Here is a 288358-nt window from a genome sequence, read left to right as displayed (position 1 = left end):
CTGGGTCAGACCACTGCTGCTAGATGGTGGCACTCTTCTCTGTACATATATTATTTGACAACCTAGGTTGTTTAGTGGTCGAGATCCCCATCACTTTCGGGTTTTGGGATATCATGTAATTACTTAGAATAAGCCACACTAAGGCCTCCCTTTAGACAAACATCTCTTTATTTCCTTCTTTGTTCTGTCTACTCCTGAATCATTCTTTCTCTCTCCTCCCCGATCGGTTACAGCTCCGCATGGGCTCTGTCACCTGTATGTGTCCGTAGGCTCTCAGTGAGGGGGAGTCTGATATAGCCGAGAATGCAAATTTAAGTTATTCCGAGGAAGAAACCATTGAACTGACTAGAAGTCCTTCCTTCTTTGATCCCCCGGATTCCAATCAGCCATCCACCTCATCTAGTACCTCAGACGATCTATTAAAACTTAAAAAGAAAACTTTCCGCACTGAATTACACGGCCACTTCCTTAGGGAATATTTGAAAAACAACATCATACCGAATGGTTTGATAGTACGGAAGGAACCTGGATTATTCCTAGAAGACAAGGAATACACCACAAGCTTCAGCCAGATTGCCACCAAGTGCAGTCGCGATCTTATGGTGTTAACTATTACTACTGCTCAACGGATCAGTACCAACCTACAAAAAACTCTAGACACAGAAGTAACCAAATTTAAGAATAATACTCTACTCATTGAAATAGAGGCTCAACTTTCTAACATTAACAGGCAATTTGAACAGTTTAAGGTCAACACATTGACCAAAAAAAAAACAAATTGAATAAAGACATCAAAGACTTCAAGATTGAAATTGTCTACCCATATACGGCTGAAGGTTACATTGATTCTCTTAGGAAGTGAGGAGGAGGATCTCAGCCTCCATCAGGTGGGAGAAGAGGCAGAGTCACTTTTTTGGGCTCCAGTAGCTCTGGTTCCTCAAGTGGAAGTCCACATCAGAACTTCCCACCCTTTCAGCCGTATAACCTTGGTCCACCGCAATATCCGGGCCCATATCCACCACCTTTCTCTTTTTTAGGCAGAGGAGGACAAGGAGGAGGATGGGGTCCCCCGCCTTGGAACATACTGTACCAAGGAGCACGTAGACGACCGAGAAGGCGCCGACGGTAGACCAAACATTTGATACCAACCAATTACCAATTTATAATCTGGGCAACTTCCATTTAACTACATGCCAGACTTCCCTTCTAACCAAAGGCCTTTCTTTTGTGCCTACTAATGATACTGATTGGTATAAAACAGAAATAGAGATCCGCCAGTTTTTTCGGAAATTAAGACTCCGGGTTTTTTTCCAGGACCACATTGAACAAGAATTAGACCTGGACACAGGTCTACATCCTCAATCATCATTGGCACCTACAGATAGCCAAACACCGGATGACCTTCTAACATTCGAGAAATGCGTCCTGAAGGACATTAGACAGTTGAAGAAGAAAAAACATACACTCCAACATAATCTAACCAAGGGTGAGAAAAAAGCCCTAAAAGATCTATCCAAGAACAGGGAGATGATAATCAAACCTGCCGACAAAGGTGGTGGTATTGTTCTCATGACAACTGAGCAATATACCAATATGATTATGACCTTACTAAATGATGGAACCAGTTATTGTCCACTTAAGAAGGACCCATCTGGAGAAATGAAAATTGAAATCTCTGAAATGATCTCCTTTGCCCAAGACAGGAATTGGATAACTAAAAAAGAAGCCAAGTTTCTTACCACATCATCTAACCGTACGCCATGTCTGTATGCTCTCCCCAAAATTCATAAAAATTTACAAAATCCACCGGGGAGACGCATTGTCTCAGGGTGCGGATCCATTTTGGAACCTCTGGGGCAGTTCATCGATTATTTTCTTAAACCACTGAGCAACAAGACCAGATCATACCTGAGGGATACTATGCACACTATCCAGGTATTTGAAAACCTACCATTCACCAGTTCACAACAACTTCTGGTGACTATGGATATTAAGGCTCTATACACGTCCATACCCCAAGACGCAGCCATTGACTGCGTATATGAACATCTAACTAGGCAAAATGCTGAACCAGGATCTTACCGAGTACCACCAGAGTTCATTATTGAATTATTAACTTTTGCCCTTAACAAGAATTTTTTCACCTTCGATAATCAGTTTTTTCTCCAGACTAAAGGCACGGCAATGGGTGCAACCTTTGCACCAAGCCTAGCCATCCTATTTATGGCTACGTTTGAGGACCAGTACGTCTATAATCCGATTAACCAATGGGAAGCTAACATCTCCCACTGGCATCGATATATTGACGACATTATCTTTATTTGGACAGGGGATGCTATATCACTCCAACAGTTCTTGATATGGCTAAATACCTGCAACAACAACATACAATTTACTATGGAGTATAGCACCACTAAGATACATTTCCTGGTCCTTGAAATTTCAAGTCTCAACAATAAACTCGCCTGTAATCTCTTCAGGAAACCCCCTGACCGCAACACACTTCTGCACTACCAGAGTGATCACCCGCATCACATCAAACAGAATCTTCCATACGGGCAGTTCCTGAGAATCAGAAGGAATTTCACCCATTTGGAGGACTTCTATACTAATGCCGAAACACTCGGTACTAGATTACGCTTACGTGGCTACCCTAAAAGATTGATTAATATCGCCACCAAGAGAGCCAGATTCACAGATAGAGACTGTCTTTTAACACCAAGACCAGAAGAAGACACACCCGAAAATGAAAGACTCACATTTGTAATTACCCACGGGCCCAATCCTTTTGATTTAAAGAAAGTCATCAGAAAATATTGGCCTATTGTTAGACTACAATTAGTCGATGAACCAATACCCAGATTTGCTTTTAAAAGAGCGAAAAACATCAGGGAATATGTGGTTCACTCATCTTTTACCAAAACAGTACCACGTACAGGTCTTTGGAACTTACGCAAAGTGACTGGACACTACCCCTGTGGGTCATGCACAGTATGTAAATTCACCAGAAAATTACAAACATTCATGATTGGCACCAAACAATGGGTCCTTAATAACCTGACCAACTGCAAGACTAATCAAGCCATATATTGCATCGAATGCCCCTGCGGGCTTCGATATGTGGGACAAACTACACGCAGCGTGGGCACCCGCATCTCCGAGCATTGCTCGAGAATCCGGTGCAAGAATACCACTTCTCCACTAGTCTCTCACTTCTTGGCCAACCACCACACCTGATGACATTCTTTGGTGGGTTTTGGACCGGATAAATACTGGTCAGAACATACAGACCAGACTACTGGAACTTGAAAACAGATGGATCTATAGACTAGACTCCTTGGAACACAGACTCAACGAACAATCTCCTTTTTAATATTCCACCTCCTTGTCTACTCTCGATCATTATACACCTTTGGCCACACCACAGCTTTGCATTAATTTATATAACCTTCTGAGATGAACTGTCTTACTCTCCCCACCTCCCCTCTTGTACCTCCTTTCACTCTCACACTTAGAGTTTCGCCAGGTGCACTTTCCGGGCAGGCACCCCGTGTATCAAACCTTTCCTTCTGACGCTATATTCACTTGAGTATGACTAATCCATGCGTCCACGTCACGCATTCCCTTCATTTCCCAACACTTGGATTCCTAGGCACAGACATCTGTCTTCCGTGTGCTCACAGGGACACACGGAACACTTATGCTGTTCCCTTCGATTTTCTGTTCGGCACCCCGCCAAACGGGACAGACAGGTTTCTAAGACCACACTGTGTTCAGCAGTCTTCTAGCCACAGCGGTCATCTACCCATTCCCACTCATGCCTCTCGCCGGCCCGGGCCTTCGTACACGGGCAAAGAATCCTCCCTTGCTACTCTCGGGGGTTGTAGACAACTGGAACAAACAATCAATCACCCGTTTCCCGGGGTGCAAGCATTTTTGGCAACCAGCGTTGGCTCCGCCGTACGACACTCCCCCCGGCCTCCGACCACACAATTGGTCTGACGCAGCACACACACCCCTCGTCACTCGATTTGGTTTTGGCTTCCCATTGGATATCTCATTTCCTGGAGGCACTTTTCCCTCCACGTCGAGGCTTGATGTATAGTCCGGTTGCTCTGACAACCGCTACCTTGCCTCTACTTTACAGCTCCAGCCTGCACTTGTGCTGCCGACGTTATCGAGAGTCGACATGCAGGGACGACTCTGCTCTCCCTCACTTCATGTGAATACCATCTGACCTGACACATCCTGTTTACCCTGCACAGGTAACAACGTGGGTCTCATTACACGTTTCCACTTTGGCCCCACTTCTTCATAGAATCTTGATAACTCCTTCCCTCCTTGTTTCGCTGTCTCGCCCTCTCACACAGCCACATTCCCAGGGATCACCACTTAGAGACGCACCGCCAGAGGCTGCTCCCAGGTGGACATCTGTTCTTCTGGGTTCTGCTCCCCCAGATTTACTGTCTTCTCAACGTCAGACAGCCTTGACAAGACACCCTTGCAGGTAATCATTCACGTGCCTTTTATGTTTCCAAGGGCAGGATAACACTTATTACTTCTGATTACCTCTGATGCCTTTCTTTTCTATTTCTTTTTTTCAATATAGGCATATTTTCGTTCTAGGTCGCAGCCGGTCCACTGGACCTATGATGAGAATCTATGAACCTCAAGAACATCTTCGAAATTTTTGTGATTCAAAATAAATACCCATCCTCACGTGTTCTACAGAGACACACTTTACCACAATAACAGCCTTCCAGAATTTCTCTCATTTGATCAAAGCCTTTGTGGTGAGTGCCCTTTTAATTTGCCATACCTTGTCTCTTTCTCCCCCCCACCACTCCCCCCATGTGTGCCACCGGACCGTCAGGTCTGCACGGAGACCCTTGCATTGCGCTTCCGAAGGGGACCCAATACCATTATCTTTTTATGTTTTCAGGAGGGGCTGGTCCATCAGCACTATCTGAGGACTCCTTACCTTTATAAACATGTAGACTTGGTAATGTGAGACACAGGGCAGACAAGACTAATGTCTTCTGCTCTGCCCATATTCTGGCATGACACTCTAGTCTGCATGCAGATTTTTTATGTATAATTTGTTATCCTTCACTTGTTCCTACAACTTTGTATAACACTTTTGTATCCTGTCTTTTTCTCTTCATTTAACTGGTTCTCCCCCTTTTCATAATCACAGGGTCCTGCTATTTATTGCCCTGATGAAGGCACAGTATTCTCTTCAGATACGCAGATCATTATTCTTTTGAGTCTGTACCGCCGAAACGCATTGTTAACCAGAGGGGATACAAGGTCCATCACACAACACTGTGACATTCAGGATCTTTTCCTTTTTGCAACCACCAATCGAAGGACAAGGATACTTTTTCTACAAGTTCCTTTCTTGTTAATCTGTTTCCCTTACTTCATCCCCCTGATGCGTAGGCAGACCCAATCCCAATATATAATAATTTTTGACTTTGGGATATAAAAACAACTAATTTATTTGTTTCATCACAATTGTACAACAACAAGGGGCATTTGTTTTCCTTATGATTAACTAGTAAGAACACAGTTTATCATTAATACAATTGTTTTTTTCAATTCAATACTTTCACTTGTTAAGATTTCATTTGTAATCCAAAAGTGACGAAGAACAAATTTATGTTAACGTTCTCCACTAAGTGTTCTCATTTTCTTAATGACTCTACACCCAATAATTGTATGTACCATTTATATCACTGATTTTATATGTTTTTACATGCTAGACCTCACCATGTATGTTATTTTTGTTTCTTTGATATAAAGCTTTTACTTTGTAATTTTCATAATGTTTATGTCTCATTTTGAAGGAATGACTTTACTTTTTACCGCATGTAATATCTATAAATTACACTAGCTATACAGGTTTTGGACCGGATGAATAATTCTAATTCATTTATACCCCATATGGGCCAACCCTTGATACACCAGGACCTTGTTTTGTTGTAAATACAGAGTGTGCCTGGGATGGCAACACTTTAACTGATTTATATGGACCCACTTGTCTTCCCCTTCTGGGGATGCGGATCTTGAACGCAACTGCGGAGATCTTGTCTATAATTTCAAACGGTCCCTTCCATGTAGGCAAACATTTTCGCTGTTTGGCCTGGTTTTTTTGGAAATTGTATAGATAGACCCGGTCTCCCACATTATATACTTTCCTGGAAGTTTTCAAATCGTAGTGAGTTTTCATATAATCAGCCGATCTTTCTAGATTCCGCTGAGCATAGGCAAAAGCATGTTGGAGGTGTTTCCTCAAATTCTCCACAAACTCATGAGTTGTGGAGGCATTGATCAACGTCTGCTCTTGGGTCCTGTAGAGAAAATGCTGGGGAAGCACCATCTTGCGTCCAGTCATCAACTCAAATGGTGACATTTTGGTTGCAGATGAAGGGGTAGATCTGATGGCCATTAAGACCAGAGGTAATCGGATATCCCAACTTGGCCCAGAATCTGCCACAAACTTTTTAAGATGCTCACAATGGTTCGGTTATAGCGTTCTACTGCCCAGAAGAAGCTGGTCTGTAAGCAATATGTAGCTTCCTTTTGGCCCCAGTATCTCACACATCTTTGTCATTACCTCGCCGGTGGAATGGCTACCTCTGTCTGACTCAATCCTTTGAGGTAGACCAAAACGAGAAAAGATGTGGTTAATCACCAGGGCAGCTGCTGTTTCTGCCTTGCAGTTTGGGGCCGGGAGACATTCCACCCACTTAGTAAACAAGCATGTGACCATCAACATGTACTTGTTTCCTCTAGATGAGCGAACCACAGGGCCTACAAAGTCAATTTGCAAATCTGACCATGGCAGTGTCATCCCCCTCTTTTGGAGAGGCACCCAGTGTGTGAGGGATGTTGGCTGAAATTGTGCACACACAAGACACCCCTTCAAGTATTGGTCGAGGTCCTGCCCCATGTGTGGCCAGTATGCAACCTCTCTTAAGATTTCCAGTGTTGTGTGAAACTCCCTATGACCGGCGGTGGCCGCATCATGGGCGTGACTTAACATCAGGCTTCGGAATGAGGTACGAACCACCCACTGATCATGGCCAGCTTGGGATTTCCTTACCAACAAACCGTCTTGGATTCGAAACATTTTTGGACATTTCATCAACACTCTAAGGTCCTCCTTCCCAATGTAATCGGTATCCGTCAGGGGAAAGTTCACAGGGTCCTCAATGTGTTGGTAAAACTTACCAATTATTGGATCTCCCTTCTGAGCCGTAATTAAATGAGAATCAGGGGTCTCTTTACTCCATTGTGCAGTTGAAAGATTGTTGTGAGCATTTGTCTAGGACTTAGTGATAGCAGTGACCTGGATTTCCCCCAACAGGGACTCTATTTCTATTAGATCCCCTTGGATGGCCCCGGTTTGGGCCAGCTGATCAGCTAAGTCATTTCCAGTTTTGTCTGCTCCCTTTACTTTGGAATGACCCTTGATCTTCTTTCAGTAGATGGTCATCCCATTCGATGTGACCAGATCATCAATGTTTTGGATCAACTTCCCATGTTTCAAGGGTTTGTTGTTAGCACATAGCATGCCTCTGGTTTTCCAATTAACCAGGTGCTCCACAAACCCGTTCCGTACATAATCTGAATCTGTGATTATGACCAGTTTGTGGAGTCGACGTTGGACAGCAGTGAGGATGGCTTGATGCGCAGCCATCAACTCTGATACTTGACTACTTCGGGCACCAATTTTGTACCCAGCGGAGGGTTCTGGGGACTCATTCACCCATGCATTCCCTACACCGGCCACCAGTTCTATTTCCCCATTGTTGTCAACATGGTAAGAGCATCCATCCACATAGACAGTGGGCATTCCCTCACACTTGTCTTCTTCAAAGACTTTGTGTGTGGAATTAAGGTATGCCTCCATGTTGTCTGTGATTTTTAGGCTTTCGTCCTCGAGACAGTTTTCTCTGGCACAATCATGCAAGTCAGCCAGACCTTGCGCGAGGGGACTCTTCTTGTTTTGGCCATATCTGACTTCCACAGGAAAGCCTTGCATTGACAGAATCCAGGAAGTAATTCGGGAATTACTCACATTTCCGGCCCGGATTCTGTCACTTTGGAGATATTGCAGAGGCTGGTGTGGAGTCTCCACTATGATGTGTTCCCCCTGGATGAACGGGCGGTAATTCTTCAATGCCCACACCGTTGCCAGGAGTGCCTTCTCACAATCGTTGAATTTTTCTTCCACAGAGGATAAAGATTTGCTCGCATAGGAGATTACTTTGTTGACCTTGTCATGCTTTTGATATAATACTGCCGTCAAGTACGTATTAGAGAACCCTGTCTCCAGGAAGAACTCTTTGTTTCTGACAGGGTAAGCTAGGCAAGGCGCTTGTGAGAGGCTTCTTTTGAGTTGTCTTACTGCCTCAGATTGTTCTGGACCCCATTCCCACTTGACCCCCCCTTCAAGAGATGAATCAGGGGTCTGGTGATCTCTGTGTAGCCCTCAATGAACTTTCTGCTGTAATTAGTCAGTCCAAGGAGGCTCTTTAGTTCCCGCAGAGTTGTGGGATCCTTCAGTTTCTGAAGTGCTTCCACTTTCTTTTCTTGGGGACAGAGACCCTGAGGAGTAATCTCATGCCCCAAGAAATTAACACGGGTTCTACACCACTGTGCTTTCGGAAAGGAAACTTTTGCTCCAGCGGCCCTCAACTGTGTCAGAACATAACGGATTTCCCCTATATGTTCCTCCACAGAAGAACTTTTGATGAGGACATCATCTACATAAGCCAGGTAACCCCTCGCACCCAGGTCGGGCATGGCCTTATGTAGGAAAATGATGAATTCATTGCCGGAGTTGAGGTTTCCGAACGGAGTTTGGGTCCATGTGTACTGCTGGCCCCCAAAGGTAAAAGCCAGTTTGTATTGGTCCTCCCTACTGACGGGCACGGTCCAGTATCCATTGGTCAGGTCTATTGCAGTGAATACCTGTGACCCTGAATCTGGGCCAGCCCTTGGTCAATGTAGGGCAGAGGCCATCGGGAAGTATGGACCCGTTTGTTGAGCTCCCTAAGGTCGGCACAGAGTCTCCACTGGCCGTTTGGCTTCAATATTCCCAGCACCAGATTAGTGAAGGTGCTGTGTACTGGATGGATTATCCCGCGGGACTCAAGGTTCTTAATTATTTCAGTAAGGGACTCCATGGATGCGAGAGGCAAACAATATTGCTTCACAAACACTGGAGTCATGCCAGGGTCCGTGGGAATTGTTGTCGTGTGGATGTCGGTGCGACCACAGTCATATGAGTCTACCACAAAGAGATCTTGGAAATCCAAGAAAACTTGTTTCAACTTTTGCTTCTGTTCCAGAGTCACACAGGCATCAGCTAGGTTGACTCTCTCTTCCACCATCTGCCTGAAGCCTGGAAAGACTTCTGGTTTTGCTATCTCAGCGACCTCCTCCAGCTGGGTGGAGAAGTCCCTGGTCAGAGTGCTGATTTGGGCCGGAGGCTTCAGGTGGGAAAGGCAGCCCTCATGGACCTGGAAAATCACCTCATCCCCTCTGAAGTCACAAGTCACATCTTCCTTACCATAAGGGCAATAAGTGTACACCAGGAAGTTCCCCCCATGCCGGGTAAAGATCCTGTCTGGTGTTGTATTGTCATCACTGTCACTGTCACTGTCACAACAGTCCTTGGGGATTGGTCCTAACAGTTCATTTCCTAAATCAATGGAGAAATGTCGGTCATCAACCGCCATTCCAATAATGGTGCCTGCGGCTAGAGTAATACTCTTTAAATCGCTGTTATCCACCTCTATTGGAATGGTGTCATGTTCTATGTTGACTAATGGTGTTGGGTTTACCCCTAACCCTTGCTGTTGGAGGAAAGCATTTAGATGAAAATAAGCATCAGGGTTTTTCAATTGTTGTCCTCTTTTAACTTTTACTTCCAGGGAGAATTGTCGGGTCCTTTCTGGGATGGTGACTTCCTCCTTAATCTGAATTTCAACTGAATAAGGTAGAAATTGAGCTGACCTAACTGCTTTTTCTGGATCATCAAAGCTTTGAAGTTTATTAGGTCCAAACTAATGGCAAAGCGATTGAGAATGTCACTGCCTAAGTAAAAGGCGGCAGTGACGTCTCGCACGACCCAACAATTATGGACTATGCTCTTGTTGCCAATGGAGATTTTGAGCATACACCTGCTTGGCAGGAGATGTTTGGAATTGGGTGTTTCCAGATCCATTTCCCATTTGTCTATCAGTTTGAATGTGGGAATGGCTGGATCTTTTGGGAGTTGGCGGACCATGGCTTTGCTGATGAAGCTCTTACCGTTGTTCACACACACTCGGGCGAGAACAGAGTCCTTCCCATCATTTAACTGAACAGGGATGAACAACTGCTCTCCAATTTGCTGAATATCAGCCAGGCTCTGGCAGAGTTCCAGTCTGCTCCAGTCACTAACGAGTGAGGACGTGTTTTCTGCGGTCTTCTGCTGACGCTGCTGTACCTTTAAGGCTTTTTCCCAGCATCACCTTTAAAAACTTGCCTTGCGCGCGGAGCGCGCGCGGAGTTCGGGCAGAGTTCCAGTCTGCTCCAGTCCGCGCCAGGACAAGGGACAAGGCTCCAGACTCCAGACGGTCTAAGAGCCCCAAGGTAACTTTTACAACTAACCTGTCCCCGAAATCTATCAACTACCAACTACCACCCACCCTCCTCCTTATACCTTTTCCTTACCGGTTTCCCATTCCTGTTCTCTCACCCTCCTTCTTTCTTCTCCTTTCCTACTTCCTACCCACCAATCACTTCCTTCCGTGCCTTCTCTTCCCTCCTCCCTTCCCTCTCTCCTCCACCTACCCTCACTGTGCCCCTTTCCCCTCCCCCCCCCACCTCCCCCTTCCCCACTTCCCCCTACCATAGAGGAAGATTCAGATCAGCGCAGACTCAGAAGCAAAGTGCGTAAGAACTTATATGCACCATCGGCCGCCTCGGCCCCATCTTCTTCACACCATTCGAGGCCCCTGGCGGCGACCGCTACGCTGCCGTCTCCCGCCTCGACTCCTCGAGAATATCTTCTTCTCCCTTCGTCGAGCCAAACTCATGGAACTACCATAACTTCTGGGACACAGCCGCCGGCACCCATGGAGCCCGTGCGGCCGGTCGCCCCCCCTGGGCCCGAGTCCCGGATCGTCCATACGCACCTTACAGTGCATAAAGGTGGACCAGCTAATGCCACAGCGACGGCCAGCTGCCTGATTCCAGCTCCTGACGCGACCCGCCCTCTTACCGCTTCGGCGAGTGACCTGTTCTGTGCAGGGACCGGAGGGTCCCTGTCAGTGGGTCTGAGGGCGCTCGCGCCAGCTGATTTATCCGGCATAGCCCGGCCGGACTCTGCTGTATCAGCCGACACGGCTGAGCTGAACAACATGGCGGCACCATCAGACTTTTCATTCAACTTGTCTCCGGCCCACATGCCGTTACCTGTCTCTGATATTTGCTCCGAGTCTCAGCCATGCACGTCCAATATAACCATCGAGGCGATGATCCATATAACCACGGACGACCCCAGGACCTCATCGGATAAGGCTGGACTCGAGACTCCAAAAAAGCAATTAGTCTCCGCTCAGGCCCCAGTGGCGCTCCGCACGGCGCCGGACCTGACCTCAGTCAATTTCACACAAGCATCCGACATTGAGCTTAGCACTCTGCAAGACAATATATCCACAGCGGAGATTCCTCTTCTCAAACCTCTTTCAGATCCACAATCTCAGTCTCAAAACAAATCCAAAGACACATTAATGAACCCTCCCTTGGAATCAATAACTGACACAGATTCAGACGAGGATTCCATCTCTTCGAACATTGCTTCGCATAAAAAACTGTGCGCTCAAACAAGACCACTTCACAAAAACCAAGCCAGCACAAGAACGAAACCAGTGCCAGCGACACAAGTGCTCAATAAATTGGTGGCATCAACAAAACAAAAAAAAAAACACCAAGCCCTATCGTCTGTATCAGCAAAATCCACCAAGCATCTACTAAGTGAGGCCCGACCTCAGTCTCGGAAAAAGAGAGGTGATCCTAAACTTTCTTTACCCACACCTCTCTTGTCATCTGCTTTGCTGAACTTCTTCAAGATCCAAGGAAAAAGAAAACTATCCACCGACTCTGAGCTGTCTGACGCGGAAATTCTAGAAGCGCTTGACGAAGCCGCGCCTGCCCTAAAAACCAGAAAAATTGTAGCTATTGAATGCCCCCAGTCACCCATTTGCCCTACAGGTCTGAGCCAAACCTTAATTCCCAAAGACAACCTACAAGACCTCCCGACACCAGTCACGTTGACCCCCGAGCGGATGCTTTCTGCTCCACTCATCACTGCTTCAGATATTCAAGCCGAGAAGCCCCTCTCTAGAAACCCGGAACCCAGTTCACTTCCTCACTCAATACTCAAAGACTGCCCGGCAAACCAGGGTCTCCCGGGCATTCTAGACTTATTACAGCCCAAGCCTGTCTCTTCATACAAAGTAAAGTCCACGCAATCGTGGACGAAATCCCACCTACCCATTCTTCCCCCCCTGGCATCGCTGGCAGATCCCCCACCCAGCATTATCATACAAGATGACAGCGACCAACACCAGAGCCCTGTCACAGAGAGACATTCAAGTGATGTAGAACTCGAAGGAAGACCAGTAAGGCGCAGGCATTCCCTGGCGAACCCTGCATCCTTAGGACCCAGAGATTTCCCAAGAAATAAAAGACCACTCTTGGACCCTGCCTCTACACCTCAAAAAGACACATCGGGCAATAGAAAAGACTTAACGACAATCATGTCGGCAATAACCATCGCAATGGCCCCTTTTTGCAAACTCTATGAATCATTAGGAGATGCATCAAGAGACAATACGGCCATCTTGGCCTCCATTCAGTCTAAACTCACCTTTCTCGAAGGCTACATCACTGCTATCGACTTGAAACATGACATATTTCACACCTCAAAAGACCCAACACCGTTGGCCCCGCAGCAATCACACTCACCTGCAACAAGGGCGACAATCCCTCCTCAAAAGATTGGTGCTGACAGCTCTACACAGACGCCCTACACTAATTCCTTCATTGACCTCGCTCCAATGTTTTCGAGCAAACCAAAGCCCACGTCAGTGGCTCTAACGCCCACTTCCAGTTCTCACTCTACCTCCGCTCAAAACCAGGACCGGTCCCAACGGAGACTCCAAGGCAAAAAGACATTAAAACTAGCGCCAAGCGATCGTCACTCCTCCCCGCCGATCCATCCCTGCAACCTCCCGTCAGAAGGCGGCTTAACAAACTCCAGCCATCCTATCTCAATGGACACTTTGAATCTGGCCAGGCCACGGCCTCAAACCATAACAGCCCGGGTTCAGTCTCCGAAAACCTCTGAAGAATTTTTCGACTCAAGCCTTTTATCTCCAACCCCAGCCCAAGAAGTGGACGATTTGCCTATGGCACCCTCACCTACTCAAGACGCTGGACAAACCCCTCGCCGGTTGCCCACTCTACAGGCGCTCCCTGACGCCCTATCCACCTCAACATGGGAGCCGGCCGGGAAGAACCTCGAGATTCACAACCTGCCCACGCCTACTGCAACCGCTTCGACCAAACTGAACACTAACCATGTTCAAAACAGTGTGGTAGATAAAACAAGGCCGTCAAAGCTATCCAAGACCCCCAAACCAACAGAACTGAATTCGGCCAATGTTAAGACGACTAGTACCATAACCCTGTTCAAAATTGAGCAGATCTCAAGCAAAGATAAACACATAATTCTCAACAGAAGAACTGTGCTAAAAATATCATCGTCAATACCTGCCTTAAAACATTTGAAATCGGACCACTTTCAGCGGGTCGAACCGTACCATAGAGACAATAAGGCCAAGGCGCACCTTTACATCTATAGCTCGGCAACACAAGATATCTGTAAACAAGCTGGCGAAGACCTAAAGGCAATGGGGCTCCGCCTCTCAGAAATAAAAACCTACGCCGACAAACCAACCCCTTTTGGGGCACACTCAAAGAAGAAAACTACCAACAACCAGAGCCCATCTAGACGCCTCCATGAGCGCAGAGACAAGCTAAGGTCTCACTTCAACACCTCATCAAGAAAAAAGTCAACCTTTGACCAGACCCATGAACATCGGGCAGACCCTTCCCGGGACCACTCCTCTCAATACAGAACCTCATCGAAAGTGGCCTGGGCAGATGTATCACCTCAAAGGTCCCTTTGTCACAGCGAACACAGGCAAGCCACACCTACCCGTTGCTTGTCTCAGTACCAGCAAGATAGGCAACGCACGGGTAGACCAGCATATGCCCGGAGACACTGCTCACCTCAAAGTGACAGTCGTGCCAACAGGTCTCAACACCGACACTCAACTTCTGCCTTATCACCAGCGAAACCCACTACAAGACCAACAGGACCATGGCATTGGATCAAAGAAGTCCTAGCTCCAAACAAGGCAAAATAGCAATTACCAGAGGAAGCCGACGCCCCCCTACATTCAAAACTTTTAACGCTGGCCTCTTGGAACACAAGGGGACATGCTCACTTAACGACTCAAAACTGCATTGACTTACAACAGTTCGATATCCTTTGCCTCCAGGAAACATGGCTGCTAGAAAAACCCGTGCTGGATGGCTACGAAATTGTGACATCACCTGCGGTAAAGGGTCTTCTGGGTCGTCCCTCAGGGGGTCTCTTAATAGCGGTGAGATCAGACCAAAATTTAAAAATTCTCAAAACTACTGCTAACTCCTACGGGGTTCTGGCGGTCCTGTTGGCATGGAACAGCCCGTCTGACTCCTCCAAACCATCTTCTAAATCAAGCCCGTCGCACCCCCTTGCGTTGATCACCACCTACTGGAACCCACAGAGAACTTCCACATCTCTCTTTTGCCAAACTATGGAGGAAACAATCAATGACATTTGTATCGAATGGGAGACGCCATGGATCATCATTTGTGGTGACCTCAACGCAAAATGCGACCAGCCGAAAGAGATCCCTTTGAAGGACACGGAACCCACGCAAGCCGAACGAAGAGGCGAAGTATGGATGTCACTCATGTCCTCTAGGAACCTATATAATGTCGCCAAAATCAGAGAAAGCCAGCCTCTTTTACCAACATGGAAAAGAGGCCAATGGTCGGCCACTTTGGATTACATTTTTGCCTCTCCAGCCCTGTGCATAGAAGTCCAAGACTTCCAAGTGCTGGAAACCACGTCAAGCGACCATAACCTTTTGTCCCTCTCTTGGGCCTCAACAGCGCTCTCGAACGGCAACTATCTTCCCGAGGTGGAGCTCAATCCACAACAAACGCGCCTGCGTCTGTCTGCCGCAAATATAAGGGCAATCACCTCTCAGTACACGACAAATCAAAACGCTGAGTCACCCTTGGAACCTCTTGGTAGACCAAATTACCTCCCACTCCTCCTATCCTATAAATATCCTTCGACGTTGGGTCCAAAAGTCCAAAAGATCCATACTCATCACTTCGACAAACAAATAGCACTCAAAAAAACAGCATTGAGAAAGCTAAAAAGACAAGTTAAAGCTGTCAAAACCGTCGAAGCATGGAACAAGTGGGCCAACGAATTTCGAATGTATAAGGCATGGTTAAGAGCTAGACGGGCAGGCATCTACCAGCGGGACGCTGAACTTATGCTCCGAGTCCTCACAACTAAAAAGACAGCAGATTTTTGGTCTTTAATAAACCATACGCAAGCGACAACCTCCTCAAACATGATTAATGCTGTTCCGGAGCAAGCCTGGGTTACTTTCTTTACCGACCTTTTCGCGAGTCCATCAGCAGCAAAAACTCAGTGTATCACCATGTCAGACTCCCCATGGGTGGATCTTTCAGCCGTATCAGACATATCTCTCGCAATCAAAAGGCTTAAATCGTCCAGAGCGCCAGGTCCGGATGGGCTGTCTAACATAGACTTAAAAAAACATCACCATGAATGGTCCATCTTCATTTCTAATTTGTTCAGCCACTGCAGACAAACGAGAAAGATCCCACTCTCGTGGTGCACATCCATCATTATTCCCATTTACAAACAGGGATCCAGAGACGCCCCGGGTAATCATCGCCCGATAGCCTTGCTGGACATCATGGGCAAGATCTTTGCTTCTCTCCTCCTAGGCCACTTTCAACAATGGGTCAAAACAGCCCCCTGCAGTGACCCTCTTCAAACGGGCTTTAAAAAGCACGGGAGCACTACACTGAATATATTTATACTATCCCTGCTGAAAGCGAAAACGAAAGAAACTTCTCAGCCTGTCTACGCTGCCTTTATCGACCTTTCACAGGCTTTTGACAAAGTCGACAGAAGGAAATTATGGGGCAAGTTAAAAAACTGGAATTGCCCAGAATCGGTCCTAAACCCACTAATGGCCTTGCATACCAACACCACTCTCAAGGTCAGGCTGAACAGACAAGGCACTCTCTCTAGGGAAATTAGTGCAAACAGAGGGGTCAAGCAAGGCTGCCCACTGGCCCCAGCCCTTTTTGTCGCATTTCTTGGTGACTATAAAGACTCCGAGCGGCTTGTCCGCTCCTTTCCGCCAAAGCTTGGAAACACGGTCCTGTCTCGACTCCTCTACGCTGATGACATGATTTTGTTTGACCAGACGCCAATCGGCTTGCAACGGCAGCTCGATAACCTTGCAGCCTATATGTCAGCCAACAACCTACTAATAAATCAGGCCAAAACCAAAATCATGATTTTTTCAAAAGCCACTCGTCTTCACAAAAAACCTACATCGTGGACAGTAAATAACATCAGAATTGAGGTGGTTTCCCACTTCAAATACTTGGGGGTGGTCATCGATGGTTCAAGCAAGGAACAGAAAATGCAAGCTCACCTCTGGACAAAAACTAAGCTTCTGACTTCTCAACTCAAAGCGACAGAAAATTTGGCAAATACTCACTTTCCCCGGCCATCACCTTCTATAAAGGGAAAATAGTGCCAGCGTTAACGTACGGCATGGACGCAATGTTTACGATTCCACACCAACTATGGCGAAGGCTAGAGGGATACATCTGGAAATCACTTTTGGGTTTACCAAACGCAATTCCCATTGAAGCAGTCAGAAGAGAGCTGGGGCTGCTCTCGTTAAGCGCGACTGTCAGTGTGGCCTCGCTTGCCCTGTTTAGAAAGACCTTAATAAAAGATGATCTTCCAATTTGCAACTTCATCAACCAAGAGCTGTCCTCCAGGTCCTCCAAAGCCGCCCTGCTTTGGGTGCGTCGGCAAGAACACACACTGGAGGAAGTGTCATGCTCCAAACTTGACCTAATTTCAAACCCCCAAAGGGTAAACGAAAAATTAAAGAACCAAGACTGGATCTCCACCATAGAAAAAGCGGTAGCAGCAAAATGCTTAAGACACCTTCCGCCAACATTCAACAAGTTGAAGTCGCCCCTAAGATACTGTGCAAAATTCCCAGATAAAAAACTTCGAGGAATATTTTTGCGAGCACGTCTCAACCTGCTTCACACAAGAGAAATCTTGGGGATTAGATCTTTAACTCCCATAACTACCTGCAGGCTATGTAACGATCCTGACTCCACGGAGTCAATACGCCATCTTTTGCTGAACTGCCCCTCGCTGAAACGAGAACGGCTGGCTTATCTTTCTCCACTATGGCACGACTCAACTTTGATTGAAGAAAACACATGGTGGTGCCGTTTGATTTCTGGTGAAAAACCCCGCTGGGCAACGGCTACGGCAAAAATAATTCAGGAGGCTTTTCTCAAAATTGCGAACCAAAGCACGAATTCCTTACCGGAGGTGCTTGGTGGATACCAACACGATCACACAGATGCACGACATGAGGTCTCAACTGGCGAATCAGACTTCGGCTGAACATCCACTTTTATTCTGTAAAAAATTTCCTCCTTGACCTGACTTCACCTCAACTTTCTAACGCCTCGCCTGATCGCCGCCTTTTGCACCTGTGTGGGTCTTCGAAACTTATTGAAACTAAGAATGATACCTCTTGTAAAAATCATGTTTTTCTAGTTGATTATATACAAGTAATAATAATAAAAAAAAAAAAAAAAAAGAATATCAGCCAGGCTCTGAGCTGATTTCACATCTTTCTGGACTATCGGAGTGGGAATATCGGATTGTGGATTAGTAAAGAATTTCAGAGTGTTTCCTTCCAATGTGGAATACCACCTTAAAATGGAGGAAAGGTTGCTTTTCAGAAATAGAGAGCACCCCCCATCACCAGTCTGTTGTCCTACTGCTATTACTGTCACATCTGGAATTTGGTTGTTCTGGAAGTGAAATTCTACTTGGTCAGATTTTTGTTCAACCATGTGGCACGTGCCGTTTAAACTAACATGGTTGACACTCTGTTTTAGTTCTATTGGTCGGCTAGTCTGGGTCCAGAGGACCTTGTTTACTCAATCTATTAGGGGTGACAACCTTCTCAGGAGGTCATTCCCTAGTAAACAAGGGGTGCCCTCTGGAGTCACTACTATGACCGGGTGTTTCACCTTGTGTCGCCCAATTTTGATGTCCAAATCTGCAGTCCCCTCGACAGGAATTTCCTTCCCGTCAAAGTTCTGGAGTTGTCCAGGAAGAGAGGTGAGAGGAATACGGTAATTCTCCCCCCTTCCTGCATTTAGTTCATCAAGGGCCCTTTTGGACAGAAGGGTAGCTTCCGATCCAGTGTCCACCAGTGCCAAAATTGTACCCTGCCCCTGTACTTGTACCGGGGCATAGTATCTTTCCTCCTTCTCCTCAAGGGGGCACAGATAATGCACATTTTTGGACAACTGGTGGGCTAACTTTCTGGTTTTGGACATTGAGAGAGAAGAAATTTGGGCAGAATTCTGTGGAGAGTCATGGGAATCTGCAAGAAAAAGTTGGCAACTTGAAAGAGGATATTCAAGTTCCCCTGGTTCTGGTCCTGGGCCGCCCCCCCCCTTTTTGGAGGAAGTCACCAGAACGGGTTTGAACCCGGGGATTTTGATGCTGTTGGTTCTGGGATATGATGATGGGCGGCGACAGCTCGATCCCCACATCTAGCCAGTCTATTGATTCGGTTTTAGGTTCCCCTGGTTCCGGTTCTGGGCCGCCCCCCCCTTTTTGGAGGCAGTCACCAGGATGGGTTTGAACCAGGGGTTTTCGGTCTTGTTGGTTCTGGGATAGAATGATGGGCGGCGACAGCTCAATCCCCACATCTACCCAGTCTAGGTTGGAATCCTCCTTGGGAGGAGTTCCCCCATCTCTGAAGGAGAAGATACTTTTCCCAGGATCCTCTGAGGATCCCTCTCCCTCAAATTGGAAGACCTGTACCTTCTCCACAAAATGGGTCTGTTTGGGTCCTTTGTTTCTCAGACCCCCTCTCTGTTCCTTGGGTGGCATACTTTCAGGGGTAGGAGATTTTGTTTCCTGTTCCTGGGTTTCCAGGGGTTGTTTACAAATGGGGAAGGAAGCTTCCTCCAAGGCTTTACACCCCCCTTCCCCTTGTGCCTACTCCCTGGGAACCCGGTGGGTTATCGGGGTGCTGCCCCATCATGGTTCTGGAGCACCAGGCCCAGAGTTTGGGGCATTCTGCGGTGGCATGCTCATCTGAGGGTTCTGTTGACCTCTCAGTATGTGACCCAGATCCCGTGCCATATTTTGGACCTGGCGCTCAAGTTGGGAAACCCGTTCAGGCTGATACGGGGTTCTGTTTTCTGCCCTGCGCTGATCCCGGGAAGGGTAGCTATCCCTTCTCTGGTAGTAACCTGGGTTGGGAAGATTTGGGTACCCCTCCACCCTTGGCCTCCCCTCTCCCGGATTAGGTTGTCTGGGCTCAGGGAATTGGGTAAAGAAGGATGGATGGTTTTGGGTTTGGAAATTGGGTGGATACCTGAGAAAAAAGTTCTGCTCAATGTTTGGGGAACTTCTGCCCTCCTGTGGGAAGTTTGGAGGGAAGTTCCCTGGGTTGGGCGCTTGGTCGGATCCCCCCTTGGGCTGGAGGAGTCCACACATAACCCAGGATTGGACTGTTTCCCTTATAGCGGGGACTTACATAGTCAGGGGAGCGGGGGACCCCATTTGTGGGACTAGCTCCTTGTCTCCGTGTCTGTGACTGGCCCGAGGGCCTTCTGGGCTCTGAATTATTTGGTGCAGGCAGGTTTTTAGGTCCCCCCATCTCCAAATCTAAAACGGGTGCTGTTGGTTTTGGGGTTTTTGGGTGGATTCTTATTTTCCACCGGTTTCTGCACCTCATAGATGAGGGTGGCTTGCTCAATGATCCAGTCTAAAAATCTTTTCTCGTGAAAATCTCTCATGAGCTGGGTCATTATGTGTTTGGGGAGAGCATGGAAAAATGTGTTGATGAATTCTCTGCTGTCCCTGCGCACCCTTCTGGTGGTCTGCGCAAAGGCACGCTTCAATTCTTGCACAAGTTCTTGTGGGGCCTGATCCTCCCCACATTGCAAATTGTAGGCTGCCTTGCGAACCTCTTGGGGATTTCTGTGCACAGAAAAATGTTTCAAGATGGCCGCCCTATAGGTGGACCACCTTGAATGATTTTGGTCCTCCAGCCCCGCAAAGAAACTGGAGTATTCTGTGGAGAATGTCCATTTGACAAACGGAATGCAGCTACTGCTGTCCTTCAAATGGAAAGTCTCCATCATTTGCTCATAGAGCTCCAAGTGCTCCCAAACAGAATACTTGGCGTTCTTGTGATAAGGGGTGATGACACTCCTTATTGCCTTGATCTGCTATAAGGGATCCTTAAGCAAGGCCCTTTTTGCCTTATTGGCCTTTTTGGTTCGGGTAACCCTGGTCCACTCATCCTCTGACTCAGAGGCACTGCTCCCAGAGGTGCCCGTCTGATCTTCCAGGTTTTCCTGGATTCTGCGAGCCTGGGAATGGCTGGCAGAATGTAGGGACCTGGTCTCCTGTGTCCTGGGCCGCTCAGAGGAGTCTTCAAATTTATATATTCTGTCAGTTAGCAAACTGTATTCATCTGCACAAGTGATAGATCTAATCCAGAATCCCCGGCTACGAGCCCCCACTCAGTTAATGACTCCACTCTAGCATTCCCACTAAGTCAATGCCTGGTCTGGGATTGCTCAAGGGAAGCCCTTATTTATATATTTTTATGACAAGTTATAATCTGGATGATGAACCCTTGAATAACGCCCCTCTCTTAGAATCCCCCTGACCCCACTGAGCCAAGAAGTAGGTTTGTTTTGCAAATTAAAAAGGTTTATTTGAAAAATGAAACAATAGATATATATCACACTTTTATAAATACATTGACAATTGATAGCACACTTGTGAATATGAGCAGTAATCAGCAGTAGGTAATCCTACAGTAGCACAGTTCTTGGTTACTTATGAATAAGAACAGAGGACTAAGGTAGCAGAGAATGCTTTATATGGTTCAAGGAAATGCAAGATGGGACAGAATGCAACACAGAAATAATTTGATATGATTTCAACAAGAGATAATGTGATCATTTTTCCTTTTGACAATTCACTCCCCCCTTTATGCAATATAAGGAAATGGAAGGAGAGCACACAGTCTTCAAGAATACCAACAAAAATGCAATACAAAGTTCCAATTCCCCCCCAGCAAGCTGAGAGCACCAGGGATGATTTTTAAACGCATGCCCAAAATACTGTAATGTGGTGGCAATGAAGTGAAAAATATGCTAAAAATGTTTTTAATTCCCTCTAGAGGTTCAGGGTGAGTGAGAGATACTTTAAATCAGTTCAGGCCAGCCCTATCAATGATTCAGGGATGGTTATCAGGTTGAAAACGGAATTCTGTAATGGAAGCAAAAGACAAATATTTTTACACGTGGCTGAAATGAAGCAAAATGTCAAATCGCAGCAATTTATTCGCGTGCGTCGAGCGCAATTACGGAGGAACTATAAGCAAGTCGGAAAGTTAAAACTCGCTCCTAGCACAAACGGTTCAAGAGATATGGACGATTTTGTGAAGGTAGTTTTTCAGAAATGAAACAATGATTCAAAATGGCAAAATGACACTTTTACAGGTTGAAAATCGGAGAAGGGACACACGATTCTATGATGCAGTTCTGGACAGGTTCAAATGTTTTGAATCAGATTAATTTAAGCTAAGAAATTGGTTTTGCACAGTTCTGGCTAAGTACTCACACTATGAATTTGAAATAGGCCATCAGGGTCTGGTCAGCAGGTTGGACTGGACTCCGGGCAGGTGGTTCTGAAGTCACAGCTCACAGCGATCTGGTCTGGTCTCTCTGGATACAGCACTGCTTTTTGGGTACTGGTTCTGGAGTTCTCCGTCAGCATGCTGCGCAGGAATTCAGTTGAAGGTTGGAAAATGAATGTCCCTGTCTGGCTTCCAGTGGCTCTTTTTATGTCTTTTGAAAATGGGTGTGGATGCTAACTTTCTGTGCCCAACCCACTCACGATTTGATAGGTCAAGGATTTCTCTTTGACCTGATTTGAGAAGGGAGCGGTGAGTCAGAGTGAGTCAGAGTCTTACCGTCTATTGAAGAAACGCCCCTTTGCTTTTACTTAGAAAATGAATTTTTCATAACTAACACATTTCCCAGATACACAAGTGGTTGACATTACATATACACATCATACATCAGATAAGGTAGTTTCTGTTCCAACTCTGATTTTTCTAAGAGCTTGGATTAAGAAATAACAACATTTTGTGCTTTTTGGTTGGTTTACCAATATCAGACGTTTACCAAAAATGGCACAAACGTACACTGCCTTTCTACACATATTCCAGTAAATTTTCATTTTTCTAGCGTGAACCCCATGTCTGCAATCTACATAATTCATGGGGTTTTGCCTCAGAACATGGTACAGAGTTCTAACACCTCTTAAAATGTGCACAGAAAAATCACAAGAATAATGATATTAATTATATAATTTTGACAAGTCCGTACTATGAATTATCCATCTTTTTAAAATTATGCTCTGGCCCAGAGGGGTGTGGTTTCCCAAAGCACATGGTGGAATTTCTGGTTTGTCCACTTCCTCCAACTCAAGTTGCTCACAGAGGCGCTGCCCCTTCCCGTTTCTCTCAAGAGGAAGCCATTTACGACCCCCCCTAATTTAACATTTGCCTGAGCCCAGGAAGGCTCATTGTTCTGTTTCCTGCAGTCCCCAGCTGCTCCTCCCCTAATCCAATCAGAGAGGTGTCATCTCCCTTTGGTGAAGGCAGGAGAATGCAGGCCAGGCCTGGGAAGAGTGACTGAGCAAGTTTCAACTCCTGTCGGGGGTAGTTGCCAGGCAGAATTCAATCTCTTTAAACCAGGCTTCAGCTAAATGTCACTTTTGTCCCCAGTTTTTCTTCATCCAAATCAAACTTATAATTTTTACACATGCAGCTAGAACGCTGATTCTAAGTTCAAAACTATGACATTTAACAGTTGCAAACTATGTGACACACAACAGTAGGTCACTCATTTATTTTAAACATTTAGATTTTAGTGTCTTCCAGTTCAATTTAACTTAGGCTGCTGACATCCACAGCCCAGCCAGTTTCATTATGAACATTATTTTGGGCTCTTTCTCTTTCCAGATTTTGTATGCACACAAGAATACATTCTGCCAAATGTCTGCTGGTGTTCATTGAGATTTTTGAATATCTTGCAATGTTTAAAATAGGCATTTTTAGCTTGCATTTCAGAGACACATAGGTGATTTCAAAGTGCTTTCTGAGCTAACCGGCACTGCTCTCTTTCCTTTGGCACACATTTCACCCATGGCACTCCTGGCCCATCACGCTCGCACTGGTGTGTGGCTGGTCTGGGGAACATTTTGGTGTGCGTCAAAACTGCGCGGTTTTCCCGGATTCTGGCACAATGTGGGCTTTTCCGCCATCTTGGATTTCCTAAGCCCACAGCACCAAATGTTGCAGCATAATAGTCCAAACGTGGGTCAGGACACCCAAAAAAGTAGATATGTCCCCTCAGCGACATCATTCAGGGGTCACCAGGGATCTCCCTTGCTTTAAAAAAAACGTTTTTCATTTTTTTTATTTTTTACAAATTGAAGCTCCTGGGCTGTGGCCAATGCCATGTGGCTCTTTGTTTCTAGAGTGGTTGGCTTTCTTATTTAGGCTTCCTATAAAAACAGGGGGTTCCACAAGTGTAACACTCTGAGCAGTGACCCTAAATAAGATAGAATAGAAAGAACAAATAATTTGTCTTTCTGGAATTCTATCCAATAATTGCTAGACACATTAAAGGTTTATTTCAGGTACACTTTGGGCATGAGTCACTGATTTAGTCTGTTCTTAAACACCTCAAATTCACAATGCCGACAAAATACTCCTAAAAGCATTTAGATAAGCATCCATTTCGGACTATGTATTTTGCGTTTTCGCAAGTTGCAGTTATAGCATGTTTTTTTCTGCCAATACATATGATGATCCATTCTTGCATGAAATGTTCATCACGTTACAGTGATATTGTAACCATATTGTTCATAGTGTTCGCAGGAACAATGCTATCTGATACCACTTCCTGTTTTGTCAAGGGCCAAAAGGTCACGCTCCATCGCTTCCTGTGATGGCACTTCGGGTTGGGGTCAAATGACATCACTTCCTCTGATGTCAACATTCATATGATTTCACTTCCACTACACCTGGCATTTTGATGAAATTACGTCCCTGTGTCCCTTGAAACTATTGCCCTGATTTGGACCTGTGATGCAGGAGAATTGGGGTGGCGATTGTCACAAGGTCGTGCCCTTCCAAATAGATGAATCCTAATATTTTGCATGAAAAACAGCAGTGCTTCCCATTACTTTGAAAATTTAGTGAGGCTTGATTGTCTAAAGAAAACATGCCATTCCTGCACAGAGGGATTGACAAAATAATATTAATTGAAAGAGAATAGGATATCATGGTGTGTTCGAGTGAGTTGCATCTGGATTTCATTATACCCAAGGTTGAGGGAGATTGTTTACTGTATTTATTTATTTTTTTACATTTATAAAGCACCTAAACCCTCAGGCATCAGGCGCTGTTACAGATCAGTAACATGTAGGAACTTCAGCAGAGTGGGAACGGACTCAAAGGGTGACTGTACATTAACTGGTTAGGGGCAGACCAGTTAAGCAAGTAGCCAAGTTTTCTGAGTTTAGTGGAAAACCCAGAACGAGGCCTGTGCTCTAAGCACGCTAGGTATCGCGTTCCAGTGATTTGCCGCTAAAAAAGGGAAACTAGCCCTCCCTAATCCCCCTCTGGCTTTTCTGACTTTGGGCACAGTGAGTCTATGGGCGTAGTTTGGCCTTACTGGTCTGGTGGACTTGGGTCTTTCTATCGAGAGATATTGCGGGGCAGTATTGCTAAGGCATTTGTGCGTGATGGAAAGTGATTTGAAAATAATCCTTTCAAGGATAGGGAGTTTGTGTGCCTTTTTTCTCACTGTTGTGATGTGGTCTTTTTTGGAGATGTTCTGTGCCGCTCGTAAGGCATTGTCTGGATAATCTGCAGTTTATTTAAGTTCTGTTCGGAAGTTCCATCAAAAAGGGAGTTACAGTTGCCGAGTCTAGCGCCTGTAATTGCTCTGACAATGGTCATGCAGCTTTCTGTGGTCAGGAATTGTCTCACTGCATTAATCAGCTTAACTGTGTATGCAGCTGTGAAGGCTATTGCGTTGACTTGTTTGTGGAGTGAGAGGGCCGAGTCCAGGTGTACCCCTAGTGTTTTCAACACCTCGGAAGTCTTGATTTGGATGCCATCTATCCAGAATGATGAGAATTGGTAGCTGAGTTTTTTTTTGCATCGCCAGGGGGCCCCACAAGCAGGATGTCTTATCATTGTTAAGGCACATGTAGTTGGCCACTATCCAGCGCTGTATTGGAGCGTAAATCTTGTTGATCATAAGGGAGTCTTCATCATACACGCCAGATAGGGGATGGAGGATTTGAGTGTCGTTGGCATAGCTTGTGTAGGATACGCCCAGGTTATCCAGCATGTCAAATAATGGCTTTGTAAAGATGATGTACAGGGAAGGCGAGATACAGGAACCTTGGGGGACTCCGCAGGATATTGGGATGTGGAGGGCAGCCGCTGTGTCTGAGAAGACTCTCATGGATCAGTGCTCCAACAATGAGGCTATCCACAGTGCCGCTTCCTGCGAGACGTTGGCTGCTGATGTGAGGTGGTGGCAGAGGGTATTATGGTTGGTTCATAGTGATAATACCGAATCAAAAAATCTCGAAAACAAAAATCTCGAATACAAAAGGCCGAAAAAAAAAATATCGAATTTTTTTTTCAATGTGTTTTTTTCCAAAATGGGGGGGTTCCCCCCCCCCAACTCCCCTTTTTTTCATTTTTTTTTTATTTTACCCCTTTTTTTTACTTACCTGACCCCAAAAACATATATAAATAAATAAATAAAAAATTCGATATTTTTTTTTTTCGAGATTTTTGTTTCGGGCTTTTTGTCATTCGAGATTTTGTTTTCGAGATTTTGACTGACCACCATTATGGTTACCTAAATCAAAGGCTGCAGACAGGTCTAAAAGTAAGCGGAGTGCTGGTTTATCTTCGTCCTTGAAGGCGTCCATTTGGATTTTCAGGTCAAGTAGAGCTGACTCAGTGCCGTGGCCTGGTCGGAATCCCGACTGCTGCATTCCTAAGATATGGTGAGATTCTAGGTAGTGTTGAATTTGATTGTACGCAGCTCTGTCTAGAATCTTAAGCAGGAAAGGGACTGTGGTAATTGGGTGAGGTTGGGTCTAGGGAAGGTTGTTTGAGGAGTGGGAGAACCCAGGATTCCTTAAGGCAGGCCTATGGATTCAGTGTTTCCGGGTCAGCGGCAACCCGCCCAACCTCGGAATGAGGCCCATTATATTTACATAAATGCATTCTGTCGTGAGCACACTGAAAAGGGGGAATGTTTTCCTGCACTGACTGTGTAACATAAGTACGTGATATTGTAAAAGTATTCTAACCATTTTCACAGATATAGGGCCTCATTCCAAGTGTGGAGGCTCGGAAACAAGGGGTGCCCGTAAGCTTACGGGCACCCTTGTTTCCAGACCACCACACTACGAGTCTGCCTGCAGGGGACATTGCGCCTGGCAGGGTCAGACCTGCCGGGCACAACACCACCTGCAGGCAGACTTTTTATGGATGTACCGCCACCGTTGGCAACAGTGCCAGTGCTTCAATCTCCCCATTCCCATGGAGTCTTATGTGACTCCACGGGAATGGGGAGTTACCAAACCTGCCGTCTGACTTCCCGTACCACTGGGACTGCTAATGTCCCGGTGCCACCGGGAAGTCAGGCAGCAGATTCAGTGTTTACGGTTCGGCAGCAACCCACCCGTGGCACCGGCAGGTTACTGCCGATCTCGGAATGAGACCCATAGTCAACACTAGAGATTGGTTTGAAGTGCACCCGTACCATGGCCTGATGAGCTTCATTTTGATAAGGACCAAGTTACTTACCTGTAACTGTTGTTCTCCAGCATGGGTCTGGCATGGATTCACATGCTCATGAATATTTCTTGTCGTCAGGCCGGGAATGCTCAGTAAAAAGAAGAAAGCAGTATTAGTTTAAAAGCTTGAATACTGCCTTTCACCCATTATCCAACCACTGAAGACTGGGTCATACTGCACCCATCCAATGATGGTCGTCTAAACAACTAAGATAAACAATCTTGCATTTCATCACCTTGCTACACTGTGGGTGTTTGTATTCAGGGGGGTGAGAAGAGCTATCAATTGGCATCCAGTCACCAGTTCATGGGGCGCTAAATGGTGATCTGATCCGGGTTGGTTCCTCAGTACATATAATGCAAGAGGTAGGCAATGTAGCCATCCTTTCTTTAATGTAAATTTGAGCTTTGCTATCCTTTCCTTCAGAAGTCCATTTAATCGCTCACATATTCCGTTAACTTGCAGGTGATAGGCCGAAGGAAACTTATGGTTAATGCCTAGAAGTGAGACTATAGTTTTAAAAATATAATTCACAAAATGAGGTCCATTATCAAATCGCAAAACTTCACACACCCCCCACCTTCGAAAGACCTTGCCGACCAAAATCTTTGCAGCGCATACAGCATCAGGATCCGTGCATGGACCTGCCTCAATCATTCTGGAAAAGGGACAAACTACAACTCATCATCATGTATCGATAGCCATTACATATTTGCAACATGTCTACATAATCTATTTGCAAATGTTGAAAGGAGCCATTTGGTCTGGGGATTACTCCTCCCACTGTTCGCAGGGTGGGTACTGCTGTGAATTTTGGCACACAATACAGTTTACAATGAACTGTGCCACATGCTCACTGAGGTTCCGTACAAACCACTCTTCTGCTATAGTAGCAGCTAGACTCTCTTGAGTCACATGCATGGGGTAGTGGAGCTGCTCCAATGCTACTCTCAATAATGATAGAGGCATAACTGGCTTTCCTGTACTGTCCTGTCCTGTCTCCGCATTGCCTCAGTGGGGGATAAATAACACCCCCGCTTTTTCCATAGCTCCTTTTCTTCTTGCGATGCTCGTCCTTGTATCTCAATTGACTGTACAATGGACATTATATTAAATCCTTCTTTAACCAACATACATCGCCCTTTCACTTTCTCAAGTCTTTTAATTCATCTTCATACATGGGTGAATAATATGTGGCATGTTTGGCCTCTATGTCTGCGGCTTCGTTCCCATGAGAGATTAAGTCTGTTCTTTTTTAATGCGCTGCACATTTCACGATGGCTATGGTTGCTGGGAAGCTTAAGGCTTCATTGAGTTTGTCTAATAGCCCTGCATGTTACACTGGAGAGCCGTCTGCACGGAGGAAGCCCCTCCTCTTCCAACATGCTAGACCTGCATGTACTGTTGATGTCACATAGGCGGAGTCAGAGTACACTGTCACTTCCTCATCCTCAAAGCTTCATGATGTATCAGTAAGCATGGCTAATTCTGCAGCCTGCGCTGAATAGGTTGATGGTAGTCATCTGCTCATTAGCACTTCAAAGGAGTCCTCTCAGGTCACCCTTACTACTGCCGATTCCGACTGTCTCCCCCCAGTCTGCTGGTCAATTCTAGATGAACCATCAATGAAAACCACTTCCCTTTTTCCTAGAGCATTTTCTCTAACATGGGGAATATCGTTATAACACTCGGTGTAAGTAATACAATCATGCACATCATCATCTTCTCCCACGGGTTTGGCTTTGAACATTGCTGGATTCACTCTAATACACCTTACAATTTTAATCGCAGGGTTTGAAATAATTACTTCATACCCCAATGCTCTGAGTTGTAAAGGTACTATTGGAATTCTCTAAAATTGCAAATAATGCATGCTCTACAAATAGAGTTTTGGGATACCCCATAGTTATACTTGAAGCCTCTTCTATGGCGAATGCAGCAGCTGCCAAAGATTGTTCACAAGGATTGTGTCCTTTCATAACTGGGTCTAAAATCCCACTATAGTAAGCCAATGATTTATGACAATGTCCTAATGTCGTCTTCTGTACAAGGACTGCCGTCATGACTACTCCATTTGAATGGGAAAGTAGATACAATTCTTCACTATAATTTGGCATCCCTAATGCAGGAGCTGTGCTAATCACATTTTTTTATTAATTAAATCCTTCAGTCATATATTCTGTCCACACTAACTTAGTTTTAGCCATTTGTGTTACTTTCAGCGCTTTTAAAAGTGGTTGACTATATGTACGATAGTCCAAGACCCAGGCCCTACAGTAATTGTATAGACCTGACAGAATAACATTTAGAATTCTTTTGCTAACACATGAATGTATCTCCAACAATGTTCCTGCTTACTTAAGTAACTTGATCTGTAAAACTCAATCCAATAGACCCGTCCGGACTTTCTACACTAACCTGCTCACCATACCTAAAATACAGAAGACAGAAAGCAGGAGGCGTAAACTTTACAGTGATTGCACCTAAAATGTGGAATGCACAGCCTACACAACTTAGAAATGACACGTCTTATTGGTCTTTCAGAAAAAAAAAAACCCTACTATTTGGGTCAGACCTCTCTGTGCAGTCACCCTGCCATGCAACCCCTAGCGCCTATACTGACGGCCCCACTACTACCTTGACAAACATGAAGCATACTCAACCAATGCATCAATAGTTATCTTCTGAATGAATGCTTTGATTGTGCAACCTATGATCTCACCACCATGCAAATGTATTTTTCTTTTGGAAACGTAATCAAGTGCAACCAAGGCCTAGTTACCTTTACAAATGTAAACATAAATAAATAAACAGTCCCATTCTGGTCCCAGCCACTCTCCCCCATATTATCACATATCTTCCTGCAGGGTCAGTGCAACTCATCAACCTGAAAGGACAGGGACTGATGTACCAAAGTGAGCACACCCCTCGCCGCAGAGGAGTAATCAGTGTAAAAGTGCTGCTGCCCCCATCTTGGTGTTAACTCCCTATGCAAGGACCCCAATGCATGTGTTTCCTGTAGCATGACTATCTTGGGATGGTGACTCTCAAGGTGCACCAGTAACCCTTCTAGCCTTAACAGGGTTATTGAGCCCCCATAACCTCCCAATTAATGAGGGTGATAACGGCACTCATAAGCACGGGTACAGTCTGTAAATTGTCCAACGGAACATTGCTTCCATTGACCAGGCCTGAACCTGCATCTATTTTCGGCGAACAGCTGGTCTGACAAACCTTTAACTTTATTGCCCAATTCCCAACTACACCCAACTCTGCACAAATCTCCCGAACATTTCAACATTATAAATCTGTTTCAATCCTCCCACATTCTCCCCCACTCCCTTACTGCAACATCACAACCCCCCTATGCACCCAACCCCTGCTCCACCCCAATAACCAAAGTACCCACCCTCTGCCCTCTTCACCCACACCATCACCCCCAACTCAATGATGATCTCCTGTAACAGCAATGGAAACCTCAGAGGGTGCATTGCGAACAGCAATGTCTCAGAGACGGAGGCATCGCGCCCCGGTTTGTGTACATCGGTATCTCCACTTGCCTATATTTGACACCACAGTCCTGTATTGCTTACAGTGAGCGCTCCCGCATCTACAGCCGCAGTCTCTGCCATTACACCAGGACCTGGACTGCATCTGCGCTTCTGCAGAAGCAGCAGGATCGACGACTCTATGTAGGCTTTCAAAAAAGGATGCCCTCCCTCTGTGCTGTATCCGTAGTTTAGCAGGGGACAGGAGAGCATATGGGATCTGTTGAGCATGGAGCGAGCACTTAACCAGGAAATAGAATCTCTGAATCACCTCGACCCCAGCCACATATTTGGGGCATATATGGATATTAGCCTCATATTGCAGGGGTCTCTGCTCCCTAGACAGTGTTAGAATATGATCACTGTCCCCGTAGTTTAGTAACCTGGCGATAATGGTGCGTGGAGGGCCCCCCGGCTTGTGTATTGGGGCAAGAGCACGGTAGGCACGCTCCGCCAGGAACTGCGCTGAGAACTGCAACCCCCCCCAAATAGCTTCTTAAGTAAATCTTGCATAAATGGTTCCACAGGTCCCTTCGTTGCATTTTTGGGCACCCCCACAATCCGCACATTATTACGACGGGATCATGACTGAAGGTCATCACACTTGACCCAGACTGCCGCCAACTCTGCCTTCAGCCCTGATATATCTCGGTCGTCAAGCCTAGTTTCGGCCTTTGTGATGCAGCAATCTTTTTATCCAGCATGGATCGCAGTGAGCTTATGCTGCCCACTATGTCATCTAGCCTCACATTCTCAGATGCAAAGCCATTCTGCATAGCCACCATCAATGGATCTTCTCTAACAGCAGCTTCTGACTTGGCCTTGTGTGATGATTCCTATGGATTCCACTGTCATGATGCATACCCCCGGGCATCCAGACCACGTCCATCAGCCCCGGGAGAAGGCATCATGTCGCCTTGAGAAAACCCAGTAATCCCTGGTAGGTACTGTCTGGGTTCAGTCCTGGGGCCTATGGCACCAGGCTCATATGGGACATCAGTCCTGGCGCCATGGCCAGGCTCATAGGTGCACACTTACCTGATGCAGACCATGCTGCAAGAAGATCCAAGCCCATGTGATGCCTGGAAGGGACTTCTTTACCTTAGGGACTATTTTGTCACTCGGGTGTGGTCGGGGAGGAATACCTACCTGGGACTACTTTGGAGGCTATTTAAACCATGCCCGAAGAGCAGCACACGGTTCGCGTTATTCTGCATGCAGCAGCGTAACGTTCACCGTGCCAGCAGCAGCATCCAGCCTTCTGCCACGCCCGCCTCGAACCTGGAGCACCTAGAAAGAAGGAAAGAAGCAAAGGTTAGAACGAGAGTATCACCTGATTTCTTACCCTTCATCGCATCTTCAAACCAGAGGAAAGACTTTGTTTTAAACATGTCGCATTGCCAGCAGCAGCCCCGCGCCGCGCCATACTCACCATTCCACGCAGCATCTCTTCGATCCGGCGCTGTCTCCATCTTTACATCGCCGAATCCCGGCACCTAAGGGGGACAAGAAACAACAAGGTGAGCAGAGAGAACAGACAGAGACAATTTCTTTAGCTGATTTTACCGCCGGAGGTATAATTCATCAGCACGCCACATCTTCTTTTGCCGCACCTGTAAGATAAGGAGAAAGCAGCAAGTTTAACCCTTGGCATTATTTACCGGACAGTGTTGGGTAACTTTTACTGGAGCGCTTTCAGCTGTCCATCTTCTTATTGGGTCAAAGCTGCAAGATAAAAGAGGAATTGGACAGGAGTGAATTCCAGACATTTTGAACTCTTATGACCTCTATACTTACGGCTCTTCGCCAGGACCTTTTGGAGTCAGGATTCGTCTTCAACTCTTCCAATATCTTCAGGCCAGTGAAGTAACTGGTCATCAACACGCCCCTGTGTGCTTCGCAGGATGGAGGGCTCATCCTTCAAGAATATAAGGTGAGATTGCTGAGAGGGCGCTTCAGAGGTGATTAGAGGGGAGGACACTGGGGGTGCTATCACTTGAATCCATAAGTGGCTAAATCCATCTCTCCACTTGTAGGAGAATATTTCTACGGGTCAAGCTGACAAGATTAGGAGGGCAGATCCAGTCAGCACTACGCATCACGTGGGTGCAGGCCGCAGCAGTCCGGGTCCGACCGACGCCCCTGTGGGAGCCAGGTGAGCGTACACCCACACTCTACTACTGCCTAAAGACTCCTGCCAGGTGGCCAGGGAAGGGAAGATGCTTCCTGATCCTGACCTTGGGCGTGGTGTACTGCGGGAGGAACACCAGACAGGAGATAGGGACCATGGTGATGAAGGAATCCCCTGGGAGGTGGCACAGTATTTTCCTTTGAAGGAGAGTAAATCTATTATGGCCTATTGTCATGGTAAGGTATCTAAACCTCATGTTGAGTTTAGAAATATGGGCAAAGTGGGTGCAACGTCTTTAACCACTTTATTTAAAGAGGAACCTGTCATACCTTGTATGGATAAAAATACCCCTTGCTCCCAACGGTACAGAGAAAGTAAACCTACAAATGGTGGTATAAATGAACTGCCTTTCCCTTTTCCCTTCTGTGATAAAACCTAATGAAGCATTTTTTTAAATGTATTAAAAATAATTCTAAAGCTAAAAGTAGTAAATGAACAGTTAGAACTAATTATGTTACTGTGGACTTCAAGTCCTATAGTCCCAAGAGTACTGGGGCGAAGAAGAGGGCTGAAGAGTAACACAGGCCTGAAGGCCAGGCAATTAGGTTTAACAGCTCACACCGGGGGAGGCTGGGATGCTTTGAAAGCTCCCTCAGGTGCAGGCCATTAGTTGTGGTCATGGTTGGAGGAGTAGTAGCAGTTGTACCAGCTGGGGCAGGAAAAAGTGGCAGAAGAAAGCATGTTGCTGGCAGAATCCACAGAAGTGGGAGGAATGGAAGGACGCCAGGACTTTCCATCAGCTTATTCCAGTTATCAGGCCGGAGTTGGTCCTGTTCCCCCAAAGTCTGGATTGCAGAGGTTGTGCACCGGGAAGCGTAAAGTTTGAAAGCTTTCCCCCATGTGAACCTGATTGCAGAGCATTTTCAGCGAGAAGCCTGCAGCAGACCGTGCCTGAAGGATGGTGTGCTCCAGGGGATCGTGGTGAGCCGAATATCCATGTCTGTGTGGTGGGACCGAAAGCCAGCTTGAAGTGAGAAGTGTGCCCGGTCAAGAAACTACTGGGACTAGAAGTCCTGCAGCCTGTGACAGAAACCGAGAAGCCAGTGAGCGTTTCTCTGCATTCCCTAGTCTTCAGGCATCTCAGGCAGGCAACTGTAACCAGTTGCTTTTCTCTCGTGAAATTGACTAAAGCTGACCACAGCGTGTCAGACAATGGAGTGTAACAATTGTATCACTCGAGTATAAGAGAAATACACTGTTGAAGAGGCTTTCGAACATTATCAATTACAGAAACGGCTTTTAACAACGTTAACAATGGTCGGGTATACATATAAGTGTTTCTAACAATGCTGGATTTGGTGGCTCAGAAATACAAAAATGCCCCAAATGTGGGGAGGTGGATGCGGGGTTGATCCGCATGTTTTCGGCATGCCCTGAGGTGGGGATATTCTGGGGAGAAGTTAACTTACGTCTGGCCGAAAAGGGAATTAAGCTAGATGTACAATCTGTATGGGCATGCTTGGTGGGAGGATTCACCAGACCACGTAACCTGAAACACGCGAGTAAATTCAAGGACCTGGCCTACATTCTGGATAAACGGAGAATTGCCATGAGTTGGAAATCATGCCACAGACCTAGAATAGAGGTGTGGTGGCATGATCTCCTAAAGTGAGCCGACGCTGAAACAGTAGCATGGTATGAGACAGCAAGTAGGGGGGAGGAAAACGAAGTGGGACCTCTGATAGCATGGAGACAAATGGTGGCTACATGGTCGAGTTTCACCCATAGCAGCCCAAGCGAACAGGATACGCCTGAAAGCAGTGAAGGGGAAGAGCCCCCTGAGACATGATATCTGCAGGAATAACAGAAGAAGCTTGAGTTAAGGGGGGAGGATGACAGTAATAAAGATATGCAAACTGTATAATGTGAAGCTGAAAATTGAAACTGTCGGGAGAGTTGGTTATTTGTGTTGTAAAAACTAATAAAAAATGGTTTTAAAAATAAAGTGTTTCTAACATTACCTGTGAAGCCAAGTGTTAAACCTTACCAGAGAGAATAAACAAGCATTACGTAAGGCCAGAATTGAACACGCATTGCCCCCAATCAAAAGAGGCTAAAGAAAACATTGCTTTGGAAGCAACTGTTGTTATCAGAAGAAAAGGGAATAATGTAATATCTCTGAAGGTACAGCTTGTAAACAAATGACTATGATGTCAAAGAGCCAACAGTTAGTCATGAACCTACATTGCTGAAGCCAATAGAGGTTTTTAAATTGAAAGTACTTGGTTGGTGGCTTGACAAAAGACAACAGTGGGTGAAGAACAGCCCTAGAAGCTGGTGTTAATAGTTATTGCCTCTCTGGCAGAGTTAAAAGGGCATTGGTATAATTCTTGTCTTTGCTACAGAGTTGTGAAGAGTTGTTTAAAGCGGTTTAAAGTTGGAGAAGTGGTAAACTTTAGAAGTATCAGTGGCACTGAGACTTCAGAAGGCGTACCATTGAAACACTGAGAAGCAGAAAAGCAAAACTACATGGTGTATCATTGTAGGAGTTAGTTCTGGCAGGAGAGTGGACCAGACAGAAGTGGAAGTTGTGGATGGCATGTGGGCCACAGCGGTAGAAGTTGAATACACTGTAAAGATTCTTTATTTCCTGGTGCTGAGAGGGGCGCACTGTGAAGAGAAGCCATTGGTGTTGATGGTGCTACGAAAGAAACACTGTGGCATCCTTTCTATGTTGAACTGTGAAGTAGTGGGAGTTTCTTATTTTTAACATCCTGACTTTGTCAAGAACTGTCAACCCCAGATTTCCTGTGGCTGACTTCAAACCTAGGGAAGGGGAAATCACTCAGGTTATAATCGGAGACTTTGAAAATGATGTGAATATAAATACTGACATTGTGAATTTCCATATATTTTTTTTGTGTAGGTTTTTGTGCAAGTGAGGCCCAGAAATGCTATGTTAGAATATTTCCATAGTTTCTTTAGGCAGGGAAGTCCCAGTTAAAATGGTATTGGTTGATAAATCATCTGAAAGTTGTCCGCCTCATATTTCTGACCCCTCACGCTCCCTTCTAGGAGAGCCTGAGTCTTCTGACCTTGGAGGCCGCACGGTGGCGTTTGTGAAGCAGTCCATGGGCCCACGCTTTCTACTCGCTCCTTTCGTCATGTTGTCTATCCCCCTGGACATCCACACACTCCCCAATCAGGATATTAAAGTAAAGGCATAATTCTTGGAGGCCACTAGTAGCTGTCTATCCTTCACACTGCTCACTAGTGCCACCACTGCTGGTTATAGCTGTCAAGTGTGGCCACCTCTGTGTGTTCTGGTGTTAGCATGGAACCTGGCTATATCCCAAAAGCAGTATTGGCCGGGAACTTGTGCACTGCAGGATCCACCTCCTCTTATAGTGTCCCAGCAGGTATGCTCTGGCTGCCCGCCCTGGAGAGCCTATTCCAGTTTCAGGTCACTCTACACCACCTCAAAATAGTGGTGCCTACTTCCCGGGGCCACCTCAACAGGGAAGTATATGTCCCTCCATATTAGCTTCACTAAATAGAGTGATATGTCTCCCCACCTTTGGTCAGCCCTGCTGCGCGGCAGGCCCTATGTTATACAGCCCCGGTTTGTCCCAGGCCCAACACACGTCCCAAGGCCATCGTTTTCTCATGCAGTATCACCTCCACCATGTCCCAGCTGTCAGGCTGCAAAACATTGTCAGGGGAGGGAGGTGGACAGCAAAGTATAGAATGTGCTCCTATATTGGTGTGCGCTCAGGGACTGTCACTGCTCCCTCCCAGCCCTTATCAGAGCATTAATTAATCCTCAGGCACCAAGCGGGCACACCTTGCAGGCCAGTCTTGGTCAGGTGGAAATGCCGGCCCAGCTTCCCGGCAGCTGTTCACCCTCGTCACCAGAGCAGGTCCCCCTCTTCTGTGTTATGGGCTTTCACCTTGCCATGAGGATCTCCAGCTACATGTGCTGTGCCGTGACAGGAGCAGCTTGCGGTCTTCAGCACGGGCTGCAGGACCTTACAGCCACTCTCCCACTTAACCCCCTGCCACCACAGTCCAAGGTAGCAGCATCCCCAAGACTTTTGGATGTGCCCACCAGTCTCATCAGTGGCTCACGCCTCAGTCTCTGCTTGTTGGATCAGAGCAGAATTTTGGCCATTGTGTGCTCTGCACCAACTATTGCCTCCGCACACCTGCAGTATATAAAACTAAGACACAAAGAAGGATATCTAACGCTGAAGGATTATTCCGGAGCCAGAGCTCACATCTCTTGCCTCTCCAAACTTTCCAATTTCTAAATAAAGCTGACAATATATATGAGATACATTACTCACCGTAATCGTATTTCTGATGCTTGTATCTGCTTAGATTCACATGCTGTACATCTAGTGGAAGCTGCAGAGTATTACAGTTTGTTTTTCGAAACTCAAAAATGGGCGTCGACACAGGCCGTTCCAGTAATACTATCCCTAGTGGTGTGACTTCCACTGTACCCATGAACCTTCACGCGTGTAGGAGTCGCTGCCATCACTGAAGGCGACCTCCGCTTCCATGGCCTCTTGTTGCCTGGCGTGGTGGGCCCAACGTTTGATCGAACTGGCTACACGCTCTGCAATTCGCCTCAGGGTGGTCCCTCGGCAGGCAGAGGTTACAGGTGGCGTGTCGGTCAACCCAAGGGTACTTGCGGTTGCACTTGGGGCAAAATTGGAAAGGGGTACCCTCCATACGCACCCTGTGGCAGCGGGCCAGTGTGTAGGAATATATGAAAATATATGTGAGTGAAGAGTATGTACCACCCCCGCTTGTACAGGGCCGAGGCTAGAGGCCTGCCGAGGCTAGAGGCCTTCCGAGGCCCAAAGTCTGTTGTGTAGTTCAACAGCAGTTTTCTTCTCCGGTCTGGCGTCGAGCTTCGGATTGCGATGACTCGATGTGGGTATTGAAGAAAACGGGGGAATATATATTATTTAGCAAATTATGGCTAAAGCCAGGGAACTCCGTGGGATGTTTTCGACAAGTATGGCAGAAAAAAAACAATCTGAGGGTCCTACACGCGTGAGGGATCATGGGTACAGTAGACGTCACACTAGGGATGGTATTACTGGCACGCCCTGTGTCGACACCCATTTTCGAGTTTCGAAAAACAAACTGTAATACTCTGCAGCTTCCACTAGATGTACAGCATGTGATCTAAGCAGATTCCATAAGCCTCAGAAGAACAAGTTACTTACCAACTGGTAACGTTCTTTCGATTGGATGTTCCTCCAACGTATTCTTCATCTTAGATGTATTCCATTCAGCTTTGCTGCTCTTCGGAAATTTTATGGCAGAGGGCACCATGCGTCGAATCGATGGTCCCTCGAAGGCCTCCGTCGAGGGTGACATCATCGGGTGTATAAGTAGCACGTGCAGCGCCCGTTGGCCTCAGTTCTGGTTTTCCCCCTTTTTGTCTTTGATCTTGTACTGTGTAGATTGTGCAGGCAGGTATGAGCCTAGCGAGATTTGAGATGGCAATAACCCGGAAAAATCTACAGAGGGGTAGGATGGGAGGGCGATGAGGAATACGTTGGAGGAACATCCAATCAAAAGAACGTTACCAGTTGGTAAGTAACTTCTTCTTCGAGTGGATTGTGTCCTCCAACGTATTTCTTATCTTAGACTCCCAAAGCAGTATAGAGAATTCCTCTGGAGGCGATGGTAGATTTTTTGATACTCTTAGATGGCTGAGTATAGTACTGCTTTTCCAAAAGTTAGCTCCCTAGACTGGGAAGCATCCAGGTTATAGAATTTTGAGAAGGTGTGTAGGGAAGACCAAGTTGCTGCTTCACAAATCGATCTTATTGGAACACCTCTTTGAAGGGCCGTGGAGGAGGCGATGCCTCTGGTGGAATGTGCCCTTAACTCTTCCAGAGGGTCTTTTTGAGCTAGTCTGTAGCATTCTGAAATGCAAAGCACAACCCATCGTGAAATTGTTTGTTTTGTCACCAGTTGACCCAGTTTCCTTCCTGTGTAACCTGTAAACAGCTGGTTGTCCACTCTAAAGTCTAGAGATGTAAAAGCTTAAAGCTCTTTTCGGATCCAACCTGTGTAATCTTTCCTCCTCCTTCGAAGGATGGGGTGGAGGATAGAATGCGGGTAAGAATTTTCTGACAAATGAAAATCATATTACTTTCGGTAAAAATGATGGTTTTACCCTCAACACAACTCTGTCCTTATGGAACACAGTATAGGGTGGCCCAGAAGACAGTGCCTGCAATTCGCTCACTCTTCTTGCTGATGTTAGAGCAACCAAGAAGGCGGTTTTCCATGTTAGTAATCTTAATGGACACGTGTGCATAGGCTCAAAAGGAGCACACATTAAGAATTTTAGGACTAAATTTAGATCCCAGATCGGTACTTGGAATGGGTGAGCAGGAAACACATTGAGTCCTTTTAAGAATTGTATTATCAAAGGAATTTTGAAGTAGGAGCATTCTTCCGATGAGCGCTTGAAAATGGAAAGCGCCGCAAGGTAACCTTTTATTGTTCCAATATTCAGACCTCTATGTGCCAGGGTCAGAAGGAAAGATAATACTTCCGGAATAGAACATAGAAAAGGATCGACATTCTTTTCTCTGCACCAGTTGCAAAACTTTTTCCAACGGCAACGGTATAGAGACTTTGTTGCTGGCCTTCTTGCCGAAAGCAACACCTCCGTAACGTCATCTGGAAGGTTCCAATCCCTGTATCTCAGCCTTTCAGATACCACGCATGAAGGTTGAGTGTTTTGACCTCTGGATGGAGAACCTGACCTTCCATTTGAGAGAGAAGGTTCTCTCTCTGAGGAAGACGTATTGGAGTGCAGATGGACATGTCTAGAAGGTCCGGGTACCACGTTCTCCTGGCCCAATCCGGGGCAATTAGGATCATGCGGCTCCAAAACCTTCTCAGCCTCCTGATGACCTGAGGAATGACGGGAATCGGAGGGAACGCGTACAATAGTGGGAAATTCCACTCCACCACGAACACGTCCCCCAGGGCTCCGCTCGGGGGAAATTCCCTTGAGCAATACCTTTCGCATTTTCGGTTGATTCCGGTTGCAAACAGGTCTACTTGAGGGGTTCCCCAAAGGGCGAAGATCTCTTGAATGACTTCCTTAGCCAGTTCCCATTTGTGGGATACCATGCTCTGCCTGCTCAGAGCATCTGCCGTCATATTCTCTTCCCCGGCTAGATGAATTGGAGTTAAAGAGATTCCCTCCTGAATCGCCCAATACCAGAGCTTCATTGCCTCTCTGCACAGGGGTAGTGACCCCCACGCCTCCTCTTTTGTTTGGGTAGTGAATGGCCACCTTGTTCTCCGTCATTATCAGGACATTCTTTCCCCTGACAGATGGCAGGAAGGCCTTCAGCACTAGTCTGATTGCCCTCAGCTCTAAAAGGTTGATATGTAGTTTGGATTCCGATGGAGACCAACGACCGCTGATTGTCAAATTGTTGGCATGAGCTCCCCACCCCAGGAGTGAGGTGTTTGTCACTACTGTGATCTCCGGCCATGGTTGCCAAAAAGGTTCTCTTTTTAGGATGTTCTCTGTATAGGTCCACCATAGAAGGTCTTGTCTGACCCTGTTCGGAATCTGAAGAAGATCTGTCATTTGACCCGAGAACTGGGACCACTGAGTCTTTAGGCCCATTGAAGGGATCTCATCCTCAAGCATGCCTCTGGCACCAGAAAGATGCAGGATGCCATGAGGCCAACAACCTTAAAAAGTCGTAAGCCTGGAGATTTTGGGAATTTTGGAATATGGAAACCATCTGAAGAATGTCTTGAGCCCTCGACTTGGGAGGCGAGCTCTTTCCCAAGGACGTGTCTAATACAGCGCCTATGTACTGAAGCTGTTGGGAAGGTGTCATCTGCGCCCAGTTTGTGGAGGAAGTGGCGGGTGACTTTCAGATGATCCAGTGCTTGCTCGGCAGAGCGCGCTCTGATCAACCAATCATCCAGGTAGGGGTAGACATGAATCCCCCCCTCTCCTGATGTGCGCTGCCACCACTACCATTAACTTGGTGAAGACCCTCGGGGCGGAGGTCAACCCGAATGGCAGGACTCGAAACTGATAGTGTGAGTCGCCAACTACGAACCTCAGGTATTTTCTGTGTTTGAGATGAATCAGAACATGAAAATAAGCACCCTGGAGGTCCAAAGACACCAACCAGTCCTGAAGTTGAAGGGCCTGAAGGATCTGAGAAAGGGTAGCCATCTTGAACTTGTCCTTCCTGAGGAACGTGTTCAAGTTTCTTAAGTCCAAGATGGGTCTCAGTCCTCCGTCCTTTTTGGGGATCAAAAAATACAGGGAGTACCAACACTTGTTCCTCTCCGCTGCAGGTACTGGTTCTATAGCACCTTTCTCCAGCAGGGTTAGAACTTCCTGCTGTAGGAGCGGGTTTGAAAGTTTCAACGGGTGTCTCCCTGGTGGATTGCTTTGAGGTTGCTTTAGAAAAGGAAGGCAATAGCCTTGGGCTATTATTTCTAGAGCCCAAACATCTGAAGTAATGGCTCGCCATTCTTGCAGATGCTGCGACAGGTGTTTTGTGGTGCAAGTCCTCAAAGTGGTTTTGTGGCAGATGTTGCAGCTGCTGATGGCAAAGAGGCTGCAGCTGGATCAGCACGTTTTTCTCGTCCACCACGAGTGGCATTTCTTTGGCCCCTTTGACTGGCCATTCCTCTCGTCTTCCCGTATGTGGTGTAATAACGATAGGATCGTCCCCTCCACGATTGCCCTTGCGCACGAAAAGGCGGAGGTTGCCCAATAACAGCTCCTAAGGATTTTGCCACTGCTTTTGAGGTCTGCAACCTCTCAAGGCTCTCGTCAGCCTTGTTGCCAAAAAGGTGAGACCCGTCAAAAGGCATGTTCAGGAGGCGGTTCTTGTAACGCTCACCTGATTCCCGCAGAGGCGCCGGTCTTGACTGGGTGAATGCCGTATCTTCAAAGGTGATGTGTAACACACGGTTGGCTCTTTGGGCTGAACCTCTGTGCACTGTATGTCTGACTCGAAGAGTAAGATGTCTGCAGATAGAAAATATGGGATTAATGAACTGGGTTTATTGGGTGCCTCTCTCCTCTTCCCTTTCTCTTCTCCTGTAGAACCCCAAAGGTTAACGCCCTCACCTTAGGTAAGTGAACGCCGAGCTCTCCATCTGCCTCGGGGCAGGGTGCCGTAACCAGTTTCTTCACTGGATAAGGGTGCAGGCCTCTTGACCTCAGAGGACTGCTGTCCGTCGTTAACTGCACGAACGGTAAGTTCTGGGCACTTCAAATGTCTTAAAAGTCTTTTGTAATGATATCTCTTGTTTTGCAGGGTTCCGGCGATGGCGGATGGCGGGCTGATGAGAGTTGAGGGTCGAACCTGCGTGAGGAATAGAAGCGCCTGGAAGCACGTAAGTAAGCGCTTGTAGCCTGCTTCACGATGCGCACTAACTGTCCCTTTTATCTTGCAGGTACAAGTTCGGAGCTTTAGAGAAGCTGAAGGGTGCTGGAATACCCACTGGATTCGGCGTGGGAAGGAGTAATGGCACGTGAGTAATAAAGTTGCCCAATGTCTTTAAACGCACCTTCTTTTGTCTTTCAGATGCGGGATGCAGCGCCGAAGGCCTCCGGAGCGTGCGAAGAGCTGGTAAGCTTTTGTCTTTCAGATGCCGGAATGCAGTGTGAAGACCTCCGGAGCATGCGAAGAGTAGGTAAGCCTCTGTCTTTCAGATGCCGGAATGCAGCGCGAGGCGTTGGTGACAGCTGATGGACCAGGTAAGAGATGCGCTGCCACTGAAGACCGTAGTGCTAACCTGTTCTTTCTTTGTCTTTACAGGTGCTGCTGAAGACTGGATTCCAGGATGGTAAGCCTTTGTTCCCTTAGGCCCAGGATCAAAAGCAGAAGACACGATGAGCGTTCTGCTGCAGAGAATGCAGAATAACGCAAAGCAAGATTCATCCATCGGGTGTGCTTTAAATAGCCTCCTGTAGTGCTTAGGTGTCTCCTTCCACAGCCACGCCTAGGTAAGAAAAGAGTTCCTGCTTTCCAGAAGAGTTCCAGTGTTCTGAACCTAGGGAGTGGCTCCTGCCCCACCCAACAGGAAAAGTAGTCCCAAACAGAAGAGGATCAGGGGTTCAACTGGCAGGTAAGTAAGCAGCATGGTCTGCTGCAGGTAAGTCCACCCAAGCATTATGAGCCCGGCGCTTCCAGCGCTGGGACTGGGCATCTTTATGAGCCTGGTGCCACTGGCGCCAGGACAGGGTCCAAAAGGTCCCAATTGGGACTGGCTGGCACTCGGAACCGGGGTCATGGGTCTGCTTCCAAGGGAGTCGGCAAGTCCTGATCTTTTGGAAGCAGAGATCATGACAGCACCCCCCCTCAAGACCCCTCCCAAACCGGGCTTCTCCGGGGGTTTGGGCTTGTTAGGAAATGTTCGATGAAATCTTTTGATTAGACGAGGCGCGTGGACATATTCTGCAGGTTCCCAGGATCTTTCTTGGGGACCGTAGCCTTTCCAGTCAATCAGGTAAAATAGTTTAGATTTGGAGATCTTGGAATCCAGGATGCTTTTGACTTCAAACTCGAGTTCTCCATCAACTAGAATAGGTTTTGGAGATGTAGTTAGTCGGGTTTGAGGTTGCACGGGTTTTAATAGAGAGACGAGGAAGACCGGATGTATCTTCATGTGAGGGGGCAAGTCCAACTTGACCGCTACTGGATTTACTATGGTAGTGATGGAATAGGGACAAAGGTATCTTGGGTTGAATGTGCCTGGTCCTTTTAGAGGTAGATATTTGGTGGATAACCAGACTTGATCTCCTACTTGATATTGGGGGGCTTCCTTCCGATGTTGGTCTGCTCCTTTCTTGTATTGTTCTTTAGCCCTTTGAAGGTGAGAAACGGCTTCCTTAAAGGCTTGGGTGATTGTAGAATGCAGGTGGTCTACTGCTGGTGTTCCAAGATCTTGGAGTGGATCCAACTCCGAGGTTCGAGGGTGACTACCGTATAAAAGAAAAAACGGGGTCTTCCCAGTTCCCGAGTGGACAGAGTTATTGTAGGCATATTCGGCTATCCAAAGGCTATCTTTCCAAGTTTTTTCAGTTTGTTGTAGCATGCAGCGCAAATACTGTTCCAGAGTTTGATTGGTCCTCTCGGTTTGTCCGTCGGTTTGAGGGTGGTGGCTGGTCGAAAGTCTCACATCAATTTGAGCCGACTGACAGCAACTTCGCCAAAAATGAGAAATAAATTGACTACCTCGATCCGAAATTAGAACTGAAGGAAAACCGTGCAGTCGGACGATGTTTTCGAGAAATTCTCGGGCCAGAGTTGCTGCTGTTGGTAAGCCTTTGAGTGGAATGAAATGCGCCATCTTGGAAAATAGGTCCACAATTACTAGGATCGTATTGTATCCGGAGCATGGAGGTAGATCGGTGATGAAGTCCATAGAAAGCGTATGCCAAGGGCGAGGCGGGATGTCAATAGGGCGTAAGAGGCCGGCTGATTTTTCCTTTTGACTCTTGTTTTGGGCGCATACTCCACAGGACATTATAAAGTCTCTGATATCTTTTTTCCAAGACGGCCACCAGAAGTAGCGCTTGATCTTTTCCGAGGTCTTGGTTATACCGGGATGTCCTTCCATTAAAGAATCGTGATAACAAGAGATTACCTTTTTCTGAAAATCTGTGCTGGGCAGGTATAACCGTTCTTGGAAATATAATAGGTTGTCCTTCACCGTAAAGTCCTTTCCCTGCAGATGCCAATTCTGTATGTCTGCTGGAGTTACCAGTAGCCTGGCTTTATCCTTAACTTCCTCTATGGATTGTGTGGCGATTACACCTAGAATTCTTTGTTCTGGAATGATAGGTACAGGTTTAGGATTGATCAAATGTGTTTCCACTCCCATCCGAGAAAGGGCATCAGCTTTACCGTTTTTTGTACCAGGTCGATAGGTAATTATGAAGTCAAACTCGGCAAAGAATAGTGCCCAACGGAGTTGCCTAGAGGATTGAGCTTTTGCGGTTTTCAAATATTGCATGTTTCGGTGATCTGTAATCACAGTAACGGTGTGTCAGGCCCCCAGAAGATAATGCCGCCAAGCCTTAAAGGCGGACTTGATAGCTAGAAGTTCCTTATCAGTAATAGTGTAATTGATTTCAGGAGGCGAGAATTTGCGGGACCAAAATGCCACGGGATGCAACTGATTGGTTACTGGGTCCTTTTGTGATAGAACTGCCCCCATGGCAAGGCTCGAAGCATCAGTTTCAACGATGTAGGGGAGTTCTGGGCGAGGATGTTTTAAGATGGGTGCAGAGATAAATCTAGTCTTCAAATTCTGGAAAGCTTGTTCCGCCTCGGTAGACCATTCAAAACGTTTGGTTTTCTTTAACAAGGCGGTAATGGGCTGGACTATTCGAGAGAATTCGGGGATAAACCTGCGGTAAAAGTTAGCAAAGCCTAACATGCTTTGAACACCTTTTACGGAGGATGGCGATGGCCATTTGAGAATTGCATCGACCTTCTTTGAATCCATACGCACTCCGCTAGGTGATAATATGAATCCCAAGAATTCAACTTCAGTCACGTTGAAAATGCATTTTTCCAACTTAGCGAAAAGTTTGTGTTGACGCAATCTCTCGAGGACCATTTTCACGTGTTTCCGATGTTCAGTTTCCGATGAAGAATAAACGAGGATGTCGTCAATGTAAACAACAACACACACATCTATGAGTTCTCTGAGGACATCGTTCATAAAATATTGAAAGGCGGCCGGGGCATTGCAAAGTCCGAAGGGCATGACCTGATATTCAAATAGCCCATACTTGGTGCGGAAGGCCGTCTTCCATTCATCGCCCTCTTTTACTCGTACCAAGTGGTAGGCTCCTCTAAAATCCAGCTTTGTATATATGCATGCTTTTCTGACTTGGTCCAGGAGTTCAGGGATCAAAGGTAACGGATATCTATTCTTAACGGTGATCTGGTTCAGGGCGCGATAATCTATACAAGTTCTAAGGTCCCCTTCTTTTTTTGGAACGAAGAACAAAGCTGAGGAAGCAGGGGACTTGGAAGGACGAATAAACCCATTCGCTAGGTATTGATCCAGGTATTGTCGGAGGTGAAGATTCTCAGGCTCGGTGAGGGCATAAATTCTACTACAAGGAGGAGTAGATCCAGGTATCAGGTCTATCTGGCAGTCATAAGACCTATGAGGAGGTAGAGAGTTAGCCTGATCCTTCCGGAAAACATCTTGGAATTCTAGGTATTCAGGAGGTAACTGGGGAGCCTCCGAGGAAATTGCTGCCAGTGCAACACCAGGTCGAGGGTGACAAGTAGAGACACATTCTGGAAACTGAACCGTTCTTGCTCGCCAATCGATCTGAGGATTGTGCTTCTCTAACCAAGGAATTCCTAGAATAATCTAGAACTGAGGGGCCTTCATCACATCGAACACGATCTTCTCATGGTGTCCATCTTGACTTACTAGCGTCACTTCTTGGGTGGTATGCGTTACTGGTCCGGAGGCTATCTCCGTACCATCCACCGTAGTAATGACGTCCTTTACAGCCTTTGGACAAAGAGTCAGATTCATCCTCAAAACCATTTCATGATCCACATAATTGCCGATGGCACCGCTGTCGACGTAAGCTTCAATCGCATGTAATCCATCCGGATGTTCCGGGCTAATGAGGACCATAAGTATCACGAAATGCGAGGTCACGGAACTGGTTTTAACGCTCGGCAAGAGGACCTCTATTCTTGTCGGGCGAGGTCGTTTCCCTGCTCAGAGTTTGTGATCCTGGTAACTGCAGCTCCTACTGCCTTCTTGGCTGGTTTCACCGGACAGTCTCGAAGAAAGTGCCCCGAGTTTCCGCAATAGAGGCATAATTGCAGCTGTTTTCTCCTTTCCCGCTCCTTTTGTGTTAGTGGTCCTTTCAGGCCCCCTATTTGCATGGGTTCCCCGGAGTCTACTCCTTTGGTAGGAGTTGGTGGTTTGGAAAATACTCGAGCATCAAACTTGGAACGATCGGCCTACCTGTTCTGCAGTCTGTGGTCAATTTGAACGACTAAGTCAATATAGTCCGAACAGTCTTGCGGGGGATTCACTACTTGGGCTCTCCACGTAGACCTCTATAAAACAGCGTAATCCTTTTGTCCTCAGGCCATCGAGTTTCCACTATCAGTCTGTTGAAAGACGCAATATAAGCCAAAAGGTCTTGATTACCCTGTCGCAATGAAAGGAGCTCATTGTCCAAGGCCTGCCCCTGTGAATGTCTTGCAAACAGTTTTTCCATACTGAGGTGAAAAGCTTGAAAATCATGGAGAACCGGATCATCTTGATTAACTAGAGGGATCGACCAGTCTGCCGCATTGCCACTAAGGTACGAAAGCTACCTTAGCTTGATCAGTTGGAAAGGCTGCTGGCCGGCATAAGAAGTGCAACCGGCACCGATTAATAAATACTGCAAATCTCTTTGGGTCACCAGAAAATCGTTCGGGCGGAGCCAGAGGTACATTCCCAGGTAGGTTGATCTGCACTGGGTTCGTAGAGGATGTTGAAGGAAGATTTGCCCCTGATGCGGGTAACGGAGTTTGTCCGGCTTGTGACTGTAGCAATTGTCTAGCGAGATCATCTGTTCGCTCCTTGGAAATAATCAGTTCCCTTCTTAGAGCATTCGTTTCCTGACGGGCTGCATGCACTTCTGCTCTTAGTTCCCCAAGTAACTGGGCTAGCTGGTCGGTATCCGAGGTTTCCATAGCGCCTGGGTGGGAGTTTTGCGGTAGGCTTTGCGTTCTGTAACGCTCACCTGATTCCCGCAGAGGCGCCGGTCTTGACTGGGTGAATGCCGTATCTTCAAAGGTGATGTGTAACACACGGTTGGCTCTTTGGGCTGGACCTCTGTGCACTGTATGTCTGACTCGAAGAGTAAGATGTCTGCAGATAGAAAATATGGGATTAATGAACTGGGTTTATTGGGTGCCTCTCTCCTCTTCCCTTTCTCGTCTCCTGTAGAACCCCAAAGGTTAACGCCCTCACCTTAGCTAAGTGAACGCCGAGCTCTCCTTCTGCCTCGGGGCAGGGTGCCGTAACCAGTTTCTTCACTGGATAAGGGTGCAGGCCTCTTGACCTCAGAGGACTGCTGTCCGTCGTTAACTGCACGAACGGTAAGTTCTGGGCACTTCAAATGTCTTAAAAGTCTTTTGTAATGATATCTCTTGTTTTGCAGGGTTCCGGCGATGGCGGATGGCGGGCTGATGAGAGTTGAGGGTCGAACCCGCGTGAGGAATAGAAGCGCCTGGAAGCACGTAAGTAAGCGCTTGTACCCTGCTTCACGATGCGCACTAACTGTCCCTTTTATCTTGCAGGTACAAGTTCGGAGCTTTAGAGAAGCTGAAGGGTGCTGGAATACCCACTGGATTCGGCGTGGGAAGGAGTAATGGCACTTGAGTAATAAAGTTGCCCAATGTCTTTAAACGCACCTTCTTTTGTCTTTCAGATGCGGGATGCAGCGCCGAAGGCCTCCGGAGCGTGCGAAGAGCTGGTAAGCTTTTGTCTTTCAGATGCCAGAATGCTGTGTGAAGACCTCCGGAGCATGCGAAGAGTAGGTAAGCCTCTGTCTTTCAGATGCCGGAATGCAGCGTGAGGCGTTGGTGACAGCCGATGGACCAGGTAAGAGATGCGCTGCCACTGAAGACCGTAGTGCTAACCTGTTCTTTCTTTGTCTTTACAGGTGCTGCTGAAGACTGGATTCCAGGATGGTAAGCCTTTGTTCCCTTAGGCCCAGGATCAGAAGCAGAAGACACGATGAGCGTTCTGCTGCAGAGAATGCAGAATAACGCAAAGCAAGATTCATCCATCGGGTGTGCTTTAAATAGCCTCCTGTAGTGCTTAGATGTCTCCTTCCACAGCCACGCCTAGGTAAGAAAAGAGTTCCTGCTTTCCAGAAGAGTTCCAGTGTTCTGAACCTAGGGAGTGGCTCCTGCCCCACCCAACAGGAAAAGTAGTCCCAAACAGAAGAGGATCAGGGGTTCAACTGGCAGGTAAGTAAGCAGCATGGTCTGCTGCAGGTAAGTCCACCCAAGCATTATGAGCCCGGCGCTTCCAGCGCTGGGACTGGGCATCTTTATGAGCCTGGTGCAACTGGCGCCAGGACAGGGTCCAAAAGGTCCCAATTGGGACTGGCTGGCACTCGGAACCAGGGTTATGGGTCTGCTTCCAAGGGAGTCGGGCAAGTCCTGATCTTTTGGAAGCAGAGATCATGACAGTTCTGTACATCCGGTGTAAAACCCGACTTCCGTAACCACGCAAACCTGCAGATTACCGTGCTAGTGCTCATGGACCTGCTTACACTATCCGCAGTGTCCAATCCAGATTGAAGGGATTCCTGCATGGCTTCCTTTCCATCTCTAACGATGGCTAGGAAACCTTCCCTTTCTTCCCCTTCTGGTATGTGCTCCGCCGCCATTGCGATGCACTCCCACAGAGTGTACAAAATCTTTCCAAGGCACATGTGGAGTTGACAGATTTTAATGCCATGCTCCCGGCTGAAAATACCTTCCGTGCCCAACCATCCACACGCTTATCGTCCCTGTCTGGATGGATAGACGGGTACGCAGGTTTGTTGGAAGCTGTGGCTGCCTGTATGACCAAACTCTCTGTAGTTGGATGTTTTGACAGATAGCCGGGGTCGCTACTGGCTGGGCGGTATTTTGATGCGAGGGATTTATTTATCAGAGGAATAGAATCCGGAGTTTCCCAATTCTTGCCCACCCTGTTTTGTAAGGCTACATGAAAAGGTAGTACTGGGCCTTCAGTGGGACCATGGTCCAATATGTCTGTTAAATCGTCCTGGACGAATTGGGCTAGTGGTCTAGCCCATCCCAAGTAATCTACCACCTTGGTCATTATCTGATGGTAAGATGGACTGGCATGTTCTCCTGGATCTGATCTACCGAAGTCATTCTCAGGAGAGGTGTCAATGCCACTTGCATTGTGTAAAGACTCCACCAAATCCCTCATTCTGCTTTCCTCTGAGATCAAGCATTCTGGGTCATTTGGGGTGCCATACTCCAATCCAAAAGGTACATTTTCCTCCTCTGATCTCTCCTGTTCCTCAAAAATTGAGGTCAAGGATTTGAAAAACTCCTTCCTAGGGAGAGGCTTGAAAACCTTCTCTGGGAGAGGAGGGGGAAGAGGTGTAGTACCAGGCTCTGAAGGAATTACATGTTTTTGTAACTTTTTCCTTCTCTTTTTCTGGCTGCCATTGCTTGGTTGGAGCTGAGGGTTTCGGCGTTGACGTCGATAAAGGCGTCGACGATGACATAGTGGTCATCGACAGGGTCTGCTTCGAGGCAGCCTTCGACGGTTTTCCCTTCAAGGGGCGACTCGACTGTTTAGCGCTCGGCATCCTGGAAGGTTCCCTATCCTTCCTTTTACGATCACCCGGGCTCGAGGGCGCGCAAATGTCGGAGTGATGACGCTCCTGGCCGGCTTCCGAAGAAGGCGCGGACCGAGGCTTTGCTTTCTCAAACACCTCCATCATTTTGACCCAATGCTTCCCACTCTTCTGTAGACAAATGTTTTGTGGGGCTTTTCATTTTCGAAGACTCGTCTGACGACGAGGTGGAGGGAGACCTATGGCGTTGTTTCTTCGACTTTTTCGACGAAGACGAGCGATGAAAATCGCTTCGGGATCTAGATCGATGCCTTTCGCGTCGAGGAGATTTTTCCCCATGGGGTCTCGACTCGACGCTAGAGGCTTTTCGATCCTTCCGACCTACCTGTAGCTTTCCTCTCCTTTCTCGCAAGGCCTTCCCCGTCATCGCCTGACACTTCGAACAGGCCTCCATGTCGTGGCCTTCTCTCAAAACACCACAAACACTCGCGGTGCGAGTCCATGATCGATATTTTTGAGCCGCACGACTTGCATTTCTTAAAACCCGATCTCGGGGTTGTGGTCGGCATCGATGACGAGGACATAATTACTTCTCGTTTTATATTATATTTCTTGACAGAACTCGAGGCGTGCCGAATGTCTGAAGCAACGTAACTGCGGAAAAACGGAACTGAGGCCAACGGGTGCCACGCGTGCTACTTATACACCCAATGACATCACCCTCGACGGAGGCCTTCGAGGGACCATCGACTCGACATCGACACACTGCGCCCTCTGCCGAAAAAATTTCCGAAGAGCAGCAAAGCTCGATGGAATACATCTAAGATGAGGAATACGTTGGAGGACACAATCCACTTGAAATATATTTTCGAATTGTACTCATCCTGCCAGACTTAATAAAATGTATTTGGCGTCTACATGATGTTGCATGTGCGAATAACAGATTTTCGTGGACAACTCAAAAATTATAACCATTCTCAAAATAACATGTTCTAACCAGATATCTAATTTATTAAAGAATCACATCCCCGAATCTCTGCTTTTTGATATTTTCTGGGGAGTTACTCACATTTTAGGTTATAACTTGTTTTTCCAAGGTCGAATTTTTGGAAGAGTTGAATCAATAAAAAATGTTGTTCATTAGGTTTCCCATAATATCTGGGCTATCTTCCTACGACTTATGGTTGCTGAGAATAACAATAAAACCTGATCTTCAATGGAAACTAATGGCAAAATAATTACATATATTCGTTTTAATGGCACGTTAAGTTTTGCTTCGCCCACTTAACCTGAGCCATAGGCATCTGCTTTATTTGTTGACGCAGGCTGGTGTAAATCAATTCACATTCTTTATTGTCAAAGGCTGGGATAATGGATGCTAAAGTGATCTTATTTCACGGTCTAGGTGGGTTTCTGGCCTCATGCAGTAATCTTGATAGCAGGATATACCCCAGTCAGTCCAGAGGGACCACACAAGTTCTTGTGGGTTTTGGGATTTTACAGAGTTCAACTGATTAATGACAACCTTTCAGTTTACCCAGCCACACCAATAGATTCCTATGCCATACATGAGTACAGCTTAATCTCTGGCCCTGACACATCAAAGCAAGGGTCTTTCTGATGGGGAGCCTGGCATATGATGGGGGAAGGTCTGCGTTTCTAACTTTCAGGGGAAAAGTCTTTACACTCACACAGGCCTTCTGTGCCGTGAATAATAGAAACACTTGCTTTCCAATTGGTCACATTTACTTGTGAGGCCTTTTTAATAGCTTGCATCATGCCATTAATGTTCACAGTTTTATCCTCAAATGTAAATGCACTGGACTCTGGCCATGTACATTTGTTTTCCCATGCATATTTTGTACTTAGCTGCAAAAGTGCCAATGTTACACTTCACATTATAATATACCTTTAAAAGGTTTAAGATCGCAAATTTCACTGGTACACAGTTCCTTTCAATCCAAGCCACAAATACCTTAATTTTTCCATGCTGTTGTGAAAAGAGCCTTTCATTTTTGTATACTATAGTGAAAGGTAGCTATTAATTTGAGCTCTGTCATTCACATTGTACAGCCCATTCTGTACTCTTTACTGTCAATGTAAAACAGCATTTTAGTGTGGCTTTCAATCTGCAAAAGGCCCACATTTCCATGGCCTCTATACTTTATAAAAAGGACATAGGGTTTTCAGGTGTTGCAATATTGAAAATGTTTGTCAGCCACATCGTGTCATGTATCTTGCTGCACAGTTTGGGCTGAACGTGGTCTTTAAGTATGTTTGATCCTGCTGCCATTAAACCCCACAGTGGCAGGCAAAGGAGTGTAATTAATGTTTGGAATCTTACATAAGCCTATTTTGTGTAATGAAAACTAACACATTAGAACCAAACCTAACCAGTCCAATCTCTACTTTAGAATGAAAGTTCAAGGTAAGTAAATTAGTTCTTGTATTCTAAAGGATACTTCCTACAGTGTGTGCAGTTCTCCTATCGAGAAGTAAAGGGGTTGATGCAAGCAGTAGTCCGAGAGGAATCCTGTGAATTCATAACAGTGGTGCAGCTACTTATGCCAATGGACCAGGGGCACCCCATGAGGGATGCCTAGAATTAGGGTCCACCACCAGAAGTCAGGCCTAGATAGCTGCAGCAGTGGACTTTATGACCATCGGGAATGTGGACCAGGTTGGGCACCAGAACATGCATGCCTGGCAGCCGCTTCAAACTGCGAATAAGTGTTATTGGGGATAACTTCCCTTGTCATTGGTTGTTGCAAGTTTGGTCCATGGATATTAGGGTGTAGTGGTCAGTTTGGGTGTCAAGTGTAGGTCCCGCTGAGAGGTGGTCCTGATCTCTGGCTTCCAGATACTGGACATACCACCAGCCTGGACTTCCAGATTCCAACAAAGAAGGACCCTGTGGCCAGTCAAGAACTTGCAGGTGAAGCAGACGAAAAACAATTGAAACGACACCGCAAACTGTCAGCAGGCATGAGGAGATTGGACCGGTGAACTCAAGCAGCACATGATTCCCTTTATTGGAAAGAAGAAAGTTGCATCAGGGAATGAGGTTGCAGATCCACGTGTATCCACAAGGTTTCCAGCCCCTGGACCAGAAGAGATGTGTGTAGTGAGATACCCAGTCTGCATTGGGTGCAAGCCAGATACAGGCGCATCAACTCTTCCGAGTCCCAGGAAAAGAGGATAGCAAAGCAGAACTGGTTGCTCTCAAATGACAGAGGGAAGCACCAAGCATAGGTCACCTGTGTTAAAAATACATCAGAACTCGGCCGGGCATTCCTTTAGGTTTCATCTGCAGTCCTCTGGCATCCCTCTGCAGTCTCTTCGTTCTTGGATTCCTAGATCCGGTGTTTAAATGAAGAAGGGCTACAGATCCCCCCCCCCCCCATGTAGTCTAGATTTCGAGGTAGGGATGACATTGGTCTACCACTGAAATGACCTGCAACATTGAAAAAAAGGGTGTGGTGGACAGCCAGAAGCCCTAGCTGCCATGACAACCTAGCGGAAATGTTTATGTGTTCCAACCAGCCAGTCACTCGCAGACACACACGTCAAGGTATAAGGCGATGAAAGGCTAGAACACAAAAAGGCAAGGGAGGAAGGCAGTGAAAGGATACAACAAAAAAAAGGCACGACTTAAGTAACCAACTTGGACCATCAAATGGCTAAAGCCTGTACATCAGGCTGCATTCACTTGTTACTTTAGACAACATATTGCTTTTTGAAGCAATGAACTGTATTTTCAGATTTTAATTTTCTTCAACCTTCCTTGCATCTTGTGCAAGAACACAATGGTAGTGCTTCATTGTAAAACCTACACGTGATTTTAACCAGCCCACGCACACAGATAAAAGGAGAGCATCATGTTATTGACCAGCAGGGAGTGTGGACCAGCGGCGTGTCTAAAGCAAGTCTCTATGCACCTCCACAAGCCTCTACTTGCTGCCCAAATTCTCCCAGAAAAGGTAATTTATTAGATGTGATGCTCTATCCATTTCCATTCAATTACCAACTGGAATAATCTGTTATTAACAAATAAAAAGCAGAGAATTTACATCACGCAGCCCCCTAACAAAAACAATTTTCTTAATCTTCTCACAGTCCTCAACCAACCCTTCAGACTTTGTAACCTGCCTTTTGTTAAATGCTTGATCAGCAGTTAGTGATTGTCACTTAATCAAGGATCTCATTGTGGATCAAGGCATTGACATTTCATACCTATCTGATTCAAATATTCTTTTCCTCAATGATTTGGCCTCTATCCACTATAAAATGTTTTACTGTTCCCATGGTAACTGTGCTGGAGGTGGGGTAGTTTTACATAGCACGATAATCTGAGCAAACTCAAATCTGAAACTTTGACTCTCACAAACATCTTTATTAGTACACAATCTATAATTAGACCCTTAATTATTGGAATCAATTTTAATTTAAGTTATTGCTTATTCACTGTCCTCCAGGTTCGAGGTCAAACTGTGTGGATGCCTTCTCAGAGGCAGCAGCAGCAGCAGCCTTGATTTTACTGTCTAATAAGCATGTGGTGATTTTAGCGGACTTACATTTTTGGTTTTGAGTTGAAGTCCCTTTCAGCCCAGATACACACTACTTTTTGAGCAGTGTTCAATATGTGTAATGGAATCGCCAACCCAGCAGCTCCAATGTTACCCACGAGATACAAGATTTCTCTGATCTTGAATTAGAAAGAGCCTTTCCCTTTGCACTACACAGTTATTGGAGCCTGACAACTATCTTATTCCGCTAACCCAACTATCATTTTTGGCTCATTCCATCGATCAGTTGACGACCCCTTATGAATCTTGCCAATGCCAAAGTTTCAGGTTTACCTAATGACATTCAGAGCCCCCTAAAGTTGCCAAATCTATTCTTCCTTCTGACGTTTCAGAGATACTCCATATCTTTAAACTTTTCCAAATCTCCGGCAAATTATTATCTGGAAGGAAGCAGTCATTCAACGTTTCCAAGAAACAGACCTTGAATGCAGATTTCCCAAACAACTTTTGTCCTAACTCGCAAATTCCTTTCCTAGCCAAAAAACTAGAGAACATTGTCCTGGCTTGGCTTTAACCCTTTTTGTATTCAGGTTACAGCTAATTGACCCAATTGAGGCAGGTTTCAGTACAGAAATTGCTACCAGCGCAATGCTCGACATCCTAAAGGAGGAAGTGGATGGCAGGGGTGCTGATGCCTTGATTTTACCGATCAGCTATTTTTGACATGGTTGCGCATCAGATACTCCCTCCTCCTTTTCCCCTCACTCCCTCCCTCCCTCCCTACTCCTCCCCCATCATCAAGGCATTAGAAATTAGGCTCCAATATGGCAACCTAATGTTTCAGGTTATTGGAGCTTATTCAAATCTATGCATAGTTTCTCGTGTGAGCATCCGTGTTTTGCTATATTGTTTCAATAGTAGAGAAGGCTGAATGGGAAAGGTCACATGCAGATTATGTATTTAATGATGAGAGTAACTACTTTATTGATTTGACTCTACCCCACCAAGATATTTGGGAGACAATTTAAGAGTTAGGTTCTCTAGTCTTTGAATTATTAGCATCGCAATAAGATCTCTGCTTTCTATCTTATCAAAAAATACAATGTCCAAGCATTTTATTGGACCCTATTTTAACCCACTTGCCATATCATCTTTGGTACAGTGTATATTCAGTGGTTTGACTTCAGATGTTGAGTTACTGCATGTGACGCATGAAACTGCACCATAGTCTCTTTAGGAGACGGTTTACAGGTGAGGGGATATCAATGATGAACAGGATGTCCTCGGCTTAAGCCCGATTTGTAAATACTGAGACCACCATCAAAATATCTTTGCTCTCCTTTTCTGCTCAGTGTATACACAAGTTGTCCCAGAGCCATTAACAATAACATGGAGATAGCCATCCCAGTTAGAGTAAAATTGCTTTTTTCATAGAATATGTAAAGGTAGGAGAAAGTATGAAATAAAAATTAGCATACTTCGGGGCAGGTGCCAGCCAATCATGTGCATCAGATAAGAAGTTTGAGCAGCTGGCAAAAGCCTGCATTCTCGCCGGTCGGCTGGTGCCTTGCACTACTCATCTCTTGGCTGGTGCCTTCCACTACTCATCTCCTTCCCCTTTTGTCCATTCCCCTGCCACTTTGGGGTGGGCAGGAGCATAAGACAGTACAGACCACTTTCCTACCCACCCTCACCACCATTTTTTTAACTTACTGGGCCACCACATTATTGCTCTCCATCAGCTGCTATTCAGTCAGGTGTTCGATGGCCATGACCCGGCAGTCACTGAAATGCAAGAGGATTGGGCCATGGTGGGAGCCCCTCCTTTCCTTTAATGTCCATTTAATGTTTTTTTTTCTTTTGTCACATGTGCCACACACCAATAGTGTTATTATTTAAATTCACAGGTGGACTGGGTAAGTAACAGCCCCAAGTCCTTGCGGAGGCCCTAGTTCTGCACCAGCTTGCCAAACTCAAGATAGCGCGCTATTAATGACCCAGACTTCATCTGAACATGGACATTAATGCTACATTGCAAACATGCAATGCTTAACCATTTTTCTAAAATGAGCACTCGAAATGCTGAGAACTTTCATGCAATTATTCTTTTTGGCCATTCAACTTGTGCATTTTAATTAGCGGGGATGGTATAAAACCTTTAAGATTATCTTTCAAATTTTAGGTACAGATTAAAACGAGGAGTTTATGGAGTAACAAGAAGGAAAAAAATGAATTTAACATAGCACAGCCATCATAGACAAATAGACAATGCAACAGTGAAGAAAAAAACGTTCACAAGTACACCATGAAAAATATTGCAGTAAAAACTACATTTGCAAACATTTATATATTAAACAAGTGTGCCAGTATCTTGTGCGCTTGTTTTTAATTACAAATGCCAATGTGCAACCGTACCAATGCTGCAATATGTGTGCTAAATCCATTTCATCTCTATTGACACTTCTACATTTGAGGATAGAATTAAAGCTTATCATAGAAAGTTGCAACAATACACACATGATTTTATCCAGAGTAAATGCTTGTCAATTTAGTTTTGAATTAGTTGGGTACCATAAGAACAAATCACATGTAAATCTTCATCATTGGGGTCAATATATAACCTTGAGTTACACCAATTGAAGAATTACACATACATGCATTGCCAACTGTCCACCAATACGTGTTTCACACTAAGTGGACTATGTTATGTTAAAGTATTTATAACGCGCACCTGGTACCCATGAACTGATGGGCGCGGACTAACAAACAAGAAACATGAATATAAGGACATAACACGACTCCGAGTGATGATAGGCATGGGCAGGAGTGGCTATGGAAAGCTAACTCTAGGCGAAAAGCAGGGTCTTCAGCTGCTTCTTGAATAGTTCTGTCGAGGCTATCATTCTCAGCGTAGGCGACACAGCATTCCAGGCATTTGGAGCTGCTACTTCAAATGACCCCTGTCTTGCCTTGTTGGAATTACTACAGGGGACTTTAAGAATATTGGTATTGTCGGATCTTAGTGTCCTAGCGTTATCTTTCAGGACAATAGCTCCCTTCAGGTAGGATGGCATTTGACCCATGATGCATTTGTGGGTAATAAGAAGAAGCCTAAACAGAACTCTAGCCCCAATCGGGAGCCATTGGAGACTCCTTCTAGCTTCGGAGACATGATCTCTTTTTCTTAAGTCCTTCACTACTCTCACCGCCCCCATTCTGAATCACCTGGAGGCATTGGATCTCTGTCTGAGGGATGCCCACCAGTAGGCTACACCCATAGTCCAATTTGGAACCAATAATGGCCCTTGCCAGGGTTTCAGAATTTTTTTTCGGAGATGAGTGGTCGTAGATGAAAGAAGAGTTTAATGAAATATGAGGATGAAGAGATGAGACTATTTACCTGGGCCTTCATATTCATGTGTTTGTCCAGGTACACACCCAGAGTCTTAACCTTATTCAGGATCTTGATGACACAGTTATCCAGACTGAAGTTCTTATAGTCGGCCCCCAGTTTGTCCAGTTTACTGGGAGAGCCTACAAGAAGGAACTCAGTTTCGGCACTATTCAGGGCCAGGCCATTAGAGACCATCCGATTTTGGATTTTAAGGTAAATTTTATTGATGAATGCTTTATCTTTTTGATGTATGCCCAAAATGGGTAAAACGCATTGCGTATCATCTGCATAATTCGCAAATATGATCGTCTCCTCTTCCAACATCTGGAAGAATGGGATCATAAAGATGTTATAAAAACATGGTGACACGCAAGCTCCCTGTGGAACCCCAATAACAGCACGGGGTCAGCTTCTGCCGACTCGCTGGCCACTCTAATTTGCCTATCTTTCAAGAAAGAGGATATCTATTGGATTGCCTCTTCATAGAAGAGTGCGTTCTCTCTTAACCTGGTGGACAGGATGGAATGGTCCCCGAGGTCAAAAGCTGCAGAAAGATCCAAGATCATCATGAGGGCAATCCGGCCCTTATCCATACCTTGAATAAGATGAGATTTGAGGGCAAGAAGAGCCATCTCAGTATCATGATTGGTACAAAAGCTTGATTGGTATTTATGCAAAATTTGATTTTGCACCAAAAATTTGGATATTTGATTAAACGCAACTCGATCTAGAATTTTGAAAAGAAAAGGCAGTGTAAGTAATTGGTCAATAAGTGGAGGGTGTTTACGGGAACATGTTTGGCTTTTTCAAGAGAGGTGTAATCCATGCATTTTTAAAATGGTCAGGCACTAGATTAGACTGAAATGAGGCTTTACCAAATTTCGTGAGTGCCGGGATTAAGTTGGGTAGACATTACTTAATTATGATGGAAGAATATGGATCTCCTTTACAGTTTGTGCTTTTAAATTGGCTAATGGTTTTGGCCAATTCCTCTTCCAAGATGGGCATAAATCTGAATGTGAGTCTGTCTTTATCCTTATCTCTCAGGCAGTATACCTTATCTTGCTGACCCTTTATATTCAGGCCAAGTTTTTTTGTCTCCATTGTTCCTTTTATTTTATCTAGTTTGTTGGACATGGCTAATTGGATTTCGGTACACCATGCTTTGTTTTTGACAATCAAATCTTGTGTGCACCATGGGATATGTGTTTGTTCTTTTAAGATTTTAAAAAGCTCCTTACAATCTGATTTGGCATTGATAATTCTATCATTCAACACCTCCTTTTTTGCTGTTAAGACTGCTTTTTTGAAAACTGCTGCAGTGATTTTACACGCTTCTAAATTGCTAGGAGATTTGTTATTTTTCTTGGCTTAGAGTTCTAACAACTCCTTAGAAAACCAATTGTTATTGTGTTCTGATTTTTTCATTTTTGTTTTAATGGGAGCAAACTTCTCAGTAGCTGTTTTTAAAGAATTGATCAGTAAAGCTGACATGACTGCCAGATCGGTTACATTTCCCATATTCGTGTTCAGCGACTCAGCCCCGGGGCCTAGGGCATCTTTATTCAGGTTTTTGCGACTTCTACTTGTTACAAATGATTTTGGATGAGAAGATTTTTCCTTAAAAAATCCCATTAGAGATTGAAAGCATATGGAAAAATGGTCTGACCACGGACAGGGTTGTATTTCCAAATTGCGATCTTAAGCTACTTTGAACAATTTCCTTGCACCAGGTTGATCTGCACCAATATCATTTTTAATACATTGTTCATTCTGCATGAAACCTCTTGTTGATGTGTTCCCTTTTTTTGACACTGTTGTCAGATGAGCTCCTTTGCTCCGAGCTTTATTTTCACTCCTCTTCTTGGCGTCTTCCATTTACTTTTGCAAACATTTTTGGTGGAAAAACATTTTCAATCATATAGTACTCGTGTAATTATTACATACAAGAGTAATGTTGCAAGTTATAACTATGTAAGAAACATCTTATTCTGGTTGTTTGATGACACTAGATGCCCGTCTTTGATAGATAAACAAAAATTATGGGGAGGAAATATGTTATTAAAATACCAATACATTTTTCTTAAACTTGCAAATATTAAGTAGTTCTTACACACAGAAACAGTTTCCAGAATATCCTTTCAAGTCGGTCTTCAGTAGAAGATTAAGCAAGTGATATGGTTTTTGGAAAAGCTAGAAACTTCTAAATTTGATTAATTATAGTCATGATTTAAACTTTTATTTACATGAAACTTTGTACTCCATGAAATCACGAGAAAGGATTTTTGGAATTACTAGGTTTATTTAGCATACCTTCCTATTGTGGTTGTTTAGAATTTGAGAGGTGTATGCAGAGGGGTAAAATTGTTAGTGGGTTGGTTATTGGCATCGCTGTTTAGAAGTGGTGTGTTAGATTTCCACGTTCTTACTAAATGTGGAGCGAGAATATCTCTGTATTTCCATCTAAATCAGTACTGACTAATATCCACAATCCTTTCTATATGTGACGCCCACCAAAATTTAACAACTATCACAATGTGGCACTGGACCACCTTTGAAAGTCCTGTCTATATGGGAAGCAAGCTAGTGTTCACAATTCTATCGGACTGGAACACCTTCGAAAAGCCCGTCTATATGGGAAGCAAGCTAGTGTTCACAATTCTATAGGAATTTGGGTTCTTGTATAGAACACCAGAGGTTTAAGTTACTCTTAGATATGGCTGCACCTTGCACCTCAAAATAGTATTCACATACAATTCCGGTCTAACTCACTGATGGAATAGATTTCATTTGCACCAGATTCACAAATAAGGACCAATTACACAAAAGATTGGTATTCAGACTTGTAAAGTCTAACAAAGACTTTATTACCAAAATAAGTTTCCCACTCCAAAATATGTTTCTTACGTCACAGTTCCTACACATTTACATACATCTTTATACCTCGCATTGAAGACCTGCAACATAAGCGTGTTCACACAGATTTAAGCCAACTGAAATCTGTGGGAATGAAAGTCTTTGCTGTTCAGATATCAATAACCCCTTAACAAGCCCCTAGGAATGCCTTTTTTCTGTTCTTAGTGTAAACCAAAGCAAATATACAAATCCTTTTGTGAATCACTTCTAAGTCCTTTGACTAAATGAGAATTGCTTACGCATGAATAAGTGCCTTCCTTATTCCGGGAGCAAGTCAGATCTACTGCTAGGAAAATTGATTCAGTTCCATAATGTCTCCTTTGCACATTGCCATTCCTTTAAATATAAAACTCTTCAGCAACTGTTTTCCGTTTTGTGACTGGATGAACTATAAAGTATTTTCTGGTCTTCCAGTAAAATAAGTCAATTAGCCTCTTACCACTTTTGTTTCAATTGGGATACCATTTTCTTTAATAGTGTGAAAGGGGATTTCAATTTACCATCTACTGTTTCCTTCAGTTTGAGCTGCCCAAAGTGCCTGAAAATTACAGTGCGAGTGGCCTTTTGTCAATTGCCTTAGATGTCACCAAAGTCCTAAACAGTAACAGTCGGCCAGTTACAAATGAGATTTCAGTTTTAAAATTAAAGTAGTTTCTACGTTTCAGATATTGGCCCTCAATACTGTTCACAATGAAGTTTATTAAGAGAAAAAGTTGCTAAGAACCATACAAGCACATTACCAGTTTCTTATGAGATGCAAAAGGCACAGGAGGAAGTCTACTTCAAACTAAAGAAACCATATCACAGGAACATATGCCCATTCTATAGAGTTATTCACATTTTCCAATGTTAAGAAACTAGAAGTTATGACACATTAAAGGGCTAAAGCAAAAGAAAAAGCAATGTGAAGCAGCTATAGGACATTTACACAAATTGTTATTAGAGAAGTGAAAAGGAACAAGTTACTTACCTGTAACTGTTGTTCTCCAGCATGGGTCTGGCATGGATTCACATGCTCATGAATATTCCCCGTCGTCAGGCTGGGAATCCTCGGTAAAGAAAAAACCAGTATCAGTTTCGTTTCTGATCTGTCTTTCGTAGTAATAACCAATCACTGGTCTCTGCGTCATACTGACCACAGCCAATGACTGCCCTCTACCTAAGCATCGCCTCTGGCAGCCATCTTCAGATTTGGAAGCACGTGAAGTGGCAGTATGACCAAGTGAAGAGCCGCAGAGGGGTAGGCGGGAGGGTTTGCATGTGAATCCATGCCAGACCCATGCTGGAGAACAACAGTTACAGGTAAGTAACTTGTTCCTTCTCCAGCATGGGGTCTGGCATGGATTCACATGCTCATGAATAAAGAATACATAGCAGTACACACATGCACAACCACGGGAGGTGGCAAAGGCTCAACATTAAGCATTGCATCAAACTCAACATTAAGCATCTTACCTCCTCACCAGGCTCACCTCAGGCGAACAGGTTGCGCAGCACTGCTTGGCCGACCCTGGACTCCTCCCTGGAATCCCGATCGACGCAGTAGAACTTCGTGAAGGTGTGCGTCGACCTCCACGTAGCAGCCCTGTATATGTCCAGCAGGGGCACACCAGAAAGGAACGCCGTGGTAGCTGCGATCGCTCTGGTGGAATGGGCTCTCGGACGGCCAGGCAGCGGTCGGTTTGCCAACCGATGACAGTACATGATACAGCCGGAGAGCCATCTGGAAATGGAAGCCTTCGAGAGAGCCTTCCCCTGATTGACAGGTCCAAAGTTCACAAAGAGTTGTGACGTCTTCCGAAAACACTTCGCGCGGTCCACGTAGAACTTCAACGCTCTAGCCACATCCAGCGAGTGCAAAGTTCTCTCAGCCGGCGACGAAGGCGACGGGAAGAATACAGGCAACACCAAGGGTTCGTTGAGGTGGAAGTCCGACGGTACCTTGGGCATGAAGGAGGGGTGCATCCTGAGCACTACCCTTGTGTCGTGGAAAGTCAAGTACGGGGCCTTGCAGGAAAGGGCCTGGATCTCTCCCACCCGTCGTGCGGAGGTGATGGCCACAAGAAACGCTGTTTTCCACGACAGAAACTTCAACGGGGCCAAGTGCAGAGGCTCGAACGGAGGTCCCATGAGCTTGGTCAGCACCACGTTGAGCTCCCACGCCGGGGCCGGAGCCTTCACCGGCGGGAACTATCTGAACAGTCCCTTCATGAACTCTTTCACCAGACGATGAGACCACAAGGACGTCCGCCCCGTGGTTCTGGTGTATCGGGAGATCGCAGCAAGATGAATCTTGATGGACGCGTGTGCCAGTCCAGCTCTGGCCAGCGTCAGCAGGTACGGCAGTACTTGGGGAGCCGTAATCCGTAGAGGGTTAATCTTCTGTGCGTGGCACCAGACAGAGAACCTCTTCCATTTGTGTCCGTAGCATTTAAGAGTCGAGGACGCCCTGGCCTTTGCAAGAACCTCTCTGCAGTCGGCCGGTATGTCGTATCCTCCAAACTCTAGCGCTGCAGGAGCCAGGCCTGCAAGTTCAGCGATTTCGGGTCGTGGTGGAGGATGGCGCCTCCTTCCCTGGAGAGCAGATCCGCGTCCACCGGCAGCTTGATTGGCGGGGACGCTGACAAGTCCAGAAGGTCCGGGAACCATATCTGCCTCGGCCACGCAGGTGCGACGAGGATCATCCTGCACCGTGACCTCTTCAGCTGGTTGACGAGCCGGATTAGCAGTGGCAAAGGAGGGAACGCGTAGAGGAACAGGCCCTCCCAGGGGAACGAGAAAGCATCGCCCATGCTCCTCGCCTGGGGAAACCTGCTGGCGAACCGCCGGCACTTGGAGTTCGTCGCCGTCGCGAACAGGTCGATCTGGGGTGTGCCCCACCGTCGGAAGAGGCGATCCACTAGATCCTGCCGTAGTTCCCACTCGTGGCACGAGCGCAGCTCCCTGCTGAGTGAGTCGGCGATGGTGTTTTTTATCCCTGCCAGATGAAACGGCACCAGAAACATCCCTTGGGCGACTGCCCATTGCCACAGGTCCTGCGCCTCCTTGGACAGTGCTGGGGACCTGGTTCCGCCCTGTTTTCTGATGTAAAACATGGTGGTGGTGTTGTCGGTGAAGATCCTCACCACCTTGCCCTTGAGGGACGGAAGGAAGGACCTGAGGGCCCAAAACACTGCACGGAGCTCCAGGACGTTGATATGTAAGGATTTCTCCGTCGGGAGCCAAAGGCCTCTTGCGTGCAGATTTTCGGTGTGCGCTCCCCACCCTTCCAGGGAGGCATCCGTGGTCACTGTCTCCTGGTGGGCTGGGGTCTGGAAGTCCATGCCCGCCGTCAGATGCGCGCGGGTGCCCCACCACCGGATCGCTCGTCGGAAACTCTCGTTGAGTGTGATCCTTTCCTCGGATCTGCCCTTCGTTTGGATCCAGCGCGCGTCCAGGAACTCCTGCAACGGGCGCATCCGGAGCCTGTACATGGGAATGAGGTAGATGCAGGAAGACATCATTCCGAGGAGTGACTTGATGGACCTCACCTTGGCCGCGTCGGCCACCAACATCCGCTGCACCTTGCCCAGGATGGTCCTGGTCCTCTCCTCCGACGGGGAGGCCAGAAGGGACACTGTGTTGAGCCTCGCTCCCAGAAACAGAGCGTCTTGCGCAGGTACCAGGTGGGATTTGGCGTAGTTCACGGAGAATCCCAGGTCCGTGAGAAGTTGGACGGTCCTTGCCGTGTGAACCACAGCGAGCTCCCTTGTCTTGGCTCGGATGAGCCAGTCGTCCAGGTAGGGGTAGACGTGGATCCCTTCGCGGCGCAGCTGAGCCGCCACCGGTGCGAGGCACTTGGTGAACACCCTGGGTGCCGACCGTAGTCAGAAGGGGAGGGCTTTGAACTGGTAATGACGCCCTTGGACCACAAACCTGAGGAATTTTCGGTGCCCCTTCAGGATGGGAATATGGAAGTAGGCATCCTCCAAATCCAACGACAACAGGAAGTCTCCTTCCTCCAGCTGACCCAGGACGTGCTGGAGGGTGACCATCCGGAACTTTTGCGCCTTGATGAACCTGTTCAGACGTCGCAGGTCCAGGATGGGGCGCCATCCCCCCCGTCTTCTTCTTCACGAGGAAGTATCTCGAGTAGACTCCGGAGCCCCGAAGCCTCTTTGGGACGAGTTCGATGGCGCCCTTCTTGAGCATCGCCTTCACCTCCAGGAGAAGTTGAGGGACGTGAAGTTCTTTCCTGGCCACGGGGGGGACGCGCGGACACTTTCTTTGAAACTCGAGTGCGTGGCCCCGGGCCAAGGCGTCCAGCACCCAACGGTCGGTGGAGATGGACTCCCACACGCTGACGAAGCTCGCCAGCCGGCCTCCCACCGGGGTGCTTCGGTGGGGGCCCAACCCCCCGGCCGGTTCAATCCTGCTTCGACGAGGCTTTACCGCCTTGTCCTTGGCGACGACGGCGGGGTCCGCCAGACTTGCCTCGTCCTCTGTAGGCCTCCTGAGACGACGAGCGGGCCGCTTGACGGTAGGAGGAGAAACCGCCGCCGGAACCTTTGGAGGCGCCCTTGCCTCCGCTGCTCCGAAAGGGAGTCCGTCGTTGTTGCAAAACTCCAAGGGCCCGGGCCGTCTCCGTGTCCGCTTTAATGGCCTGAAGGGAATCGTCCACTGTTTTCCCAAACAGGTTGTTCCCATCGAAGGGCATGTCCAGGACTCTGGTCTGAACGTCTTGACGGAAGTCCGTAGCCTTGAGCCATCCACGCCGCCTAAGGCAAACGCCGTTGCCCAACTGGCAGAACCCAGTGTCGGCGATGTCCGTCGCAACGGTAATGGCGTGGTCCGAAGCCACCTCACCTTCCTGCAGGATCTCCAGGGCCTCTGCCCTCTTGTCGTCCGGCAAGAAGTCCAGCAGGGGAGCCAGTTTGTACCAGAGCTCCCTGTCGTATCGGGCCACGTTAGCCAAGGCGTTGGCAGCTTTAATCGTCGTCGCTGCAGACGAGATGACTCTGCGTCCCATAGCGTCCAATTTCTTTCCCTCGCCGTGGGGGAAGTCGATGTGGAGGCCGCACCCCCCCCGCTTTTTTCCTGGCCGCCGCGGAGACGACGGAGTCCGGGGTAGGCTGCGCCCGGAGGCACAGGGGGGCCGTGTCCGGGACCCGGTACTTTTTCTCGTACCGGTCTCTTCTAGCTGGCGTCGTGGAAGGGTTCTTGAGGAGGGTGAGGCCCTCATGCCAAATGTCGTCCAATAGAGGCACCGCGAGGACAGTCTTCCTCTTGGCCTCGCGCCGCTGATAAAGGAAACCTTCCTTCTTCTTCTCTTCAGGGCAGAGTTGGAAAAGCTCGGAAGCCCTGGCGATCATTGAGTGGAACGATCCAATCTCGTCGGGCGGAGAAGCCCTAGTGGGAGGCGACGACGGTACATCCTCGTCGTATGCCTCGTCGTCCGTACCCGTCGCTGCCGTGTCAGTCCCCGTATCATCCCCTCGGGTGGACGGGGAGGAGGGCTGGAAGGGGCGCGACGGCTGAAAAGGAGGTGGAGGGTGGATCCTTCTTTTCTTGGTAGGGGGAACACCAGAAGGTCCCGGTTCTGGGTCCCCCGACGGGAGAGGTTCCGTCGGCAACGGTAGTCTCGTCCTTATCTCTGAGCATAAGGACTGTATAGCCAACAAAATGGCCGCCGAGTTGTCTCGCGGCGCTGGCAGAGGGGAATCCGACGGGCGATCAGGGGCCCCGTCGGTACCCTCGACGATGTCGTTGTCACCTGCGTCGGGATCCATCCCGACGGGCCGGTCTCCTTCCACGCCGAGGCCGTGGCTTAAGACCTCGACCAGCTCCTCCTCCGAGGTTGAGGCCGAATCTACGACGACGCCCTGCCCCCCCCTTTTTCTTCCCCACGGGGGATTTCACGGGGGTCCTATCGATGGGCACAAAAGAGGACTCCCTCCGATGTGGCAGGGAGACTCTGAGCCCCGAGGTCGCCACCACTGGTGTAGCCTCCACAGGCTGAGCCAGGGCCGCCGCGACAGTTTCGATAGAGGGCTTGGCCGGATGGATTAAGGCCTTCACCACCTTAGGTGCGCTCACCGCCTTATCCTTGAGGGGGGGGGGGGGACACTGCCTCGCTCCCCCTCCGCCTTCGAGCTCGACCGGGGCCTCTCCAGGAGCTTCGCCGGGTGCTCGGCCTTCCTCTTACCCGACCCAGAGCGTTGGCTCGTGGTTGATGGTGCCGGGGAGGGTGCGCCCTGCCTGGCGCCCGTAGAGCCCGACCGTTCGGCGCTCCCGGTGCCAGCGGACCCGCGGTGCTTGGCCTTATGTTGGACCCCCGTCGCCGGGGCGTCCTCAAAGGTCTTAGAAGACCGCTCGGATTTCTTCCTCTTCTTCTCGCCGGACGGGCTCTTCCCTTCTAGCCAGTTGGCGAGACGTTGATGGCGGTCCTTCATGGTCCGCTCCGACATGTTGCCGCAAAACGCACAGTCCTTCTCCACGTGCGTCTTGTCCTCATGTAGGCAATAAAGACAAAAAGAGTGTTCGTCCTCCTTGAAGACGTTCTGCAGCTGGCATCCAGGGCAGACCCTGAACAGTTTTCCGGGCGTCGAGCTTCCCTTCTCCTGGGCCATGACCGGGCCTGAGAAACTTCTGGAGTCCTCCAAAAGCGTAGCTCGACGAAATCTTCACCCTTGAGGGGCGCAGACGAATCCGAAACGGGTCCCCGTTGATCGGATGGAGAGTCGGTGGAGCTTGAGGCTCTTTTGACCGAAAAAACGAAGTTTTTGTGAAAAAAAATAGCACTAACGCTCGAGAGCAATAGCACGAGGATCCCAACACATGAACGTGCGGTAAAAATCTGAAGATGGCTGCCAGAGGCGGTGCTTAGGTAGAGGGCAGTCATTGGCTGTGGTCAGTATGACGCAGAGACCAGTGATTGGTTATTACTACGAAAGACAGATCAGAAACGAAACTGATACTGGTTTTTTCTTTACCGGGGATTCCCAGCCTGACGACGGGGAATATTCATGAGCATGTGAATCCATGCCAGACCCCATGCTGGAGAAAGACACAAATAGGAACAAGTTAAGATAACAGCTGACAAACAACTATCAACTAGTCGAAAGTAGCCGGATGCCAAATTTGAAGTTGGAAACTCATGCGTAAAAAATAATATTTGGGGATGAAATTACATTCCAGATACAGATAAGCCTAAAATGTGTGCAAGGTAATGAAACTTAGCACGCAAATACAAACCAAGAACATAAGCTTAATATATTACAAATCAAATACCCAAAAAGATTTTATTTTTCAATAACAGGGACAAACCAATGTTTTTTAATGAAACTAGAGAACGACCAGAGCAGGGGTAAATGTGCAAACCATGCAGGTAAGCAAAGCCCTCAGTCACGAAGGATGTACAGGATAACATCTCCAGCAAAAAGAATGCAGACCAGTTTAAAATGAAACTGTGATAATGTGCGATAGGTTATGTGCACTGCAAACAGACTTATTATTATGGTGAGGCAGACAAAAAGCAGTTTGTTAACTTTGGACCCCAATCCCAAAGTATTAGTCCTACAACTGTAATCTTACAACCTCTGCACCACGTGTGCGGCATGTTCTGGGATCAACCAACAATGTCTTTGCAGAGGCAACCAAGTCCCTCAACTTCACAGATGTAAATATGCAACAACCATGCTATGAAATGAAGTGCACACATTAGGATTTATTTGTTTGGAGAGATCCAACAGGCAAACCCATTAATTCAGCCTGCCACATACCATTAAAATAAGAAAACATGCCAGTTTCTCTTTAAAACATATAGTTAGGTTTTTGCCACTGGCTGCCCTTCCGCCATGTGTGCAAACCGAAATGTCTGTTAATGATTCATAAAAAAAAAATAATTAAAAAATAACATCAAATCCATACAAAAAAAAAAAGAAAAAAAAAATTAAACTGCATACCCACACCTGCGTAACCCACATTTAGGAATGAGCAGAGAAATGGTATGCAGTGGACACACTGAAACAGGGTTGTTCATATCATACCCCAATCACCTCACTAATCACGCTTCCTTTGCCGAGGTTTTGAGAAGGACGCGGGAGGGGGCCATGGATCAAGTCAAAGTAGGACCATGGCACTAGAAGGGCTAGCACAGTCATCTGCATAGGTGGCCATCGATCCCCATTTTTGCTTGTTGCACACTGCAGGACAAAGAGAAGGAACCAAAGACAATATGCCTCAATTAAATGTTAACAAAGGAAATAACTTGTCAGGCCTTTAACAAGTTGTCACCGTTTGCAAATCATTTTTAATTGTCGTGAATCTCTTCAGTGTCCAAGTACTGCTCCTGATGAGTGTTGAGCAACCATGGGGCCCCACCGTAATGAATTCACAATGCCCTCCAACTTTAACTTTCAGCAGATTACTTGAACTGGTTGTCAATGAGGGTACCCTTCATCTTGGCTTTCTTGGCTTCCAGCTCAGCCTGAAAAAGAAAGAATATACATGAAACATTGTTAGGACAGTTTTTCTGAAGTCCAACTAAGGGCTTAGTAAAACCATTCTACTGAGGCAGTACAAGACTCCACTCTTAGAAGGCTGTACCACCTGAGTTCAGTGTGGCATAGACAGAGCAGCCAGGCTGATCTTAGGAGGGAGAGAGGGCTGTAGAACCAGTACAATAAATCTTGGGGGAAATACCTACCATCACATTATATATAAGCACAATTATAAAAACACAACACTATGCTTGAAGGTGCACAGACCAAAGCATATAACCTTATTTGGCACACCTAAAAGGGGTTCTAGGGAAGTCAAAACCAATAGTCACTTTTAGATTTCTTTCATTAACGCCAGGGTAGTAGACCCCATCAGTTGTACTGTGATGCTTTGCAAGAAATCACATAGTCATATCAAGTGGACAATATACTTTTATTATCTAGTGGAACAAAGATTCTAGGAACAGTAGAAACCTATAACTATGATTCAGGATAACAGTTATTCTAGGGAAGTAGGACCTAGGGGTGTAATATTCAATTACAGTTACTTTTCAGTTCACAGACTAAGGGAAGCAATACATCTTACTTATGTTAGGATAACACAGTTATACTCCAGGTAAGTAAAACCTATACACTTTTTACAGGAGCTATAAGCAACTTAAAGGCAGGTATAAACCTAAGACTCTTTTTGTGTCGGCCAAAACAGATCTAGGTAGGTAAAACCGAATGGAGACTTATTCTGGACAGGCTAACAGCAAGTCAGGGGAAGCAAGTACCATTTTGGGACACTCATACAATTATCCTAATAGGAATAATAATGTGAAACCAACAGCATTACTTTTGGGTTAGAGGCAGAGCCAATTCAAAGGTGAATAACTTAATCTTGTATATACTTTTCAGAATAGCGCAACACACATTCAAGGTAAGTAAGAACTTTTGTAACTGTGCACTCTCAGAAAGGAGAAGTTTCTTACCTGTAACTCCATTTATCCAGCGTTGGCATCTTTCTTGGATTCACATGCTGTGAATATTCCCAGTCATCAGGCTGGGAACCTCGGTCACATTAACCTAGCGTTTTCCTATAGAAAACTTTGACACTTTAGTGTCCTATCAACGTCCTTTTTGGGTGCTTTAGTCCCCACCAATAGGACGTAGGGTATAAATAGTCCCGTCCCCGCAGCTTCACTTCAGATTTTAACCTCGAAAGTGGAGGGGAACCCGAACCAGGTTTGCTTGCAGGGGCGGCCGGAAGGCGCATGTGAATCCATGAAAGATACCAACGCTGGAGAAATGGAGTTACAGGTAAGAAACCACTCCCTTCTCCAGCATTGGATCTTTCATGGATTCACATGCTGTGAATAGATTACATAGCAGCACCAACATGCATGGTGGAGTGTAAAGGCAAACCAATACAGAAACAGAATCACATGAGACAATAAACCCATCAAGTGACAAAGTTCAAAAATAAACTCCCCTAAGCTGCTGGGCTTACCTTATTGGAACAGGCGTTGCAGGACTGCACGTCCCACCTGCACATCACCATGCTGCTGCCCCAGACAGTAATGCTGGGTAAAGGTATGCGGCACCGCCCAGGAGGCCGCCTGGCAAATGTCCACCAGTGGAATCCCCTACCATAATGCCACCGACTAAGCCGAGGACCTCGATGAGTGCCCCTTAGGAGTCCTTCCCAAAGGCTTCCCAGCTTTAGTGTGGCATAACGAGATCGTAGAGAACACCCAACGAGAAAGTCCTTCTTTGGAGATAGCCTGTCCCTTGTTGGACGGCCCATAAGCCACAAACAGATTTTTTGATTTTCAGAAATCATAAGTTCGATTCAAATAAAACTTTTAACACCCTCTTAGCGTCCGGAGAATGCAGAGCCCGTTATGCAGGCATGCATGCTGAAGCAAAAAACGAGGGAAAACAATAGAAGAGAGTTTGTGAAATGCCGTTAGCACTTTGGGGATAAAGTGTGGGTTGGTGGGCGAAATACCTTATCCTTCAGGAATCTCAAGTATAGCGGGTCGACGACCAATGCCTGCAACTCAGATATCCTTCTGGCCGAAGTAATTGCCACCAGAAAAGCCACCTTCCATGACAAACTTCAAAGGAGTCGTCGACATCGGCTGAAAAGGCGGTATCCTCAGACTCTAAAGTACCACATTAAGGCTCCATTCTGGCGCAAACTTCTTGACTGGAGGAAAAGTTTGAAACAACCCCTTCAAGAAATGCTTTACTAGCCAATCACTTAACAGAGGAGGCGCATGACTCCTCCGAGTAAATCTAGATATTGCAGCCAAATGTACTTTAATGGAGGAGAACGCTAGGCCCATTTCCGCCAACTGCAACAGGTACGAGAGAACCTATTCTGGGGAAATGTTCAAAGGGTCAACCCACGTTCGGCCCTTACACCACACACAAAACCGCTTCCATTTACATGCATATGAGACTTTCGTGGATGGTGCTCTTGCTGCCTCCAAAATTCGGCGACAGTCACGGGCAAGCCCTAGCAGGCCAAACTCGGAGTAATCAGGAGTCAAGCCATCAGGCTGAGAGAGCCCGGATCGTGGTGCCACACAGTACCCCCGTCCTGAGACAGATCTGGCATCGCCCCCAAACGAATCGACTCCACCACCGACAAGTGAAGGAGATCGGAGAACCACGGCTGCCTGGGCCAGAATGGAGCCACCAGAATCACACAGCATTGGTTCCTCCGAATCCACTGGAGGGTCCGCCGGATGAGCAGAAACGGGGGAAATGCATACGCGAACCGGCCCGTCTACGGGAATGAGAACGCACCCCCCAGAGACTCGGGGTGAGCCCATCTGCTTGCGAACTCCCGGCACTGTTCGTTTTCCACAGTCGCAAAAAGATCCAATGGGGGATGGCCCCACTTTCGGAAGATCATGGAAACCTGCTGCTCCTTCAGCTGCCACTCGTGCAGGTGGCCGACGTCACTGCTGAGCGTGTCTGCCTGCACATTCGACACTCCCGGCAGATAAGACCGAAGGTTGATTTTGTGAAGCAGAGCCCAATGCCAAAGGTCCTGCGCTTCCTTCGACAGGACCCTGGAATGAGTGATCCCTTGTTTCCTGAGATAAAAAATTGTGGTGGCATTGTCTGTCAACAACTGCGTATGTGTAGCAGAAACGACTTGAGGGCCCAGTGTACTGCTCTCAATTCGAGCACATTGATGTGGAACCGAGATTCCTCCTGAGACCACATGCCTTGAACCTGCTCGCTGAGACGTGCCCCCCCCCATCCCGTCTGCCACAAATCGTAAATTGGAACTCCGGCTCCAGCACCGGCATGCCCGAAACAAGATTGGCCGAGCACTGCCACCAGCGAAGAGCGTCCACCAGAGTGCCATTGATCACCAACTTGTCGGACCAAGATCCGCGAATCTTTGCCAATCGGTCCGCAAGGAACTCTTGAACTGGTCTCATGAAGAGACAACAGTTTGGCAGCAGTGGAATACATGATGCCATGGCCAGCAGCAGCGACATGTAGGTTCGGACCGACACCCTTGTGCCTATCTTCCACTCCGCTGCCCTTTGCAGAAGCTTCAGGACCTGCTCGCCGGAGGGCTTCACTAGCCCCAGTCGAGTCAGAAACTTTGCCCTAGAAACCCCAATTCCTTGGAAGGCTTCAGAAATGATTTGTCGAAGTTGATGGCGAATCCCAGTAGTTGAAACAGCTGCATGGTAGCTCCGAGACTTTCCTGCGCCTCCCCTGGTGACGAACCTCTCACCAGCCAGTCGTACAGGTACGGGTATACATGATGACCCTCCCGTCTGAGAAACGCTGCCGCTGGTGCCAAACACTTTGTGATCATCCTGGGGGATGACTTCAAACCAAACAGGAGTACCCGAAACTGGTCCTCTCCTACAACAAACCGCAGAAAATTGCAGTGCCTTCGACGCATGGGAAGGAGAAAGTATGTGCCCTGCAAATCCAACAATGCCAGAAATTCGTCCGGCTGGACCGACCGGATGACCTCCTGAAGAGTGAGCATCTTGAACTTCAGGCGTTGCAGAGTCTTGTTCAATGCCCGAAGATCCAGAATGGGCCACCACTATAAATCCCTTGGCCTCTCTCTGCCACCGGAACCGGTTCTATAGCCCCTTCCTCTAGCATAAGAACCACCTCCTGCCGTAGGATGTGAAGCTGTGGTTGCAAGGCATACACCAGTGGAAAGGAAACCGGGGGGCGTGGGGGTACACTTGAACTCCAACGAGTGGCCTAGACGCACTGTGCCCAACACCCAACAATCCGATGTTATTTTTCTCCACTCGTCCACGTGCATTGCCACCCTGCCCCCCCAGTAGATTGCCCTTGAGGCAGTCATTGTTGCGCTTTAGCGTGCCTCCCTTTAGAGGTGGAGGACTGCAAACCCCTTTTCCGCTGAGCCTGAAAGTCCCGACTCTTCTGCACAGACTACCGATAACCCTGGGAGGTATAACTTGATCGACTATAACCCCAGTCCCTGGTGGAAGCAAACTGGGCATTAGCCGAAGCACCCCGGAATGGGCGAAAGGAGCGACAAGAGCACCCACTCTGCAAGGTCCCTAAGGATTTAGCAGTCTCTGTGTCCTCCTTCATCGATTTTTTTCCCCAAACAAATGCTCCCCCTCACAGGGAATGTCGATAACTTTATAATGCACCTCTGGGCGAAAGTCAGTGCACTTCAGCCAGGCTTGGCGACGAAGCACTACCCCATTGTTAATTTGCTTAAAGCCGGACTCCGCCAGGTCTATGGCAATATTTATACTGTGATTGGAAGCCTCCTCACCTTAACACACCAATAGCATGGCGTCCTTGCGGTGCTGCTCCGGCAGATGTTCCAAAATAGGTGCCAGCCTATGCCACATAGTGTGCCATGATTGCTAAGGAATTTGCTGCTTTCACTGTCATCGCTCCAACAGTCAAAACCTTCTTCCCAAAGGTATCCTGCCTCCTTGAGTAACACACTTGTGCTGACTTCGGGCCTTACGGCTGGCCGCCACCGACACCACCGACTCAGGAGTGGGCTGCGACACTAAGCACTTTGGGGTAGATTCTGGGGCCTTGAATTTTTTCTCAAGCCGACCTTTGACCGCTGGCTCCAAAAACAGATGGCGCATCGTGCGTAGGTCCTCCTGCCACACATGGTCCAGAATAGGCACAGAGGAGACAGCTGTAACGCTCACCTGATTCCCACGGTGGCGCTGGTCTAGGCAGGAAGGTGTCTGCGACTCGAAAAGTGATGTGCAGGACTCGATTGGCTTCTGGGGTCGAACCTCTTCTCACTGTGTGTCAAACTCGAAGGGTGAGGTTTCTGCAGGTGAAAGAATATGGGGGTTAAGGGTCTGGGTTGTTGAATGTCCCTCTCTCTCTCCCTCTCTTCCTAGCTTCTCCGTAGAGCCCCCAGGTCAACGTGCTCACCTTAGATAGGTGAATGCTGGACTCTCCATCTGCGTCTGGTGCAGGGTGCCGTTGCAAGTTCCTTCACTGGTGAAACATAGGCCTCTTGAACTCAGAGGATCGTTACTGTCGTTAACTGCACGAGCGGTGAGTTTCCGGACACCTTTTTAGTCTTTATAGTCTTTAGGTGCGTGGCACGTTAATATTGAACAGGACTCTGTATAATGCTTTTCCCTTTTTGTCTTGCAGGACTCTGGAGATGGAAGATGGAGTGAAGCGCCTGGAAATGAGTAAGTAAATGCAAGCGCTCAAACTGTCTTTTTCCCTTGCTGCTTAGTTCATGCTGAAGAGACGCCGGAGTATTTGCAGGCGTTCTATTGTGACGAGCGCGATGGGCGTAAGTAAATACCTGCCTAATGTCTCTTCTTTTGTCTTCACAGGCGGCGATGCAGAGTGAAGAAATCCGGAATTCGCGGAGTGCCGGTAAGTAATACAATGCTTTTGTCTTCACAGGCGGAGGTGCAGCGTGAAGAAATCCGGAATTCGCGGAGTGCCGGTAAGTAATAACAATGCTTTTGTCTTCACAGGCGGAGGTGCAGCGTGAAGAAATGGCCGCAGCCGATGGATCAGGTGAGTAAGCACTGCGTGTAAAGGTTGCCTTGCTAACCTGTGGTTTCTTGTCTTTGCAGGTGCTGTTGTTGACTGGATACAGGAATGGTAAGTATAATTCTTGCAGGTTCAGGATCGAAAGAAGAAAGGCTGGAACAGACTCGGTGAGCGTTCTGCTGCAGATGAACAATAACGCGAAGCACGTTTCATCTATCGGGTGTGGTTTAAATAGCCTTGGAGTGATGAGGCGTCTTCCTCCACGGCCCCGCCTAGGTAAGAAAAGAGTTCCAGTTCCAGAAGAGTTCCAGTGCTGTATCCAGGGAGTGGAGCTTGCCCCACCCAGGTAAGAAAGTAGTTCCTGTTCACAGAGGACTTCTAAGTGGCTGGTAAGTAAGCAGCATGGTCTGCTGCAGGTAAGTCCACCCAAGCATCTTCATACATAATATGAGCCCGGCGCTTCCAGTGCCGGGACCGATGACTTTGCTGAGTCTGGTGCCACCGGCGCCAGGACAAGGTCCAAAAGGTCCCAGTGGGGACCGGCTGGTGCCTAAGATAACGGTTAGGGGCCTGCTTCCAAGGATGTTGGGCTGTTCCTGACTCCTTGGAAGCAGTGATCATGACAACAGCCTTCCTTCTCTTGCCCATGTGATTGAACAGGAAGCAATCATTTCGCTCTTCCTCGGGCGTCAACCCAAACTCCATACACGCCTTAGACATGATGGCGTGATATGCCCCAATATCATCAGGGGGGGGGGGGGGTGCCGGGTGGGGGGATTGGAGACTGCGCCGTACTCCAAGGCTGGTCCACCTCCCCGTCCGTGTCCCACACATCGTCCCTCATCAGTGACGATGAACCAGTAGACAAGTGCCCTGCGGAACACTGTCGGTCTCAGACTCTGGCAGTTCGCCCTCCTCAGGATAGGACCATGGACGGTCTTCTCTCACCGGCAACCCTGCCAGAGGAGATTTCTGTGGAGGCATACCAGGAACCTCCATCACCGACCCCACCGGGGTCACATTCAGAGGAGGCAACCTTGCATCCAGCTGGCCCAACAACGATTACAGCATGGACAGAACCTTTCGCACTTCCGGTTGACACTGGAGGCAAAGAGATCCACTTGTGGGGTCCCCCAAAGGGTGAAGATCTCCAGGAAAATCTCCTGAGCCAACTTCCACTCGTGACAGATTGTGCTCTGCCTGCTCAGAGCGTCCGCCGTCTCGTTTTCGTCTCCAGCCAGATGAACTGCCAAGATCGAAATTTCCTGCTGGATGGCCCAGAACAAGAGCTGCATCGCCTCCCTGCACAAAGGAAGTGACCCCTGCCCCCCCCTCCCTTTTTGTTGGGGTAGTGCGTGGCCACTGTGTTGTCCGTCAGAATCACATTCTTTCCTCGCACAGTCGGCAGAAAAGCCTTTAGGGCAAGCCTGACGGCCCTCAGCTCCAACAGATTGATATGGAGTCTGGACTCTGATGGAGACCAACGACCGCTGACTGTCAGCTCGTTGACATGAGCTCCCCATCCCATGAGGGATGCGTCCGTCACGATCGTCACCACCGGCCAGGGCAGCCAAAATGGAGTCCCCCTCATCAGATTGCCTTCGACGGCCCACCACAGAAGGTCCAGGGCGACCGAGGGCGGCACCTAAACGGGGTCCGACAACCTGCCGGAGGACTGTGACCACTGAAGCTTGAGGGCCCATTGCAGAGATCTCATCCGCAACCTGGCCTCTGGCACAAGAAGAATGCAGGATGCCATGAGGCTGAGCCACCTCAAGAACTCTAACGCCGGGAGCGTCTGGGCAAGTTGAAACTTGTGCACCATCTGCTGAATGTGAAGAGCCCTTACCTGGGGAGGGAAACACTGCCCCAGGGATGTGTCGAGCACCGCTCTGATTTACTGCAGCCGCTGTGTTGGCGTCAAGTGGGACTTCTTTAAGTTGAGGGGGAAGCCCAGCTTGTGGAGGGAGTGGCAGGTGACGGACAGATGATCCAGGATTTGCTCGGGAGAGCGCGCCCTGATCAACCAATCGTCCAGGTAGGGGTAGACGTGAATCCCCCCCTTTCCTAAGATGCGCTGCCACCACCACCATGAGCTTGGTGAATACCCTCGGGGCGGAGGTCAATCCGAACGGCAGGACCTGAAACTGAAAGTGCGAGTCGCCAACCGCGAACCTCAGGTACTTCTTGTGCTTTGGATGGATCGGCACATGAAAATAAGCGTCCTTGAGGTCGAGACACACCAAACAGTCCTGAAGTTGAAGGGACTGGAGGACTTGAGAAAGAGTAACCATCTTGAACTTGTCCTTCCTGAGGAGCTTGTTCAAACCTGCAAGTCCATGATGGGTCTCAATCCCCAGTCTTTCTTCGAAATCAAAAAATAAGGGGAATATCATCCTTTGTTCCTCTCCGCTACAGGCACCAGTTCTATGGCGCCTTTCTCCAGCAGGGATTGAATTTCCTGCGCAAGGAGCAGATCCGGACTCTTCAAAGAGAGATTCCCTGGTGGATTGTCGCAAGGCCTCTGCCGGAAAGGAAGACAGTAGCCGTGGGCTATGATCTTCAGAACCCACACATCTGAAGTAATGGCACGCCATTCCACAAGATGCTGCGCCAGCCTTCCCGCAACCGGAAAAGCATGGGCCTCATGACTGAGCTGAAGCGGCTGCAGTAGTGCCTGAGAGCAAAGAGGCAACTGCTCGCACGTCCTTGGCACCTCGAGTACCTTGTTTTCCACCTCTGGCACTCCTACGGTAGCCCCTTTGACTTGCAGCTCCTCTCGATTTACTAAAGGACGAGTAATATCGAAAGGAACCTCCTCTCCATTGCTGTCCCCTAGGACGAAAAGGCGGAGGCTGGCGAACTGCAGCGCCAACAACTTCGCTGCAGCTTTGGAGGTCTGCAACATCTCAAGGCTCTCGTCAGCCTTGCTGCCAAAAAGATGGTCACCATCAAAGGGCATGTTGAGGAGCCGGGCTTGCATATCATGAGCAAACCCCGACTTCCGCAACCACGCAAACCTGCATATTACGGTGCTTGCCGCCATGGACCGGCTGACGCAATCAACCATGTCCAGACCCGACTGAACGGATTCACACATGGCATCCTTGCCATCCTGCACAATAGCAAGGAAACCATCCCGTTCCTCCCCCTCGGGAATATGATCAGCCGCTAGGGAAATACAGTTCCACAGAGTGTGCGTGAAATGAGACAAGGCACAAACTGAGTTGGCAGCCTGAAGCGCCAAACCCCCAGAAGAAAATACCTTCTTCGCCCAGCCGTCAAAACGTTTGTCGCCCATATCAGGAGGGATGGTAGGGTACGACGCCTGCTTTGCTGGGGCCGTAGCCGCCTGCACCACCAAACTCTCCGGAGTAGGGTGCCTGGTCAATTAGCAGGGGTCGCCACTTGCTGGGCGATATTTCTTCGGCAAGGACTTTCTCACTGCCGACAGACTCTCCGGAGAAGTCCAAGCCACAGCCACCCTTCTCTGCAAGGCCATATGGAATGGCAGTACCGGGTCAGTTGCTCGAGGATATCGGTCAGATCATCCTGCTGAAAATCCCCAGAGTGGGCAGACCACCCCAGGTAATCCGTGACCCTCGACATCAGGTGCCGATAAAAGGAGTCGGTATGCGTGCCAGGCTCAGGCCTACCAAATTCCACCTCTGGAGAGGTGTTGAGCCCAATGGCGTCATGCAATGACTGCCGCAGGTCCTCAAGCTGGCTATGACCAGAAAGGAGGCCATCAGGAACGTCTGCATGAACCTCACCTTCCTCAGACCCCTCATCCACCTCAGAAATATAATACAGAGGCTGGAAAGAGGGAACTGAAAAAGGAACAAAGACATGTTTTAGCTTAGCCAAAGCCTTTCTGGGGGGTTCCCCATACCACGAGGCATCCCCGACAAAGCCGCCTCGAAAGGCGTCGAGGGAATCAGCATTGACGTCGAGCGCGGCGCCGACAGCTTCGACACAGGCCTCAAGGGAGGAGCCCCAAGCGTGTCTCTCGATAGGCGGGGCCTCGAGAGAGTCCGTCGACGACCTCAGCGCCGCCGGCCTCGAAGACTGCACAGGTTCTCGCGGGCGTCGAGGACCGGGACCTGGAACGGGCATGCCTAGAGCGACCATCCTTGTCCGACCGGGACCTCGAAGGCGCCCAGTGGTCGTGACGACTGCTCGAGCCCGAAGGTGGACGAGCAGTGTCTCTAGCACGGCCACGACCGGCGTCCACAGACGGCGGGGACAGACTGGAGCCCTGCGATTGAAAAATCGCCAACATCTCCTTTCAGAAGGAATCCCATTCCTCAGGAGTGGAATGCTTGTTGGGACAAGCAACCCGCCGACGGGCGGAGTCCTCGGAAGAGGACGGGGAAGGCGACCTGTGACAGCGCTTCCTGGAGTGCCTCGAAGAGGCAGAGTTATGGTGGTACCGACTCCCAGACCGAGAACCCCCAGACTCACGACGACGATGCGGAGAGTCGCCCCTCGAATCGTCCATCAAAAGACCAGTGGAATGCGACTTCCGGGGCTTGGCCACCTTACCGACCGACAGCTTCTTCTTCTTACGCTCCCACAAGGCCTTCGATGTGAGAGATTGGCAGTCAACACAGTCGTCCGTATCATGGTCCTCCCCGAGGCACCAGAGGCAAGCGTTGTGTGTATCCGTCAGCGACATCTTGGACCCGCACACCCGACACTTCTTAAACCCGGACCGGGGGGTGGAAGAAGCCGAAGACGACATGACAAGTAGCAACGAAGAAACAGGTTCTAAGAACCGAAAGAACAGGATTCAGTAGGATCGAGGCGTGTCGAGATCTCCGAAGCGAACACGTTCGCAGAAAAAACGAAACTGAGGCTACGGGCGTCGTGTGTCCTACTTATAACATCCGTTGACGTCGGCTTGACGGAGGCTCTCGAGGACAGCTTATCGACGTCATTGATGCAGGATGCAGAAAGATTTTCCGAAGCAGCACAGCTGTGGTGATTACTGTCGTAGATATGGAATACGTCAGAGGACCCAATCCCCTCGAATGGTCTGTCTGACCATGCTTAGACGAAGAAGTACCCTTCGACAGCTGCTTACTCGAAGATCTACTGCACTTCCCCATCTCCGATGCTGGTACAGCAGAACAATGTTTTTTTAGCCAGAGGCTCAGCCGACGCCGCACAGCGATGCTCCGCAGACTGCACAGGCCGCTCTGAGGAAAGGCTCTGGACTGACCCCAACTCCAAGGCCGGTTATGTGCCCTCATTGAGCCAACAGACCAGCCGCTGATTGCGTTCTTTAAGGGTCTTCTGCGAGAACCCTCAACAAATCTTGCAAGTGTCTGCCGAGTGATGGGGGTAAAGGCAATAGAGGCAATCCATATGGCCGTCACCTTCATACACCTTCAACCCATAAGTCGCACAGGGCCGGAAAAGCCCAAGAAGCCATCTGAATACTACAGTATCAAACGCACGTGCAAAAACACGAAGAACACAAGGTGATCCAAACAGTTCGGAGACGGTTGAAATGTGAAGCGAAACCGCAGGGGTGGGGCTATTTATACACTACCCCCTATTGGTGGGGACTAAGGCACCCAAAAAGGACGTTGATAGGACACTAAAGTGTCAAAGTTTTCCATAGGAAAACGATAGGTTAAAGTGACCGAGGTTCCCGGCCTGACGGGGAATATTCACAGCATGTGAATCCATTAAAGATCCAATGCTAGAGAATTGCAGTGATCAACCAACTTCTTTTGCAAATAAATAACTTTTAAACTCTTATTTTCTTTTCCATGCAAAAGGCCCAATCCTTTAAAAGTCTTTCCCTTATTCTTGGAGCATGAGTGTTCTCAGTGGCAGAAGGTGAGGGCGGGGGGGGAGGGATCTCTAGGGTCTAGTGTCCAACAGGCAGTTCGGGATAGGTCCTTAAGTAGCAAACGTCAGAGTTCCTAATGGAGACTGTTAGACAAAGTAAGTACTTTACTTTAGTTAGTTGTGGGTCCAGGGTCTTGACAGAAGACACCATAGGAGGATTACAGCAGGGGGCCTGGATGCACTGGAAGAGGCCTCCCAATCACAGTTAACACCCCAAAATTACACAGGTATCACAAGATACTTAATAACTAAATACCCAAGCAAGCACAGTACCTCAGTACAGAAGAAGATTTTGCAGCAGGAGGACTTTGGGATCTGCAGCCAGAAACCTGGTAATTGAATTCCCTTATTAAGAAGACAGGACACTGGAAGGACTTTTGCAGCAAGGATCACAGGGAAGGCTCTTGGCAAGGTATTCCTCGCAGCTGGATGCGGTTCGGTGGATTTGGCACCTTTTCAGGAGCCCAGAAGACAAAATATCGCTGGTCGGATTCACGTCGTTCCAAAGGTCCAGCACTCTGGTGAGGGGATTTTCGGGGGGTGGGGTGGGTTGGGGAGAAGGAGGGGTGAATCCTCTTGACCCCTTCCATGAAAGCCTTAATAACTGGTATCTTCCACCATGACACTTTTTGTTGTGACGTAGTGTAGGCTGACAGAGCAGCTAAGTGAACGTTAAGGGAATTAAAAACCAGGCCTGAGTCAAGCAAGTGAGCCAGGTACAATACAATGCGAGTAGGAGAGCAGTCAATGGGGTTGATGCCCTTGGTATTGCACCAGATAAAGAGTTTCCATTTAATGGAATAGCAATATCGGGCGTTAGGTTTTCTCACTTCCTTAAGTATGTCCATGCATCTCTGAGGGAGTTGTAGGTGTCTGAACTCTATGACCTCAGGAGCCAGGCCGCTAAGTTCAATGTTTGCGGGCATGGGTGAAGCGTCTCCCCTTTGTCCTGAGACATGTTGTAAGGGCAAGGTAGTTCACTGGGGGAGATAGAGACATCTCCATCAGATGAGCGAACCAGGGTTGGCGGGCCCACATGGGGGCCACCAATATCATGGTGACTTGTTCCTGGTGCATCTTGTGCACCATCCTGTTGAATAGGGGGAGTTGAGGGATTGCGGGGAGAGCATAACCACATTTCCCTGACCATGTGATCCAGCGTCGTTTCCCCTTGGAGCAGTTCTGGGGGGCACCTGAAGGCATAGTCTTGGCATTGAGTATTCTCCAGAGTTGCGAACAAGTCGATCTCTGTGAAGCCCCATTCTACGAATACGTTGGAGACTATGTCTTTGTGTAATCACCATTCATACTCCATGGGAAGTAGGAAATCTATGCTGAGTACATCTGCCAGAAGATTGAGTTCCCCTGGAACATATTGTGATAACAGGAACATGTGTTTGGGAGCCCACTTCCAAATGTTCTGGGACAGTTGGACAGCCCTGGAGAGTGAGTGACCCAGTTTGTTCAGATAGTACATGGCCGTGGTGCTGTCTGTGAGGATCAGGACCATCTTCCCCTGCAGTTGTGTCTGAAAATCTTTCAGTGGCTTGAATACTGCGAACAGTTCCAACAGGTTTATGTGGTTGGATGCCATGTCTGATGACCAAACTCTGTGTTCTGTCTGTTGAAGCAGGTGAGCTCCCCCTAGGGGAGATGCGTCTGTAGTGACAGTGGCTTCCACTGCGGGGTGGTGAAGGTTTTCCCCTTCAAGCGGTTCTCCCTCGACCACCACCGTAGCGAGAGAACAAGGGCTGGCGAGACAACCACTAGATCGTCCCATTGTCCGCTGGCCTGACACCACTGGCTGTTGAGCCACCCCTGCATTAGACGCCTGCAGAAAACGTGCGCGCGGAACCAAATAAATGCACAACACCATCATTCCTAGCAGTCGCATAGCCTTGCGTACCGTCACCTTTCGACTGGCTACATAATGAGGGATCTGAAACAGTATGTTTTGGACCCTGTCGTTGGAGGGGAAAACGAGGCCGTCCTTTGTTCGAATTAGAGCCCCACTTGACTGGGGTTTAAGCTGAACTTCTTGTTGATGGAGAATCCCAGGCTGAATAAGAGGTCTATCGTCTTCTGGGTATTTGACAGGCATGTTTTGTAAGAATCCCTCGTTATGACTGAGCCAGTCATCGAGATAAGGATAAATCGGGATGGATAACCTGCACAGATGTGCTGCTGCCACTGCCAGTACCTTTGTAAAGGCCCTTGTTGCTGAGGCTATGCCGAAGGGTAGTACCTTGAACTGATAGTGCTTGTCTTGTATTATGAATCTGTGGTATTTTCCATGCGCCAGCAACATTGAAATATGAAAGTATGCATCTTTCATGTCCGAAATTGCCATGTAATCCCCCTGTGTGAGCAGGGTTATTACTTCCTATGGCGTGGCCATACAAAACTTTTGGGGCTTGACAAATTTGTTCGCTGGGTGAAAATCTAGTACAGGCCGCATGGTGAGATCCTATTTGGGTTCAATGAAATACACTGAATAAATACCCTTGTTTACCTGTAGAAGAGGCACGACTTCAATGGTGCCCTTTTCCTGCAGGGTCTCTGCTTCTTGTCGCAGGATGCGCAGATGTTCTGGCGTTAGGTCTCTTGCTCATGGAGGTCTGAATTCGGGGGACTGGGCAAATTCTATACAGTACCCGTGGGCAATGGTCTTGAGTACCCACTGGTCTGTAGTTATCCCCTCCCATGCTTGAAGAAATGTTAGCCGACCCACGACTGGGGAGGCATGGGAGGGGACCCGGATCTGCGGGTCATTTTTGCCTGAGGCCGGTGAGCCTCGAGGGGTAGAATTCCGACCCCTTCCTTTGCCACGTCGTTGGTCTCTTGGGGGATACGGGATGGTGTATGTGTTGGCTCCTTGGGTAGAGGACCAATTATTTCCTGAACTGTATTGGTTCCAGAAAAACATTGACCATGAAAGGAACGTATAGACCTGCTCCCCCTCCTCGGAAAAGGCCTGTGGGTGTTCTGATCCAGGGTCTCGAGGGTGTCATGCCCTAAACCGGATTGCCTCTTTAGGAGGGTACCTTGAGCCAAGGATCTGCTAGCTGTCTCTGCCGCATCCAATGTATTCTTAAGGATACTCCGATTAACCTACCTGCCTTCAGTCACTGTGGAGAGCAGGCAAGCTTGCAGTGGTTCAGGGACTTCTTGAAGATTCTCCTGTAGCATGGCCCTGAAGATTCTCCTGTAGCATGGCCCATTGTGCATCGGCATAGCTGGCCAACAGAGTTGCATTATTTGCAATGCAAGTGGAAAAAGCTGCAGCCACCGTGACACTTTTCCCTAGAGCATATCATTGTACACTCCTTGTCAGGGGGGTGCCTCCCCAGTTCTCGTCCTGGTTGTTACTACCAGTGAATCTGGAGTAGCATCAACCCTGATGTAAAGGAGGTTAGAGGGGGCAGGTCGAAACAATTTTTCTACCCTAAGATTTACTGCTCTAGTTAGGGCAGGCATCCATAAAGAAGGGGCCAACCTCTTCTTGATCGAATTTAACAGAGGAATAGCTTGGCTGGCCGGTGGTTTTTCTTTTCGGATGTACTTCACAAAATCAGCTTCTGGAACAGCCTCCTGGGCAGCAATATGGAAATGTTCAGCTGCTTTCCTTAATATAGCGCTGAACGCCATTTGGTCGTCGACCGGGGAGGCATGTCGAGTGGGTGTGGTTGGGGGGGGAAGAGTCCAAGCAGAAGGCATCAGGTTCTGGAGTTGGAGTAGGTGACTGCCAAGGCTGAGTATCAATTGGGTCGGGATTGTCTCGCGAACCCTCTGTGGAGTACAAATGACCGTCCTCTGTGTCATTTTACCTTTGTCATGAGATCTTTTTTCCAGTTCTCTTCAGAAATTGATGGATTGAATAATATCCCTAAATATCAAATTTCTTTCACACTTTCCAGTGTCTGGGAGCCTATCCGCCATTTAAAATCTTTTATTGTGACTTTTTTTCCCCTCCAATTGGTATGATTTTGGATTTCTTGGCGTTCATTATTAGGTCATTGTTTTCCATGTAGGTTTGTAGTCCGTCTAATAGATGTTGTAAGCCTATTTCAGTTTGATTTAAAAGCACCAAGTCATCGGCATAGCATATTATTGAAACTTCTGTGCTATTTAGTCTTGGGGGATGATGATTTATGTGCATCAGTTCTTCTGGAAGGTCAGCAATATATAGTTTGAAAAGCATTGCCGCCAACGGGCACCCTTACTTGACTCCTCTGTTTGATTTTATTTTTTTCGACAGGTCTCCTTGGATATTTAGTCTTATTGTGGTTGTGGTATTCTTATGCAGTTACATTATTGGTTGTAGTAATGAGTCTGGGCACTGCCATTTTTTTAATTTCTCCCAAAGATTATTACAATTGACTCCATCGAACGCTTGCCTTAGGTCTATAAAAGGCAAGGTGGAGTTTTTCTTTGGACTTTATCGTGTTCAATTTTATTAAGGATAACATGAACAGGTTGAGTTCTGTCCCTGTGGCATTGGCGGGAGAACTAGATTCGGCCTGCAACATTCCGTAGGCCGCCCACCGCATAACATAGCGATCCTTCAGTGTCTTCGAATGCAGGGCTTGCAAGCCACACAAACCGTCTTGTCATAATTAAGGGGCAAACACCGATTACACTTCCAGTGTTTATCATTCCTGGGACATTTGCCCTTACAAGAAGGACAAAACCTAAACGGAGTCCTCTCCATTGCAGAGGAAACAAATAGTGACAAAAGACCCAGGGAACAAAGAGGAAAGGGAAAGGAATTCTTAGAAAAGGAATGTTTGATCCAATCCCTTTCCGTTACATTGTTATTTAGCCTACTTTGTTGGTTTAGGGACTGTTCATTAAGCAAAATCCATAAATATCTTTTTTGCTGTCCTAGTGCTTTAATCATCATTTCCCCTTGTTCACGTTGTTTCTGAAAGCCCTTAAGCCAATTTTTATACTGTTTTTTTTTCTTTATTTGTTGTCCTCTTTCAAGTGGCTCTGTAACTTTCTTCTTTATTTCCTGAATGTCTTTTTTCAGAAGCGTTTTCCTTATTCCCACTTGTATGCTGGATTGGTATTTTGGCTCAAGATACAGAAATTTAATTCCCGTATTCTTCGTTGTGTAGGAATTCAATAACCATTCGTACGAGGTGTCATCGCCGGCTTCTCTGTTGACTTTCTGGCATGCGTCAGTTATCTTTTGGATGTCGGTTTTCTTTAGTCTCAATCTATTACAACCGTGATTTACTTCCAATTGGCAAGTCTGTTTTACTTGTTCTTTTAGGGAGGTCATGGTCATTTTTATGATGTTGTGGTTGCTGGCCTGCTGTGGTAGAATTTCAAGGCAGTGTATTTGATCTATGTTATCCTTTGATATAGTCTATTGTTGATTTGTGGATTTCATTTTGCCAAGTGTGTTTCCCGGGGATATCACCCGTTGTTTGGCCATTTGGCATGAAGAGGTTGTGGATACAGATGCCATTTCGAGGTGTTGCTTTTTCCATCGTTTATTTTTTCTAGACAAGGTACCCCATGTTTGTCCAGACATTTAATATTTAAATCTCTGAACACTATCATTATTGGTTTTCCTTTTCATAGTTCTGCGTCTCTTATTAGTTCCATCATTAGGTGTAGGATCGTTGTGGATTTTATTCTGACTGTATTCTAGTATATGTTTAGTATCATAACTGTTTTATCTGCCAGTTGTACCAGGGCCCATTGAATACAGGGGTTGATATTTCCATGCTCTATAATTTTAACATTCAAACCCTGTTTGATCATGATCAGTTCACCTGAGCATGGTCTTCCTTTCAGGCCTTTGGTTCCTAGATTGAAGATCACTTCATGACTATCACTAGTTGGAGATTCCAGTAACCAAGTTTCCTGTACACATATAATGGTTGCATTCCTTAGATTAATGTCTGGATTATTTAATAGGTGTACATGACCCCTTGTGTTCCATGATATCAAATAGTCAAGGTCTTCCTCCTCGTCTTTTATTTGTTTACCTTTGTTTACAGTTGCTAATGTTTTTGCTATTGGTTTAAACCATATACATAACAAAGAACAAGTTACTTCTTACCTTGTAACGTTCTTTCGACGGGATGTTCCTCCGACGTATTCCTCATCTTGGATATATCCTTCCAGCTCTGCTGGCCTCGGAAATTTTTTTTCTCTAGAGGGCGCTGCGCATCGACGTCCCTCGAGTCGATGTCCCTCGACAGCCGCCGTATCGACGCTCGACGTCATCCTGCCTATAAAGGCCGCGCGCAGCGTCCGTTGCTCAGTTCCGTTTTGTAGCCCACAGTATTACTGTCTGGACTAGACTAATCACCCTGAAGGAGCGTAAGCTGCAACAACAAGGGAAGTAGAACTGCAGGGATGGATGGGAGGGTCGATGAGGAATACGTCGGAGGAACATCCCGTCGAAAGAACGTTACAAGGTAAGAAGTAACTTGTTCTTCGAAGGGATTGTGTCCTCCGACGTATTCCCCATTTTAGATAGGCTCCCATAGCAGTATTCTATATTCGGAGGAGGGAGTACTGACTTCACGCTGTCTTCTATTGATGAATAGAATGCAGTACAGCCCTTCCAAACCTAGTCTCTTTACTGGAGGAGGAATCCAGATTGTAAAAACGTGTAAAGGTATGGACAGACGACCATGTAGCGGCCGCACATATGTCTTTAACCGGCACGCCTCTTTTGAGGGCCGATGAAGCTGCAATACCTCTGGTCGAATGAGCCCTAAGGTTTTGAGGGGCTCTTTCCCTGCCAGTTTATAACATTCCAGAATGGCTAGAATGATCCATCTGGAAATGGTCTGCTTAGTTATTGGTAACCCCAGCTTGTGACCTGCATAACCTACAAACAGCTGGTCTGCCTGTCTTATCCTGGCTAGTCTACTAATGTAAAAACTTAAAACCCTCCTAGGGTCTAGTCTGTGTAACCTCTCTTCCTCTTTCCCTGGGTGAGGAGGAGGATAGAAAGATGGTAGGGTAATCTTCTGAGTGATATGGAATTCAGAAACCACCTTTGGGAGGAAATTAGGCTTCACTTGCAGGACAACTTTGTCTTTGTGAAAGATTGTATGAGGGGGTTTACAAGAAAGCTTGTAATTCGCTCACCCTTCTAGCAGATGTAAGTGCTATTAATAAAACAGTTTTAAGGGTAAGGAATCTTAACGAACAAGAATGGAGAGGTTCGAAAGGTGTACCCATCAGGAAAGTTAGTACTAAGTTTAAATCCCATAGGGGAACTTGGAATGGTCTTGGGGGATAAACATTGGTTAACCCCTTTAGAAACTGTATTACCAAGGGTAATTTGAAATAGGATGGTTCTTCCGCAGTACGCTTAAAGATAGATAGCGCTGCGAGATAGCCCTTAATGGTGCCAACTTGAAGGCCTGAATTTGCCAAATATAGTAGGAAGGACAAAACCATTGGTGTACCACATGAAAATGAGTCGATATTCTGTTCTCTACACAGCTGCAAAATCTGTTCCAACGGCAGCGGTATAAAGACTTTGTTGCTAGCCTCCTTGCCGAAAGCAACACCTCCATATCATCATCAGGGAGGTCCCAATCCTTGTACCTCAGCCGTTCAGAAGCCAAGCGTGAAGGTTGAGGGTTTTGATGTCTGGATGGAGAACCTGACCTCCCTTCTGTGAGAGTAGGTTCTCTCTGAGAGGAAGTCGAATTGGAGGGCAGATGGACAAGTCTAGAAGGTCCGGGTACCACGTTCTCCTGGCCCAATTCGGGGCAATTAGGATCATGGTTCGCCGGAATCTTCTCAACCTCCTGATCATTTGAGGAATGACAGGGACCGGTAGGAACGCGTACAGAAGCGGAAACTCCCAGTCCACTATGAACGCGTCTCCCAGAGCTCCTCTCGGAGGAAATTCCCTTGAGCAGAACAGGTCGCATTTCCTGTTTAGGCTGGTGGCGAACAGATCTACCTGAGGGGTTCCCCAAAGGGCGAAGATCTCTTGAAGGACTTCCTGAGCTAGCTCCCACTCGTGGGAGACTGTGTTCTGCCTGCTCAGAGCGTCCGCTGTCAAGTTCTTCTCTCCGGCTAGGTGAACTGCCGATAGAGAGATTCCTTCTTGGATTGCCCAAAACCAGAGCTGCATCGCCTCTCTGCACAGGGGTAGTGATCCTACGCCTCCTCTTTTGTTGAGGTAATGCATGGCCACCGGGTTGTCCGTCATTATTAGGACGTTCTTCCCTTGTACAGCTGGCAGGAAAGCCTTCAACGCAAGTCTGATGGCTCTCAGCTCTAACAGGTTGATGTGTAGTCTGGACTCCGATGGAGACCAACGACCGCTGATGGTCAAGTCGTTGGCGTGGGCTCCCCACCCCATGAGTGAGGCATCCGTGACTACTGTTATCTCCGGCCAGGGTTGCCAAAACTGTTCTTTCAGAATGTTCTCCTGACAGGCCCACCACTGAAGGTCTCGAGCCACCCTGCCGGGAACCTGAAGAAGATCTGTCATTCTCCCTGAGAATTGTGACCACTGAGTCCTCAGTGCCCACTGGAGGGATCTCATTCTCAGGCGAGACTCTGGCACAAGGAAAATGCAGGATGCCATGAGGCCTAGCAACCTCAAAAAGTCGAAGGCTGGGAGACGTTGGGCATGCTGGAACTTGGTAACCATCTGTAGAATATCTTGAGCCCTCACCTCTGGTGGCGAGGCTTTTCCCAGGGAAGTATCCAGGATCGCTCCTATGAACTGGAGTCTCTGCGATGGTATCATTTGTGACTTCTTTAAATTGAGGGAGAAGCCCAGTCTGTGAAGGAAATGGCACACGTGATTTAGCTGGATCCGAGCTTGCTCCGGAGAAACAGCCCTGATCAGCCAATCGTCCAGGTAGGGGTAGACGTGAATCCCTTCCCTCCTTAGACTTGCAGCCACTACCGGGGCGGAGGTCAGCCCAAATGGCAGTACTCTAAATTGATAGAGAGAGTTGCCAATTGCGAACCTCAGGTATTTCCTGTGTTTGAGATGGATAGGCACATGGAAATAAGCGTCCTGAAGGTCCAGAGATACCAACCAGTCCTGAAACTGAAGGACCTGGAGGATCTGAGAAAGAGTGACCATCTTGAATTTGTCTTTTCTGAGGAATTTGTTCAATTCTCGCAAGTCCAAGATGGGTCTCAGTCCTCCGTCTTTCTTCGGAATGAGAAAGTAAGGGGAGTACCAGCCCTTGCCCCTCTCCGCTACAGGTACCGGTTCTATGGCACCTTTCTCTAGCAGGTCCAAAATTTCCTGCAAGAGGAGCGGATCTGGAGCTTTCTGAGAGCTGATCCCCGGTGGATGACTCTGAGGTATACGTAGGAAAGGCAGGCAGTAACCTTGGGCGACTGTTTCCAATGCCCAAGCATCTGACGTGATAGCCTGCCATACCGTCAGATGTTGAGTCAACCTGCCTCCTACAGGTGTCCTGTGAGGGGAGTCCTCAGAGTGGTTTTGGGGCGGCTGATGCAGATGCCGATGGTAAAGAGGCACCAGCTGTTGCTGCGGCTTTAGAATATCTACCCCGTCCACCTCGGGTAGTTCTTCTTTGACCCCTTTGAGCCGGTCGTCCTCTACCTCTTCCGAATGCGGAGTAGAAGCGAAAGGACTTGCCCCTCGCAGAGGTTCCTGTGGGACGAAAAGGAGTCTGACGGATTGCAGCTCCTAGGGATTTTGCTGCAGCTTTTGAAGTTTGCAGTATCTCTAAACTGTCATCCGCCTTTTTCCCGAACAAAGAAGAGCCATCGAATGGCATGTTCAAGAGCCTGGCTTGCACATTTGGGCAAAACCCGACTTTCTCAACCAAGCGAATCTCCTGGTTGATGTACTTGCCGCCATTGCTCTGCTGATACTGTCAGCCGAATCAATGCCCGTCTGGAGGGATTCGCACATAGCGTCTTTACCGTACTGTATAATATTCAGGAACGCATCCCTTTCTTCTCCCTCTGGGATGCAGTCAGCCGCTGTAGAAGCACACTCCCAAAGTGTATGGCTGGACCTAGCAAGGGTGCAAGTAGCATTAACAGACTTTAATGCCATGCTACATGCTGAAAAGACTTTCTTTGCCATAGCATCATATTTTTTATCGTCCCTGTCCTGTGGGACTGTAGGATAAGCCGTCTTGACATCGGTAGAGGATGCTGCTTGTACCACCAGACTTTCTGGGGATGGATGTTTAGACAAAAACTCTGGGTCTGTGGAAGATACCCTGTACTTTGCAGACACAGTTTTTTATTTACTGCTGGTATTACATCTGGGGTTTCCCAGTTTGTCATGATCTTTCTCTGAAGAGCTTTATGAAAGGGCACCACAGGATCCTCTTGTGGGCCTTTGTCGAGAATATCCGTGAGGTCATCTTGCTGGAAAGATTGTGAAGGTGCAGACCACCCCATGAACTCTGTAATCCTGGCCATTAAGGCTCTGTAGGGGGTTTCAGCATGCTCCCCCGGGTCTGGCTTAGCAAAATCCACCTCAGGGGAAGTGTCTAACCCACTTGCCTCATGTAAAGAATCATGAAGATCCTTTAATCTGCGCTCTTCAGAGGAAAATTCCTCTCTAACTGGGGTTACAGGTCCCTGTAACTCAAATGTGTCTTGTTCAGACAAATCACCCTCTTCTAAAATTGAGGATATAGTTCTCAATTGTTCTGAACTCATAAAGGGAGTAAATCCCATTTCCAAGGCAGAGGGTGCCGAACTTGTCATTATTGGCCTCGAAAAGGTCGATGTCGTCGACGCCGACGTCGAAGGCTTCGAGCGTGGCGTCGAAAACAGAAGTGGAGGCCTCGAGGACCTCGACAGAATTGGAATTCTACTCGACAATATCGACGTCGAGGGCCTGGGGATAGTCACTGGATGTGTGGTCACTGTGACTTTTCTTGGCGTCCACGCCTGTGTCGAGGCCGGCGTCGAGTCGACAGACCTGTGTGTCGAAGGTCCCTTCGACAACGGCGTCGAAGACATCGACCTCGCCGGAACCTTCGTCGACAGCGTCGACGGAACCTTCGAGGAAGGTTTGGAGGCCATAGTCCTGCTCGAGGGTTCGAGACGCGCTCGAGAGGTTTCTTTCGCCGGGTACTGCGACTTGCGGCGTTTTTGACCCTCGGGTCTTTCGACCAGAGCATCGCTCTCGGCAGTCTTCGAGGGGGTCGAGGCTGCTTTCTCGAAGACGCTCATCATATTTTTTCGGAATTCCTCCCATTCAGCCCGGGAACTATGTTTCGTGGGGCAAGGGATTCTTTTTGGCGAAACAGAGGAAGAGGAAGACGGAGAAGGGGATCTTCGACGTCTCCTCTTCGAGTGCGTCGATCTCGAGGAGTGATGAGACCCACTCCGAGACCTGGAGCGCGAATGGTGACGAGGAGACGAATGTCTCGACTTCGTCGACGAAGAAGAAGCTTTAAAAGTCTTACCTTTCTCCAGCTTCCCCCTACGCTCCTTCAGGGCCTTAGCTGTCATGGACATACAGTCCTCGCATTCCGAACAATGGCGTTCAGCTCCCAAGCACCACAGACAATTTCTGTGAGGATCGGTCAACGACATCTTTTTCCCACAATCTCGAAATTTTTTGAAGCCGGATCGAGGAGTTGTCGGTTCCGACGAGGAAGCCATCGAGTACGGATCGAATAACTCGAGGTAAATAGGATTAATCTGACTAAGAACTGAGCAACAGTATTCCGAGGCACTGAGTAAGCGCGGAAAAACGGAACTGAGCAACGGACGCTGCGCGCGGCCTTTATAGGCAGGATGACGTTGAGCGTCGATACGGCGGCTGTCGAGGGACATCGACTCGAGGGACGTCGACGCGCAGCGCCCTCTAGAGAAAAAAATGTTCCGAGGCCAGCAGAGCTGGAAGGATATATCCAAGATGAGGAATACGTCGGAGGACACGATCCCTTCGAAAGAACTGTTACTAACAGAGTTTAAACTGTGAACTTAATGGCCATCGTAGTCGCTTTTACAAATATTCTTTTCAATGAAATGGTTTGTCATTGAATTCATTTTAAATCATTGTTTATCGAATGCTGAAAAGTTGCATACTTTGTATTGCTTTCACACTAAAATGAAGATTACTTTTCCGGGACTGTGTAGAATTGGAGACTTGAGGATATTAGCCAGTACAGAACATGGCTGTTTTCTTTTGAGGTGTCCCCAAGCAGCACCAAAGAAACACAAATTGTAGCTGCCTATAGAGGAACTGCATTCCTGTAGAGAGCAAACAGGCCTAGGTTCTTTATCAAGATGCATTTTCTGTCTGCCAGTTCTTGCTTTCCCTACTACCATATGTTATTGAGCACTTTCATCAAAGCGCTAAACGAAATGACAGAAAAACCGTAAAATAATGATGGAGTTGATAACAAATTAATCAAACAGGAGAGAGCGAGAGAGAGAGAAAGAAAAAGAGAAAGAGAAACAGAGAGAAAGAAAGAGAAAGAGGATGACGAATGAATGGAGAGGGGTTAGATAGTTCCAATGTTTCGGAGCGATGAGGAAAAAAGGAGAAACGGCAGGATGCATGGGGGTTCTGAAAACAAAACTAGTAGGAATTGGTTTTAGGAACGAAGAGAACGACCGAGGGTATGGAAAGAAATGAGAGAAGGGGAAAAAAAGAGTGGAACAAGACCATGGATGCCTTTGTAGACAATAGAAAGTGAAAGATGATATGAGCATGAAAGAGTAGAAGCGAAATAGATGTTAATGTTAAAGGACATTTGTACCGTGCACTATCACCACCGGAGTGGTCCCCTGGCGCTCTGAAAAAGGGGAGGAGAGGGGATGGGTTAGTGGGAATAAGCTGGAAAAGTGCAAGAGAGCAGTGATGTGCTGTTGGCAGCCTCCACCCGGTGGGTCCGTCGGCTGGGCTTGGGGTGTTTTATGGTCCGTAGTCGTCGTGTGCTGTTGTGCAAGTCTATGTGTGGTTTGTTTTGTTGTTGCATTGTTGTGAAGTTTGTGTGGATTGCTGCGTTTAAGGCTTGTGGTTGTGTTTGGTTATAGTTTGAGAGGTGTATGCAGAGGGATGGAATTGTTAGTTGGTTGGTTAGTTGGCATTGCTGTCCTTGCAATTGTGGGATTCCATCTAGGTCCGGTACATGCTAACAGTCACATTTCTATCCAGATGCCGCGCAAGCCAGGTTCACAATTCTAAGTGTGGTGCATGCTAGGAATGACGGGTTGCATAGGCAAAGGGAATTTCCCAACATGATGTGGAGGTCAGAGACTAGCATCTCAAGGCAGGTGATGAAATGGCACTTGTTCCAGGAAGCACCATCGCTGTTCGATAAAGAGCAATGATTATGCTCACCAGATGCCTTCCTTGCGTTTGTTGTTCTGGCACCAACGTTCCCATTTCCTACTTCCATCAGTTTAAACGGAGCAAAAAGGATTCTTGCGCAGAGCATGAGAGCAGAGGCGAAAGGCCCCTTTGTTAATGCCGAACCCTTCAATGGTGGAAAGGGAGGCAATGACCCCAAAAAGGGAGGCAGGCTGGTGAATACGCACCCAAGATCCAGTGCCTTCTGGATTAAGCTGCCCATCACAGTATAATCAGGAGATGAAAATGTTGTTTAATTGTACATTTCGGCAATTGTGCAAGCAGTGTAGAAAGTCTTTAGAGGGGATGCCATCATGCTCACAAAATAATCAGTCTATGAACAATGCAATATCAATAGTTATCACCGATCCCCCCACTGAACCCAACCAAGTGCTTAGAAGCCTCACGTAACCATGCTAAAAGTACAAGTGACCTTTCTTTCTGTGGCTACCTAGTTAAACAAATAAATGCCATCATTTTAGATGGGCAGGTGAATCCTGGTGGGATGTAACCCAATGGCCTTCATGTTACATATTTCTGAAGCAGGCCCATCAATTTACAGAGCCATCTTTAAAAGCCAGTCTCCGATTACTGATGCTGGTAGGGGGAAAACACAGGATCATCCCAAACAGCACTGCAGATTACAATAACAGATGTGGGAAAGCATGCTGCATCTGACTCATAAGCCATCACTCACCAACTCCTGCAGCCGTCTCTTGCTCATGCCCTTGCGCTCCAGCTGCTTTTCGATCACCTTTGCATTTTGCGCATACGAGTCTGCCACCTCCCTCTGCAAAACAAACACATCATGTGTACATTAGACAATGTACTCTAGTCCAAATAGGAGGCAGATGCTTCACTAATGTAAACTCAGAGAGCAAATTCATTAATTCCAATGTATTTGCCACGGCAGCATTGCTCCGGGGCTACATGCAGACGAAACAGTACCGAATTTTGGGAAGTTTAGAATACTATTAAATAGAAAAAGAAAGAACACATTGAATCAGACTAAAGCGACCAGGGAAAGGTTCACAGAGTAGATGTTTTTCAAAAAGCTACACTGCACGTCAATGTAGAGCCAGCACAAACAGTTAGATGCAATAAACAAGGACTCGAGAGCAAAGTGTAAAAGGTATGCATCAAAAGTAGACAAAGAAGTGTTGAAATGTGGGCAGAAGTAGGAAAATCAGTAAAAAAGGATTACAAATAAAAACACAGGCTAAAACAACCATGAACAAGCATTAACAAAAGATTTTTTTTAAAAAACAGTACCGATTCACTGGAGACCAGTCCAACTTGCCATCAATAACAGCAATACTGGAATGATCCGTGTTAACATCTAGAAACTGGACTTCCAGAATGAATTTGTGGTGGTCCATTTTTCTATGCCATTTGTTTACCAACAACATTTGAAGTGTGTGCTCCCATAAAATGGAGGGTTTGCGAAGTACGCTTCTTCGGGTACTTCACTAGCTCTGTTTAATTGCTGCCAAAAGGGCCTTGGTTCCTGGCATGGCAGGAGTAATGAAAGCACGAGGCGATCTACATGAGGCGAGTGGGAAACCTTGACCAGGTCAATACAAAATGAGTTTTGGCAATAAGCACACCCCACGTGCAGAATTACTAACCATGATTGGAGATATAAAAAAAAAAAACACCGGCAGAATTAAAACAATTCCTCAACACATTTATGAACTCCCATGTATATGGCAGTGCCATACAAATAAGTCAGATAAAATGCCTGTATTGAAGAAAAATTGTGAAATTTGAAAAATGAATGTAAATCTGGAGCTGCCAATGTGTTGCAGACACTTACTCCCACTCATCTCCACACGTACAATTAGTTTAAGCCTTCTGGTTTTTTGTAGCAGGGCGGCATCCATCTACTCTAGCGCCATTCTCTTGATGCAGACTTGGGTAAATGCTGCTACATCACGTACGATGAATATTGGCCTGACCAACAATGCAATATGTTACTTTGCCTTTTTAAGTTTTAGCTTAACGGCGACGTACCGACACGCAGTAGAGCAAAACATAAAAAAACATTACCTTCAGGGCGATTCAGGTTCTCTTGTTCTTAGATGTCCCGCCTTTATAAAAGTTGCAAAGGAGCCTGCTCCCTGTCGCAGGTCCAATAAGCACAATGTAGCTATTGAATTTAAAACCCCTGATGCACGTGCCTCCCATCCTACACCAAGGTAGTGTGCCAGCATATAACCAGTCTCTGATGCCCTCCCACCCGTTGCAATGCTTTTAAGCCGAGACGTAGGTGGCAGTTGTGAGGGTGCGAGATCTATGGGCTAAGTAAGAGTACCTGAATAACATTGAATAGAATTGCGCATTACTCTTACATGCAGACACTCACCCTACATCGCACCTTGCTGGGACAGATTACTCAAAGAATCTACTAGGAAGGTGTGGCCTCAAGTGAAAAGGTTTCACAGGAACTCATGGCCAAAAGAGGCACGTGGTCAGGGAAACAAAATCCAGGGTAAAGGGTTTGCAAAACACATGGGGCGTTAGGCCAAGTGGCTGCCCTACAAATGGGGACATGCATTTGGAAAGCTGCAGCTAGTGCTGTAGCTCTGGAGGAATGCACTCGCTCATGAACAGGAAGACCAGGCAAAGTGTACGCTTTTGAAATTGACATTTTTTTATTTTTATTTTTGCAATTTATTTCAGCGCACAAACGCTGAGGCAGTAAGGCGCTAGTTGCAGAAAGTGCAGGGTACATTGGAGAAGTGCAAGACTACGCATATGGTTACAGACGTGAAGAGGTGTGTGTACAGAGACTGGCAAAGCATCACCTCAGGTTACAGGGGCCTACATCAGATAGAATATGAGTCAAAAAGGTACGATTACACAGACTGGCAAAGCCACACATTAAGGAATAAGGGCAGCATCAATCAGGCTGCCACCCAGTAAGGGCTCCGCAGGTAAGTGAGAGGTAAGCAGTGAGTATGGAGGTGAAGTTCTTACCACATGAGGGGCTCTGTAAAGCGCAAAAAACGAAAATGGCTGCACAGGTGTGAAGGCACCTAGATTCCATTTCCTAAACAAGGCACTTAATGCATGCATAAAGTAGTGGTGATGTTGTTGCTGCTGGTTACTTACTCTAGTAATTGTGGCTGTGACCACCAAGAGACCATCTGAAAGGAAAATGTCTTGTCCAAACAAAACAAGTCCTGGCCAGGCAAGTACATTTTCTAGTTTAAATGACAGCAATTCAAGAATGAAGAAAAACTGTTCTTAGAACCACATCATTGGGATGGAAAATTGTAGGACGTTCTTCGTAGTGCCTGCAAGTCCCTTACTCTCCTGGCTGAAGCAACTGTGACCCCACAAACAGTCTCCAGAAAAGTCAAAGTTATTGTTATTGTTATTGTTATTTTGCACTTATATAGCGCCTTATATACCATTGGTATGGTCTGAAGGCGCTGGTAGGTTGAACGCCCTTGGGAACCGAAGTTCAGATCAGTAGAGAGAGTAGGGAGAGTCAAAAGGTGCGTGTGAGGACCGGATATGTGTGCAGCTTGTGCGGTACACGTGTAATAGCTGCTTCTTATCGGTAGGTGTGGTGGTTGAGAGATCAGGAGAATGTGTTCGTTCTGGCAGGATTTATCCGGAACGGATGTGGCTGCGTTAGGCCTGAGGAAAACGCCTGGCTGGGGGTGTGAGACCAGCAGTGTTTACATAGAATGATGTGGAGTAAGCGGTGGATGTTCGTATGAGAACAGTTATACCGAATGGTGTCATAGTATCTCTGTGTTCTAGTTGGGTGGTGATGTAAAGGAGAGAGTAAGCGTGGGGTGTGGTGTGATGGGTTATATGCTCTTTCAGTGTGCAAGCTTCTAAATGCAACTTTCCCAGAGAGGGAACTGGGCGAACTTCTAAGTACATTTTTCCATACAGAGTCTATTGGGAACACTTCTAAATTCATTTCGTCAGAGAGGGTATTGGCACACTTCAAGTGTAACTCTTGCAGAGGCTATTGGGTACACTTCTAAACGCAATTTTTCATAGAGCGTCTACTGGGCACTCTAACTTCAGATTTTCCAGAGAGGCTATTGGGCAAACTTCTATATGCAACTTTCCAGAGTGTCTATTGGATACACTTCTAAAATCAACTTTCACAGATGCTATTGGTAGCACTTCTAAATGCAGCTTTCACAGAGGATATTGGACTCGTATCTAAATTCAATTTTCTACAGAGAGGCTACTGGGCGCACTATAAAATCAATTTTCCAGCGAGGCTCTTGGGAATACTTCTAAATTTTATTTACCAGAGATGCTATCGGGCACACTTCTAAGTTGCTGAAAGTCATAGGCTCAGAGGATGTCCACATACATTAATCAAGAGCCACATTTAAGTCTTACTAATGGAGAAGTGTTCCAACAGGCAGGGATAACAATGAAGCAAGTTACCAAAGTAGTGCTTGATGGCTTCATTCTGCAATTATTACCTCTGTTTGAATATAGCCAACAGGTATTGCCGACTATGACCCAAGCACATTCATTTGCTTTTGTGCGGTTTCCTAATCGAATCCTTCAAGGTTGCATACCTAATTTGAATACTGGGCCTCGAAATTACCTTGGGAGTATGGACTTGGTCCTCCTGTGCTAAATTCTGAAGCTGTGCAATTTTGAGAGGTGGAGGATCAACTAATTCTCCTGGAATACAGTCTTTTCCTCATGGGAAGATCCAGCAAGGGTCTGACAGACGGAGGTAGACCCAAGTACCAAACCCCGTGAGGCAATTTCAGAGCGATAAATCCTTGATGGAAACACACCAAAAACTTCTGTAGAACTTTTTAATTCAAGGGCATTGAAGGGAGGGGGTGGAGGCACTTTTTTGACCAATCTACCAGCAAGGCATAACCCAAGTAATTCAGAACTTCCCAATATTCATAAGACAGGCCCATGCCTTCTGCAACATAGCAAACCGGTAACTCTGAGGAAGAACCCACTGCTGATTAAGGCCTGTACCAGATGTTGGTGTGGGAGTGAGAGAAGGACGTAATCTGTGCCTCCATATTGATCACTCTGTGAAAATTAATTCTTTACCAAACCCAGAATGACATTAGACACATTGACCAGGAGCAGTAGTTGTTTCTGAGCGCAAGTCAAATTCCCTCCATACAATTCATGGACAAAGAGTGTCTTTATTTCCAACACATTAATGTATTCCTTTCTCTTGTGGGAACCACAGATTGCACACTTAGACAGTGCTGAAATGGGTTCCCCTTCTAAACTCTGAAGCATCTGTGGGTAGAGAAATCTTAGAGGGCTCACCCCAAAAAGTGACTCCCAGAATTAGCTGCTCTTCCTGAAGCTACCAAAGAAGAGCTTAACACCTGTAGTGAAACGTCAAGTACCTTGTGCAAAGAAACCAGATGTTGGTCCTGTTGCCTCGAAATTACTAACAACCTCCTGGATCCTGGATCATAAGTTTGAATGTCTAAAATCCGTTTTTTCCCCTGGAAAACATGGATAGCAACAATTTACCCTAGGGGAGGAAAAGGCAGCTCTACTCAAGTGTTGTGAATTGTCCATAAGAATGCAGACCTCTATACCGGAGACAGGTTGGATTTCATCTTGGTTAATTTAAAAAAAAAAAAAAATTGGAGTATGAGGGACACCATCTGAAGTTTCTAAAAAGGCTTGCTCTGGAAGGGGCGGTGGACAGTCAACTGTTCAATCCTCTGCACCTTGGTGGGCAGCAATTACAGCTAGGGGCTTTGCTTATACAATGAGATTACTACTGTATCTTTGACTTATAGTATCTGCACGGATCATGGCGCCTCGTAGGCTACTTCAGACAGAACTTGGAAATGCCCACCTTAGGTCACAGGGTTGTAGCCCCTTAGGTTTAGCCTGAACCACTCAAAGATTTGGTAGCAATGGCCGAGTCTAGGGGGGTGAGGGCTGTAGTGAGGCACACAGTGCTCAAAGCACACAATTGGTTCAAGGAAACACCAGCACACTAGTAGTTATATAAAGTTATTTATATTTGTATAGTAAAGCTTTAGAAAATAAATCATGTAAGTACTTTGGCACAGTAAAATCACAGTAGAATCAAAAGCAGAACAAAATGTATCACACTTTAAATCGAAGTTGTAACAATAAAACAAAAGTTAAAAACACTACTGATGCCAATAAGCAAACAACTTCTTCCAACTTGGATTAACTCTTTCTTAACCACTCTTCAAAGGTCTAGCACTATAATAAATATGTCCCAAAGAGTCCAGGGTGGCACTGGTGAGCCAGTGGCCAAGGGCTGAGGAGGAAGGAGGAAAGTAAGCAGCAAACAGAACAAAGTCTATGATGAATTCTTCAGACTTGAAGTTAAGTAATAGTTTTAGCAATTTAGATCCCAATGGGATGTTCACCCCAGAGGTACTCCGGGTGCCCCGGTGGGGCCGGGGGACCCTTGCAAGTAACATCATCCCTCCAAGAACACCTGAGCAATGCAACATGTTCAAGGTAAATACCTATGCTTGGAACAATCACTTAGGAACTTGATGCAGCAGGCGGTTCCCCAAGGTGAGGCGACAGTTGTCCCAGATTCAGATTTCTGTGCCTAGGATGGTTGAAGGACCTTTGGCGGGTTCAGATGGATGTACTCTAGTATTGGCACACCCAGCAGTGGATCGTTGCAATAATAGTGCTTTGGAGCCATTCACAGGCTTCAGTTTAGCATCAGTTGTCTGGGAGACTTTCCTTCGGTTCTCGACTCAGCTGAGGGGACTTCAAGGAGCGGAAAAGTGTCACTGCCGGTCCAGAAGGATGCCTACGAAGTTTCAGTGAGATCCACATTTCACACAAGGTTGCATCGCAAAATGGCACAGGTCCCAGGGTATTGGGAGATTGCAGCCCGGCAGCAGAGCTCAAGTCGAGGGTACACGCGGGTGGATGGAGTTCTTCCACTCTTTTCTTGAGGATGGACACTGTCCCTCTAAATGTAGAGGGTGTGTGTAAAATGAGCAAAAATAACCCATCTTTTTTAAACTTGTGAATTTATGCCGTTCTCGAAACCGTGGTCGCCAGATTCGCAGGTCGAGCACTTCACACCACTGCACCAGATAAACTGATTCAAGTTAGCAAACAACTAAAGCAGAGATGTCCAATTTTCAGACTGCATGTACCAGGGAAAACATGGTTATTGATTCTGGAGTTAAACCATGCACACCTTTTAAAATTTTCAAAACAGTATTCAAACAAAATATCCTCTTTGTTTTGTGTGTGTGTTGATTTCATGAAAGGCAAATGCCATTCGCCCTGTGCAATTTGTATGGTTATGCAAAGCCAATTGAATGGAATTAGCATATTTCACCATGATATGATAATTTCACATCTGATAGCGTATGTTAATAAGTCCCCCCACTGATTTATTTTTAAAGAACTTGACCACAGCATGGCAGCGTCACAGCTAGTCTACGGATAGCGCAAAATGCAGGTGGTCTTCAGACTGGTTGGTCCCACCAGTATATGGGAGGAAGTCGTCTTCAATAGAGTTTCCCTGTCTCTTGGAATTCGGGGAAGGGTCTTCAGTGGTCACTTGCCTCTGGCAGATTTTAAGTCCAGTGGCCAACCCAGAAGTGCAGCTCTAGGACTCTCACCATTTATGCAGGAGGATTGGCTAAAACCACCAATCACCAGACACGCCATGCATGCAAATTTGGGGGCTGGCGGTCCAAGGGGACAGTCTGCCACCTCCCAGTTTAAACTGCTTCCAGGCAGGCACACTGCAGGACAAAGACCAGGGTATTATCGGATACTTCTGCCACTTCCTCTCCTTTCAGGCACTCAGAGCACCATGGCAGGCTTTCCAAGGGAAGTCCGTCAAAGACAAAAGACCCATCCAGATCACCCCCAACCAGGAAAGTAGAAGGCGGCTCAAGTAACTACAAGTAATCGTGAACAGGGCTTAAAAAAGTAAAGCCACCATTTTATGCAAATGGGGACCCCTGTATCCCTGCTGCAGCTGAAAAGAAAGCCTGCAGCACAAGTTCACAAAAGTGTATGCAAAAAGGTACACTGCTCACATGAACTTGTATCAGTAACTAAAAGTTACTGGAATAGTGAGAAAAGGGAGACCAAGTCGGATAGCCCAAAAAAAATATAAAAAATAAAAAAATAAAATAAAAAAAAAATTCCAGCAAAAGTGCTGGGGATGTCAGGTGGAGAGAATTTTACCCGAAAAAAAGGGTCCTACTCTTAACAATCCCCATCCTTTGCTTTGCTTAGACCTTCAATGTAGGATGTGGGTACTTCTACCTTTCCTGTTCCCTTCCATTTCTTTGAATACAGAATATGTTTTGCTGTGTTTTGCATTTATCTCGGTTTTCAGAGAAAATGAGAACTATATTGATTCATGTTTGTTCAGTGAATGGCTTTTGTTAGGAAAGATTTTCATTTCAAGTGTTATTTTCCCTCTAGTTGTATACCCCCAACTTTTCTGATGATGTTTAACACCATAGTCTGACTTTATAAGAGGAGCCCAGCCTCCTGCTGAAAGACTGTTTCCCTTAGTCCTTTCCATGGTTGAAACATTTCTGCAACATGTAACAAGTGTACAATGTACCTTCCAATACAGTGCACTTGGGTCTATTAGTAATTTCTAAAGGCCCTAGATACGCTCAAAGGATTTTTTTTAGAAGTGCAGATGTGGCAGCTTATAATTTTGTATATTTTTAACCCTTTCCTGCCAGGTAAACCGTGATTACCGCGTTTGGCACAAATAGGTGGCTTGGCTCCAAAATGGCCCTGCCACAAGGTTCTTTGCCCTGTCCTTTGGCTCTCTTGCCCCTTCACCTTCCCCAGGTCGAGCTGCCCCGGCTCAGTCCTTATTTGGGCATGCATTCTCCCGCGAAACGCCAAGCTTTTGCGGGCTTCTGTATGCCTTGTGTGTGTGCCTCCAGGATGTGGGCTGGAACATCTGGTTCCAATACACATCTTGGGTGCCAGAGAGTCTGGAGTGCTGAGAATGCCTGGGATGACTGGTCCGTGATTGGTCCACGTATGGTATGCCTGTATGTGAGCAGATCTCCCATTGGGTCCTCTTCGTTTTGGTGCAAAGGAGATTATGGATAAGAGAAGGCCCCAAGCACCCATACCATGTCGACCTTTGGAGTCCTCACTGAATGAAGGACAGTATCCTGAAACTATGAAGCTGAGTCGAGGAGCCGCTGGTTACCCGCTGGAAGGTTGGGCACTCTGAGCCCGCTTCATCCCGTGAGACCCCTCTACATCTGGTCGTCCTAGAAGGTCTGCGAAGACGCTTCGACCCACTGGAATAGTGGGACCAACTATTCTTGGCACCTTCATCAAAACCTGCAAGTAAGCCTTCTCGGAAGTGTCCCTGGGCCAAACCAGTGGCTGACCAGCTTATGCAGACCCTTTGCGCTGATACCGCCACCATTTCGAAGAGGCCCTCGAAACTTGGTATAACGCTAGCTCTGTGTTCATGGCTCCCCCACACCAAAATTCGCACACTTGGCGTTCCCAGGTCTGAAGTGAGAAGAGTGCGCCCGAACCAGAGTATACGCGGTTACTGTGTTGCCCATCCGTGGTGACGAACTTTCCAGATGCGCTGCATTTGTGCCCCTCTTGCCCTTGAAGCCTGCTGCAGTGAAACTGGCCTGATACATCCACCAGGAGCAGAGAAATCGCCACTGTCCCGTTTGGGAATCATCACTGTATCTTCGTTGCTGAAAGCCGCAGAGCCGCCAGATTGCTGCACTTGAACCTGCAATCGAAGTGGACTCGACTGCCGAAGTTTGGTCCGGAGTGCAGCAGGGGTCGGTGAATAATCGCAATCCTAACTGGTGGTCCATCGCACCGACCATCCATTTTTACGCGCGAGTGGCCGCTGGGGGCCCCTCTCCTTTCCACTGCTAGTGCGAACTAGCGAACTATTCCCAACTCTTGGAATCGACCCTGCCCTCAAGTGGAGACCGTCCTCGAATAGTGGAAACCTATTCTTCATTGCCTCACCCACCTTCCTGAGTTGCTACAGACACTTGAAGAGACCGCATTTTTGCCCATTTGAACTACCGCGTGCGCTGGCATTGCATGTACAATTGAGCATTAGGCTACATTCTTCTTAGGGATTGGACTGCCTCTTAGTTAGGAGTGTGCTGGATGCAGAAGGGACTAAAGTCTATTTGCACTACATGTTTCCTCCCCCCCCCCCTTTTAGGTTGTGGACCCATTTCGTGCATTAACCAGTTAGACCCAAATGGTCTTGTATATATGTATTTAGATAGGATTGTGTTGGCTTAATAGTATTACTGTGATACGATTTGTGTGTTGAAAAGGCCTTGAAATACATGTATTCGTTTTTTTAATATATCTACACCTGACGGAGTGATTTGTAAGTGTCCTTTACTCTGTGTGCTCATGGAGGTCTTTCAGTCTCCCTCACCCCTCCTGAGACCTAGGCTTGACCGCCGCCAAGCTACCTTGATTGGTCTGGCTTGTCCAGAAGGTTACCTGTTCCAAGAAACTAGGCTGGCCTCCTGAACCTCTGTCCACCAGGTCAGAGTTCAGAAATCCATCTTCACAGCTTTAAAAGAAGATCTGTCAGTCATCAGCTGAGATATGGAAGCATCAGATTTCGTTTTCAACCTTGCCGCTATATAGGGTGTGGTTATGTGTTTTGTCATTAGATTAAATATTTTTCAGGAGCAGTACATGAGGTTAGATTATGTGAGCAAATCACTCAAATTGCTGCCTTTACTCACTATCCCACACTAGAGCTACAATTGAGGCATAATGCTAATCACCACGGTCCACAAGGTGTTAAACTACTAGGATCCCCAATCACTAGATCATCCAGGAATATCCTCAGCACTTTTTAGGCGAAAGGCAGCAAATTATTCATGTTGTGACACTTTCATGGGTGTGTGGTGGGAGAATTTAAACGTGAGAAAATTCACAATGGAGTGCACTCAAGAGTTAACATTACAAAATAGAATTGTGGGCAAATATGCGTATATTGAGACGGTCTCCAATCAAGAACGGAAGAACACTTGTGAGATCCTATTAATGTACGGTGCGTGACAATGTAATGTTACACAGAAGGATATTCTGAAATCTAATGGTAGCCTAACTATGTACGTTGTAGTGTTGAAGGCTAGCTTCTGTCTCAGGAATGTCAGAGGACTGAGCCATCTTCAGTTCGTCCACTGCCATAGAATCACGATTAAATGCTTTTGTGATGATGCACCTGCACTACGGAAATGTGTTACATGCAATCTCTCTGTACATATTAACACAAACCTCAACTAGTGTCGAGCATGGCTAGCCAATTGCTGTGGCGTGTTGCACTCCTTGAGCAAACTACCCTAAAATGACTAAGTGCAATGCAAGGTTTTATTGGCCTTTTCCTCACTGCAACGTGTTAGGGATGGCTCAAAGTACACTCCAACTCCCAGAGACGGTTCATGGGTAGTTTATGTGGCTGGGCACTAGGGCAGTCCCTCACTCTATTAGAGAGCACCAGGCCCACCCTAAACCAGGCGTCTCTACTCGCCAGATCTCCCTACCATCTACTTCTAGCTCGCCAACTATGATGGCCTAAAGGTGTCTGACTCATCTGTCCAAGCCCCCTCTTGGACTTCTTAGCATGGCCCTAGTGCATCAATGTTAGTTGCTAAAAGGACTACAGGATTGGAACTTACAGACATTCTTCCAGAAGGTCTTCTTTCTCTCATGCACTGATGTTCCTTTCCCCGTTTGACTGCTATTCTACCTACTCTCCTGCCTCCCGTTCCAACCATCTTTTCCCATTCTCTGTTTTCTTCCAACTGCAGTTCCTCCAATTATCTCTCTCCTCCGACTGCCTGCCCCACCCTTCAATGGTCCTATTCCACCCTCCACACCACTATTCCCACCTCAACCCCAATTTCTACTCAGTCACTCTCCTGTTGCTCGTACGAGCACTTTCCACTCCCTTCAACTCTCCCTCTATCACCTCACCTTTTATTCAATTTACCGCAACTCTCCAGTCCACCATCCTTCCTGGTCTCTTGTTCCGTCAGCACCTTGGACTACCACCAAACAACCCACAGCTTCCTGGAGTCCCTCTTATCTCCACTCTTCTCCCACTGGATTACTGGCCATGGCCAATCTGCCTAGGTCTTCCCCTCCCAGGAAGTGTTACAGAGGAAGTTACAAATAGCAAGTTACGCCCCACCCATTTTTTCTGTGGTGGTGCACTGTGTGGCAAAAATGGCAGCTTCTATTGCAAAGTGTCCAGGTTTGTGTTAGGGGGATTCAGCTTGCTCCCTTCCGCCCCCAAGGTAAGTGAAGTCTCTTCCAGAACCTGTTGTTCAGTCATGGGTTCTGGTTGAAGTAGGCTTTCCGCAATGCTCCAGTTACTGTGAGCGCAGTGGCACAATCGCTAAAGGTTCTCCTTCGCTGGCTCTCTCGCTGTGTGGTTCAGCTTTACCATTGGGCGTGGGGTGCCGATTGGTTGAAATCTTGTGTGCGATCGACATTGTTGTATGACCTCAGGTTCTAGGAAAGAAAGAAGCCATGGCCCATATTTTCTGCTAGAGGCATGGGGTGATGCAAGTTGGTACTGCACACAACAAGCAGGCACTTTGGGAGGGAACAGGAGTTTGGGCCCTCTCATCTGTAACCACTCCCATATGGGATTGGCTGGCATTGGAACACCTGCAAATGGGTTGGGGCGATGGGAAACTGTACTCAGGGGTCCCTGGCTTTCAGATGTCTCCCAAAGCTCTACACTGCCACGAGTGTTGCGCAACGGATGGGGTTGCTGCCCACCAAATACCACCCCACACTGAGTTGACTAACCAATGCTGCTGGCGAGCTTGGCACAAAGTTCAAGGGATGCTGCTGGCAAGCTGGGCATGAAGTTCAAGGGAAGTTGTTGGCAGGTGTGGTAGGACAAGGAACTCGGGATTCCTGCTCTGGCATCAGTTTGTCAACCAATTTGGATGAAAGCAAACAATTGTTACGACATGCCATTTCATTTGAAATACCTTTGATTAAAAAAAAAAAATAACGCCCCCCCCCCCCCCCCCCACACCCGCCAAAAGAACACACATTTACAGCTATGCCCTTCTCCCAGGGTGAAAATGCCTGCACCGATAACAACCAAGATTAGTGAGGCCAACATTCTGGTTGAAGAAATAGAGATCGTATTGCACAAGCTCCCAGGGAACTACAGCTCTGAATTCACACCTGTTCATTGCCCGTTTACAGAAGAAAAATCTGTCAATCGGCGAGGGCCCAGAAAAAGAAGCAGCAAAATGTGCTGGGTGCCTCCAGCTAAGTGGCAATCAAAGAGCCAGCCTGTACATATTGGGCCATGGAAGGAGTGGCAGAGGTTCAATTGATAGCAACCAAAACAGTTTTGAGCAAGGACTATTAAACATTTGACTCCTCCAAATCGGCAACAAAAGTTATCCATTTTTAACCTGACCCCCACACAGCAGTGATTAGGGAACTAGCATGCAAACCTCACCAGGAGGCAGCAAATTCCACCAGGAGCCTGGAAAGAAATCCTGTTATTAACCAAGGTGTCCCATCATCCGAGTATTAAACAATAGCTGCAAGATAATGGAGCCATTTAGGTCGGAGGGAAAGATAGCAGGAGGATGCCAACAGTATTATGCAGCTTAGCAAAAATGGGACCATTTCTCACGCCAAGTGAAAATAAAGGAGTCTGTACCTTCAAATATCCCTTCAAATATCCCAGGTAACAGCCTCCGAGGCTCACCTGGATGCTCTAATAATGGATGACCCAAGACGTATGGAGGGTTACAACGCTGGTTATAAGCAACATTTCTGATATTGTACCTCCCATGAAACAGGTCTAATTGCCAAGAATGTGGTAGTATAGCAATAGGAGTATCTAGTACACCTCCATAAAGGCATATTTCGGGATCCAGTGAAAACGTAGCCAACAAAAATGTAGTCCGTGAAAACGTTGTGGTGAAAATACCTCTTCAGTGAAAAAGTTGCCAAGCAAATACTAGTCAAAAATGCACCAGAAAAGTAGCAATAAATGTAGTGTTTACTAGGTAACTGTTAGGGTTAAGGAGGGGTTAGAGGGCTTACGATTGCTTGGTTTAGGGTTAGGACAGGGGATAGGGTAAGGATAGGGGTTAGAGTAAAGTTGTGGGAGTCTGGTTACTTGTTAGGGTAGAATAAGTATCAGGATTAATTTTAGGCTAGGGGTTATTTTAAGGATAGGGCTAATAGAGCAAAGGTCTGGCTAAGTGTTCAAGAAAGGGATAGGGAAGTTGGAGAGGACTGGCGATGTCAGCGTTTTATAGCGGTTAGGATAAACCGAGTGGCTAGGGTAAAGTAAGCGTTTGATTAAGGAAAGCGCTCTGTACTTTTTGGCGAGCTAGTGATGGGGTTGGAGTTAGGTTCACTGTTTATTTTCTATTGAGTAACATGCAAGTAAAATGATTTAGCACACTGAAGGATTAGTGTTCTGTAAGAGTTAAGGGTAGAATAAGGATTGTAAGTGAAGGAATAGGAATGTAATTGGGGTGATTGTGGAGGTTTCATTCGAGGTTTGGGTCATTGTTAAGGTTTGCATTCTTGTACTTGTATATTTAAAAATAGCTTTTTTTGCGACCTTATTACTGGCAACAGTTTCACACTTTGTATTGCTGGTACTGAATGACTACACAGGACTACATTTTCACATAAACCACACATTTGATCCATTGGACAGATCTTGGCGGAATGTGAAGAACCTTCGATTAGCCACTGAAATGACTAGCTCTGTGGATGCCAACTTGAGTTGATGACATTTTCAAGGGAGGTCTGGAGGTACGGTTGGAAATGGTTGAGATGAAGTCTGAAATTGCTTTCCTTCGTATGAAGATGGAAGAACTTTCACAGCTACACAGGATTGGGCAAAACTACTCAAGCAATCCATCAAGACCTTTCAGCACCAATAGTGTGGGGGGGGGAGGGTAGAAGGAGGCACAAATCTCCCGGAAAGGGCATAAGAGCATTGAACAAAAAATAATTTAAGCAGAAATCCATCAGTTATTGCCCAACATGAAAGAGGAATCCCTACTCCAGAACCCATACAACAGCAAAGGGGAAGTCAAAGTCATACTGGTGACATAGAGGACATACCAGACCTTTGTCAGTGCTTCACACAGTGCTAGGTCACTGGGAGGAACTGGCAAAGATCAAGTTCCTTTCCACAGTGCTGGTGGCTATACAATGCCTATATCCTGGTAATTTTTGGCGATGAAAAAAAACTATCCAATGGTCGAAGTTGTGAAATATGGATGTTTGTCTGCCCACTCCTTTTTCCCCTATATTTAATTGCAATACAATTAAACTTGAGCCAGATGCTCTGCTAGTCAATGGTGTAAAGCTGACTTTTTTTTTAAGGATGTAACAATGATATATTAGCATCCAAAGCACCATCTGGGTGGCGGCGCCAAATCAAATGTGTGAATGGTAATTACACTAAGAAAGGGCTAATTACGATTTGAAACAAAACCAAATGTACGACATGCAATACCAGACAATGCCCAGATTCCTTTTAAGCCTGCAAGGTGAAAACATTTAACAGGTTTATAATTGTTAAGCATCCGTTCCAAGGGCTGGAATGGGTGTGAACCATCCGTGGCCCTAGTTAAAGGCCAGCGCGAAGTGAGGGTGTATAATGAGGGCCCCGGGATGTTCCTGTTCCAGCCCTTGGAATGGGTGCTTCATGCTTTTAGCAACCGTCCCAAGGGATTGGACGGGGCTAGAAGGAAAGTATTTTCTTTCTGTCTATAGAAAGAAAATACTATACAAAGATGGCCGCCATGGAATAGGAAGGCAGGGTTGCGTACGGAGCCGCTCTTGCCTTTGCATGGTGGCCAAACAGAGCGGGGACAGAAGCTGCAGTAGCTGTGGCACACACCGCAGCAGCAATCAGGTAAGTGGGTATTTGTATTTATTTGTTTATTTTGCGCTTTACACCAAAGCGCTGCACAATTGAACTTAATACATAAAACAAACAATATAACAGTAGAAGCAAATTACAATATGAATCAGTCAACAAAACAGTAAGAAGAGCAATTAACTGAAGGGAATAGGGAGGGTAGTGCAGTAGGACAGGGTGGGGGGTGAGGAGTAGAAGGAGGAGGGAAGGGGGAAAAGGTGAGAGTGGGGTCGTAGGGGAGGGAGATAAACAAGGGGAAAGATAAAAGGAAGGAGGGCGTGGTACTGGCGGTGGGGGACAAAATGTCTACGGGGGAGCGGGGTCAGTGGTGGGCAGCACAACAAGCTATTAGGTGGCTTGGAATGCGGGTTTAGATGGCTTTTTCACCCAGCGTTCTTTGTCACGTGATTGGCTGGCTCCCACGCCAAGGGTGCTAAGTTTGAGTATCTGGAGGTGCAAATAATAATTTTATTTAATGTGAGCAATAGTCAAGTGCTCTGATTTTGTAAAGTCATGGTGGTGTGCCTACAAGCTTTGCTTTGAGGTATGGCAGTTAAGCAAATCCACTTTGGCTTCCCTCTATGGCTCCGAGATTTGGTGCATTGATAACACATCTGGTCTTGTGGTTAGAGACTGCAGGTTATTTTGGACACACAGATCTCCCCAAAAGAGCCCATTTGACACCATCACTACTGGAAACGCCCTATTTGGGTACGGATTTCACTATTAAATTACGTCAGAGGCGGCCTGTCAGATTCGTGAGTTATGCGAGTTCCATGAGGCACGTGGGGTGCGGCTTGACATGACGGCTGTATCTGTACACAGGGTCCCTTACTCTAACTGCCGGCAGTAGGCAGCAGGCAGTGGGGTCTTTTGCTTTTCTATGATCCAAGGACCACGGTCTGCGGTAGAGCGGTGAAAGAGACGGCACACGGCATGCCGCTGGTTACCGACGTTCGAACCTCACTGCATCACTGGGGACATTGTGATAGCACGCAGCAGATGGTAGTCCATCCACTCAGAGGAAGTGGTGAGTATAATATGGGGTATTGGAGCTGAATGGAGCTAAATGGTGGGTAACGCTGACCATCGAGTGCTGTTTGAAAGCTCCTGGGAAGTGACTCAGGTTATTTCTTTAAGGCCAGGGCAAGCTAAGGTGCTCACTGGTCACTCCCCTAATTGTTTTGGGGCTTCTGGCTACTTTCAGGGTGTGCTGGTCACTGTTCTAATTGGCCTGGGGCCTGTGGCTGTTGTCTATAGCTCACTTTGTTTTACCTGGTATTCCTTCCTTGTTAAAGGGCGTAGTATTTTGAATGTGAAAATAAGATGGTGGTGTAGGAGGGGAGACTGTGGGACAGTGTCCTTTGATCTCCGGGAGGACCTTACACGTTTCAATCCTTTGCCTATCCTCATCTGGAGCAAGATCTACTCAATTTAACATTCGGCCTTCAACTTGGCTACCACAAGTAGATAAAGTAACGTTGGTATAAAGTAATGTTGGTATAACTGATTGAGATTATGGTGGTGCTCGCCAAAGGGAATTTGCTATAAAATCAGCACTATTCCGTCTGGAGCAAGTTATAATCTACGTAGAATGAAAGAAAAGTACAGACAGTGGGTGTTGGTAAGAAGTTGAGTAAAGGTAAAATTAAAAAACTGTCCCTGCAACAACGGGAGCCATTACCTCCTCCTTCCAGCCTAATCCACCTGTAGAGGAAACTGATGCCACTGCAATCTGTGGCACCAACCATTGATTTTGACAACAACTCCCCGAATAAGACTAATGAGGGAGATATTGATAATTCCCTTCTTGAGATGTGTCTTTCAATGCAAAGACAAATGACTCCAGCGGTACGTAGGGAGCTGGATGTCCACGTATCAAAAGCCCCGTCCCCAGAGTTGATGCAACCTCAGAATGAAGTGGCAAGACTCTGTTTCACCTAATTTGGAGGCGCTTGCAGACCGTACGGGGATGGAACCAACAAGCGACTCCTTCATGACGTCAGTCGTCTTAAACGAGCTTCAAGCCTCAGTAGCATCACTGCAATTTGCAGTCAAGATACTACTAAAAATGTATGGTCGCATCCTTGAGAATACCATTAACATGGCTCCTGTAAGTGAGGCGAACGGCAATTTGACGGATGAGGCGGAGAATAATCGGTCCATTGCCATGGGATTGGCATTGGCAGTTGCTAAGGAGAATCCTATTCAACAAATCAATGTCTCTAGCAACTCAGAGATATTCTTTTCCCAGGTTGTTGAGGCATCGCAGATATCTGTGACTGCTGAGCATAGCAAGAATACAAAAAAAGCTAAGAAAAAGGTGGTATGAGCTAGGAAGCGAAAGCTAGCCAAGGAGGGCCGCTTGACTTACTGGCTGATAACTGACAAGGTCAAGGAGGCTGTGGAGGCTGAGGGAAATTCAACTGCTCTTTCAGCCTCCTTTTTTGAAGAGGAGCCTGATAAGATCTCTTCTACTCTGTGTAGTAGAAGTCAGACCTTGCCTACAAGAGAAAATGTCAATTTAACAATGACGGATGCGTGCCCTGGTGAGACAGGGAGAAATGAGAACACTTGCATCATAATGAACCTCTACCAAAAAAGTGAATCTGATTGGCTTACAAGAACTGAATTCTTGACCAGAGTGTATTCTATCCCGCAATTGCGAGTGTTAAATTTCAGAGGGCTTCGAATTCGTAGAACCACTCGCTGTGAGAATACCAAGGTCTGCGCCATGCATTGCAAATTTCAATCTACCATACAATTAATGAGATCACACAGACAATTTAGTGGAGGTGGATATTCAACTTGATGCAGATCAGATAAGGAACATTACACTTGCCCGAGGAAGTAGACAGTGGAGCCTAAGACTATGGCACCCATGTTACCCAAAGAGAAATCCCCTCAGATAGAGGACATTCAGAATATTTTGAAGTGGTTAGTTGATGCCCTCCCGGTAGTTCCAAATAAGGAATTAAACTTCTTTATTATGTCCTGGAACTGTAGGGGTTTTAACCACCTTTTCTCCAAAGCGGGCTCATTGTCTACAGTCACTAAGTACCCATGTTTTTGCTTACAGGAAACGTGGTTAACCTCTCAAGTTCTATTGAAAGGATATACCCCATATCAATCCACAGCTAATAATGGACCTCAGGGGAGACCTTATGGTGGGCTGATTGTGGGAATTGAGCATAATGTGAAATCTCGTCAAATTGAGACTAAGTTGGATGAATTTCTTACTGCTGTGGAATTTGAATTATGTGCTGCTGAGTATAAAGAAAACATCCTATTAATTACTCTTTATTCCCCTCCAGGTGCGGCCCAAAATGAAATAATGCAAGCATCCCTAGATGAGGTTATGATAAGTTGGTCCCTTAAGCAGGGAAATAAACTTATTGCTATCACGGGGGATTTTAATTGCCATTTTCTGGGAGGGAAATGGTCATCAAGTAACCCTCCCTTAAGATCTGAGAGTAATAATATGTGCCATAAGAGAATAGATCTGTTGGGTCAACAATGGATGAGTTTCTTTAAATTCTGGGATATGGAAATGATAAATGGCGATAATCCCAGTAAAGAAACTTGGGCTAATGGCAAATGTAAGAGCACTCTGGATTATACCTTTGTCACCTCTGAATTGGCTGTTTATGTTAAAGATTTTATGGTAATGGAGAATAAATGGAGTGACCATGCTTCACTCATTGACGGTTGAGGGTAAATCATGCAGCCACTCTAATCAGTTGGTCAGAGAAAAATATAGCTAAAGCGGTTCGGGCCATAGCAGAGACACATCATCCAGATACAAACCGCTTTCAGGAGATGACCATTGACAATATTGAAAATTGGATATCCACATTCTCTATAAAACATGCTACTGCAAAGGTGGGGATATCCTGGTCTGATCAACGGAAAACAAATAGCTATGATATGGAAATTAGGGATGCTAAAAGAGCATTGAGAAGTGCAATTCGTAAAGCTAAGAAGATATGCCCAACCTTACGTTCCTTCCATAATATGAGCAGGTCGCTTAAGAATAAACAAAGCTTGGATTAAGCATAAAAGATATCTAAGTAAACTTAAGCAATGGTAGGACACAGTGCGAGTATTATGTACTAAAAATTGCCGAAATATATGGGCAATATTGGGGGAAGCTAGGGGAAGCAGGTTAACCCCTATGATTAATCCTATTGGAGCACAGATATGGGAAACATTCCTGGAGCAACGTAACATTTCTGAAGGAAAGAAAGGATGATTGACTCCCCTCCCCGCCCCCCGTCCCTTGTCCACCTTTCTCATGTACGGTAGACCAACCTAGTTACAAAATAAAAGAATTAAAACCATTCTGTGCACCTGGGCCGAATGGTTTGGCTAATGCCACACTGAAAAACAATCCGGTGTTCTGGGCAGAGCTCCTAAAGATTCTGTTTGATAAAGTCTTCTGTGAAGAAAGAATTAATTTATGGCAGAAGGCTATATTAATCCCTATGCATAAGAAGGGAGATCAGCTTGAGCCAGCACATTATAGGCTATTATCGATGCTGGACTGTACCGGTAACATTTTTGCCAGCTTCCTATTAACTGAACTTCAGAGATGGATAGACATGAGGGGTCTCCTCAATCGTTTCCAGAGTTGTTTCAGGCAGGGCTACTCCACCACGTACAACCTGGCGATTCCGGACATCTTGCGCATGAATGCAAGGAAAAAGGGGAACCCTCCGGTGTATGCTCTATTTGTTGATTTTAAAGCGGCTTTTGACCGTGTACGTAGAGAGCTGCTATGGGATAAATTAGAAATACTTGGTTGCCCGCTAGGTCTTCTTTATTATCTAACAATTTTACATGAAAATAATATGGTTTGCCTGAAGCTCGATTCACAAGGCATTATGACTGCACAAGTGGAATAGAATCGAGGAGTGTTACAGCACCTACTCTATACTATCTTTTTGTTTACGATCTCCCAGATGCGATTTCTGCGGTTCATAACTTTCCTCCTCGAATAGGTGCTGAAAGATGCCCGGTACCCGCATATGCTGATGATCTGGTCATCCTTGACCACACATCTAGTGGCCTACGACGATCGGCGGAAGCTCTTTGGTTATACACAAAGAGGAATGACCTTATAATTAACTTAGAAAAGACCCAAGTAATGGTTTTTACCTGTAAAAAGATTGCACATGTAAGGCTTGAAGTGCAAGAATTAGTTATACTGTATACTCCCCACTATAGATACCTGGGCATTGATTTTGAGACCATCCATGATTATTCGCTAAGCATCCAAGCCAGGAAAGTCAGAGCTGCAAAAATTTCGTTTTACCTTGACCCATTCAGTATATGGGCGGCACGATTACTGTTCCAGCAGGTATTCACCCCTATGATGATATATGGCCCCGAAGCCCTTCAAAAGATTGATCTCAGGTGGCTACAGGTAGTGGGGGGTACATTTTGGAAAAAAGTTTTGGGCCTCCCTTCCTGTATTCCTATGGCCATTATCAGACTTGAGCTGGGTCTGAACCTTTGAAATCAATGGTCCTTAGGAGAAGGGCTGAACATGTCTTGAAATTAGACAGCACTTCTCCTAACCAACTTCTTGTATCTTTGTGGGAAGAACACTGTATGGAACCTAAGAAGTCGTCCTTAAAAATAAGTATGGAACATTTTCTGAACACTGAGTTGGCAGAACCAATATTCTGAGTTCTCCCCTGCAGTTAAATCTGCTTTGTCAAGGAAAATAGATCTAGGTGATTGGCTAGAAAATAATGCTCACCTGGAACTAAAAAAATATCAATTTATGAACTACATTATGTATACATACAAAAAAACCCCAACAATGCTTAAATCTTTGCCCGGGAATTAGACTCAGGTTATTTATTTTGTTGGTTAGGATTAACCATCTTCCGGTTTTGGAAAATACTTGAATTTTAAGTAAATTACCATCCTCTGAGCACTGGTGCAGATTATGTGAGGATAAGGAAACATTTACTGACTTGTTGTCCAAAGATGATAATTACCTATAAAAAATATTATGAGAAGTATGTGCACAATGTGGACCACATAAAGGAGGACATTTTCTGGTGGCAGAACTTGAACACTACGAATTTGAAAAGCCTAATGGCAATGTACAATGTGTGGCTAGTGATCGAGAGGCTATTGGATATTTCAATCTGATATGACTGAACTATTTTATGTTTGAGCTGGAATATAACAAGGGAAGGATGGAATTGAACGTAAAACGGGTACTATGTATGCCTCAGGACCCTTGTATTTTATTTAGGAATTATGACATGTTTTTAGTAAGTAACACTAGTATTATTTCTCTCGAATATGTAAATTATTCTTCTACTTTATTATCGATATTTTGTATATATTTTATGGAATTATGTGACAAGTTTATTTAAACTAACACATTAATACATTATTGTCTATTAAATTACATTTGCTGTATTGGATGAAGATCCAAACCGGTCTACACTTAGCAGTTTACAGAAATGGTTTAGATGGCCAAAGGTTGCAATTCTATCCCTGGTTTAGAGGTTGATTTGATTTGAGAATTTGTATACCGCATACCCAAGGGGGTCCCAGCAGAAAACCTGCATCTGGGCGCAGATGGCAATTCAACAAAAGATCACACAAAATTGTTACTAAGGGTACCTACATTTCTATAAATAAGTAGGTATTCAATTGCTTTCTATATATGCTCAGGGATTCACTTTGTCGCAAGTTATCTGGCAGCGAGTTTCAAGTTTGCGGGCCTTAATGGAGAACAGCCTATCACCCCATGCAGAGATTCTGGAGAACGGGACCACCAGCAAACCTTGTCCTGCAGATCGTAGTGTACAGTTAGGATGATAAGTGATAATCTTAGATGATAAATAAGCTGGTGCCAAGCCATAAATGCACTTGAAAACCATACATAAGGTCTTTATGCTGCACCAGGAGCCAATGCAGGCTCCTTCGGAAAGGCGAAATGGCATTTTTCCTAGGTAGATCAAAAATCTATCGAATCCCCGCATTTTGGGCTACCTGCAGTCTCTGGAGCAGATATCCAGGAATGCCCATCAAGAGGGCATTACAATAATCTAGTCTAGCATTGACTAGTGTGCCAACCACTATTGGTTAATCTTTCTCCAGGATAAGAAGTAATAGTGGCTTTAGGAGCTTAAAAGCTGGAAGTAAACTGACTTCACAACCCGATTAACATTCAGATTGCAACTTAGATTAGACTGCCAAATACCTTCTGGGTATATTTAGTTGGAGCCCCAAATAGAGTTGGACAGGGAACAGTATGCAACACATTGGCCACCTTGGCCTTTGAGCCAAAGATAATAATTTCAGTGTTTAATGGATTCAGCTGCCGTTTGTTCTCCAGCATCTAATTCTGAATTTTATTAGACCAGAACAAGACTCACTCCAATGCCTTCCCTGAATGCTTTAATTTGATATATATTTGGGAATCCATCAGCATAGGAATGATAGCAAAAATCGAATTGGGGGAAGATAGAGTAATGAACGAATGCACACATTGAACCAAAGTGGCAAAAGGGAAGAGCCCTGCGGGACTCCACAGATAACAGGCAGGGGGTCAGACAAATATGATCCAGTTTTGACATGTTGGACATGGTCCGTCAGGAAAGACAAACCAGTTTAACGAATCATCAGATACTCGAGCCACCGATAGGAGTCTAGACTTTAAAACATCAAAATCCACAGTATCGAAGGCTACCGATAGGTCCAGCATACGGACATCACAATCATCGGCAGCCTCGAGTAGATCGTCCCAGGCGGCAGTTAATGCAGTCTCGGTGCCATGGCCTGGCCTTAATCCCCAATGAAAGGCGTCAAGGATGTTGTTCTCCTCTAGAAAGGTCTGAAGTTATTCAGTCACAACCTTTTTCAGAACTTTGGCAGGCCACAGCAAACCAGCAATGGGTCGATAATTGGACAAAACTGTATGATCCAAAGTTGGCTTTTTTTAGCAGGGGAGTAAGGTACAATCTCTTAAGTTCCAATGATACAGAGCCTTGGGCTAATGAAGCATCAATCAGGGTCTGAACAGGCTCACCAAGAGCCAGTGCATAGTTGGTAGGTGTCAAATTACTTATGAAAATGATAACATTTTCCAGGCTAACTGGTGAGAAAGCGAATTCGGGCAGTGGCTTTTTATTTTCCAAAGATGCAACCTCGGTGATTGCATTGAGATGTAAATGTACACATTGAGCACCTATATTCATCCTGATCAACTCAATTATTTTCGAGAAAAACACATTAAAAGCATTAGCCACCTTTTGAGATGCTTGGACACTAGTATTGATACACAGGGGGAGAGTAACATGTTTAATTATACTAAATAAAGCTTTAGGTGAGACAATTACAAAGGCATTTACATTTAAATGAGCGATGGGGATATTCCTGGGATGATGAATAAGCTCACAAAAGAGCTGCAAATTGCATTTTTTTTATTTACTTGATTTAATTGTTCTAAGACAATTTTTACAAGATTCTTAGATGAATGTCCAGCGGGACAAAGTGAGAAAGAAGAAGGGAATAGGAAAAACTAAAAGAAAAGAGGAAGGTCAAAGACGAAAGATTAACAAAGGCTGAAAGAGACTGTTTCCAAGTCTGTTGTTTTTGTTAATTGACTACTCAAATCCGCCTCCCCAGCTTATTTAAGATTGTTTTTCCTTTCCCTTTTTGGAAGTCAAGGGGTCAGGGCGATATAAAATGCCAAGTCCTTCGAAGAAACCCACTACAGTGATAATCCACCTGGGTTTTTCACCGCTCATCAAGTTGGTCCAACATTCCTCCTCGTCAAAACAGTGTAAATTGGTAAAGAGACAACCCAGGTGAAGATCACGCTGGTTACCCACTCCTTGGCATCTTAGTAGGAGGTGAGTTTCAACTGTGTCTGAAAGTTCGCAGAATCGACATGAACTGGAGTTCGATTGTTTCCATCTAGTTAGTACTCCCTTAGTGTATACAAGGTACAGTCGGATGCGCAAGAAGATTTTGCAAAGCGTCCTGCCCAGACATTTTTGTAGGTACGATCTTGTTCTGTTAACTTTGGCAGGATTAAATGGCCAGTTCACGGTTAGCTTGGAGGCGTGCACTTCGTCTAGTGTTTGAATCCAGTCCCTCTCCATGAGACACCTTTTAACTTTTTCTGGGTTAGAAATTAGTTCCTCTTGGGAGCTGCCCGCCCAGGCAAGGCAGTTTTTGTTCTTTGTCACCCAGGATTGTAGCATCTTACACGATCCAGCCTGAATTTCCTGCTTTATGGCCTTCAGGATAAGCCGTGGAGATGTCAGGAGAGTTTTTCTGTAAAGTAAGAGTTCGTTCCGAGCTACAATTGAGCTCAACCATTGGAGGGTTAGTTCCCTCCTGATTAGGACCACTGGTGTAGACTATGGTAGATTTAGTACTTTTTTCCAGTATGAACCTTCTAATCTCGCCAGAGGTTTGTGGGAATATTTGGCATTGCTTCAGTGTCGTAGGTTATGGCAGGGGTTACCTTCATCCAGTAAAATATAAGAGCTGGTACCAGAGAGAAGCGACCATATTTGTCTAATAAGATTCTAGTCTGATCAGGAGGCGTATTTTTTTCCACAGGTTTTTGCAGATCGAGTCTTCTTTTCCCTCTTTATTCAGTGTAACCCCTAGGTATCTGAATTTGTTCACGAGTTCTGGGGCCTGGTCTTTAATTGTCCAAGCGAAGATATCCTCCGTTTGTCCCCCCCCACTCCCTCTCCCCACCCAAGGACATGATTTTAGTTTTTCCCCCCCCCCGATTCATCTGTAAGTTGTTAGCTTTCAGGTAAGAATCTAGATTTGTAAGTTGTCTTTGCAGTCCTATCGGCATTTGGTCGATCAAGATTATATCGTCTGCATACTACAGTCTTGATATTTTCTCTTCACCTAGCTTAGGAGGGAAACTTTGCACCTTGAACTTGTGTTCCTTGTAGTCGGCAATATACGCATTATATAGTGCCGGGGCGAGAGGACATCCTGGCTTGACGCCTCAAGCCGTTTCAATCCAAGATAAAAGGCCTTGGTGGTTCATCGATGTTCCACTGTACAGTTCCTTGATAGGGTTCAAGATCGCAGGTGGGCAAGGTTGTCGGTCAAGTTTTTCCAATAGGAATGTCCTATCAACAAGGTCAAAGGCCGGAGTCAAGTCTATGAAGGTCAAGTAAATTTTCAGGCTGCCCTCATGTACTTTTGCCTTCAGAACGCTCAAGGCTAAGGTATTGGCTATCGTGTCTAGGTTTTTTTTACAAAACTAGCTTGTAGAGGGTCGTTCACTTTGGCCGATTTCGTCCAGTCTTGGAAGCCTTCCAGAATGAATGATGCAAAAAGCTTCCCAATAGAATCCAATAAAGCTATTGGTCGGTAGTGGCTGGGATTATCTATTGTACCCTTTTTAAAAATTGGCACTACTATGGCCTTTTTCCAGGAGGTGGAATTGCAGCAGATCAAATGCAGTTTTTGAAGACTTCTCCAATAAACTTTGCCCAAGTCTCTGCACTTTGTTTTAGGTCAAAGTTGGTGATTCCATCAGGAACAGCCGCACGGGAACCATTGAGTTTCATAATTTTGTCATTGATGGTTTCCGGATCCATTGGGAGCTGCCATGTTGCTTTCGATGTTATTGAAATGTAGGTGGTCGAGTTCTCGGGGGCACTGTAAAGAACACTAAAGTGTTTTATCCACCTTGATTCCCCCACTGCATTCGTAAGTAGTTGGTTATCTCCCTTGGCCTTTGCGTTAACTAGCGACCAGAAGTCTCTAGTCTTCTTGCTGCAGATGGTCCTCTGCATCGTTTCTGCGTCGTCTTGATATCTTTGTCTTCTGGTGGCTCTCAGCCAAAATTGGTACTGTTTGATTGCTTTCACTGCAGCCGCTTCCTTTTTCTTTTTTTAAGCAGGATTTGTTGGCTTCGCGTATCAATCTTCTAATTACTTTCCTTCTCTCTACCAGTTGTCTATTGAAGACATGGGCGGTAGAGGTTGGATACAAGAAAGGCTTTCTCGTGTTCAGTTTGAAGGTTGAAAGACCTGCCGAGTAGTCTGCTGTATTCCGGCTGTTTGCATTTTGCTTTGTCGTTGCGGCGATGTAGTTCTGTGTCAAAGCAATGATTGACTTATTTGTGAGACGCAGGCATTTTTGCCGAAAGTATTGACCTCCAAGTTGGGGTTCATGAAGGTTTTTTCCAGTTTACTTGTAAGCCACACGTAGAAGAGTATATTAGGACGGTATATTATGGTTGCTGTACTTAGTCTTGGTCACTTTGAACGACAGTGTACTTCAGCAGGCTTCTTGATACGTAGATATAGTCTATCACTGCCGCATATCCCTTTCTCTCCCACGTTGGGATGTGTTGGGGTTTGGTGTCCAGTGTGAAATTGAGGTTGTGCAGGTCCCTTGACTCCATTAGTGTTGACCAGAGGCCTGCTTGGTCTAGGCAACTTGCTTGGCGAGAGATTAAGTCAACCTTGAGATCACCTGCAATGATGTGATTAATTTCATCTTCAATCAGGGCATAATTGATTATCACTTCCAGCTCAGTCAGGAAGCTCATTAGGTGTTCAGAGAGGTTTCCAGTAGATGTTCAGGAGTAGAATCGTTTCCTGCTTCTTTGTTCTAGAAGTTGGTATTGTTGTGGTCCAATCAATGATGGAGGCTAGTATAAATTACATTGGCTTGGTAATGTTTCTTAAAGTCAGGCCACAGCTTGATTTCATGGCTGTTAATGGGCCTGAACACGGTCTTCCCTTGTGGGCTGGGGAGTGGGCCAACTGAAATCCGTCCAATACAGGTTTTACGGTGAGCCCTGTCTCTTGGAGACAGAGTTATGAGACATGGACTAAGGCTACACCATCTTGCGGACCCTGGCCGTAAAAGGGTCCAGCACACTGTTGACAGATCACTGCTAGTAGTCTGTGTTTATGATTTTCTTTAAAAACCAAACAATTTTTCTTAGCATGACATAGCTAATATTAACGTAACCTTTTGCTTGCCCTTGAGGCGTTACAAGTGAACTTCATACAATCATTTGTACATTCAGTTTCTTTGCAGTGTGAGTTACTACATACTGGTGACTGAGAATGTGGTCAGAGTGACCTGACATCTATCTAGTCAACACTAATTGGTGTTTCTGGCACAGAATAGGTTGCTGGTGTTCTGGTGCCGTCTTCAGGACAGTTCTAGTGGACTTGATGGTGTCACCGATTTTTCACTGATGTGGGACATCTGAGCCGATTATTTGCAGTGTCACAGGTTTGGCGAAGAAACAGTGAGTTTCTGGCTGCGAGCGCCTTCTGTGAGCTTGGTGTAATTAGATCTCGACGTGATTAGATCTGGACTCCAGTAAAATAACTTCTGATGCGCGTAGCTACAGATCACCGCGGATAGCAGTGATCTGTCAATGGTGCGCTGGATCCTTTCACGGCCAGTGTCCGCAAGGTGGGGTAGCCTTAGTCCTTGTCTCATAACTGTTATACCCCCTCATGACTTGGGTCCCCCTCAACAAAAAAAAGAGGGCCACTTACCCCCTTATATAGAAAACGTCTTGGAGACAGAGTACATCGTAGTTGGATAGGTTTACATCCGTTTTTTGTAGTCAGAGGAGAAACCCCTAGTGTTTCAAGGGCCTAATAACAATGTTGTGTCGTTAGTCGGTCGCTGCGTGCTGAACATTGTCTGAGCCTCATGATTTTCATTTAATGATGGCTATTTGCTTCTTAACTTGTCCACTTGGCATTTGAACCAATCACTTGTCTTCTTTTAAGGTTCTGTGCCTGGACTCAGTGATGTTGTGCCTTATTTCACTTTCAGGGGCCCTTGTGTCTTCCCTTGCGCTTCTTAGCTTTTTGTGGCCAGGATCCTCTGGGGTTCTCTCGTCTGGCTGTTGTCTGTCAGATGGATATCGTTTCAAACCTTTTACCTGTTCCCACAAAGGCCAGGGCGTTTTCATGTTCCGAGTTTCGTGGGCTTCATTTTGATATTTATTAACTGGAGTCTCATTCTCCCTCGAGGATGCTCCCGGTGTCCCTCGCTGGGAAGATCTTCGTGGGGGGAATTCGAGGGCTCTACTAGGGTTTCTGCCTCGCGGTGTAGAACCTTGGTGCGGGGGAGTAGCCGGCCGCTTTTCCTTTTTCAGGATGTCATGCTTCTCCTCTATCGCTAAAGTTAAGTCGAGGCCCAAGTTTTTTAGATCATCTTTGGCACTCGGAGCAAATTTTGGGTTTTGATTGAGTTAACGTGCAGGTAAGAGCGATCCTTTCTTCCGTTGGGATTCGGTTCCAGTCTGTCAATAATGGTTGATGGACAGTCTTGGAGTTTAACATGCTTAAAGATGTTTGCAATTTCCCTATTGTTCAACGTCCAGTTATTGTGTTCCTCCCAACTTCTTTGGAGATTGAATATACATGTGGATCTCTCTTTAGGTTTAGGGATTGGGTCAAGGGGTAATTTGGTCTCGCGTAGGGGATGTACTCTTAACGTTTTCTTTTGGGTCATGAATACTTAACTTGTAGTGAATTTTAGTTTTGGTGGGGGGGGCAGCGTGTGTCCTTCCAGCCTCTGCAGTAAGGTGCGTCTTCTTGCACTCTTGCGTGCGCTTCTTTTCGAGTCACATTGTGGTTGCCTCTTAATCTTTTCTGTTTCTTCGTAGGTGAATGAACTCCCGGGGACGCGGAATGTCTGCGCTTGTGGCTTTGCTGGATTATCAGTTTATCGCCTGTCGAACTGCGAGTATTCCTGAATGCCTCCTTCTGAGATCGAGAGGTTTGTGCTGTAGGTGAGGTACCTTTGAATGAAACTACCTTCTTAGAATCTTTTTACCGGTTGGGACTCTTGTTTTCTACTTTTTTCCTTTTCCGATCTTGGATTTCTACAAGCTCGGAGTCCGAATCTTCGACCGTCTATAAACTCATATTCATTAGATCGATGCGTTGTCCAGGACTTCTTAGTTTTGAGAATTTGGCATCTTCTCCTGGGTAATTCTGGTATGGTAAGGTACAGTGACCTTGAGTTTTGGGTTCGTTCCTGGTTTATTAATGCCTCTCCCCACTGGGAGGCTCTCCCTGCTGTCTGCCGTTGATTTCTGTTGTCTCAGTGTGATCTGCTTCTTGGGATCTTTCTGAGTCGATCCCTTTTGCGTGAAAATATCAAACGTGGGGAAGATGTGGTCTGCAGTAAAGGTGAAGATTGTTGGAGTAGACGTCGGCTTAGGGCTTTTGTTGCGAGGTTGTCTCTGCTCACCTTTGTTTTGTGGCCCACGGTTGTCGGTTTCTCCCCCGTTAGTCTGTCTTTGCTCACCACATTCGGGCCAAAGTCAGGTCCAGGATGATTTTTTTCCTCTGAGTGCTCTTGGTGCTTGTTGATTTTTGCTCAGAAGCACTTTTGTTTGTCCCAATATTGGAACTAGAAAGACACGGTCTTTCTTCCCCGTTGTGGGAGTAACTGCCCTTTGAATTTCTGGACTTAGCCGTCACAAATCCCTCTAAGTAGTTAAAGTTGGTGTACATGTGAGCTATTAACATAGTTTGGTCTTTCAATGCATCGTTGAGCAATTCGTAAAGTTTTCCGAAAGGAGCCAGAGTAATTGTCACTGTTGAGGATTGTCATCGGGTCTAGTTTCTTTTGAGGAGAGACTTGATTAGAATTGGTTGAGATTTCACTTGGGCGTCTATTTACCATTGGTGTGTTCAATCTTTTATCGATGTTTCTTATTGGCATCTCAGGGTCTGGACTTTTTCTCTTATCACCCATATCCGTAGGTGATGGGCTGTGCGGAGTGGGCCCTGCGGCCGAATTTCGTCTGAGGAGATGCAGGTATTTTCTGTTTATCTGGGTCCGTCCGGTCTGCGGTATCGCAGTGATCTTTGTCTCTCGTCTCCTTTAGGAGGCCCGTTTGTTTTGTCGTATCCACCTCCAATTCAGCTTCTTCAATGTCTCCTGCGTCGCCAGGGAAGGTGGAGGGATGCTGGGGAGTCTCCGAGTTTGTAGATTCCTCAATATGGGCGGGCATGGTTGGACTGCTTTGGCCCCTTCCTGTTGCTGACTCGTCAAGGAGACCCTTTAGAATGTTGGTCTTCGGGGCTTGGGTTTGCGTGTTTTTAAGGGATCCTCCCTTGTTTAGGGTGTTTGTGGAGGGGATAGTTAAGCTCACAAGATGTAATGCGGTGTCTTCAACTATCGGCAACAGCTCTGCGTCTGTGTTATCAGGACGAGGTTCTCGCTGCACTTTTTAAGCGTAACTATTGAAGCGGCTGTGTTGGAAGCAGCCAGCTTCCTTAAGTTTTTGGTTGGTCTTTTGTACGGTACTTTGGGACTTGGTGTTTTACGTGTTGCGATTTTCTGATTGTTTCCCAATGGTTGTGTGACTGGCTGCTGTCCAAGTAATTGTCCTTCCTCTTGTTTTGGGGGCTCTCTCCCTTCTTGAGATGCCAGTTGGCGAGATAGCTGGGTGTGGTTCTGGGGGAGGGGCCCTCCTTTCATTGCACTAGGCAGGCGGTGTAGGTCGATGTCACTCCGAGGAGGGGGCGTTGCTTGGGGCGGTGCCTGCTTTCTCTGCAGTGAGTCTTCAACTGTTGGCGGCGGGAGCATGATCTCACAGGGCGGCAACACCAGATCCCCTCCCTCTGGAGAGGGGTGAACTGTCACCACCACGCTCTGCACCCAGCCCGCAGTGTCGACAGCCTGAAGGGCTGGCACCGCGGGTGCTCGCTCGGATGATGCCGCCTGCTCCTCTATGCCGTCTCCACAGGTAACTGCCCCATTTTTCATGTTGTGTGGTCATTGCACGCCTGTCATCGTTATCGGGTGGGCGGGGGATGTCTTGTGGTTTCCACAAAGACTGAATGTCTGCCGCCTCGATGGAAGGAATGTTGGAGGAAGTGTCCATATTTTGAATCTGTTCATGGTCATCTTCTGTCGTAGGGTCTGCAGTTGTATCTGAGGCTGAGGTTAATGTTGGCGTAGGCAGATGGTCTCTCCCTGGAGATTCCGCTGTAGCTTTAGGCGGAAGGGGAAGAGGCGACTGCCTGCCAGAGTAGTCTTTTCCGTTTTTCCTGCTGGCGGACTGTAGGTCTTGTTGTGGGACCGTATCCCGTGAGGGGTCTGAACCGGATGGCACAGGGGACTTCATGCTCTTGTCCACACTCTCACCGGCGAGGCCTGGAAGGCAGGCCCTCTTGCTTCTTATACTCCTTACTTCACCGTCACCCTCCAGGGCTCTGCGTCTGGCCATCGCTGCCATAGACTCCAGAGACTGCTATGGCTCTGCAACGGCTCCGGAGCATGAAGGAGGTGAAGAACCTTCCCCTTTCAATGGGGATGGTAGAAAGCCTTCAATCAGCTTAGGCTGTTACGCTCTGGAAACTGGTGACTGGTAGCGTTGACTGCAGAGACTGATATGGGTCTGCGACTGCATTTTGGGAATGGCACCAGTGGTATATGATAAATTCCTGACTGGCTCGCTTATTATCAAGCGATCTTGAGGTGAAAACCTTTATCTCAACAGTACTGAACTATACAAACAAAGGACTACAATTTAAGCTGCACCTGGCAACTTTGACTGCAATGTGGGAAAGCAGTAACACCTGCCCATGTGGCAAACTCAAAAAGAGGACTTTCTCCAATTCCTTCCGATTTGTTCGTTGTACTAAAGAGCCAGATAATGAAAAATAACATTCAGCAATTTACTGAAGCTTTATCTTCATGATTGATCTTTGTGTACATCAAATTCCTCCCAAGTATCATATGGAGTGACCATCTCCAGTTGGTGTGCAAGTTATTAACGTGCATACGTGCTTCAGAGCTTGTGGTATTATAAATGTAGTTCAATTAAATTTTGTTTTGATCCAATATAGGACTGGTACCTTTAAAAGAGCAATATGACCTAGGAAAAATTTGCTTTGATATCTTTCATACACTGGTCCAATCCAAATCAGTTTATTGTACATTATTAGATAGTTTAAACGACATGTTGTTCTGTGATGAGATTTTAAGTACTTATATGGACAAGTGGTTTTAAAGAAAAATGCCATGCATTACTTACCGTAAAAGCATTTCTGATGGTTGTATCTGCTTAGCTTCACATGCTGTGCATTTAGTCCGACATCCAGTATTCACCGCAGTGTATTGCACCTTGTCTTTCGAGAGTCGAAAGGGGACGTCGGCATAGGCGTGTCTCTAACACTATCCCTATAGTGACGTGTAGTGTACCCAAAATCCCTCACGCGTCGAGGTCCCTCTGATTGTATTTTTTGTGCCATGAGGGAGCCTTATGACTAACGTGAGTGAGTACAGAAAAGAAAGAAAAGTAATAGGACAACTATGTTCCTTCCATCCGAGCGGGGAGGAAGGGTGGGCACATGTGAATCTAAGCAGATACAACCATCAGAAAAGTAATGCATGTCTTCTGAAGTTTGTTAATCTGCTTAGAATGCATGCTGTGCATAGACTAGCGAGCAGTACCCGGAGTTGGAGGTGGGTTGTGAGAAGGAACATTAGAGAAAAGATGTCTTAGTACTGCTTGTCCCACCTGGGAATCAGATCTAGAATGAGCATCTAGACAATAGTGTTTTGTACAGGTGTGTACAGAACTCCAGGTTGCCGCTTTGCAAATGGACTCAAGGGGAACATTTGCAATGAATGCTATGGATGCCCCAGTGCCTCGAGTAGAATGTGCTCTAGACTTGAAGGGCATTTCTCTTAGCAAGAGTGTAACATAGAGTGATGCACTGGACAATCCATCTAGAGATAGTGGATTTTGAAACTGCATCTCCTCTTCCTGCCGCCACTGAGACAAAGAACTGTCTTTCTTAGTGGGCGAGTTCTTTCCATATAAAACATCACCGCCCTGCGTGTGTGCAGGCTCTTCGCTCCCAAGTTCGATGGGTTCTGAAAGAAAGATGGTAGTTGTATAGACTCGTTGACATTAAACTTTGAAATGAATTTAGGTGCAAACCTAGGGTGTGTGCGTAGAACCACCTTATCTTTGTGAACTGTTACAAAGGGGTCTAAGATAGAGAGCGCTTGTAGTTCACTCACTCTCCTGATGTGATCATACCTATTAAGAAAGCAGTCTTAAGAGTGAGATCCTTAAGGCTCGCTCTATGCATGGGCTTGAAGGGGGGGCATTAGTCTGGTTAACAGGACGTTCAGGTCCCATCCTGGAGTTGGGTTAGATAGAGGGTGAATTATTTTCACTCCCTCCATGAAGGCTTTAATAACTGGAACCTTCCACCATGACACCTTATGTTGTGACCTAGTGTAGGCGGATAGTGCAGCTAGGTGAACTTTAACGGAATTAAAGACTAAACCTGAGTCAAGTAAGTGAGGCGGGTATAAAACAATATGTGTGGCAGAGCAGTCAACACGGTTGATGTGCTTTGAGTTGCACCAGATGACAAACCGTTTCCACTTACTGGAGTAGCAGTAACGAGTTTTCGGTTTCCTTGCCTCCCTGAGAATGTCCATGCATCTCTGAGGGAGCTGCAGATGTCCAAATTCTATGACCTCAGGAGCCAGGCCGCCAAGTTCAGGGTCTGCGGGCATGGGCGCAGCGTCAGGCCCCTGTCCTGCGACAACATGTTGTACGGGCATGGAAGTTTCATTGGAGGAGATAGAGACATCTCCATTAGATGAGTGAACCAGAGTTGGCGGGCCCACATGGGGGCCACCAGTATCATTGTAACTGGTTCCTGGTGCAACTTGTGCACTATCTTGTTGAGAAGGGGAGTCGGGGCGGAGTTGCGGGGGGGGTGAAACGTGTAGACTAATTTCCCTGACCATGTTATCCAGAGTCTGTTTCCCTTGGAGCAGTTCTGGGGGGTACCTGGAGGCGCAATCTTGGCATTGGGCATTCTCCAGAGTTGCGACCAAGTCGATCTCTGGGAAACCCCATTCTGCGAAAACGTTGGAGACGATGTCTCAGTGTAATTGCCATTCGTACTCTGTGGGTAGAGGGAAGTCTCTGCTGAGTCCGTCGGCCAGAAGATAGAGTTCCCCTGAAACATGTGATAACAGGAACATGCGTTTGACAGCCCACTTCCAGATGTTTTGGGACAGCTTGGACAGTCCTGGAGAGCGAGTGCCCCCCTGCTTGTTCAGGTAGTACATGGCCGTGGTCCTGTCTGTGAGGATTAGCACCGTCTTTCCTTGTAAATGTGTTTGGAAGGCCTTTAGTGCTTTCAACACCGCTAACAATTCCAGCAGGTTTATATGGTTGGCCACCACACTTGAAGTGGAAACTCCATGCGCAGTCTGAAGGGACAGGTGAGCCCCCCATCCTGTGAGGGATGAGTATGTGGTTAGAGTGGCATCCACTGCGAGGGTGGTGAAGGATTTCCCCTTCACGAGGTTCTCCCTTGACCATCACTGCAGCGAGAGAACCAGGGCTTGCGAGACAACCACTAGATCGTCCCATTGTCCGCTGGCCTGACACCACTGGCTGTTGAGCCACTCTTGCCTTGGGCCCATGCGCAGGCGTGCATGAGGAACCAAGTAAATACATGACGCCATCATACCTAGCAACCGCATGGCCTTGAGTACCGTCACCTCTCGACCGGCTACATATTGAGGGATCTGAAACAGCATGTTTTGAACCCTCTTGTTGGAGGGGAACACGAGGCCGTCCCTTGTTCGAATTAGAGTCCCTAGGAATTGCTTGACCTGGCTGGGGACTAGACTGGAATTTTTCTCGTTGATGGAGAAGCCCAGGTGGAACAAGGTCTATAGTCTTTTGGGTATTTGAGAAGCATGTTTCGTAAGAATCCCCTGTTATGAGCCAGTCGTCGAGGTAAGGATAAACCGGAATGGACATCCTGTGCAGATGTGCTGCTGCCACTGCCAGTACCTTCGTGAATACCCTTGGCGCTGAGGCTATGCCGAAGGGTAGTACTTTGAACTGATAGTGTTTGCCTTCCATCATGAACCTCAGGTATTTTCTGTGCGCTGGCAACATTAAAATATGAAAGTATGGATCTTTCATGTCCAGTGTTGCCATGTAATCCTACTGTGTGAGCAGGGGGATTACTTCCTGCAACGTCACCATACAAAGTTTTTGAGGTTTTACAAATTTGTCCGCTGGGCACAGATCTAAAACAGGGCGCATGGTTAGATCCTTTTTGGGCTCAAGGAAGTACACTGAATAAATACCCTCCTTTAACTGTGACAGAGGCACAACCTCTATGGCTCCTTTTTCCAGCAGCGATTCTACTTCCTGAAGGATGAGAAGATGATCTGAGACGTCTTCCCTTTGGAGGTCTGAATGTCAGGGACCAGCTGAACTCGATGCAGTAACCGTGGGCTATTGTTGACAGTACCCAACGGTCTGTGGTAATCCCCTCCCATGCCTGGAGAAAAGATGTTATCCGACCCCCGACCGGGGAGGCATGGGACGGGACCCGAATGTTCGGGACATTTAGCGACGACGGCCGGGGAGCCTCTAGGAGTAGGGCCCCGGCCCCTTCCTTTGCCACGACGGTGGCCACTCAGGGGATACAGCGTGTTGTAACCACTGGTTCCTTGAGGGGAGGACCAGTTGCTGCCCGAGGCATACGGCTGCTGAGGAAAACATTGTCCACGAAAAAGGCGCCTATTGCCAGATCCGCGCTTGTTGGGGGGTTTTGTGATCTGGTCAAGGGTTTTCAAGGTGTCATGCTCCTTTTTCGCTGTTTCCAGAGCTTCATCAACCATCTTTCCAAACAAGTTGGAATCCTCCAGGGGCTTGTTAATGAGGGACGCCTGAATTCCTAAACCATGCATGCCTTTTGAGGAGTACGTCCTGGACTAAGGAATGGCCAGCCATTTCCGCAGCATCAAAAGTATTTTTATTGATGCTCTGGTTCACTTGAGTGCCCTCGGTAACCGTGGCCAAGAGACGGGTGCGAAGAGGCTCAGGAACCTCCTGTAGGCCTTCTCGCAACAAGGCCCACTGAGCATCAGCCTAACTAGCCAACAGGGTGGTATTGTTGGCAATACGCGTAGCGAAAGCCGCCGAGGGCGTAACACTCTTTCCGAGTGCATAGAGCCTCTTCCCCTCCCTATCAGGGGGTGCTTTGCCGGTGGACAGAGGAACCCCCGCCCTTTTCCTCGGTGTGGTCACCACCAGAGAATCTGTGATGGAATGACCTCTAATATAGAGGATCCGAGGGGGAAGGGCTAAAGAGCTTCTCAATCCGTGGGTTAACACCACTGACAAAGGTTGGTGCAGACAAAGAGGGTGCGAGGCGCCTTTTGATGGAGGCGAGGAGAGGAATGGCCTGGCTAGCCGGTGGCTTTTCCTTGATGATTTTCTCCACAAAATCAACCTAGGGGACATTCTCCCCTGCATCAATCTGAAAGTGTGCTGCTGCTTTGCATAGCATGGCATTAAACGTAGGCTGATGGTCCACAGGCGAAGGCTCCCTAACAGGAGTAGTCTGTGGAGAGGCCTAATCTAAAGCATCAGGATTAGGTGACGCCCCAGGGGACTGCCATGTGTGGGTCACACATGCCGGAGTCTGCCCCAAAGCCCCCTACAGGATCTTGCAGGTCCTCAGGATCCATGAATTCATCATCGTCCTGAGTGTCGACATGAAGGTCATCTTCAGTGAGGTCATGTGTGTACAGTTCCTCTTCCTGGGGGGGGGGGGGTCAAAAAGTCTTGGAACCTTGGCGTGAGGGTCCTGAGGACTTTCATCCCTTGGGCTTTTAGGTGTAGTCTGCTGAGAAAGGGAAACAAACCTATCCAACCTGTTCATACAGGTCTCAAATCTTTCCCTGGTCCAATGAAAAGGCCCAGAACGGTCTAGGGGCGGAAAGGCTTGTTCCTCCACCTCCAGGCGTCTAGATTTCTCCCACAAAGTGGAGTAAATCCCCTTGTCGCCCTCCGAGAAGCCGTCCCGTGGGCCAGACGGTAGAGTAGTGCCTCCGAGTCTCTCCTTTGACCTAGGGGAGGGTTCTGGCGCTCCCGTCGCACCTTTGCTAGGTCTCGGCATCTCCTTGACTTTTTTTCCCCCAGCAGGCCTTGGCAAATCTTTCGCCAGCTGTTTCTGAGCATCGGAGACGATCCTTGCGATGCTCTCGGCGACCATCTTCGCAGACGGGAGCTGATCGTGCGGAGCGGTTTTCGATGGAGCCGGAACCCAGCCGTCGACGGACGCCTTCTTGCGATGCGCCTTGACGGATGATACTTTAGGGGTAGCGCCCTTTGCATTCAACGGCCAGGTCGCTAGGCGCGGATGCGGCTGCGGGGACCCCCGGCTGTGTCGGCGTACCCGTTGGCGCAGAGGCCTTCTTGGACTTAGTTGAGGAATGGCCGGGGGTTGTGTGCTTTGTGACGTGTAACTGTCCGTCAGCGTCGCTGGGGTGTACATCCCCCAAAGCAGGGCCAGAGCCGCGCCTGTCGGGGAAGGGACAGACGCCACGGAGCAAGAGCGCTCCGTCGAGAGGTCAACAACCTCCGTTACGGAGGTCTAGTCATCACTATCACCCTCGTCACATTCCGCGGCCGCCGCGTCGGACGAGGAATCAGCCTTCGACATCCCGTAGGCTGCCGACCTTTTGCCCCTGCGTTCCTTCACAGTTTTAGGACGAAGGAGCAAGCAGGCCGCGCAACCAGCTTCGTCGTGCTCGAGGTGCAAGCAGCGGTTACACTGCCTGTGCTTGTCCTTTCACGGGAATTTGCCTTTACAGATGGGGCAACCCACTCTCCCTACTGTGTAGGCCGGTGAAGGCCGGTCCACGTGGTCGGCAGCGCCGATAAGATGACCGTCCGTCGAAGGTCTGGTCTCGGCGGAGATGTGGAACGGCCGTCGAAAGAGGGCTGGAGGTGATCATAATTAACAACAATTATACAAATCGACCAAGGGTCGAGGGGACAATGGCAATGTCTCTTCACGAGCTCCGCTTAAGGCGGCCAGTATTCTGGGTGGAAATAAACAATCTGAGGGGCCTCGACGCATGAGGGATTTTGGGTCCACTACACGTCACTATAGGGATAGTGTTACAGACACGCCTAAGCCGACGTCCCCTTTTGACTCTAAAGACAAGATGCAATACTCTGCGGTGACCACTGGATGTCGGACTATATACAAAGCATGTGATTCTAAGAAGATTAACAAACATCAGAAATATAGTTTGGTATATTTTTATCAAATTTGAACAAACAAGGATGATGGTACACGTAGATGGAATGCTCTTCCCCTGCTATAAAGAGCACAACGGAGCAGTCCCTTTCTCAGGCTCACTGCAAGACCCGTTTGTTTTCCATTTGGCTTTTCCTTCGGGATGTTAATTTTGCGCGTTTTACTATCGTTATACTTCTTCAGAGTGCTTGCCCTCTCCTGGCTGCTCCCCAAATCAGGCCATTGTTGCACATTTCTAATTAAAGATCTTAACTCTATAATGCTAAGTCTAAAACATGAAAGCAATAGCAGATTTACTTTCTACATTACAATTTGTTGAGGACTTTGTGGAAATAAAATCAGAACCAGTCATCAAGCAGACTGAGGTTTATGGCCATGCCACTTTAATACAATCAAAGGGTTAAGATGGCCTAAAGCAGGGGGATCTAGCAACATGCAGCTCAACATATGTGTTGAACTACGGCTCCCATGAACCTCACCATCGACTATGCTCTGCAAGACTGATAGAAGTTGATGACAAAAACCTCTCGAAAGCAAAAGGTTGAAGATGCCCGGCCTAGAAAAAGCTAAAGGTCACAATACATTCTTTAAAAAGTAACCTAAATATGATCACACAACTCTAATGTGCATTTGACTCCTATGACCAATCCAGGGAATTAGTCCCTTCCTCCAAAGGGAAGCAACCCCCTTTGAGACAAGGGAGATGAGCCTTAAGGGTTATTGCATGCAAGGAGACTGGTAATGTTAAAGAAAAGGGACCTTTAACCCTGCTTGTTTTAGCAACTGACCCTTTCCTTGAAGCCAGCTTCGTAGGACCAATGGAAGTAGGTCTCCTGTTGCAGGAAGAGACATGCAAAGGACAATACCCTTACCTGGAGGAGAGGTGCCAATACAGAATTAACCACTGGGAGCAGACCAAATGGAGACCAACTGCACAGAGTGGAAGCTACTGCTGTAGTAGGACCACAGCGCATATAGAGAGCCCAAGGAACACTTTCGAGCCCAGGAATGGTGGGAGCTCAATACTCCAAGGTCTTGAGAAGGACGAAGTCAGAGAGACGACCAAGCTGGAAGATCTGCATGCCTTAACTGCGGCACCCGGAGGAAGCACCAGCGAACCGAAGATCTGTATAGTCCGGTTCCACTGTAGAAGAAGCGGCCGTCCGCCCACCCTACCAACCCCACAAAGAGGCACACCTCGAAAAAGCTTGTATGTGGTTTTCGGCAAGGAGGGAGGAGGTTGGTTGAGCTCCACAACACTCGGATCCAGAATGCGGAAAAGCAAACCAAGGGCCAAAAAGAGCTGATGGGCCTAATAACCACCAGATACTATGAGAAATGCCCAAAGGGGGTGAACTTGAGAGCCATAACCCGCTAGGTGTCATTAGAAACCAGAAAGCAAGCAAAATACCCAAAAGTGGTGACGTTAAAAATCTCAACCCGTGAGGGGTTATGAGAAGCCAGAAAACAAAACCAATACACAAAGAGGGAGAACTTGAAAGACCTACCTGCACAGGGTTCACAGAAACAGGAGATTAAAGAGAAATACCAGGAGGGTTCAAAGACTCGAGACATACCAGGAGGGAAAAGCTGGCTAAGAGCCCAGAGCCCAGTCCAGTCTAAACAGCCACTCACAGGGGTTGGAAAACGGCAACCTCTCAAAAACTCAAGTAGAAGCAGAAGGTCCCTTTGAGACCACAACAGAACTTACTATTGGCATAGATCCGCGCATCTAAGAGCCTTCTTGTTTGCTTGAAATGCGCGAAAAGATCAGAACTAAAACTTGGTTTAGGGCCACAGGAGTGTTAGGCAGAAACCTGTGCAGTTCCCTTAGGAACCACTGCAAAAGGACTACAGGTGGTTGGCAGTAAACCCAATTGGTAGCAGTCTGTACCACCCAGATTTACCTGGTAGCTGAGCAGTCAGACTTCTCTCAAGATGAGTTAGGCAGTATGCAGAGTATACACAATAGGTACAGAGACACAGTAGTACAAGCAAACACTGACCAGAGCTTTGGTGTAAAAGTATACATTTATTATTTAAAGACACTTGTAAATTACTCTAGCACAAAAAGAAGTAAATTCAACACACAGTCACTATTATTAGATGTACATCCCTTATTCCTTATTAGACAAGTCTTAGTTAACACCGCTTATTTCCAGACAGAGGTGAGCGCTCAACTAAAGATGGCACTCCAATAAGTTAAGAAAAAGGGAGGGAAAAGGCAGAAATTAGAAAAAGCACACAACACAATACTTTAGAAGCACCCAGCAAGGCAGGATAGTCAAGTCTACTTGTGAGCAAAAAGTTCAGAGGCCAGGCTCCCTCTTAGAGAGAACACAGCACCAATGCGCCCAAGATCACAGATTAAAAGTCTTGAAAAGTCTTGCAGGGAGTTCAGAAAAGAATTAAGTCAGCTCAGAAAAGTTCAGTTAGCCAGCCTAGGGCCAAGCCAAGTGGTAAGTGGAGGCTTTAAGAGTCACCCCACACAGACCGTTGTGAGGGAGGCCAGGCGGACACAGTACCTTCAAAGTGGAGAGGATCCTCCAGCGGGGGAAGTTGTTCCTGGCAGCAGGTGCAAGTCACGGCGTCGTCCAGAGGAAGAGAAGGTCTCGACGTGGAGGAAAGCTGAAGGTCGTTGCACTGCCAGGGAAGAAACCAGCCGCAGAGTTCTCTGGTTAAAAGGTATGACCCTTTTATTCGCGGTAGTGGAAAAACCGTGGTATCCCGGTTGCCGGGGTGCTTGGCACAGGCAAGGCAGCCACGAGATGATCCGGGAAGGCGAAAAGGACGGGCAAACTGGTTATCCCCACCAGTCAAAGGAAGAAAACTCTCCGGGCTGGAGATCTCCTCTGTTGTCGGCAAAAGGGGTGAGATGGTCCAGCAGGGCTCCACCGGTGGAGTCGTCGTTGCAGGTCGGCTCAGCTTCTCCCTCTTCGGATTCTTTAGGTCCTGTGGCGACTTCTGAAGTTCCAGTCCCCAAAGCCCTGCTTTTATGCAGCAAACCCCCATTCATTCACCCTAGCTGTCAATCAAACATGCTAAGTGGTGAGCAGGGCGGCTCACCACTTGGGCCAATCACACAAGAGTGCGACTTGAGTTGCCAAGGCAACTCAGTCCAGGGTGCCTAAACCCCCTCCTACACCCCCTGTGGTACCCAGACAGAGTGGCACCACTTTTGGAGGCTTCTGTGGAGAAGCCCTCCAAAAAGTGGAACAAAGGGCCCGACTTGGGTTGGAGTCACAGAAGCGAACACAAACGCCATTTTGGAACCGAGGTTCAGCAAAAAATACCAACCAGTGATTTTATATTAATTTAATAAACCTGCGGTATGTTCGAGGCTATATTAAAAGTGGTAGCCTCGAACAATTGGAAAATCCCATATGACAATATTCGCGGTCGAATATAAAAAGTAGTATCCACTGCCACCAGCCAAAACTCGATCAGGGGGGACGGAGACGTGCCCCCTCGAACAGTCCCCGGGGCAATAGAATTGCCCCGACCAGTACGTCCACAATGTGATGGTTTGTATTGGTTTCTGTTCATAATTTGGGACTAGTAAAGACAATGGTGACTTTACATGCCCTGGGAGACAGTAGTCAGTCCCAGGGTATGGAGTCTATGTTTGGGGGTCACTATGACACTCCTGGGTTACTGCACTGAGGGTGCTGTGTAACCCACATACCAAAAACACATGAAGCCCTATGGGGTAAAGGACCCCATAGCCCATAAAACACATTCAAAGTCAAAGGAACATCTCAAATCATGTCTAAGAGTGGGAGTACAAGAGCCTCGCTCTTAGCAGGAGAGAAAAAAATAAACCCCAAAAATCCAGCAAAGCTGCTGGGGGACTCACTTGGTTTGGGAAATTAGCCTTAACAGAGAATTCTCCCTAACAAGGAGCGCGCCCGTTGTATTGTTGTTGGAATCCAAAAGACTTGTTTGCATGCACTGCACGAGAAACCCTAAGAGGTCAAGAGGGATATTTCCAGAAACTAGGTTGGCCGGGGGCCGTGCACCAGTCAGCATAAGCCAAGCAAGTGGGAGTGTAAAAAAAAAAGGTCTATGGGCTACGTTTGTGTTTGTTAGTGGTAGGGGGCCAGTTGGAATGATAGCTCAAGTTTGGACCGAGGACAAGGTTTGGACCGAGGACAAACATGAGTTATGTATGACATTCTAAAGGGAACCTTTTTATCTTCTTAGAACAGGGTACCTCCACTGTAGCAATAGGGTGAGGTGAACTTTGAAACCTGTCCAGTTGACCGAATCCTCTTTCTGACCTACCACACTCTCCCCACCCCCTTTTTGCCCCTCCCTGAAGCTACTCGCAAACCAAAATCTGGATACCATCATCTCTCCCCGTCCACATTTGCAACCACGTCGCATTCAGAAAGGCCCTCAAAACCTGGCTTTTTCCTTCCTCTTCTTGTATCCCTCCTCCACACTATACTTTAATTGCTCCTCGCACATAAGTACTGGCTCAGACCCAAGAAATACACCACCAATTTGACACTACATCGGGTTCCAGCAGCGTTCGCAGCGGCACACTGTGATAAACTCGCCCCTTTGCACTCCCACAGACAATGAAACATCAATCCACCCCAAACAGCTACCTCCGGTCCTCCAACTCTCTAAATGATGCACTCTGGTTATCGAAAACCACCCAACATCTGATTGTACCTTGAATTTTGCCATTAAAAAGTGTCAAGACAGAATGCTTGATTAGACAGACGACTAGAGGCAGCAACTGTGCGCCTAGTTTGATATGGGGACAGGACATGTAAGGCACTCGGTTGGATTGACCCGGCACATAATCAAGGGGCTTACCCGAGCACTCGGAACGCTTAACCAATAGGTTTTCTCTGGAGGTGCAGAGAAAGTACGACAGTTCAACTGGGGTATAGGACCCGGTACACACTTAGATGGCTATTGAGGATTGAAATGGTAATGCACTAAAAGGCTCCAGTGAGGCATAAAACACGACGCACTTAGATGGTTTTCCCTTTGGGAACGGGAAATGATACTATTGGTCTTACTGCATAGTTGGCAATGTCTATTTAATTTGTCTATCGCACTCAAAGAATGCCATTAGCCAGGTCCTTCCCAATGGTAGTATGCTAACCCCACCAGAAGATGTACAAGAACCACCAGCAAATCGCCCATTGAAGATAAACTCTGAGCTTAAGGGATGTATAAACGCACCACGTCTGTGGACACATGTCGCAGACACGGCTCCCCATCCATGCACTCTAGAATGCAGCTACGGTTATGTCAAATTCGGTTAAGCTGCTCACATAGTCTCACGCACCGAAACCCCTGATGTACCTCAACACCTCTGCCATTAGTATACAGCAGTAACCTACGACAACTTGTTATATAAATGACTACGATACAATAAAAGAACACAGTGTAGCAGCAACTTCAAAAGAACAGGCAATTATAATTTTATAAAACACTGCTTTTGAGGCCATCACAGATAGTGGATTAGATAATAAAGGTATTAAAAATGGTGATTAGCAGTGAGCAGATGTACACGTCATGTAGCAATATATTCTGAAATAAAGTGCTAAATCTTACATCATTTAAAACACCTTTCATATCAAAACAAAATCTACAATGGTAATGATTGGTTGTTCTTTGTACTATAAAGTGAGCTTTCTATAGGGGGTCTGTCAAAGGGTGGTAAGACTATTAAGGAGAAACTAGGAGCGGAGTCTCTTGGATCACTGCCACCAATTTTGAAATTTTCAGACAAAATGTTGTTGGTCTCAGGCAAACGTTTCGAAGGAGTACATTAGATTTCCAAGATGTTGAGTGTGTAGAACAATTGAAGTAAAATAGATTGCCCAACACTGCTACATAGCAAACAGATGGCTGTGGATGTTTAGAACTGCTGAGGGTGGTATGATTAAAAAGCAGAAAGACACCCACACGCAGCACTGTGTACATTTCCAAACAAGGTAAGCAAAACTTAGTCATTGGAGGTAAGGCTAGTTGTGCCAGATAGCTGGACGCTAATATTAATTTTATTTTCAGGGACCATTATAAAACGAAATGTTAATGGCCACCATTTTTCAAAAACAACGTAAAACCAAACAAAAAAAGTTCAGCAATGAAAATATTTTATGTGCACATCAGTGTCTGTAGTCTACTCTATAAAGCAGGATGGCAGCCACATAACCATGTTCCACAGCTGTCTCCATCCCTACAGCACAAACTGGATTCATGGCTTGCTTTGTCAGAGAGCTTAATGGATTGAACCGAGACAGTCCAAAAAAGTTAACCAGCGGGCTGATCAAAGCACATGAACAGTTGAAAGCAGCAGAGACAGACTGTCAGAAGTTCAAAAGGTGGCATGTATGTAAAACAAAACAGAAAAGAGTAAGGAGTAATTGAGGTCCCTGCGCACAAGGAATATGATTGAGCAATTCTTCCAAAATTGTTGATGAAACTCTGGAGTGGGACTGGCTGTTGTAAAAGGAAAAAGTACCGGATAAAGGGTTGTGTTTGTGTAAAGGGGGAAAATAAAACCGGGCAATATTTAGTGACTTTCAAATGGCTAACTGGAGAAGGCAAGAAAAAAAAAAAAAGTCAACTTACAGCTTCAATTTCCTCCTCTTCCTCGTCGATGGTAGAGACAGTGACAGAGCTGAACTTGCCCATGTCTTTGGTCCGTTTGGTCATCATAACCTAGTAGAAAAAAACAATGTTAGGAAACGTTAAGAGCAGCCATGCTACAAATCACACAGACCTTCATGCCAAAGTGCTGCCTGAAGTCTATTATGTGAGCAGAATTCCTCCAGTTTCGGGTAAAATGTTAACCCAAGAATTAGTGTAGCAACAAGGCTGGGGTGGCAGAGTCACAGCTACAAAGACACGTTGAGGAACACTGGTAATCATTTAATTTTAGAAATGTTCAAAGTAAAAATCCAGACTGAAGTTGGAGCCCAGGATGATCCAGATGACGTTTTGATTTTTGTTTTGTAAAACACACGGCTAAATTAATCTAACAAATAAAAAAAAACCTTTTTTTTTAACTTCAAGCAATGCTCCAATTCGTCAAGTGAGGGTGTTGGGTGTAAACGGCAACTCTGGTTTCTTACTCCCAACACTACATGGATGCCTAGAACATGCTTACAGCAAGGGTACACTGTAAAATAGGAACAATATCTGGGTTTATAATCATTTAGCAAATAGCAATCTTTGTACATAGCCTCAAAGCAGAAGGAAAGCACTACGGTTACAACCATTTTCAGAAGCGAATCTGGACTGAACTTGTGTCCACCTGTATCACAGCGTCCCAACACCGAAACATGTAGGGTTTTACCATTCCAAGAGAACACCAAAATAAGTTCAGCATCAGCCAGGATGACAATTGCTGCTTGCAGGTTTCTATGTTCAACATAGATTACGTTGGACTATGCTGTGAACCAGAAGAAGGACCCCGACTACGTTGGGTCATAGTTAAAGATATTTATGAATAATAAAAGCAAAATGCCTAACTAGCCCAATCTTAATGGGGGAAGCTCCCTACCTAGCAAAGCCAAAACTAAGGGTGCACATCAAGTCCAAAGTAAACGTTTTCTGTTCGAATGCCGACCACTAACAGGCCCAACCACTTTAGAAAACACCTAACAAAAAGGGAAAAGGGGAGGCCTCAATAGCCTCAGTGTGGGCTTTAGCCTGGCCCATCTTGGAGTAGACTTGCTTCTTGAAATCGACAATGGTATAGTTTTCACAATCTTCAGAATCTCTTGGTAGAAATTATAATTATTCTCTGTATGGGTTTCACTCTCCCCTTTGATAAAGAAAACTTTCTTCTCATCCTTTTCTCAGGTTTTATTTCAAATGTCAAAATGCCCAAATCCCTTCAGGATATCTTGACAAGACACTTCTCCGTCTCCCACCTCCATAGCACTGCGACTTCCCGAAGTCCTGTGGTTCTCTGGTAGGTGTCTTTCTATCAGAATTGCAATATTTAACTTAGGGCGTCTATTCGCTCAGGTATTTTTCATTTGCTAGCCTCGCTGCAGAGCATTCACCTTCCGTTTCCTTTCTAAATCCATCAGTCTTCAATAGCCTGGTTGGCTATTCCAGCCATGGCATACTGTAGCCCTTGGCCCCACGGGGCCCAGATAGGAGGGGGTATGTGCTTGTCCTCCAAGGGAGCACCTAGAAATAAAAACACAGACATCAGAGTAATAAAAAGTACTTTATTAAATATGTAGGTTAGGTTTTTATTTTTTTATGTGTGTTCAATATGTTTGGCTTTGGGTGAAACCATCCAGCCCAACAAGGGGCTGGATGGAATGTTAATAAAGAAAGGAAAGGAAAACAAAAAGGAATAGAACTCCCCTGCCCAAGAATGGCCTGGGCAGCGGAGAAAAGAATCCCGAGAGGATTGAAGAAAAGAGAGAGTTAGAAAAAGACAGAAAAGGACCGGAAGAAAGAAGAAAAAGACAGCAGAGAAGGAGAAAAAGACTTACCTGGGGGCCGCTGCCTCAAGCAGCTTCCCAGGCATCAGAGCGTGGTGGCCATGAGTTGAGACCCCCGAAGAGTAAGCCAGGATGGGCAAAACTGCTTATGCTAGGGGAGATGAGCCACCCCATGGCCATTGCACATGTCGGCTAACAGGGTCCCACACAGAAGATTTCAAAAGGGCCGTGGGCGCGGCAGTGATTGTGGGTGGCCCACACTCCATCGAGGCCACCAAGCACAACGAAAGAGGATGTAGAGAGCAGCAGTCATGGTGGGGGGGAGGGATGCCCCACTTGCATAGGGGGCCACCCAGAAGACCAGCAGAGTGCTGTTGGCCCCATGTGGTGACAGGGACACCCTGAAGAAAGAAGAGGGGATAGCCCTCCTACCCTCCCAAACCTCCCATCAGTCATCAGGGGACAGGCCCACAGTTAGCCCTTACTCCAGTAAACCAGGCCTCAGTGTGTAGTCACCAAAGACAACCCTTGAAGGTACAGTTTGATTGATATTTTATTTCTATCACGCTCGTACACAAGTGTTTCAGAGCGCGACAAGGCAAGGGAGGGGAACAGGGGAGAACGAAACAGCGATCTTAATAGGCCCAGTGACATTGAGAGCGTGCAAGTGCATGGGAGAGGGGGTGGGGGGGGGGACTGCATGGAAGGGGGAGAGGTGGAAAGTGCGAAGCAGAGGAGAAACAGATAAATAAGAATAAATAATAAAGGCAACAAACAGTGGTAATGCAGCCAGCAATTTGCAAGTGCTAGGTTTAAGGCAGCAGACAGGGTAGGTCTGATAAGTGCAGGAAGAAAAAGGGGGGCTGTATGGGTACAGATACAGACCCCAGTGCAAGGGGTGGCCCGGAGGCAGTGCGGGAGGGTGGCAGGATGAGCAGGTACCTGGGCCCAAAAGACAGAGGGTGGCCAGGTGCAGGGTGCCAAGAGAGAACAGATCAGCAGGGGAGAGGGGAAGCGAAGGCAGAAGAAAAGAGGAAGGACTTGAGTTGTTTTCGGAACCAGAGATGGTTCCCCTCAAGTTTTAGAGTGGCAGGGAGGCTGTTCCAGAGGGAGGCCCCAGTCGAAGACCGAGATCTACCCCCAGCTCGTTTCTTAGAAAAACGACTGACCCTGAGTGAGTTGGAGGTAGAGGAGCGAAGAGCTCGAGAGGGGAGGTATTTGCAGAGGGATGGCTGAAGGTATTTTGGACCCAGGCCCCAGAAAACCTTGTGGACAATGCAGAGAGTTTTGAATTTAATCCTTGCATCCACTGGGAGCCAGTGGAGAGATTTCAGAGCTGGAGAGATACGATCCCAGGGCTTGAGGCCAAGGACAAGTCTCGCAGTCCTGTTCTGGATTAGTTGCAGAGGGCGGAGAGTAGAGGCAGGTAGAGGCTGTTACAATAGTCCAAGCTAGAGAGAACCAGAGCTTGAGATACCATGAGCTCCTGGGGGAAGGAGAGGAAAGGCAGAGTACCTCTGAGGAGGTGCAGTCAGAAATTTGACTTTTTAGAGACCTCAGAGATGTGGGCAGAGAAGGAAAGGGTGGAGTCAAAGATGACCCCAAGGTTCTTAGCCTTGCAGGTGGGGGTAGGAGGAGGGCCAAGGAAGGCCGGCAAGAGAGTGAGGGGAAAGGATGGTGAAGGTGTGCCGATGAGGAGGATCTCCGTCTTGCTGGCATTCAGACAAAGATCATTGGCGCCACACCAATCTTGAATGGCAGTTAGGCAATCAGAGATGAGAGAGGGAGATGAGGTGGCAGAGGGCAGCCTGAAAATGAGTGGAGTGTCGTCAGCGTAGCACTGGAAATTTGAGCAGATAATGGCAATGCAGTGGGCGAGAGTTGCCAGGTATTGGTTGAAAAGCCAGGGTGAGAGGTTAGACCCCTGGGGAACACCACAGGTAGAGAGGAAGATAGATGAAAGGAAGGACCCAAGTTGGACCTGGCAGGGTCGATCTGAGAGGAAAGAGGTTAGCCAGGCCAGAGCCTGATCAGTGATACCCAGGTTTTCACGGAGACGGTTGAGCAGGATGGTATGGTTGACCGTGTCGAAGGCAGGAGAGAGATAGAGGATAATGAGGACAGAGGGAATGTTAGAGTCAAGGTTGGTGAGCAGATCTTCACGGATGTTTAGGAGAGCCGTTTCCGTGCTTCTGGCAGCCCTGAAGCCAGACTGGTGGTCATGGAGACAGCCAACAGAATTGGAATGAAGGTTAAGCTGAGAGATGGCCAACTTTTCCAGGAGTTTGCCAAGAAAGGGAGTAATGGAAATTGGGCGATAGTTAGCTGGACAAGAAGGATCAGCTGTGGGTTTCTTGAGAAGAGGATGCACAAAGGAGTGCTTCAGAGGGGAAAGGAAGGATCCAGAGGCAATGGAGTGGTTGCAAAAATCAGCAAGGGCCGGAGCGAGGGTGTCAATGTGGTCCTTGATGGTTTTAGATGAACAGGGATGAACCTGTTTTGAAGAGGCTTTCATAGATCGGACTTGTCTAGCAACCTCGTCAGACAAGAGGAAGGATGATGGGAGGGTGGCCAAAGGAGGGTCAGCAAGCACAGATGGAGAGGGAAGAGGAGGAGTGTGGGTGGAGAGGGTGGACAGGATGTCCTGGGTTTTTTTTAAAAAAAAGTGAGAGGCAAGGGCATTGCAAAGAGCCTGGGAGGCAACAGGAGGGGTAGAGACTGCAGCAGGGTTGGCCAGCTCCTTGCAGATTTTAAAGAGTTCAGCAGAGTTGTTAGATGCCGCAGAGACACGAGCTTGAATATGGACTCCCTTCTTGGTGAGGACAGAGTCAGTATTGCCCTTGTAGCAGGCGACAGGCCAGTTTGTCAGAGGATGAACAGGAAGTCCTCCATTTCCTCTCAGCTGCCCTACACTTACATTTAAGTGTAGCTAGGTCAGAGTCATACCAGGAATTGCACTTGGCTTTGGACTTCAAACGGATCCTCATGACAGGGGCACGAGCATCAAGCGTATCAGAAATTGAAGAGTAGAGCAGAGACAAGGCTGTGTCAGGATGTGAGATAGCCAAAGGTGGAGGGGAGATGGGGGGGCGAGGGGGGAGAGAAAGTGGCGGCAAAAGCCTCAACTGACAGACACTTCATGGGCCGGATGTCCGAGAAGGTAGGTGGCAGTGTTGGGGTAGGCTTGGCTTGGGGGGGGAAGAGAGGGAGAGATGAGAGGAGGGAGTGATCGCTCCAGGAGAGAGGAGTGGCCAGAGGGATGGAGAGGGAGAGGTCAGAGGAGATCAAGACATTGAGTGTGTGCCCTGCAGAGCGAGTCGGGCCAGAGGGGAGGATGGACAGGGAGAGGGAGTCGCAGAGGTCACAGAAGAGTACAGAGGAGGAGCAAGGAGAGTCTAAATGTCATGTTAAGGGGGTGACTGACTGAAGCAATCCCCCACATGGTGACATACTAGAGCTGTCTAGGGATGGGGGAAGTTTCCAGTGGAACTGTGCAGGGTGAGGGAGGTAGAAACTCTTGCTTGGACCAGGGCCGTTTACTGGGGGCCATGTGCCAAATAGCCTCTCTTGCTTTTGCGCACTTCTGGCATCTATTCCAGGCGTGACATACAGTGTTCATATATTTCGCTCTGTTTTAGTGAGGCTGTGTGCCTATTGGTTTCTATTACTTTTTTGCACTTCTGGCGGCTCTTCCAGCGATGACATTCAACGTTCGGACCTTTTCAACCGGTTTTCCCTGGGTCAGGGCTCCTTCCCGCTTCCCTAGGCGTTCGTATGGTTGGCGACTTCGGTCTTTTAAAAGCTGGAGTTTAGTAACGCTCACTGGCATCCTCGTGTTGGGAGTACTCTCCTCCCTCTGGGTTCTCATCTCTTGGGCAAACCCTCTTGCCTCGTGGAGCTCAGCGATCCTTGCTTCGCTCTCCCCCCTGGTCTCGGTGGTAGGGCGCCAAGCCCATCACTGCTTCCCAGTGGTGGCGCCACCAGGGAAGGTTAGTCTCTTCCCGTCCTCGCTTCTGCCCTGATCAGAGCCATTTGGTCTGTCAGGTCGCAGCCTCTAGTTAGCCAGTCGCGCTGCCTGCATCCCACCACTGGCTCTGCATCGTGCTGCCCCTCCAGGGCAAGAGGCTTGCCTCTGCATAGCAAGGACTCTACTCCCTCTGTAGGAGTCTGTCCTCCATTCACAACCCATGCTAATCCTGTATACGTTATACATGGAGTCAGTCTTCTTTGATCATGGCCTACAGATGTGGTTCAGCATTACCTGAAGCCAATCGTGTGAAAGAAGGGTCTTTGTTGTTTAAAGATACAACAGAATAGGTCAAAGGCTTTTCTATCCCATGTATGCTGTGGGATGTATCAACCCACTCATCCAAGCCATGCAACATCCCAGTGCACTGCTGGCAGCAGAAACATAATGGCCACTGGAAAGCATGCCGCTCGCCAGAAATCACCAGAAAATGTGCAGTGAAAACCTGAAAAATAGGCTGCCATCCCCTTTTGCCTATCTTAGTGAGCACAGGAGATCACTGCCTAAAACCACCATTGGGCTACAAAGCAGCCTGAAACCACTTGGAAATAGCAATGATGATTGCAAAAGAAACAGAGCTAGTTTCAAAAATCCGTTTTCTTGATTGTCAAAAATTGCTAAAATCCTGGCTCACAAATCACCTACAAGATCCAACCTCTTTGTTGGGTGTTTCACATTACTCTACTGCAAGAATCCACATCAATACAATGTCAGCAAGACTCATATGCTATCAAGCAAAATCCCCTTTTAAAGATACTGATGGAAAGACAGCTGGCAAAAATGGGTGTAGTACCGTTGCTCACCTCTACCAGAAAGCCGGCGTTTTAAAACTATTTTGGGTAAAGTTGAACATGGAACCCCAAACTATGCCAAAGAAGGGAATCCCATCAAAATGCCATATAGAGTGCCTCACAGTGATTTCATTGTTGAAAGACTTGATTTAAAGATATGTTGCTTATTGTAAGTTTATAAATGTATTTTTTTTTTACAAGGAACTATGTTGCAATTGACCAGAAGGTAATCTGATTTAGTTAAAACTTCAAGAGGCCTTCTTTTCATGAGAACCCTTCACACCTTGGGCCTTCCCACCAACAGGAGAGGATATTGCATTGACATGTAAATCAGGAGAGGAGATTTTCTCTGCAGCCCGGAGGAAGGAACAATGGGGGCTTTGGGATGAATAGGAATATGCTGATTTGGGTGTAACTGGTCCAACAACTGCTCTGGGAGAGACAGGACATGTGACCTCTGAGGCAGCCAGATCCAGAAGGCGGAGACAGACCATTGTGGATTCAGATAGCCCAGGAAATATATGTTTTATAAAATTGCTTATAACAAAGTGTAGCAAGCTGACACAAATGTAAAACTTTGAGATGGTTAAAATGAAAAATTCACTCACAATTTAAGACTAAGCTGGACGCTGTGTGATGTTCTGAGACCAAACCCCAGAATTTATTAATATCGCAGCTGCAGTGTTTTTGCTATGAACATAAGTAATTACAGTAATATGCTCAGAGAGGATATGCATGCATGTATCAAATTGGAGCAGAATGAATATTGGGAAACCCACCAAATGCCCGAAATTTTGTCATTTCTGAACCCAAGCTCGTAGGAACATGGGACTTGAACAGAGACATGCCTTAATTAATCTGTGATGTGTATATGTATTATGAACAAGGGAAATATGTGTTTTGGGAAAAATAGATTTTCTATTGAAAAGCAAAGGGGAGAGATTTCAGTTAAGTCTAACCAAAAGCTGAACCCTTCTCAGCAGGCCTGCAGAATCTAGCAACCTGATTCTCACCTTCAACAGCTGGGCTGTGCTGTTTGCTTTTAGCTAAGAACCCTGTGCTAGAACCCAGATCCAGACCCAGAAAGCAGAGCTGTATCCGGAACCCATCAGATCCAGTCCGAGGGACCGAGCAGACCAGAGGCCGTGCTGTGAGCAGAACCCAGTGACTGAGGTCTGTCCGGTGGCAAGTGAAGTCAAACCCTTGACCAGATCTTTGACGAGGCGCATTCCATTCCAAAGCCTAGGAGTGAGAATCTAGCCTAGAACTGTCCATAACCAATCTCTTAGTTTAAAGTAATCCTCTTCAATCCATTTTAACCTGTTCAGAACTGCATTATAGAATCTTGTGTCCATCCGGTTGATTTCAAATCTGTAAAGCGCATCTGTCATTTCTGAAATCTTGATCCTATTTCTGAAAAATCTACCTTCACAAAAACCTCAGTAACTTTTAAACCGCATGTCCTAGAAGCGAAATGTAACTGTCATTTCAAAGCTAAGATCGTAAGCTTTCCAACAAACCCAAAACAACATTATAGTTTTTCCGTAATCGCGATTTACGCATACAGAAAAATTGCAGCGAATTGCAATTTGGCTCAATTTTATTTTCTGTCAAAATAGCTGTTTCTTGTTCTCAATTGCTGAAATTCGTTTTCAAATTTGATAATCATTCATGAATCATTGCTAGTGTTGACCTGTACCAATCCAAAGTAATTCTCACTAGTGCTGAATCTCTTTTAGTGAATTAAAATCAATTTAGCATATTTTCACTTTCACTGCAATAACATTCAAAAGTATTTTTGCCAGTTTTAAAATCATACCAGTTTCTCTAAGCTTGCTGGGGGAACTGGAATTGAACTGCCTTCTTGATTGTATTCCTGAAACCTGTGTACCCTCATTTCCATCTCTCCATATTGCATAGGGAGGGGGGAGGGAGTGAGTAGTCACAGGGAAAAAAGTAACCATATTATCTTTTGATTGAAATCATATCGAGTCTATTTCTGTGTTGCATTCTTTCCATCATGCATTTCCTTGAACCATAAACGTATTCTCTGCTACCTTATCCTTCCTATTCCTACTGCTTACTGATTAAAGAGATTGCTGAGACTCTAATATTACCCATTGCTGATTATTCATAAGTGTGCTATTTAGATATTTTGTTCATAATTCCTCAAATAAACCTTTTAATTTGCAAAACAAACCTACTTCTTGGCTCAGTGAGGTCGGGGAGATCTAAAGAGAGGGGCATTATATAAGGATTCATCATCCAGATTTAAAGAACTTTGACATAAAAATATATAAATAAGGGCTACCATTGGGCATTCCATACTGAACATTGACTTAGTTGGAGTGCTGAATTGAAGTCACTTACAGATTGGGGGCTCGTTGCGGGACTTCTGGATTAGATCTACCACTTGTGCAGCTTAATACAGTGTGCTAACTAATAGGATACATAAATCCCGTTGGGCTACGACGCTGTGTTACACTGGAAAGGCACCCCTCAAAAGGGAACACTCTCAGGAAACGGTCTGTTTTGCAAAATAACCTAACCTTCTGTAAATCAGGAAGAAATTCAATTTCCAGAATGGCGAAATTGGTAGACATCAAGATAGCTAGAGAGCACCTTTTACATAAGCTATTTGTAAGAGGGTGACTGGACTGAGCAGACCAGAATGTGTGGTTGCAGGCGATCACACAACAGGTCACTGCAACTGGGTTAGATATCTGGAGAGATCAGGGTCCCTTACATGTGGCTCTGAGTGAACTATATATGGCCCCTAAGGCCAAGAATGAGCACAACAAGATTGCCAGGGTAGCGGCATATTTATATTTATATATGGGAGCCATACAGGATAAATGTGCTGAAGGCCAAGATCTGGCAAGTAGGCAACTGATGGCATTAGAGAAGGCCCAATCTGATCTGGAATCTTCTGAGCAGAAGCTGCAGAGGAGCCAGGAGTCAGAAAACGAAAGCAGGCAGTATTTGGTTAAAATCAAAGAGGATATGGGTATCCTGCAACAGGAAAGGGCAGACCAGGATACCAGAATTCTGGCCTTGCACAAGGAGTACCAAGAAGGTTTGGACTCCCTACTGCAGAGCCAGAAAAAGCTGGAGCAACAACTGGATTTCAATAGGGCATGCGCAGAGCAGGTAGTCACCCTGCAAAGCCACCTGGATAGAGAGAAGGCAGAGTGCAACAAATTATTTCTGAAAGACCTGGACACCCAGGCAGAATTTGAGGAAGAGCGCCAGAAAGCTGGTGCCCTTCAAAGGCAAAGGGACAGAGGCAGGCTCTTACTCAGGAAAGGGATACCTTAAGCCAGGAAGTCTGCCACTTAAAAGGAATAATTGAAGAAAATCACTTGGCCCTCCAGGGATTGGATGACCTCCAAAAAGAGCATCAAAACTTGTTAGAGCACACCAGGAGGGTGGAAGATGCTCTGGCAAGAAAGGAGCAGGCCAGTAGGGATGGGACTCAGGAGGTAACCCTCCTGCAGCAAAGACTGGCCCAGTACTCCAGGACAAACCAGGCAGCACAGAGAGAGAATGAGGCTCCCTGTTAGCACAAGGATAGGCTCCAGCAACAGGTAGCCATGCAGGAGAGACTGATAGAGTCTAGTAAGGCCTTGATTGAGGAACTGAAAGCACAGGCTCTTGCATGGCAACAGGGAGCAGGGGCTGAGAGATGAGGTTCGTTGGGAAAGAGAAACACCTGAGCATAACCTCAAGAGCCCTAGTACCAGAGGCCTTCATCTCTCCCAGTCCCTGGACTCTGCCACCCCCCCCCCCCCCCCCCCATGTCCCCTGGCGCACATGGCCCCAGGGCCACGGGGATGACACTATCCAGTCAGAGATATGGGACTCATGGACCAGTACCTCCCAGGCATGGATGGGCAGGCATCTGGGTATGGGCACCCAAGTACTGTGAAGTTTAGTGGGGAACCCCAGGAGCGTAGGCCCACTAAGGGCATACTGAAAACCTCTGACCAGTTAGGTCAGTGGGGAGGGTGGTACCCATCAAATCTTGGTAGCAAGGAGGAATCAGAAGACTCCTCCGAGCGTGACGGGACACAGGAGACTAGGTCCCCACATTCTGCCATCCATTCCCAGGCTCGCAGAATCTGGGAAAACCTGGAAGATCAGACTGGCACCTCTGGGAGCAGAGCTTCTGAGTCAGAGGGTGAATGGACCAGGGTTACCCAAACCAAGAAGGCCAAAAAGGCAAAAAGGGCCTTGCTTAAGGACCCCTTAAAACAGATCAAACCAATAAGGAGCGTCATCACTCCTTATCATAAGAACTCCAAGTATTCTGTTTCGGAACACTTGGAGTTCTTTGGGCAAATGATAGAGAGTTTCCATTTGAAAGACATCAGTAACTGCATTCAGTACGTAAAATGGACATTCTCCCCAGAATACTCCAATTAATTTGCGGGGCTGGGAGGACCAAAACCATTCAAGATGGTACACATATAGGGCGGCCATCTTAAAGCACTTTTCTGTTCATAGAAATCCCCAAGAGGCTCGCAAGGCAGCCTACAATTTGCAATGTGGGGAGGATCAGGCCCCACAAGAATTTGTGCAGGAGTTGAAGCGTGCCTTTGCGCAGACTACCAAAAGGGTGCGCACGGACAGCAGAGAATTTGTCAATACGTTTTTCCATGCCTTTCCCAAATACATCATGACCCAGCTAGTGAGAGATTTTCATGAGAAAAGGTCACTAGACTGGGTCATTGAAAAGGCCACCCGAATCTATGAGGTGCAGAAGCCCATAGAAAATAAAAATAATGCTTAGAAAAACCCCAAACCGACCAGCAACCCTGCTGCTGCCAAGGTGGCAGAGGTAAAGGTTGCCCCCATTTTAGATTTGGAGATGGGTGGGGCCTAAAAACATGCCTGCACAGAATAATTCCAAGCCCAAAAGGCCCTCGGGCGAGTCACAGACAGGGAGTCAAGGAGGTAGTCCCACAAATGGGGTCCCTCACTCCCCTGACTATGTAAGTCGCCGCTACAAGGGGAAACCGACCCATCCTGGGTGGTGTGTGGACTCCAAGCACCTAACCCAGGGAATTTTCCTCCTAAATTCCCCCAGGAGGGCAGAAATTCACCAAATCCTGGGCAGAACTTTTTCCCAAGGTATCCACAAAATGTCCAACCCCAAAATCATCCATCCTTCTTTCCCCACTTCCCCGAACCCAGACAACCTAATCCGGGAGAGGGGAGGCCAAGGGTGGAGGGGTACCCAAATCTTCCCAACCCGGGCTACTACCAGAGAAGGGATAGCTACCCTTCCCGGGATCAGCCCAGGGGAGAAAACAGAACCCGTATCAGCTTGAGTGGGTTTCACAGCTTGAGCACCAGGTCCACAATATGGCACCCCGATCTGGGTCGCATGCTGAGGGCTCAGCAGAACCCTCAGATGAGCATGCCGGCACAGAATGCCCCAAACTCTGGACCTGGTGCTCCAGAACAATGACGGGTGCAGCACCCCGATAACTCACCGGTTCCCAGGGAGGAGGCACAAAGGGAAGGGGGGTGTAAAGCCTTGGAGGAAGCTTCCTTCCCCACTTGTAAACAGCCCCTGGAAACCCAAGAACCGGAAATAAAATCTCCTACCCCTGAAAACCTGCCACCCAAGGATCCAAACAGATCCATTTTGTGGAGGAGGTACAGATCTTCCAATTTGAAGGAGAGGGTTCCTCAGAGGATCCTGGGAAAAGGATCTTCTCCTTCAGAGATGGGGAACTCCTCCCAAAGAAAAATGGGTCCCATGGAATTCAAATTCAGACTGGGTAGATGTGGGGACTGAGATAGCGCCGCCCATCATCCCATCCCAGAACCAACATCCAAATCCCCTGGTTCACATCCATTCTGGTGACTGCCTCCAAAAAAGGGGGGGGGGGGGCAGAACCAGGGGAACTCAAAACTTCTATCTCCAGTTGTCAACTTTTTCTTTCAGCTTCCCAAGACTCCCCACAGAATTCTGCCCAAAGCTCTTCTCTCTCAATGTCCAAAACCAGAAAAATAGCCCACCAGTTGTCCAAAAATGTGCATTATCTGTGCCCCCTTGCGGAGAAGGAGGGAAGATACTATGCCCCGGTACAAGTACAGGGGCAGGGGACAATTTTGGCACTGGTGGACACTGGATCCCAAGCTACCCTTCTGTCCAAAAAGGCCTTTGATGAACTAAATTCAGGAAGGGGGGAGAATTACCAAATTCCTCTCACCTCTCTTCCTGGACAACTTCAGAACTTTGACGGGAAAGACATTCCCGTCGAGGGGACTGCGGATTTGGACATTAAAATTTGGCGACACAAGGTGAAACACCCGGTCATAGTAGTGAATCCAGAGGGCACTCCTTGTTTACTAGGGAATGACCTCCTGAGAAGGTTGTCACCCCTAATAGATTGCGTAAACAAGGTCCTCTGGACCCAGACTAGCCGACCCATAAAATTGAAACAGAGTGTCGACCATGTTAGTTTAAACGGCATATGCCACATGGTTGAACAAAAGTCTGACCAAGTAGAATTTCACTTCCAGAACAACCAAGTTCCAGACGTGACAGTAATAGCAGTAGGACAACAGACTGGTGATGGGGGGAGGGGGCGGAGTCATCTCTATTTCTGAAAATCAACCTTCCTTCCAGTTTAAGGTGGTATTCCACACTGGAAGGAAACACTCTGAAATTCTTTACCAATCCCCAATCAGACATTCCCACTCCTATAGTCCAGAAAGATGAGAAATCAGCTCAGAGCCTGGCTGATATTCAGCAAATTGGCGAGCATTTGCTCATCCCTGTTCAGTTAAATGAAGAGAAGGACTCTGTTCTCGCCCGAGTGTGTGTGAACAACGGTAAGAGCTTCATCAGCGAAGCCATGTTCCGCCAACTCCCAAAAGATCCTGCCATTCCCACATTCAAACTGATAGACAGATGGGAAATGGATCTGGAAACACCCAATTTCAAACATCTCCTGCCAAGCAGGTGTATACTCGAAATCTCCATTGGCAACAAGAGCATAGTCCATAATTGTTGGGTCGTGCGAGACGTCACTGCCGCCTTTTACTTAGGCAGTGACATTCTCAATCGCTTTGCCATTAGTTTGGACCTAATAAACTTCAAAGCTTGGTCCCAATTAGCGGATAATACCATGGGCTTTGATGACCAAGAGAAAGCATTTAGGTCAGCTCAACTGCTGCCTTATGCAGTTGAATTTCAGATTGGAGAGGAAGTCACCATCCCAGAAAGGACCCGACAATTCTCCCTGGAAGTGAAAGTTAAAAGAGGACAAAAATTGAAAAACCCCAATGCTTATATTCATCTAAATGCTTCTCTCCAACAGCAAGGGTTGGGGGTAAACCCAACACCATTAGTCAATGTAGAACATGACACCAGTCCAAAAGAGGTGAATAACAGCGACTTAAAGAGTATCACTCTAGCCGCAGGCACCATTATTGGAATGGCGGTTGATGACCGACATTCAATTGATTTAGGCAATGAACTGTTAGGACCAATCCCCAAGGACTGTTTTGACAGTGACAGTGACAGTGATGACAACACAACCCCAGACAGGATCTTTACCCGGCATGGGGGGGAACTTCCTGGTGTACACTTCCTGCCCTTATGGTTAGGAAGATATGACTTGTGACTTCAGGAGGGACGAGGTGATTTTCCAGGTCCATGAGGGCTGCCTTTCCCACCTGAAGCCATCAGTCCAAATCAGCACTTTGACCAGGGACTTCTCCAGCCAACTGGAGGAGGCCGCTGAGATAGCGAAACCAGAAGTCTTTCCAGGCTTCGGGCAGATGGTTGAAGAGAGTCAACCTAGCTGATGCCTGTGTGACTCTGGAGCAGAAGCAAAAGTTGAAACAGGTTTTCTTGGATTTTCAAGATCTCTTTGCGGTGGACTCTTCCGATTGTGGTTCCCAGCGTTTGTGAAGCAATATTGCTTGCCGCTCACATCAATGGAGTCCCTTACTGAAATCATTAAGAACCTTGAGTTCCGTGGGATAATTCGTCCAGTCCACATCACCTTCAATAATCCGGTGCTGGGGATATTGAAGCCAAACGGCCAGAAGAGACTCTGCGCCGACCTAAGGGAGCTCAACAAACTGGTCCATACTTTGCGATGGCCTCTTCCCTACATTGACCAAGGGCTGGCCCAGATCCAGGGGTCAAAGGTATTCACTGCAATAGACCTGACCAATGGATACTGGACTGTGCCTGTCAGTAGGGAGGACCAATACAAGCTGGCTTTTACGTTTGGGGTCCAGCAGTACACATGGACCTGGACTCCCTTCGGATACACATCAACTCCGGCAATGAATTCAACATTTTTCTACATAAGGCCATGCTCAACCTGGGTGAGAGGGGTAACCTGGCTTATGTAGATGATGTCCTCATCAAAAGTCCAACTGTGGAGGAACAAATAGGGGAGATCTGTTATGTTCTGACACAGTTGAGGGCCGCCGGAGCAAAACTTTCCTTTCAGAAAGCACAGTGGTGTAGAACCAGTGTTAATTTCTTGGGGCATGATATTACTCCTCAGGGTCTCTGTCCCCAGGAAAACAAAGTGGAAGCACTCCAGTAACTGAAGGACCCCCACAACTCCGCAGGAACTAAGGAGCCTCCTTGGACTGACTAATTACAGCAGAAAGTTCATTGAGGGCTACGCAGAGATCACCAGACCCCTGATTCATCTCTTGAAGGGGGGGGGGTTAAGTGGGAATGGGGTCCAGAACAATCTGAGGCAGTAAGACAGCTCAAAAGAAGCCTCTCACAAGCGCCTTGCCTAGCTTACCCTGTCAGAAACAAGGAGTTCTTCTTGGAGACAGGGTTCTCTAATACATGCTTGACTGCAGTATTATACCAAAAGCATGACAAGGTCAATAAAGTAATCTCCTATGCGAGTAAAACTATCCACAGTGGAGGAAAAATTCAACGATTCTGAGAAGGCACTCCTGGCAACGGTGTGGGCATTGACGAATTACCGCCCGTTCATCCAGGGGGAACACATCATAGTGGAGACTCCACACCAGCCTCTGCAATATCTCCAAAGTGAAAGAATCCGGGCCGGAAATGTGAGCAATTCCCGAATTACTTCCTGGATTCTGTCAATGCAAGGCTTTCCTGTGGAGGTCAGATATGGCCAAAACAAGAAGAGTCCCCTCCCGTAAGGTCTGGCTGACTTGCATGATTGTGACAGAGAAAACTGTCTTGATGACAACATGGAGGCATACCTCAATTCCCCATACAAAGTCTTTGAAGACAAGTGTGCGGGAATGCCCACTATGTGGATGGATGCTCTTAGCATGTTGACAACAACGGGGAAAAAGAACTTGTGGCCGGCGTAGGGAATGCATGGGTAAATGAGTCCCCAGAACCCTCCGCTGGGTACAAGATTGGTGCCCGGAGTAGTGAAGTGGCAGAGTTGATGGCTGTGCACCAAGCCATCCTCACTGCTGTCCAACATCAATTCCACAAACTGGTCATAATCACAGATTCGGATTATATATGGAACGGGTTCGTGGAGCACCTGGTTAATTGGAAAACCAGAGGCATGTTATGTGCTAATAACAAACCCTTGAAACATGGGAAATTAATTCAAAATATTGATGATCTGGTCACCTTGAATGGGATGACCATCTACTGGAAAAGGGTCATTCCAAAGTAGAGGAACCAGACAAAACTGGAAATGACTTAGCTGAACAGCTGGCCAAAACCGGGGCCATCCAAGGGGATCTAATTGAGATCGAGTCCCTGTTGGGAGAAATCCAGGTCACTGTTATCACTAGGTCCCAGACAAAATGATCACAATGATCTTGGTGCACAATTGAGTAAGGAGACCCCAGATGCTGATTTGATTACGGCTCAAAAAGGAGATCCAATAATTGGTATGTTTTTTCAACACATTGAGGACCCCAAGAACTTCCCCTGACGGATACCGATTACATTGGGAAAGAGGACCTCAGAGTGTTGATGAAATGCCCAAAAATGTTCCGAATCCAAGACGGTTTGTTGGTAAGGAAATCCCTAGCTGGCCATGATCAGTGGGTGGTTCCTACCTCATTCCGAAGCCTGATGTTAAGCCACGTCCATGATGCGGCCGCAGCCGGTCATAGGGGGTTTCATACAACACTTGAAATCTTAAGAGAGGTTGCATACTGGCCACACATGGGGCAGGACCTCGACCAATACTTGAAGGGGTGTCTTGTGTGTGCACAATTTCAGCCAACATCCCTCACACACTGTGCGCCTCTCCAAAAGAGGGGGGATGACACTGCCATGGTCAGATTTGCAAGTCAACTTTATCAAGCCTGCGATTCGCTCCTCTAGGGGGAATATGTACATGTTGACCGTGACATGCTTATTTACTAAATCGGTGGAATGTCTCCCGGCCCCAAACTGCAAGGCAGGAACAGCAGCTGCCCTGATGATCAATCACATCTTTCTGCGTTTTGGACTACCCCAAAGGATTGAGTCAGACAGAGGTAGCCATTTCACCAGCGAAGTAATGACCAAGATGTGGGAGATACTTGGGGTTAAAAGGAAGCTACATATTGCTTACCGGCCAGCCTCTAGTGGTGCAGTAGAACGTTATAACAAAACCATTGTGAGCATATTAAAAAGAAATTGTGGCATATTCTGGGCCAAGTTGGGATATTCGTTTACCTCTTGTCCTAATGGCCATGAGATCTACCCCTTCATCTGCAAATAAAATGTCACAGTTTGCGTTGATGACTGGACGCAGGATGGTGCTTCCCCAGCATCTGCTTTACATGACCCAAGAACAGACATTGATCAATGCCTCCACAACTCATGAGTATGTTGAAAATTTTAAAAAACACCTTCAACATGCTTTTGCCTATGCTCAGCGAAATCTAGAAAGATCAGCCGACAGCATGAAGACCCACTATGACTTAAAGACAACCAGGAAAGAATACAATGTAGGAGACCGGTCTATCTATACAATTTCCAAAGGAACCAGGCCAAACAGAGAAAATGTCTGCCTACCTGGAAGGGACCTTTTGAAATTGTAGACAAGATCTCACCAGTCGCCTACAAGATCCGCATCCCCAAAGGCAGTTTGGCAGAGGGGGAAGATAAGTGGGTCCATATTAAATCAGCTAAAGTGTTGCCATCCCAGGCACACTCTGCAGCAACTGGAGGAGTCCGCTGGCACCCCAGTGGGGCCACTCCAGATCCATAAAATTCCAATCCCTAAAATATTCCACATATAGTCTATAAAATACAATACTAAAAATACAAATTTATCCTGATTTATAAAATGTATATGTCCGCCCCACTACATTAATAGTGGTGGGGAAATGACTACGAATAGGTTTTGGCCTTTTTGCTTTGTCATCCTAGGAGAGAGAAACCATGGAGACTGACCAAGGAGGACGACCCGGGGACCGGGAGCAAAGATCCGAGGGGCCCGGGATATCGCTCAATACTCCCATCAGGACTGGCAAGGCGAACCAAGCGATCCACTCCTGATGGAGGAAAAGACGATGAACTGTGCCATTTGTGGAATCCGGAGAGATGAGGCTGACATCCCAGTCTTGCGAAGTTCCATCGACGAAAGATCAACGGCCCTCGCAAGAGGGGGGCTTGTGGGATGCATCAACCCACTCATCCAAACCCTGCAACATAACTGTGCATTGCTGGCAGCAGAAACATCATAATGGCCACTGGAAAGCATGCTGCTCGCCAGAAATCACCAGAAAATGCACAGTGAAAACCTGACAGGAGATCACTGCCCAAAACCTTCATTGGGCTACAAACCAGCCTGAAACCACTTAGAAATAGCAATGCTGATTGCAAAAGAAACAGAGCTAGTTTCAAAAATCCGTTTTCTTGATTGTCAAAAATTGCTAAAATCCTGGCTCACAAATCACCTACAAGATCCAACCACTTTGTTGGGTGTTTCGCATTACTCTACTGCAAGAATCCACATCAATACAATGTCAGCAGGAATCATATGCTATCAAGCAAAATCCCCTTTTAAAGATACTGATGGAAAGACAGCTGTCAAAAATGGGTGTAGTACCGTTGCTCACCTCTACCAGAAAGCCGGCGTTTTGAACATGGAACCCCAAACTATGCCAAAGAAGAGAATCCCATCAAAATGCCATATAGAGTGCCACACAGTGATTTAATTGTTGAAAAAGACTTGTTTTAAAGATATGTTGCTTATTTTAAGTTTTTCTGCACAAAAAACTACTGGTACTAAAAAGGTGGTAAAGAGGAATCGGTTTAATGAAGAGGGCCACTAAACCGCAGACTGCAACTGTACAGGGATATTCACATCTCTGTTCTTGTTGGTGTTATTTAAGTATTTAATAACAGAACTGCATTAATGAAGTAACTTCACCAGAATTCGAGTCCACCAGTTTGGTGTTGTGCGGTCTTCGGATACTTGGACAAGGGCCCCCCCCCCAGTAGGACCAAAACAAACTCTTGGCCGACATCTCAGGTGCCCATCAAATATGTTTGACACTATGCTAATGGGGTTTGCAGTGTATGTGCTATATTGTATGAATGTTTCTTAAATTAATGTACAAAATATATTTGGTCCGTGCAAAATTCTAAATCACCGGACAACCTTACTACCTAGCCTTTGAGTCCCACCAGATTTTATAACCAGGGATATGTTGTTGCACAAGGCTGGTGACAGAATACTGTATGGGTCCCATAAAGGGACCATATGCAAGAGTTAATGTTGTCCATCTGCCATCCCTTTCCGAGTTGCCCCAGTTACAGAGTGTTAGGCAAGATTGCATGCAGTTCCGTGTGGGAGACTGCACCAGCGCAGTCCTCTTGGCAAAAGTTAATCCAACCTTTGGTATAAGCATGTACTACAGAAGTTGGTAGAGTGACTGAGCAGCCAGGCTTATCTCAAGAGGGGTCAATGTGAGCTGTAGGGTTGCAACATAGAGTTTCACAGTGACCGGTATCCAAATAACACTTCCACTCAAGGTTTCTTGATTAAACAATGATTTATTAATTTAACAGTCAGTTTGAATAAGCATTCTTTAGAAGGGAGCAAATATGTAACACTTAAAATATACTTCAAAAATACACAACCTTAGTTTCAATAAATCAGTAGATACCCATTTGGGATGGCACACAGATACTTCCTACAACCTGAGGTGACTTAAATAACTAGGACACTGTGGACATTGATATACCACTGGCACATTTAGAGCAATACTGAGTTTGGTGTCAAAACGAAAAGGTTAGGGAATGAAACAATGGTTAACAAATATTCTTAAGCAGGTAAGCACTTTTGAACTCCCCCCCCCCAATGCAATGTAGATTAACCCATTCCCAGCTATACAAGTAAAGAATGTATTACTTCTTGGAGGGCTAGTTAAAACACACAAAGTCAGAGGTTAGAAGAGTCTTTCAGGGAGCCAGGACAGCCAATGTCACATGAGCAAAGTCTAGGGGAGTTGAAGCACTTCTTGAAGGTAAGTAAAAAGTCTTGCACAATGTTTTAGAGATCTTTGTAGAAAATGAAATACTGTTGGGCCACAAGCTGGGAGACTTGTGATGGGCAAAGCAGCAAGCAACACTGCAAAAGACAGCCAAGGCAAGTCTCAACTGAAAGCTAGCAAGGCTACATAACAAGAGGTAAGTACCCCTTAGTTTGCAGTATCTTAGGTCTGAAGAAATAGGTTCCAGCTGGCTTCGGTTCCTGTTGTAGCATGGCAGATCCGACTGGGCCTCAGTCATGGGGACAAGAGGGAGGACTTGTGGAGACTCCTGCACTATGATTCAAAGGTCGGCGGCAGCAATGGGCAAACTTCCAATCAGCAGCACTTTGCGGTTTCAGCTTCTCGCTAATACCACCACCGTGGTTCTCGGATACCTTATGGGCTTTCCTCGCTTCTGGGGTCCAGCACTGAGGTGGCTCAGGTTTGGTTAGTCCTTCTTCGAGGGAGTCCGGAGGATCTTCCTGGAGCTCGGGTCCGACTTAAACATGATGCACTCGATTCTGGTGTTCCTCTCCCTGGCACTCGGTTCCTGCAGCAGAAAATGGAAGTACAGCCAGCTTCGAGAGGATTTCCAGACGAGTTGGTCTTGGGGTCGATTCATCCCACCAACCCGAGGGCAGAGGTTTTCCTTTGCAGGGCTTCTCTGGTCAAAGCGTATTTGGAGCATCAGCACTCCAGCAGGGCTTCACCAGGCAAACCAACGGTCCAGGAGCTGCAGCAAGAATCTCTTCCAAGTTCTTCTTTGGATTCCTTCGTCCAGTGGTCGACTCTTCCTTCTGTACTAAAAGACCTCGCCTTTTATGCAGGTTTCTCCCATTCATTCGCAGCCTCGCTGTCACTCACACAGCAGGGTGGCTGTCCTCCATGGACAGCCAGCCGACCAAATACCTATGGGTGCATTCCTGTAACCAAGGAGACTTAAGCATATGGAGTTTTGGGAACCTCCCTCGCTTCCTGCCCTGCCAGACACACTGCAGCCAGAGGCGGATTTCACTGGTGAAGCCGGCCAAAGACGAAACAAACTAAGGTACTAAACCAGGTTTGGCGCACAGAGTAAATCTCAAGAAGGACCTTTTCAACAAGAAATGGCGAAAAAAGAAGACCGGGCCATTTTGACAAAATGGCCACCCATGGGTGCTTTACTGCAGCAATGCAGCACTGCAGCTGCAATTGCAGCCCGTGGTATAAACACTAATGGTAGAAAAAGGTAAACCACTGCCATCAGCCATTAATTGTAGAAAGGGTAACAAAATGTTACATGAGAAACTAGACAAAGGGGATAGTAAGTAACTCCTACAGCACCCTATTGTAAGATAGTGTGGGCTGGGTCTAGAAAGTTAAAAATGCAAGTAAAGTCAATTTCACGTCACTGCTCTTAGAAACAGTAGTTTAACCAAGAGAAGGCATTTAAACCTTTGGGAAATCTTTGCTGTGCCACTGCACTGAAGGTGCTGAGTATCACAATGTAAAAAGAGGACAGACTCCAAAACCAAATGAAACACAGGGTTCAAATCACAGAAAAATCCAAGAGAGTGGGAAAAAGGTCTCGCGCGCTCAAGGATAAAAATGAAAAGACCTAAAGTCCAGCAAAAGAGTTGGGGGTCTCCAATGTAGAAGGGAATTCTCCATAACACAGAGGCTTCTTTATGGTGATACCATGGACATACACACTCCTTGTCGTTTCTATCTTTCCTACCCTAATGGGATTTGAACATGTATAATTTTCATTCTCATTTACGTCCGTCTCCGACCCCCGTCGGACGCTAGATCGTTGGGCATAGTAACCGAGTGGCAGTCATGGGCCATTAACCGGTCTAGCAGTGTCTTAGCCCAATTGCGCGGGGCAATGCAAAGAACAGCAGAGACTTCCTTTAACACCAACCATTATCTTAACTGTGTTAGAATAGGAAAAAAGTCACTCCATCCTAAAAGGAGTACAGCCTATTTTATGTACATTAATTATTCGCACAAGACTTGCAAGAGCATGGATCAATTGTACTATTTTTCACAAGGTGAAGTCACTATGAAATTCACAGAAAAGGGTACATTTGATTCAGATAAAATGGTTTATTTTAAAAGGAGGAGCTGTAGAATCTCACGGTCCAAAGTCCAAAGGCAGAGGTATGCGTTAGAAGACCCAATCCCAGAAAGTTAAACTGCAGGAGCAATTGAAGGAATTAAAAGAACCACCAATGATTGTCAATCCTTAAAAACAGGACCGGTTATAGTTGACTTTATCCAGCACTGACAATGGTGCTGCCTCAAACTGCACTTGTTCTCCGAGCGACACACTCCTTTTCCTGATAGCCTAACGAGCTCAAAGGCAACAATGTTCAATTGGAGTATCCACATAGGTAAGGGATGCCTCCTACCACTTGCAAAATGTAGGTGATCGAGTTTTCTTAGAACAAGAATTGCCATTTTACCAACTAAAATCTAAACATTGCAAGATAATATCAAGCTACTTTCTAGTTTGAATGCATTAGTAACTGGTTGTGCAGATAAAAAGGTCTGAGGAGTGAAACATTGGAACAAACTGCAAAATATGTATTATATTGCTTTTACAAAAGGTACATTAAGTTTGCTAGTCTAGTTGTGAAAACAACCAATTGGCAGCAATGAACGGTGGCCACAAATGTATTCAGGATGGAATGCAAATTCGGAATACTTCTAGAAGCCTACTTCAGGTAGTTAACAAAAGTCTCTTTGGCTCTGTTCAACAATTCCGCAAGCCAAGAACTTTGCAGAAGTACAGGGTTATAAACTAAAGTCACGCTCTGAAACACTTGTGTACGAGCGCGATACAAATAAACTATCATATCATATTATAAAGTCAACCCAAGTAATTCAGTTTAATAGGTAAAAGTGCTGGCTTACCTTTTTTGGAGGATCTGGTTTCTGGGTATAAATATTGGTTTTTCCAAAGCCCTGGCCAAACTTGACCAGAGCACCATTGACAATAAAGGTGACCGGGGCATTCTTCTGTTGATGCTGGTAAAAGAGCAGCAACGCACACCTGGAGACAACAAAGCAAAATAAGTGACAGCAAAGAAAGTTGCAAACATTTGAACGTCAACACTACCATGAACAAGGTAGCGTGCCCACTAAAAACAAACAAAAACAACGTAACCTACAAGCTCTGCTCCCAAAGAAAGCGATCCTGCAAGTCCACTTAAAGGAATAATGCGCTCAAAAATATTATTGTCCCGAAAGATGTAATCAAAAACATGCATTAAACATAATTTTAAAGAAAGTTCCTATGTAAACTTTGGAGCAAACGAGGCTCAAAGCGTTTACATGGGAGCATCCATTTTGCCATTTCAGAAGCTCTGCCCTGGCGGCACTAAACAAGCAGCAAAAGCCCCCTACTGGGAGCTTTGCTTACTGCAGCCAGAGCAGAGTAGTACATGGAGGAGGCTGCCTTCACTTTCATTATACGTTTTCGGTGCTCCCCAAGCCCAGAGAAGCACACAAAATGTAAAATGAAAGGCAAAAAGCAAAGGTGAGGCAATTCTAAATACAAAGTTGTTGTATTTGTGATTGCTGTGGTTAGAAAACCAGGGAAATCATAAATACAACAATGTTGTATTTCTGACTGCCGCAGTCAGAAATACAACACTGTTGTATTTGTAAATGCTGCGCTTTTCTTTCTACATTTCCTGTGCTCCTCTGGCTCGGAGGAGCCCGGGACACGTAGAAAGACAACTGCAGCATTTATAAATACATCAATGTTGCATTTGTGTTTGCCATTTGTTTATTTGTAATGCGCGCCAGACCCAAAGGTATCAGGGCTCAGCAGATACAAGAGAACTTTCAGCTTGGGTTACAAGCGGCAGGTAAAGATACAGGACATGATAAACGGATACATAATGTACAGGAAATGTAAATACAATACAGAGAATGAACACTATACAGACAAATCAAATACATTTTTCACAAAATGGATGCCTCCTAGTGCTTGAAATGTGTGACTTTGAGCCTCATTTGCTCAATGTTTACATGGGAACATTCTTAAAAATATTTTTTATATATATTTTTATCATGGCCCTTCTTTTGAACAAATAACATTTTTGAGGGCACTATTCCTTTAAGACAAAAGGATACATTACCACCTCATGAAAGGGTTCCGACACAAAACCACTGTCACGCCATTATTGCAAGAGATAGCAAATTTGTGTTAGCCCAAGTGTAAAGAAAAAAAACAGGATCCACTCCCATTTCCACTAGTACTCAAGCTCCCTTGAAATATCCACTGCTGGGAGCCATCACCTGCTTTGTGCCAGGACTGTGAACTGTACCTTTACAGCTTCGCAGTTGGCAAAAAGAATGAAGCCATGATGCAATAATACTTTGCTTTATCATGATTCAGCTTTGTAGAGTTTCCATGAAAAGCCATTATGCAGCAACAGAGTTGAATCCTGGATGGTGCATAGGCTTTGGAAACAAGCAAACCTTTTGATTAAAGGATACCAAAGAGAACAAGCATTGACTATGCCAACCGTTTGGGCGTTTGTGTAGGTATGGGAAAAGCACTTGACAGGCTATGCTGTAGCGGTGTTTACTGGTTATTGATGGTAGCATGTGGAAAATAATGCAAGTACGTGGGAATCTATTAGTAGTACCTGGCAAATGCCTAAAACTTACACAAGCCAACACAGTTGGCTTTGTCAATGCGCGTTTTTAACATGACTTCAGTGAGGGGCAAGCCTAGTGCATATAAATAGAGACACGTGAAGCGAGGAGACCCATATACAGGTTTGTTTTCCAGTAGTCAGGATGGATCCTTCTTATTTAATGTAGGTGCCCTGAATAAGGAGCTGGGAAACAAACCTGTATATGGGTCTCCTCGCTATAACCACAAATACACCCCAAGTCAACATGAACCTTGCAATCAAGCACAATTGATACTGCAGTTAAAGTATAAAAACTGTTCTTCAAACTCCTCCTGATGAAGCAGCATTAACATTGCAGGAGAAACACGTGTAAAAAAAAGTCTTGTCCAACCACTAAACACATTGGCACGCAAAGTGTTGCTCTTTTCTTCCAAAATCCATTTTCAACCAGTATTTGGCAGATACAATAGTTGGAGCAGCAGGTCAGCGACAACTAGTTATCCAAACAAAGTTCGCCAGTGGTTTTTTATTTTGTCTGCAAATGCATTGGTAGTTCATCATTTTACTTAAGCCTATAAGAAACGTGTAAAAAGTAAGTGTAGTGAAGTTTTACCTTCCTCTTTTTTTTTTTGACTGAACACTGTAGTGGATTCTCTTCTGGACGCCTTAAAAATGTATTTGATTTACAAAGCAGCAAAACATGGCCTTAAAGCAACTTTAAACTGCGCATCTCGATTACAATGTCCAACACAGAAAACTGTATCTTTCAAGTGAGGAAAGGACCATGCTGAAGACTTGAAAGATTAGGGTATTCAAGATGGTTGGGGATTGACAACTCATTAAAAATAAAAATGCAGGTTTTTCGCGTTGCACTTCATACCTGTTGGACCTTTGATTGCAGACGATTTCTGATGGTCTAATTTTTCTTGTGAGATAAAGAATTTTTATTTGGACTTTTAAGTTGTCGCTAGGTATGTAATGCAGGGGCCTTACCAAAAGATGCTGTTGAATCACTTTGTGGATATATAAACAAGCAGAGGGGTCGCGACAGGAGAACAAAAAAATGATACTTTAGCACAGATCACACTTAAGTTTTCTTATGGCTCAGAGACCGTGGGTTCTGCAGCCCAGAATGAGTGGCTCTCCGTACATTCCCCACAGGTGGATTTGAAAACCATGGAGCTTTCAAACTCTGTTTAAATGAAATTTTTGGGAGTCGTTGCTGGAGAATCATTGCCTTACATGCCAATATGGCTGGTAAGGATACCAAAAACTTTGTTGGCTGAAAATGCTTCTGAATCTAGCAATAATCGTACCATCAGTGCTACCACCTGATTTTACGTTGAGTGATGTACATAAAAGGTTTTGGTTAGGGCGTGGTTCCATTGTAAGCGATAAATTCAGATTGGCAATACCAGTGTCAGCAGGGTTCTCTGCAGCAGTATCGAGTGCTTTTGTTGTGGATATCAATTTTTTAAGGAAAAAGGCCTAGCCAAAAGATAGCTGCAACATGAAAATATTTACCCAAAGCAACGTCATTTTATCCGCATCAAGTCTACAACTTTCTCAGTTTCAAATTTTCTATACAAATTACCACCGGCAAATTAAAAAAACGCAAGTTCTACATGATAAAAATGTTCACCATCTAAAACAGTCGTCAGTCATCCCATTTATGCTACACCATGATTTAGGAGTAGGTTTTCCCGTTTTCAGTGAAATCCGATAAACATTGGAAACACACCCCAGAAGAAAAAGTGCCTCCAAGGTTTAAACTGACAAACACCGTTTACCCCCCGTCCTAGTGGTGCCCTAGTGTGAGCATGGATGGGAGGAAGTTTGGAGGGGAAGGGGTGGCTGAAGAGGAGGCTTGGCAGACAATAGGAAAAGGGCCCTGCTCCACTCAATGTGGCTCGTTTGCTTTCTCCCATTGCTGCCCCTCCTATCCACTGACCATAAAGAACACTGCACATTCAATGTTACATTGGTTTCTATGAGAAAAAAATGAATTGTAGTTGTATGCGGGCAGAGCTATTTTGAGGCATTGTAGACAAATTTGAGACATGTGTGCGTTTGCCAATTCAAGTCTTAAAATTGGCTAAAAATCCTCAAAATAGCCCTTGACCGCCGACAAATTTGTATTTACAACAAATGGTTGAACATGGATTTTTCATGGTCTGTTTTTGGCCACAGATCCTCTGTATGTGTATCTGTCTGGAGGAGAGCTGCAAAGCGTCAGCTGCCTGTTAGAAAAGCAGTGTGAGACTTCCATGCACGAGGCTCGCGTGAGGCCACAGTGTTGGTGCCACTGTCACCTCCCAACCTGCTGGTTCCCGGGCAAATCACACTATGCCTTATCTGCTAAAAGTAGAAGTCTCTTTAATGTGGAAAGGTTGTTTTTACAAAGATCTTCATGGGAAGATAAGAAAGGGCAAGGATGGGAAAAGAGCCCCTGAAAAAGGATTGCATTATTTGCAATCATTTTGACTTGTAGAAATGTTAGATATTACTGGATTAAAAAGAAGTCCAAGTAGACCAGGTAAAACCACCTGACCACGTAGCCGCTCTCCGTATATTTGTCCCAACTCAAAGGGTGATGTAATTCACAAGGATGGTACTGTTATCAGTATTAAAAATTCCTTTTGTAGAAGTATATTGTAGTGACGTGAAATGAATCACTGGTCTGAATAAAGCAAAAAAGGATTGAAAGTGATGACTAATATAATCTTAGTCGGTATGCGGCTACCATCTCGCATAGTTATAATCAACCAATAGTGCCAATGCATTTCGGAGCATAACGCTCCTTCATCAGGGCAAGTCTCTGATTACATCATGTAACATAATGAAACGAGGTATTAATAAAATCACGTAATTAACAAAACGGAAAAACATTGAATTTAGTGACATATATAACATTTGTGCATGAATAAATTCAAAATTACGGACATAATCATCCACTACAGAAAGGGCTGAGTTTTGTACCCACTTACAGCACAACATTATTCGACACGAAAATCAAGCTGTATAAATTTATAAGAAAACTCAAATTGAAAATCTGCCAACGGACAAACGGGAAAACACTGATAAACACAGATTCTCCTAATACAGGAAACCCTATATATAAGCCAGCAGCAGTGCACTGGGAACCAAGTAAATATTTTTCACAATGGGCAGGACAAAGACGGATATGTAGTGGAAATGTCGCTTCTGTGAAAGGGATAGTGAACTAAAAGAATCTGTTTGAGACTCTCGGGATATAGGCCTTGGATAATATTTCCAGAAGAAATGTTGGAAAGAAAGGAGTCCAAATAGTGCATCTTAAAACACATTTCTCTATATGGTGGATTAAAAAGAAGGTAAACAAAAAAATAAATAAAAAAGGGACAACATTTAAGAGTGAAGCTCTTCTAACAAATCCTTTGCTTCAAAAGTATGTGGGGACATGGAAGAAGCGGTGCACGGGAGAGAGGGTAAGAGGAGAAAAAGCAATACCGAAAAGAGGCAAATTCGCGAAGGGGCCAACCGGGAAACTGCCAGAGTTCCATGTAGGCCGGTCCACAACTTTGTTATGCTGTTCGATTTAAATTGTTTCCTATTAAGCCCCAATCACCATTGCTTTTTATCTTCAGAAGCTGAAGACTGTCCACAGATGTGAACATTTACTAATGTGCGGGGAACGAAGAATTATTGTTGCAGGCATGGAAAAAACTGGAGAGAAAATAAAAAGGCAAAATAAAAAGCCACTGAAGAGAAAGTGCTTTTAACATGGCACTGAAGTTTTAGTAACGCGCAGGCAGACACTTACTTACTGCACTTCTTCCTGTACTGACGCTCGATGCCGTCTGGCCTGTAAACAAACCCAAGAAAACACATTGTATTAATCATAGATGATATTGGTTATTTATTTAATAATGTGATACAGTTTAGATTTTACAATTAAAGAACTTATCAAAGCACACACAAATTATCACATATTTCACAAAAATAAAATAATTGCATTAATAGAGAACTTTTTCTAAAATTAATTTCACATTTCACAAAGGTGTCAAAAGAAACTGGTTCATTTCATCGGGTGGCTTTTCCAACATAGATAATAGTAATGATTATAATATTTAGAGATCTCAATTGAGGGCAAAATAGGGATAACAAAGCATCATCTAACAGGTCACAGTATAGGCATCCAGGGACATCTTTATTTCCACAGTTCTTGTCCCAGGTCTATAACAGTGATTGTATTAGGGCTGAGATTCAGACAAGTTAATCCTGGCTGTATATTGTTAGCTAAGCATCTTCCTTCAAAGACAATCTAGGTCAACTAAGGGCCAAGAGCACAATCATAGATGCTAAAGGACAGTTTCTAAATGAGCTACTCATCGGTTCAGGAGACCTGTGCACTTAGCAAAAAAGGTATTACAACAGGTGTACAGAGACCATAATACACACATAGAAAAACAGCCACTAGCACCATGTAGCGAACCTGGCAATGTAGACGGCTTGCAGTGTGGGAGAGGTCATTATCATGAGATAATTACTCACCCCCAGGGCATTGTCCGAGGCTACAAGTTGGGAAGGGTCATTAAACCAAGCAATAATGATCCCTCGCGGGCCCGTGAAACCTATTAGCACAAAGATACACAGCTAAAATGAAAACAGTTTTTATTGTGGGAAAAAAAAAGAACAAGTAACATGTAATGCTAATTTAATGAACAGTAGCAAACTACACAGTTTGCGTTTCATTTCTGTTGGATAGTTTGAGGAATTGAACTACACATGCTACCCTCTGCCTTTCCCCATCTGAAGACAATTGTTCAGTGCTGCTACTCAAGTCAGAATGTGTCGAGACTTTCTGACTGGCCGACAGCAGGCCAACAATGGAATCCATTTCAGACCTCATCCAAGGGCCGCACTAGAGGTTATGAGCCCAGACACAGAGCGAAAGACCCAAGGGCAGCAAGGTATACGGGCCATAACTCCCAGTACAGCCGGAGGGCATGGTCTAAAAGCCTATTAGTGCATCCCTCATTTAAATGAGCCAAAGAAATAAATAGTAATATATCCACCTGCTGCTCAAAGCATGAACAGGTTCAATTAGACGCCCATGCTAAAGGGGCTAACATATCAGAAAGAGCACAAGTGTGATGAGGTAAGGGGAGGGTCTGTGCGTCCTACAAAGCTGGGCCACCATCTGCCAGGTGTGGACTGGCAAAGCAATGGAGTGTGGCAGTTTGTGTGCAGCGGGGGAGGGGTGGGGCCTGGGTGGGGCCTGCATCTGCCAGGGGCAGCCCAGTGTAGATTGTGAAGGCTGGGTGCAGGGACCAATACCCACGCCCCCAAGGTAATAAGTCAGGGGGTAGTGGAAGGTGTTTTCAAGTGCCCAGGCCACGTCCGTCAGGTGGAGCGAGGTGGTGAGCAGTGCAGGCTGCAGGGCTTTCTCTCAGCCCAGCCTGCGGCTCACTGTGCTGCTAGTGTGGTGCTGAGAGCTCTGCCTGTGGCTCAGTGTGGAGATGGGGTAATCCACAAGCTATACCCGTTCATACAGCATGTGGATTACCCAATCAGCACACTGCACCTGCGGGTAAAGGAAGTACTATTATTGAACACAGGTTTTTGCACGTAGAGAGGGTATCCATACTCCCTTCCCCAATACTATCGAGATGCTTGGGCCAGAAAGTTAAAATACATTATGGCCAACAAAGTAGATGTCAATTTCAGAGCATCAGAGGACTCTCAAACTCCATTTTCCTTCGATAATGCCTCAAGGCTTCCTGTATAAAAACAGGATTTCAAACTGCTACACAGGAATTAATAAATTCCTTCACGGAATAACCCCCTCCTAACTAGCAGCCAAGATTCAGACCTCTCGCCTAGCAAAAGACATATGATCTGCTGATCCACTGCTTCTGTGAATCCCCACTTCCAGAAACATTGGCAGGTGAAAGAAGATTCTCTGTGACTGCCTTTACTCTTTGGCCCTCTTTCAATGCTCGCCTAGACACTTTACTGCTTCAGTTCAAGATACACTGAAGACCTGGCTACTCAACCAAGCATTACTGTCACCTCTTCCTGGCTCCCTGCTTTCCTCCGCTGTGCACACCTGTTTGTGCCACCTCTTGATCATCTCAGGACCTAGTAACCATCAGTTACTCAAAGCAATTAAAATGAAAAACAAATACAATTAAAATAACATTCAAGGAGTCCTGCCATATGATATGATATACAATGTGGCATTTATAATACGCCTGTACACAAGTGTTTCTATGCGCGACAAGACAAAGAGGGGGAAACAAAGGGAGGACAAAATAACGATCTTACTCGTCCTTGTGTCATTCAGATCACGCAAGTGCTGGAAAGAGGGAAGGGGAGAAGTGCCAGGAGAAGGGGAAAGTGCAGTTAACTCACAAGTGCAGCCAGCGGGTGGCTTGTGTGCATAGACAAAGGTCTGTAGGGTTGCAGATACAGGCCCTTAAGTGCTGGGGAACCCGGAGGCAACTGGACATGCAGGAGCCTGGGCCCGGGTTCAGCGGTTGACCAGCGCATGGAGTAGACGGGTGCATCAGCAGGGGAGAGGAAGAGAAAAAGTGGAAGAGAAAAAGTGGAAAAGAAAAAGAGGAACCGGGGAGGTGACTCGGCCCAAGTTTGAGAGGCAGGTAGGCTGTTCCAGAGGGAGGCCTCAGCCGGGGAGATAGATCTGCCCCAACTCTCTGCTTGGAGAAGTGTGCAACCCTCAGAGAGTTGAAGGTGGATGAGCATAGAGCTCGAGAAGGAAGATGTTTCGGAACAGAAAGTTGTAGGTAGAGTGGTCCCAGGCCCCAGAAAGCCTTGAGGACGAAGCAGTATCTTGGTCTTAGCCTCACAGGAAGGAGCAGGAAGAGGGCCCAGGGTGGGGAGAAAAAAAGAAGAAAAAAAAAAAAGGAAAAAAAGAAACTCAGTCTTACTGGCATTAAGGCAGAGATCATTGGTGGCACACCATTCCTGAATTGCGGCCTGTCTGGTCTGAGAGAAGAAGCAGAGGTGGCTGAGGGCAGCTGTGTCATCCACATGATATTGAAAATTGGTGAAGAAAGTAGCGATGCAGTGGGCAAGAGGTGCCAGGTAGTGGTTGAAGAGCCAGGAAGAGAGGTTAGAACCCTAGGAAACACCACAAGTAGAGAGAGACAGAGAGAGAGGAAAGACCCCAGTTGGACCCGAGAGGGTCGGTCAACCAGGCCAGGGCCCGATCAGTAATACCAAGGTTGTCGTAGAGGCGATTGAGCAGGATGGCATGGTTGACCATGTTAAAAGCAGAGGATAGATTGAGGAGAATGAGGACAGAAGGGAGATGATTAGTGTCAAGCTGGGAGATGGCCAGCTTTTCCAAGAGTTTGACCAGGAAAGGAGTGATGGCGATCGGGCGATATTTAGCCGGAGAGGAAGGATCGGCCAAGGGCTTCTTTAGAAGAGGGTGCACAAGAGCGTGCTCAAGGGGAAGGGGAAACTTCCAGTGGCAAAGGGGCGTTAGGGAGAATTCTCATAAATGTGCTAATTCCCTTCACATTAAAGACCCCCAGGAACTTTGCTGGATTTTAAGGACTTGATTTGAGTGTGAGCCTTTTTTCCCCACTCTTTCATGTATTTTGATGTGTATTTTACTCTTGTGTTCTTTGATTATGGAGTTTTAGGCAACTCCATAGGCATCATCTTTTCATGTGTGTCACGCAGCACCATCAGTGCTGTGTGACACACATGATTTTTCCCGACCGTGAACACTGGTAGTGTTAAATCGCGGGAGCCATGTTTTTCAAGATGGCTTCTCGGCGTCCTTTGTTTGAAGGTGTCCCGGTCTTTTATCGCCATTTAGTTTTGGTAAGGTCCCTGTCTCTGCTTGCCAAACCAGGTTTGGTCCAGTTGTTTCTATGCCTTTGGCAGGCTTCAGGACTGAAGACCACCTCTGGCGCCCTAGTGTCTGGGGTGGGCAGGAAGTGAGGGAGGTGCCCAAAACTCCCTGTGCTTCGTCTCCTAGGAGACCCAAATGCACTCTGGCGTGATTGGCTGGCTGACTGTCCAGCAAGGACACCCACACTGCCGGGTGTGTAGCAACTAGGCTCAAATGAATGGGAGAAAACTGTTTAAAAAGGCGAGTCTCTTGGCTTGGAAGGCAGAGTCGACCACTGGAATGAAAGAACCGGAGACGAGCTGGAAGAGGACGACTGCTGCAACTCCTGGACCATTGGTTTGCCAGGTGAAGCCCAGCTGCAGGTCCGAATCGCCAAGTTCATCTCGACAGAGAAGCCCTTCAAGGACGACTTCTTCCTTTGAGTTGGTGGGACCAATCAACTGGAAGCCACCTGGACACCATTCTCAGAGTGCTGCAGGAAACCAAACAGCCAGGGAGAAAGAAGGACACCAGTGTGTGTGCTTGAAGACAGCTACCGGAATCGAAGAATTGCCAGTTTGCCAGCTTTGTGACCAGTCCCCGTGCAGTGCAGGAGTCCCCCGATGTCCTCCCTCTTGTCCCCACGACTGAGGCTCAGGAAAAGCAAGGCATGCAGGAACTGCCAGGACCAGAAGTCTTCAGCTGCATCTTTTTCTTCTAAATAAGGTACTGTGAAAACCCGACTCAGAGAACTCACCTCTCACTGCGAAAGTGCGTGAAACTTTGGCAACTTGCAGGTCTAATCAGCTTGTGACCCAACATATAACTCTTTCTTCTGAGAACCGTGGCAAAGATTTTTCCGTTTATCTACCAGAACCGTTTTTAACCTATACAAGACTCTAGCCCAGTGACTTTGGCCTACCTATTGCATCGGACCAACTCCTATGGTGAACTGAAACTATTTGCCCTGTTTAAAAGTAACTCTACTATTCTTTATTAATTTATGCCTTTTTGCTCCTACTGCAAATGCTCTGAATGCCATTTTGCTTCTATTTCTAAGTAGTTTAAATGTTTCAGAACTGGTTAGTGTGAAGTATTGTAGGATATTTTTGTGTGATATTGTTTTACCAAGAAACCTTGAGTGTAAGGGTCTATTTGAATACTTTAAATTGTAGACCTCTGAGTAACCCGATTACAAGCTCAAATTCCCTCTTGAGATAAGCCTGCCTGCTAAGCTCGCTACCAAAAACTGTGTGGTACAGACTTTTACCAAAGGTTGGTTTTGCTTACACCTGTAGTCATAGTTGTGTGTAGTGGTCCCAGAGGGTACTGCATGTAAACTTTGCCTAACATGGGGTGATTGCAGAAATCGGCCAACGCTGGAGCAAGGCTGTCAAATGTGATCCATAAGATTATGTTCTTGTGTAGCATGTCATGTCAGACTCCTCCAGCTACCAAGTGCTGAAATACTAAGTGTATCTCCCCCATAAGAAGTAAAATGGCACCTGATTTATCAACATCAGAAGGATAAGAGCCTAGATTTGCACAGATGCTGTATACAAACTGGCCAAGTGCAGACTTGCCACATCAGAGACCAAAACATCACAGGTATATACACCTTGGCTGAATCTCAGCATCCGTTATTGAATGCAACTCATAAACCAAGCAGCAGAAACAGACTTGCACAAAATGAACAAACACCACTGTTTAGTCATTGGCTCAAATGTAATGAGAGACACATTTGAATCTCAGATCTGGGGAGGACCTTGTGGGAAAAAATGAAGCAGGCCATCAATATACTTCACAACTGAATTCAAGTTAGAAATTAAGTCTCTCTGGATTCTTGCAAACTGCAACATCGCCCAAATAAGATCTGAAGGAGTCCATGTGGATACCTGATTTTAACAGGTGTAGCACACAGTAAAGCAAATCATGCATGGGTAGGAAGGAGGAGTAAATAATGTTCGCCAGAGTCCAATAACAAAACCAGAGACATCATCTTCAGTACTACCTAGTAGAGAGGTTGAATGTATAATTTCCAAATGTAGTCGCAGTTGACCATAGACTAATTGCTCAGGAACCAGGGATCAAAGAAGGGGACGGAGAGCTAAAGAACATTGCCATGTGTAGGAGAAACAGATTATTCCTAATTGCAAGACTGAGCAAGGCCAATAGATCTGGAAAGCAAACTATGTTGGGCTAGAGGGGAGCCTGAAAGATAATCAGCAAGGGGGTTGAAATTAGGGTTTGTTGGCCAGGAGCAAAAAACAGATCCTGGGTATCCTTTAGGCAGGAGCTACGTATGGGGAACCAGGAGCTAGTACATAGTGCACAGAAAATATAACAACTTTTGTGTCAGGTGCGTTGTGTTGTCCATTATATATTATCCAGTATCCTTAGTCTCTTAGGCGTCTCCTTTATTCTCCTTCATTCACATTCCCAAACCTACACAGTTAATATTACATTGTGATGTTTGTATGGCATCAATTGCCTGGGAAGTTACAAATAGCTCCTGGAAGCTCTTGGTTTCAAGATAACCAGGTTCCCCTTGGCTATAGTCAATTCCGAACCCTGCATCAGTCACTCTAGAGAGGCACACTCTTATTTCTGAAGAACTTTGGAAATCAAATAGGTGGGAAGGCATTTATGGATTCCATAATTGAGTCCTGTATAAGGTAAACATGCCGGCTCTACTTCCACCAGCAAATCCAATATGCAGCAAGGCAACTTCTGGGTTGTCCCGGACATTAAAACGTCCATCTGTGACACACTGTGCTGCAAACCGAGTTCTCACTAGTCATGGGACAGCCTTCTAAACCAATGTGTGGCCTTGCTGAGAAGCATACAAATAAGAACATTGCCAGCATTCAAAATTAGTCGACATACTGAAACCTTGCTTGCTCAAGTATATGACAGGGTTGATGCAACTGAAGAGAACCCACTCCTTCCTATACCAATCGAAAAAAAAAATGTCTTCCGGATAGGAATAATGACATTCAGCTGCAGGACAGAGATAGGACCAGCTGGTAAACCCGGTTAACCACAAATGATAGCCTGTAAGGAAGTCCAAAGTCGCAAAACTTGGAAGCATTTGTGGTTTGTTGCACAGGACAGTTAGGATAGTCACTTTCTAAGGGATGCGTTACATGACGAGGGGGGAGAAGTGGGAGTTAATGGATAAGGCTGAATATTGCGCTGACCACTAGTGCGCTTGTCCATCACAAAGAGGCATTGTTAACCCCTCAAATGTCAAATGATCCCCAATGGTGCACTAGCTACATAGTCACGAGCTTGTGAAGGCAGGGTGAGAAGGGGAAGAAGTGGACTCAAGAAACTAAAACATCATAAAGCTGGGAAGCAGAGCCTCAATCCCTTCTTTGAGTCCACTTTGGATAAAGTCTTGTGCAATCATTCTTCCAGATTGGATGTGCAGGAAAACGTGAATCCCTGGGTGAAGAATTATCCAATAGGAAAGTACATTATGGGAGAATTCATTTAGCACTCTGTCCAGACAGAGGTGGCGGTCAGCACCCTCATATCTTGGAGAGCAACCGACATTACCATGGATATATCCAGATAGGCTCAAATAGAGAAGCCCGGTCCTTTGCATACAACTTATTATTATTATTATTTACCCTGGTGTCGGGGCTTCCCTCATCATCAGTTGCTTACGGCGCATTCCGATTAAGAGGAACTAAAAACCTATAGTTTGCTCAACACAAGCGGCAACATACTTTAAGATGCAACACCCTCTCTGGACCACCATAATAGGAGCATGTTGTCATGATGCCTGCCCCCAGACATCAGGAGCGGACCAGTCTGCCCAGAGTATTAGCACCCATGGGGACCTGCAAGGCCCCAAGGGATTGTTTAAGGGCTTCTTGGACACAGTCCTGGCGCCGTTGGCGCCAGGCTCATATTGCCTCATTCAGGCAAACCAGGTCATCTTGTGGAGAGAACATGTACAGGCCACCGTGAGGCCTTTTTGAGGTCTTATGTATTACTTTATTCAAGGGACTATTTCTTTGGGTGTGGTACTGGGACTACTTTACCTGGGAACTACTTTTGAGTGGCTATTTAAACCACGCCCGGAGAACAGAACACACTGCACTCCTGCAGCGTAACGCTCACCGTGCCTGCAGCTCCAGTATCCAGTCCTCAGCTACGCCTGTCTTGTTCTTTGCGATCCGAACCTGCAAAGGGGAAAAAGAAAGCAGATTAGAACAGGAGCCTTCCATTTGTCATCGCAAGCATCCGGGAGTCGCCGCACCTGCAAGAAAAGGAATACCAGTTACCGCGCTATACAGTCCGTATCAGCGCCGCGGGATACTCACCGCTCATTTCATCCATGCGATCCAGCGAGGCACTCTGACGGGATCACCGTCCGGGACATCCACATCTGCAAAAAGATAAGAAAAGATTTAAGACCTCGCATCACCAGATACTTACCGAGGTAATACTCACTCGAGGTCCGGCGAGTTTCCACCATACGTTCTTCACTTCAAGGGAACGCCGCACCTGCAGAATAAAGAGAGGACAATTGATTAAATCACATTAATGAACAACATTGCATACTAAGACTGTTTGTTTATTGCACATACCGAATCTTAACTTGGCGCTACCTCGTTTCTTTCGAAGAAGAGACACCTGTCTTGGGCAATCTAAAAGAGGAAGAAACAAAGAAAAGGCACAGGAGTGAACAATAAGACAACTTGAACTCTAAAGCATTACAAGCTCCCTTGGACTAACATAAGACTTACCTTTGAGTCATTGTTGTCCGGAACTCTGCCATAAGATTACGGGATCAGTGAAGTTAACTGGATCCCCAAGTTCAACGCACCCCTGCATTCTGACGCAGGATGGAGAGCCCATCCTTCTTAACAATAAGGTGAGACATATAAGGGGGAACACCAGGTGGTTACGGAAGCAGAAGTCAAAACCTCCTTCCAGCGGTCAACTAATTTGCCATTTTTACCACTCTAGGAAAATCCTCCTACGTGCCAGACAGACAAAACTCAGTGGGCAAGCGCAATCACTCATCACTACACTACGAGTCGCATTGACCGTTGCAGTCCAGCTTCGCTCAGCGCCCCTGTGGAACCCAGGTGAGCGGAACACATGTGAAAGACCTTGGAATTGAAATGGTCGGTTCCACTAAAGGAATCTTCCACCATAGTGGGAGCAAATAGGTCTAAGTGCAATTGGATAGGATAACATCCATAGGCCCATTCGTATCAGAACAGAATAATATCGGGTACCCAAGATACATGTAGAAACAAGGACATGGTTGATGGCCCCTATGGAAATGTCAGCGCCTGTGGATAGACATGGGCTGCTGAAAACATACCTAGCCAGTCCCAAACTCTTAAACCACATACCCAGTGTCAAGGAGATCAAAGGATGTGAACTAGGGTGTCCAACCAAGCCCTTTAAAACGAGGTAGCAATACTTTGAGATGGATGGTGATGCAGAATATACGCAAATATTAATAATAAAACTGACTCTGGAAGGTGGCAAAGTTCAACAGTTTAAATGTCAAATTATCTAAAACAGGGAGCACAACAGACATCATGCGACGTTGCCCAAGCAATCTCAAATATAATATGAAAAAACAGCATTCTTATGCTAAAAAATCATCATGACCGACGTCACACTACATGGTAAACTACAAAAACCTACTTGGGATTACAAGGAACATCTAGGTATACGTTCCATACTTGTCAAGAAACGATCTAACATCAGGAGGGCAACTAAGCCCTCCTCTAGTGCAAGTTACTACCAACATCAAATACATAACGTCCAATTGGTTACATAACTATAGGGCTCTCTATTACGTATCCCTCTATAATTGGTTGTCACCCTTGTAGCACTCTAATATTCACATGCGCAAGTAGCACGAAGCAGGCACCCAGGTGCTCGGTGGACTGTTCATAACCATAGTTTCCCACCAATTAGCCTACTATCCATCATCACTCTGCTGTCTGCCAGTCAATTAGCCCTTTGAAGTTTGGCCTCGAGTTTGTGCTATGTGCTGGGAATAAAAGGGAGTATAGGCATCCCTTGCCTCCCAGTTTCAATTCAGTACAGTGTCCATTTTCCTACGACCATGTGACTGCTGATGAGGATTTTGAGCTTTTTACTGTATTAAACTCTATTAAATGAAGAATCTCTGACGTCTTCAGTGTTCGTCCATCTCACCTCAGCGAGAGAGTGTTCTTTTCACAAATCAACTCCCTGCACGCCAAAATTCTAGCCCACTAAAAAGCCCTGCCCAATCTCTTTGCCAATAGTCCAATTTCTCTCGCCCCAGTCTCTACTCCCAAGCAGACCAAAGTGTTTGAATTCACTGACATGAGTGAATCCGAAGTCATTGCTCTCATCAAATGCATCAAGCCTTCGAACTGTAAAGGCGACGCTTGCCTTTGACGCTCAGGTCACCAAAGACTCTGCCTCCTCCCTTGCCCCATTTATCAACGCCTTTATTAATTCATCCTTCCAGTCCGGCCATGTCCCGACTGGACTCAAGGAAGCGCGAGTCTGACCGCTCCTAAATAAAACCTCCCTCGAACCATTGGTCCCAGGGAACTATAGGCCCATTACCACTCTCCCCTCCCTGCTTAAAATTCTGGACAAAGCAGCCTACCTGCAAGTCCAAAAATGCATTGAAGACAACCACCTTCTTAGTCTTCGCCAGTCTGGGTTCCGGCCTCGACATGGCACTGAAACTGCACTACTTGACATAAAAAATCAAATGGATGACCTCAGAGACGCAGGCAAACCCGCGCTCCTCCTTCTATTAGACCTCTCCACTGCTTTTGATATGGTTGATCACAAAACCCTCTGCCATCACCTCTCATCTGCAGCCAACTTCTCCCCGAGGGCCTGTGCATGGATAACTTCATTCCTACAGGAAAGAGTGATGAAGGTCTTGCATAGCTCCCACCCTCTACAACCTCTTCACAAGGCCTCTGTTCAGAATATTGCACGTCCTGGGCATCTCATACACCAACTATGCAGATGACACAGGTGCTTATCCCCCTTTCGGGAGACTATTCAACGCACATGAACACACTCAACTCCATCTACTCCACGATCCAATCCTGGATGGCTGAAAACTGGTTATGTCTCAACAGTGAGAAAACTGAACTTCTGCTGATGGTTCCCCCTCCACACTGGGTAAATTGGACAAGCATACAGTTCCTTCACCGTGGATAACATGCCCATCACCGTCTCACAAGTCATCAAAACTTTGGCCATGTACCTTCAACCTAACCTGACAATGGATAGACAGCTCAATGCTATTGCATCGTCCGCAAGGTATCATTCCAAACTGCTCAATGTAGCCAGACCCTTCCTCTCCCAAGAGAATTGCCTCACCATCGCTAGGGCAATTATTGGCTCGAGGCTCGACTACTGTAATGCCCTTTTGTTGGGACCTCTCATAAGAATCTTGCCAAACTTCAACTAGCTCAGAACAATGCCCTTAGGGCAGCAATGGGCATCTCACGTAGGGACATTTAAGGGGTCAGAAGGCACGTTCACTGGCTCCCCGTCAAGGAAAGGATTGTCTTTAAAACCCTCACCTTGACACACAAATGTCTCCATGATCTTGCCTCTCCCTACCTGGCTCAAAGGATCATCCGACACACACCATCTAGACCTTCTAGAATAGCCTACTCTAACTAAATCACTGTTCCTCTCACACGAAAAGTGCGTGAGGTTGGCACAAGCTTCCCCACCATGGCTGCCTCCTTCTGGAACACCCTCCAGTCTCAGATCAGGTCAATTGAATCTCGTTCAGCATTCTGCAAAGCCATCAACACAAGGCTCTTTGTTTGAAAGGGCTGCATGCCCATATGTATGCATTGCTGTGTATGCATCCAAGTAGCACTAAGCAATACTCGGTTGGGCCGCATTTATGGAATCCTTAATCAAGCCTTCTTAAGTCTTCTCATAGCGCCTCGATGCCTGTGGGCTGTAGTGCGCTCTACAAATCCAAAATAAAATAAATAAATTGTATCTTCTGCAAGAACATCCTGACACGTGGCGGCCTTGACTACTTGGTGTTAGGCCAACCAAACCCTTCCTCGATTCACCTCCATGGTTCAGCTTGCAATTTCAAACTGCGACACACCGAAAAATCCTTTTTACTCACGGTGTCCAGCTCTGCTAAAGTGCATTATGGAATATCTGTAGTCCATGTATTCCTATAAATCTACCTTGGCGCATTGCTGCAATCTATTCACTATATTGCCAGCCTTAAAGAATACTTTATCTGCTTGCGTTGCTGCGACGGTACAATTGTAAAACAACTTAATATCTACTCCATTATTTCTGTAGCATGAGCATCTTCATCTCGAGCCCGAAATGTTGCTCATCCTTTAACATCTCCTCTTAAGAACCTATGGATCATTTATGTTCTCTCGTCTCTGCATCTCTTCTGGGTGCGTCAGCTTGGCTCCTTTATGATGTCACCAATCTGCACTTAGGAAACCTATACGACATTTAAAACATAATGGGTCAAGAATCCTTGTATCCTATGTGGAAATTAGATTTGAAAAACACTATGTACAAGCTCCTGGATTCCCCAATGGTAGCGTCTGGTCACTGTTTAATGCTGGATACCCACGAGCTGATTTTAGCTTCTGCTTATCCAATAATGTCGATCTCTGGATAGTCAAGGTCTTTATTTTATCAAATTACTGGGGGTCATCCGGTTCAGGGAGCAGTCGTTCTGACTCTAGCGTCATCAGTGCTTGCTCTGAGGTCCCCCCACTCGGAGACTAAACTGAATACAGGAATCCCATCAGAGGATTCCCCTCTGGGGACTAAAGGTACTGGGGGTGACCCCCGAGGTTCCCAAAAAAGGGGCTAAAAACGTATACCAGCAATGCTTAGGCTAACAAAACCAAATTACCGTCCGAGGTGCCCCTCAAAGGGGATAAACATTGCATTGGCCACGCTGAGGGAACAAAAAACGGACAGAGGCTTGTCTAAAATCCACATCTATCGGCTCTGCCGAGGATCCCTTAAAAAGGGCTAAGGAACCATCGATAGCTCCTAAAATAGCAGCCAAATCCACCAAGGCTTCTGACAAACCTGACACATTACCACAGAGTCTCAAAATGGCGGCTCCTCAAGTGTCAACGACTTCTGCCATTTTGTCGGTGCCTTCAGCTGCGCCAGGTTCTGATGCCAGGCCTGAGTCTTTACCGCCTGAATCTTGGAGGAGAGACCTTACAGTCCCAAGAGTGGATTGGAGACTGTATAGGAAAATGCAAATCCCACTGACCGTCTCTTCCTCCTACCCTACTCTTCACCGAAATTCACTAATCACTCACCCAGTTGCTACATATAATGTCTGAAAAAATGTAGTATGTATGTCTGTATGTAACTAACCTGTATTGACTCCAGAAAGCGTCTCCGACGCCCACTGTAACTAAGCCTTTGCATGCAACAGTATCTTGATGCCCCTGGGCTGTTTGGGTGGTATATAAATCTAAATAAATAACTACCTTGTTACTGTACACTACGTGGATCCGTAGTTGGAGTATGGTGTCAACTGAATCATAGAGGCAGAATCCGGTCAGCATACAGATACCAACTCCATAGGCAATCCTCCAAGGAGGTTTTGTTCAGCCATTTCAGACCCGATTAACTACTTCAAGGACCTCTTTCGGAAAGTTTTCCTCAGGCCACCCGAACCTCAAAGGCCAGTGGAGTACTGCCTCCTCCTCCTCAACCAACGGTGGCGTGACCTTCTGAGCCAAAGGAGCCCAAGCCTGCGCTACATACTTCGTGCTGGCGCGTCGTGCCAATAAGGGTGTAGCGGATGCGCATGAGGAAGAGGAGGTGACGCCCTCATCAATCAGGGCGTTTCATGACCGGGTGATAGATCTTATGTCTTAGACATCCCGACACGAGAACCTCCTACCTCTCAGATGGGGGTTTTGGAAGGGACACTTACTCTGAAAACGCAGAATCGTTCAGGCCTTTTCTAGGGTATCCACTAGGATATCTAGGATATCTAGGGTGATGCAAGAAAGGTTTGGGAAAAACACACGCGGGCCAACACAAAGAAAAAAATAGATGCTCACTACAGGTTTAAGTGTCCGAGAAATTCTTCTTACCACGTGCCCTCTACCTTCTTCTACGGTGGTAGCAAAAGCTTCTTATCCCCTTTCGCTCCAGATCCCTTCACAGGTTTTTGTAGGTATCAAAACCGAAAGTCACAGCAACCAGACCTCTCCCCCAGCGGCTCTCGCCGCAAACAGCAGAGAATTAGTTGGTCGGGATGTTTCTCCCACTCATCAGCCTCCACCTCAGGGGCCAATGCATCCTCTTCGGTTAAAAACCCCAAATGGTTTGGAATGGTCTCCTGTGACTCCAGAAAGGGGGATACATTTCTCTACATCTGGAGGCTTGGCGGACCATCACAAAAGGATCCATGGCTGCCGTTGGTAACACATTCCGGTATCCATCTCCTCTCCCACAACTTCCCTCTTCACGTCCTCCTCTGACAAAGACAGGATCTCCTTCTCTTCATTTGGAAGATCAGAAACAGAAACAGTCCTTAGTTAAGCACACCTGTTTATTACTGATTGTGTACTGCCCGCACTGAATTTGAACCTGCCTATTGTGATATGTGCACTGCCTAGTTAAAAGCACACCTGCTTATTGCTGAGTGGGTACTGCCCGCGATTTTGAACCTGCCTATTGCGATCTGTGCACTGCCTAGTTAAAAGCACACCTGCTTATTGCTGAGTGGGTACTGCCCGCGATTTTGAACCTGCCTATTGTGATCTGTGCACTGCCTCAGTTAAAAGCACACCTGCTTATTGCCGATTGGGTACTGCCCGCGATTATGAACCTGCTTATTGTGATCTGTGCACTGCCTTAGTTAAAAGCACACCTGCTTATTGCCGATTGGGTACTGCCTGCGATTTTGAACCTGCCTATTGCGATCTGTGCACTGTCTTAGTTAAAAGCACACCTGCTTATTGCGGATTGGGTACTGCCTGCGATTTTGAACCTGCCTATTGTGATCTGTGCACTGCCTTAGTTAAAAGCACACCTGCTTATTGCGGATTGGGTACTGCCTGCGATTTTGAACCTGCCTATTGTGATCTGTGCACTGCCTTAGTTAAAAGCACACCTGCTTACTGCTGATTGTGCACTGCCCGCGCCGATTATGAACCTGCCTATGGTAAATTTAAAAGTACACTTGCTCTCTGCTGACTGTGTACTGCCTTAGTTGAATTCGAACATGCCTATTGTGATCTTTGCACTGCCATAGTTAAAAGCACACTTGCTCACTTGTTTGCAAATTGTACCTTAGACCATTCTGTGATTGTTTAATTTAGGTGGACCTACAGCTAGAGCTGCTCCCACCTGTTTGCACATTGTACTTTAGACCATTCTGTGATTGCTGAACTTAGTTGGACCTTGCAGCTACAATTGTCCAGTCGCCAGCGTTTTAGGCATTTTGCGCTACAATTGAAACTAGATGCCAGTATGCTTGCACATCCTCAGTGTATTTCTACAATTTAAATGTACTGTATGCTAGCTCACTGTACTCCCTAGTCATTAGTGCCCCAAGCATTAGCATTTAAGACACAACACTGCTTAGACAGAAATGTCCCCTACCTGCCTCATCACAGTCACCTTAATCCTAACACTCATCCCCGCTATACTTAGCATAATGGCCTCTACTATCAAAACTAGCCCCCCCAAGGATAGAAACTTGAGACTCAGGTCCAGACTGCCCAGTTATTATGAACCTGTAAGTAACCATCCGAATAATGCCAATAGACGTACTAATACCCAGCCCAAAAACCTACCTCGATTAGTCAAGCAATCCACTTATACCAGCGCTCAAACCTCTACTAAAGTACCCACAACCTTAGAGACCATACTACCTAAAACTTGTCAAACTACTAAACACAACAACTCTTTGACACGAATAGGATCCCTTATTAATGCAAGATCAGCGGTGGCCCACGCCACAGGAATTGCTGACATCCTAAATAATGACAATCTGGACGTACTGGCTATAACTGAGACATGGCTTCACGATGCAGCAGGACCAACACTAATGCTAGCAGTGCCAGACAAATACCAAATTCTCAGAGCTGACGGGCGAAATGCCAGAGGTGGTGGACTAGCCATCATCTTCAAATCTACCCTTCCCATCAGACCCGCCATTCCAGCCTCCTACTCATCCTGTGAAACACTCACAGCCAAAATGTCCCTCTCTAATAATCGTACGCTCTCAATCCACCTGATATATAGACCTCCGGGGCCGCTAGGCACCTTTGAAGACGATCTAACCAACCTCATAGCCAACAATACTAAAGATCACTCCCAAACCCTACTGTTGGGAGACTTCAACCTTGGCTTCAACATGCAGAGTCAGTCGCAGCCCTGATCAAGGACCATGGGCTCGATCAAAAAGTCCTCTCCCCTACCCACATCAAAGGAAGGACCCTCGATTGGGTATCTGAACTGAATTGTAATATCAGTATTACAGATATTGCTCCTCAAACATGGACTGATCATTATCTAATAACTTTCTCCGCCACGCTAGATCTCCTGGGCCCCAAAATCAACTACACGGTTCCTCCTCTCCCAACTAGAAGCAAGAAGGATATGACTGCTGAAAATATTATCCCTCTCCTCCTTCCAGCCATATCGGGACTGGAAAGTAACAACCCTGACGCCTTAGTAAATACTTTCAATGATGCTATGATTAAAGCCCTAGACGCTACTGCCCCATTCAAACTGTGCAAAGCAAAACAGGAAGCCCACCTAAATGCCTGGTTTACGCCCCACCTCAAATCTCTAAGACTACAAAAAAGAAAACTCCAATCTATCTGGCGCCACTCACCCACTGAAAGTAACAAAAATACTTTTACTGAATTTGCCAAAGCCTACAAAAAAGAAATAATCAAAATCAAGAAGAACACCTTCAACGATAGGATTGAGAAAGCTAACTCTAATACTAAAGAGCTATTCGCCATCCTCCGCGAATTGGAATCCCCCATTCAACCCACAGACAATGCCCCCAAAACAAAATCTGGTGTACCAACATCCAAACTGCCCTCTCTAACAAAATTTCCTTGCTCCAAAGCAAAATTGCAAAAAAAAGGCCACACTGTTACCCTCTGACCAACAATTACCCCAACCTCAGGAGAAGTATACCGCTCCCTTCAGATTCAAGACTATCTCCATAATTGACACAGAAAAAATAATATTGTCCCTCAAACCATTCAACTGTAAGGGCGACTCCTGCACTGCACAAATAATAAAGGACACAGCTAGGGACTTAGCCCCCTTCCTCCTTTAAATCCAACACGGTACCTACCAACCTCAAAGAATCATGGGTCCTCCCACTACTGAAAAAACAAACCTTAGACCCCACTATCCCTACCAACTACAGACCTATCACCACTGTGCCGTTTCTACTTAAGATCTTAGACAGAGCCGCTTACATACAAATCCAGGACTACCTGGAAGCCAACCACCTGCTTGGCTCAGGCAATCTGGCTTCCGCCCACTCCATGGGACGGAAACAGCTCTATTAGACCTCAAGACACAAATTGAGGAACTAAAGGATATTGGAAAAACAGCCCTGCTCCTCTTACTGGACTTGTCGGCAGCATTTGACTTGGTAGACCATGCAGTCCTATGCAACCACCTCGAATCTGCCGCCAACTTCACTGGAGATGCCATTGCTTTGGTCCAATCCTTCTTAGCTAATCGCACTATGCGAGTCTTCTCCACCTCCGACTCGGCTGACCCTATCAAAATAACTTGTGGTGTCCCACAAGGATCTTGTGTCTCCCCCACCATGTATAACATCTTCACCAAGTCTTTGTTTGACAAGTTGGACAGAATGGGTGTCACCTACACGAACTACGCAGATGACACCCAGATCCTCATACCCCTTTCTGGCGACCACGAGACAGACTCAGCCTTGGTGAACAAGATATACACCCTCATTCAGGCATGGATGGCCTCACATGGCCTCTGTCTGAATGACGATAAAACCGAGATACTAATCCTAGGCTCTGAAGCTAATATCCAAAAACTAGGCCCAAACTACACATCCTTCAGCATTTATAACAACCCTATCAAAGTGATGCCTGTGGTCAAAACCCTTGGATTCTATCTGGACTCCTCCCTCACTCTCAAGAAGCAGGTGAACTCCCTCACCTCCTCTACCACCTATACCTGCAAACTCATCCACGCAGCCAGACCGTACCTCTCCAGCTCTAGCTGCATCACTCTAGCTAATGCTCTCATCATGTCTAGGTTAGACTACTGTAATGCCCTGTACTCAGGAGCTAACAAATACATCACAGACAAAATTCAAAGACTGCAGAACAATGCCTTGAGAGCAGCACTAGACATCCCCACAGAGAGCACGTCACAAAATTCAGGAAAGAGGTTAATTGGCTAAAAAGAACAGACAGAATCTTACTCAAAACAGCTTCCATCACCTCTAAATGTCTGAACAACCTAGCCCCCCCGTATCTTATGGAAAAAATTACGAGGAAAACCTCCACGCGACCCATGAGATCGGCCAACACCTTTAAACTAGAAACTCCCCGGTTTAAGCGATCGACCGTGGGAGGAACTAGCTTCTCAGTCAAAGCTGCTCACTGTTGGAAGAAGTTACCTCTCGACCGTAGAACTGAACAACCGGACCCTAAATTTAGACACAAAATAATTAACTGGTTTGCGGGCCAATGACACATAACCTGATTAACACCCACCTACAAGTATATGATACCTAGCTTTATAGTTTGACCTATAAACTTAATCATATATTCAGCTACTAGACAGTCTTGCTAGAATGCTTCGTACTCCTTTAAGCTATGTCTTGTACTTGCACACATGTTTGTATACTTTACTGTATATATTTATTTTTACCTTGTGTTCGGTATGCTCATGCCAAATATTGTATTACTGTATATATTTCTTTTTGCCTTGTGTTCGCCATATTCATGCCAAATATTGTAACAAGCTTAAGTCTTCATGTACATTGCTGCGCCCGGTTACCCAAGGGTTTGGTGCGCATTACCAAATAAATAAACAAATAAACTGTGTCTTAGCTCTTACCCTAGGAAGATTAAAAATGAGGTGTACACAGTTCGCATCGAGACGGAACTGGTCTCAGGCGATGGATCCAGACTCACTGATTATAGTGACTCCAGAGATGATGCCCGACCTCAGGTGGTGGTCAGACTACTCCGACCTCTTAGAGGTGAAACCCACCCCCTCCCCTTTTCGGAGCCGTCCCCGAATGTCACTTTAACAACAGATTCCTGTCTTCTGGGTTGGGGAGCTATGCTGGGTCACGTGGAAGTGTTCGGTCTAGGCTCTACATTGGACAGGAAACACCATAACAATTACCTCTAAAAGGTTTCTAGTACTGCATCACCAACAGAGTAATCTGCATCAGGACAGACAACCTTGTCTCGATGTTTCATGTAAACGAGCAAGGCGGGCGGGGGAGGTTGGGTGGCGTGGGGTGGTGTTTATGGGTCGAGCTATAGGAATGGGCTGTACAGAAAGGAATATGGCTTCAAGCAGTGCATTTCCCTAGCCAAGTGAACGCAGCGTCCAATTCCCTCAGCCGGCAGTCTTCGGCAAACCACAAGTGGGAGACCCGGAGTGTAGACTTGTTTGCGACCCAAAGCAACAAGAAACGTGTGCTGTAAGCCTCCAGAGAGGGTCTGGGCTCAGGCACTCTGGGAGAGGCCGTAGAGATCTCCTGGGAGAGAGCATCAGCATTGGCTTTCCCACCTCTCGCTTGATTCATCGCGCTTTGCTGAAACTGTGGGAAGGGAACGACTGCACAGTGGTGTTTATACCACCCTAGTAGCCATCCAGGTTTAGATTTTCGGAGCTAAAGCCGCTCTCCACTTCCCAATCTACTTCACCGGAACAGAAAAAAAAAAAACAAAAAAAAAAAAACAAAAACCAAAACCAAGTGTGACATCCCTCCACACAATCTATCAATTTAGCTGCCTGGTTCCTGAGATCACAGTGCAATCTATCTGATGATAATATGCCCATTATAAAGGCTGAACGCAAACCTGCTACTCACACACCGTACCAGAGCAAATTTTCGCATTATCTGCAAACAAGTAATATCAGTAATAGAGATTAGTTAACACCTTGTTATCTTTGTTATTTTGTCCACTTTTTAACAGAGCACATCAGATTGAAGGTTGAGGAAAAACGAATGACCATAGTCCCAAAACGCATAGAGCTCTTTGTGACAAAAGCTATGCATTGTATATAATAAACATTTATCAATTGAACCAATGTCCTAGGTCATGATCCTGAACATATGTATGATCCATTTCATGTTACGCTAAATTTTTTAAACATTACTTTGGATTCCAAAATTCTATTCTTGAATTATTGACCTTGAAACTTGATCTCTTTAACTTACCAGAATATACCTTCACTCGTGTGCGGTCACACACAATTCTGGGTGTGCAGGGGACGCGAGTGTTCCAAATTTTGTGGAAGCCGGTTTTACTCGTCTTTCACACCTGTGACCAGTCTCAGTCCTTCAATTTAGCAGAGATGTGTGTACTCCTGGACTGCTTCAGTTACCACGCCTGTGAGAATTGTTGCCCCTCCAATCCAGTCAGTGACGCATGTACTCTTAGAGCCGCTGCTTCGGCTGATGCAGCTTTCCTTGCCTACAGGGCTGCTGCCTCCATCACTGCCCCTCATATGGCTTCCATTCAGACTCTGCGGATTGCCCTCTTTAGCAAGATCCTTTCACGAGTGAATTATGGAGTTGCTTGTGGTGTTTAAACATTCCACACACCGGAAATCCCTTGTTGAGAGTGGTGTCCTGGCAGAGGTGCTGCTTCAAAAAGATGTCATGATGGAGGCTCTTTGAATATTTGGTTCAAGCCTTAATCGGGCTCAGTTATTGACAAGTGGATACACAGAGGCAAAGGTTCTTGCGCTACGAGACGTGTGTCTTGCTGCTCATACTCGACCTTCCCTTTTCATTGGTGGTCGCCAGCAACCTACAGCAGGGTTCAACATTTCTGGGAGTTATTTAGCTCCTACTTGTAGCCTGGAGAGCCTAGTTGTCTTGAAACCAACAGACACCAGGAGCTACTTTTGGCTCCCCAGGCCAACTGATGTCTTACAAACATAAATATGTGACATTAACTAAGTATTGAAGAATGTTGTTAAGGAAGAGTTATGACACTTTTAGTACACATTTAAACATAATGGAGAATACAAGGGGCAGAAAGGGATAGTTTGCCCCTCCCGTGGATGTAAAATTTGCAGTGCGCAATGTTCTCGCTCCGGACGGTCTATCTGCTATTCAGGGATGGCGCACCTCCAACGACCTCTGCCTTAATGCCAGTAAGACAGAGATCCTACTCATTGGGACCTCTGCTCTCCCTCCACCCCCCTCCGCTCCCCATCTCCCTCTGGCTGCCCTCCATGGGCCCCCCTCCCTCCACCCTACTATAAGGCAAAAAATCCTTGGTGTCATCTTCGACTCCACTCTCTCCACACATTACAGACCTTGCCAAGAAGACCCACTTCCAGCTGCACCTCCTCGGAGGTATCCTACCTTTACTCACCTTTCCCCAGAAGCTCACTGTCTCCAGAGCTCTTGTTCTCTCCAGGCTGAACTACTGCAACAGCCTCTTTTTCAAAATTCCTAACTCTACTCTAAGCCATCTACAACTAATCCAGAACAGGATTGCAAGACTTATCCTTGGCCTCAAACCCAGACACTGCATCTCTCCAGCTACGAAATCTCTCCACTGGCTCCCTCTGGCTGCGTGGATCAAGTTCAAGACCCTGTGCATCATTCACAAAACTTTCTGGGTCTGTGTTACTCTCTATATTCAACACTCGCTTCCTAAATAGCTTCCTTTTAAAGCCTTCCGCTCAGCTACCTCAAACTCTATGCGGGTCAGACGCTTCTACAAACAGAGTGGGGGTGGGGGTAGATCTGTCTCCTCTGCACGTGCCTCCCTCTAGAATGGCTCCTCTGCCCCTCTCAGACTTGAGCATGATACCCTGAAGTTCCCAAAGCTGCTCAAGAGCTTCCTGTTCTTTGCTTCCTTCTCTATGCCTCTCCCCTGCTAGTCTACATGTCTGCTTGTCCTGACAGGTGGCGTGGATGCCCTCAGTCACACAGGGTACCCCCCACACACCCTCTTGAGCAGTCAGCCTACATTGCCTTCTTGCCATGCACTTCCCCTCCGATCCATTCCCTTGACTTTGCCCCACACATTCTCCCCTGCCCTTTGCATTGCGCAATGTCAATGTCACAAGGCCTAGTAAGATAGTTTGTCTTGTCTTCCCTCCGTCTCCCCTTCTTATCTTGTGGCACCTAAAAACATTTGTGTAAAGGCGAGTTATAGATACCAAATCATGTCCTATCAGATCATACTCAGACCCATTTTCCCTTACCTCTCATACCCTCACAGAGTAACGACAATCATATCCAGTTTCCTCTCCCGACTATACTATGCTAACTGTATCTGGGGGCCCCTGCCTAACAACTCAAAAAAGCTCCAAAGAGTGCAGAACTCCTCACCCGAAGAGAGCACATCAACCTCGCCCTCTGTACCCTCCACTGGCTCCCAATTCGGTGGTGGCTCACTTTCAAAGCAATGTGCATCACTCAACGAGCATTACACAGTAAAGGGACAAAATAGCTGCAACAGAAAATCCCCCACTAGCACCCCAAAACGGTTACCAGTCATTTGGTCGAAAAAAAAAGGTCGACAGGACAAATGGTCGACACCATTTGGTCGAAAGACAAATGGTCGAATTTTTTTTTTCTCAACCCCCCCCAAACGAAAACCTAAAAAAAAAAAAAAAAAAAGAAATATATATATATATATAATAAAAATTAAAAAAAAAAAAAAAAAAAAAAATCGACCATTTGGCTTTCGACCAAATTCCGTCGACCATTTGGCTTTCGACCAAATGTCTGGACAGCCCCCAAAACCTGCGATCAGGCACTGCTCTCCTTCTGGCGATCACCCCTTTCAAATCAACGAGAACTGGAGGCACCACTTTCTCTGTCCAAGCCCCCACTATCTGGTACTCTTTGCCGCTTAACATCAGATGCATAGAGCACCACCTGACCTTCTGGAAGACCCTCAAGACATAGCTATTCCCTCCAGCACCATGACTAACCCTGCACTCATTCACCCATTGATAAAATATGTCATTTATAATGCACCCGTTTACAGGCACCACTAGCTTTTTAATCCCAAGAGGACCTCGGAATGAACGATGAGGAAATGTGTTTTGAAGTGAGAGGGTAGCCAGTGTACTTACACTTGAATAAACATGCGAGGGCACTCAGTGTGGTCCCTTAGTGGTCAATTCTGGGGGGTGGGCAGTGGATTGCATTGGGGTGCACTTCAGGGGTGGCTCATGTTTTGCATCTAGTTGAATTGTGAGTGTAAATAATGTACCTCCAGCGCTCACACACTCCGCAGACCGCCGCTCAGCACCCATCCACTACACGCATTACTTTTAAGACACATACACAACAGCTCTGCCATTAGAATGAAGCCATCCCCCACAATAAGATTAGGTCTAGCTGTACAAAGCTCTCTCGCATACTCTCGCCAGACTAACTCTCTGCACCCATCCACTTGCCTGCTCAACATGGGTGACTAGCAGGGACTTGGCCACCCCTACCTACCTTTGTTTCGGCTAAAACGCACACACGCATTCTAACACTGACTAATTTCCCATACTCGGACTTCAGTCTCTTAAGGACATTCAACCTATAGCACGTTGAAACCTTATCAATGGTGAAATGCACTATACAAATGCCCATTACATTACATGTTCCTCTGTTGCTGCCAAGTTACATTTGTGAGCAACCTGAAGGTGTCTCTCTAGCTAGTCCCCGGGGATCTGTCATCCAGGAGGCCAGGACAGAGCCATCGCTATTGGATACAGTTCCTAGTGGTGGACCAGGGAGGGAGGATCTCCTGTGGGAGTGGGACACTGACGGATGAGACATGGGATCCCCCTTCCTGTAATACCTTTTCCCCATTCTCTCACTAGGACATTCAACATCACTACCCCCCTTTTACGACACAAACACTTCACACAACACAAATGACAACGGACCAACACCAGAGCCGTTTAACAGACATGTCCCAATACAAGGGTCAGGCAATTCTCAATCATGCACACCGATGGCCCTTTCCCTTCCCCACAGAGATAAAAGGTGGAGCCCGAGAAGGCGGAAGGAATCGAGAGGGTGGCAAGAAGAGAAGTGACCTTTCGTCCTGGACCCACAGAATCTTTGTGGCAGAGAGCCTAAGACAGAACAATAGCACCATTGTCTTGCAGCAGAAGCCAACGCTCCACAGGGCAAGCCTAAACCGATTAACAGGGGGCGAGGGAAGCTCCCGCGACCACGGTACCGGCCTTAACTCTGATGAAGAAGAAGAAGAAGAAGAAAAAAAGCCACACGGTTCATACCAGCTGGTGAGTCGAAGGGCAAACAAGAACTGGGCTGTGTTGAGTGAGAATCGTAAAGTGCCAGTTTTGAACCAAGTTCAATGAACTATAAAAGAACTGTAAAAGTGCTAAAGGAGAGACCAGCTGCTGAGGGAAACCGGTACCAGTTGGGTGCTAACTCAAGTGACTCTGGTCGATCCCCATCTGAGCAAAACTATAAATACCAGAAGGCCGTAGGAGGGCCAGCGAAATAGGTTAAAGCGGTCATACAGAGGGTCAAGCAAAATCCCTGTACAACGGGAGGGGTGAAGTCAATCTCCCGTGAAGTCAACAAGTATTAAAAGTCAAGAGGGGTTCAAGCCCGGCCGAGGGAGAACCAGGGGTGAAGCCATCACCCTTTGTAAAACTGTGGATTACAATTGAGAAGTGTCAGCGCCCAGAAGAGGGGGACCCAGGGGTGAATAATTATCACCCTATCATTTGGTCAAAGGAACTTTTGTTTTTGTTATTTCAACAAGTCAGGATCCAAAGACAGAGAATTTCAAAGGAAACAAGACTTGGCCATCGACGGTCCTGAGACTGCCATTGGAACTATCCTCTCGCGCAGGAGATGCCCGAGACTGTGCTGTGCTCCAAGTTCCCATCTTACCTCGTGCTCAAAACGTGGGGAAGGGAGACCCAGGTTACCGCATGACATCTTATTTGAGAACACATTTCTTGAGAATTACCCCACACCCTTTTTTGTATTAGTTTGTAAGATTTGGCAATAGGATTCTTAATATAGGCCCTTTTATTTTGACATGATGCCACTAGTACTGCCTGCTTTTTCATTTGATGGTCGACGCTTGCTCCCATCTTAGATTTAGATTAGGCCTTTTTCAAACCTGCATGCAGCATTCATTATTCAATAAACACCCTTGAAATGTGATCACTTGTGCCAGTCTTACTTGTTGTCACCATGAGTTCCTCACACATTGCAACTGTTGATGTAGCTGAGAGTTCTTAAAAAGTAAACGATGTATACTTTATTCCACAGAGAAAACCAACATCGCTTTGCATACCAGAAAATAAATAAAAAATAAAGATAGCACACTCTTGCAGATGGTATGTGCAAACGTTGTCAATGGTCACATGACTAACCATTTTTCCCTGTGAAATACACAGCTATGGTTGGTCTATCTTGGGGAAGGAAAAGGGACGGAGAGCAAACAGATTCATCTTCCTTGTTCCGACTATTCTTTTCTCTCCACACCTCTGTTCTCATAATTAAATAACTTAAATATGAATCGAGAGTCGACTCTGCACAACTTTTTTTGCCAATGATGGTCCATTTTGTCAGATGGGTAAGGAGATATTTTTGGCAGTATTTCTGTATATTCCTTTGGTTGATTTCTGAAAGCATATCTATTCCAGACTGCATGGTTTCTAGTATTGGAGAAGAATATTGCTGTGCTACAGTGGGTGCTTGAAATTACAGGTGTGTGAAACCTTCAGTGTGAACTCCAAAGCAGGTGTACAAAGAAGGAGGACTAACTATCCAATAGGAAGGAGCACAATGTTCTTCTCTGAAATGTTAGATGAACATGGGTCATGTCCCGTTACCAAAACTAAACTTCTTTTGAGATGGTTGCAGGATTTAATACACAGTTTGATAAAAACCGTACTTGTTTAAGAACTTAGCACTTCGACTGTTTATTGTAGTCTAGGATCTTTACTCCCATCCGTCTGTGTTGCCAACTTTCTAGGACTGCAAATGTGAGGCAGGCATGGTATCACAAGTTAAACACAGACACAAAGATACACGTTTCAACACCTTTATTACGTTTTGAATGGGGTTCAGGACTTCCTAGCCTGCCCCAATTCTACAATGGGAATAGTCTCAACCATCAAAGTAAAATAACGTAGTCCATGTCAGTCAGTCAAACAAAGGTAAAGGCCCATGTCAAAAACCTATACTTGCCCTTACGCTTTACAATTACTAAGTGTGTGAAAATATATGAGAAAAAAAAAGTATCAATAGAAAGTCATAATGGCAACAGAATTGGTTCTCAAATCCCTTCCCAAGTTTAAGTCAATGGGGTTCTTTAAGAGTTCTTTTAAGGTGGGTAGTAGGAACAGTGCAAAGAATTCACATAAGTCGTTCAGGCTTCCCTCGCCTGGCTCAACATCCAAAACGTATCACATTTCTCTTTAGGTTTCCCTCGCCTGTTTTACCATCTTCAATAGAACGCAGTTCTGGTACAACGATATTGCGGGTGAATCTTTCACCATAGGCCCCACGGGTTTCCCTCATCCAAGTCTAGGCCTTTCAGGACTTTATCTTCTTTCAATTTGTTAAGGGAACCCCTGCCGCAATCTACTTGGTTGTCAAATTACTTTCACGTCTCAGACTTTCGAAACTGCATAGATTTTCTCAGGCCTATGCATGACCACTTCGACTTCAATGGTGATTGCAGTTCCTTTTATTCACAGGTGCTCCCTTAACACCTTCGTTGCACAAATGCATTGTTGGCACTTTCCGGAAGCCTTACTTCCGTCAACCTTTAAACATTTACTTTAATCATCATTAAGACCTTTTGGGATCACGGCTATTTTTCTTGTCAACCTCCTTGTTCAACTCAAACATCCAAATAACAGTTTCCTGCTCCCTTTTCGGAGGGAGATTACAGTTCACAGAAATTTTCGATAATGCGTCTTTCTTTCTCTGCAGGACCACTCCGTTACTTTGTATTTCCAAAATAATAATCGTATCTTTCTCTTCTCATGTCTGCCGCCAGACGCGTGGTCTTGCTTGCAACATTGTTAACATTCACGTCCTCACAGACCGTGCTTTCCCTTCCTTCAAGAACTCACTGGCTGTGATAGATTGTAATGTGCTCTTCTCTGCTATCACGTCCGAGGTCTGGGTCTCTGCCCTTTCCTTCCCAGACCTTCCCGGGCACTCCGGTCGCTCAGGGAAATGAGTAACCTTTAGGCACATCAAAGGAAGGATTCCTGCTGTTTCTCGGCTTTCCGCTCAACACCTCTTTGGCTTCCTGGAGACACGACTCCCTCGCCTTACTTCCACAGGCTTTGATCAGCTGCTCCTTCTCATACCTGCTCTCGCCTCTCTCCTTGTTCTTTGCTCCACCTCTTATACTCTGAGCAGTTGTCAATGAGTTTCAGATGTGGGTGATTGTGACTAGTGCCTGACCCTGCCTCGTCTCATTAGTGGGACAGGGCCATTGCATATCACTGGTGGTAATCATCCTAGTCTCATTCCTCCTCTTCATCGTCTTAGTAGTCGGGTCGGTAAAGAAAGGAGGCGAATTATGGCAGCTGTAGTATCCCATAAGGTAGAGGGAATGTGGGGTAAACAATTGTCCGGAAATGGGGGATACCATGTCTTACCTTCTGGTGTCTCCTTCCCACTTCCTGAGGTCCCCCTACCCAGGTGATCCTCCCTTGTTTGTCCACCCCCAGGGTGTGGATCCGAAAGCGATGGTCCTTCCCTGGCCACCTGAATAGAGGATTCTGGGAAAGTAGGTGGGAGAACACCCTCAGGTTTCTCACACAAACTATTGCCTAAGCTGAAGCAATTAGAAATAGACCACCAATAGACAAGTGTGATCTCCGGTGAGGAATTGTACCTGCTGCTGGTTGGAACTGTTTGGACAACTGCACCTTTAAGGAGATTACCCATAATTCAGTTCTGCTTTTAAAAGTCCAGTACTGGCGAAAGCGGAGCGACAAGTGTGAGGAAAAGTGTGATCTCTGGTGATTTTCGGGAGCTGAGACAGCGGAGACTGATTCACTTATTGCGCTTAAAGTCAGCTGCCTCTCAGCATGAGTGAGTAAATTGGAACTGCATGGTTCATTCATTGTTCATTCCCTGACTTCTGCTTGGTGAGAACACCCAAGGAATTAATAGACTGGTGGCGGGAGACTGCGGGGCTAGGCCCTTTGATCCCGATCGCTTTCCACCCTCGTGACACTGCTATTTAAACTGATGCCGTTACAAGTATATGTAATTGCTTTCACGCTTTTATGGTGCATTTAAAGTGCCTCGTATAACATTCTGAAGGGAGGCCTGGGGCTTATCAGCCGATTGACTGCCTCTAAAGAACGCCCATATTCCTGAGTACAGCTAAAGAACTGGAGTGCCCTCTTATCCGTAACATATGTACAAAAAACAACATTGGCCTCTTCCGTGTAGAACACTTTTAACATCACCACCTATCTTTTGCAAAGTGCTATTGGTATTCATTGAAAGCACTGAAGCACACTTAAACGTTTTACAGACAGTTCATCCATAGAGGGCTGCGAGTTTCTCTCCCCTACAACAGTGTGCACAAGGTAAACACAGAATAATTAATTATTGAAGAGGCAACGGGATCCACGAGCTTGGAAACGCCTTTCACTTACAAAGGTGTATTCACTTGGGGTCGGAAAGCCCAGCTATCTGATGCCTCTGCTGTTTGTGAAAGCTGCTGAATATTGCAGCTGATGCTGTTGCTTATGATAAGGCAAACAGCGTGACTTTGAAAGAGTACTAAACAGCAACTTTGACATCGAGTTTGAAATTGGGAGCATAAGCGCCACACATACAAGTGCTGATTTTACACGTGAAAACAACCCTTTTATTGACTTATCCTGTTTGTTACTATTTATTGAGCGTGAGAAAAATCCACACGCAAGTGCGCCGAAAAAACATATTGCTCAGAGGACAAACCCTTTCCTTGTAAAAAGGGTCATTAAAATAAATTCACACGCGCACACCCGTTGAGCTTCGCCGCAGTGCTTGGTGCGAGGTGTTTTCCAGATTGGGGTTCTTTTTTTTTTTTCTCTCTTCGGTTTTGATCTTTGTATTCTCCTTTTTTTCACCTGTTTGCTGCTAAAAATTGTGGGTGATTTCACATACCAACGCTTTTTTTTTTACATATCCTCTCTTTTGCCTGCTTGATCTTTGCCACGCCATGGTCGATAAAAGGACAAAGGTCTACACACTGCGCACTGACATGCCTTGCCCTGCACGAGTGCAAGCGTTGTGTGACTCCACTAGTGGGGAAGGACCTTTGTTAACACCAAAGTCTTCCCGTCTTCTTCCTAAAGACTCTAGCTTGGACAAACGAGTGGGGAAGAAACGCACCCGCTCCGACACCCCGGCAGGCGACATTCGGGACTTTGGGTTCGGCTCTTTGCACCCCACTCGACCTGTGGCGCAGATGCCGGGTCTAACGAACTTAAGTGTTTCGAATGTAGAGGCACAGCCGATGTCTGTTGATCAGGAATGTTCTGTTGCAAAGCCACCTTTAATGAGTTCACCATCAGTATGATATGATATGGCATTTGTAACGCGCCTATACACAGGCGTTTCATATCGAACTCAAATGACAGCAATAAGGCTTGCAAACTGCCTTGTGATATTTCATTGTCTGATACTATGATTCAGCAAAATGCTTGTTCATGCAATGTGGTACCTTTATTAAATAAATCTGAAAGTGCTATTCATAATGTTGATGATGCTATCATTGATTTACATTCTTCAAATTCATGCTTCTCGGCCAGGAAAGATATTCACAACCTCTCTAGGTCTCCCGCACCATTTCTGAATGGAAGTCCATCAGAATCAGATATTTCAATCTTTTATTCCACCAACCCCAAGGAGGCCGGCTCGAGAAAACTCTGCCGTGGCTATGGGGTCTTTCTCAAAGAAATCCCCCATGATAACGCTTGAAGTAATGAACATTGCGATAATGTCTTTGCCTAAACTATTTGAAGTTCTTGACTCCAAAGTAATAGTTGACAGCCTTAGAAATACTGCCACTTGCAAAAATCAATTATTGACTCCCTGGCCCAGAGGCAGGCCTTTGATGATAGGGATGCCATTTTGTCGTCAAATCATAATCCAGAGATCATACCCGAGTTCAAAGTGGTAATTGACCACCCGCAACCCCAGCCTGAGTTATGCTCTGTTGACAAGGCAACACAATGTCTAATGGCTGCCATTCCTTCTGTTGATGGTATTATTCGCAAGATACCCTCGGAGCCGGTTGTGGCGGCACCATTACCGTCTCCGGTGCTTACTCATGAACCACCTGCAGCTAATATTGCTAATGTACCATCAGCAGCAAAAATTGTACTGCCGCACAAAGAGGCACATACCATCTTTGCCAAAAATTCTAAAAAAAGGGCTGATGAATGCATCCAACTCCAGGCCCGGACATAATTGCGAAGACAATAAATAAATAAATAAATATCAAAAAACCAAAAATCCAAAAGAAGTTGCCTCTAATGGTCAATCGAAACAGTTCAAAGCCAGCGAGGTGCTCTATGTTAGCCTCTAATGCTATAACCAAAAAATACTCACTTCTGGCACAAGAAAGGAAATAAACTGCAAAAAGCAGGGTTATTCAACCCCAGGAAGATTTAACATTTTCCTTTGGATGAGTTGGTGCAGGCCGTTGAAGAATTTGAAGATGGCCCCGAGGGTTTGCCTTCGGAGGCTCATTCTGCATTACCATCTAAGGGCACTCCTCTGAATAGTTCTGAATCACTTGCTCCGTTGCATAACACACAAGAATTTAGGAAAGCCGTGGATGATTACATGCGCCGATTTCATCCGGCGCCAATTGTGTCTCATCCATTGATGCAACCTTTTCCTACTATTTTGAAAACTCCTCGGCAGAGCACTCAAACAGGCACCAGACTAGCTATTTCTCCCTCCACGTGAGGAGAATGCTCTAGTCATAGAAAATCTGCCTCTAACAGCAGATGCTCCCTCAACGCCAGTGAATATGCAGGACAACATATTATCTTCTATCAAAAATTGCCTGGTGGCACTAACCTTGGAACAGCAGGTTCTGAAGTCTTCCATGAAATCACTTATCCATAGCTCTCACTCTGACCCCTTAACTACCGTCTGATCAGAGGGTGAGCTCTTAGAGTGTTACATTCAAATCCCCAATAGAGGTTGAGAATTCAAAGCCCCTCTGAGATATCTCGTGGTAAAAAAGAGGCCTTAGCGCCACCAGGCATTAAGAATAGAAAGTCTCCTCAACCTTACCCATTATTCATAAATTGTCGTGGTGGCTCCTTTCCAACATTTATTATGAATAGAAAAAGTATTATGGTGCTATTTTCTGACATTCCAACATTAGAAGATATCGCTTCAGGAGACATTGAGCAGGTATAATTTCCTGATGACAAGGACTCAACTGTATCATCTCTGGATAAGATCACGCGTTGTCCTTAACACCATTTGGTCTGCAAGATCTATTCTCTTTGCCCTTGGTTTTAGATTAACACCTACCACTAGTGAAAGTCCTTTAACTGAGAGCTTGCAACAGCTTGAAAGAGTTGGCAACGGTGGATCGTGACCCTCAGCTCCATTAGGTGAAAGTGTAGCGTCTATCACGAAACCCAACACTTGTTGTTGCTGTAAGAATGCGTAACTAGGAGCAGATAAGCAATGCCCTCAGACACACAAAATAGCATTTTTGAGTTGGAATACTAGAGGGCATAAGCGCTTACTGATTAATTCAAATTGCACTCTAACAAATTTTGACCTAGTGCTCCTTCAAGAAACTTGGTTGTCGTCAGTTCCTTCTTGGGACAATCACCATGTTCACCTGGTCCCTGCGTTGAAAGGTCAAAAAGGCAGACCAATGTCTGGGCGTGTAACCATTTCTAACATTTCCACCATGACCAGTTTAGTAGATTGTCTGTCTCCGAATTCTTTTTATGCAATGCAAAATTATCCTAATTCAAACACTCAAATTTGCAGTCATCAATCTCTATTGGAACCCTGTTGCGATTTCAACCTCTACCTTCTTTAAGGACCTCAATTCACTTATGGAAGAGATGGTCGCTACTCCTAATATTGCACATATCATTCTTGCTGGAGATCTGAACATTCACTTACTTTCATTATCCAAGGAAAAGAAATCTCAAATGGTCACACTTGTCTCATTTTGTAGAAAGATGAGATTTGATTATGTGGAACGGCACATTTAAAAGTGACATCCCTCCTTCTCATACGTGTTCAAGCCAATCACAAAGCAACCATCAACTATGTGTATGTTGATAGAGTGTTATTTGGTCAAATTCCTAAGTTCACTATTTTGCCCTCTTCATCCAGTGATCACTTGATGCTGTCGGCTGAAATTATGGTTCATGCCCAGGCTAAATCACAGTCAACAGCAGCAGTTGAGAGCTTTGACCATAAACCCTCAGCACAATAGACTGCATTGGTCCAATCTTGCTTTGGAAGAATTTAGTCCTGATCTAGTGAAGGACCATCATCTCCTCCTAGAGGAGGGGCATGTTCCACCGGAATATCACGATAAAATGCATTTATTTGCATCTCCTGGTATATCTAGTGGTAAAATATCCAATAATGCTTGTCCAACCCATGTCTTCGATCAATCTGTTAGACTCAGGAAGTCCCTTTTTCGTAGACAAAAAAAAAAAAAAAGACAGATTCTGCTTCTCTCAGTACACTTTTGTGAGTGTTCATTACGCAAGTTGAAGACTGATTATAAGAATTTGATACGTGGTCACAAGGCGTAAATGTATCAAAGGGATGGTGAGTGGTGGCTCCACACGATTCAGGGTAAAAACCACCTCTCAGATTTGGAAGTTAATTAATTCGGCCACAAGGTGCTCTCAGCTACCTTTCCAAATTAACGGGGTGCCGGAAAAAAGTTCCCACAAACTAGTTCCATTCGGCTGCCACCCAGGCCAACTATCCTTCCTTTTTTTCTCAACTTTGATCGAGAAGATGTGCCGTTTTACATACATAAGGCCATCTCTTCCAGATGTCCTGGACCGGATGGACTCTCAAATTTTGTTTTAAAACAGCACACTGAATTGTGGGCGAATATCCTATACACCATCTTTGTCTCCATCCAGACAAAGCAATGCATTCCAACATCCTGGTGTCAAGCTGTAGTAGTGCCAATCTATAAAAAAGGCGACCGCACGAATCCGGCAAGTTATCGTCCCATAGCACTTCTTGATGCACCTGGGAAGATTTTTAGCCGTATCATTTTGAGCGATCTTAATATTTGGGCACTAGTGAAAATCGTCGAGAACCCTTTCAAACGGGCTTTGTTGCGAGCCTTGGCACTGCTATTAATATCGCGCTTAATGCCATTTAGGCAGCCTATGCGGCAAGATTGGCCTTTGTAGACTTTCGAGTCGCGTTTGACTCTGTGGACCGTGTAGGGGAGGATTGGTCCAAAAGACCCCCCTTGCCTACATCCCCTCCCCAGGTGAGGGCCATGGCACATCGGGCGTCCCCTCCTTACCACCAGGGCCCAGGTGGTGGATGGTTCACCTGCTGAAGACATTGCCCAAACGTATTGAATTTAGCTAGGCCTCAGAAACCATTTCGTCTAATAAAAATGGTGTGAGCTCTGCGCACTGTAGCACGGCCCCCACTTTTGGAGAGTTTCAATTATCCCTGTGGCCGCAGCTCCCTGGCAGATCCGCTGTGAGCCCGTTCCCGGTATCCAGTCATAATGTCGAATACAATAATGTCGAAAGACAAAATGTCGAAAATATTTAATCGAAAATAAAAATGTCGAATTACAAAAATGTCGAATTTTTTTCGATTTTTTTTCGAATTAATGTTTAAATAAATAATTAATTATAGTTTATAAAACATAATTTTTTTAAATGGTTAAAGGTATATCCATGGTGGGTGGGGGGGATGGGGAGGAGGGGGGGTTGGGGGTAGGGGTTTGGGATGGGTTTTTTAAATAATTAATTATTTAATATTATATTATAGATTTTTTAAAAATAATTAAAGGTATATCTATGGGGGGTGGGGGGGATGGGGAGGAGGGGGGGGGGGGGTTGGGGTAGGGGTTTGGGATGGGGGGGACCCCCCCATAAAAAATGTTAGTATTTGTGTAAAAAAAAAAAAAAAGTGTTTTGGGTTTTCGATTTTTTTCGACATTTTTTTTTCGAAATTATGACTTTTCCTATTATATGTATGTGTTTTCGACTTTTTTGCATTCGACATTTTTTTTTCGACATTTTTGCAATTCGACATTAAGTTTTCGACTTTTTGTCTATAAACCCCCGTTCCCACGAACAAGACGGACATGAGCTAGTGTAAGATACCAACACTGTAACATTTCACCTTCCGCAGTGTATCACTGCTCGCAGCATGACCCGGCCAGCGAAGCCTGGGTGAAAAAGAGACCTGTAAAATGGCCCTCGGACAGAAGCAAACATTCCCAAATACTAATGCCAAAACTACTTGCAATACGCGCATTTTCTCCACAGACCCCTTTCGGATTAGAAAATTTGTAAAACGTACAGATATGGCAGAATACATGTTCACATGGCATAAGCAGTGAAGCACCCACACCACTGCAGTTGCGTTTAAATAATAAAAGCATCCCGGGGGGTTATTTGTTATGGGCATCATTGAAAAGCTTACACCCCACGGTCCCACCCCATAACCGAACTAATGCTGCTAGAGTGCAAGGAAAGACAAATGCAACCATACTGAGGGCTCATGAGAAGGACATGCGAGAATACACCCTCCATGTGTACAAGTCCAAGCCCCTTATGTGCCACTACTGTCATGTACAGTGGCAAGTCATTTTCCATGTGCTCCACCAACCTCACCACTACCTCACTTATTGCAAATGTATATGCATATAACACAATGTTGTAGTTGTTAAAACATAGTGTACAAGTAATGTGCTCGAACTGGCTATATTTAAGAGGAATTAGCAATGTTAAGATGTGAGCTTTGAAATGACTCAATTAGTATTGTATGTTATTTGAATGTTTATGATGCTTTCACCTCAAATTGGCAACACACGAGGAAGATGCCTTTGTGAGTTTATGCAAGGCCATTCACCCTCCCACCCAGTAGAGCCTGACAGACGGTAGAGCAGAGGCCCGCGCCGCGCTGCTCCACCTCCCCCAAATAAGTTGGAGCAGCTTCAAAGATTTGTAGTCCCCTCTGCAGCACCCAAGGCCACGGCCCGCCACCTGCATTATTTACAGCCCAGTAGTAAACCTCCGCCTGAATACACAAATCCAAGGCGCCCTCTCTTAAACCCCACAACCCACCGGATCACCTTAGGTTTATGGCCCCTGTAAAATTAGGATACCCAATACTATGGGAACATCCAGCAGCACATTCATAACGACTTCTAACAAGACAAAAGACATGTACCGCCTGTCGCATGCCCTGAGACCTAGCCCCACGACCTATGGTACCCGGTCAACAGGACACTGGTAACCATGTACTGACGAATCACCATCAAACCCCTCTCAAGGTGCATTCCTCCTGTGTTGCATTAACCTGTAGAATAACCTATTGAAAGATTTACTAAAGAAGATAATATTGCAATAACCGAATGACTGCGGTGTGCATGGCCTAGGGCACATAAGTCAGGAAAAGACATTTATCTCTGACACTGGCCGCAGTGGCACAACGACACCGCCCGGATGAACCCAGCAGCCCTGCCAGGCCCAGCCCAACCCACGAGGCTGACCAGTGACGTCCTCCAGCCAAGGCCAACCACATCGCAGCAGCACCTATAGCTAGTCGTCGCCACCCAATCCCATTGAACTTGTGCCCCCTATAGTATGTAGGTTCTGATGACGTTTTTTGTAAATATATACGCCTGTCTTTGCTATTGTCAGACAGAGCCCTCTCGGAGTTTGCAGAGTTCTTTGCATGCCCTATTCTGATTGATAAACTCCCATTTACGCTCACCCGCACTTGTCTTGGCCTTATTCCCATTCTGGGAGAGTCCATCATTGTCTCTCATTGCGGGGAGGATCGTGCTGGTTGGGGACGCTTGCCTTCAGTGGTGACCCCGAAAGCGTGATTATTATTTTTCTCCCAACATATCCCTACCGTCCCCTTTGGCACGAAAATCTCCGGTCGAAAAGGGATACGCACGGTGCGCCGGCTCCGGGAGGCTACCCGCCAACGGCGACTAGTACGCTCAGAAGTGTGCACTCAACAGAGAGAGGGTACGGGATCCCGGTTGAAAAATCCCCTTTGAGTACCGCTCGCCGGAGCCGGGGCTGACTGTTGAGCATACGACAGCACTGCCTGGATGGACCCAGTTTCGGAGACTCTCGGTTCAAGATGGGCACGTGAGTATTGAGTGCGAGCGACCATAAAGGGAGTAGAGGAGGAAATTTAGGACAGGGAACGAGGCGGGGTAAAAAGGGGCACATTGGGTCTACTAAGGACCATCTTAAACTGTCTTTGCTTTTTCTGTGCATATGGCCATTAGGATTAAGAGGTGATTAAGAGATAAAAAGTGACGGGAACCTAGCTCCGAAAGGGGGTGGAAGGCGGCGCTGCATAGTGCTATCTTGACTAGTACTGGGAATATATGAAGAAGTGGAAAATAAGATAAAAGTGTCTGGCAGAGGGAGACAGAGAATATATTAGTGACTGCTATTCTTTCTATTCTTTTCTTTAGGGTTACGGGAAAAAATAAAAGTGGGTTAGTACAAAACCAAAGAGATAAAGTAAGAGACAGAGTTTTTACTGTAAAATTGAAGATCAAATATATATATATACATATATCTGAATAAGACGGACAGGGACAGCCGGCCTGGGAGGAAAGGGAGGGCAAATCGAACTGTGAATAGAGTGTTACAGAGGGGTGTGTGCACATTGTATGCGTTGGGAGATAATTTGGTGTGATGGGAGTGTAAAAATGATCATAAATGTATAGCCATTGAGTGGTTATGGTAAGTGTGGTCAGACAAACATTATAAAGACAAGAGTAATAAGGTGAAGTGAGTGTGTACCTATCCGATTTCTGGGATAACATTGTTGAGATTACAATTTGGTTTGCTCTTGTACGTGCCCCTCCCCCAAAGAGAATAGAATAGAGGCTGTGTGCAGCCATTCTTATGGGGTGTAGGCGGGGGGGAAAGGAACACGAAGGCCCCCGCGATTGAGTAAGACATAAAATACAATGACTCACATGGTGATACGTTTATATTGAGATACATAGAGATACACAAGTACTAGGAGGGCACAAAGTATGGGGGCAGAATCACCCTTATCACATATTTGCAAGAACCTACCTGGGTACGCGGAGCGGATTAAGAAATATCATGACCAATGGATCACAGAGTTAAAGGGGGAGGGGTTGCCCCAGATATGGCCCGAAGGGGGATCATTTGACAAGAGTGTCCTAGATATGGTAGCCACGTGTATTTGTCTGAAATACAAGGGGAAGCAGTTGCATAATAGGAGAGAAATATTAGATCTCTGGAGGTTGTTTGAAGAGATACCGCCGCCTAAGGCAAGAGAATTAAATCCTGATCTACCATCTACCACTGACAATCCACTAATGATACCCAAGGATGATAAAGCATTGCCAAACGAAGAGCCACCAATAGAGATAATAAGTTTATACCCAATACTAAACAAGCCAGTGCCTGCAGAGGGGTACAGCGACCCCACTTATGTGCCTCCCCCGACAACTACTGCAACCCAAAGGCCAACGGCACCCCCGCCATACGAGAGTACTAGGGAGCGAGCACAGGTGAGCACACCAAGGGTGGACATAGAAAAACTAACAGGCGATCTAGAATCGAGGCTCTCTATAGCCAAGGATGAGCTTTCGAGGATAAAAAGCATATGTGAGCGGACCACACTTAATGCGGCCGGTTCAGAGCGGGAGTAGAACTTTTGAAGAAGGGTGGAAAAAAGGTGAGATACTGTTTAGAATACAGGAAGAACCCACTCGAATAATTGAACTAGAGGAAAGAGAGGGATGTACTGACAATGAAGAGAGGCCTATAGGGGACAGGGAGGAGCTACTATGTGATATAAGGGATGATTTGGAAGAAAGCGAAAGGTTAAGTATGGCAATGGGAGGGGGAAGCGAAGGATTGGATGGTGCATGCTCAATGAGAACACTGGATGAGGAGTGGACAGGGCGATTAAGGAACCGAGTGGGGAAAATGGCATCACTAGGAAAATCTGGAATGAAGGGGAGTACAGAGACGACGACAAAGGGCAAGTTGCAGCTCCCACTGATACATAGGGGAGGAGGGAGGCCGAATTACATACCCTGGGCTCAGATGGATAAGGATAACTTACTAAAGTTATTGCCCCCGTTGTCAGGAGGGGCGAGCGAGTGGATATATGCCTTTGGGAAACACACAGCCGGGGTACCTCTAGCAATAGGGGACGTGAAGAGCTTGCTAGTATCCGCAGTAGGGGATCAGGCTGACAGAGTATGGGTTAAAGCTGGTTTCCTGGGAGTAACGTTAGACTGCGATCGCCATGATGGTGCCTCCTTTAACACAGTGCGTGCAAGGGTGTGGGATGCTTTGAGGGAAACGTTTCCAGATACACCCGACTTACAGACAGTGATGCAGTGTACAATGAATGACGGGGAAGATGCTATGGATTACATTTTTCGGGTCCAAGAGATGTGGAGAGCAGAAACGGGCACGCCCTGGTACCAATCGACATCGTTATTTTACTTCATTATAAAGAGGGGGCTCCCAAAAGAGGTGCAAAAGGCGCTTGACAAGATAGCAGGTATTGAAGCGAAAGGATGGCCTGAGATTCAGAGCATAATAGTGCACCACTGTAAGCGAATAAAAGAAAGGGAGAAGGAGGTGGCGCAGAAAAGATTGGCAGATGAAACAAAACTAGTGCAATCAAAGCTGGTGAAGGTCGCAGTAGCCGCGCTCCCACACAGCAGGGAGGGAGATGAGGAAGAGGAGGGGCTAGTAGCAATACAGGGAAGGATGGCAACTAATTGGGCAGGAGCAGGACAGCGGCAGTGGAACGAGCATGGCGGAGGTCCGCAGTGGCAAGAGTGGGCCCCTCGAGGGGGACGAGGTGGGTACAGGGGCTGAAGAGGAGGTGGACCGGGGTACGGGGGAATGGGAGGAAATGGATGGCAGGGTCCCAGAGGTGCGCAAGGGAGTTGTTGGAACTGCGGGAGGTGGGGACATTACTTTAGAGAGTGCAGAAGTAGACCAAGCAACGGATTTCCAGAGGCAGAACATTATGGTCATCCCCATCCGGGGAGCCCGTATGGTCTCCCAATGGGACAACAAAGAAACGCCACCCAGGGGTACAATGAGCAACAGCAGGGACACCAATAGAGAACACAGAATCGCCCACAAAACAATGACAATATGCACTACACGCCAGGCAACCCTTTCGAGACAACATCAAATGGAGCACCAGCCCCCTATAGTGGCGTGTCAGTGGTTTCAGGGAGTGTGTTCACCCAAGGGGGGGTAATGAGACACCCCGCATAGGACAGCCCACAGAGACACCTGCGTGTCCAGTTCTATCTACCACCTACAATGCAGCAGAGGAACCATTGGTAGGGGCGCAGATAGGAGACAAGCAGTTCATATTCATGGTGGATTCGGGAGCGGAGAAATCACGTATAAGGGAGGGCCGGTTCCCGTTATCTAACCGGAAGTTAGAGACGCAGGGGTTCTCTGGGGCTGTAATTGAAGTTCCTTACACAGAAGCATTGGATGTGACAGTAGGAGGTAAAACTGTAAAAACACCCTTACTGTATTACGAACATTCACCAATAAATTTACTAGGGAGGGATCTCCTTAGCAAACTCAACATGACGATATCATTCACTGAGAGAGGTATAGTGTGTTCAACACCAGGAATATGCCCATTACGCGTAATGCTGGTAGTACAGGCTCACACAACCACACCAGAAATACGTGGCTTGCCAGTAAACGAGGAAATGTTTATTGAAGGACTAAAGACACTGGCCCTCATTATTCCTGAGCTAAGAAGAATGGATTGGAGGATTCCAGCGGAGTTCCTCTTCCGCCCAATAGGGTACCCTGACACAGCACCAGGATCAGTGGTATCATTAGACTTGCACGCTGTACAGGTATCTGCGAAAAGGATCTCTGTGATTGGAATAGATATAGAAGGATGTGAGTGGCGTACAGTACTGTGTACCAATGCCAATATTGCCCTAAGAGACTAGACTGATGAGGATCTCTTTTCGGATTCGGAAGGGGATGGTGAAATAGTAATGGAAATAGCAATGCCCTGTGACATTTTGATTCAAGCTAGAGAAATCCCTGTTCAGCTGATGGTAGTGGTGGGAGCACCACCGTCATTCTTCGATGATGACATGAGGCTCGTACCAAATTTGTGGACAACAGGCCCCCATGATGTAGGGTTGTTGCATGGAGTACAACCTGTGATAATAAAGCTCAAACAAGGAGCAATTCTACCCCGAGTGAAACAGTATCCATTGTCCCGTGAAGCTGAAGAAGGGATAAAAGAGACGATAAATGCACTACTAGCACAAGCGATAATAGTGCCTTCAAACTCCCCATATAACACATGCATTTACACAATCAAAAAAGCAAAGGGAGGGTCTTGGAGGATGATACAGGATTTACGCCCCCTAAATGATGCAATACAGAAAGAGTTCCCTTTGGTCCCGAACCCTGCATCAATATTATGCAGCATCCCAAAAACGGCATCACATTTCACGGTGCTCGATTTGAAAAACGCTTTTTTCTCCATCCCCCTGGCTGAAGAGAGCAGATACCTGACAGCATTTACACTAGGGGGGAAGAGAGATGAACATTGCAGATTACCACAGGGATACTGTGAGAGCCCGAGCATATTCAACCGCATACTACATGAAGACTTAGGAAACTTAACAGTAGAGAGCACAATTATTCAGTACGTAGACGATTTACTGGTCTGTGCACAGGACGAAGAAGCATGCAGAAAGGATTCAATAACACTCCTGACCCTGTTGGCCAATAAGGGGTACAGAGTAGACAAGGAAAAGCTACAATACTGTCTGACAGAAGTTCTATACTTGGGACAGCTTATATCGAAAGATGGAAAAAGAATAATCCCGACAGGGTAGAAGCAATAAGATCAGCAGGAGAACCCACAACAGTGAAGGAAATGCAGAAATTCCTGGGAATGTGCAACTATTGCCGAGCATGGATATTAGATTATGCAGCATACACCAGACCCTTACTGCAAGCACTCAAGGAGGCCCAACAGGAGAACAAGAAAATAGAATGGTCAGAAGAAATGAGCGCCTCCTTCAAATCATTAAAAGAATTGATTTCAAGCGCTCCAGTGCTCGCAAATCCTGATTATGGACGCAAGTTTTACCTGTTCTCACACTGCAAGGGGACACTCATGACAGCTGTACTGACACAGAAGACGTCACTAGGACACAAACCTTTGGCTTACTATAGTGGAACTTTGGATGCTGTGATGCAAGGACATTTCGCGTGCGAGCAATCACTCGCTGCAGCCGCGTTCACAATTGAGATGGGATGTCCTGTGACGTTGTTTGTGGAGCATTCATTATTTGCAATACTGGAAAGGTCAAAAAGCACACTGACAACACAGCGAGCAACCGCCTATGAAATAATGGGATGAAGCAATAATTGACGCAGAGGAGTGCAGGAGATTGGAAGGTTTACAGAATTTGTTACTTAAGTAACGAAAGGGGGGAAATGTAGGGGAGGATTGGTCCAAAAGACCCCCCTTGCCTACATCCCCTCCCCAGGTGAGGGCTATGGCTCATCGGGCGTCCCCTCCTTACCACCAGGGCCCAGGTGGTGGATGGCTCACCTGCTGAAGACATTGCCCAAACGTATTGAATTTAGCTAGGCCTCAGAAACCATTTCGTCTAATAAAAATGGTGTAAGCTCTGCGCACTGTAGCACGGCCCCCACCTTTGGAGAGTTTCAATTATCCCTGTGGCCGCAGCTCCCTGGCAGATCTGCTGTGAGCCCGTTCCCACGAACAAGACGGACATGAGCTAGTGTAAGATACCAACAATGTAACATTTCACCTTCCGCAGTGTATCACTGCTCCCAGCATGACCCGGCCAGCGAAGCCTGGGTGAATAAGAGACCTGTAAAATGGCCCTCGGACAGAAGCAAACGTTCCCAAATACTAATGCCAAAACTACTTGCAATACGCGCATTTTCTCCACAGACCCCTTTCGGATTAGAACATTTGTAAAACGTACCGATATGGCAGAATACATGTTCACATGGCATAAGCAGTGAAGCACCCCACCACTGCAGTTGCGTGTAAATAATAAAAGCATCCCGGGGGGTTATTTGTTATGGGCATCGTTAAAAAGCTTACACCCCACGGTCCCACGCCATAACCGAATTTATGCTGCTAGAGTGCAAGGAAAGACAAATGCAACCATACTGAGGGCTCATGAGAAGGACACGCGAGAATGCACCCTCCATGTGTACAAGGCCAAGCCCCTTATGTGCCACTATTGTCATGTACAGTGGCAAGTCATTTTCCATGTGCTCCACCAACCTCACTACTACCTCACTTACTGCAAATGTATATGCATATAACACAATGTTGTAGTTATTAAAACATAGTGTACAAGTAATGTGCTCGAACTGGCTATATTTAAGAGGAATTAGCAATGTTAAGATGTGAGCTTTGAAATGACTCAATTAGTATTGTATGTTATTTGAATGTTTATGATGCTTTCACCTCAAATCGGCAACACACGAGGAAGATGCCTTTGTGAGTTTATGTAAGGCCATTCCCCCTCCCACCCAGTAGAGCCTGCCAGACGATAGAGCAGAGGCCCGCGCCGCGCTGCTCCACCTCCCCCAACTAGGCTGGAGCCGCTTCAAAGATTTGTAGTCCCCTCTGCAGCACCCAAGTCCACGGCCCGCCACCTGCATCATTTACAGCCCAGTAGTAAACCTCCGCCTGAATACACAAATCCAAGGCGCCCTCTCTTAAACCCCACAACCCACCGGATCACCTTAGGTTTATGGCCCCTGTACAATTAGGATACCCAATACTATGGCAACATCCAGCAGCACATTCATAACGACTTCTAACAAGACAAAAGACATGTACCGCCTGTCCCATGCCCTGAGACCTAGCCCCACGACCTATGGTACCCGGTCAACAGGACACTGGTAACCATGTACTGACGAATCACCATCAAACCCCACTCAAGGTGCATTCCTCCTGTGTTGCATTAACCTGTAGAATAACCTATTGAAAGATTTACTAAAGAAGATAATATTGCAATAACCGAATGACTGCGGTGTGCATGGCCTAGGGCACATAAGTCAGGAAAAGACATTCATCTCTGACACTGGCCGCAGTGGCACAACGACACCGCCCGGATGAACCCAGCAGCCCTGCCAGGCCCAGCCCAACCCACGAGGCTGACCAGTGATGTCCTCCAGCCAAGGCCAACCACATCGCAGCAGCACCTATAGCTAGTCGTAGCCACCCAATCCCATTGAACTTGTGCCCCCTATAGTATGTAGGTTCCGATGACATTTTTTGTAAATATATACGCCTGTCTTTGCTATTGTCAGACAGAGCGCTCTCGGAGTTTGCAGCGTTCTTTGCATGCCCTATTCTGATTGATAAACTCCCATTTACGCTCACCCGCACTTGTCTTGGCCTTATTCCCATTGTGGGAGAGTCCATCATTGTCTCTCATTGCGGGGAGGATCATGCTGGTTGGGGACGCTTGCCTTCAACCGCCAGTTACTTTTCAACATATTGCTGAGTTTTGGCTGCCCACATTCCTCTTATTTCACTCAAAGCTGCTTCATACAAATACCACAATGCAGGTCAAATTGAACTTGAGTGGGCTATTATCAGAAATAATCCATATCAAACGCGCCCTTAAACAAGGCTGCATTCTAGCCTCAACTCTGTTTAATTTATTTATTTTTGACTTGGGAGTTGAATTTTTGAAGGTAACAAATGATGCGCCAAAGCTTGGTAACCAGGTCATCGCATGGCTTCTCTATGCCGATGACCTGGTTCTCATCTCACAAACGCCAAGTGGATTACAGACTCTACTTGACCAACTAGAAATCTTTGTTACAAAAAATAATCTAACACTCAACTTGGAGAAAACCCAAGTCATGGAATTGGGAAAGAGCAAACTGAAACAAACTAAACACTATGAGTGTTTCCATCAGAATCAAAAACCGGTTTTAGTCAATGACTATACATATCTGGGTGTTATGTTTAGTAATTCTCCTGCAAATAACCCCCACAAATGTAGGATAACTGGCAAACTCTCCACTCTAATATCTCAGGCCTAAGTCCTCCAGGCCAAGTTTTGTCAATTTTCTTGTGCTCATGTTCTAACCTTTTATCAACAGAAGGTAATCCCCATCATCACCTATGGGGCTGATACATGGCTCCCACAAAAGCCATTGTATTGGGATAGAATGGAAGCCCAATTTTGGAAAAAAGTACTCAAACTCCCTAACAACGCCAAATGCTCTCTTGCGGTTTGAGTTGGGCAGTTTGTCAATGCACATCCAAGTGTCCTGTAAAAGATGTTGTCTTTTCCGCAAATGTTTACCGGGTCTTGCTGCAAACAATTGGCTCTCAATATTAGCAAACTATCTTTTGCTTTCTCCACACTCTTTTCCAGCAAACTGGAGAGCTAGTGTCCTCTCTGATCTGGCTGATGCGAACATCTCGCTAGACCTTTTGCTCAATAATTCATCGAAAGCCAAGCTCAAATTGTGTCAACTAGATTGGCATCATACACAACAGAAATGCTTAATGCTAAGAGACTTCGACAGATCATCCTTTGGTCATAAATAATTTCTGCAAACAGCTGACTATTTACTGAAGTGCCCGTCATACACACTTAGAAGTCAAATCCTAAGATTTTGCATGAACCTATGGCCAACCAATCAAATCTTATTAAGAAGGGGTCTAATTCATGTTGATGCCTCGTACTGGCGGTTTTGTAAAGTTGATGGAATGGAAGAGACACTAAAACACATATTAAATGTGTGTGTTGCCTTGAGAAAACAAAGGAAAATTGTCCTTCATAAATTAATCCAAACACATTTAATGCGGTTAGATGATGAACTAGGGTATGAATTATTTGCTACCTCAAAAATCTCATCAAGAATAGCCACTATGCAATTTTTAAGTGCAGTATTGCCTATAGACTATTAGTTGTCACACATGTTTAGGTTTTATTTATAATGAGTGTGTGGCTGGACGTTAGAATTAAGTTTGTTAAGTGTGCTGTTATATTGATCTTTATTTCCCTTTGCCTTTTAGTCTGTGATGCTCTCATTTTATCCTTATTCTTTAAGTTGTCATTTGCCTCTTCCTAATGTGATGCGATTTGTAATCTGAAGTTTATGAAAAAATGTGTTTTGAAAGGTTAATTTAACCAACCAAAATAAAATAAATAAAAAGAATATAGACCACCTGTAACAAACGTGTGAATATATTTTAACACTTTCATTTGACTCCTTTTACGCGACACCATTGTATAACTGTAAAGCGTTCCTTCTTGAAATTTACAGAAAACAAAAAAGAAATACAGGTACTTTTTTAAAGAACTTAACCTATCACAACCTATGACAGTGGTAACTCGATTTACCTTCTCAGGTACATGGTCTCCTCCTCTTCTGTGTTGCAAAATTTGTGAGCATGTTTGGCTGCATCGATCACTCGCGCTCTGTCTCGCGGTCTCATGGGGAGTTTCTCCAACTGGCAGTCTGGGAACACAAGCAAAAACGGGAGCTCAGACTACAGAGGAAGCTATCAAGAATCTGTTTCACGCATCTAAAGGTCAGGCTCCTTCAGTCTGTAAAACTAGCAGAGACTGGCAATACTGGACAGCTTTCTAGCGTTGCACTCCAAACCTAGTAGGAAAAGCACACATATGTGGTGCTTCCCAAGGGGCCAGTCACTCAGGTATTATTGCACCCTTCCATTATCTCCATCTCCATAGCTAAAGCACACCACATGGACTCATTGCACAAAGAGGGAAGACCCCAGACTCCATCGTAAATACATGCAACTGGAGCTGGTGTAGCTGTGGCAGTAATATCTCTGTACTTGAAGAGGCTATGAAGCCAGGATGCACCAAAGAGGGGTTCATTCTTTCAACTCCTTCATTTAATCAACAGTAGTAATATAGTTTATGCCAAGTCACCACTGTATACAACTAAAGAAAACCTAGCTTTACCCTCTAAGACAAGTATGAATTCCCTATTCCAGAGAGCATTGATCAAAACCAGCATAGTCTTATTATTATGCAAGCCACTGCATGTACTGTTGAGAAATGTGCACTCCCAACATGCAAGACAATCAGTTGCATACTGTTTGTCTTCAGAGAAACAGCAACGTGGTGCTATAAGTGAAGCATTGTGCAGAAACTAGTGTAATGACAGACAAATAAAAGAACAGATCGACATTAGGGTTTGAAATTCGGCGTTTATCCGTGATCAAGGAATTACCCCGTACCCTTAAATGAAAAGTGTGAAGTTACCAAGTCCCCTTATAAAATGTACTCATCCATCGCAATTAACTTCACAATTCAGTTTTTAACCATAACTACATAATGAGAAATAAAACCCAGGAGCATAGAGAGACATCTGCTAGAAGCCAATGTCAGACTGGACCAGATGCTGTGAAAGAAGCTGTCTGCCAAAAAGCCCCATTAGCAAAAATGTATACCTGTGTTGCCATTAGTGGGTGTGCCCGTTGTTGCAGAAGCTTGCATGCAAAAGACTGGATGAAGAATAAGCCACCCACTGTGTTCCCAAGCAGGCATAGAAAGTGTGGCAAACTCAGTAAATTATTTTCATGTACAACTTTTGGAACCTAAAGTAATGATGAAATTCTCTGCTTGATATCGACCTGGAAATACACACGGAACAGGGGTGAGACTAGGCAATGAAATAGAAAAATGATTGGGGACAGTTCGAGCAACTGTGGGAGGAGAAGACAGGTAAGAATAATTAAAGCAGTAACCACAAAGCACATTGAAAAATATGTTAGAAATGACAGGTTATGTTACCCACCAGTGTTAATTGGTATGATACAATAATGAAAAGGTAGTGTTAAGCAGCATAGCTATTCACTCAAAAATGGATTCATGGATGACCTGCCCAATGTGGAGTAGTGTAAAGGTTTAATTCAAAACATTTAATTAAACATTTGTGGTCCACAGCATTAACAAAAGCAGCACTCAAAAATAATCAAAATAAGCCTATTTCTACAATGTGGCTGCTTGCACATAGTCATTTTTCATATTACACGTAGGTTAGTATGTTGAAGTAAGGACTGGCCCGATGTAGTTTATTCATATTACACGTAGGTTAGTATGTTGAAGTAAGGACTGGCCCGATGTAGTTTATTCATATTACACGTAGGTTAGTATGTTGAAGTAAGGACTGGCCCGATGTAGTTTATTCATATTACACGTAGGTTAGTATGTTGAAGTAAGGACTGGCCCGATGTAGTTTATTCATATTACACGTAGGTTAGTATGTTGAAGTAAGGACTGGCCCGATGTAGTTTATTCATATTACACGTAGGTTAGTATGTTGAAGTAAGGACTGGCCCGATGTAGTTTATTCATATTACACGTAGGTTAGTATGTTGAAGTAAGGACTGGCCCGATGTAGGTTATTCATATTACACGTAGGTTAGTATGTTGAAGTAAGGACTGGCCCGATGTAGTTTATTCATATTACACGTAGGTTAGTATGTTGAAGTAAGGACTGGCCCGATGTAGTTTATTCCGAAGGATGGTCCTGAACAGTTCCAGTGGCCACACACCAAAACCATAGAGGCAGTTTTTATGCTGGGCTATAACATTTTAACCCCAGTAATCGTATGTACTAAATAAAGTACAGGCACATCCATGCAAATTTAGGGTAAGCGTTTGGTAATGTGTTACATTATACCATGGATTAAGCAGCAGCAGGAATTTTAGCCAGGTGAATGATGACTTCTCAAACACGTCCAGCCATGCAAGAAAGTAGACCATGTAGCTAGCTACAGAAACGGCCTCACTCAATGTGCTCATACGTCCTTCAAGTCCCCCTGGGCGGGTAGGCATTGTGCAGAGACTTTAAGAGCACACAAAAAGCTTTCACATACAATCTTCCTTCACCCAAAGTCTGTCTGGATTCTCATAACCTAAGTCTAGAACGGGCTTCTTCTGCAGAGAAACCAACTCAGCACAGAAACGAAGCAGGAGGACACTCCAATAGTCAAAAACACAGTTCAACTAACCACCAATTATTACATGGTCAGCTGTGGGCTCGAGAAACCTGGTTTTGAATAAAAACCCTTTTAACTACACGGAGCGATTATGGACAAATCACTTCATAAGCCTGTTCCCTTATAGTCAGGAACACACTTACCAGTACTAAGCACCAGGAACACACTTAACAGTACTAAGCACCATGTAAAGAAACTATATTTGGGTTCCACTTCATATTCCTATTTTGATACCCCCAAATGGTATTCTTCATTCTTATTTTATTGCTTTCATTTTTATAGTCCATGCCAAATGCTCTTACCGAATAAATAGACATAAAATACACTTAATGAGCATCCGGTTGATATAGCAGCCAACAAGACTAGGAAAGCAGCACATTGAGCCACTCGATATAAGCAAACTAAAAATCAGAAATACACTGCTAGAGGGCATACTTTTTGTCAGACTCCTAACAAAATAAATCATTTGCAAGCAAGCATAGAGGTGTGCATGGTGTAATGTAGACAGTACAGTGAGGTCAATTATGATGTAATTAGCGATTATATCTGTGAAGCCATCATTGTGCGCAAAAGGGGGTGCATAGTTAAGGTGGACCTGCTTGAAATGCGAGGGCTGAATTAAAGGAATGTTGTGGCATTAAAGCCAATCACCTGAACTCTTAACTAAAGTTTTTTCACTGACTTGCAAAGGTTTTGTTATACAAGTTTCTTTGGGGCTCATGGCAACTGTATATGTTGCACAAATAGGTTTCTTTGGGACCCACTTGCCATAGCCTTGGCCACAGTACATGTTGCACCAACATATTTCTTTGGGGGACCACTAGCCTTTGGCCAAAGCCAGTGGCACAAAGACCGATTAACCCCCGGCCTAGTACATGTGATCACTGCATGTGTAAAATGGTGTCTTCATTTCTTTTTTCCCACAACCTCTTCTCACGAGATTCCCCCAGTATTCAATGCTTGAAAATCAAAAAGCTTTCCCGTCCTCACCATGTGCCCCCCTTCTCTTTCCTTGGTCCACATCCCATCTTCCTCAAGTGATTTTTTCCCCTACCTGGCCATCTCCAGTTACCCCCATATCACATTCAGTTTGTGTTAGTTTCTTTTCGGAGCTTGTCTTGCGTTACTGCCATGGGACTCTCGCGAGTTTCCCTGGTATTCCCTGATAAGAAGAAAATGTTCAAACTGTAAATGGCTACCCAGACCACCCCCAAAGTCACATGGTGTCTCCCCCCGAACCGAAGCATTAAGCCATTGCACGTATTATCGCGCACAACGAGCAAAAATATTTAAAAAAAATAAATATGAATTCAGTCTTCATTTCCAAAAAGCTTCTCTGCTGCAAAGCACCATGGGAGACGTTTTTGAAAGACGGGGCACCCCCTTTTCAGACGATTATTTTAAAAACGAGTGCACCGATTTAACCCAAACCAGTACCACCCCAAACCAGTCAAGGAAATTAAGTCAACACTTTGTGCCCAGCTGTTTTTGTGCTACGTCTTCCTACAAATTGCACTTACTCTTTATGGAAGAATTAATGGGAGCAGGGCGAAATTTGTTTTTTTGTTTTCTTAACTTTTTTAACAACAAATCTTTCTGAAAAGATCCAGTTGGGGGGAGGGGGGTTTCTATGATAAACCTTTGTTTTGGAAAATGTCATCCAAACCTGTCCAACGACTCTAAACTTATTAGCGATGCAAAAAAGTCTATATACAATGGTTTCACCGTAACTATGGGGCACGGTTAAAAGCACCACAAGAAATAATTAAAATGTTACTTACAGAATCGCGCCAGGAAGATGCAAAAGTCTAATTTATTTCTAGTTCAAGAAATATAAACAAGTCAGGCCGACAGGGCACCTTTGACACTGATGCAACAGGCAACAAGGGATGCAATAAAAGAATGGATAAGTGCAGGCATCTGAGATTCAAGAACGACATGTGTATGTTCCAAGCAGAGCATTCCAGGGAAACCAGTGAGGTGGAGTGGCAGTCGTTCCATCATTATAGTAATGTAGTCATCAGCTGGCTTTTGGAAAACGTCCTGTCCTTCTAAAGAGAGAATAGGCCAAAGATAAAAGTATAAAGTGCAAAAAAGGAATTTGGTTATCAACTACTATGCTTTGGTCTCATTTATTCCAGCGCAGCAAAATATTGGGAGTTGGACGCCGTTCTTGATGAAAGGCACAGTGGAGACTGCCAGGATTCAAACCTTTTAACTACAGGAGGCCACGTGCAGAGCGGAGTTTAGGAGGGACATGGAGGATTAACCTCCATCCTGGCCGCTACAATTTACGGCCGATTTAAATATCCTACCAACTAGTGCGCATTGAAGACTGGGTACAAATTTCGAGACCCCTGCTGAACCGATTGACACCAAATAAAAAGCTGTCCGTGACACAGGAGTCTTGGCACGGTCATGAACCGCCCATATGTACTTTCCATTATGGCACTGCCCTCTCCACACAACACAAAGCACTAATTCTAGAGCGAGAAACGTCGGATGAAAGCACAGTCCAGAAGCACTTCTTCTCCTGGCCAAAAGCTAAGCGTGCTGGATCCTACACTACTGGAATTGCGTTTGGGGGGGGCGGAAGTGCCCGATACTGAAAAACCTGGGGGTCCTAATGGACAAGAATCTCACTAGAGCCACAAGTAAACGCTTTGATCAAGAAATGCTTCTTTCTCCTGCGAGCAGCAAAAAGGATCCTACCATTCCTGTCATTCGCTAACAAAACACTTACCATCATCGCTCTCATGTCCAGATTAGATTACGCCAATAGCCTATACCTGGGTATGCCTGAACGACTTCTAAAATAATTCCAACGCATACAAAATGCGGCAGCCAGACTGCTTCTGAAACTACGCCGAAGAGAACAAATCACCAAACACTACACTGGCTACCAATAAAACAACGAATAAAATTCAAATCAATGTACATCACGCACAGAGCAATACACAACCAAGGCGCAGAATTCCTGAGAGACAAATTACACCTACATCAGCCAACAAGAACGCTCTGATCAAGCAACGACATCTGCTTGGAACCAAAACCCTACAACAAAAGAAAACTCTGAGGATCCTCTTTCTCGCACCAGAAACCGAACAGTTTACCAGTAGTCCAGATAGAGGGCGTATTGGGCCTTTTTACGCATTTAATTCTTATATATACGCATCATTTAATTTTACAATGCGTTTCATTTACGCAGCGTTATCACCGTATTTATAAAAACAGCTCCCTCTTTCCTGCAGTAGATGGCACTGGAGTCTATATCATTACTTCAGTATATTCTTCAAGTTTTGTACAAGACTCTGCAGGGCGACCTCCAAATTTCCTTTCAGCTTGGCTGGCTTAATAGAGGAGAGAAGAGTCTTTGTCAGAGGGGTGACCCTGCTGCCTCGCTCAACCTATGCGCAAACAGCGCATCAATTCCCAATGTGTGACTAAATGCAGACTTTGGCCGTATGAAGCCAGGATCTGCCGTCAATCATGCACAACATTAAAAGCTATTGGTTGTTATTTTTAGCTAATGGGATTTGAAGATGTGCAGTGCACGGGTGGAGTTTACATTTTTAAGTGGGCATGGCACTATTCACAAGTGCAGCAACTGGAGGACAACAAGTCACTATGGTGCCTCAGCAGTGAGCAGAAACCCTGTCAGGCAAGCCCAAGCTGTCTCATACTGTCTTCCTGTGTGTCTGCCTCAGATTCCCACAGAGAAAAAAAAAGGTAGATATTGGCTTTGTGGGCACGGCTTTTTATGCCTTTCATAGAAAAGTGTTGTTTGCAATGTCTGGGGATGTGTGCAGTCATACCCTTTGAAAGTACCACCGAGAAGATTGGAGGAGCCAATTACAATCGTGTTGGCATCTCCTGTCAGCGATTGACTGTTACTCTTCATGGTTGTAGCTACCAGATACCAGCCTCCTGGGAGTATCACACAATAGGATCAGATCGGGGGATTTCGACGCCAGCCCTATCCCTCGCAGTGACAGTATCTTTTTTTTTATTTCTGTGGGTCATGGGCTGCACATGGTCACAAGGGTCCAATGCTTTCTGAGGCCTGGAAACGATTTTTGTACAGGTGTCAGTCAGGCACAGGATATGTGTGCGGATGGGTTGGGAGGAAGGCTAGGTCAGGGGCAACGCATTTATCTTGGAGGCAAGACAACACAGCGCAACACCGGTTTGAATCCCGATCCCGGGCTTAGAAACCACTCGTTGGTATTAAGCGCGTTATAAATGAACAATTATAATTAATAATGGTATCTGGGGTTACTGTTGGGAGGTGAAAGCATCTGCTGAGTGCATATGAATTTGAAGTAACAGCAAATGACCATATGTCAAAATTGTGTCTATGTGGGGTGACATGAGGGCAGATTGCCACATAGAGACTATTTCTCTGATGTTGGCTTGTGGAGAGCTTCGAATAGGGACTGCCACTGCAACAACATGGCACCTGAAGTGTTGTGTAGTCATAAAAGAGTGCAAAATGTTATGGATTTGGAATGGACATCAGAGCAGCATCACATGCAGAGTATGCATTTTGATTTAAAAGTTCAGAATGACAATCCGTGTGCCTCTTCAGGGTTGGCATGTGTCATTTCTCATGCCGATTAGCCTCGGGTGCTGGGCCGAGTGTGAAGTCAGGACTGAATGGGCACTGTATTAGAATGCGGGAAGACATCTGAGGCGTAAATGTGCAGACTGTGCTGCCTCTGAATTGAATACAACATGAAGATTGAATACGCAGTTGAATTAAAGAAATTTGAGGTTTTTAGGAGTTTACTTTTTGCACAAAACTGATCACTCATATATATGTAATATGACATTGCCAGGATGCGCACAGGGCAGATGACTCTGCAGGGGTCTGCATTGTGTATCTCTGGGTTTGAATTACCACTCCCATGATCCCTCTCCATTGATTATGCTGGTGAGGGCTGATGGGAGTTGTAGTCAAAACCAAACCCTCTATAGAGACAAATGTTGTTGACTCCTGCATGCTGACAACATACCCACACTATTTCCCAATCTGACTACGATTAACTCTGCAATTTTTTTTTATGTTTAGTGTGAGCACAGTAAAACATCTCTCACTGCTGGGCTATTTATCATGAACATTCTTTTAGTCTGCCTGGTTCATTTCAAGCCGTCTTCATTTGATTACTCTCCACGTTACAGAGTGAGCCATGAGATGGTACTCAATGCTGCATGAAAGGGTCAGCAAACATATCACGACTAAGCTTGTGAACACACACATAAGGCCAGGATACCAAGTTTGATAAAGTGGATACTTATTCGGTTTAATGAGGCAGTCCCTCACAAGCATAACTTTAGCAGGATTGTCGATTACACGCTCTATATTTATTTGCAAGAGATATGTCCAGTCCTTATAGAAACTATTTACCATTTAGACAGACACGTTTTTCGAGGCGTTGAGTGCACGTCACTGAAAGGGAAAAAAGGTTTGACAGTTTAAGAAATCAATTGTTTTTTTCTTTACAGAGCGTCGCAGCAACGCTCTAGCTTTACTTCTCTTTCCGTGAACCATGATAGCAGGGTATTTTGTGTGTTTCTTTTTTTATGAACATGTACATATGTTGACATAATACATCCTAAATAAACAAGGAATCAGCAGTGTATTATGAAAAGAATTACGCCGATTGCATTTATTACTGAGTCCTGTCTGCGACCTAGAAGATCATGGACCAAAAAGCATACACACCAAGATGACCAACAGCAAGCCAAGCTGGAAAACACACAATAGCTATATGGACACGACGTTTTCGTTTGGGCATTGTGGGCAAAGCCAACGGGAGAATGCTCTTATTGGCAAGGCAATGCGTTTTTGAGTAGCATTGCTGGCAATATGTGCTAAGCTAAGGTTCTTACATGGGGAATACTGACAGGATAGGGCGCAGCCAGCATGATCCTGTGTTTTTATACACTAGCATATATTGTGGGAAAAGGCATCATGGAAATATGCTGGAAAGTGCTGCTGTGCATTGTTGGTGTCTTGGCATCTAGTGCATTTTTTCATCTGTCACTCTGTGAAGCAGATAGCAAGCTTTGGCATTTTACCCAGTTTTCACCAGAATTGTACTGTAAAATGCATCATTTTAACCCATTATTTTAATCTTATTTTCTCAGGACAACACCCTATTCATGGCAAATATGTACACCCTTCCAATTAATAATTTCACCAGTCACCACTGGCCTACTTATGTGCACAGTGCATCATTTTCTAAAGGTAGATAGTACTCTCAGGGCTGTGTAAGCACTAGGGCAGGGATCCCCAACTTGTAGCACTTGAGCAGCTTGTTGCTTTCCCCCACCCCTTTTTACATTGCTCTATGTTGCACTTGTCAGGGACAGCAGCCACGCATGTGGGGCCACGCTGCGGTATGACTGTTATAATCTTTTTGCAGGTAACTGGAACTCCTCTCTGTGTTAACCTGCACTGTTAAGTGTCAAGCGGTTCAAATAATGTACCTGACGTTTTACTCTCTTGCGAAGGAGAAACCTAATTTTTACACTTTTGAATTGCATTTACGCTCTCATTCTAAAATTAGGGAGTACAATACTCTCACCTCAAAATCTTATCTGGAGCACTGCAGCTTACCAAAGAATATATGGAACACAAGAAACAACCTACTGTTCAGGAAACTGCTCAAATCCTGGCTCTTCGCTGCGTAACTAGAAGACCACCCACAGGGACACATACAGCTAAAACAATGATGAATGAAGATACCATTCCCGGTTCCCACCAAGCAATCGACTGCAAACAGAAACTAAGGAAGACACTGCATGACATACCAAACCAAATAATGGAAGATAGCCAGGACATGAAAGAGTGGAGGACACTAAAGACTGATTACTTAGGTAGACCAAGACATAAGCACTGGGACGATTCATCAATAGCATCCTGGCCCTGTACCACACCCAAGCTCCAACAGACCCATTTCATATAGTTGGCAAGGGAAGAGGGGACACCCAACCCTAACTCTGACACTTAAGGAGAAGAATAGACACACTAATTACATAAGTTCATTAGAATACAGCAGGGAGTGTGCCAGTCTAAGACCCACAAAAGTCAGACGGTCAAGAAAGGATAGTAGCAACTAATCCCACCCATAGTAACACAATAAAAAATCTAACGAGATGTACCTCAACCAGGATTCTCGCAACACTAATCCTACCTTCAAATCTCGGCATACTCAACTCACAACCAGCTCTCGGCCAGCAAACTGCACACACTTTACCACACTGCATCAACACATCTCTAAGAAGTCACACTACCAGCTGCACCTCCTCAGAGGTATTCTTCCTTTCCTCTCCTTTCCCCAGATGCTCACTGTCTCCAGAGCTCCGATACTCTCTAGGCTGGACTATTGCAACAGCTTCTTTCTAAATCTGCCTGCTACTACTCTCCACCCTCTGCATCTCATCCATAACAGGACTGCAAGACTTGTCCTTGGCCTCAAACCCAGGGATTGTATCTCTCCAGGACGGACATCTCTGCACTGGCTCCCAGTGGCTGCAAGGATCAAGTTAAAACCCCTCTGCATTGTCCACAAGGCCTTCTTAGGCCTGGGGCCGCAATACCTTCAATTCTCTCTTCCTAAATATCTTCCTTCTTGAGCTCTTCACTCAGCTGCCTCCAAGAGAGATGCCCCTGGGCCTGGCGTGCGGTACCAATAAATAAAATACAAACTCCCTCAGGGTCATTCGCTTCTCCAAGCAATAAGCTGGTGGTAGATCTCCTACAGCTGGGGCCTCCCTCTGGAACAGCCTCCCTGAAACTTCCAGAAGCATCTCAAAACCTTTCTCTTTGCTTCTGCTTTTTCTCCTCCTCTACCCTGCTGACCTCCTGGCAGAAAATGAAACTGCACTGGTTACCTGGCCACCTTCTGATCTCGGGCCCATGTCCCTCCCCCACCCAGTCACACACACCTGTACGGCCTTCATGGCAACCCCCGCACTTGGGGACTGTTTCTGTATCCCCACAGTCCCACTACCAGCACGACACCTATGTCTGCACTTACCCTTGCACTTGCCACCTGCTGGCCCTACTTTCACTTATTGTTTATTTATTCTATATGTACTGCACTGTCCCCCCCCCGCCATTTCCCCTCCATCCCATGCACTTGCGCGATATGAATGACACCTGGGGATCGTTGTCTGTCTTCCCTCTGTTCCCCCTCCCTTGCCTTGTCGCGCCTTGAAAGACTTGTGTATAGGTGCGTTATAAAAGCCATATCATCATAACACAAACAGCACCAACAGCACCAACAGCACACAAGGTCTCGCCCCCGTCCAATACTTACACCAAAGCTCAGTGCACGGCGTATACCGAACTGAAGCTGCCAACAGCACACCGCCTCTCTCCTACTCCCTCTTCTCCCGACTAACCCAATCCCGCCCCCTCCTCTTGATTTACAGATCCGCCAGAGCACGGGGGACCAACTCCATTGGTGACGGTGCGTGATATAAATACCTTTAACATACTCCATTCTTGGTGAAGAGACCGAGGCGCGTCATGGGAGGTGCAGGGCCTGCGGATGTACGGTGGGGACTCTGCCTATGACCCGTGAAGCTGCTGGTACACCACTATGCCAGCCTCTTCTGCAAGTGCACCACATTGGAAAGACTTGGCATAGATAAGCAGCAGGCGCCAGTGTGCCACTTGGCGGGTGCACAGATTTACAGCCGTCAGCTGGTCAATAAAGTGTTCTGAGGAACGTGGCAGGGAAGTGCCAGTGGTGTACAGAGGACAAGTATCGCAGGTCAATGGCATACTGGTGACAAGGAATTGCCGCACACACCTGCTTGGTCGGCTAGATCCCCCAGGGTGCATAGCCCTGAAGAAGTAGTGTGGCGCCGATCCAGTGTGCAGCTGCGTACGACATACATGCTGTAATAACCACTCGCAGAGTACATGACTAAACCACTCAAACCAACAGTAAAGCACAGCCCCAACCTGCGCCTGCAATGTTTTGCGTATCAAAAGTCTAAAATGGAAGCAGGTAGCCAGGCAAGGCCAAGCTATGTGCCTAGCACAGATCACTCACTGCAGGAAACTACCTAGCAAGAATTAAGGATGGTGCTCCAAAACACCATTGTGAAGTCTCGAACCAAATGGTTAACGTAATAATGTTGGGGTGGTAGGAAAGGTCCCAATGAGAAAGAAAAGGTTCACGTTGCGCGCGCCAAATTGGTGACTGAGGGAACAGCGACGTTGGCGCGATGTTGCAAATATACATGTATCTCGCTTGTTAAAGAGAATGGGATATACGTTACTTTCAGTGTTACCTGGGGTTTGAGTTGATACATTTAGATTTGCACACGTGCAGCAAGTTAAATGTCAAAACTGCTGATGTAATATAAATGCAATATAGGTATAGTCTTGCAGTCCTATTATGGATTAGTTGAAGGGGAACAGGTAGAATTTAGGAAGATTGAGGAAGAGGCTGTTGCAGTATTCCAGCCTAGAGAGGACCAGAGCTCTGGAGACATTGAGTTTCTGGGGGGAAGGTGAGGAAAGAGAGAATGCCTCTGAGGAGGTGTGGCTGAAAGTGGACCTTCTTTCCAAGGTCTGTGATGTAAGAAGAGAAGGAAAGAGAGGAGTCGAAGATGACAGCAAGGTTTTTGCCTCACAAGAGGGTGAAGGGAGGGGACACATGGAGGGCGGCCAGAGAGTAGGAGGGAGCTGGGGTCCCAATGAGAAGGATCTCAGTCTTACTGGCATTGAAGCAGATTGTTAGCAGCGCACCATGCATGAACATCAATCAGTCAGGAATGAGAGAGGAAGAAAGGATGCAGTGGAAGGAAGCTTGAAGGAGAGCTGCGCATCATCCACAGAACACAAAGTGAGGAGATCAGAGGGGCAAGGTAGATGTTGAAGAACCACAGCGATAGGATAGAGCCCTGAGGGACGCCGCAGGTGGAGAGTGTGATGAGGCGAGAAAAGAGCCCAGCTGAACTGTATGGTCGATCAGAGAGGAAGGAGGTCAACCAGCCCAGTGCCAGGTCTGTGATGGCAAGGGATCACAGAGATGATTTTTTTTTATGTTATAGTTTACTTATTAAACTTTTCATTAATTTTGTACTTTCTCTTATTTCCTGTATGCTTTCAAATGTGTATTTGGGGCATCATAACAAATATGCATTATGATCAGTCTTATTCTCTGCGTTGTTTGGTTTCCTTCATGATGTTATTTCAAAACGGAATTACGGTGAATATGAGTTTCTTATCCTTTCCTAGGAGTATCTGTGCCCACTTCATCTGAGGTTCCAGTTGTTTTGAGGATATCTTAGTCTCTGAATAGGTTTCTCTTTTCAACCAAGGCAGGACACTCCACGATGATATGATGGATCGTTTCTATGGATTCAGTCTAGTTGCAAAACCTGCAGTGTTGTAAGGTTGATGGCATTCTGTATCTCGTTGGAAGGATATTTAGACACAATCTTATATATGTATCTCAAATCGCATTGTCAGGAAAGAAGATATGTTGGGAGCTGGTCGATGGCTCTTGTCTCAGCATCGCAATGCAAATTCCAATGATACTTTGAATTTGCTGCGAGCGTCTTAATCCAGTCATTTCTTTGGATCTTACGTTTGGCATACTGGGGGCGGTTTAACAACATTTCTAGTGATATATTTTCATTTCCTAATGTCCTCTCCATTTCAGGTTTCCATGCATTCAGTGCTTTATTAAACATGACATTCTCGTGATTCCGCAGATAGCTGGGATTTCCTAGTCATTCATCACTTTGCGATATAAGTATTTGTTTCCATAAAACCATTGACGCCAATGATTGGGTTGCTACTTCGAAACAGATTCTTGGCATAGGGTAATGAGGGCGGAAGCATCAACATTTTTCTCCAAAACACTGCTTCAGGTTTTTGCCAGATAGTCATATGGGAGGTTTGTCATTGTGTTGCTTCCATAAAGCAGGCTCGGTACCACTTTTTGCCTACAATAGGCAACAATGTTTTTAAATTAATATTTTCCAAATTTGCAATGCAAATATTTTCCTTGGCATGCAAGGGATTGTGTCTTCGTTTTCAAATAATCATGCCACTCTGTGTCTGCTTGCAAGCGGTTTATCAGAACTCCTAGATATTTAAACGTAACTACTGCAAGAGGTTTTCCATCTAAGGTTAAAGTTGGTCGTCTCGCTTTTTTGACTGGCAGTTTAGCGAGAGGCATGATTTTTGTTTTTGCAGTGTTGACTTTTAGTTCGTTTTTCCCATATATCATTCCATCATAAGGCTATGTTGTAACCCACTAGTCGTTTTATCCAATAGAACAATATTGTCTGCATACATCATAGGTAGCGCAACAGAGTTGATTTTTGGTGGATTGAAGCACGTTGAGCACATTTCCTCTTCAAAGTCGGATGTAAACATGTTAAATAGGGTCGCTGCAAGTGGCCAACCCTGCTTTAGGCTATTCCACGTCTCTATGGGAGCGGTTTGCATTCCTTATTTCGTCATCCTAACTTTGATCTTCGTATTTGAGTATAATAGTTTTATGGGTTCGGTGATGTCTCGTGGGCATCTCGATAGTTTGTCCCAGAGTAGTTGTCTCATCGAATGCTAAGTGGAGGTCAACAGTTGCTGCAAAAATTTATGTTTTGGTCACAATGGCTTCTTGTTTGATGAGATTCACATTGGTTCCCACTTTTTGGACAAAGCCTGTTTGACTGCGAATCTCTTATTGGTTTTTGCCCAGCTGGTAAGTTTGGTAAGAAAAAAGGTAGCAAAAGTCTTTCCCAAAGGATCCATCAGGGCAATAAGTCTATAGTTGACCGGATCCTTTCTGTCTGTCTGCATATAGATTGGGATAAGAGTTGCTGTCTTCCAAGTGTTCGGAATCTGATCCAGTTCTGCAATTAAACTGAAAAAGTGTGTAATGATATCAGTCCACAGTGCTGGTGCTTGCTTGATGGTTGCATTACATAGGCCATCATGGCCTGGCGCTCGAGACATGTTTAGGTTATTTATTATTTTTAGAATGTCGGTCCGATCCCAAATTAAATTCAATTTTTTTGTTGAAGTCTGCATGGTATCAGTGTTGACCAAATTCCTATTTTTATATAAGAAGGTGAAATGCTCTATCCACAGTGCTTCGACTACATTTGCGATTAAGAACTCATGTGCCTTTACTGTTGGATTTAGCAGGCTCCATAGCTGTCTTGAGTTTCTGTTCTTCAACGCTTCAAGCATAGTTTCGGAATCTGCTTGTAGTAAAGTATGTCTAGTCATTTTCAGCCAGTTGTTATATAGCTGTTTTTCAAGATTTATCAACCTGAATTGATATTCATTCAGTGGAATTCTGAGATGTTTTCTTAATTCTTTCTTTTTTTCAATTATTTGACTGGTATATAGATGCTTATGTATCTTTTTCTTCCTCTCTTTTAGATTCACTTTATTTTTCTTTAAATGGGCAGAGTAACCATTTATAGTTCAGTTTTTCTGTCCCCTCCTTATCGGACCGTTTGAAATGATCAGAGAGTTTAATGATTTGGTTTTGTTTTAGACGCAGCCTGTTCATCGCTGGATTGAGCACCACGGCCGGGAGCTGATCTTTTTTCTTTGGGCGACCGACTCCCGACCATGAGATTGTCAATTTATGGTGATCACTCTTAGTTGTATTGATGGTTTCGGTTTTGTTTATCACCTTCAATATGCCTGGGGAAACATATATTTAGTCAATGATTGCTTTAGAAGACCCCCGCATTCAGGTTGGTATCATTTTGTTGTTGTCATCTTTGCCCGTTCGTGTCAGGTTTCTCATCGCAATTTCTTTTCCAAAAAGCAACCTTTGCTGTCGTATAGATGGATGTTTAGGTCACCACAGATGATAAATTTAATACTGCAGTATTTGTCACTGGCTTAATCAATGACCGTCAAAAACGCAATGAATAAAGATCTTTGTTCATGGCTACTGGGTTCCAATACTGGTTTAGTATTCCCAAGAGGCTTCTTGATTGTGTTCTCTTTTGGTTGATGCGTTGCTCCAAATTGGCATCATGCCTTTGTAGGATGGTACACTGGGCCCAAGAGTTTAGATTTGTAGTGGTAATTATGGTCCAGTTAGAGTCAACTTTAATCATTGTCAGCAAACCGGACGCTGGTCTACCTAGGGTCCGTTGAATAGCTGGATTCAAGAGGGTAATAAAACCCTCACAGATCAGTTGTGTGACGATCCATGTTTCCTGTAAACATATTAAAGGAAAGTTCTCCAGGTCGGAATTGGATTGATGAAACAGGCGACTGTGCCCTCTAGATTTCAATGAGCAAATCGACCACTCGCATATTGCTTGGGAAGCTGATGGTTATGAGAATCTTTTCTTACTTGGTGAGAATTTTTCAGCGTGGGCCTCCATGTCTCTCCATATGTAGTGTTTGGTAATGTTAGATCTTGCAATATTTGTTCTGCTCCAATTGTTTTGGTGATTTATAGAGTAAGAGAATCTTAATTCGAATATATTGAGCATCTCGTGATTTCTTTATTTGTCTTTTTATTAGTTCGCGTCTCCGGAGATTCTTGTTTCATAGGACGATATCTCTCCTGCTCTGTTGGAGGGCAGGAATGTGCTTCCACATGATGAAACTGAGGCTCCATTTGTGTAATTGCATTCAATGTTTGCCTATTTTGTAACTCATTCTCTACTTTATCCAATATATCTTCATCCAAAAATTATACTAATTTGACATCTCCTAATCGTATGCTTTTCAATTGGGGTATCACTTAGAACAACTGTAGGACATTATTTCTGTTCAGTATCAAACATTCTTTTCTTATATCATATTGAGATAGACTAATGATGTATTTCTCCTTGGGAACTCGTGGGTCTATAAATACTGGAAATTGCAAGTCTCCAGGGGTCTGCATACTATCTCTGTTCGGTTGCATACACCTCTTATCTCTATTTTGCTCTATTTGGTGGTCGCGTGACGATTCTTGCTAATCATCTCTGAGGTCTATCACTGACTGTGGTGCCATAATCAGGCATACAAAGTCATCATCAGAGATAGCTTCACAGGAGAGGTCTGTTGAAATTGATTGCATTGAAAGTTCTTGGTGATATTGATCTAGAATTATCAATGCGGTGTCGTTTGGATCTGTCTCCAAATTGATTCTAAGAATCGTTGAGGCATCCGTGTGTGTGTGTCGATAAATTCAATAGCTGTTCTTGTAGTAACTCTTCTTCAAGCACTTGAGCATGTCTAGTTTTCTTTTGCATTTGGCCTTGGAGGATCGATCTTTTCCTCTGCTGCAAGGGGTTTAGCAAAATCGCTGTTCGGTTGATTTGGTCGTGTCAGCTGTGGGATGGATAATTTCCTTAGGAAGGCTTTCGACCCCGTTTGTCTTTTATTGGGTTTTTTCCCCCTTTGACTTTGGGTCTATTATTAGGCAAGGGCTGTCTGGATTGCGCAAAAAATCTCAAAGGTTGCCGCCTGATTCACTGATAAGCTCATGACTGCTGGATTGGTAGTAGGTCCTGGTTGGCCTATCAGGTTCACCATAAACTGGGCGGTGGGTCCCTTTTTCGTCTCAAATATAGGATTCCCAATTGGTGGTACTTGCAGTGTCTCTGTCCCGGGTCTATTGGGCTCATAGTTGTGGACTGCATTGGCCATCATCTGTATTGGGGTTGGTGTTTGACCTTTTATCCAAGCCATCATGGTGGCCATTAGTTGTGTTTTATCGGCCCGATCTGCACTTGCAATATCGAACAATCTTGACTGCCATATCCGGCTCGCCTCTGCTTCTGTATCTAGTCTCCTCTGGACATGCGTGAGGAAGTTTTCCAGATGTATCTGTTTTGTATGTATTAAAGCCAACAGGGTGGCTTGGTCTTCGATTGCTTCCAAATTTGTTTCATGTAGCGTTAGAAATTGTATCATGGATTGCGAGGTTGTTGCAATCAGATTCTGGAGGTCGATCATCGTCGTAGGCATATTCACATATTTGCGGGCATCTGGCTGTTCACATTGGCATCTGGTTTTTATGTTGTGAATGACTTATGCACCATCTTAGATTCACCTTGATGTTCGCTTTCATGGAGGAAGGGCATGTGTGGTCTGTCAATCTTATCCAAGAGACCAGTCTGGTAAGGGACCTGGGTCTTGCCATAGGTTCCTCTGTCGGCCGGTGTTGAGGTACGGTGGGGATCTTTCCTCCTTACATCACACATCTCACCAAAAACTCTCCTTTTTTTGTGTGACTGCTCATTAAGGTTTCCATATCTGTTATATCTAGCGATAACCGGGGAGCTCGAGTATTAGGGGGTTGAGGTAGCTGAAATATATTTCCTTGGATTTGTATTTTCTTCGCTTGTGTTTGCAGCCATTTCTGCCTCTACCTCGCCATCAGAGTTTTTTCTTTTCTTGTCACAGTTCCTCTGATCTCAGACCAGTTGGTCAGCGGGACTGAAGACTGGCGAACAGCTAAAGCAGTCATACGAGTAGCCTCTGAAATAAGTGGGGCACTTGGTGTTTGGGCATCCGGAGATGCAGTTTCTTGATTATAATGAAGCGGGGTAAGAGGCGGCGAGCCAGACTGAATCGGCTGTGAATCCTCGCATCATTTGCTTCTATTTCTAGAAGTGTTGTTGTCAAGTTGGTTGCGCCAAGGGCGTAGGACATGGGGGTATGGGGAGGGGGGGAACAAACCACCCACAATTTTAAGTCGGGGATATAATAGCTTTCATCCCCCACAAATTATTTGTTTCATTGCCGTAAAATACGACTGTAGGCTGCAGTTGTCATGTTACCACTGGAGTAACTGGGGCCCCTGCAGTGTGTGGGGCCCCATCCATGTCCTGGTCAAAAATAATTTCAAAACGGCAAAAAAGAAGTTTCTTTTTGAAGTCACTCTGCCTTCATAAAGATTTGTTTTTACAGCAATAAATGTCTCTATGAAGGCAGAGTAACTAAAAAAAGATTTGATTTCTTTCTTTCTTGAAGTCCGAGGGCTTCCCCACCTCATGACATGGAAGCCTAACGTGGGCATGGGGCGGGGAGCCCTAGGACTTCAAAAAGAAATAGGGCCTCATTACGAGGTCAGCAGTAAACTGCTGGTGTGACCGGCGGGTTGCCGCCGACCGCGTAATACCATTTCCGACAGCTAGTTTCCCTGTGCTACCGGGACATTACAAGTCCTGGCGGACTGGGAAGTTAGGTGCCGGAAAATGTTAGTCCTCATGGGCTCACGATAGCCCCGGCACTGCCACTAATGGTGTCTGTGCTTCTGTGATGAGTATGCCTATTGGGGCCGCTGTGTGACCTAGAGGTATTTATTCAGTTACTGTTAGAACTCGACTCACTGTCTTTTTTGGTGGTGTTGTCCTATGTAGGTGGCCCGTTGCTGTTGGATCGCCTCATCCTGACCCTGGATTGTATGGTGGTGAAAACTATGTTGTAACGGTTCCCCTGAAGAAAGTTCAAGCATTAAGAAGCTGTAAAAGAACTGAAACATGTCGGGATATGTTTTTTTTGTGAATTGACATTTGTTCAAATGCATAGTGTGTTGTAATTGTTCTGTGTCTGTGGAATTATTACATGTTGTAAATTGTTGGTGTAATTTATCCCAATAGGTTGATGCTATACCCACCATGTGGGTTAAATCTTGGGTTGTGTTTTAGAAAATAATTTTAGTAGCGTTTTATAGTTTTTGATTAAGATAATTAAAATGATCAATTTTACGAAAATAATGGTGTGTACCAAGTCCATTATTTCAGGACCAATGGTTATAGGCTTTTTCTTAAACACCACATCTTAGACAGATGAGTCATTCAGATTAGGTTGTTTTGTACCTTTTCTCCTTTTTGTATAAACATTTATGGTCTGCCCCTGACCGTGGAGTTAGGTTTCTAGTGTGGGGTGTCGTTTGCCTTATGTATAGTAACCATTTTTAATAGCAAAGCATTCCATTAATGAAAGCATTAATGTTCCTGTGCACTGTTGGTGACATGCATGTATTGGAATTTTGGACTGGTGTTACCCTACAAAACAATTCCAAATGCTCTGGCATTTTAGCCAATTTTTCTCAGAAAGTGTGCTGTTTAATTCATTAAAACACACACATGTATGCTGTTCCAAGCACAGTGTGCAGCATACCCTTGAATCAGCACACTTGTGCGTATTGCACAAGCGTGGTAATCTAGGCCAGCCCAGAGTGTGGCGCAACCCCAGATTTGTTGCCAAACTGGAGGGGGCCCCCTTAGCATGGCTTGCAGGGGGCCCCCCAAAAGTAGTGTTACGCCACTACATGTAAGCTTACGAAAGTTAAGCTTACAGTAGACGGACTGTCTGCAACGTGTGCTGCTGCCCCGCGCCTGCTCATAATTAACGTGCCCAGGCCAGGGAACAAACAAATTGCACGTGCCCTGCCTGCGCAGTGCACTGCTGTGCAGCCTCAGCTTCGTTTTTCAGAACAAAGGAGAAGCCAGGCAGCAATGTATGCTGCAATGACTCTGTGCTCGTGACAGCATGCGTTTATCGAGGGAGACAGAGTGAGAACAGGCTAGCAGGCAGCAGCTACCATAAGGGAAGTCAGTCAAGTGCCCCCCCCCCCTCCTCTCTGAGGTGCAGGGTGGCATGGGGAGGATTTGAGGGAATGTGAAACATCAATAGGCCAGGATTCCCTGATCAGTTTGCAATGTGCAGCGCATGTTTATAAACTGTATATCTGACATTAGCAGTGGATTTATTTGGGGTGAATTCAATGTGCAATGTCAGATCAGTTTCTAAAAACATGCAGTGCATTGCAAAACTCATCAGGGAATCCTGGCCTCTGAATGTTTCGATGAAACATTAAGAGGTTTGCCACGTTCCGCACGTGTTTATAAACTGTATATCGGACGTTGGCAGTGGCACACTTTCATGAATTGAAAAACCTAAGGCCCTGCCAGTGCCGCCCTCATGTTTTTCAATTCATAAAAGTGTGCTAAAGCCCCTGCCAAAGAGGATCACCACATTTGGAATGGCTCTTTGTTCGTTCCTTACTGATGGGCAGCCAGGGCTCACATTTGGCTCACATTTAAGCTCCAAGCATTGGCCAACACAGACTTGCAAGGCCGTACAAAAAAATAATACTGAGGCCCTTCACCTATACAGCAGAGGATCAAGGGTGCACAATAGGAGTTAGTATATATTGACATGAGCATGCAGTTTCTATACAAATGCCACAACACCGTTTAATAGATTATGTATTGTCTTTAAGAAGAAGGGCGTGACAATTATTTTTGCTGCTTACACTATACTAGTGCCCCTAAACTGTCAGGTTACTTTGTGATTGTTTCTAGTTTATTTCCTTAGAGTTGGATCACGCTGACTGAACCCGATACGTTTCTCTGCAAAAAAACATTACAAATTCTATGCATCTATAACTGCTTCTAAATTGAGACCCGGTCCCCCAGCTGGAGTCTCTGACATGAGGGCTACCTGCATTTCGCTAGTTCAAACCCAGCAGCAGGGTCCCCTTAACCTTTCATAAATTCAGTGTTGTTCAAATGAGGGTAATAATACCTGTTCTTACATTGCCTAGAAGCTGAAAGCATCTAGCATGAAGCGCTATGACCAAAGTGTTATTAAATTCCATAAAGCAAACTATTACCAGCACAGACGTGAACTCTGTTCCTGCCCAAAATAAACCATTTGTAGGTGCCTATCCTGCACATCTCTTAAAAGAAATCAAGCGCTAATGTTAGGTCTTGGCTAAGCTTCACCCTGTTTTATTCAGCCTGGCTGTTTCTGTCAGCGTACTTGAGTGGTCGGAATGCGATCAGATTTTGTAGTAGAGCCTCGGCAGTATGTGGATTTAGTGACTTCTGTTTCTGTCCCCCCTTCCAAATATCCATGCTCTTGAGTATTTTTTAAGAGTTAAAGCTTGCAGGTATCAATGGGCCCCTTTAAGGTCATGGATCTGGCATGCCTGTTTCAGCTTATTCTGAGAAGCTATATGAAGTGGTTGGTCATGCATGGCGTGCAAGAGGAAACCTGTGAAACGTAAGCCAGGATATCGAGGGTGCTATGAAGACTGAGGAGAAAGTGCTGAGTAAGTGTAAATGAGAGTTGTGGGGTGCTGGCCATGGGGGAATGGGAAGCGAGGGACTGGGGTGCAGTAGAGTGTGGGACTGCAAAGTGAAAAAGGGTAGAAAGGGTGCACAGGACAGAAAAAGAGAGGAGCAAGGGAGGGGAGAGATGGGAACAAGAACGGAGTGCAGATGAAAGATAGGGATGGTTTGCAGAACAGGGTGACCAGTGTGTGCAGGGGAGAGAGAGAGGGGTGCAGGAAAGACCAGAACACAGGTAGAGTGGTGTAGGGCAGAAATGGCATAGGAGGTGCTTCAGGTTTTGCAAATGAGAGAGAAGTACAGACAAGTGAGAAAGTGCAGAGGGCAGCGTGTCAGAGGAGTGACCTGGTGTGGGGTGCAGGGAAGGACTTGGGAGAAAAGGGTGTACAGCAGATGAGAATGTGGAGTAGAGAAGGGTACAGAGGGGAGATTTGTACAAGGAAGAATGGTGCCTCGCCTCATCTTCCCAGATAAAAGGTGCAGTCACGAATGCGTCTTCTTCTAAAGCTTGATCCATGCTCACGGGGCCTGCACGAGGATGATTAGAAGTTGTTTGTATAATTGCAGATATATACACTACACCATATCTGTCTGCACATTGATTGGGCCTGATAATACACAAGTGGCCACCCTCTCCCAGGTGCAGGCCGGCATGGGGAGGATTTATTAGAGGGAACGTGGGAGCTCTGGTTTGGCGCTCTTCCACTGCCCCAGTGTCATCTGTGCTGCTGTCTGGTTGCTCTCCAGGAAGAGACAGTCACAGCAGGATGTTCCTGCATCAACTCCCTTTTCACTCAATCCAACCTGCAGCCTAGTTCTGAAGTCAGGACTAACCTTAAATGAGGTATATATAATCACCTCTGACCTGTCCTGTAGTGTGAGCTGGTGCCAGGGTATATGATATGATAAGGTATTTATAACGCGCCTATACACAAGTGTTTCGAGGCGCGACGAGCCAAGGGAGGGGGAACAGAGGGAAGACAGATAACGATCTTACTGGGCCAGGTGTCATTCAGATCACGCAAGTGCAGGGGGAAGGGAGAGTGGAAAGTGCAGTACATGGGGAGGGGAAAGTGCAGTACGTGGTATAGTAGAATATTAGGATAAATAACGGCCGGATGGTGGCAAGTGCAAGGTAAGAGCAGGCATAAGTGCTCGTGGGGGACTGTAGGGATACAGAATACAGTTCTCAAGTGCGAGGGTTGCCAGGGAGGCAGTGCAAGTGTGCAAATGGCGGGGCCTGGGCCCAAGGTCACAAAGGGCGGCCAGGTAGCCAGTGCAGATTCAGCCAGGAGTTTAGCAGGGGGGAGGGGGAGAAAAGGCAGAAGCAAAGAGGAAGGTTTTGAGGTGCTTCCAGAACCGGAGATGGGTCTCCTCAAGTTTCAGGGAGGCAGGAAGGCTGCTCCAGAGGGAGGCCCCTGCAGAGGAGAGAGATCTACCACCAACTCGTTGCTTGGAGAAGCGACGGACCCTGAGGGAGTTTGAGGCGGATGAGCTAAGAGCTCGAGAAGGAAGATAGTTGGGAAGAGGGAGTTGAAGGTATTGAGGCCACAGGCCTCAGAAGGCCTTGCGGACAATGCAAAGGGTTTTGAACTTAATCCTTGCAGCCACTGGGAGCCAATGCAGAGATTTCAGTCCTGGAGAGATACGATCCCTGGGCTTGAGGCCAAGGACAAGTCTCGCAGTCCTGTTCTGGATAAGTTGCAGAGGGCGGAGAGTGGAGGCAGGCAGATTTAGATAGAGGCTGTTGCAATAGTCCAGCCTAGAGAGAACCAGGGCTCTGGAGACTTTGAGCTTCTGGGGGAGGGAGAGGAAGGGAAGAATACCTCTGAGGAGGCGCAGCTGGTAGTGTGACTTCTTAGTGACATCAGAGATGTGAGGGGAGAAGGAGAGTGTGGAGTCGAAGATGACCCTGAGGTTTTTAACCTTGCAGGTGGGAGCAGGAAGAGGGCCAAGAGAGGCCGGCCAGAGAGCTGCAGGGAAGGAGGGAGTGGGAGTGCCAATGAGTAAAACCTCCGTCTTACTGGCATTAAGGCAGAGGTCATTGGCGGCACACCACTCATGAATAGCAGACAGACAGTCAGAGATGAGGGAAGGAGAGGAGGCGGCCGAGGTTAGCCTGAAAATGAGCCGAGTATCATCCGCATAGCACCGACAGTTGGGGCAGAGAGCGGCGATGCGGTGGGCAAGGAGTGCCAGATATTGGTTGAAGAGCCAGGGAGAGAGGTCAGATCCCTGGGGGACACCACAGGTAGAGAAAAAGATATCGGAGAGGAAGGACCCGAGTTGGACCTGGGAGGGGCGTTCGGAGAGGAAAGAGGTCAACCACGCCAGAGCCTGACCAGTGAATCCCAGGTTATCACGGAGACAGTTGAGCAGGATGGCATGGTTGACAGTGTCAAAGGCTGAGGAGAAATCAAGCAGGATGAGGGCGCATGGGGTGTTGGAGTCGAGGTTGGAGAGCAGGTCTTCACGGATGTTCCGGAGAGCAGTTTCCATGCTTCTGGCAGCTCTGAAGCCAGACTGATGGTCATGAAGACAACCAACAGATTCAGTGTGGAGATTAAGCCGGGAGATGGCCAGTTTCTCCAGGAGCTTGCCCAGGAAGGGAGTGATGGAGATTGGGCGATAGTTAGCCGGGCAGGAGGGGTCGGCAGAGGGTTTCTTAAGAAGGGAGTGCTTCAGGGGGGATGGTAAGACTCCAGTGGTGAAGGAGTGATTGCAGAACTCAGCCAGGGAATCGATATGGTCCTTGATAGTTTTGGAGGAACAGGGGTGAACCTATTTCGACGAGACTTTCATAGATCGGACTCTTCTAGAAACCTCGTCTGCAGAAAAAAAGGGAAAGGCAGAGAAGGAGGGGGGGGTGGCTGCAGGAGAGCCGGAGGAGGGGCAGGGAATGGGAGGAGGGAGGCAATAGGAGGAGAGTGAGGACAAGATGTCCTGAGTTTTAGAAATGAAGTGAGAAGCCAGTGCCGTGCAGAGGGCCTGAGAAGGAACCGGAGAGGTAGAGACTGCGGCAGGATTGGCAAGTTCCTTACAGATATTAAAGAGTTCAGCCGAGTTGTTAAATGACGCAGAGATGGATAAGGGCTCTCTTCTTGGTGAGGACGGAGAGCCGGTATTGCCTTTGGAGCAGGCCGCAGGCCAGTTTGTCAGAGGATGAACATGAAGCACGCCATTTCCTCTCGGCCACCCTGCACTTGCGTTTTAGGGTGACAAGATCAGAGTCATACCAGGAGTTACACTTGGCTTTGGGCTTCATACGGATTCTCATGACAGGAGCAGGGATATCAAGAGTATCAGATGGCTGTGTCAGGGTGAGAGTCAGCCAAAGCATCTTGCCTTGCGACACAGCATCATTTTATGTGGGCTATTTTAGCAACTTTCATGTGTTTTTCGTGGATGGATGCCACGCGGGCCGCAGATTCATTTTACGCCACAACCGATTCCTTTAAAAAAACACTAGAATTATCTATAAAGGGCACGTAAAGTGCCAGTTCTGGTTTCGTTAAAGCCACTGACTTAGGGATGTTTACTACAAAGCCCTGTGTAGTTAATAACTTAATTGGAGCTGGGAACATACTACTGGTGTAATACAAATGTTTTATCCAGGGATGCCTTCATCCACTCCTTTTCTCCTTAATTGTTCATTTCACTTGTACTATCTGAAATGTCATCAGGGTGATTATGGTAGTTCTTCTTCACATTCTTAATTGTTTCAAGGACCTGTAGGAATGTAACTATTCTCCCCCCCCCCTTGAATCGCTTTGAAACACTTTGATTATTTGTATAGCGCCTATGCACAATCAAAAAGATCAATCACTATTAGCACTATGCATTTCCTTCACTGCAGTCCTGCTAAAAACCAGCAATGGCAAGTGTTTGGTTGTCTATACATATTGGGCATTTGCCAGGCACTGCATTAAATGTTCAGGTACTTGAACCATTTTGCAGCTGCTACCATCAGTGGGTACCTAATGCCACGATGGCGCTGCTTGGTATGGGCCTTTTCCGTGCATACATTAAAGCTCAAATGGTTGGCGTTGCCAAAGCTAGTTTTAAAATTAGGGATGCAACTGCATTTTTGGTACCCACCACCAGCTGAATAATGAGTTGTAGACAAGTTTTAATAGAGGCCACCATAAGCCATCTGCGTGACCCAGAAAAAAATAAAGCAGAGCCTCGAGATTCAAAACAGCACTTGTTCCGCTATCCATGTAAATGCAGTGAATACCCTGGTGCCGAGGTACAATTGCAGCCTATACAGTGCTGTAAAGGGGCACACTCGTGTTCCACCATTGAGGGTTCAAGCGGAATAGGATAGGAAGGGTTGGCGAAACTCCACAAAGCACCTGCACTTAAAGCGCAGGTGAGAGTATTATAAAAGATCTCTAAAAGGTCCATCGCTGGGAGGATTGTAAACTCTGAACTGCTTTTCTTTTTCTTAATTTTCTTCAGTTTCCTTTCCTTCTTTTCTCTTGTTTTATATAGTGATACAGTTATACAGTGATGATATGTAATTTAATACGTACTGCTGTTTTAATTTTGTGAAAAGTCGAATTCTTTGACTAAAACACAAAAAAATAAATTAAAAAAAACAAAGTCCCAAGGTGTCCTGTAAGATTATTTAGCATTTTCTTCATGCAGCACCACTGCATGGGTTTGGTGCATTGCTATAATGCGGTACAGCAAGGCATGTGTAGCCAGTGTGACATGGACATGTAAATGAAAACAGGCCATTCAGTCAAAAACGATTTCTACATCTAAAATGCAAATAATTTTTTTTTTTCACAGTTAAAAGCATATATTTTTTTCCTCACCTGAAATGCCTTTGTTGCAGGAGACACATTTGAGGATTAATGAACTAACCTCATTAACAATACTAACATGATTCTAACTCATTAATAATATAATGTGTTCTCCAGTGCAAAACGAGATGGAAAAGACAGGCTCTGAAAGTCATTTTAAACGTGCATCCAGATTTTTTTTCTCTTTGCTTCTATCTGTGCTCTGTCCACAGTATTTGCAGGAAGCAAAGACTCGAATAAGCAGGAATTCAGTTTTGTTACAGTTGCAACTGTATAAGCCAAGCCATTGTTGAAAGTAGGAGTATAGGACATGATGGATTTTATTGGATGCACGTCACATTAAGGGAGGTAACAAGAGTTTTCTTGTAGAATCTCGGGGAAGAAGAGGGTTAGAAGACACAGCTCAGAGAAAGCCCTGGCTGGTGGCTGGGGAGTTTCCTGATTGAAAAAGCAGATCCCAGTGCATTGCTGCAGAGACTGGGAATTCCAGTCAGTAAGCCCCGGTCTGAGTGACGGCAGATGCTCGTCCTTGCTGGGGTGCTTTAAGAGGGAGCATTGAGCCACTTCCAGAAGGCGACCAGCCGAAGAATTTCACATGCTGGACAGGCTTGGTGATTATATTGCAGAGTGCGGGGGCAGTGTGTATGTGTGCAAAACTATTCATTCAGAGTAGAAGAGGGAATTCCAGTGTTTTATCAACATGTTTAATGTTGCAAATTGAATAGGTTCTCGCCGCTCTCTTCTCATTTTGTTACAGATAATGTTGTTACTGTGCAATTTCCATTTATTTCTGTAAAAAGAGTAAGATCGTGTTGAAATGCAATTTTTTATAATACACAAAAATATCTGAAAGCAGACGGGTAGTGTGTTTTATTTTTCTCTTTTCTTTGTGCATCTACCATTATAGCACTGATAATATGGGAAGATGTTTAGACAGTGCAATCATTTTTAAAGGTAGCTAAAAATAAGACTTGGCGGTAGCTGTGTGCACGATTCCATTCAGTATATAAGTGTGTGTGTTTTCTGAACGGAACATAATAATAACATAATGAAATAGCCTGCTGCTGGAGGTACACGAGTCAGCAGAAAGAGAGGCCCTGGACATAGTTCACTGATGTAGATAAATTGGTGATGAATACCACATGTTAGCTCGCTGTCGTAGATAAGTCAGTGAGAACACCCCATGGTGGCACTCCAAATGAAAATGTGGTGTTCCTGAAATGTAAGCCTGAGGCCTCTCCAGTGATCACACGAACAAACTAAACAAAAATAAGGGGTTCTGGATATTGGGGCCACATATAAAACAAAGGAATTATGCTCACCAGAAATACCACCAATAACGCATACCAACATAATGTATACCACTAAATGTATCTGTGTGCTGAAATAATGTATGTATACTGTAGTACTATATACCAAATCCAATCTGAATGCAAAGAGTGATTATTACTGAATTATTTTCATTTTTGGCAGTAAGAAAATACCGCTAGGCCCCAAATCTATACAAAATTCCCCAACAGTCCCCTATCCCCCCCAGATTTTATGGGTCTCCTACATCCCTGGGTTGCACCCAACAGTGACGTTGAAACAGACCGTTCAATAGCCTTCGCTTCATAGATCAATTTATTCTCTACTTCCTGGCAACTCTTGCAGTGCAAGCATCAGGGTTTCTGTTAGTGGTGGGTTGGGCCACTCAACCCCCAAACCGGTTATGCCTGGGCTTTGAGAGGATTTTGGAGCCCCCCCCCGGAGGAGTGTGTCAAAAGCAGTGACAGAGCTGGCAGTGAACCATGTCTCAGTGAGAGAGAGGACGTTGTTGCAGTCTTTAAGGAGGTGTCAGATGCCAAAGGAGTATTTAACGGCAGAGCAAGAGTTGAGAGTAGCTCAGTGAAGCTAGTTGCCACATTTGAAGGTTTTCTCAGGAGAGGTACAGGAATGTGGCACACCCATCGGTGGTGGCAAAGGGGCCAGAGGGGTGGCAGGAGAAAGGAGGGAGTTGATTAGAGATGGAAGACTGCAGGAGGAGGAGGCTGAGCTGAGAGCCCTGGACCATAACAGTGTCATTCTGGGAGACATGAATGATGCCCCTAGAGGATGGGAAGTATGCCAAGAGTACTTCCCATCGGGTTCCACCATTAATGGGCGTAGAAGAGAAAGGGGCGAGGACTGAGACCATATGGGGAATACATAGTTCCGGAAAGGGAATGACAAAGAGGATTGCAGTGACAGCGTGCCTGGAAGGAGCGTTGACATAGGTGTCAGCGATGGGCAGGCCTTGATCGAGACCAGGAGATCTTTCTTGAACTTTTTCCTTCCAGACTTCGAAAGAGAGAAAGGATAGGTGATAGGAGTAGCAGTTGGAGTAGATGGGGGGTGGAGGGGGTGGAAACCACATGGAGGGAGAGAGCAGAGAGATGGAAAGGGAGAGAAAGAGCGGGACAGAGAAACGGCACAATGCACAACAAACTCCCCAGGTGGCTTAGCAACAAGATAGGTACAGACGAATCAGGTGCACAAGAAGGAAGTCCAGACCAGAGTCCTGCGGCAGGCGGATGGGAAGCTCGGCGAGGAGGCTAAGAAACTTCAACTTTTGCCGGCCTTCCTTCGGCGAGTCGCACGGTCGAGTCTGCCCTGGGAGAGCGAGAATTGGGGCAGGAGGTCTAGACACGTGATGCGGGTGGCCAATTAGGCCGCAGCTCACTCCTCAGAGGACATGAGAGGCAGGGCCGATGCAGTGGGCTGCCTCATGCCAAAGAAGCGGCCATTGTGTTCTGGAGTAGATCCACTGCGTCTCTAAGTGGCAGGGGGTGGGGGGCGCGTGCTGTAAACAGGAGTCACACAGGTTGCCGAAAAAAAGGGTGCTCCACTGCTTCAGCAGCGAGAGGGGGGAAAATCTACAATTCCATAAAACATTACCACTCCATTAAAAACATTTTCAGCTCTAAATACATGCTTAGGTTTCTTTTTTAAAAATCAACATGAACACCACTTAAATTCATCCCATTATTCTTTCAATTTTAAGCAGTTGATAAACCAAGCCACTGCTAAAGCAATCAACTGGGTGGCCAACTAAACAACAAATTCCAAAATGTTTGTTCTTTACAGAACACTGCTCATTCAAGCATTTATTATAAATTACCTCATGCTAAGATCTAGAAGTTTTGGACGATCTAATAAATGTTTCAATGTCTTCAAACTGCAGAACCAGCAGCAAGTCTGTGAGACTAATAATGTTCAGCCGGGCCCGTACTTCCTTGTACAATGAATACTCCACTAAAACGCATGAATACTCTACGAGCCCAAATATTAGGAAACCTAGTTATCAGGGTTCCAAGACCCCCAAACAGTTGTGCTCATAACTAAGGTGCTTAAGTGAATTGTAACTGTGAAGGCTATCCACAGCACTACATCAATATAGTTGGTATAGAGCAGCTCTGACCATACCAGGATTATCTCCCGGGTACGTTTGACCTAGCTGTATTTCAAATAAATTATTACAGAATGTAGAAACAATGGATTCTTCTTGTAACCTAATAATTTGTTCAAATTTATCATACAAAGGCCCAATAGGCGGAATTAGCATTCAATGGTATGGTTGAAAGTACTTCCAATGTGCCCTTATCTGGAGTGACGTAAGCCCAAACTCATATCGTATGGCCACTGAAGCCACAGCATTAGGAATGCCCAATACCCTGCTCCATATCAAACTTCTGGCAGAATTTCCACTCCCGTGGCTGCAGGGTAATGGCACGTGTCAGGGTTGGGACTACTTTGCTCTCAGAGTACTTCATCAAAGGAATAATTGTAAACTTGCAGTACTTATTATGAATGTGCACCAACTGGGAAGATAAAGCTTTTGTCTTAATCAGCGATGTATGGGGCTCTTGTGGAATCCAGGATCCATTCCACTGAGAAAGTTAGAAGACGTGGGAACGAGACATGGAGGTGGGTATAGATCCAGCTATCTGGGGTAGACTAAGCAGGGGAGCTTCACCAACATCGATCTCCAGTCAATATAAGCTGCATGCCATCAAGCTCCTTCACAGATGGCAATATGATCCGGTCAGACTCTCCGAAATGTTTCAAAATGCTAGCCCTTCGTGTTGATGGAGGTGTGGAGCGCGGGCAGACTATTGGCATATGTGGTGGGGATGCTCAAGGGTGTAAGTATTTTGGGATGTAGTACTGGGGCAGATCAAGGAGCTGGACGGCATCACTCGGGTTCCCCATGTTGGTTTGGTTTGGAGTGGGGAGGCGAATATGTCAGACTGCCAAAAATGGCTGCAACATTTCTAGCAGCAAGAGCTTGTCTAGGTCATGAAATGGAAGAGTGCACCCCCCTTACCCCTTCCCAGTAGGAAAAAGGGAATGGACCAATGTGGCCATGAACATATGTATAATGGAAAGAATAACACCAGGACTCCATGGACATGTAGGCTCCCTGGAAACGGAGTGGGGAGAATGTATTGATAAATATTTGAAGCCCGGAGCAAACCCATCATTGGGTAATACAAATCAATGAGGGAGGGGGCGTGTTATGGCGGATTTCTCAGAAATGTGCTAATTCCTCTCTACCTTAGAGACCCCAGCTCTTTTGCTGAACTCTGGTACTTTTTAATTCTATGTGTTTTCTGCATTTCTTTTGGTTTTTGGAGTCTGACAAACTCCATAGGCTTCTTTTTACATTGTGACACACAGCAGCTTCAGTGCAGTGGCACAGGGAAGTCTTTCAACTAGCTTCTCATGTAATATTTTTATGTCACCCTTTTTACCATTAATGGCTGGTGGCAGTGGTTTCCTTTTTACTACCATGGTGTGTCAAACGCGGGCTGCGTTCGCAGCTGCAGTAAAGCACCCTTGGGTGCTATTTTTGTCAAAATGGCCCCGGCCTTTTTTCTTTCGCCATTTCCTTGTGGAAAGGTCCTTCTTGAGATTTACTCTGCATGCCAAACGGCTACCTCTGGCTCCAGAGTGGCTGGCGGGAGCAGGAAGTGGGGGGTGGAGGGAGAATGTGAGGTGCCCGAAACTCCCTATGCTTAATCCCTTTGATTACAGGAATGCACCCAAAGGGGATTGGCCGGGAGGATTTACAGCCACACTGCTGTTTGACTGGCAGCTAGGCTGGAATGAATGGGAGAAACCTCCATAAAAGGCCAGGCTTTTTGGCTTGGAAGGCAGAGTCGACCACTGGACGAAGGAATCCGAAGAAAAACTTGGAAGAGACGCCTGCTGCAACTCCTGGCCCGTTGGTTTGTTCGGTGAAGCCATGCTGCTGTGCTGAAGCCCCGAATTTGCCTTCGACTAGAGAAGCCCTGCAAGGACGACTTCTCCCCTTGAGTTGGTGGGACCAATCAACTCCAAAGTAAGCCACCTGGACATCCTCACGGAGCTGGTTGTATTCCCACTGCAGTCGCTGCTGGAACCGAAGAGCCAGGGAAAGGAACACCAGTTTGTGTGGGTTGCTTTTAAGTTGGCCAAGAGCTCCAGGAAGATCCTCCGGACTCCCAGGAAGCAGGACTGACTGAGCCTGAGCCACCTCAGAGTGCTGGACCCCAGATGCAAGGAAAGCCCATCTTGATAGACAGAAACCGCGGTGGTGCTATTTGTGGTAGACGTGAGGAGCTGAAACACCGAAGTGCCACTTGTTTGAAGATTGTCGGTTGCGGTCGGTGACCGTCCCATTGCAGTGCAGGAGTCCACAAATGTCCTCCCTCTTGTCCCCACGATTGAGGCCCAGGAACACCAGGATCTGCAGAGCTGCACAGGAACAGAAGTCATCTGCTGCATTTCTCTTCTAACAAAAGGTACTGTAAGTCTAAGAGAACTTACCTCTCGCTTGCATCTTCTACTACTCACAAGTCTAACAGCTTGTGGCCCTACATTGATTCTTCTTTTTTCTTCAAAGACTTCTAAAACATTGTACAAAGTCTTTTCTTACTTACCTGCAAGAAGTGCTTCAGCGCACATAGAATTTTGCCCAATTGACAATGGCCTAGCCTGGTTCACTGAATGACTCTTCTCTCCTCTGACATTGTGTTGCACCTATCCTTCCAAGAAGGGGTTAACTTACTCTGCATTTGGGGGGGTCCAAAAGTATTTGCCTGCTTAAGAATAATTGTGATCTTTTGTTTTTAACCTTCCTGTGCTGATGGCCCATTTTTCCAGGTGACTGAGAAGGACTGAAGCAAAACCATTACTATTCATGTTTAGAATAATTGTAAGCCGATAGTACCTCGGGTCAGTCCTCTTCCCCCCCACCTCCCCCTCTTAAATATGGGATCCAGATACTCTATATTCCATAAAGTCCAGCTTTCATTGCAACTTTCTTAAAAAGAATGGAAGCCCATAAACAGGGATCCCCCTTAAATAAGCGGTATAACAGATTGTTACGGAAAGGCAACCTGGAATCACTCAGATGGGTAATCATATCCGGGCCAAGATCACAAGACCAATAATCATATTCATCAGCAGACTCACCAATTTGATAAAAATGATCTACCACGGTTGAATACAAATTTCTAAAAGGGAGTTACCCATGAAGCTTCTGGCACCAAATTGAAATTGATTTGTGCAACAGAATGAGTGGAATTTAACTGATTAACTAGTATCCAGAAATGTATGACATTTAGGCAGCCAAGGACTTGCTTCAGCAAGACAAAAAGCTTGTGCCGCATACACCAATTTTTATTTTATTTATTTGAATTTATAAATCGTGGCGCTGTTACAGATTTTTTCCACAGTTGCAGAAGAAACAGGCTGAAAAGACATTCATTACAGTGTTCAAGCAGTAATACAGTAGGAGTGTTCCATGGTTACAGGGGAACATCTTCAAGCACACTAGTTGAACAGCTTGGTTTTCAGAGCTTTTCTGACGGCAGTGAGGGATGTTTCCTTTCTGAGTTTAAGTGGTAGTGAGTTCCAGTTTCTGGGTGCTAATGCCTGAAAGCTCGAACCACCAGCTTTGACTCTTGATGGTGGGGACCAGGAGTTGGTGAGAGTATTGGGCACGTTTAGGTCCAAGTGCCGGTGCTTGCTGGATTCGTTCTGCCAGATAAGGAGGTGCAGACTGGGAGAAGCATCTGTGTGTGATAGTGAGGGCCTTGAAGAGTATGCGCTCTTTGACCGGGAGCCAGTGGGACTCTCGTCTGACCTGGGAACTATGCTCTCTTTTGGAGATACTGAGAGCATTGTTTTGCATGACTTGCATTTTGTTCATGTTCTTGGCAGAAGATCCTAGGAGCAGGACATTGCAATAACCCAGCTTGGCGGCAATGGTTGCTTGCACTATGTTGAGGTCGTTTTTGGCGAGAGGTGGGGTTTTACTGCATTCATGATTTTGGTTGCGATAGCTGCGGACGATGAAATGGCACCAACTTGTCTTTTCATTGAGAGGGTGGAGTCGAGACAGACACCCAGGATTTTTACTGCGGCAGAGACTGTTATGACAGTATTCTCAATAGTGAAGGTGCGGTTAGGATTTTGGCAACGCTTACATATATTCCTAGCTTTACTTATTGGAACGATTACTGTCGATACATTTTTCTCATCGCTCGTCTTAATTATTTTTTCTTACAGACAACAGTCTGATCATAAGTAAACTTTCTACGACCTTAAAAAATGCCTATGGAAAGAAATCCCAAGGACCTGGATTATGCTATCAGCGACAACGTTTTAATAGTTATTCAAACTAAACATTCAACTTCCAGTCATAGACGTTTATTGCATTATGTTTACTATTACTGCATTAAAAAGCATTATAAACCAACAGCCAGTGTGGCGGTTAATGGAGGTGCATCTCATGCCTTCCCCCTGCAATGGGGCACGAGTGCCCGCTGTCCTCCTGCTATATGCATTAGTGATGGAGCCGTGGTCGAGGGGGTTGAGGAAAGACAAAGGAATAGGGGGCGTCTCTATAGGGGGGATTAGCATGCACAATGCCTTGCTCTACATTACCAACCCAGCCCAAATTGGTGCCCCGCATACTGGAGTGGTGGGGTTATCAGGCTTTAAGGTCAACCTAGGGAAATCATTGGCCTACGTGGTTGGATAGGAGGTGGAGAGGGACTATATAAGGGGGCTGCCATTTCAGATCCAAGAGGATTCCTTTAGATACATAGGGATTCCTGGGTCCTACCAATACGGAGAGCTCTTACCGGGGAATTTTCTTCAACTATGGGCGACGGTGCAGAAAGACATGGAGAGGTGGGCTAGATTAAAGCTTACATGGATGGCACGATTAAATTGCATTAAAATGGTAATATTGCCCAAGTTCCTATTCTTATTGCAAATGCTCCCAGTGAAGGTTTTCCCAAGTCCTTCTTTGAGGAAGTAAACGCAGCCTTAATAAAATGTCTGTGGGCGGGGATGGGACATTGGTACTGCCGAAGGAAAAGTGGGGAGCGGGGTTCCCAGATCTCTATACCTACTACAGGCCTGCCCAGCTCTGCGTGCTGGTGGATCACATGGACCCGCATACTGACAACAACCGGGAGCCGCCGGACAATGCAATCCTGGCCCCAGTATCCTTAGAGGAATGGCTTTGAATACACATCCTGAGGAGAGTGTTGTGTCACCCGGTCCTTGAAGTCCTGTGGTCCCTATGGAGGGAGGAGAATAGGTGGCTATCCACGTGGCCATCACATTTGAGCTGTATCTGGGCCCTGATTCCGAGTGACAGGATTGAGGACCTGCTGGCATTCCAGCTTGGTACGAGGCAGGGTTGAGTCAGGCTGGTCAAATGTGGGAATGCGGGGGTCCTCGCACTGGAAAGGCTGGGTGGGGAAATTCTCAGTATTGGACTTTGAGAAGCTCCCGTTGATCCGGATGCTAATCGTGTGGCTATTCAGGACAATTCAGGGCTATTCCTGTTGGCGGGACCTAGGGAACCACTCACAGTTAAAACTAGGTGGGGGCAAGATTTGGGAGGGAAAATTAACGACGCCCCATGGGCTTGGATGTGCAGAAAAGTCACCAGTGTCACAGCTTCATGCCAATGTAGGCATCAGGCCCTGAAGTTGTTGCACAGATGACACTACCCGCTAAAAGATAGGGAGAGGGCAAGACCTGCAATGTTGGAAGTGTGGCAAGGCAAGACGGGACTATAGTCATATGTGGTGGGGCTGTCATAAGGTCTAAGGCTACTGGAGAGATGTCCTATCCGGGGTCAGAGGGGTTGACGGGATACACAGGGGTTTTCGCCATGGTTCCTCCTTTTTGGGGTCCAGCTGGGGGAAGAGACTGGATTTGGGCATATGGGGCAGGTGATACTGGTAGAGGCTAAATGTTGCCTGGCCCAGGTGTGGAAAAGCTGGCGCCTGCCAGTGGAAAAGTAATGGGTGGGAAAGGTCTGTGCCATATACAATACACTCCGGTCCAATATTGAAGGTCAGTGGGTGCCCTTTTCGAGAAGTATGGCTGATGAGCTCTGTAAAGAAGGAGAGTGGTGCCTCAGAAGTGTAAGGGCGGGGAGGTCGGGTACGGGTGAAGGGGGTAAGCTGCAAATTGGGGCCACATTGGCTGTGTGGAGGAGATATAACGGGAGGCCCCAGCGGGAAAATCACCTTAGGAGATGACGGGTGCTTGAGCCTCAAGGGAAGTGAGACCCTGAGGCATGATAAGCAAGCTGAAAACCATCTGCTGCATGGGGGGTGGAGGGGCGGGTTTTAGGGGAATTGTCTTGATTGTTGAAAGTGTATTTTCTGAAATGCCAATAAACTTCAATTTTGAAAAAGCCTAATAGCAGGGCCATTTCTAGTATAAAGGAATTTGTCTCCAAGTTTACCAATTCAGATCTATGTCACAGAACAAGTTCACTATCAAGTTATCCATCACAACATGCAGTTGTTTCAACTTCTTCATCCAACAACGGGCAAGCAGAGTTTAAATCGCCGGCTACCCTTATTGATCCATTAGATGTTGCCCCCATCCAGCTCGCTATGAAGTCAACCAAAGCATCTAAAAAGTGCCCAACTCACAAATCCCAACATGCCAGTAGATATTAATAAACAATACTTTCCTTTTCTTACTTTGACACTAGAATAAATTCAATTGCCAAAGCCCCAACCAAGACACTAAATACCCTAATTTCACAAATGACTTGGCAAGATTTTACAATGGACAAAATATCCCGCCCCCCATAGGGCGACCAAGCGAACCTTGTTTGGCAGATAAGGCCACGTACCATCCAGTACAGGTTAGTGCATCGGCAAGACTCTTGAATTAAAATATTATGTTTTCCAAGTTGCATACACAGGGTGGAGTTGGTATAGAGATGGACAACCGCCCTGGGAATTCCAAGAGGCAATTCTAATTACACATTCAGTACTAAAGACTTTGTTGGGCAGATGAAGACTTTGTTCGTCAACTCAAGGTGTAACAGGATTGTCTTCGCTTAAGCTGATGGAGACTCATCACGACACAGGATCACCTTTAGACCCATGTACAGCTAGAATCCTAAAACAACTTAGATATTGTGCGATTCCCGGTCTGTGTGCAATCATTAATCTTTTATTGAAGTGTGGCAAGATTTCTGATCAACTTAAAATATCAGCCGCCTCTCCCCTGCTTAAAAAAATATATATATTAAAAAAACTAAAAAAACACACACAACACCACAACTTTCTTTGGATTGTACAATGCTTGTTAATTACCATCCGATTTCCCAACTACCCTATGTGGGCAAATTTCTTGAGACGGTGGTGACTTCACAATTACAAATCTTGTGAAAGAAGCCAGATGGCTTGACAAAATTCAGATTGGGTTTCATCTGGGTCTATTGGCTGCATTGGACACTATAAAACTGAGTAGACACTTGAGGAACGGGCGTTCTTATACTTTTAGACTTGGCGCCAGTGTGCAATACAGTGGACTATGAAATCTCCCTAAACGGCTGCAGGGGAATTGCATGAATTGATTCAATATTTTTTTGGCCAATCAAAAGCATACAGTGTTCCCTCCACCATTATACTCATCCATTAGAGATATCGTTACAGGGTTCATAATTTAGCCAGCTCCTATTTAATTTTAAACACATATCCATTATTGCATTTATTGCACAGTTTAATAGGACTTTTTAAATGAACGCTGATGATATGCAGCTTATTATTTATTTGAATTTATAAAGTGCACTGGCAACCCAAGGGCATTGAGGCACCGTTACATGAGATTGACTTAGTTACAAGTTATGACATTGCTTACTGGTTACATGAGGCGTGGCAATGTTGGAAATAGGTATATGGGAAGGCATCGTCTCTACATGACATTGTTACTTAGATGGTACATACAGGAAAGTTCAGTGCATAGAGTACCATATAGGGCTATCCTATGGGAGTTCAGATAAACAATTGTGTTTTGATGTATTTGCGGAAAGCTGAATGGGAGGAGATTCCCCTGAGGTGGGGTGGCAGGGAGTTCCATTGGGTTGCCACGAGGAAAGGGAAACTGGAGCCTCCTGCTCGCACTCTTGTGACCTTGGGCACTGAGAGTAGGTTTGTGTATGGGGTTCTAATAGGTCTTACTGCAAGTGGTCTGGTGAGTCTTAGAGAGGTATAGTGGTACTGCATGGTGGATGCATTTATAGGCGAGGGACAGAACAGAATTAACCAATTGATTGGTTTAAGCGCTGCATATAAAAAGTAAACTTCTGGGTGACTGCTAACTATCTCCTACTGAACTAACAACATACTGAAATACTTATCGAAACCTGGGCTCCTGCCTTAAATCAGGGCTTGCAAAATCTACTAGCCCACTAGCATTGGCAAGTAGTTTTTATGATGGGCGAGCACCATTAGCACGATACTGGACCTTGCTGCCGGGTATGGAGATGTTGGCAACTTATTTTGCATTTACTGCAAACAAACTTTGCAGAAACTGGCAAATGCAAGTTTCACTGGGCATGCTTGGAAGCAATGCACGAAATATGAAGTGTGCATATGGCAACATGTATAATTTAACAAAAAGCACAGAAAATATTGTGTCACCAGTCACCTTGTGGCGAGTGCATTTCTCTTAAGTCAAGTATGTAAACTAAGGAACTCGCCCTGCAGGTCTAGTGGAATTTTCAATAATTTGCAAGACCTACTTCATCTGGTCTGTTGCATAAAGTTAGAGTTTGGCCAAATTAGTAAGGGGACTAGCAGCTATTTTATCATCTGAACATCCTAAAAAGATTACTGGGCCATATTTCTTTTTCGTAGAAGTTGCAGTTAAAAAAGGCTTTCATAGCCAATCATCTGATTATTGCACCTACGGCTTTGAGTGGGCAAGGGCTGGCCAGGGCCCAGTCCTAGCAGTCTCCAAATACTGCCATTGAGCCCCCAAAAAAGTGGCCATTTACCGAGATAAGGGGATTCTGCATGTTGGATGGAATGTTGTGAATTTAGCCCTGTGATGCCTCTTGTGGAGGCTAGTTGATTCACTATATTTGCCTCCCTCACCTATTCCTCCTTCCGCTCCTCTTTGAAATCACTCCTTCATTCCCCTCCCTGACTTCCTTCCCCCACTCACCCTTCTCTCCCTCCATCTAGTACCCTTCCCTTTGTTCTCTTTATCTTTTCCCATCTCTTCTAAATTCTCCTTCCGCCTACTACTCACTTTACTCACTACTTTCTTTCCCTCCTTCCTCACCTCCTTCCTCTCCTTTCCCCTTTTCTCAAGCAAATTGTTCTACATGGCGATTTTCTGGTTTGATTCATGTTTAATGTTATCACTTCTACTGTTCCATGTTTATGTGTTCTTGTTGTTAACTGTAAAGCGCTTTGGATTAAGGCAATAATATAAAACAATAAATACAAATAAAAAAGGTACTACCTCCGTAGCCATTATACTGCATACTATTGTTAAGGGCCAGGTAAGGACTTTCCAAATAATTAACACGCAGAACAACAAAGTACTGCACGTGTATTTCATTATGTAATTAAATGCTAAACCTCTGCTGTGACATCAAGTTAATTATGAAACGAATTCCTTTACATTCTGAAAAAACAAAAATTAAAGACCCCACAAAGTGAGCGAACACAAAATAGGCACACAGGCCAAAGCTGAAACCACCCGAATTGAAATCTGACCAATGCAAAGTAAAAAGTACTACGTAACTGACACGCTCCGTACTGTCCTTGTCATGAAATACTATAATAATAAGGTCTGATGGCACTTGCTTACGTACCCGGGATAATTAGCACACGCCCTACACTCCCTAGAGGACAGCGATAGAGGGGTGCGTCTGAGACCCTCATAAAAGCAGCGCTGAGAGTAGTCATGAATGGGGCCAATGTTTCGCATTACATCTGGACCAGGCTATGGGCAAGGGAGCCCGCAGACTCCCGCCTCACTCACCCAAGACCAGCACCATCTGCCCGCAGAGGCAGTAGTAGACGTGCAGCGGCTTCTCGCCATCGTCGTACTCCTCCCGGTCGCGGGTATCGGAGCAGACCACAGAGCGGGACACCACCTTGGGCATCTTACCAGGCAGCAACAAGCAGCACTGATGCCCTCCCTCCAGTAACTACTTCCCGTTAGAGGAACGCACCTGACGACGTGATCCGGTCATGTGACTAACTCGTTCTATCCCTCCCACGGGCTCTCTTCACTGTCACTGCATGCGGCGCAGGCTAACCACATTTATTTTTTTATTTTTTGTTCAAACTATTTTATTGATTTTATAGCATTTTACTCAGCGGAAAGGCTCCCTCATTGTGAATGTCACGCTCTCGCAATCGGACTTTTTCCTGCTAAGGTTTTAACGCCTTGCGAACCTTACAGGTTGATTTGCGGCATACACTACTCTTTAAAAACCCCTGCGTCTCTTCCACAGTATACCCGAGGAAGAGAATCATGTGGTCTTGACATGTAGCAGACGATGATATGGAGTTACTGACTAAAGGTATAATTGCTGCTAGATCCTTATTAAATAGAACAAGTCCATATTTGTGTCTGATATCTTTGCAGACCCCATCTCCCGGTTTCTTCTTCAGAACTGCATGAGGAAGAGCTCTATGTGGTCTTGCCAGCAGACACAAATACGGAGTTAGCCTATTAAATGTATCATTGCAGCAAGAACCCTAGTGTATCGCTTAAAAAACACACTCTCACGTTTACTTTGGCAGAGGGAAGGCGTCGGTGGCACCAGGGCTGGCTTTAGTCATGGGCGACCTGGACGGGCTTGCCCGGGGCATCACATTAGTCCCCTGCTGCGCCAGCTCAGAGGATTCTTTCAAGGGCTCCCATGTGCTGGTGAGGTGAAGGCGACCAATTGAAATGAAATGAGCCCTGCTCTCGTGCTGGAGCATGGCGCTTCAGCACGAGAGCGTGGCGCTTTCCATTTGAATAGAGCACCAGCTGCCACACTAGCATTGGGCAGGCTACCCCATGATGGTGCAGCAGCAACGCTCTGTTGAAGTGATAATCTCCCCGCTCCAGCACAAGAGCGGGGCACTTTGAATTTCAATAGGGCACCACTGCCATTCCAGCATAGGGCAGCCTTTGAAAAGCTGTCCCTCGCTGATGTGGTAGAGCAACCCCAAATTTGCCCCCCGCTTCTGCTTGGACTGAGAGGCAGAGCGTGCCACATTTTGTTCCGCCCGGGTGCTGCCAGAGCTAACTCGTGCCCTGAGTGGGACTATGAACACACACTCTGAGTGAGATTTGTAGAGAGTGGGAACGTTTAATGTTTTTTCAGAGCTCTCAAGTTTCCCATTTCCATGCATGAGAAAGCAATCCAGCCGAGTTTTTCTTGGAACCCACAAGATTTGTAATCCTAAATTTAAAATGTAACCAGCAAAACTACAAGTTCAAGAAATCTGAGGAAAGAAAACGTGACTCGATGGCTTTCTCACACATGGAACTGGGAAAATCGAAAGTTCTGGTTTTGTTATACTTATAGTGGTGTTTCTCTGGCACAAATGCGCATTTTGGCACTCACTACAGAATTCCCGGCAAAACATTAAAATTGCTGAAACGTTTTGGACAAAGTGCAGAGCTATATGCGAGAAGGTAATACAGTCCTTTTTTTCCCTTTGCTCTCTATACATTGTTTTTTATTCTTTCCCATTTGTAATATTGGAAAACTACAAATTCGCTATTCCAAGAACAATAATAACAGAAATTGATGACTTTCACACGTTGACACAGGGAGACTTGAGAGCACAGATGAAGGGCAACATTTACGGGCACATATTCTGGACGAATTCCACAAGCCAAAAATACATGCAATGACCAAATGAAACAAATATTCATCTGACGCATGATTCATGTCAATGAAAAGCTCATCATTATTTTAGAACTGCAAAAGAGTACATTTTATATTTAAAGCTAGAAAATCAGGTGTCATCTTGGCCATTTTTTTATCTGTAGGGGCTCACATATTTTCCAGTAATCAATAGGGTTTGCGAGAGTTTTTAAAATAATAGGTGAACATTGTGCATTTTAAAGTTTACTTAGTTAAAATGTAGGTCAGAAGTCATTCAATTTGCAGTTGTTTATGAAGGGTAACACATGACAAAGATCAAGTAGATGCCAGGTCACCAACAGTGTACAGGAGCATTTTACAATGCATTTTCATTATGCCTTTGCCAAGAATATATGTTAGTATTGCCACTGTAAAACACACTTCATAATGCCACAGTCCAAAATGTATGGGAGCACTGCCAAGCATATGACCATGATGGCCACAATGTATACCAGTATTGCTACTGCAAGAACGCACTTCATTTGGCTTAGCTTAATAATGCCAGTACTGCCGCTGTAAGAGCACACCTCTCTTGAGTATGACCAATGATGTCAGCTTTGTGATTCAAAGAACACCCCCATGGTGGCGTTGTGCCTAGTAACACCAGTACAGCAACTTTAAGGACATATTCTTATAATGATGTATTGCTTCTATAGCGCCACACGCCCATAGGCCCATACTCATGTTGCTTTGCCCAATAAGGTTGGTACTGCCACAGAAGGAATACACTTATGTTGGCTTTCCCATTAAAGCCATTACTTGAATTATAACAACACACTATTGTTGGTTTTCCCAATAATGCCAGTTCTGCCACTGTAAAAACACGTGTTGGATTTGCCCAATATGCCAGTATGGCAACTGCAAAAATAAAACATGCATATGTTGGCTTTGCCAAATAATGCCAGTACTGCCCCTCTAAGTACACACAGGTATTGACTTACCCTAATAAGGGCAGTACTGCAACTGTAAGAAGAGACTCGTGATGGTTGTGTGGCTGTGTCCAATAATGCCAACTCCACCACCTGTCCCACTAACCTGTCAGGAGGACTCCGTCTCCAATCCCTCCTCCTTGTGGCCATGCAATCATGGATCCATGATGGAGTTCATTAATCCTGGGACAGCTCTGACAGCACCAGTGGCATCCGGGCAGCTCAGAGCGCTTGTTCTGGTTTGCAGCACAGTGTTGGCTGCTCGGGTCGGGTTAGTCAGTGAGCAGAACACCACATATAGTTTAGGCAGTCCATGTAAGTACAGCAGCCCAGGGGATGTCCTGAACTTAGAGGGCCATGGTCTAAACACACCGGTCAAGGGGCTTTCCTGAACACAGCAAACAGGAGGCTGCAATAAATACAATGATCCCATATCGGAACCCAGCAGTAAGGGGATGGTGACTTCCCAGTGCCCATGGAGCAGTATTGAAAACAGTGGACCCACCGGGGAAAGTAGGGGCCCATGGTCAACCCTTAACAGGAGGTCCAGTACAAAAGAGAGCAGCCCGTGTGCAGACCTGAACTAGCAGACCAAAAGCTCTCCGAACATAGTGATCCACTCCTGGCAGTGCTAAATACAGCAACTCAGGAAGCATGTCTAAGCACAGCAGTGTGTTGGAGCTTCTCTGCAAAAGGGACCCATTTGATTACCTGAACATGGCTGGTTCACTGTCGAGCACAGCTGGCACATGCAGCAGTCAGGAACTGTCCTACAGACAGCTGGACCTCTCTTTAAACAGAGGGCATAGGGGGCAGGCCGGTACTCAGCAGACCCAGTTCGTAATCCTGTGACCCTATGTAGAGCTCCAGCATTGCGGCCATCAGTGGTCCCGGGCCAGAGAAGCTGAGTTAGGTTGCAAGTGGCCACAAGCACGATGAGGCTGTGCCTGGGCAGCCGCTATGGGGCAATGCAGACACTGCTGTCAACTGGTCTACAGCCTACATATCCCCCACCTTTCCTACCGGGCTCCAGCCTTTTCTGCAAACCAATCAGGTCTGAGGTGTCTGTGTAAACATACCCTCATCTGAAATTATAGGAAAATGTGTCTGGCAAGGACGTTTACACAGACCACGCACACATTGTCTAATGCTTGTATGATCCATGATAACTCCAGATAGATGGTCACCCTGTTCTCCAGGGTGTAGGAGACACAGGGGGCCTGAAGCAGAAATATTGGCAGCTGAGCAAATGAGGAGATGCCTATGAACATCTCAGAATGGTATCTGCTCTTATTCACTGCCAGATCTCACAAAGCCTGAAACTGGAGCAAAGCTAGAGATGCTGTGAATGCCTCGTTTTTGGAGTCAGCACATGAAACAAGCCACCATGGAAGCATTTTGGAGCAAGAGCACGTTTGTGTGCATGAGAGAACATTCTGGGCGCATGCAGGGAGCAGAGAGGAACTCACCCTATGGAACAAGATTTTGTCACAGAAGCCACTGAACATGTAATGCTTGTGCATTGTCTGTTAATTAATACTTCGACATACACAAATACTGAATGAATAGAAGAAGCAACGGTTGCATTTCCTGAGCTCTATCTAATGGTGTAAAACCTCCACATTGGCTATGAATCGGTACAGAAAACTGAAAATCATGACCATCTTTTACAAAGCACCGGAAAACCACCAATATCACGGTGCCAGGCATGGCTGATACCTATCTTGCAGTGGTGGGTCCGGGGAGTGGCCTGTGGTGGCACGTGCTACCCCTGGAATCTGATTGGCTACCACAGGTGCCACCCCATTTCTTAAACTTTGATCATTATGTGTGTGTGCGCTCGTACTTCATGCCACCCTGCCTTGGGCCACCCTAGTCAAAAGAGCCTGGATACGGCACTCTTGTCTTCATGACCTAGAAGGAGACAGCTAGGCTTCATCTAGAAAAAAATCCATCCGGACAGAATCTGAACTACCAGCCGTCGAAAAGTATGTGTTTATGGAAGCAAAGAAGAGAGAGGTCTGTAAAAAGGTATAATAGCTAAGCCAACATAGCCATTCGCCACTTAGCAATTTATGCCAGAAAACCGGCCCATCACTTACCCACTGATGATTATGTTGTAGCGCTAAAAATTGCAGCAATCAGCATTCACGACATGGTGATAGTGCGCCGTAGCTTTGCCAAGATACAGGAACATCCAATAAAGCAAAATACTGCGGCTGTGAAGAAGCCATGATATTAGGGCAGCACATTAAACTGGCCCATGTTGTAAAGACACTGAAAAGCCATTACACCATAGCAATATAAACTACATGATTTAGACAGCTTGCAGAAGAAACAATCCAAATAAACACAAGAAACCCCATCACCACAGACAGTTTTTAGACAGATTACTAATGGCAAAGTGTGCTTTAGGCGCAACAGCAGATCACATCATGCTATCTGCAGATCTGGCAAACGATGACCAATGTTTAGCTAGAAAAAGAACATGCATCCGTGGAAGCCATGCAGAGCTAAATATCAGACTATGGGCCTCATTACGACCCTGGTGCTGACGGAATGAAGGGGGCTGGTACGGGACCGGCCCCCTTCATTCCGTCAGGGCCGATTACGAGGTTCCCTTTGCGGGACCCGGATCAGACGTATGGTAAAACCAGACGTCTTTTCGGGTCCCGCGAGGGGAAGAGGGAGGTAACAACGGGACACTTGTAATGTCCCTGTTGTTACTTCCATCCCCATTCTCATTGAGCTCTATGCGGGCTCAAATGAGAATGGGGAATGGTTCGTGCAAGGAGGAATTACCGGGTCCTCCTATGTCGGAATGACCCGGTTATTCCTCATTGCAGGAACCCGGTAATGGAGCCCGGTTTGGAGGAAGCCATGGAGCTCGCAGCTACATGGCTTCCTCCAAACTCGTAATGAGGCCCTCTGTGTGCTTTTACCGTTCATTTACTTACCATACATCTTTTTCGTTTATCAATTTATTTTTAACTGAAATATGCTGGGTGTGTCCCCTGAACCATGAAACACTGCCTCACCATCCACCTCTCACTGCATGTCGCATTACCGAGGCGCGACCTGCATTTTGCAGTAAAAAAGTAGGTACACATTAGTAAGAAATTGGTAAATAATAATGCATAGATCAGCCAGAGCAAAATATATGATGCCAAAAGAAAATCTCGATTCAGTGATGGGAAGATCAGGCAAACAAAAAAAGAAAGCACAGGCCTTGCGGTGAGAAACACATGATGACAGTTACTGAGCATAATCCAGTTCAAGAGAAGGGATACTCCCCTGCCAGGTTTATTCCTGCATTTCGCATGACAGGAGGAGCTATATCTTAAGTTACCTCTGCTTCTGCTTGCAAGGAACGTTTTCTCATTGAGCAACATCTCCTTCATATTTTATGGACCCCCAAACATTTTGCTTCTGTTTTTACACTTTGTCCTGACTTTTTGCAGAGACATGGCTAAGTTGGAATTTGATAGGGTGGAAAGACAGAAGGACAGGGATCACCACGTGGAGCTTGCAAGGCTGCAGGCACCACAAGACTACTCCATAGATTCTGGAATTGGTATGGACCTGGCTCCTCTTCTCATCCGAGATTTCTCAAAGATATGCTCAGTATATATGATGAGAAGAAGTATATCATTAATTGCCTTATAACCTTTGAGTATGCTTGTGATTTGCAAGAGGTCTGTGAGTCTGACCAAATTGCTTGGTTGCAGCAGGCTACCCCATTGTGGCTGCAGTGCCATTATGGATATGTCAAAGGAGGATAGAAAATACTTTGCTAAATTGAAGCAGGCTCCCCTCTTAAAGTTTGGGAAGCCCCCTGCCCAATACTTGACGAGGTTCAGAGAGTACAAGAAAAAGAAAATAATTTTTGGGTGTCTCATGTGACAGACTCCCTGAAAAACCTGAGTGGCCATGTAGAGGACTATAAGGTAAACCACCCTTGAGGGCATGATGAATCTGGTCATGCTGGAACAAATGTTTGCCTCATTCTCCCCTGGGATGAAGCAGCATTGGACAGATTCCAAGGAGATAGATCCAAAGAAATCGGCCATTGCTGCTGACTTATGAGTGTCCCATAGTGTGTTCAATAAAGATAAACATGCTTCTTGTAAGCATGAGGCGGGGAAGAAGTAAAAAGAGAAAGAGGATGTGACAACTGATAAAACCTCCTCTCAAAAGGATCAAAACAAGTTTAAGAAGAGTAAGTCACAAAATGCTGAAAAGAGTAATGGGACTAACTATCGCAAGAAAGCCAGTGGTTACTCTATGCCTCCCTTCATACCAAGGTCCATTGGATCATGTGAAGCTTGTGGAACAAATTAACATGTGAAGGGGGACCACAGATGTACAGCTAAGACTTTGGGGTCCACTCTGTGAATCTGACCTTCCCACATATTGAGGAAGAAATACTCACAGGGGCATCCTTCTCTTCAGACTCCTTACTGTGTGGGATAGGATCTGAAGTCCTTTTAGTTTCCCCTGAGATCCTGGGAACCTACAGTTGCTGAGGCCTATGCATCCATGCCTGATAACACAAAGCATTATTTTAAGGTTAGTGCGCTAGGAGATGGTGGAGACACCTCTGCCATTAGGGACACTAGGGCCAGCAGAACTGTAGTGGATTCCACTTTGGTAAACCTAGAGGAGCTAGCAAGAGGTTCTCTGATGCCCACTAAATGGGCTGATGGACCCCCCTCTAGTTTCTAGTTATGCCTGTAACTGTAGCGGTGAATGGGTAGTAGGGATACCTGTTAGTGCTCTGCTAGGAAATGACCTCAGAGACCTAGGTCTTTTGGGGGACACTGCAGTACGTCCACACATCAGGTCTCAGACCAAGGCTGCCTTGGCCTGGTCCAAGTCCCAGCCAAAGCCAAAGGGGAAACATAAGACTAATGGAGTAAAGCAACATTAAAGAGGGAAAGAGAATATTCCCCCTAGCTCACCTAACACTGAGGTGGAGGCGGATGGCCAAGCAACTGAACTTGATGAGGAACAGGGGCTCAACCCTCATGACCACTCTGAATTGCAAAGTTTGCTTGCCGAAGGGGCCCATGCAGGGAAGAGTTGAATAAGGGCCCCTTGTGAGTGCCCATCTTTAGAAGGCCTCAGGAGACAGGCATGCTCCAAGTAAGAGAGTGAACCTCCTGGGAAACACAGCATCTATTGGGAAGTTAATCTCCTTTACAGTGAGCCCACAGAGTCCTCTGAAGGAGACCAAAGGATGGTGGTGGTTTCCCTTCAGGTGAGACCCTTCCCCCTACAACTGGAGCATGAGGTTCCCCTTGCAGGTCATCCTGGCATCAAGAAGACCAAGGAGAGTTTATCCGTGCACTTCTACTGGCCTAGGATGGGAGCCCAGGTAGAAAGCCATTGTAGGAGGTGGGCTACTTGCAAGATTTCCGATAAAAGTGGTGCAAAGAATCAGGCTCCATTGGTACCCCTTCTTTTAGTGGGTATCCCTTTTGAGCGGGTAGGGATTCATGTTGTTAGTCCCCTTGACCCTCCAACTTCCTCAGGCAGCAGGTTTATTCTGGTTGAAGTAGATCATGCCACCAGATATCCTAAAGACAGTAACTGCCTAGTTGCTAGGGCATTACTGGGCATTTTTACTAGGGTTGTCTTCCCTAAAGAAGTTGTGTCATCAGCTTAACATCCACCGACAAATGGCCTAGTTGAGAGATTCAATAGAACTCTCAAAAGCATGATTGTAGCTCTTCAAGAGCCCCAGAGGAGCAGGTAGGATCTCCCAATGCCATATTTGAATTTTGCTTACAGGGTGGTACCCCAAGAAGGGGTTGACCTCATCCCATTTGAACCTCAATGTGGTCTCCCTGTCAGGGATCCCTTGCTATGGTCAAGGAAGGATGGGAGCTGCCCACACCTCATGTCACTACAAATGTAGTGGACTGTGTGCTTGCTTTGAGGAAAAAGGATGGCCTTACTAATGGCTCAGACCAATGACAAACTGAAGGCTGGTCAGGTTTTAGTTATACACTGGTATGACTAGAAGGCTTCACTTATTCATTTTACTCCAGGGAAATAGGATGGCCTTACTGATGGGTCAGGCCAATGACAAACTCAAGGCTTGTCCAGGGAAATAGGATGGCCTTACTGATGGCTCAGGCCAATGACAAACTCAAGGCTTGTCCAGGGAAATAGGATGGCCTTACTGATGGCTCAGGCCAATGACAAACTCAAGGCTGGTCAAGTTTTAGTCATACACTGGTACGACTCTTCTGAAGTCTTCACTTGTTCATTTTACTCCAGGTCAAGAAATCCTAATCATGAATACTTTAATGCCTAGAGCATTGCAGGACAAAAGGTCAGGTCCTTATAAAGTGGTGGAGAAACTTGGTGAGTTATGATATGATATGATATGGCATTTATAATGTGCCTATACAGAAGTGTTTCAGGGCGCGACGAGGCAAGGGAGGGGGAACAGAGGGAAGACAAAGACAAAAATTTTACTAGGCCAGGTGACATTGAGATCGCTCAAGTGCAGGGGAGGGGGAAAGAGAAAAGTGCAGGGGTAAGGGGCATGGGTCAGTGCAATACATGAGATCAACAGTAAATAAATAAAAAATAAATAAAATAAATAAAAACAATAGGTAAAAAGTGCGGCCAGCTTGTGGCAAGTGCTGGGGTAAGTGCAGACATCAAGTGCCAAGAGCTGGAGGGGACTGCAGGGATACAGAAACAGCCCCCAAGTGCAGGGTTGCCTGGGAGGCACTGCAGCTGGTGGGGGAGGGGACCTGGGCCCGAGATCAGAGGGTATCCAAGTGACCAATGCAGTTTCAGTCAGGAGTTCAGCAGGGGAGATGAGGAGAGAAAGCTGAAGCAGAGAGGAAGGTCTTAAGGTGCTTCCGGAACCGGAGATGGTTCTCCTCAAATTTCAGGGAGGCTGTTCCAGAGGGAGACCCCAGCTGAAGAAAGAGATCTACCACCAACTCGTTGCTTGGAGAAGCGACTGACCCTGAGGGAGTTGGAGGCGGATGAGCAAAGAGCTCGAGAAGGAAGATATTTAGGAAGAGAGAGTTGAAGGTAATGAGGCCCCAGGCCCCAGAAGTCCTCGCAGCCACTGGGAGCCAATGCAGAGATTTTAGTCCTGGAGAGATAATATCCCTGGGCTTCAGGCCAACGACATGTCTCGCAGTCCTGTTTTGGATGAGTTGCAGAGGGCGGAGCGTAGAAGCAGACAGATTTAGGAAGAGGCTGTTGCAGTAGTCCAGCCTAGAGAGAGCCAGAGCTCTGGAGACAGTGAGCTTCTGGGGGAAGGAGGCGAAAGGAAGAATACCTCTGAGGAGGTGCAGCTGGTAGTGTGACTTCTTAGAGACGTCAGAGATGTGAGGAGAGAAGGAGAGAGTGGAGTCAAAGATGACCTTGAGGTTTTAAGCCTTGCAGGTGGGAGAAGGAAGAGGGCCAAGAGAGGCTGGCCAGAGAGCGACAGGAAAGGAGGGAGTAGGTGTGCTGATGAGGAGAATCTCAATCTTACTGTCATTATGGCAGAGATCATTGGCAGCACACCACTCCTGGATAGCGGACAGACAGTCAGAGATGAGAGAAGGAGAAGAGGTGGTGGAAGTGAGCCTGAAAATGAGCTGGGTGTCATCAGCATAGCAGTGAAAGGTGGGGCAGAGAGCAGCAATGCAGTGAACAAGAAGTGCCAGGTATTGGTTGAACAGCCAGGGAGATAGGTTAGACCCCTGGGGAGCACCACAGGTAGAGATATAGATAGAGGAGAGGAAGGACCCAAGTTGGACCTGGGAGGGTCGATCAGAGAGGAAAGAGTTCAGCCACGCCTCGGTCTGATCAGTGATACCCAGGTTATCATGGAGACAGTTGAGCAGGATGGTATGGTTGACCGTGTCAAAGGCAGAAGAGAGATTAAGTAAGATGAGGACACAGGGGCTATTGGATTCAAGGTTGGAGAGCAGGTCTTCATGGATGTTCAGCAGAGCAGTTTCCATGCTTCTGGCAGCTCTGAAGCCAGACTGATGGTCATGGCGACAACCAACCGATTCAATATGAAGATTAAGCTGGGGGCTGACCAGCTTTTCCGGGAGTTTGCTGAGGAACGGAATGATGGAGATCGGGTGGTAGTTAGCATGGCACGAGGGGTCGGCTGAATGTTTCTTAAAAAGAGGGTCACAAGGGAGTGCTTCAGGGGGGAAGGGAAGACTCCAGTGGCAAAGGAGTGGTTGCAGAAGTCGGCCAAGTCAGGAGCCAGGATGTCAATGTGGTCCTTGATGGTTTTTGAGGAACACAGGAGAACCTGTTTTGATGAGACATTCATAGATCAGACTTGTCTAGGAACCTTGTATGGTGAGAACAGGGGAAAGGCAGAGAAGGGGGGAGGAGAAAGTGATCACTCCAGGAGAGAGGGGTAGTGAGAGGGATAGAACTATTTAGTGGACCTTAGGAGATATGGTCGGGCTCCTAAAGTGTTTCATGTAAATAGACTGAATGCATTCATCCGTTAGGGTTGAAATAGCTGTTCTGCTCCTGGCTTCAGACAGGGAAAAAGGGATCTGAACCTCTATCTGACCTGTACCAGGGCAGTCTTTCAGACGGCTCCATTAAAAGTGTCAATTTGTCCCCTCAACCGACGTCTCAGTAGCAAGGTGAGGTGAAAACTTTGCTTAGGTAATTTTCGCCCTTGCTTTCACTCACTACAGTTTTGACACTTTGGTGCAAACATGATATTGATACTGGAGACAGTGTGCCTACTTAACGTAGGAGTTACAGAATGTCAGACAAAATTAGATCCAATCATAAGTCTGAGGTCAGCAAAATGTTGGATCTTGGGGTGATTGAGCCATCTAGCAGTCCTTGGGCTAGTGCAGTGGTTCTGGTGCCAAAAGCAGGTGCATCTGATTTGAGATTCTGCTCGGACTATAGAGCTCTGAATACTGTCAGCAAGACAGATGCACACCCTCTACCTAGAACTGATGAGTTGGTAGACAAGCCGGTGCTTCCAAGTACCTTAGCACATTTGATCTCACTGCAGGGTATTGGCAAATATCCCTGACAGAAAGTGCCAAGGAGAAGACAGCATTTTAAACTCCTGAAGTTCAATATCCGTTCAGGGTAATGCCTTTTGGGTTGAAGAATGCACCAGCCACATTTCAATTTCATTAGTTCCATAAGTCACCTTCCTGTGAAGTTTCAACGTCCCAGCATCAAAGAGTCCGCAATTGGAAGGCTTTCTTTGATCATGACTACTGAGACGCCTGCTGTCACCATGAGTGGTGAAAACCGCTGGAACCAGCCATCCCCCATCTGGCTGTGTGCCTTGAAAGGTCCTAGATCATTGCTTGCTGCATATCTCCACTGGAAAGTGTTGCGCTCAACTCCTGGACCCGAACAGAACATTGCTTGCACCCGCACCTCCTGGGCCTCTGCTACTGGAACCGTAGGCAAGAAAACATACCTCTGGCGATGCTCCTTCGATCTGCCAAGTCTCGGGAAAACTTAGAGCACGTATTCTGAGTAGTCGCCATACTTACCGGTGCCCCTATCTCCTCCATAATAAAGTTTGTGAATAAATCTGGTTTTGTTGCAAAAGCCCTCCAAAAGATAGAAAAGTACTTTACTCACCAGTAAACTCCTTTGAAAGTCTTCTGGACTGATCATCCATCCTCTGGAACGTTTCCCTACCTTTTTTTCCAACTTACAAAAGTACTTGTGAACATTTGGGCACAAGGCCCCATTCAATTTAGGGTTTGACTTTACAGTTTACCATTCCTATTTTGGGGACTGTTGGTGAAATTGTTAACTACTTACCTTCCCTTTCAGGTATTGGGGGGTTAACTGTACACGTTGCTCTAACTAACTGTGCCTGTGTATATTTTTTTATATTTTTAGTATTGTGTGATACTACCGGTTTGATTCATTTTCCTAGTGTGTTTTTGGGTCTATAATAAATCTAGTATTTTTATACTTAGGGCCTCATTACACGGACGGCGGTAAGGGTTAACGGTCACCGTTAATGGCAACGGTGACCGTTAACCCTTACCGCCGTACTACGAGGTCCCTTTGCGGGTTGGAGGATTTAACGCCTGCTTCTTGCAGGCGTTAAAATCCAACCCGCTAAGGGACCTCAGAGCTAATTACGGCACCGCAAAATTGCGGTGCCGTAATTAGCGCCTTCCCCAGTCCCATAGAGCCCTATGGGGCAGAAATGGGAATGGGAAAGGGCAATGGCGGAAAGGGGATTTACCGCCCCTCCAACCTTGGAATGGGGCGGTAAATCCCCTTTCCGCCAAGGCGGTGCCGGTATTTTACCGGCATGAGCCATGGCGCTAATAGCGCCATGGCTCACCGCCTACCGTGTAATGAGGCCCTTACTGTTTAAGGGTCTCATCACGAGTTGGGCGCTAACCCCGGCGGTAAGTCCCCATTACCCATTGGGCCATTTTGGGGAATTTCCCATTCCCCATTGCGCCCAATGGGGAATGTTTAGCGCTATTACCGCTGGTGCTATTACCGGGAAAAACTGCAAAATCGTGGCAGATTTGCCCCCAGCTCAGAGCTGGGGGTAAATCCGCCAGACCCTTGATTTGGTGGACCCTTAAGTGTTCCAGTAATACGTTACCGCTGCATTTAAGGGTTACCGCCAAAATCATGATGAGGCAGTAAGATGGGCCTCTTGTCAATGGAGGGAGAGAAAGCAGGAGGTTCACATGGTGGCTTGAAACCATGCAGAGTTGGCTTGAGCAGAATACACCTGTCTCTCTGAGCTTTAAAAGCCAACATTCTGTTCTGGTGTTTCATTTCGCTTTAAAGTTATTTTCTGAACACAGGCGGGAATACTAGAAGTATTTTCCCACAGATCCAGAAAGCAATCCCCAAGTTTAAGCACCTGCATACTTATAAATGTTCTATGTTCATTTATCCATCACTGCACCTCCACCATTCAAGCCTTGACTTCAAGAGACTACTTGAAACTCAACCCCAAAACAGTGTTCATCTTTTTTCCAGGTGCCACCAAAACCATTAAAGTTGAAAACCTCTGATACAGATGGATTTCAACAGCTTCTCCCCCCAAATCGCTGATAGTGCAAAGTCCTTTGGCTGCACCAATGGTTGCAAGCTCCACTTCTAAGGGTATGACGTTCATTAATCAACAGTGTTTTTTTGAGGGTGTTTTTGCCAAATCTCTTGTTGTTGAAAAAACTGGTTGTGGGTGTGGGGAATAGTGTAAAATGAATAGTGGAGTGGGGCAGTTGTGGGGGGAACCCCCAAAAATAAAAATACACATTTTCAATGAGCTCTTTCCCCAAAATAAATTGGGCAAGAAAGCCATCGAAAAAACAATGTCGATGAATGAACATAGAACCCTTCAAAGCACACATCACCAGGAAGATACAAACAGCATGATCTCACCTCTTACTCCTGTGCCAAATCAAACCATTAATCGCTATCTCAGACTTCAGATCCCTTGACCAGGCCCCAGTACTCTCCCGCCAGGATGTGGTGGCAATTGCCTCCTTGCAGGCGTCCCAATCGCTACTTTAGCGCTGCTGAAAGCTGTCTAGCATGCAGCAGAACGCCTCATTGCTGACATAAGGAAGTCAATATTTCCCCCACTGAAGGAGCTACCCTTTTTACTACTCCAAGTTTGAATTACTTTCAAGACAGCCTGCATGACCTACACAGTTCTACTACCCAAGATGCCATGATACATAGTTGTAAAGCTCACCATCTCAGGAGGTCAATGCAACATCAGGAGCCAATATATTTTCAAAGTGGCATCCAAGAAGGGAAAGGTCAGGAAACAAGCATTCTCCCGATATATTTCCATGCTCTGCAACAACTTTCCTGCCTGCGATTCAGTAAAGATCTGAAGACACTGCTCTTCAAAAAACACTTCAGCGACAAATGAGGACCAACAAGATGGTCCCCCCATACTATGTTCTTCTCACTTTAATTGTACAGCGCGCTCCATTGCTTTCTGCGCTACACGTATATCCCCACACACATATATACATCAATGAAACTGAAAAGGGATACAAGCCATAACCACGGGCAGCAAAACAGCCTGGAGTTGGTTCCCACTTTCAGGAACACAGTCAGCAAGGTGTCCACAAACAGAGGGTCATATTTTCCTCTACAATGTAAACTAGTGGCTACAGATGTGCCCAACCTGCCACTACTTATGCTTCTCCTGTTTGTTCTTGCTGGTGCAAAACCCAAAGCCCCTCTCCTCTGGAACATTATAATGTCGAACAAGCTTACTTTCAAGCACAGCAATGTCCCAGAACACTAAAACTGTGGTGAACCCGACTGGTGCTGACTTGAATTAACCTGCACTGGGCAGGAATGTTGGACACAGCCGTGGGTTTTCTTTTTGGTGTAGTCCTTGAGTTTCGGTTTATTTCAGAATTAAATATTCCACAAAACACAACACAATGTTATACATGCATCAGATATATATAGAAAATGAGTTAAAAGGATAATCAATTTGCAATAAAAAGTACTTTTTAATATTCAAGGCTTGCCTTAGATAGGACAATAATGCCCAGCCCACTACCTGGGTTTCAACTCCTAAAAATAACACAAAGCCGGGCGGCATTGATAAAAACCAGCAACACGAACAATCAAAGACAAATGTTCTCGCTCTCACTCGAAAATAAGCTGGACAAAAAAACATGAAGCACACTAGGTCTTCACACATACTTCCACATAGTAGGCAATGTTGCTCCTGTGATACTCGTTTCCATTGTGCAGTGACTGCATCAAGTCAATGCAGTTAAATCTTGCCCTGGTTATTAAGTATGTGGCATACGCAAAATTACTCCAAATAATATATTCCTGTCTGGGTGTAGATGAAAACACCCAATGTGTGCGTTTGGACAGTTTCATTATCTCGTTACTTTATCTTAGTTCATGGCTATTCAAGCTCAGACGCCCTCTAAGACAAAGTGCCACAGTGCAATCTGAAATATAAGGCTGGTTAAAGTGATTTTGTGCCTTAATATTTCTTAGTAGTTGCCTAATGTGTCTGAACCAGGGGATAGAGTTTCCTCTTTCCTTACTTAATATACTGGCAATTAGAAATTGAGTAAGGTTGGCTTTTGGGTTTAGAGCAAAGACATAGCCAATGATACCCTGGTTCAAGTGCCAGCTCATCTTCCAAGAAATCTAATCCCAGTTCAATGTGGACAGCATTATTTGCATCTTATTTTGTTAATCCTAATCCCTCTCGATAATTTGTAAGGATGCCAACCCCCCACAGCGTAGTTCCGTATTTTGCTGTTGATTTAGACTTAAGGCAGCACACCTTTGGGATTGTAACTATTGGTTGGGCTTTACACATGTTAGTAAAACAGGAGATGCCCCTCAAAGCTTGTGTCATCCTAGTAGCTTCTTTATTTCCCTGTTTCTCTTCTTGTTGTTTATCGTCCCCCTGCCCCATCTACTGACTTTCTCAAACATCTTGACCTCCTTCGATCTCATCTCCTCCGTCTTCTTCCCCTTTTTTCCTTCTTGGGGATTGTAACTTTCCTGCTACTAATTCTTCACTCTCTCTGCTGCTCTCTCTTACTGACTCATATCACCTGCACTTTCGTCCCTCTCTTTCTTCTCATCATCCTGGCGCTTGCCTTAACTTAATCTTTCCTTCATCTTCTCTCCCTCCTGTTTCTTCTTCCCTTTAATGCCTCTGATCTTTTACTTCTCTTTTTTCCTTTCTTTCTCTGCCCCCCTCCTACTATCTGTATGCGCCGCATTCTCTGTTCTTTTGACTATTCATCTATTCTCTCATCTCTGAGCTCTTCTCTTTCTCCAATTTAGCTTTTTTCCTCCCTTTCTCCCGATTTAGCTGCTAGTACTCTACACTCTTCTGTACAATCTGTTCTTGACTCCACTTTCCCACTACATACTTTTTCTCCTCACAAAACATCACAGCCATGGCTTACTCCAAGTCATATTTCCCTCCGCTGTGGCTTGCATAAAGCCGAGCGGCCCTAGAAAATGTCTCACTCCCCTTCCAACCTTACTACGCTTTCAATATGCTGCATTCTTCTTTTGATTCTGCCCTACTCATTGCAAAGAAATCCTACTTCTCTGAATTGACACTTTCCCTATCTCACTACCCTCGCTGTCTGTATCAGCTTCTACACAATATTCTCTTCCTTAAAGCCCCGAATCCTTCTGCTTTCTCCTCCATGTTTTCCTCTGATTTCGCAAACTACTTTACATCTAAGGTAGCTAATATTCATCTAACTTTCATCCCCTCTTCTTTTTTGCTCCTTCTTCTGTTTCATCACTTTACTCTTTTTCATAGTTCTCCTTTTCCGGATCTCGACACTTCTGCTCTCTTAACTCATGTTCATCCCAAAGCTTCTCCTTTTGACCCTCTTCCTTCTTCTCTTATTTCCCACATATAACCTAATGTTCTTCCCTATTTTACCTCTCTCATTAATTCTTCCATTCTGCCTCTCTTGCTTTGCTGCGGCTTTCAAGCATGCGCTTATTCTCCCGATTAAAAAAAAAACCTTCTCTTGATCTGTCTTTCCCAGCTAACTTCCGCCCTATTTCCCTTCTACTCTTTCTCCCTAAAATGTATGAATGTGCTGCCCTTCCCCAGGTAACCCGTTATCTGAGTCTTCATTCTCTTCTTCCCTCCTTGCAGTCTGGTTTCCGCCCATCTCACTCCACCAAAAGTGCACTTCTTTATGTGTCTAATTCCCTACTCACAGCTCGTCACTCTGAGCTTTCTTCTATTCTTCTATTCTTCTCGATCTATCTGCGATGTTTGACACTGTGGATCACTCCCTTCTTATCTTCTATGTTTCCACTTTGGGTATTTTGGGGTCTGCTCTCAAATGGTTCAACTGGATATTCTTCTACTTTACTTCCTCTTCTTTATGGTGTCCCCCAAGATTCAGTACTCAGCCCTCTTTATTTTCTCGCTACACTGCTTCTCTTACTTCTACCTCTTCTTTTCACCTTCACGCTGATGACACCCTGATCCTTCTCTCTTTGTCTTCTTTTGATTCTGTTCTACATTCTACTGTCTCAAAGAGTCTCTTCTGTTCAGAACTGGATGTCTTCTCATTTCCTACATCTCAATCCCTCAAAAACCGAGGTTCTGTTCTTTCCCTCTTCTACCATCTCTTCTACTCCATCCCCTCCCTCTCTTTAATTTCTGCTATCCACTCTTTCCTTTTCTCCCTCAGCACGCAACCTGGGAGTTATCTTTGATCCTTCCTTTTCTTTTTCCCTTAAAATCCCCTCTATTGCTCGTTCCTGCCGCAATGTTCAGTTTAATGTTCTTTGTGCTTGTGCTTATCTTTCCTTTCCTGCCACTAAATTTCTTCCTTCTTCGCATGTCTTTTCTCCCATTGACTACTGTTCATCTTTATTACTTGGTCTCCGTGATTGTCACCTTTTCCCTCTTACTTCTATCTATAGATCCTCTGTCCGCCTCCTTTTTTCTCTACCCCCCCATTACTTTCAATCTTACTACTGAAGGCCCTCCCCTGTAAACTCACTCCAGAAAAAATACAACCCGCTAGAGAAAAAAGGCAAAGGGATTTCTGGCAAGGATAGCAATGTTTAATCATCCAAAAAGTAAGGGTGCAAGCAAAGAACTCTGCTGCTCGAGAACGTTCTGCCAGAATCTGCATGAACAACACATTATAAGGGTACACAGCATCATCAGTGACTTCATTACATATGGTAGAAACCCACGCAACTGGTTGGTGAGACCCTATACATGGTCCTGCTCCATAGGGTATGCCAGGGTATGATTGGCTCCAGTCTCGTCACACTGTCTTCCCTCATGTGGGGTCAGATGGGCTCATCTCTCCAGGCACTGTAGGTCGGGCTCTTCACATGTTCCTGTTACAGGGTGTTAGGGTGAATTCTCTGTAAAGGCTAATTTCCCAAACCTAGTTAGTTCCCCAGCAGCTCTGCTGGATTTTTGGGGTTTATTTTTTTCTCCTGCTAAGAGTGAGACTCTTTTACTCCCACTCTTAGACATGATTTGAGGTGTTCCTTTATCTTTCCATGTGTTTTATGGGCTATGGGGTCTTTTACTCCATAGGGTCTCATGTGTTTTTGATGTGGGTTACACAGCACCCTCCGTGCCGTAACCCAGGGGTGTCGTAGCGACCCCCCAACATAGACTCCATACCCTGGGACTGACTACTGTCTCCCAGGGCATGTAAAGTCACCATTGGCTTTACTAGTCCCACATTATGAACAGAAAACAGTAAAAACCATCATATTGTGGACGTACTGGTCGGGGCAATTTGATTGCCCTGGGGTCTGTTGTTCGAGGGGGCACGTCTCCGTCCCCCCTGATCGAGTTTTGGCTGGTGGCAGTGGATACTACTTTTTATATTCGACCGTGAATATATCTCTATGGGATTTTGCCATTGTTCGAGGCTACCAACTTTAATTATTTAATTCCTATAGCCTCGAACATACCGCCGGTTTAATTATTTAATATTAATTCACCGGTTGGTATTTTGTGCCAGAACTCGATTCTTAAATGGCGTTTGTGTTCTCTTCTGTGACTCCAACCCAAGTCAAGCACTTTGTTCCACTTTTTGGCGGGCTTCTCCACAGAAGCCTCCAAAAGGTGTGCCACTTCTAACCTGGGCTGGCCTGGGACAACCTAGCTAACCTTTCCTGACTTTAATTTCATCCTTTGTGTGAGAACTATCTACAAGACTCTTTGGGCATAACCCCACTGTGTGAACCTGGACCCCTTCTGCTTGCTCTCTCCAAGAGCTGGGCCTTGCAATTGACTTCCTTGCTCTCCAGTAGAACTCTGCCTATCCTGCCTTACTCTGGTTCTTTTAAAAGTATTGAAATTTGTGTGCTTCCATAACTCTGCCCTTTTCCCTCCCTTTTTTATAACCTATTAGAGTGCCATCTTATGTTAAGCGCTCACCTCTGTCTGAAAATAAGTGGTGCTTCTCACTAAGACTTGTCTAATAAGTAATTAGGGTTGTATATATATAATAGTGACTGTGTGCTGAATTTACTTACCTCTTTGTGCTAGTGTAACTTACAAGTGTGTCTTTAAATAAATAATTATATACTTTTACACCAAAGCTCTGGTCAGTGTTTGCTTGTGCTACTGTATCTCTGTACCTATTGTGTATACTCTACATACTGCCTAACTCTTCTTGAGGGAAGTCTGACTGCTCAGCCACAGCTACCAAGTGAATCTGTGTGGTACAGACTGCTACCAAGTGGGTTTACTGCCAAACACCTGTAGCCTTAAATCTTTTGCAGTGGTCCCTAAGGGAACTGCACAGGTTTCTGCCTAACACAGGGTTACTGTTGTGCGATAATGCTACTACTTCGTTATGGCATGCACCTGAGAGACTTGGGGACTGGCACAGCATGGAAGAAAAACTATCACATTGACCTACACATTCTTTGCTTAGTCCATATCGCACTCTCTGCACCCAAGGCTTCCACCCTCGTTTTGAACTATAATTTATTCCTCTCTGTACCTTGTATTACAAAGGGTATATTTATGGGATAAGGTGAAATGGTCGTGTTCGGTTAGATCTTTTCTGACCATTGGTTTTATTGCTGGTGGTCTGAAGTCACCAACTATCGTGGAATGCGGGGTTCTTGGACTGGGTCAGTGGTGGGTGCCAGTATTCCTGGTGGGCTGGGTGGGAGTTGGACGTCTGCAGCTGACCTAACTGTGATGAATGTGTGCAGCGAGTAGCCTAGTGCTGTCTCATGGCCTTGCAGGGTGCATTTCTCTGGGATAACAAGTCATTTCAACAGTTAAGGAACAAAGGGAAGTTTCTATGGGAATTAGCAGTGCAGGTTCATCTGCCCTCTGTGGTTGGGCTTGTTAAGGTTTCTCAGCCGGGCCTACGTTTTACCGCACAGTCATGCAGGACTAACTGTGTCTACCATAAATATAAAATGGCGTCTCTTTATATGCGCACATTAAGACCATCTATAATTCCTGCAATATTGTGTTAGTGCCGGGTTTCTTAGCAGAGCCCTCTCCCCCCTGGTACATCGCACGTCTATCAATGGGATTCTCCTCACTCTAAAGCACCTAGGTGGATGGGAAATGCTAATTTCCTTCCCAACATTCCCCCTTTCGTTACTTCTACGGTAAAAAAATAATCTGTATATTTATGCTCATTTTCCCTTCTCACCTCAGCTTTATATGGGGGAGTCCCCTTTATTGGCACCCATGCCCTACATACATTTTGTAGGCTTTCTACCGCTTGTGCATACTGTTCTGGAGTACCTGTCATATAGATGCAGCCCCTCTCCCCTGTTAAATCTAACCATACTTCCTTATAGTTTTCAGGATTTGGGGGAACAATGATCGTGCGGTATAGCCCATCTACTTCATCTCCATAGGGTATGGGGACCATGCATGTAATGGGGTGGTCAGTTTGTACTTCTATCTCCTTTGTGCTATGAGGTACTTTTTAAACGCCAATTGAAACCATCATCATTGCGCTATTAGGCACTGCTTTGGCACAACATCGGAGCCCCAACTGGCAGCTGCAGAAAAGAACCAGGATGAACATGATGATAGGTACCAGCATCTTCACCAGAGTTCCCAGCCAGGATGGAGCCCAGCTGAATGGCATTTTAAATCAGTCCTCCTCTTGAACACCAGCTTCTTTTTTGATTTTGGCCCCCAGTTTGAGCACTGCAGCTATGACATGTGACAGGGACCAATTTTCTGCATCTTCAGAAGGCACGAAAATGCAACATGAGCTCCCGACCTTTTTGCATACGCCTCCTTCCATCGCCGTCAACATGTCCAAGACGTATCGGTTCTGCATGTCATCAGCCTCCTGGTGCGCAGCTCAACACCTATGATGTTGGAACTCCTGCCTAATGCCATTTGCCAACGGGATCAATTCTGAGCCCACAATTTGGGGCCATTTAGCATTAGCTAGTGCTTATACGACAGGTAACAAAAGTAATGCAAAGAACATCTCTGCTGAGCTGAACAACTTGTATTCTTTGTGTATTTCTTCAAGAAGTGCTGATGAGTCTTTGGATAGCCAGTTCGATGTTCTCTTTCTTCTTTGCAGTTGGTCATATGGCTTCTTCCCAGGGAGGATGCAAAATTCTGGTGGTGGCAATGTGTTTTGTTCTGAAATCATTGGGGACACTCTCAGTGCCTTTTTCGGCAGTGGCCCCCCCTTTCAGTTGTTCTTCTGGGACTACTAGTAGCACTGCATGTAGGATAGCCAGAGAACAATATCCCCTCCATGATGGTGGAGGTTCAAGTACACTTGTTTGCCACACACACAGTAGTAGTCCATCAGTGCCTCTCTTCAGATGTGGAATCAACAATGTTCTGTTGCATCGCTCATTGGAGCTGACAAAGACAGTTCCTTTGATGTGAAAGCACAACTCACAGTTCTCCCCTCGGTGCGCTTTCACTGGCTTTTCCATTGCTGCAATCCATGTCAGTTTTGTGACATGCTCTGTCCGTATTTGTGCACATGTTCTTTCCACGAAGGCCACAGTGTTTTCTTCGTATCCCTTCAGCTCGGCAACTGAGAATCGTTTCCTGCCACCTGTTGTTTTCATACTTTGCTCCGTCGATCACTAAATATATTATTTTTAAACAGTTGGTGTTTGTCAGGTTGATCTTGCATTTCTGGGCATCTGGATCGACAAGCTCAAGACGCATGCTGTGTGCATGGAAGGTGCCTTTTAGCCTACATAGCGCAAGATGAATCAGACATTGTGCCTTTATAATTGGGACTTCTTGTGGCACTAAAACCTTGTGTGCCCCTGATGCATGTGGTATCAGTGAGCATACATAGCAACTGCTATTGGTCATTTGTCTACCCACCGCACTCATGTCGGAATACCAACTAATTGAGTGCTCGGGATGATGAATATCTTCGATAGCATCCAGGCCTAGGCCTTGGTATGCATCATATTTGGGCATACGCGCTTGTCTTTTCATTCTAACATGGCACAATATATACCTCCTTGGTGATATGCTACTATTAACATTGGTGCTGCTACTACTATTTGCACTACAAAGGAGGTTTTTAATAGTGGGCAGTAATATTTAAAACCTTTTACTCATGCATACACTCATACGGGCACGGGTGTTACTTGATTGGGACGTTTTGTCCATATATACAGTTGTGTTTAGCAGTTTGGTTATATTGAGGGGTGTACTTTCATTCAGGAGGGGTGTAAGGATATGTGTACTTTTGTTCAGGTTCCCCCTCACCTTCTCTTTTAGATGGCCTCCCCAGATAAAAGATGAACCCAGATAGATTCCAAACATGAACATAACTATGGTGAACAAGATAGCAGTAAAGTGCATGCCGCAGTTTTAAGAACATAGTCTAGTAGAACTGATAACATTTCTATCGTAATACAATGAACAATTTAACGTTGAACGTTCCATTTTCTTCCTCCTGTAATGGGAACAAAAATGGGTGCGGAAAGGGGATGGTAGGGAAAGGGGATGGGAGGGAAAAGGGAGGGAGGAGAAGGGGATGGGAGGGGAAATGGAGGGTGAAGGGAGAAAGAGCGAGAGAGAGAGTTTTAATTTAAAGAACTTATGATTTTAGCAGCAATGTATATTTGGTATCTTGTACATGCACTTATATTGGCAGCATTAAGCTAAGTAAGGTGAGGTAGATTGGTTGTCTTGTTTTAAGATACTGGTGAGGAATTTGGTGGTGTCTTGCGAATGTCTGAGAGGCGTGTCCAGTATCGAAGCCCTTTCACCTTTATTGTGAGAGGGGTGGAAATCACCACTTCATAAGGCCTGTGGAACCTAGAATTATTCCACTTCAACACAAAGCTCTTTACATACACTAGCTCCTCCTGCAACAATGGTTGGGTGGGCGTTGTGTCTAAAGCAGGTTGATCTGTAGTGTTTTGGGGGCTGTCCGGGCGAGGTGGTGCGATTTGTCACGAGACGCATTTGATCGCACGTGTTCAATTCGTCAAGTATTCTTTGAACTCCTCACCCAGAACTGTTGGAGCTCAATGGGCATTTGATGCTCTCCTCACAGGGGATGTGGGGGTGTGCATGTCCCTGCCTGTTGCTATCTTGTGTGGTGAGAGGTGGTGGTCCTTACTTGGCTGAGTGCTCAAATTGAACATGGCCAGGGGCAAACAATGCACCCAATTCTTTTTTAGGGTTTTGCAAAGTTTGGAAAGATTACTCTTGAGAAGGCCATTGATTCGTTTCACAATGCCATTTGCATGGGTTGACAAATTGAGCACATGCAGTGCTTGATGCCTAGTAGTGCTTTGATTACCTGGAAGAGCTCATTAAAAAAGTGGGTGCCATTATCAGATTTCAAAACATCACACACCCTCCATCGGGGGAAGAACCTCATATACAAGGAATTCTGCGGCACATTTGGCATCTGGGTGGGCACAAGGGCTGGCCTCAACCCACCGGGAGAAGGGGCACACTACTAAAATGAGATATCGAACTCCGTTACATCTCTCACCCATCTCCGCATAATCAATATGGCGCTTGTGAAATGGCCCGATGGGGCGGATCAAGGTGGCTCGTAACGTGCAGGGTATCATTCCAGTGCTGAACACTTGGCGTTTAGTGCATTGTGTGGCCATGGTTGAGAGGTGCTCTTGGAGATTTGGCATGAACCAGTTCTCCTTGATGTTTGCTTGAATGTGTTGTTTCGAGCTGTGAGAGGGGTAGTGCAATAGCTCAAAGGATGTGTGCAGTAGTTCAATGGGCATTACTGCCTTCCATGTGCATTGCTGTCTCCATAAGGGATCAGTTGGTGATTGTACGCACCCACGCTTCAGCCACATGTCTTTCTCTTCCTACTGTGCTCTACATTGGAGCTCTTTTATTTGTCCTGTGTGCAGTCCTGTGTATGGGTCCTTCTCTGGCCATGTAGAAATTGTAGTAACAAAGTACTCAGCAGGTGTGGGCACTGGGAGGCATGCAGCCGCTGTGGCTGCTGCGTCTGCGGCAGCATTTCCCAACGAAATGTTGTCAGTGTTATTAGTATGGATGGCTCATTTGACGAACGCCACTACAGATGCTTCTGTCAGGGCAGAAATAAGAGCATTTAGTAGAACTGCATGTGGTACAGGTGATCCTTCTGCCCATCGGAAACCCCTTCTTTTCCAGTGCGAGAGACCAGCATGCACCATTGTGGTGATGTATGCAGAGTCTGAATAAATGGTCACATGACAATCCTTTGATGCTCGAAGCGCTTCTATTATCGCTATGAGCTCTGCTGCTTGTGCTGAGTAGTGCATAGGTAGTCTTTTCAATAATAGTGTTTCATACTCCTCTGCTTGTAAGCGCACCACTGCCACCCCAGTATGTCTTTGTCCTCTGTCCTGGTCGATTGTCACTGACCCATTAACAAAGAGCACCTCACCCTCTCCTAGTGGACTGTCTTTGGCTTTGGGGATGTAATTCTCTTCGCCCTCATAGGTGGCGCAGTCATGTTGCTCTAAATCTATGTCTGTTCATGCTTCCGGTGGGAAGGTGCCAGGATTCACCATTTTGCATATTACAACATGGACATTTGGGCTTGAGATGATAATCTCATAAGCCAATGCTCTCTGGGTGGTGAGGGTTTACTTCGATCTTTCTAAGATCGCAAATATTGAGTGCTCCACGCACAATGTTACTGAGCACCTCATCACAATTGTAGTGCTTTCTCGAAGGCGAAGGCAGCTGCAGCAAGAGCGTGTTCGCCGGCAGACTGCCCTTGCATTACTGAATCTAGTGTACCTCTGTAGTAGGCCAGTGGCTTATGGCCCATCATACTCTTCTGTGTCAATACAGCTGTCATAAGTGTGCCATTTGAGTGTGTAAATATGTAAAGTCTGGGGTGGCAAGAACTGGAGCTGTGGAAATCAGTTATTTTAGGTCATTCAATCTTTGTATCATGTCTGCTGTCCATTCTAGCTTATGGCTGCCTTTTTGTGCTTCTTTGAGGCCCTGTAGGAGTGGCCTTGTGTATGCTGCATAGTTCAGAATCCAAGCCCTGCAGTAGTTACATAACCCCAGGAATTGTTGCATGCTGTCATGATGCCCGCTCCCAGGGAGCCGGTTCAAGCCCTGCGTCCCCGAAAGTGGACATCCAGTCCCCAAGGAAGGACCCAGCAACCCCATATAGGGGCCCTTTGGACAGTGTCCTGGCGCCTATGGCGCCAGGCTCATAAAAGACATCAGTCCTGGCGCAATAGGCACCAGGTTCATTATGGGAGTGCTTGGGTGCACTTACCTTATCCAGACCATGCTGCAGGATCCCGGCCTCCTTGAGGCCTGAAAGGAACTACTTTACCTGTGGGACTAATTTACCATCCGGGCGTGGTCGGGGAAGGATACATACCTGATTGGAGGAAGGATACATACCTGGAACTTCTTCCAAGGCTATTTAAACCCCACCCGAACAGCCACACGTGCTTCGCATTGTTCTGCATCTAGCAGCTGGACACTCACCGTGTCTGCTCCTGCATACTGACTTCTGCCATGCCTGCCAGCATCCTGGATCACCTGCAAAGGAAGAGAAGAAGAGAACAGAAGAAGGAAAAGTCCTTACCTGCTAAAACCGCATCCCGGAGACATCTCGCCGACAATCCTGAAAAGGAAGACTTTTATTTAAAAGCTCATCGCGTCGATCGCTGCAGCGCCGCATTCCACTCACCTTTACAGGGCGCCTCCATGTTCAGCAGCGATCATCCGGATTCGCAGTCACGCCCCAGCGCCTAGGGAGAAAAAGACCAGAACAAAAGGTGAGAGAGAGAAGGGAATAAGGAAAGCTAATTCTCCATGTTAAGACTTACCTGTTGATTCATTCCCTCTCCATTTCGGGTCTGCGCCGCATCCTGGCATTTCCAGACCCCGGCCCCTAAGGGGAAAAAGAGACATCAGCGTTAATGAGCGAATGAAAAGACATTACCAAAAAAAGCTCATTAAAGACTTACCTGATTTCTACAAGGATTTCACCTCTCATCTCGGGTCGATGCCTGTTCCCCGACATTCCGTACCCCGGCCCCTATGGGGAAAAAGACATTAGCATTAGTACATTAATGCATGGACACAAGGGGAACCTCTTATCAAAAAACTTACCTGTAAGCCAACCAAGTTTGATTCTCACCAATCCGAAAATCCAGTGAAGTAACTGGATACCAACGCGCCCCTGCATCAGAAGCAGGATGGAGAGCTCGTCCTTCCAGACCCTAAGGTGAGACGCTGCGAGGAATCAAAGAAGGGTTTCGAGGAGGATGAGAGGGGAAAGTGGGAGGCCGATTGCATTACCCCACAGACAGTTAATCCCCTATTTTCGCCTACAGAAGGATACTTCTGCGAGCCAGACAAGCCAGATTTGGGGGCCCGGTCCAGTCCGTCTTCCGAACCCTGCGCATCACCTTAGAAGAGGTCACAGCAGCGCGAACCAGGCCAGCGCCTCCGTGGGAGTCAGGTGAGCGTTACACATGTCTTTTACTGTAACTGGCTTGGCCGTGGCCCGCACTTTCGCTGCTCTGTCACGTATAATTATCTTGCCGTATTCTGAAATTAACTGTCCTAAATAGAGTACTTCAAGCTGACAGTATTGGAGCTTGGCCTTGTCAACCTTATATCCCTTACGGGCTACCAGTTGCAGCAGGGTGATGGTGTCTCTGTAACAGTTCTGCTCACTTTCACTGCACACCAATAAGTCGTCTACGTACTAGATGGCCATGCTGGGTATGTGGATGTTAAGTACGTTTTCGTGCAGTATCCTGTTGAATATGCTAGGACTCTCGCAATACCCTTGGAGCAAACAAGTGTGCTCATAGCGCTTTCCGCCATGTGTAAATGCTGTGAGATACTGTGAGTCTGGGTGCAATCGTATCGAGAAGAAAGCATTCTTTAAATTGACCACTGTAAAGTGCGTTGCTTCTTTGGGGATGCTGCACAAAATGGAGGCAGAGTATGGAACGAGAGGAAATTCCTTCTGTACTACATCATTGAATCATTGAGGGGGCGGAGATCCTGGATCATTCTCCAATGACCCCCCGTTGCCTTTTTGACAGGGTAAATGGCCGTGTTGCATGGTGCGGTATAGAGCACTATGATCCCTTGGTGTAGTAAGGCCTGTATCATGTCTTTTATACCTTCTTCTGCCTCCCTTGATAGTGGGTATTGTTTCACTCGGAGTAATACTGCTCCATTCTTTAGTGGGATTCTCATTGGGGTCACTTCTTTTAGTAGCCCTAAATTGTGTGGCTTAGTTGACAATAACTGTGTCGGCACATGATGTAAGTCACCCTGGGTGAATGAGGGCAGCGCGACAATGGCCTTGAGGGGGCTCTGCACTCTCCTATAGTGCACCATGATATCGCAGGGGATTCACATCTGAAGTATTACTTTCCATCATTGTCATTATCCTCAAAAGTTATGCATCTGTCAACTCCTTGAGGGGTACAGTGGGATCAATGCATTAGACTGTGCGCCACTGGCATCCCTGAGTGTCTGTACCTAGGACCACAATTCTCTTGGCAAATACCAACAACCCCTGCAGATCTAGGGATAGTATGGTTCCTCCTACTAACTCTGGGGACACTACAGGGCGGAAAATTAAATCAGTTGGCATTCTCTAGCAGGCCTTGGTAATCTGCGGCACTGCTTGCACAAGCACCGTTTTGCCGTAGATGAACATGTCTGGGTCAAAGGGAATGTCTCGCACCACTATGTCATGTGCCATGGCGTGTATTATGAGCATCGGCCTCATTGAGCACATGCCTGGTGTGACACAGACAATACTGCTGTCCGTGATTGAGATCGTCATGTTCAACTTGCTAAGCAGATCCCTGCTGAGCAAGTTGACAGGAGAGCTCTCAGAATACAGTAGGGAAGCATGTACTACCCTTCCTCTCACCTTTACATCTGAGTCTTTTGTATATGGAACTGTTAAAACAGCCCTAGGGAATCCCTGTGTGTCGAGAGTTTTGCCTGATAGTGGGAAGTCACCTTCACTGATACACAATTTCTCAGCACCTGAACCTACCATAAAGATACATTATTTGCTTCTTATCTCTGCCCCCACCAGGGCTCCTCTTCTGGGTTTAGGGTCATCGATAGGACTGGACACGCAAGTGCTGCGAGCCAGACAAGCCAGATTTGGGGGCCCGGTCCAGTCCGTCTTCCGAACCCTGCGCATCACCTTAGAAGAGGTCACAGCAGCGCGAACCAGGCCAGCGCCTCCGTGGGAGTCAGGTGAGCGTTACACATGTCTTTTACTGTAACTGGCTTGGCCGTGGCCCGCACTGTCGCTGCTCTGTCACGTATAATTATCTTGCCGTATTCTGAAATTAACTGTCCTAAATAGAGTACTTCAAGCTGACAGTATTGGAGCTTGGCCTTGTCAACCTTATATCCCTTACGGGCTACCAGTTGCAGCAGGGTGATGGTGTCTCTGTAACAGTTCTGCTCACTTTCACTGCACACCAATAAGTCGTCTACGTACTAGATGGCCATGCTGGGTATGTGGATGTTAAGTACGTTTTCGTGCAGTATCCTGTTGAATATGCTAGGACTCTCGCAATACCCTTGGAGCAAACAAGTGTGCTCATAGCGCTTTCCGCCACGTGTAAATGCTGTGAGATACTGTGAGTCTGGGTGCAATCGTATCGAGAAGAAAGCATTCTTTAAATTGACCACTGTAAAGTGCGTTGCTTCTTTGGGGATGCTGCACAAAATGGAGGCAGAGTATGGAACGAGAGGAAATTCCTTCTGTACTACATCATTGAATCATTGAGGGGGCGGAGATCCTGGATCATTCTCCAATGACCCCCCGTTGCCTTTTTGACAGGGTAAATGGCCGTGTTGCATGGTGCGGTATAGAGCACTATGATCCCTTGGTGTAGTAAGGCCTGTATCATGTCTTTTATACCTTCTTCTGCCTCCCTTGATAGTGGGTATTGTTTCACTCGGAGTAATACTGCTCCATTCTTTAGTGGGATTCTCATTGGGGTCACTTCTTTTAGTAGCCCTAAATTGTGTGGCTTAGTTGACAATAACTGTGTCGGCACATGATGTAAGTCACCCTGGGTGAATGAGGGCAGCGCGACAATGGCCTTAAGGGGGCTCTGCACTCTCCTATAGTGCACCATGATATCGCAGGGGATTCACATCTGAAGTATTACTTTCCATCATTGTCATTATCCTCAAAAGTTATGCATCTGTCAACTCCTTGAGGGGTACAGTGGGATCAATGCATTAGACTGTGCGCCACTGGCATCCCCGAGTGTCTGTACCTAGGACCACAATTCTCTTGGCAAATACCAACAACCCCTGCAGATCTAGGGATAGTATGGTTCCTCCTACTAACTCTGGGGACACTACAGGGCGGAAAATGAAATCAGTTGGCATTCTCTAGCAGGCCTTGGTAATCTGCGGCACTGCTTGCACAAGCACCGTTTTGCCGTAGATGAACATGTCTGGGTCAAAGGGAATGCCTCGCACCACTATGTCATGTGCCATGGCGTGTATTATGAGCATCGGCCTCATTGAGCACATGCCTGGTGTGACACAGACAATACTGCTGTCCGTGATTGAGATCGTCATGTTCAACTTGCTAAGCAGATCCCTGCTGAGCAAGTTGACAGGAGAGCTCTCAGAATACAGTAGGGAAGCACGTACTACCCTTCCTCTCACCTTTACATCTGAGTCTTTTGTATATGGAACTGTTAAAACAGCCCCAGGGAATCCCTGTGTGTCGAGAGTTTTGCCTGATAGTGGGAAGTCACCTTCACTGATACACAATTTCTCAGCACCTGAACCTACCATAAAGATACATTATTTGCTTCTTATCTCTGCCCCCACCAGGGCTCCTCTTCTGGGTTTAGGGTCATCGATAGGACTGGACACGCAAGTGCTCGGTGGGCTGGCCTAGTCAGGATAGGTGTCTGTTCCTGGGAACGAGAAAGGGCTTCCCTTTACCACTGTAGCACCTTGAAACAGGGCCACTGTACCATTGGGCGCGACACCGAAATCGTTCGTGCTCCCCGCCTGCTGCAATTTGGGGTGTGTCTGGTAATGTTGCATTGCCTGTTGACGTTGTCATGGTGGGGGAGGGCCTGGGATCTGGGGGGTAACTGAGTGTAAGCTTGGTGGATCTTGTACGGTATTGAGGTCATTCTGCGGGACGGTCCTTGAGGGGGCCTTCGGGGTGGTGGGCTATAGTTCTGCTGGCGATAGCTATACCCCATACCTTGTCTACTCCTGCATCCCCTCGAGAAATACCCCACTTCTCACAATTCCAACATTGCTCTATTCCTCCTGCTCCTCTGGGTCCCATTCCTCCAAAACCACCCTTAATCCTCTGAATACACCTCGTCCTCGCTGCTGTCCTCCGCTGCTGTCCTCCTTTCCACTATGGCCCAGAGAATTACGGGTTTCCGCCCCACTGTCCTTGTCCTCCTTCAGCCCACACTGCGGCTATTCTGGCATTTGTAAAACTAGGGGTATATCCTTCCTTCTCTATCTGTTTTGGCATCAGTCCCGATGCCACCACAGCTACTTTGGCTAATTTATTCTGTACCAGTTTTGCTTCCTCTGCCTGTCGCCTCTGAAGTGTCTCTTTTGTGCACTCTTTTATTCTCCGCCAATGATGCAATATGATACTTTGAGTTTTAGACCATCCTTTCGCGATGACCCCTCCGATTTTGTTGAGCGCCTTTTGCACTTCTTCGGGCAGGCCTTGTTTTACTATAAAATAGAAAAAGGGTATTGACTGGTCCCAGGCGTTACCCATTTCTGCCCTCCACATCTCTTGGACCTTAAGAATGAATTGTGCGGCGTCCTCATCATCGCCTGTCGTATATTGCATGATGGACTGCAAATCTGGCGTGTCTGGGAACACTCGCCGCAGCGCATCCCAAACATTTGCTCTGATCTTGTTAAATGATGCTCCATTGTTAGCGTTGTTACTCAGTGTTATTCCTGGGTATCCCATCTTTACCCACACGTCAGCAGCCTGATCCCAAACTACAGCCACCAATAAGCTTTCCATGCCTCCCATTGCTAAGGGTACTCCCTCGGTGTGCTTTTCGAAAGCATTTATCAATTTCCCTGCTACGCCGTGAGTGCCAGAAGTGCCTTTATTAGGTTGTCCTTGTCCGTCTGTGCCCATGGTACATATTGCAGCCTCCCTGCCCCCTTGTGTATTAGGGGCATTTGCATTTTCAGTTTGTTCCTTCCGCCCTTTGTTGCACTTCCCTTTTTCCTTTCTACTGCCATCCAGCCAAACCTCTCCCTCAACCTGCTGTCCCATAAGTTTTCCACCCTTGGGGTGTGTTGAAGCGCCTGCTCTGCCTCAACTGTCCTCAACCTCTTTGAACTTTCTCCACTCATCTTCGTCTCCCCTACGGGACCCAACATTCTCATAGCACAAGCTGTCTGTGTCACCGTCACGCTCTATGTGTACGGTTTTTATGGGCGCGTTGTCTATTCTGAATAAAAAATCTCCTTACTCATCTATCCTGGGTTGCGCCGGTGTGTCTGCCTTTGTTACGTCAAATGCCGCCCGCGGTCTGGCTAGTTCCATTTGTGTCGATGCCAGTGCTATTTCTAGGTCTCTTGGGCTAACATCAACCTGTGCTGTGACAGCTGGCGGAGATACATATGGGGGAGCTGGTACTGTCGCTGGTGTCGATACATTCGTAACTATTGACACATATGTTGGTTTTGTGTATCCTGCTGCGGGACAGGCTGCTAATGGATATATTCCCTTCTTTCCCGTTGAGCCCTTCCCATCTTCACTCAGGCCTGCGCTTTTGCTATCGTTGTGTGTCCCTCTTTCCCCCTTGTGATCCTCTGTATCCTCGAACATTTTCCAGAGGTTCAATATTTCCCTTCTTTTCTGTAATGGTTTCCCCTTGTACTTCGCTGTCAAAAGATGGACATGTGTTCCAGCACACTTCTGTCAAAGGAGCCCTGCTCTGGCCAGGAGCGGGGCATCCCTCTCCCCTAGTGTCGGTCACCCACTGGTTGTGACACTTGTTAATCTTCTTGCAGTACAGCGGCAGAGCCTTGCGCATGTGCTCTATGGGCATCTCTCCCCCTATGGTTGCGTCTCCTGTGTAACTGCTAGTAGTGCTACACCTGTGCTAATGCGCCATAGATATGTGGATGTTGTCAGAAACACAGTTCAATTCGCCCCCCCCCCTATTTGCCCTCACAAAAAACCCAAATACTCCCGACCCCTATTCCCCTTTTGGACTCCCTGCTCACACAAACCACAATCTACTCGCACGTATAAAAACCATGTGACACCCCTCCTGGGCCTCCTCCCTACACAATGAAAATAGACGAATAAAACAAACTTAAATAACAAGCTAAAATAACGATCACTACTATGCCCGAGCTCTCTAACTATACGGAGCTTCTATGTAATTCCTCTTTTCTTTGTTAAACAATGTTTGTGGTG

The 288358-nt window shown here is 46.1% G+C and overlaps 1 protein-coding gene across 1 annotated transcript; it reads right to left on the bottom strand.

Moving 5' to 3' along the window:
- Positions 1-68625: 68625 nt before the first annotated feature.
- STEEP1 (STING1 ER exit protein 1) lies at positions 68626-255330 on the bottom strand. Its single transcript, XM_069612525.1, has 7 exons — positions 255108-255330; positions 215237-215354; positions 169275-169316; positions 163737-163875; positions 140710-140799; positions 95735-95827; positions 68626-69838 (listed from the first exon to the last, which is right to left on the bottom strand). Exons 1-7 carry the CDS (start codon positions 255229-255231, stop codon positions 69776-69778), a joined length of 669 nt encoding a protein of 222 aa, XP_069468626.1. The 5' UTR covers positions 255232-255330; the 3' UTR covers positions 68626-69775.
- Between the last annotated feature and the right edge of the window lie 33028 nt (positions 255331-288358).

Source organism: Ambystoma mexicanum, chromosome 5p (assembly GCF_040938575.1).
Source record: "Ambystoma mexicanum isolate Mex_15411 chromosome 5p, UKY_AmexF1_1, whole genome shotgun sequence".
NCBI classification, from domain to species: Eukaryota; Metazoa; Chordata; class Amphibia; order Caudata; family Ambystomatidae; genus Ambystoma; species Ambystoma mexicanum.
This window is presented reverse-complemented; position numbering and strand designations above follow the sequence as displayed.

Excerpts from the sequence above, each read along its gene's own strand:
- STEEP1 (XM_069612525.1), bottom strand. The coding sequence starts at position 255,231 with ATGCCCAAGGTGGTGTCCCGCTCTGTGGTCTGCTCCGATACCCGCGAC. Across the intron at positions 215,355-255,107 it reads GCAGATGGTGCTGGTCTTGG|ACTGCCAGTTGGAGAAACTC; the intron begins GTGAGTGAGGCG and ends TTGTGTTCCCAG. Across the intron at positions 69,839-95,734 it reads AGAGACGGCTGCAGGAGTTG|GCTGAGCTGGAAGCCAAGAA; the intron begins GTGAGTGATGGC and ends TTTCTTTTTCAG.